General features: G+C 42.5%; 2 protein-coding genes across 13 annotated transcripts; one reads left to right on the forward strand and one right to left on the reverse strand.

Annotated features, from left to right (window-relative positions):
- Nucleotides 1-22125: 22125 nt before the first annotated feature.
- On the forward strand, nt 22126-106616 carry CUL1 (cullin 1). 3 transcript variants are annotated; one of them, XM_061587480.1, is made up of 22 exons: nt 22316-22404; nt 49872-50165; nt 54143-54317; nt 57135-57302; nt 61531-61581; nt 66542-66632; nt 69346-69509; nt 77650-77812; nt 80087-80217; nt 92327-92434; nt 92522-92628; nt 93115-93163; nt 93604-93735; nt 95581-95698; nt 96197-96273; nt 100138-100269; nt 100975-101067; nt 101611-101658; nt 101744-101826; nt 103831-103936; nt 105074-105187; nt 106023-106616. In XM_061587480.1, exons 2-22 carry the CDS (start codon nt 50026-50028, stop codon nt 106101-106103), a joined length of 2331 nt encoding a protein of 776 aa, XP_061443464.1. In that variant the 5' UTR covers nt 22316-22404; nt 49872-50025; the 3' UTR covers nt 106104-106616. The 3 variants fall into 3 exon arrangements, with proteins under 3 accessions (XP_061443466.1, XP_061443464.1, XP_061443465.1); XM_061587481.1 differs by having other exon boundaries at nt 22396-22482; XM_061587482.1 differs by lacking the exons at nt 49872-50165; nt 54143-54317 and having other exon boundaries at nt 22126-22404.
- Nucleotides 106617-109417: 2801 nt separating this feature from the next.
- EZH2 (enhancer of zeste 2 polycomb repressive complex 2 subunit) lies at nt 109418-241085 on the reverse strand. Of its 10 annotated transcripts, none has more exons than XM_061587485.1 (20): nt 240890-241085; nt 203360-203514; nt 200704-200832; nt 199044-199160; nt 189042-189162; nt 179480-179635; nt 162800-162902; nt 160879-161042; nt 144994-145085; nt 141931-142171; nt 139383-139552; nt 138723-138817; nt 121256-121296; nt 118057-118182; nt 115560-115738; nt 111802-111897; nt 110985-111066; nt 110389-110469; nt 110190-110274; nt 109418-109735 (listed from the first exon to the last, which is right to left on the reverse strand). In XM_061587485.1, the coding sequence occupies exons 2-20, from the start codon at nt 203504-203506 to the stop codon at nt 109675-109677; spliced, it is 2286 nt and encodes a 761-aa protein (XP_061443469.1). In that variant the 5' UTR covers nt 203507-203514; nt 240890-241085; the 3' UTR covers nt 109418-109674. The 10 variants fall into 10 exon arrangements, with proteins under 10 accessions (XP_061443469.1, XP_061443477.1, XP_061443468.1 ...); XM_061587493.1 differs by having other exon boundaries at nt 203390-203514; nt 240890-240982; XM_061587484.1 differs by lacking the exon at nt 240890-241085 and adding an exon at nt 240432-240684.
- Nucleotides 241086-288358: the final 47273 nt, after the last annotated feature.

Below are 288358 nucleotides of genomic sequence, written 5' to 3' on the forward strand. Positions count from 1 at the left end.
TAAAAAGAAAAAGAAATGGGTCCCCAAATGCATGTTTGGGACTGAAAAGATTGAAGGCTACTGCTGTAGATCTTGTCTCCAAATCAGTACACTGTATGTCATCCTCCAAGAAAAAACACCAAAGTATTCCACTGATTGATGAGGGCAGTTGCTATTTTTGTTATGAACAAGTGCTACAGAACGATTTTCAGATTCCTGTTGATCCTCTGGCCAGGAATAGATTTAGGGATACTTTAATTGTCCTGTTTTTCAGCTGTATTTTTTAAACATTTATTTAACAAGTACTGTTTATTACTCTAAAAAAGAAAGAAAGAAAGACCAAAACTTTAGAAAATAACATTTGTCTCATGAAAAAAAAAAACCTGCTCAGAATTCTCAACTGTCTGTAAGGTCTTTTCTAATTACTATAGAAATCTAATTCCTGGGCTACTTTAACACCAGAAAACAGATACTAGTTCTTCAACCATTCCAATGATCACAGCGTTTATTTGTAAAAAGTATACTTGTGATCTGCTTTTTTAAGAATCTGTTTCGTTGCAATAGATTAAATGTATTCAAGTCTCCATGACAACAGGACATAGCCTATTATTTTCATCATTATTTCCTTCATAGGTTACACTTTGGGGAGGAAAAGGAAATGCAGGAGGAGGACAATCAGAATAGGAGATTATTGAAAATGTTTCCCACAAGGTTTGAAATGACTAAGGGTGCAACCCCACTTCTCTCCCCAATAGATATCCAGCAGCAACAGCAGCGCTGCAGCTCCAGACAGGCAGCAGCAACAGCAGACACCCAAAAGGGGAAACTGCAAGGGAGCCTGGAAACAAGGTCAGTCTAGGTAGGTGCTTCTTCCCCGAGAGCCCCACCACCACCATGGAGGGTTGGGGTGGCCACAGACACCCCTCCCCCTGCACAGGCCGCCCCAGCCCTCCCAGCAGCCTAGCAGTGGTGGCTGGATCCCCCAGGCTCCACTGATGTGAGGGAGGGGGAAATGGCTGTTCCTCCAGCCCCACACGCAGCCACCTGCAATGTTAGCCTAGACAGTCCCTGCATGGGGAGGCTGCCCCCTGGCCACAGCAATAAGGCAGCCAGGGGAGCCTGCCAGGTGGAGAGACCTCCAACCATCAGGTTACGCTACCATCATGCTGTGCAGGCACACCATCCACACAGAGGCAGCAGCAGCACTTGCAGCGACACCAGAGGAGGTGCTGCAGGTGCAAGAGCCATGCCAGCACACAAGCAGGTGATACCTCTGGACGGCCTTTCCCTGGACCCCTCACTGTGCATGCTTTTTGCTTGCCCCAATCACCCCTGCTGAGTAGGCTGCAGGCACCAGGCACCACCACAAGCAGCAGCATCGGTGGTAGGCTATAAGCATCCCCAGGACGCCCACCCGCAGGGAAGGCACCGGGTGGCACTGCAGCCAAGCACTGAGAACTGGCAGCCCAAAGCTGCAACAGGCCTCCTTTATGCCTGGTCCCCCCTCCTCACTGTTGTTGTGGTCCTCCCCCCCTCCACAGGCCAACAACCACCTGGAGCAGTGCCCACCATGGAGCCTTCCTGTCCCAGTGGACTGGCGGACCTGCAGTCATGGAGAATGACCCCCCCACCTGACTGGGGGAGTGTCCTGCTGCTCTTTACATGCAATAAAATTTACTTGTTTTGCTGCTAACAACTGTGGTGTTCTTTCAGCTGTGGGGCTTCAGCTGGGCAGGGCATGGGAGGGCCAAAGGGAGGCTAGCTAATATGCCTACAAACCACAACTCCCAGGAGGCCATGCTGCTGCTGACTGCTCCACAGCTTGACCCCTTGGGAGTTGAGCTCTGGAGGTGGGAGCCAAGGCCGCCCCCCCACACCCTGTACACACATCTCTTCACTAACATGGTGAAGGGATGGGCACGTGTGGAGCCAAAGTACTGGCCCTTCCAAGGCACAGGTGGGCAGGAGAAGCAGGAGGGAGGGGAGATGAAGAGGAGTGGCGGGAGTGTGAGCCCCCATCTGGGAAGCAGGAGAGGGTGCTCTGAAGGGGGGCTGGCAGATGGGGCAATGAGTCACCAGGCCTCCCAGATTGGCCCATCAGAGGTGTCAGGGTGGGTGGGAACATGCTGCAGACAACAGGCAGGGGTATGCTTTCAAGGGCCAAAGGACTGCATAGCAATGCTGTCACATGCAGTTGCTTCGAGTGGATCCATGCCACGGTGGAGAGGGGGCTTAGTCTCCCCCCATCCCTTCCTTGGGGCCCAGGAGCACCTACATGCTGAGTTTCACATCCAGGGGCAGCTGCCACGACATGGCAACATTGTGCAGCATCACGCAGGCCAGCACCATCTGGGACACCTTCAGTGGGGTCCGCATCACCCAACCTCCTGCTACGTGCAGGCAGTGGAAACACGACTAGTGAGCCTGGTTGTACTGTGCAATGCCGCCAGGCAGGTTTGTAGGATAGGGCATCTTCAGAAAGGGCCACGGGGGGTAGGCATGGCCAGCTGTGGGAAGGAGAGAAGAGCGGTCAGTGCCTGGTGTGACCCTGAGGACCCTCTCATATGGCTGCTACCACCCTCTGCCTACTGAGCAACCACCCCCAGTCAGGGGGATCATGCCTCCAGGATGTTCAGCAGTGTAGAGGTCTCCAGGGCCCGGGCATCATGCATGCTCTCGTGGCATTCACATAGGTGAAGATGCAGTGGGCATCACACATTGCTATAATACTCATACCAAGGATGCTAACCATATGCACAGAGGCACATTTCCAAATTCTTCCAAGCTACACAGGAAGTGGATTGGACTGTGAAAGACCAACCCAAATTGTGTTTGCATTTTGACAAATTTGTAGGGCAGTACAAAAGTCAGAGAGGAGGTCAGGTCTCCTGTTCCCCTGGTACATTCGCTATAGCTTTTAAAAGTTTGATAGAAATATCTGTTAGCTATAGATATGTTCTTAAACCGCAAGGTTTTTTTTTTTTTTTGCCTGTTAGTGAATTTCCCTCTGGGAGGTAAGAAATGGGATCCTGTGGAAGTTTGCTGAGAATGGATTAATTATTTGCATGCTTATTGAGTTCAGTGCGATTTACTCCCCTGCAATCATGCTTAGAATAGGTGTAACTGACCATGAAGGGGTGGAGGGGAGGAGGAGGAAGCACGGGGGAGGTGATGAGGGGGAAGGGAGAAGAAGGGAGGGGAGAAGGAAAGGCAAATGGGAGGAGGGGGAGGGGAGCAGGCGGAAAGGGGAGGAGGAGGGCAGCTTTGACCATTTGCATGCTTATTTATGTCAGTGGGATTTACTCCCATGCAATCATGCTTAGGATAGGTGAAACTGACCATGGGGGAAGGAGGAGCAGGCAGAGAGGGCAGAAGTGGGTAGCGGAGGAGGAAGAAGGAAGAGGGGAGGGGAGGAGGAAGGGAGACAGAAAGGAGGGGAGGCGAAGGAGAGAGGGGGAAGGGAGGGGAGGGGAAGGCAAGTCTGATCATTTGCATGCTTATTGAGTTCAATGGGATTTACTCCCGGGCAATCACGCTTAGAATAGGTAAAACTGACCATGGAGGAGAAGGGGGAGGCGACAGGAGAGGGAAGGAGAAAGGGAGGGGAAGGAGGGGGAGGGGATTGGAAGGGAGGGGAGGGGAAAGGGGGCAAAGGGAGGGGGAGGGAAGGGGCAAAAGAGGGGATAGAAGGGGGAAGGAGAGAGCAGGTTTGAGTATTTGCATATTTTGTGAGTTCAATGGGATTTATTCCTGTACAATCATGCTTAGGATAGGTGAAACTGACTTGAGGGAGGGGGAGGAGAGGGGTGGAGATTGGGTGGGTGGGCACTAGGCAGAGGGAAAGCCCCGTTCCCTTCTAAAAAGAAAGTATTGTGAACAGTATCATTGTTTTTCAGGGTTTCCCTCACCTTTTTATTCTACAACAGGCACATGTAGTCTCCCACCCAAGTTTAAACCAGAGCTGTCACTGGCCACATCCACACCAGACCTTTATTTCAGTTTAGAGAGTTATGGCTTCTCCCAAAGAATCCTGCGAAGTGTAGTTAGTGAAGGGTGCTGAGAGTTGCTAGGAGATGCCCTGTTCTCCTCACAGAGCTTCAGTCAGAGCAGCTGACTGTTAAACCAGTCTGGCCACTGCAGCTCTGTCAGGGGAATAAGAGTTTCCTAATAATTCTCAGCACCCTCCACAAACTACACTTCCCAGGATTCTTTGGGGGAAACTATGAGTGTCTAAAGTGAAATGTCTGTCGTGACTGTTGCCCCCTGATTAGCCAAGCCCAGCAACTGTGAGCCTCTTTTTTTTTAACAGACAGTTGGTTCGTACTGAGCATGCCCGACATTATAATAGACTTCAGTGTTAAATTTCTTAAATTAATTAAAATCAGCCATGCATTTTTTTTAACTATTAAACTGCAGAAGATGAAGGTCAGAGTATGGGGTAAGGTCAGTAATAGGATTACGGGTACTCTATGAACATGGCTGATTTTTAATTTCAACCAATTATGAGACCACTGACAGAAAAAAGTCCAGCAGAGGTCTGGATTTCCCCCCCTCATTTTATACTTTGAACTCTTGATTCTCTCTGACTGTTATGTATATTGCCATGAAACCTTAGAGAGTTAAGGAAGCGTTTCTGAGTTCAGGACTCTAAGTTTCGTAAGGTTTTGTTTTGAAATGTGCTTATGGGAAGCAGCAGAATGGTATAGGAGGAATTTTCAGTTTAACATTGTGGAATGCAAACGATCCATGCTGGCTATAGTATACAGCCACTCTTGTGGCTATATAATAAGGGAGGAGTGTAATCAGCTGATTGTAGATGAAACAGGAGCTGGCAGACAAAAGAAATTCCACCTAGGAGAAGGACCTGTGGATAGGGTGTTTGTTAGAAAAGAGAAAGGTGGGAGAGCAGAGGATGCTACAGTAGAGAGCAATCCCGTGGCAGTAGACACAGTCCTGAACCAAGTCAAGAGAGACCTCACATTAACTAAGCATATAACAGGGGCCAATTTAGTGAAATAAATTGGCTTGAAATGAGGTATCTCGGATGAGTTGGGATGTCACATGGTGTCAAATGATTTAGAGCCCTCCAAATAGATATTATCTACCTGTTGAGATTTAACATCAGCAAACTGAAACCGCTTAAAGACAAACTTATGTGTCTGGATTCAGGAGATGAACAATCTTCTGTTTAGCCAGAAAGACCAGAGAAAATGGGATGATACAGTGGCTCATGTTGTGCACAAACAGACCTCTTCACAGCACCCTGATCGATCTCCAGCTTCTCAAATCTCTCAGCCCTGTCCTGAAATACTGCAGGATGGAAATCAAAGAGCAGTGATAACTCTTTCATTAACTCTCTCTCCAAATTTGATATTTTGATGTTACAAGAGACTGGGCTCTAAATGAGCCCATCAGTTACGTGCCTCCTCTAGCAATAAGAAGGGCAGGTTCAGGGGCAGCTTAGGTATATTGGTCTCCGCCAGGCTTAGTGTTTCAATGATTAAATCTGGCTTCCTTTGACCAGCTTTCAACAGCCATGATAATTTAATCAAAACATTCAAATACATTACTCATAAACATATACATCGCCCCTCAACGTCTCAATTCCCAGATAAATCTGATATGGCCAGGCTTAGAAACTTATATTGGAGATCTTTTACAAACTATCCAAGTACTCATTGGGGGATGTTTTAATGCCAGATTGGGGCCCAAGGATAAGGATCTCTGTGCATCACACCTGCCCTCCCCCGAAAGATCTACTTGTTCCTTGATAAATGGACGTCATTCCAAAGAGAATGCCTGTAATTATGCAATTATTTGCCTGGCTCATATGGTACAGTGTCTGGACTTGTACATCTTAATGTACCCTTAAGGGCCCTCTGCTCAGATGGTTGATGTCAGACCTGCCCTAGATGGGGTTACACTCCCCCTAAAGGAACAGGTCCGTAGTTTGGGGATCTTATTAGATCCGCTTCTGTCACTTGAGGCTCAGGTAGCCTCGGTGGCACGAAATGCGTTTTACCAGCTTCGGCTGGTAGCCCAACTACAACCCTATCTGGACAGGGAGAACCTAGCCTCAGTTACTCATGCTCTGGTAACCTCTAGATTGGATTACTGTAATGCTCTCTACGTAGGGTTACCTTTGAAAACGATTCGGAAACTTCAGCTAGTGCAGAATGCTGCGGCCAGAGTTCTTACTGGGACGAAGAAATTCGACCACATAACACCTATTCTGGCCCAACTGCACTGGCTTCCAATATGTTTCCGGGCCAGATTCAAAGTGTTGGTCCTTACCTATAAAGCCCTTAACGGCACTGGACCGCAATATCTGATGGAATGCCTCTCTCACTATGTTCCTACCCGTTCACTCCGCTCGACGTCTAAGGCCCTTCTCCAGGTCCCAACCCATACAGAGGCCCGGAGAACAGTAACAAGATCTAGGGCCTTTTCGGTGGTGGCCCCCGAATTATGGAATGCCCTCCCAGATGAGATACGCCTGGCGCCTTCCCTGTCATCTTTTCGGCGCCAGGTAAAAACCCACCTCTTCACCCAGGCATTTTAATGTATTTTATGTTTTTAATCTTGCTTATTTTATTTCTAGTTTTCTTTTACTTTGTTTATATAATGTTTTATATTGTTTGCGCAATACACACTGTATTTTAAATATTGTGGTTTTATCATGTTGTACACCGCCCTGGGAGCTGCTAGCTATAGGGCGGTTTAGAAATGCAACTAAATAAATAAATGGCCAGGAGAATTTACATCTGTTCAGGTGATAGGATGAGTATCATTGATTACATAATTTCTATCCACAGTTTGCTAAAGTCTGTGGTCCAACTTGAGGTAGACAGCCACCCCGTAGTGACCATCTCCCCTAGCCCTGACCCTGAAGCCCTTAGAACAATGCATGCTTGGGGATGTTGCTTTTCAGCCCAATACTGAGACTGGCATTAGAACCATCAGGATTAGATGGTCCACAAGGGATGATAGGTCCATCACACAGTTGCTACACACTGACCAACTTTACAAGATCCATTCCTCTATTCTTCAATAGGTCCAAATCGGGATCCCGGATCACTGTGATACACTGGTTAATGAGCTAAAAGCCCATCTAACAGTTAAAAATACAGGAAAGTCATGGACCAACCAATTTAGATCTAAGGGCTTGATTGATCATGAGTACATTGCAGCCAAAAATGCTCTTATCACGAAATTTAAGTAGCATACAAAAAACCCTCAACAGTATCGAGAGAATTAATAAAAAAATTAATAAAAAAAAATCCTACTCAAAGCAAAAAAAATAAGAACGCACAAAGAGCAGCATGGTGTTGTGGGAAAATAATGTTTGTTTCTCGCTCTGGCTCAAAACAAGACGCTAACAGCAGTTCAGGATAAAACTTAAAAAATAATTTATTAAAAAACAAGCAGCACTCACACCAGCAATTCAGAGTGAGTGCGGTCGACCCAGACTGTCTTGTTCCCCTAATATTTATTCACTAATAGGCAAAAAACCTTGCGGTTTAAGAACATACCTATAGCTATTCTATCAAACTTTAAAAAGCAGGGAAATTGGGCGGCTATAGTGAATGCACCAGGGCAGCAGGAGACCTGAACTCCTCTCTGAGATATTGGACTGCCCTACAAATTGGTCAAAATGCAAACACCATTTGGGTTGGTCTTTCACGGTCCAATCCACTTCCTGTGTAGCTTGGAAGAATTTGGTAACATGTGCCTCTGACCATATGGTGAGTGGTGGCAACACTTGCCATCTCCAAAGATAGAGAATTATATTTTTGTATGTTTGCTGGTGTTCTTCTTACTTTGCTTCTTTCCTCTGTTATTAATGTTTCTACAGAGAATCTACACTAGAAAATTTCCCTCATTATTCATCCCAGAAATCTGTGTCAACTTTATTTTTATTAATTTCAAAGCCTTTTTATTGGTCAGTGTCATATGATGGTGAAGACAGCCTTTTGTGTTGCAAACTGGAGGTTATGCTCTATTTCTATTTTGGGTGCATTAACAGTGGAATTTGGACCTGCAGTTTGATGAAAAATCAGACTGATTACAATATGTTGCTACTTCAGCGATGACTCTAGCTGTTGGAAAAAAGAGGATGCATATTTTCAGCCTGCTATGTTTAAACCACTTCATTTAAGGCAAGGTGGGCAACAGTCAATTAAAAACATAGAGCACACCTAGCATTTTGCTAGAATATATTTCACCTTCCACTGTTTTATCTTGTGCAAATTAAGACACTCGTGAGGTCCGCTGGAGACTATTCTGCAGAGGTCAGTGCCATTATTCCACAATTATGTTTGGAGTTTTTTCAGTATAAATTTTGCAAAGAGTTGCTGTACTTCACATATTCACAGAAACAGAAACAAAAGAAAATGATTTCCTATAGGAAATGTCACTAAAATTGCAAAGGAAATCAGACATATTCAAAGTGACCATCTGAACTATATCAACTGTCTTAATAATGTTGCTTCCTCCCTGCTAAAACAAGATCAGCACAGCACATGTCTTCTTTCTATTATTTGGGCTGATTGCAGGTGTTGCCACCACTCATCATATGTTCAGAGGCACGTTACCAAATTCTACCAAATGGTGTTTGCATTTTGACCAATTTGCAGGGCAGTACAATATCTCAGAGAGGAGTTCAGGTCTCCTGCTCCCCTGGTGCATTCACTATAGCTGCCCAATTTCCCTGCTTTTTAAAGTTTGATAGAATAGCTGTGGGCTATAGGTATGTTCTTAAACCGCAAGGTTTTTTTGCCTATTAGTGAATTTCCCTGCTTTTTAATCCGGGAGGTAAGAAATGGGATCCTGTCCAAGTTTGCTGAGAATGGATGGATCATTTGCATGCTTATTGAGTTAAATGGGATTTACTCCCCTGCAATCATGCTTAGGATAGGTGAAACTGACCACAGAGGATGTGGAGGGGAGGAGGAAGAGGAGGGAGGGGAGGAAATGCAGAGCGGAGGACTGGGAGGAGAAGAGGCAGGATGGGGAGGGGAGGAGAAGGACAGGTTTGATCATTTGCATGTTTATTAAATTCAGTGCAATTTACTCCTGTGCAATCATGCTTAGGATAGGTAAAACTGACCGGGAGAGGGAGGGAGGGAGGGAGGGAGGGCTGGAGTGGGCAGGGGAGAAGGAAGGGAGAGGAGAGGGGAAAAGCAGGTCTGATCATTTGCATGCTTATTTTCAATGGGATTTACTCCTATGCAATCTTGGTTAGGATAGGAAACACTGACCATGGGGGGGGAGGAGGGGGAGTGGGAAGGAGCGTATTGGAGGGGGGCAAAGAAAGGTGGAGGGGAGGGCAGGTTTGATCATTTGCATGCTTATAGAGTTCAATGGTATTTACTTCTGTGCAATCATGTTTAAGATAGGTAAAACTGACCATGGGGAGGAGGAAGGGGAAAGGAAGGGGATGGGGAGTGAGGGGCAAAGAAAGGGGGAGGGAAGGGGCAAGAGGAGGGGATAGGAGGAAGGAGAAGGGAGGGTGGGTTTAATCATTTGCATATTTTTTGAGTTCAGTGGGATCTATTTCTATGCAATCATGTTTGAAAATGAAAATGGACTGCCTTCAAGTCAATCCCCACCTATGGCGACCCTTTGAATAGGGTTTTCATGGTAAACGGTATTCAGAGGTGATGTCACCATTGTCTTCCTCTGAGGCTAAGAGGCAGTGACTGGCCCAAGGTCACCCAGTCAGCTTCATGGCTGTGTGGGGATTCGAACCCTGGTCTCCCAGGTCCTAGTCCAACACTGACCCAGGGAAGGGGCAGGGAGTGGGAGGAGAGGAGATTGGGTGGGTGGGCACTGGGCAGAAGGGAAGCCCCTTTCCTTTCCAAAAGGAAAACATTGTAAACAGAATCGTTCTTTTTCAGGCTTTCCCCCACCTTTGTATTCTACAGCAGACACATGTAGCCTCCACCCAAATTTAAACCAAAGCTGTCCCTGGCCACATCCACACCAGGCCTTTATTTCACTTTGGAAAGTCATGGCTTCTCTCAAAGAATCCTGGGAAGTGTAGTTAGTGAAGGGTGCTGAGAGTTGCTAGGAGATGCCCTGTTCCCCTCACAGACCTTCAATCAGAGTGGCTGACTGTTAAACCATTCTCTCAGGGGAATAGGAGTCTCTTAGCACCCTTCACAAACTACACTTCCCAGGATTCTCTGAGGGAAGCCATGACTGTCTCACGTGAAATCAAAGTCTGGTGTGGGAGTGGCGCCTGATTAGGCAAGCCCAGCATCTGTGAGGCTTTTAGAACTCTGACAGTTGGTTCTTACTGAGCATGCTCCGCACTATCATTGGGTCCCAGCCAAAATTTATTAAATTAATTAAAAATCAGCCGGGCATTTTTTAAACTTTTAAACTGCAGCAGATGAAGGTCAGAGTATGGGGCAATGTCAGTATTAGGATTACAGGTACTCTGTGAATATCGTTGATTTTTAATGAATTTCAACAGATTATGAGAACAGAGAAAAAAGTCCAAAAGGGCTCTGAGGTTTTTCTGTCTCTTTTTACACTTTGAACTGTCTATTCTCTCTGACTGTTTTGTGTATCGCCATGAAAATTGACAGGGTTGTTAAGCAACCATTTCTGAGTTCAGGACTATAGGTTTTGTAAGGTTTTGTTTTGAAATGAGCTTATGGGAAGCATCAGCATGGCATGGGGGTATTTTCAATTTAACATTGCGAAATGTGAAAAATCCCCGCTGGCTATAGTATACAGCCACTCTTGTGGCTGTATAATACCCCTCAATAAACAACTTACAGGAAGCTTACAGTAGGAACTCCATATATGGTAATATTACAGTGTGTTACATTGAACTAGTTCCACCAGTGTATTCCCTGAAACATGCTTCCAGCCATAGTACATGATCAGCTTATATTACTAAGATGGCGGATATAGACATCCGTGGTAAGATGGCGGTGCTTAATCAAAACAGTAGATAACTCTCAAGGATGACCCTCAAGGAGGTGTTTTAGTGTGTCAGAGGAATTAACCCTCAACAACGGGAAGAGCGCATCCATGCAGTCAAGACTAAAGATGTGGCCTCTTTTTGGCACCTCACGGCAGTCTCTCCAAATTGTGGTTCATTGCATTGGGACTGCCATATCCCCGCTGAGTTCTGGAAAGCTCATTTTTGCAGGTTGTACACTGAGGAGATTCCAAGCCTTCAGCTGAAATATATCTCTGGATCCCTGCCTGAATGGCCCCGTTTCAACCTCTGAGGTAGTTGATCAAATAAACCATCTAAAACCAGGCAAGGTACCGGGTTGTGATGAAATTTCCCCAGTTAATCAAAAGAAACATTGAATGGTGGGCTCCAGTTTTGGCAAACCTCTTGTTGTTGTTGTTGTTGTTATGTGCCTTCAAGTCGGTTACGACATATAGCAACCCTATTAATCAGCTACCTCCAAGACCATCTGTCGTGAACTGCCCTGTTCAGATCTTGTAAGTTCAGGTCTGTGGCTTCCTTTATGGAATTGATCCATCTCTTGTTTGGCCTTCCTCTTTTTCTACTCCCTTCTGTTTTCCCCAGCATTATTGTCTTTTGTAGTGAATCATGTCTTCTCATGATGTGTCCAAAGTATGATAACCTCAGTTTCATCATTTTAACTTCTAGTGATAGTTCTGGTTTAATTAGTTCTAACACCCAATTATTTGTCTTTTTTGCAGTCCATGGTATGAGCAATGCTCTCCTCCAACACCACATTTCAAACCTCTATATAGACTAAAATGCTCATATCCCTTCCAACTGGGGTCTGGCTGTTATTATTCCCATTTTCAAAAAGGGAAGGAAGGACAACCCAGCAGATTATTGCCTAATCAGCTTTTTGAGCATAATTAACAAGCTCTATGCCAGACATCTTTATTGGAAACCTCAAGTCTGGATGGAACAGGATGGCATACTGGTGGTGGCGGTTCCTGTAAACGTGGGGTTTCTGAGGAGGTGCAAATATTAGAATGAAAATGCCACTGAGATCCCCTAGGATGACAAGGAAGCCTGCCAGGGCAAAGAACTTGTCCCACACTTGAGCACACTCCTCCTCTGTCTGTGGGAAGTGTATGAATTCCTGCACTTGGGCAACCACGCTTTCTATCCTGCCTGAACTCAAGGAACCCAGACTCAGACACAGCTGTCATTTTTTCTTTTATTGAAGTAAGAGAAAGTTTCAGTTCAGTGCGCTTCATGAATCTTCCTCCTGCTTACTCAGAACTCAGCATCCCTCTCTAACTAACGGCACAACTTGGCGGCATTAAGACGTTGACTCAGCAACTAACCCTCTGCCCTCGCCCAGCTTAAGTAGGGCTGGGTGGCCTCCTGCTTGCCTGTACGGTTGGAGGAGGGCACGTAACTGCACAGTCCTCCTGAGCTGGGCTTGTGGAATCTCCCACCATGCCCGCCTCCTGGACCTGGGTGAAGGCGGGGTCTTGGCATCAGTCCCATCCTCTCCCTCAGTGGGGGAGAGCTGTGTGGCAGCAGCAGCAGCTGAGGCGGTGGCGGAGGAAGAGTAAGGGGCCAGTCTGGGGGTCCCTCTTGGGGGGTGTCTGGGATGGCTGAAGATGGCCTGTCAACACCCAGAGTGGGGGCTGCTTTGATGTCTCCCCCGGGTCCTTCCCCAGCTGGGATGTCCCAGTCCAAGTCTTCCTCCCGCCTTTCCCGTGTGTCGGTCCACCCCCAGCTAGCGTGGCTCACCACACTTTCTGGGAAGGCTGACAGGCACCTGCTGGTCGAGGACTGGGAGATAGGGAGGCCATCCCAGCTGATGTCTCAGTGGAATTCCCCTGTGGCCAGACAGTGCAGCCCAAAGAGGACCTTCTGCAGCCCAGGGATGCTGCTGCGGGCATGCTGCTGGATTTCCAAGTATCCAGAAGCAAGCCATATTGAATTCATTGGGGGCTTGCTCCTAGGTAAGTAAGGTTGTGTTGGCAACGTAAGATGTGATGGATGTAATTTCTTCAACTGTCAAATGATTGAGAAAAAGTAGCATTTACATGAACACTGTCATATCTCGTTGGTATGGACAGTCTGATGCTATATATGGTAAAATGGCTGGTAGGCCAAACAGTCTTGGGTCCTTTTTTTAACCAATGATTGATTATATATTTATTTATTTATTAAATTTATATTCCAACCTTCCTCCCAGAAGGACCCCAGGGTGGCAAACAAAACACTAAAAACACTCTAAAACATCTTAAAAGCAGACTTTAAAATACAATAAAACAAGACATCTTAAAAAACTTATTAAAATAAAACATCTTTAAAAATATCTTTTTTTAAAAAAGCTTTAAAAACATCTTTAAAAACAATTCCAACACAGACGTAGACTGGGATAAGGTCTCTACTTACAAGGCTTGTTGAAAGAGGAAGGTATGGTAAAAGGCACTCCTAGCCACTGATGTCACCTGGACCTCTAGAGATAAGTGTGGATCCAGGAGCATCCCCCAGACTATGAACCTGCTCTTTCAGAGAGGGTATGACCCCATCCAAAGCAGGCAACTGATCAATTATCGAACTCGGAAACCACTAACACAACATACCAGTGTCTTGCTAGGATTGAGACTCAGTTAGCCCACCACTGAGTCCAGGGACTGGTCCAGGGCTTGCACGGCCTCTCCCAATTCAGATGTTACAGAAAAATAGAGCTGGGTATCATCGGTGTACTGCTGACACCTCACCCCAAATCTCCTGATGACTGCTCCCAACTGCTTCATATAGTTGTTAAATAGCATTGGGGACAAGATAGTACCCTGCAGTACCCCATAGCACAACTGCCAGGAGGCCAGAAGACAATCACCCAATCCTTTATTCTGAAAACAACCCTCAAGGTAGGATTGGAACTGCTGTAAAACAGTGTCTCTGATACCCATCTCACTAAATTGGCTCAGAAGGATAACATGGTCAATAGTATCAGAGCTGCCGAGAAATCAAGTAAGAATAACAGGGTCGCACTCCCCTTGTCCTTCTCCCAATAGAGATCATCCATCAGGGCAACCAAAGCCAGTTCAGTCCCATAATCGGGCCTGAACCCAGATAATCAAGATAATCTGTTTCATCCAAGAGTACTTGCAATTGCTGTGCTGCAACCCTCTCAATCACCTTCCCTAAAAGAGGGGTATTTGCGACCAGGCAGTAGTGGTCACAAACCAATGGGTCCAAGGCCCTCTTTCAGGGTGGCTGGGACCGCTCCCTTCTGCAAAGATGGTCGACCACATCCTGGATCCACTCAGTCATACCCCCTTGGCAAGCTTTAATAAGGGAAGAAGGACAAGGGTTGAGAGGACACGTGCTGGCCGCATTGTTGCAAGCACCTTGTCTGCGTCATCTGGCCGCATCAACAGAAACTGATCCTAAGAAGTTGCAGCAATTCATTAATATGTATTTCAGGCTTGAAAAATATACTCCCTCGCATAGCAAAAATATGAAGCTCAGTGCAATAGTTGCTATTATGGGTCGCCTGGAGATGACCTCAGGAACTGAGGTTTGCACATTTGGCCAGCTAGATAAAGGCGTTCATGCAGGACCAGATAATGATCTGAGATCAAATAATGCAAGTTGTATTGCTGAAGCACAGCAGGTTTAGCCCTGTCAGCTCCTGGATAGAAGAATGCCTGAGAACCCTGGGATGGATCACAAATGAGTTGTGCTTAGGTCCCACCTGAGGTAACCATGACTCAGTTTTTACATTTTCACTCAGAGAAAGAGCAGGCTATACCAAAAGAAATCATGTGAAAATTGTGTGTAACTCTGGAGAAATGTGTATGAACACCCATTGTGCATGTTAAAGCATTTTTAATATGTAAGATAAAAGTGTATATTAATGTATGTTGTATGGTGTAAAGGAATCCCAGTAAGCACTGACAGAAAGGGCTGTACTTCATTCATTATATACCTAACAATACTTTCCTCAGAAATATTGCTAATCCCACTTTTCTCTCTTCTGCTTCTGTGATGGGTAAACATGCTGGTAGATGATCAGCTGCTATTTAACTTGTTAGTAAACATGCTCACTTTACTCATTACTCATTCACATTACTTATTTACACTATTAGTTTCCCCTCTAATGAGTGGGTAAGGTGTTGTTGGCTACAGTGTGGTTCATTTACAAGCTAGTTACACAGCAGCTGATCATCTGACAGTACTTTTACTCATCTGTTTTCCTGAAGTACTAGTTTCTCTTATTTTAGCTTCTTTCATTTATTTACTTGGAATACATATACAGTACCCCACTTTATAGCTCCTGGGCTTACAAAAAAACTGCACAATGCAATCACATTCAAATGTAATAGGATGAAAAATAACATGTGGTCTATATGGTGCCACGATTATTCTTATTTACACAATGAACTTGATCATGATATTTGCGCTCATTCATTATTCAAGATGGAAGCAATTATCAGGAGGAATATAAATATGGCAACAACGAATGATTATGTAATTTCACCTAAGGAGAATAAGAGAAGAGGGTGAGACTCGTTAATGTAAAACCATTATGGCATATAGCCTTTATCAACTCTACTGGTTTCCTTTCACAGTTCCAAAAAAACCAAGAGGTGAAGCCCAAACAGCCTATGAACTATGTTTAATTTATTAAAAGTAACACTCCAAATCACATTATATTTGGATTAAAAATCACTCTTTATTGGAAGCAACTTCTTTTTACTCTGAAAGTGAAGTGCTTCTGTACGCAGAGAAAATAGATATGTGGTTTGCCTCTTTGATTGTTTGGTTTTGAATTGGTACTACCCTCCTTCTTCTTGCATCTCCTTTCACAGACTTTCATAGCTCACACTTCAGTGGCCTCTTCATCAGAGGTCAGTGAAATCAGCAGTACTCCTGACTGTAAAGAATTGTTAGGTAATCCAGTTATAACTGTCCTGCTATGCAGTGCTACTTGCTCCCCTTTTGTTTAATATCTACATTAATGACATTGTTTCAACTATGGCTACTACATCCTCCCACTCTCCTATACTTGCAGGTAAACCTAGAAATATTCTTCTCTACGCAGACGACATAATATTAATTTCAAAAACTCCGATTGGACTGAAGCGTTTACTCTCTAAAATAGCCTCGTACTGTACTTCTGAACTACTGAATATTAACTATCAAAAGACGAAAGTAATGATCTTTAATAAATCTAGATCTAAACACCAATGGGTAATCCAAGGCCATGAGATTGAACAAGTGAACTCCTTCAAATACCTAGGAATCACCTTTCAAACTTCTGGAAGCTATCGACAACATACTAAACTGGCTGTTCTTAATGCAAAAAAGACAACAAAAGCATTGTTAACTTTTTTTTATGCTAAAGGCGGACAGTCCATTCTTCCCGCGCTAAAAATCTTTAATGCCAAAGTCATTCCTCAGTTAACCTTTGGGTCGCAACTGAGTAAAAACGATAACCTATCTGAACCAGAAATGGTCCAGAATGGATTTCTAAGATCAATTACGGCAGTTTCCCCCTGCGTCCCCAATTGCGTATTAAGGTTGGAGCTGGGCGTACAGTCTATAGAATCCAATATTTGGATGTATAGAATTAGCGCATGGTTAAAATTAATATTGGACCCATTAGGCCTAACTCCTTCTATTTTACAGGACAATCATAAATCAATCTGGGCCAATACAATTCAAAACAAAGTCCAAACAATAGGCTTTTCTTTACCAACAATTCTAGCCATGGGATTTGATGCCGCCCGCTGCAATATTAGCCAACGTCTGAGAGATATAGACGTACAACACCAACAAATGCTTATAAAAAATCAACGATGTAATTTAAGCTTCTTAAGACCATTGCCTTACATATCCAATTTAATAATTCCTAAATACCGTAGGGCATTTACCCTGATGAGGCTAAATGCTCTCCCCTCAGCGGTACTTGAAGATACAATAAAATCCCATATAAAGATCGTCTATGTCAGTGCGGAATTGGTGAAATTGAGACTAACGCTCATGTCCTATTTCGCTGTCCGAATTATCACTCTATTAGATCTCACCTAATTTTCCCTATTTTAGACCCCCATCTGTATCAATCGGAATCCTTTTGGATGGACTACTTACTATCTGACCACCATCCAGAGGTAACTTTAGCGGTTGCCAAGTTCAGTTTGATTGTTATAAATTCTAAGAAAAATAAGCAAAAAATGTCCTTATAAACTCTACCCGAATCTCGAAGTGAACTAAACTCTCACTACTAATTTTAGTAATAGTTTAACTCACCCTTGCTTGAGACTTATACATGGCAGCTTGGTGATTTTAAATACTTATGACTCATACTGATGTCCCCTTGAACTTAATTATAATCATAATTTTAAGCCCTTTTTTTGGGATCACGATATATATTTATTACGATGTTTGCAGTTTTAAATGTATTTAACCATATCCAATCCCATGTAACTTAAATGTGTTTATCTATGGTTGGTCTTGTGACCATAATAAAGTGATGATGATGATGATGCTATGCAGTGCAGCAAAGCAAGACCTAATCAAGGTGCAAGGCACAGTTCAGGCAGGGCAGCGCTCTAGGGAGCACAGAGCTCTGAAGTTGTTTCACCAAGAAACAAATTCAGACTGAGCTTCCTGTCTGTACAACAAGATGCTGTTTTACTTAAAGGGGCCCAGCCTTCTCCAGACTATAAAAATATGTTATTTTAAAATCTGAATTTTTATCCCACGGATTATATATTGCATATTACAGTTATGATGTCAATTTGGCTGTAAGTCCCTTTGTGCGAGAAAATGTTATGCTGCACTAGTTTTTATGACATTCAAAAAATTGTAGTTCATAATTTTCTAAGCCATGCAGAGAGCTATGTTATGCAGCAGTCATTATAAATTCCATAAATAAATAAATTAAATAAACATTTGCCATCTTTAGTTCAGAAAACTACGCAAAAGATGTGATAGAAAATTATGAAAGGTGTGGGGATTAGACAGAGAGATTTTTCTCTCAGAATGTAAAATTCGGAGTCACCCAATTAAGTTGACTAGCAGTACGTTCAGGAGAGGCAAAGAAAGTATTTCTTCACAAAACATATAATCTACTTGGGGAATTGTATACTTAGATGGATTTTTTAAAAGACTAGCCAAATCTAATGGCAGATAGGTCTACCAATTGTTAACTATTACAGGTACTTAGAACTACCCTACTGAAAGATAATCAGCCTCTGAGTTCTAGATAGTGAGGCCATCAAGGAGACATTCTGATAGGCTGGAGGTAGAAACAGAATTCTGGTCTAATTGGGGCTTTGTTCTGATCTAATGTCAATATTTACATTCTTGAGATATTATTTTTAATCGTCTTGCTTTGTGACTTCCCGCATGTTGTATTGGGATTAAGTATTTTAGCAGGCAGTCCAGCATGTATATTTGTCATCACTGCTTCATCAGTAATTTCCTTCAATTATTTGCATGTAGGTGTCATAGCTAAACATGCAAGGGAATTACTAGACCTATAATGTGTCTTATCTAAATATAAAAAAAAATCTTAAGAAAGATATTTCCTTAGGGAAGGGTTTAAAAATAAACCTGCCAACATCATACTGCTGTTGTAAATCACCTCAAAAAAGATATTGTAGTGCTGGAAAAAGTTCAGGAAAGGGTAACCAAAATGATCAAGGGGATATAGCAACACCGTTATGAAGAAAGGCTACAACGTTTTGGACCTTTTCATTTAAAAGGCAAGTAAGAAGAGACATAATAGACGTGTATAAAATTATGCATGGTATGGAGGGGATGGATAGAGAAAAGTTTTTCTCCCTCTCTCATAACACTATAATTCATGGACAAACAAGAAGATGAATGCTGGAAGATTCAAGAGAGACAAAAGGAAGTACTTCTTCACACAGCACATAGTTAAACTATGAGATTCTCTCCCACAAGAAGTAGTGATGGCCATCAACTTAGAATCATAGAATAGTAGAGTTGGGAGGGGCCTACAAGGCCATAGAGTCCAACCCCCTGCTCAATGCAGGAATCCAAATCAAAGCATTCCCGACAGATGGCTGTCCAGCTGCCTCTTCTATGCCTCCAGTGTCGGAGAGCCCACTCCCTCTCTGGGTAATTGGCTCCATTGTCGTATGGCTCTAACAGGAGGTTTTTCCTGATGTCCACTCGAAATCTGGCTTCCTGCAACTTGAGCCCATAATTCTGTGTCCTGCACTCTGGGATGATCAAGAAGAGATCCCGGCCCTCCTCTATGTGACAACCTTTCATGTACTTGAAGAGTGCTATCATATCTCCCCTCAGTCTTCTCTTCTCCAGGCTAAACATGCCCAGTTCTTTCAGTCTCTCCTCACAGGGCTTTGTTTCCAGTCCTCTGATCATCTTTGTTGCCCTCCTCTGAACCCGTTCCAGTTTGTCTGCATCCTTCTTGAAGTGTGGAGACCAGAACTGGATGCAGTACTCAAGATGAGGCCTAACCAGAGCTGAATAGAGGGGAACTAGTACTTCACGCAATTTGGAAACTATACTTCTGTTAATACAGCCTAATATAGCATTTGCCTTTTTTTGCAGCCACATCACATCGTTGGCTCATATTCAGCTTGTGATCAACAACAATTCCAAGATCCTTCTCACTTGTCGTTCTGCTGAGCCAAGTATCCCCCATCTTATAACTGTGCATTTGGTTTCTTTTTCCTAAGTGTAGAACTTTGCATTTATCCCTGTTGAATTTCATTCTGTTGTTTTCAGCCCAATGCTCCAGCCTATCAAGGTCCCTTTGAATTTTGTTTCTGTCTTCCACGGTATTAGCTATGCCCCCCAACTTTGTATCATCTGCAAATTTGATAAGCATGCTTTGTACCTCCTCATTCAAGTGGTTAATAAAAATGTTAAAGAGCACTGGGCCCAGGACCGAGCCCTGTGGTACCCCGCTTGTTACTTCCACCCAGTTTGTGAAGGATGCCCAGTTTGAGAACTTGGATGGCTTTAAAACAGAATTAGAAAAATACATGGAGGATAAGACTCAACATCTACAAGCCACAATGGCTATGTTTTACCTCAACTGTCAGAGGCAGCATACCCCTGAATACCAGTTGCTGGTAATCACAAGTGAGGAAAGTGCAGCTTAGGTCAGTTCCTTTTTGCAGGTTTCCCATAAACATCTGAGTAGCCACAGGATGTGTGGGACTAGATGGGCCATTGCCCTAATCCAGCTGGCTCCTATGTTCTTAAATGTGAAATTTGGTACAGTTATTATTTTTCTCATTTTTTCCAGCAATTTATAGTATATGCTTTAACAATGATCCTGAGTGACTTTATAAACAGTGCATACATAAATCTCCTTCACGATATATTAATACAAATATAAATAAAACACCCCTTTTTAAAATTAAATTTGGAATATATCATATTATCAAGCAGGAGTCATGTTAGTGTGGTTCACTCATATAGTAAAATACAAGAAAAGGTGGTGGCAACACTAGTGTGCAGTGTCTCATCGGTTTCAATAAGGCTCGGCACCAGAGGCTGACCAGTTGGGACCCAGAGGCTCAGAATGGAGCCCTCACAGGACTGACCCAGCTGCATCAACACTCCCTGCCAAGCCCCTGGGTGGCTGTTTTAGTGGTGGGTGGATGGGTGGTCGCACTGCTTCTGAATGAGAGCAAAGCTCATCTTCCATCCACAATGGCTGCCCAACATCTTAATTTACTCAAAATGCAATGCCCTGCCTATAAACCTAACCTAGAGACCCATGAAATTTACAGATTTCATAGGTTGGGTAAGACTATAGATCAGTGCTGGGGTACTGTATTCTGGGTAAACCAGTGCAGATGGGAGCTGATTAAAAAATAACTGCTAAAATGCTATCCGGGGGTCCATCTGAGAGAGAGGTGACAGGTGTTGTTATACAGTGCGGTCATAGGAGCATAGGAAGTTGTCTTATATTAAGTCAGACCATTGGTCCATCCAGCTCAGTATTGTCTACACTGACTAGCAGGGGTTCTCCAAAGTCTCAGGAAGGAGTCTCGCCCAGTGCTACCTGGAGATGCTGGGGATTGAACCTGGAACCTTCTGCATGCAAAGCAGGTGCTCTACTACCAAGCTATGACTCCTTACAGTCAAGGGGTGGACCCATCAGCAGCACTGTGCCAAGCACCCCCTTAAGTCTGGCTCCAGTCTTGGTTTATTTTTTTTCATTCCACAAGGAAATAAGAACTGCACTGAATAAGGAAAACAATCTGTTCCAGCATTTTGTTTCCAACAGTGGTCAGCCACATTCCTCTAGGAGGCTCATGAACTGGGCATGAAGGCAACAGCCTTCTCTTGTTGTTTATCCTCAGCACCTTGTATTCAAAAATATACTGTATCTGAATATGGCGTGGCCTTTGACATCTGCAATTTTCTGGCATTTTGGAGCTTGACTGAACATGTAAATTCCTTCACACGTTAAACCAAAAGGCTTTTCGTTAATTGAATTTCTCTACATTGGGTTACTGTGTATTTGGTGGCTGGTAATGGATGTGTGAACCAACTGGGGGAAAGCATTGCTTGAGGTAATGTAAGGTGATCTGTAAGCTCTAACTCTGATGTTGTTATCACTTGAATTGTGGCCCCCAGTCATGTACACTTATGAACCAAGCTCATAAGCATACACAAAGGCTGTGGGAGAAATCCAAGAGAACAGTGTGATTAACTTCTGAGTAAAAATGCACAGAATTGGATTGTTGTCCTACTAACCCACCTCAACCAACAAAACAAAAAGCTGCAGCCTGCAGAATTGGGGAGAGGATGGTGGTCAGAGACTGCCAAGTGACCAAGATCTTTACAGTAGTAGCCCCTAGATCACGGAATGGCCTCTGTTGAGGAGGGCTTGGCTAGTCAGTTTACCTTTTTCAGCTGGGGAAGGGCTGCAGTTAGGTAGTGGATTTCTTTGAAACTGGGTTTGGTTTCTTATTCTATTTTACAAAGTTTCGATTCGTGCTTTGAGCGTAAGAAAAACGGCCTACAGGTGATATGTATAAATTAGGGTAGGCAAGCTACAGCTCTCCAGGTACTGTTAGACTACACCTCCTCCTATCAACCCTGGCCATATCGGCCATGCTGACTGGGCTGAGAGCAGTCCAGCAACACGTGGAGGCCACAGTGACCCCGCCTCGATAAAGCTTGTGCTGGTGTCGTTGGAAACAGGAAGAGTTTTGTTCCCGTCCTGCTCCAGTTGTCATAGCCGATGTAACCGTTGCTCACCGGGAGGGATCTGAGGGAGAGCAAAGCTCCCTTCCTTCCCGTCTCTTTCAGACACTTCCTCTCTCCCGCCCGAGGGGAGGTTAATCCAAGGCAAGACAGTGCGGGGGTGGATGACGCTTGCTCCACGGCGGCGGATCCGGAAGAGGCGGGCTAGAGCGTGTGCGGATGGACTAGGCTACCGGGCCTGCCTGACTCTGCGAGGACGCGTGATGTGGGGGGTGAGTGAGGGCGGCCGGGCGGAGGGGGATCTCTGACCCCAGCCGGGCAAAGAGGGAGGCGAAGAAGAGGAAGAAAGGGTGAGCGGAGAACGTGTCAGCGTCGCTAGCGGAGGGACTGGCAGGCGCGGGCCTGGTCCCGGGTTGTGGCGCAGCGAGGCCGAGCCGGGCAAGAGGGGCTGAGCGCGCGGTCGGTGACGGGGTGTGGGTTGGCTCAGTCCTCGATAAATCGGGTGATGATGACGGAGGAGCGAGGGAAGAGGACAGGCCCGCCCGTTGCCGCTACGTCTCGTTTCCATGGAGGACTCGTATCTCGGGCCACTCGCGCAGGCGAACCGCAAAGGATGGCGGCGGCGAGGTCCGGGCCGAGAACCGGCAGCTAATCCCCTCCCACCTCTTTTGAGGCAAACTCTTGCCCGAAAGGTCTCGGGTGTAACTTGTCTCGGTTCGCTACCCTGTCCTTTTCTCCTCTTCATCCCCGCTCATGAGATGCTCGCAAAACGCCTCCGCGCACCCCCGAGTTCCCCACTCTGTCTCTGCTTACACAATATTCTCTTGTTCCGCCGTCCCGGCCTTTGCTGCTTCTTAGCTATTGCGCTCCAATGGCACACGTTGACCTCCCCCTCCCCTTTTCAGTTGCTGTTGACCTGGCATACATGCTTTTCATTTTTTCACACAGCCTTGTAGTGGCCTGTTTTACTCCAAGTGGTGGTTATCTTAGTGGTAGCTGACTTAAAAAAGATTACTGCTGTAACCGACTCAGGAACCTTAATAAGTGCAACACTGCTCTGTTTCCTTAATTATGGGAACAAAGGTGTGGCCGTTCTCGTCATTTTCAGCACGTGCTTGTTCTAATGCATAATGAAAATGGAAATGAACTGCCTTCAAGTCGATCCCGACTTATGACGACCACCCTGTGAATAGGGTTTTCATGGTAAGCGGTATTCAGGGGGGGGTTACCATTGCCTCCCTCTGAGGCTAGCCCTCCCTAGCTGGCTAGGGCCTGCTCAGCTTGCCACAGCTGCACAAGTCAGCCCCTTCCTTGTCCGCTACTGCCAGCTGGGGGGCAACCAGGCTCCTTGGGACTATGCAGCTTGCCCACGGCTGCACAGGGGGCAGGGCATGTAACCCCTGAGCCACTCCCTGTGGGGGTGATCTTTAGCTGGCCCTTGACACCCAGGAGACATGAGCGGGGATTTGAACTCATAGACTCTGGACTCCCAGCCAGGCTGTCCTCCCCACTGTGCTATACCATAGTGATCAGTAAAGGGTGTGGTTTTGTATATGTAGGGCAGGTAGCTTCTTTCTTTATCAGAGCCCTATTGCTGTAATCACCATCTTGTACCTTGCCCTCTCTCATTCCCTCTTCTTATTGCCCACTTTGGTCCCTGTTGTTCCCCCCAGTTATTTGATCCTTAAGTGGTCTCCCTTACGTTTCCAATATCAGCTATGTCCATCATGTGATCTCCTTCATTACCACTTGTGTGCAAGCTCTTTTCTGCTTTCTGAATCTAGTTCCAAACTACTCGCTCGATTATGTAATGTGTTATTTGCTGTATGGATGGAGGCATACTTAAACTTTTGTTTGGGTTATAAGGGTATCCTTAAGCCTCACTTCTGTATTAAGGTGTGTGTGCACATTTTGGAAAAAAATGGGACTTGGGACTATGTTCTTAAGCAGGAGAGGAGGAGGAAGTGCCTACTGCCAAGTAGGTTAGTGATAATGTGGAACTGTTTCCAGAGCAGACAAACTGAGCAAAATAAACTAACTGCGAGCTTAATTATTGGGTGCCTCCTGCATACCACAAGCATACACTGTATAAGGGGAGAAGGGGTTGTATTAGCTGACACCTACAAAATCTGACTCATAAGTTTACTGCCTATGAATTTTTTGGGCCAAAATGGTTTTGTGATAGAGATGTAAGTTACCCTAGAAAAAACACAATCAATCTGGAGTGGCTCACCAGCTTCTTGAGTTAGCCAGTATGGTTGGTGGACTGTAAATAAATTGTATTTGTACAGGAGAGTACCTAGGTATCTATAATACATATATACTATTTTTCTTCTTAAATACCTTATATTATTGGGGGTTCTTTATACTCTATTGCCATATTGTTTTGCCCAAAACTTGCTTTGAGGAATATCATCTGGCTTGTTTATAAACTTCTCTTTTGATTGATGAATTAAATATTTCTCTTTATTGTTTTTCTGACTATGTTGGATAAAGCGTTAGCCTAACTTTGCAAATGGTCACATTGATTGTAATAATTGGGAGAACCCTAATACCGCTTACTATGAAAACCTTATTCATAGGGTAGCCATAAGTTGGGATCGACTTGAAGGCAGTCTATTTCCTTTCCTATTTTTAAGTAAGATGTAATAATACTCTCTAAATATACAGTAGGGCCCTGCTTACCGGTGTTCCGTTTTGCGGCGTTCCGCTGATGCGGCTGCTTTCCATTCGGGGAAATTCCCCGTTTTAAAATCGATTTTGCGATTTTGTGACATTTTTGCATCATTTTCGCGCGACGCGGCCCATTATAGTCAATGGGTTCCGCTTTATAGTGATTTCTGCTTTACGGTGGATGCCTGGTCCCTAACCCGCCGTATAAGCGGGACCCTACTGTACTGTCAAGTAAGTAAGTTGTGTATGTTTGAGTCATTGCATTCAAAAGGAGAGTTGAAAAATACAATCACAAATTAGTTGAACACAAAACTATAGCCAGGAAGATTTTTATTGCATTTCTCTGTTGCCGCTATTATTTGGATGAATTATTTTTTTACAAAAACATGTACAAATAAGAAACAAGGCACAAATATTAAAGTACGTAAATGTTTTGTGTATATATAGCAATGTAGGCTACTAGGTCTATTACTGTGACTCCTTTTGACTTTGCCCGTTCTTGTACCTCTCCTTCCCTCTTCGTTCCTTTGTTTGTGAAGCAAGGGGGATGTTCCATCTGTTTCAGCAGAAAAGAAATGTTACTGGTTTGACACCACTCTTCTGTAATAATTTTGAATGTTACCTGATTAAAGAAATGCTGCTTAATAAATTACTTTAGCTTAATAGGTTGATCAAATCTGAATGATTTTGCATTTAATCAAGTAATAGCATTGGAGAAAAAATATGCTTTGACTTTAGATTAAATGCATATGTTTTGCAGTAGGCACCATATTCAAAGAGGCATTCTCTTCTATGGGAAATAGAAGACATATTCCCTCTTCTAAGATGACATCTGCAGTTTTTTAAGTACTTATTAAACATGAGCATTTTAAAATAAACTTGAGTGAAGGGGCTGAAGGAATATTAATACATAAGTTTAATTAAGAGCAAAATCAAAATATTTTCATATACTCCTTTTCTTGATATGCCTGTAGAGGAGGGTGGGGTGTTTACTTAGCAATAAACTATAGCGGAACATTTTTAGTTGGATAAGGCCATGAGGATAAATGGTACAAAGGAAAAGGTTTAAAGTAAAAACTGTGACATTGAAAAGTAGAAATTTTAGGAACATTTATTTTTAAAATAAAGCTTTTGCAAACATTTAATTTGTTCCATAACAGTTTGTATAGGCTGCCCTATAACAGAGTTTTCAGAGTAGCTCGCAATAAAAAATAAAACACTTTAAATTCTAAAACAATAAAAGCAACTATAAAAGTATAATCACAAAAGCATATGTTGTAAAGTAAAAAGAACTTAGTGCTAAAATGGATTGACAGGTATGGAAAAATCACAAGCATTATGCTGGAGTAGCGCCGAAGTAGGTGCAGGGTGTACCTCTCTGGGGAGGACATTCCATAGCCTGAGCACTCTTTTCATAACTGTGCTTCATCTTGCTTCGCTTAAAGAAGGGCCTTTGAAGATTATTTTAAGATCCTACATGTAGAAAAAAGGTCATCTGGGTACCTTGTGCCCAAACCATAAAAGAGCCTTAAAGGTCAGAATAAAGGCCTAGAAAAAGACTACGAGTGTGATGTGCCTGTATTGCCCAGTCCCAGTTAGCTCAGAATATGCAAAACTGCCAATTGAAGGTTCTGGACTTTGTTCAAAGCTGTTGAAACAGAGGTTAAATGAGTGGCTTGGGGCTGTTGGCAAAAAGAGCTGTCAAACAGTCCCATGCTACACTTGGAAGTCCCAACAGTCAGTATGCCACCTGTCAAATTTGGCTTACCAGGGGCAGGATGATTAGGATTTGGTCCACCGGCCAGAAAAGGTTCCTCGCCCCTGCTCTTTGGAATTTGCTTGTATGTATCTAAGCTTACACTTTCTTTTATATTTGTTTGTGAGACTTTATAAAACTTACCATTTCCGGAGGGGTAACTGTGTTGGTTTATTGCAGCAAAAACTGTTTACAGTTCCACCCCTTCCCATGTATGTTATATTGATTTATATGTGCACACACATAATACTTAAACATGTGCTGAGGACAACACCATGCATCTGATAAGAAAGACTCTAGTTCGTGAAAGCTTATGTTAGCAGGTGCCCTCCAGATATTTTAGATGACGATTTCCATCATTCTTAACCATTGGCCATGCTGACTGGGCTGATGGGAGTTGTAGTTCAACAACATCTGGAGGTCACCAATTTGGGAAAGATAGGTTTATGCCATCATTAATTTTAAGTCTTTAAGGTGCCACAGGACTCTTGGTTGTGTAAAACTGCTTGTTTTTAATCTCAGCACCAAATAAAAACCTATTGGCTGTTCCAAGTATTTTAATTAAATATAAAAATATTATTAGAGGCATTCTTGCAAGTTTTTCTCCATCTTTAAATCATTTTAGGTTTTACAAGGGTATAAAAGAAATATTCATCATGTGACTCCTTGGCCATATAGGTTCAGCCTATGGATCATTGTTCCGTAATTATGTAGTGTTGAAGAAATCAACTCTCATCCTAAGCTATTCAGCTATAAAATGCTCATTTTTCATTTCAGTAACCTTTCTTATGAGGCTGTTACAAGGAAGAACTAAACTGAGAAGAGCCAAGATGTTTGTAGCTGAGCCACAGTTGTAATGACAATGCTTACAAAATGAAACAAAAATCATAAAGATGGTGATCACCTTTTTACTTTATATAAAAGCTGACCCAGAGAAGCAATTTAAAGTGCTCTTTTGACACAACACACAGCTTTGTTTGGGACATTCTGCTGTCTTGAGATCAACAGAAACTAATAAATTTCTAGTGTAAGTAGATTAAAACTGTGGCCTGGTTGGCACATCACAGTAAACCAAATGATGGCTTACTGGAGCCACGTGGCTTCCTTGATTGGAGCTTCTCCCTGGTCTTTTTTACCCCTGTGGAATGCTAAGCTAAGGTTTGGCTTAACATGTCGCTTCTAGTTTAGCCCTGTACTTTCTAACCAGGAGCTGTGTAGCCATGTGGTGAATGAGTTCTTAAAAAATGAATACAGGTTTTACAGTATAACAAAGCAGTACATTAGTAAAGCAGAATTTGATAGGTCTCACCTCAGTATTCCAACAAAGTTTAGATTGACAAAAAAAAAACCCTTACAAATGAATGGACCAAAATTTCACCACATGAAGTGGTGTAGCCTACAGGCAGTACCCCTCAAAGAAAATGGCTTCAGCAGCATACTCATAGGATTGGTGCAGGAAAAGAAATTCTACCCTCTTGTTGGAAGATAAAGAGCTGTAGAGAACTACAGCTATAGTACCCAATGAACTATAAAATTGCTTTTTATTGAGGAAGTTATCCTTTGTGACTAGGCAGTGCCCCCACTCTAGTCTTTTGAGACTCCCCCCAGCAGCCATTTTGTGGTGGTGTCTGTGACTGTTTTTCAGATTTTCAAATGTGGTCCTGGGTCTAAAAATGTTCAGAGGCCCTGGTCTAAAGATATCGTAGGAAACATTTCACATGCAAGTCCTGCCTCACTTGAGCATCTGAGACTTTCACTTTGCAATTCATTGTCAACTTGCAAGCTGTGGTTTATATGATAATATAGAATAGAAGCTGTTGGCTTGATCAGCTGAGTCTGGAGGGAGAATATCAGGACTTGCATTCCCAAATGTGGTTAACATTTTGCTTTGAGAGAATCTAAATGGTATTTTGCAACTACAGCCAGTTAGTGTAGTGGTTAGACTAGGACCTGGGAGGCCAAGGTTCAGATCCCCATTCAGCCATGAAGCTCACTGGGTGACCTTGGGCCAGTCAGTGTCTCTCAGCCTAACCTACCTCACAGGGTTGTTGTGAGGATAAGATTGAGAATGAGATTTGTATGCCATGAAAAGTGGGATATAAATGTAATAAATAAAACTAAATGTAAAGCCAACAGGACAATATACCACTACTATGAGACAAACTGACCTAAAATGGAGTCATATCTTAGATTGGGTGTAACACTTCCCTATTTGAAAGCTTGTGCTAGTTGTCACCAACCTGGTTCCCTCCAGATATTTATTACCTTGTAGCAGAGGCAATAAATTTTAATCAAGGTGAAGTGGTTGTGTAGACAATTGAGAAAGAGGTAGATATCTGAGGCAAACTAACACTTTCTAGATAGGGGCCATGGAATACAACGTGGTGTAAGCCATTACGTTGAAGTTATTACTGTTGTTTCCGGCGTCAGAATTATACAAGTGTAAGGGAGGAGACTGGTCTACATTATACAGCCACAAGAGTGGCTGTATACTGTAGCCAGCGTGGATTTTTCACATTCCGCAATGTTAAATTGAAAATAACCCCAATGCCATTCTGATGCTTCTCATAGGTTCATTTCAAAACAAAACCTTACAAAACTCATAGTCCTGAACTCAGAAAGAATAGAGAGTTGAAAGTCTAACAAGAGAGAAAAAAAACCCAGAGCCCTTTTGGACTTCTTTCTGTCAGAGTTCTCATAATCTGTTGAAATTCATTAAAAATCAGCCATGTTCACAGAGTACCTGTAATCCTATTACTGACCTTTCCCCATACTCTGACCTTCATCTTCTTGCGGGCTTCCCCCGGGCACCTGGCTGGCCACTGTGAGAACAGGATGCTGGACTAGATGGGTCACTGGCCTGATCCAGCAGGCTCTTCTTATGTTCTGCAGTTTAAAAGTTAAAAAAAATGCCTGGCTGATTTTTAATTAATTTAAGAAATTTTGCATTGAACTGAATGATAGTGTTGGACATTCTCAGTAAGAACCAACTGTCAGTGTTCTAAAAGCCAGACTCACAGCTGCTGGGCTTGGCTAATCAGGGGGCCACACCCACACCAGACTTTGATTTCTGGCTTCCCCCAAAGAATCCTGGGAAGTATAGTCTGTGAAGAGTGCTGAGAGGAGACTCCTATTTCACTGACAGAACTTCAGTGGCCAGACTGGTTTAACAGTCAACCACTCTGAGTGAAGCTCTGTGAGGGAAACAGGACCTCTCCTAGCAACTCTCAGCACCCTTCACTAACTACACTTCCCAGGATTCTTTGAGAGAAGCCATGACTCTCTAAAGTGAAATAGTGGCCTGGTGTGGATGTGGCCAGGGACAGCTTTGGTTTAAATTTGGGTAGGAGACTAAATGTGCCTGCTGTAGAATAAAAAGTGGGGGAAAGGCTGAAAAGCAATGATACTGTTCTCAATGTTTTCCTTTTGGAAAGGAAAGGGGCTTCCCCTCTGCCCAGTGTCCACCCACCCAATCTCATCCCCTTGCCCCTCCCCTGGGTCAGTGTTGAACTATGACTTGGGAGACCAGAGTTCGAATCCCCACACAGCCATGAAGCTCACTGGGTGACCTTGGGCCAGTCACTGCCTCTCAGACTCAGAGGAAGGCAATGGTAAAACCACCTCTGAATACCATTTACCATAAAAACCCTATTCATAAGGTTGCTGTACGTCAGGATCGAGTTGAAGGGAGGCCATTTCCATTTTCAGACATGATTGCACAGAAATAAATCCCATTGAACTCAAAAAGTATGCAAACGATCAAAACCCACCTTCCCTTCTCCTCCCTTCTATCCCCTCCCTCTTCTCTCAGCTCCCCCTCGCCTTCTTCATACCCATGGTCAGTTTTACTTATCTTAAGCATGATTGCACAGGAGTAATACCATTGAACTCTATAAGCATGCAAATGATGAAACCTCCCCTCCCCCTTCCTTTGATCAGACCTATCCCTCCTTCCCCTCCCCTCTCCCTTCCTCCTCCCCTCCCCTCTTCTTCCTCCTCACCTGCCTGCTCCAGCCCTCCCTGCCCTTCCTCCCTCTTCCTCCTCCTCCCATCCCCATCCCCTGTGGTTAGTTTCACCTATTCTAAGCATGATTTCAGGGGAGTAAATCCCATTGAACTCAATAAGCATGCAAATAATCCATTGTTAGCAAACTTGCACAGGATCCCATTTCTTACCCCCTGGATTAAAAAGTAGAGAAATTCACTAATAGGAAGAAAACCTTGCGGTTTAAGAACGTACCTATAGCCCACAGATATTTTTATCAAACTTTAAAAAGCAGGGGAATTGGGAAGCTATAGTGAATGCACCAGGGGAGCAGGAGACCTGACCTCTCTAAAATATTGTACTGCCCTACAAACTTGTCAAAATGCAAACAGATTTTGGGTTGGTCTTTCACAGTCCAATCCACTTCCTGTGTAGCTTGGAAGAATTGGGTAACGTGCCTCTGAGCATATGGGGAGTGGTGGTATCACCTGCAATCAGACCAAATAAGAAGACATGTGCTGATCTTGTTTTAGCAGGGAGGAAGCAACATTATTAAGACAGTTAATATAGTTCAGATGGTCACTCTAAATATGTTTGATTTACTTTGCAATTTTAGTGAAGTTTCTTATAGGAAATCATTTTCTTTTCTATTTCTGTGAATATGTGAAGTACAGCAACACTTTCCAGAATTTACACTAAAAAAACTCCAAAAATAATTGTGGAATAATGGCACTGAGTATTCTTCAGAGTAGTCTCCAGTGGACATCAGGAGTGTCTCAATTTGCACAAGATAAAACAGTGGGAGGTGAAATATATTCTAGCAAAATGCTAGGTGTGCTCTATGTTTTTAATTGACTGTGCCCACCTTGTCTTAAATGAAGTGGTTCAAACATAGCAGGCTGGAAACATGCATCCTCTTTTTTCCCAACAGCTAGAGTTATTGCTGAAGGAGCAACATATTGTAATCAGTCTGATTTTACATCAAACTGCAGTTTCAGTTTCAACTGTTAATGCACCCAACATAGAAATAGGACATAACCTCCAATTTGAAACACAAAAGACTGTCTTCACCATCATATGACATTGACCAAAAAAAAGGCTTTGAAATTAATAAAAAATAAAATGTGACAGATTTCTAGGATGAATAATGAGAGAAATATAGTTTTCTAGGTTAGATTATCTGCTGCTTTTCTGTGTTACTACTGTTTCTTCAAAGTAAGAAGAACACCAACAAACATACAAAAATGTAATTCTTCTTCTTTGGAGATGGCAGGTGTTGCCACCACTCACTATATGCTCAGAGGCACATGTTACCAAATTCTTCCAAGCTACACAGGAATTGGATTGGACTGTGAAAGACCAACCCAAATTGTGTTTGCATTTTGACAACTTTGTAGGGCAGTACAATATCTGGAGGTCAGGTCTCCTGCTCCCCTGGTGCATTTACTATAGCTGCCCAATTCCCCTGCTTTTTAAAGTTTGATAGAAATAGCTGAGGGCTATAGGTACGTTCTTAAACTGCAAGGTTTTTTGCCTATTAGTGAATTCACGCCTAGTCTTCATTTACAGTTTTATGCTAACCTCATACTTCAGCTAGCTATATGAATGTTTGAACTCAATAGAACATCTCTAAAAGTGCTATTTGTAAAAATGATTAGCATTCATATAGAGATTGAGATATATTAATGTTAATGTATTCCCTAAATGATCATCCTTAGAGTTAACTGCTTAAGTCTTGGACATGTCCTTCTTGACTATCTGCATTTTCGTGCTTTGTTTATCAAGCCTCATAACGTCTGTTTTTTTCTAATCCTCATTTATAGACCTGTCCAAGAAAGCAGACATATGTTAATGATCCTTTATTGTAATGATAGTTTTGCTTTCTCATTTGGTAAATTGAAGAAATTGTATGTTAGGAACAAAATCAGATGAGCTTAGAACAATATAACTTATTTTGGTTAAGTGTGTTAAGTTGGTTACAAAAATTCGTGTCCCCCCACCTAAAAAACACAAATAAAAGAAAAATCTGTACATTTAAACTTTATTCCCTTCTTTGTTAGCATTGAGAAAATGTGATGAAATGTTGCTTGAAATGTGTTTTACATGCAACAGTTCTTGCGACCAATTTAGCACTGCGATGTGCAACATTTATAGCATCAATTTGTCCTGTGTGCCATTTAAACCCCTTTTGGGGACTGTGATAATATCTTTACTGAGAATGTAATAATTAGGCATATTATTTGTACCATAACATCAACTTTGAGGATGATCTTCACTTGTTGCCAGTTTTCTACCAGGCAAAGTTCAAGACACTTGTGTTAATTCACAAAGCCCTAAACAACTTGGGACCAAAGTACCTAAAGGACCACCTTATGTTTCATGTCAGGCACTGAGAACTTCTCGTGGTTTCCCATGTCCCTGAGTTTTGGTTGGCCTCCACCAGGGATCAAGCCTTTGCTGTGGCAGGCCTTGCCCTATGAAGCTCCCTACCAATAGAGGTTTAACAGGAACCATCCCTTCTTTCTTTCAGGTGTTTCTTGAAAACTGGACTTTTTAGTCAGGCCTTTGTAACATGAATTTCTCTCTAAACAACACTTTTATCATTGTTTTAATGGTGTCTTTATTGATTTTTAAATTGTATTGTGTCTTTGGAACAATTGAAACTTCCTCTTATTTTTCTGGGCCTTCACATCTCTATTAGGTTAACACTTGCCCATGTGTTTATGTATATTGCTGCAGACAGATTTTTTATTATTACCCATACTTCTAGAGAGTACAATCATCCATGTTATAAATAAATCTTGAGGCTGCAAAACAGTTGTGTTGGTCACAACAAAAAGAGCATTTAAACTTCCTGTGACATTCTTCTTGATTATTTTTGTAGGGAAGATCAATCCAGTTAACATACAGATAGTTTAATGTTAATTGGAGGTCAGATAATAGCTAAAACACAAAATATTATGTAAAGAAACTTTAAAATGTTATGTTAGTCACTGAGGAATTAGCCAAAACAATAAAACACAATTAAAATTTGAAAACCTACAACAAAACAACCAAAATTTCTAAAAACCTTCAGAAAGAATAAAGCAGCAACAGTTGCAGCAAGAGGACTTTGGCCAGTCCATCACAGAGTAGGAATATCTATCATGGTGGCCTTGAGGCTTTCTTGGTCTTTATTTCTTGAGCTATAAAATTGGAATAGTAGTCACCTGCCCTGTATGGTGAAAAGCACAGGAATAAATACCTTTCTAGCATGGAAAATGACTATAAAATATGATGGAAATTGATCCCCATGAATGTATTTTAAAGGAGTTTCAGTCTGTCTGATTAAACACTAAAATAGAGCTTAATTGCTCTGAATTAGACCTACATTAATGGGTACTTCTTAAGTGTTAAGCTACAGAGGTGATATTGGGAGATTATTTTACAATAAAGACTTAAGGTGAGATTCTTATATTTAATGATAATACAAAACAATATTTTATCTATCATAAACTCACCTGTAAATACCAAATCAATCCAGAAATTGTGTATCCATAACATATTTTATGGTTTCACATAACATTCATATTCATGCAGTCAATGGTTATTATGTAAGGTGGCACCCGACTTAGCATAGTCTCAACCATCTCTATTTGGGAGTACTGTTGAATTCAGTGTGGTAAGTGAGGTTGGGTCTACTCTGACTTGAGTATGGCCCATTGTTTTAGATACCACATAAGAAAATACAATTCATTTCCTCAGACTGGCTTTAGAAGGACAGTGAGACATCTCCCTCTACCTTGTATTTCATCACAGGAAGAGTACCAACCCAGGCTAAAGGGCCAGGGAGGTGGGATTGCTGTGGTTCACTGGAGTTCATTCTCCCTCACTGGGAAACCGCTTTGGAGTGGGGCTAGAGGCCATGACATTGGGTCTTTGATTAGGGATGCTGTTGGTGTACTGCCCACCCAGCAGCCTCCCTGAGTGAGCTGGCCACAGTAATCTCAATCATAGTGTTGGAGGAATCCCAGACAGTAACTTCTGTCTTCAACATCCATACCAAAGCTGCTGTTACACTGGCTCAGGATTTCATGGCCTCCATGGTAACCGTGAGTCTGTCTCAGGTTGTGATGTGGCTGATGCATAGAATAGGCGGACATACCCTTGACTTCATCTTTTTTCCTAGTGGGGAGAGGGGTGGCCTCTGTCATGGTCAGACCATTTCTTGGTCAAGTTTGGCCTCAGAGCAGCAATCCCTCTCTGCAGAGGTGTGGAACTGATTAACGTGGTCTGCCCTTGGAGACGTATGGATCCTGTTAGATTCCTGAATGTTCTGGAGATTTTTCTAGTGGATAGAACAGGTGATCCTGTTGAGGCCCTTGTTTTGTTGGGGGATAGCGAGATGCAGAGGGCTATTGACATGATCATTTCTATGTGCCCTCTCCAGTACAGTGGAGTCTGCAATGCTCCCTGGTATTTTAGGGAGTTGCAGGCAATGAAATAGGCTGGATGAGCGTTAGAGTGCCACTAGTGTAGATGTTGCTTTGAGGCCAAACAGATAGAAGGGGCATTGTTGCCACTGTTCTTCACAGACACATTGTGGACCACCTGAATGAAGGTCACAGATCACAGTTTCAGAAACCTTGCTCTAGTATATAGCATCCTTGTGTAGGCATCCAGCGCAGCTTTTTTCATTTTGAGGATGAAGTCACTTGACGCTGTAGCAATTTATATGCTGCCATTAGTTCTAGCTGAGGTGTCCAGTGCTGTGACTTCTCCAACTTTTTGGGATCGGTTTCAGTTTGTATGGTCTGATGACGTGGACAGAGTGCTTGCAGGGCTGCACCTGTCTACCTGCCCTCTCAGTTTCTGCTTAGTGAAATCAAGTGTGTGAGGGGTGATCAGAAGGGTCCAAGGTGTGGTGAATGTTCCTTTGTGTGAGGGGGCGGTGTCCACTGCCTTTAAGGAGGTAGTGGTGTGGCCAATACTGTTGTTGGCCCCATGGAGAATCTTTGGCAGGATTGGGAGAATGAAGAGTAAATCACATATATTGTAGAGGGAGCTGGGGAAAATACAAAAGAAATGCTTCCAGAAACCTCTAGCAGTTTAGTGAGTTAATTGATGTCAGTAACTCCCCTTAAGCTATGATAAAGAGTGGAATCCTTACTGGCGCCCAGCCCAGACCTAGCTATTGAACAGATAATCCGTAATGAACAGCCTGGATTCTTACAGGGAGAGCTCGAAAGTAGTTGGTTAGAGCTGGAGATAACAATTTCTCCAAGGTCATGTAGAGTAGAGAAAAGGAAGCTTCAGCTAAAGAATCAGCGTCTCTCCCCAGAAAGAGCCCCCTGCCTTGCCGCAAAGATTAGAAGATGCTAGAGTTAGCCACTGCAAGTAACTTATATAAAGTGTCTGGGCATGATAAGCTTGTTGCAACAAGTTTCCTATGTTGCTTCTACGCCTAGTTCTGTATGCATGCCTAGAATGTCTGATGCTGCGTTCCTGTACTGACCTTTGGAATAAAGCCTTTTGCAAAAACCCAGTCTTCAAGTCTTGAGTCAACTTTTCTGGTTGGGAGCTAGGACAAATACTGAAAAAGAAAGCCCTGGACCGAGTGGATTGCAACAACTATTATTATGCAGTTCCAAATACCTCCTTTGGGGGAAGGTGTTTGAGAGAGTTATGGTAGAACAACTGCAACTGAATGAGACCGATTATCTGGGTGCTGGAACAAATTTCCCTTGGTCACCCTGATGGATGAACTATAGACAGAAGTAGAGGAATGCAATCCTGTTCCCTCTGTCAAATCTCTCAGCAGCTTTTGAGACCATTGATCATGGTATCCTTCTGGACAGACTCTGCAGGATGAATGTAGCACTGTGCTGCAGTGGTTCCATTCCTGCATGGAGGATCATTTCCAGAGAGTAGTGGAGAGAGTGCTTTTTGGCCCCTTTGTGTTTATGCTGTGGGGTGCCACAGGTCACTATTCTGTCCTCAATGCTATTCAACCTGTATATGAAGCCATTGAGAGAGATCATTAAGAGTTTTGGAGCAAAGTGTCATCCCTATGCTGATACCCAACTTGGGAGAGACTGTGCAAGCCCTGGCCCGGTGCATTGATCCAGTGGTGGGGCTTGAATTTAGAAGGATGAAGGGTTATGAGTGGGTGGTTCCCATGTCCAGGAGATAGGTCAACTACCTGTTCTGGGAGGGGTTGCACTTCCTCGTAAGGAGCAGATCCACAGCTTCCATCTTTGATTCGTCTTTGTCACTAGAGACCCAAGTGACCTCTGTGACCAAGAGTGCCTTATATCAGCTTTAGCTGGTACACCAGCTGTGACCATTCCAGTAGCATCCATTCCTTAACCAGGATTGCATGACCACAGTGGTCCATGCATTGGTAACCTCAAGGCTTGACTACTGTAACACACCTTATGTGGGGCCTCCCTTGTATCTGATCTGGAAGCTGCAACTAGTGCAAAACGTCTGATGCCATATGCTTCACCTTGATCACGGAGATCCACTGAGGATTTCTGGTAGTTCCCCATGCCCCTAAGAGTCAGTTGGCATTTCCTAGGGTTTGACCTTTGCCCTGAGGAACTTGCTGCCGATAGAGGCTTGGCAGGAATCATCCCTGCCTACTTTCAGAAATCTTTTGAAAACTATGTTATTCAGATTGGCCTTTGAAATATGACCCCCCGACCCAGCTTTTACTGATGCTTTTATGATGCTTTATGAATTGTTTGTCAGTTACTGTAGTTTTTGATGTTGTATACAGCATTGTTGTACTTTTATGAAAAGTGTGAGCTATAAATATTTAAACAAATAAAATGCTGGGATTGGACTGCTATCAGGAACACATTCTGTCACTGATGGCTGTCTGGTGACTTCATTTATGGAACTCGTGCCTTTTTAATATTATAAAAACATTGCCAAGCAGAACATTACATACACTACCTAAAAGAATTTTGCTTTAGAATTGAATGTCCATAGTATTTCACAAAATATGAATAGGAATGTAAATTCTAGTCTTGTCAATTCCAGATACAATTTGAGCTCTATCTGTTAGGTTAAGAATAGCTGAATGCCTGTGCCTATTCATTCTATGCCATGGGCTATTTTGGAGTCTTTATATATCTCTGTTGTCTGGCTAGAATGCACTGGGTTCAAAACATATTCGGGGGTTCAGACTCCACCATCAATTGTGGCAGTTAGAGAGGTTTGGAGGCGGTTGGCTGTGAAGTACTCATTTGACTCTTATTCATATGAGTAACTAACTTTAAGGTATAAGCCCTCTATTAAAATTGGGGGCAAGATGGTGTTATGGAAAGGTTGGGTGACTGGGTGGCTTTCTACAGTAGATCAGCTGATAAGCAAAGATGGGGACTTCTTGCCTGTTACCCTCCTACAAGATCAATTTAGGTTACTATCTTCAGCAGAGTGGCAGTATTTGCAGTTGCAGCACCTCTTGGTCTTGACCTATAGCCCAGCAGCCTGGTGCTTCTGAAACTCCAGATTTGTTACAGGATCTGATCGCTTAGTGCAATTTCCAAAACTCACAATTTGGTCTGATGAAACTTTTGAGTGCTGGGAATTTTGGTACGGGAGGACTGGAGTGGAGAACTAGAATAACCCATACATCTGAGAATGGCAATTAATATTGACCGCTGCTAAGGTTCTGTTCCCTGGACCTTAGGCTACATCTTATCCAGCAGAAACTTGTTTTTTGAGCTTACTGGACCCCCATCGCCTCTGTCAGAAGCATATTATGTCTACTGATATGTGTTGGTGTTGTGATGAGACGGAGGCAGCACTGAAACATGTGATCTGGTCTTGCCCTGTAGCGGCCCCATTTTGGACAGAAGTCCTTACTCAAATTTACTTGGTCCTAGGAACATCTCTAAATCTTTCAGATGTTCATGTCATGCTGCATTAAATCCAGGATTGATTTGATTTAAGTCAAATTGATTTAAATCATGATGTAAATCACTTCTCTGAAGGATTCAATTTTAATTATTTCAAGCACAGTTTAAATTACTAATGAGGAAGATTCTATTAATCATTTTTAGTAGAAGTACATTATTGTTTAATATAACCTTAATATGTATTCAGAGATGTAGGTTTCACTATAATAAATAATAATAATAAATTTAATTTATGTGTCGCCTATCTGGCCGATGGCCACTCTAGGCGACGTACAAGTAGGCAATTAAAATACAATGTGATAAAATACATTAATACAATATAAACAATGCAACAGCAAAAACAATACTAATACAGGGTAGGAGGCATTCCAATCATAGTGATTAACCCTCCCCGGAGATCCCGAAGACCTGCTGAAAGAGCCAGGTCTTTAAGGCTTTACGGAATACATTTAGGGAAGAGGCGTGCCGGAGATCTTGTGGGAGGGAGTTCCAAAAGGTGGGGGCTGCCACTGAGAATGCCCTCTCTCGAGTTCCCGCCAATCTAGCTGTTTTTGTCGGAGGGATTGAGAGAAGGCCCTGCGTGGCTGATCATGTCGAGTGGCATAATTGGTGGCGTTGAAGGCGCTCCTTTAGATAAACTGGACCGAAACCGTATAGGGATTTAAAGGTTAATACCAACACCTTGAATTGGGCCCGGAAAACAACTGGAAGCCAGTGTAGATCGAACAACACAGGTGTGATGTGATCCCGGCGGCGGCTATTCGTAAGTAATCGAGCCGCCGCATTTTGTATAAGTTGTAATTTCTGGACAGTTTTCAAGGGTAACCCCACGTAGAGCGCATTACAGTAATCCAATCGAGAGGTGACCAGGGCATGTACTACCAGTGGGAGCTGATGAGCAGGAAGGTAGGGTTGCACCCTTCGTATGAGGTGTAGTTGATACCAGACTGCCCGGCTCACTGCCGAAATCTGAGCCTCCATGGACAGCCTGGAATCAAGTACAACTCCAAGGCTGCGGACCTGGTCCTTCAGGGGTAAACTCACCCCACTGAACTTCAGGTCAACATCTCCCAACCTTCTCTTGTCCCCCATGAGTAGTACCTCGGTCTTGTCGGGGTTCAACTTCAGCTTGTTCCTTCCCATCCATCCACTCACGGATTCCAGGCACTTGGACAAGGTCTCCACAGCCAACTCTGGTGAAGATTTAAACAAGAGATAGAGCTGAGTGTCATCTGCATATTGGTGACACTGCAGCCCAAATCTCCTAATGATTGCCCCCAGCGCCTTCATGTAAATGTTAAATAGCATGGGAGAGAGGATAGAGCCCTGTGGCACACCACAGTTTAGGGGCCAAGGGTCTGAAACCTCCTCCCCCAATGCTACCTGTTGATACCTATCGGAGAGAAAGGAACGGAACCACTGTAATACAGTGCCTCCAATTCCCAATCCCTCCAGGCGATGTAGAAGGATACTGTGGTCGACAGTATCAAAAGCCGCTGAGAGATCGAGGAGGACAAGAAAGGTGAATTCTCCCCTATCTAATGCCCTCCTCATATCATCTACCAGAGCGACCAAGGCTGTTTCCGTACCGTGACCAGTCCTGAAACCCGATTGGTATGGATCCAAATAATCCGTTTCATCCAAGTGTGCTGACAACTGGTTGGCCACCACTCGCTCAATGATCTTGCCCAAGAATGGAAGGTTCGAAACTGGGCGAAAGTTATTAAAAACTTGGGGATCCAAGGAGGGCTTCTTTAAGATGGGCTTTACAATTGCCTCCTTGAAGGCTGATGGCATCACACCCTCTTGCAAGGATGCGTTTACCACCACTTTAATCCCCAAGCCCAGTTTCTCTTTGCAGCTCACAAGGAGCCACGATGGGCAAGGATCAGTTAGGCAAGTGGTAGGCTTCATAGTCGAAAGCACCTTGTCCACATCCTCAGAAGGGAGAAGCCGAAACCGATCCCAACTTACCGGCTTGCAACCGGCCAACTCTGGTTCACTTACTGTATCCACGGTGCACGGGATCGAGCTCCGTAAATGTTCAGTTTTATCGGTGAAGTGCTTAGCCAATAAGTCACAGGAGGCCTTTGACTGTTCCAAGGGTTCCTGGGCAACTGGACCGACCAGGCTCTGGACCACCTGGAACAGCCTCCTGGGACAGCACTCCGCAGACGCAATAGAGGCAGCAAAGAAGGCCTTCTTTCCTGCCCGTATTGCCACTTGGTAGGTGGCTACTGCTGCTCTAACCTGTGTCCGGACATCTACTGAGCAGGATTTCCGCCACCAGTGTTCCAGTCGTCTCACCTCCTGTCTCAGAGAACGCAACCGTGGTGTATACCACGGTGCTAGCTGAGTTCTATTCAGGGGGAGAGGACATTTCGGAGCCACCCGGTCTAATGCCCTGGTGATCCCATCATTCCACTCCCTCACCAGGGTTTCGACCGGGCGACCTTCAGCAGGTTCCAATTCCCCAAGCGCAGTTAGGAATCCATCCGGATCCATCAGGCGCCTGGGGCAGACCATTCTAATAGGTCCTTCACCCCTGCGGAGGGGGTGCGGCATTGAGAAGTCCATGTTTACCAGGTAGTGATCTGACCATGACACAGGGGTGGAATAAACCACTCCCAACTTCAGAGCACTTCTCTCCTCTTCCAGGACAAACACAAGGTCGAGAGCATGACCGGCTACGTGGGTGGGCTCCCTATTACTGAGGTGCAGTTCCCAGGAAGCCATGGTTTCCAGGAAATCCCAAGGGGCTCCAATGAGAGTGGTCTCGGCATGCACGTTGAAGTCACCCAGCACTAATAATTCTGGGGACAACACCCGTACAGCCGAGACCACCTCCAGCACCTCGGCCAGGGAGTCTGCTGTGCAGCGGGGTGGGCGGTACACTAGCAGGATCCCTAAACTGCCCTTCGGGCCCAACCTCCAGTACATGCAATCAACAAATTGAGTCCTATGGAGAGGGAGTCTGGCAAAAACTAGAAGGTAGGTACATACTAAGCAATTATCCTGAATTGTTTTCAGGTTAATTTTCATCAAAATATGGGATGATAATTTGGTCATTTAATACTAAAGCAGAACAAACTTGTGAAGTCATTCAGGAGATGAACCAGCTCCACCTGTTCAATTAATGATATTTTTGTCATGTGCCAGAATCACCACCAAGGGGCTTTAAATTGTACTACTAAGATTGTTTATTCTTCTGGTTAGTTTTCTTCTTCAAAGAACAATGATATTTACAAAACATGCACATGGATTTTTGAATGGTTAACTATTTCAGTTTTTAGATAAACGTTGTTATGACTTGCCTTTTCTCACCTTTGTCTTCCTTGTTTATGGTCTGGAAAAGAAATACAAGCTTTCCTGATTTTTCAGTTCCCAAGTTATTTCTCAATTTAGAATGGATTAGTCCAAATGAAGAAAAAAATTCTATACCTGCAGAAGAGGGTACTGCTGTTAAGAGCTGGATTGCCACTTCAGTGGTCTCCTCTTGTTCAGTTCTACTCCATCTCCCCAAATTCTCCACTCATTGACCTTCTGTATCCTTGTCCTTAGAGAGAGGCAAGGCAGAGCACACACACGTGCACTTCATGTACACCACCTGCAGAATAGGACTGATCAGGTTATCTTCCATCTCCATAAACAGCTGCTAACATGTTCATAAAATATAATTAGAAGTTGTATAATTAGCATTCATGATAATATCTTTGACCTAGGCTCTTTTTTTTTACTGTTTTAAGAAAATTTCGAAATCCGATTTAAATTAAAAAACCTTATTTTGGGTTTTTTTTTTTAAAAAAAGTATTATCAACTCTGATTATATCCCAGTGTCCTGGAATTTGACAGAGGGACATCATAGGTGGACCCTGTATGCTTTGCTGGTAGCCAAACGACTGGTGTTACAGCACTGGGAGGATGGAACTGCTCCCCTCATTGCTCGTTGGCCAGAGCACCTTTCTTCCCTTGCTGCGTATGAAAGAGCCACTTTTACTCAGAGGCACAAAGAACATAATTACTCTGAGATCTGGGACTCCTGCTTGGAGCTCTTTGCATGATCCCTTCATCACGTGGGGCTCTGCCACAGCCCATTTCCCCCCGCCTTCCCTTCCCATTCCCTACTCTTCTCTCCCAATTTATTTTTATTCATGTTGTCTTTTTCTTTTTAAAAACATATGTCTGATTTTCTTAATGGTATTGTAACTTGATATGTTTTGCTGCTGTTTCCCCCGCCCTTTTATTCTTCTCGTTTATTACTTGTATTGTTATAGAAAAATTTGAAAAACCAATAAACTCTGCATGGAAAAAAAAAGAATAGCTGAATGAATTAAAATGTGGGTCTGCAGTTGGTATACTTAGATAATGCAGAAAAGGAAAACAAAATTACATCTAAGGGAAATGTAATAAAAAGATGTACCTGCACTTTCACACTCAAGTGAAAGTTATAAAATTTTTGTTTAATAAATTTATACATCACACCTTCAATAACTTGGGTTCTCAGGGCTAGGTTACATGATGAAACCTCCATTACACAAAATAGTTTTGGATTTTCTGTATACTTTACAATATTTTCATATTTAGTGATCATGTCTACATTAATTTTTGTATTGCTATCCACTTGCTTGTCAATTACATACACAGGAAATAATCCATAGAGACATGCCCATCATGGATTAGTGGTGTGTGTGGGGGTATACAAGCTGCTACTTGTCTTCTGCAGTACTAGTGGTGTGCTTTTTCTTTTTCCCCCTCTTTTGGGACCCGGAAGCCACTTGATTCCTGCCAATTTGCTATTGCATTTCCCGCAAATATTTGATAATTGAAAATAATTTTAGTTTTTTGAATAGAAATTGGAGGCACACTTTACTTTTGGACTTCAGTATGTTTACTTTTAAAATATGTAAGAATTTTCCTGTCCCCAGAGGAGTCTACTACTCTGTTTCTGCATTAAGCACTGTGCCTCAAATTGGATCAAAAATACTTTAATACTGTTCCTGAACACTAACACTAGTGGGAGTTCTGTAATTCTGTTGAAATGGAAATGGACTGCCTTCAAGTCGATCCTGACTTAGGGTGACCATATGAATAGGGATTTCATGGTTTACCGTTGCCTCCCTCTGAGGCTAGTCCTCCCCAGCTGGCGAGGGCCTGCTCAGCTTGCCACAGCTGCACAAGCCAGCCCCTTCCTTGTCTGCAACTGCCAGCTGGGGGGCAACTGGGCTCTTTGGGACTATGCAGCTTGCTCACGGCTGCACAGGTGGCAGGGCATGTAACCCTGAGCCACTACCTGTGGGGGTGATCTTTAGCTGGCCCTTGACACCCAGGAGACATGAGCGGGGATTTGAACTCACAGACTGGACCCCCAGCCAGGCTCTCCTCCCCACTGTGCTATACCAGTTGTATGTAATTCTGTTAATAGATGCTAAAAATTACATGCACACCCATCAACGCTATTGTTAAAAAAACAAAAACCCTTTCTTTATGTCAAGCTGAATGTAAATCTGTCTTATACTGCTCCTGTTACACAAACTAATAAAGTCCCAAATGCTAAATTTGGTGTAAAGAATTAACCACACAATCCTATGCACCTTTCCATAAAACCCAATTGACTTTTCTTTCTAAGTGTGTCTATGACTGCAGCTTTGTAGGAGTATAATGAAAAATGGGTATTTGTATTCACACTGGTCAAGCTACAAAAGTGTTCAGCTTCAATCTAGTTTGCATATTGTGAAATCTGCTTAAATTTTTATTCTTCCTAAAGGGAGCATATATTTTTAATCTCCCTTTGCATAAAACGTGTTGAGTCTTCTGTTGTGAACACTCCTTTATTTTGTGTGGTTCTTATACCCTTCTGGTTGTAAAATGTGGGAAAGGGTGAGAAGAATCATTGGTTGGAACACAGATCAGACCAATATGTGTTGGTGAGTGTTAGTTGAGCAGTAAGTCTACTTGCCAGGACACTAGTAACTTTTTCTCTCTACTAACATAACTGAGAGTAGAGAGGTATTGTAGAAAACAGCAAGCAATATAGACATTACTTCTCTAATGAACTTTGAATAGCCTGTTGTGTGCAAAAGGGGTTAGGTTGCATGTTAGGCTTGATATATGTAGCCTTGGTATTCACACTGTTTTACACAGTATCATGTGAGCTTGAACATGCAGTTGCTGAAATTACAGAAGTACTGCTCTGCTTCTAGTGTCATTCCACATCCCTTTTGGGGTAGTAAGAGGATGAACAAACAGTGCTCATGTGTCTTAAATGACTTCTTAAATCTATAACTAAGAATCTGAAATCTGAGTCTTATATAGCAGGTATCCCTAAAAAAAAAAAAAAAAACCAGTTAAGCCAAGAGAAACATACCCTAAAACTAATCTTATTTGTCTTTTATATAACAAGGTTGGTTCTGGCTTCTTTCATGCTGATCTAAACTGAGCTGCGTAGTCCCTTTCATAGACATCAGCCATGTAGGATACTTCTATATTTTCCATAGGTTTGAAGTATGTGGTTCCTCTACTTAATGTACTTATCTCTCAATTCAAAATGGCTCTGATGATTAATGCTAGCCTCAAATATCCCAGAGAAAGCCATAGAAAGAAATTCAGTAGATGCAGTATTTCTGTAGTTTAATATTTTAAAAATAAAGGAATTATGTGCAGGTATAACCTAGTTATAAAATTATTATATGAATCATTTTTTAAATACAGAAGCGCGTATATTTTATTTATTATTTATTTTATTTATTAAATTTATATACTGCCCGACTAGCAATAGCTCTCTGGGCGGTGAACATAAAACAGCATAAAAATACAATAAATAACAAAACATTACTAAAATACAAGCAACAATCCAACACAATAAACATTTTTAAAATTAAATCAGTGTAACTTAAAATGCTTCAGAGAATAGGAAGGTTTTGACCTGGCGCCGGAAGGAGAGCAGAGTCGGCGCCAGGCGTACTTCCTCAGGGAGACTGTTCCATAGTTCGGGGGCCACCACTGAGAAGGCCCTAGATCTTGTCATCACCCTCCGGGCCTCCCTGTGAGTTGGAACCCGGAGGAGGGCCTTCGTAGCAGAACGTAGTGCACGGGCCGGTTCATATCGGAAGAGGCGTTCCGCAAGGTATCGTGGTCCCGCACCGTATAAGGCTTTATAGGTTAATACCAACACTTTGAATCTAGCCCGGAAACATATTGGCAACCAGTGCAAGCTGGCCAGAACAGGTGTTATATGCTCGGACCGCTTGGTCCTTGTCAGCAATCTGGCCGCCGCATTTTGCACTAGTTGTAGCTTCCGAACTGTCTTCAAAGGTAGCCCTACGTAAAGCGCATTACAGTAATCCAAACGTGAGGTTACCAGAGCATGTACCACTGATGTAAGGTCCTCTTTACTCAAATAGGGACGTAGCTGGGCTACCAACCGAAGTTGGTAAAACGCATTCGTAACCACCGAGGCTACTTGAGCCTCAAGTGAGAGGGAAGAGTCTAAAAAGACTCCCAGACTACGAACCCGGTCCTTTAGGGGGAGTGTAACCCCGTCCAGGACAGGGTATATATCCACCGTCCGATCAGAGAACCCGTCCACCAACAGCATCTCAGTCTTGTCTGGATTGAGCTTCAGTTTGTTAACTCTCATCCAGTCCATTGTCGAGGCCAGGCAACGGTTCAGCAAATCGACAGCCTCACCTGAAGAAGATGAAAAGGAGAAGTAGAGCTGCGTGTCATCAGCATACTGATGACAGCGCGCTCCAAAACTCCTGATGACCTCTCCCAACGGCTTCATGTAGATATTAAAAAGCAGGGGGGACAAAACTGACCCCTGCGGGACCCCATATTGGAGAGCCCGCGGTGTCGAGCAATGTTCCCCAAGCACTACCTTCTGGAGACGACCCGCCAAGTAGGAGCGGAACCACTGCCAAGCAGTACCTCCAACTCCCAACTCTGCGAGCCTCTCCAGAAGGATACCATGGTCGATGGTATCAAAAGCCGCTGAGAGATCAAGGAGAATCAACAGAGTTACACTTCCTCTGTCTCTTTCCCGACATAGGTCATCGTACAGGGCGACCAAAGCTGTCTCAGTGCCAAAACCGGGCCTAAAACCCGATTGAAATGGATCTAGATAATCAGTTTCATCCAATAGCACCTGGAGCTGGCCAGCAACCACCCGTTCCAAGACCTTGCCCAGGAATGGAACATTCGCCACTGGCCTGTAGCTGTTAAAATTGTCTGGGTCCAAGGAAGGCTTTTTCAGGAGTGGTCTCACCACTGCCTCTTTCAGACAGCCCGGGACCACTCCCTCTCGTAAAGAGGCATTTATCACTTCCTTGGCCCAGCTACCTGTTCCATTCCTACTAGTTTTTATCAGCCAGGAGGGGCAAGGATCCAGTACCGAAGTGGTTGCACGTACCTGTCCAAGCACCTTGTCCACGTCCTCGAGTTGAACCAACTGAAGCTCATCCAACAAAACAGGACAAGACTGTGCTCCGGACAGTATAAGCTGCAGTAGGCTTCATATTACATGTCAATGAACCTATCAACCTGCATCAATAGAGATACTGTGCTTACAACTGGTTGCTTATACATACTTCTTGTAAAAAAGATAACTTTCTTAAAATTAAGCTAATTTTGGTAAAAGAAGGCTCTCCTATAATCTCCTGTTTGTGGCATTGTTAATACTACAGTTAAAGATGCACATTTCAGCATGTTAGTGAAAATCAATGGAACTTGTAGTGTTCCTGTTCAGGGTTCAAAGCAGCTAGCCATATCCTTTTCCAGGATACTCCATTCTGTCTCTTCCCCCACCCCTCAGTTGGTCAGTATTTCATGGTCATTGAGCATGTTTGGAGCATTCTGGGTTTTTTGTTTGTGTTTTGTCATCCCAGAGTCTTTTCATTTACTTTTGTAAACCTTGGGATTTCCCATAGAATGGTGCTATTTTGGCTATGTAAGGATGGGAAGTGGTGTTGCAGTGTGAAATGCTTCCACCCCCTGTCCCCCAGTCAGCATTCTGTGCCTACTGACCATGCCCAGTAGGTGGTTCTTGGGTATCCCACTGTCCTGCTTTTTTATTTTTTGTGTTTGTGTTGAACTGTTGTTTACTCACAGCTATGCTAAATTCTCAGACTTCTCAGTTGGTTTCTCTAGGCAACTATCACTACCATCTATGAGGACATTTAAAAATAGCTTCTTAATATGAACCAAGAAACTAACTATCCAAACAATGAGATAGTTCTCTGTTGCTGTTTATATCTATTTTTGTTTCTATGTCTCTTCCTCAGTTCTTTTACAGCTGGAAAAGGAAGATGAGGATTCAAAACCTAACCCTCCCTTTTGATACAGAAAACACCAGTGTTAAATTATGGATTATTATAATTTAATTATTATAATTTGCATGTCAGTGTTGCATGTATACATTTTTCATTTTAGCTGGTTTATGTGATGTGATCAGCTATAAGATTTGTCCTGAGTGAAGGAGGAATAAAGATACCAGCTTACTATCCAATTTCTCAATAGTCCTGAGTTTCCTAGGAGAATCTATGGAATTTAATGGAGGATTTATTGGAGAGAGATCTTCCTCATCTACCTTCCTATATCTGTATTTAGCCAATAGGTGCTTTACTCTCGCCATTAATTGGTGATGTTCTGTCTCACAGCCTAGCCTTTGTCTGGTGAAATTTTATCGCACACCCACCCAGTGTATTCAGAATCGGAACCGTGATGACTTTTTTTATCTCTGGACAATTTGGGGGCTGTGTCTATATTATTTTTTGGTAATCGGGGGAATTTCTGTTTGTTCTTCCAAATTCTGTTCTAACAGCATGAGTTCCATGTTCCTCTGAGCTAATAATAGCAAAATATAAACAAATAGTAAGATATGCAGCAAAAACGTTCTTTAAAAAACTTTACTATTTGCAGTTTGCATCTGACTTACAAGGAGGGGATGGGCTTCTAATGCTATATCTGTACCTTTATAAAAAACAAATAAATTGTGGGTGGACTAACCTTTCTTTTTACTGATCCATTAACTGAAAAACTAGTAACTACTCTTCCTGAGCATTTCTGGCTGGCTCACAGATTTCAAGGAGAATTCTGGGCTTCACAATAGGACAGCAAATATCAATCAGGCCAGACAGCCCAGTGAAGCCAAGTAAACAGAAAGAAAGTCAGTCAGTTCATTTGACACTGCAGATGAACTGACAGTTGGGGTACTCTTTCAGCTGTATGAATAAATGTTGGTGTGTGTAGAGAAGTGAAGGCCCAGGAAAAAATTTGGGAAAAAACCATTTTTTCCCAAAGCCTTTTTTGTTTTTTTTCTGAAAAATTTGAAAAATTGAAATAAAGAAGAAAAAATTGATGATGGAATTTTTTTTTAGCATGATGTATAAAATGTTTCATTGAATCTTGGTCCCCCCTTTTTCTCGTTCTTTTTATGGGTATGGGTACTTTATGTCTGCTTGACACTATGGGAGATTAGCAGAGACATAATTTTCTTTGTTATTAATGTTGATGGTTTCTTCTGTTTTTTTAAAAAAATGTTTTTTGCCTACTCTTCATAAACTGGCAAAACGAAAGAGGTTCCTTACAGTTCAGGAGCTTATAGCTCCATTTGTTACAAAAAAAGTAAAAAATTTAAAAAGTAAATTCAATTTGTAATAATTGTTTGAATAAAATGTACTTTTAATATACCAAATGAGATAATTTTATGCCAAACCAACTTGTACATAATTACATTTTATGTTCCTGAAGTAACAAAGTGACTTTCAATCTGTAAAAAGTGCTAATACTGCATTTTTCATTTTTTCTAAAATTTCTGTTTCCCTCCCTAAAAAAAAGGTTTTTTTTCCCCATGGCATCAAAATTCGCAGAACTCTAGGTGTGTGCAGTATACTACTTTGAGGATCTCTCTCCTTGTCTTTCTCTTGTGCTACCATTTGTTTGGCTTTACAAACTGTGAACAGAATGATAGGTGTAATTTAGAGTGCTTGGGATATTAGTGAAGACAATAATCGTATCACTTCTCCTGCTGTCAAAATGCATGTTTACTGTTTATGCAGATTGATAATAAGCTGATGGTGTGATTCATCTGATGTTAATAAAATACCCTAAATTGTGTGTCAATGTAGAAATCTTAGGCTGCAATTCACAAACTGTTTCAAGTCAGATGAGCTAAAATGGTTTAAATCCAGCTACTCTGATTTCACTAGTTTGTGTCCAGCTGATAACGTGGTGATCAGTGCACTGGGAACAGTATATCTAATCATCACTGGGGTGACACATTTCTAAAATTAGCAGACATAGTTGCATATGGTCCATGACATCATTCCTTTTGAAATTAAAGCAAATATTTAAAAAGTTTTATATTGGTTACTGGTGAAATTAAGTGGACAGTTGAGTAAACATCCCTTTCCCCCCCTCCAGGATTTCTTGTGAGACAATATCAGCCTTCATGTGAAAAGAACATTTCTTCTGAGTGACTGTGACAGAATTTGGAATGTTGGTTTATTTCTGCCTCTGATGGAGGAGTAACCAGATCTCTCATTGCTGCACTGAAGGACTTCACAGGAAATACAAAATGTCATCAAATCGGAGTCAGAACCCACATGGACTTAAGCAAATTGGTCTTGACCAGATATGGGATGACCTTAGAGCTGGAATTCAACAAGTATATACAAGGCAAAGTATGGCAAAGTCCAGATATATGGAACTCTATACGTATCCTAACACATACTTCTAAGCAATCAACTATTTATTCATGTTAACATCAGTGTAGAATTATCTTCTTTCACAGATAGAGAAATGGGCAGTTTTAAGGTGTTCATTTATGATGTTATCATTTATAATCATTTGTTTTCAATCAGGCCTTGAATTCATGGAATCCCAAGATTTGGGTCTACAGGAGAAAGGGCATTAGAGCTCACTTGAACTTCTGATTTAGATCCAGTAGTTAGAGCTAGAAGCTTTAATAGCACTCAAAAGTCCTTGGCAAAACCAGTCTTTGACTCATCTTTTATATTCTGTGATTAAAGAATAGAGTAGCAGGATTTCCTCTCTGGTATAAATCTCTTCCTGAATTTTTATGGAATTCCATGATATCCCATGTTGCCTCCCAACATAAATACAGGTTGATATAGGTAGGAATGGTGGTGGCAAGATGAGAATCTTCTGATGACAACTTTGTGAGTAAAGTAAGCCAAATATTTTATACCAGCCTCCATTTTTACTTTTTGTAAGGCAGGGTGGTGCTTTCCAATGAGCAAAAATTCCTGCTCCATGGAGTTTTACAATCTATAATATTAAACATAAAAAGAAACTTAACGTTCATATTGATTTGAAATTTCCCGTGTTTATAAATATGTGGTGTATTATTGCTAGAATCCTAAATTGTAAGTTAATTGAAAGCTTTAAAGATTGTTAATGGACTAAAGAGAAGTTGTGAAATGCTTCAGCGATATTAATATTTGAACTCTGAACTCATTGGAGAAGAAATTGTTTGAGGACTTCTACTGTAAGCAGGCAAAATTTGTAAAATCTAGGTGGTACTTTATAGCATGATATCAAATGCATGAGTTCCGTGGGGTTTACTCTTATGTTAATTCTCTGAGGCTGCAATCATATGCACATTATCTCTTTCTATAGAAAAAACTAATATACTATCTAGTCTGTAACTGGACAGGTTTTGACATCTCTGAGTTCAGTATGTGCTGCTTCTTGGCACAAATCAACCTTTATATAACCCTCCTCGTGATGTTTGGCTTAGCTGAAGTGTACTTCATTGCAACACTACAGATAGATTACATGTTCTGTTGTTTTGAATCAGTCCTTGTGTTGCTAAGATTCTGTTTTAAATCAATCTTTGTGGCACTAGTTGAGTTGGAACAGATGGCAGGAGACCGTAAACATCAGTTGCACCAATAACATTGATTTGGAAATTTTATATACATTTTATAGGAGCAATATTCTGATAGATCACATAGAAGTAAATGCTATAATTCTGGACATGAGTCTGTTTATATTACACTGGAAGATAGGAGAAAACTAGCAATCTTGGGACAGCGTCCCAGATAACTTTCCCCAGTTCATGTCTTCAGTATGTTGGTACTTAGCTTGAAAATGTCTGAACAGCTTTTGGTGAACTGGGCACCATCTGTGTGTAACATTAAAATGTATTGGTTGATTTGCTAGTCACTTTTTCATACATTTTAGAGCTGATTTCCTGCATACTTAATCTTTCTGTATTTCCTTGCTGGGTGGCTGGTTGACCGAAAACAACTGATCAGGTTATTTGCAGTTTGATTCTTCCCTTTACCCTTGGTTTTGTTCACATGGCAGGCATGAACTTAATGTAAGGTCAGTAGGAATGAGTGTTGAGTAAAGTTGAGATTGTTACATAGTGGTAATTTGTAATAAACCACTCATCTAACTGTCTGTGACAAGTAAGGATTGAGGTGGCGTGAGTCCTCAATCTTCATCTTACCCATCAAATGCAACTAGCTTTCTAAACTTAGTTGGAATAAAGACTGCCCTGTATAAACTAGGACTTCCCTCTTGTGTTATGAAATAGTGGGCAGTGGCCGTCACTGTTGCTCTGTGGAAAGGTCGTAGCACTAATGGCTTGGTTCCCCTGGCATCTTCTGGGTACAAGGAGTGGGAGCGAAGAGGGGATTCCAGCAAGGGGAATGGACTGTGAGATAGGGGCAGAACAAGGGATGACTGTGTGTGGAGGGGAAAAGTGGGGAAAAGCTTGTATGAAGCTTAATGTTTTTATGTTCTCTTTTGCTTTGTTTCTATGAAATACTTTGGAAGAAAAAATCAGTAATGCAAAATCTGTTTTAAATCAGGATTAGAAAAATATTAAGCTTAAAAGCTGAGGTTTTTAACTGGTATGTGTTCCATGTTTATTTCTTAACAGTAGAGTTGTTGATTAGCATGACTATTAAGCATATTTATTGGCCACTTAAAATTAAATCTGTACTTTATGGAAAATTTTCTGTTTAATCATCTAATGATATAGTCTTAAAATGCAAGAAAATATTAATAGCTGCCATTAATTTTTCATGCTTTGCACACTACATACATTCTTTTTTAGTTTCTTTTAAATTCATTTAGGATGGCATTTGAACTTCAGTAAAACTGCAGAAAGGAAGATTTTTTTAAAAAAAAAGCTTCAGATGAATAAAACTGTAATTAATACTGCTGCTGTTTTAAGACATCATGGGCAGGATCCAGTTTGCTGTGTTCAAGGGATGTTTGGACTTGTTTTTCTTGTTCAGCTGTCCTCCGTGACACATGACAACAAGTCTGTTGGCAGAAACGCTTCCTCTTTCCACACCTAGAACATTTGGGTAAAGGTGTATTGGAAGCTTTTCTGATCTCCTGTTTCCTTTGATACTTAAGTCCTATGCTGTGGTGGTGTAGGCAAGGTTTGGTAGACACAACAATGTGTTTCGTATCCCAGCAGCACCTCTACGCCCTGAAAAAGGTCAGTTCTGTTGAGAATGCATTGGCTCCCATATTCCTTTTTTCCTGTTCTTCCAGTAGTACACACTACTAGAGAAGGCCCTCTAGGCCAGAGGAAACTGTTTGCGATACTAAGATACCTGTGTTCCTGGATGTAGAGGCCATTTGCTGCAAATGCTAGGTATAGCTAGATGAATGCTTCTGAGACCTCCAGTAATCTCTGGACATTTGAGCAATTTGTTGGTCTCCATGACAGCACAGATCTACCAGAGCAATATGCTGCGAGTTGCCAAAAGGTTCCTGCTGCTATAATGGGAATTCGTTAAAATGGGGGCTTCCTTCTATTAGCAATTCATTCTTCTGTTTTGAATGTCATGGAAAGTATCCTTCCTTAATGAACCCATAACATAAATGTACACCATACAATTAAAACACGTGGCTTCCCCGAAAGAAACCTGGGAACTGTAATTTAAGGGTGCTGGGAATTGTAGCTCTGTGAGGGGTAAATTATAGTTCCCAGGGTTCTTTGGGGGAGCCACATGCTTTAAATGTATGGTGTGGATGTGACCTATATCCAAAGAGGTTATAACATTCTGTTAATTGAAAGTAAAAATGGCATTGGCTGTTGTGGCTAGATCTTCTTTTCCTTAGCATTGTTTAATTTCATTGTGTTCTTTGCCTTGGGTTTTCTGTTAGTTCTTAGTACTTAGTACTTAGTACTTAGGCAGCTTAGAGCTTTTTATTTTGGCCTTTAGAATCCAAGGTGGAAGATAACCTGAGCAATCTAGTTTGTTCCTTGTAGTTAGAAGCCAAATTAATCATCCTCAAGAAATGTTCATCCTCTCTCCTTTCCAAAAAAGAACATAAGGCACGTTTTACAGCTTCTTCTGGAAAACAGTTCTTGCTGTTAGGGAGCATCTTTCAGCTAACCAGTCTGGCATACTGAAACCTTTTTCAAATATGCCATTTACATATATGAGAGATGATGTAATGTAGTGTCTAAGAGAATAAGTTACTCATCACAAAGTCCACATTCTGTCTTTCTTCTGCCGTGAACCTAGGTGATGGCCATAATGCTTCAACTCTTCTGCAGTATATGGTAAATGCTGATTTTCCTTTGTAAGACTATTTGCAAGGATTAAAATATAATGTATGTGAAGCATTTTCACACTCAGTGGTTAATTGGTTATACTATGTAGTATACACTGTATATTCCTTAACTATTCTACCAGTCATGTTTATAACTACTGTACTAGCGTACATCAGTCTAATCAAGCACGAGGAGCTGGTGTACCTACTTCTAAGTCTAAAAAAGGCCAAACACCTGGAGGAGCTCAGTTTGTTGGCTTGGAACTGTACAAGCGGCTTAAAGAATTTTTGAAGAATTACTTGACAAATCTTCTTAAGGTAAGATAGTAATTATGATAGCTGAGAAAGTAAGAATTTAAGGCAGTGCTGTACAAGTTGGCTTTAAAAACCTGTTTTTTTGGTTGTCATTTTAAATATATATATAGTTATAAGGCAGAAATGAGATTATTAGATAGAAGGCCAGAATAATGATCGCTCTGATAGCATCTTATTTTAAAGACCTTTATAGGTTGCCCTTCGGTAAAACTCAGGGTGGCATACCTTAAAAATAAGAAATCAATACCAGAAAAGCTGTTTAAACAGGATGACATATTAAATGCCTGAGCTTTTGAAATCAATATTTTATTGAAAATTGTAACAATCACAGTAATGCATTAAAGCTTGATGTTGACTGTGAGCAAATGATTCAAATGAATAATAAATAGCCAGTCAAGTATCAAAGAATAACAAATGGCTGAAAACTGTTTGCTGTCGATGGAGGGGACACGCATAGAGTTGTATGCTATTGTATCACTCCACTCTGATCCAAAAATGAATGGAAGTGGGAGGGAGCCGATTTTTGCAAAGTCCTCCTTTCTCCTACACCCCCTCCTGCCACCTCTCACTCTGTTCCAAAGGGTCCACTAGACCTTTGGAGCTCATTGAGGCATGAGCTATAGAGGGGAAGGGGGATTGGTGAAAATAATATTCTCTTCTTTCTGTTTATGCAAGACTGTTGGATTGAAGTTTCTTTTCTGAGAGGAGGGATGCAGTAGGATACAAGCCATAGCAATGAACAGTCAATGTTATACAGATTTTTATCTTTTAAATAAAGTATACAGTTCCCAAACCTTTTATAAAGAGATAAGAGCTACAAAAGAGCTAGGTTTGTAAGATATTTCGCAATGGTAACTGCATGCAGTTAATCTGTCAGTAAGGAAATCCACCTACAAAGCTTAAGTGCCATTATTAGTTCCTGAATTACTGAGTTGCATCTATTTGGCTTTTTCTTTGATGAACAGTTAAACACAAAAGAGTAGTGGTGCAAACATAGCCTGGTAATCATGCATGAGAAGGAATTGCATACAAGTGATTGAGTGGACAGGTGAGGGAGGGACAAAGCACTCCATCCCTCTTCTGCCAGCCCCTAGCAGGCTCACGCTTTCTATTTATTTATTTTTGCAGGCTAGTAACTTTTGTGGACTCATTACAAGGCTCTTTTAAGCACAGTGCATATGTGCCTATAAAGTGCTTCAAAAACATCAGAGTGCCCAGTGCTAAGCCATTGATTGTTTGGAGGGTTGATTTCATTTTGATCCCAGAGATATAAAATGTAGTGGGTTTCTTTATTCTGGACCAATTTCAGTTGATGACTATAAGCAATTCCCTTCTGTTTTTAATGGGCTGTCTAGGGTAGGGGAAAGAAAGCAGCTTTCTGAAAAAGGCAGCCTTTTCTGACTTTACCACAGAAGCTGAGGCAACAAAATGTATTTGGCTTGCTTGCTTTCACAAACATTCACTTGCCCTGAAGTTATCTAAGGGCTGACTTAGGTATGAGCTTGTAGCATAACTTGCATCTGAAACCTATATTTCTGTATAAATATATAGAAAAATTGGTAAAAGATACCCATGACCAAGATCATTTGCAGTGTTTCACTTCTACTTTTGTATGACCCTGGTGAACTAGAAAGATGGATGATTGTGAGTACATAAATAGAACTGGATTGTAAACGTTTTGGATATAACATTAAACCATACTTTAGCACCATGTGCACTACCAGCAGGGAGTGTTGGGCTTCTGCACTTCCTCCTCACCTTTTCTCCTTCGTTTCAGCAGTGAGGAGCAGGACCTAGAAAGCTTTTGCTTCCTGTTTAAACGATCCAAAATTCCCCCAACTTGGATGTAATGAAAAACTGATTCGTTTTAAGAGAAGTTGCTTCTTATCTTTCCCTCCTTGTTCCTGTGCTGGGCAGTATTACGTAAAAGCCAGCTGATCCCTGCTGCTTATGCTTGTAACAATAAACCGTGGTTCAACATTACATCTGAATCAGGCTTGTGTCTTTTGTCACTGGTTTAGATGCTAGTGTCTGGAATCTCAACTTCTGAATTATAGTGGTTGGCACCTCATTAATCCAGGAACTGCTCTAAAACATTGTATCCAGCCATGGAACAGTAGACATAGAATAGCTGGATCCCTGCATCATACATTTCCCCAAATCTTGCTCTGTTCCTTCCCAACCTGTTTTCAGCAACTTTTGTTCATTCCAATGCGAGCAGAACATTAGCAGATACTGAAGAAACATAATTCTTCCAAAGAGGCACTGACTTTTGCCAATATGCTTTAAATTGAACTTAGAGGGAAAGTTGCTCTCCTCAGTTACAGAAGTATTCAGAAACCTATTACCTCATAAAATTGGTGCTACTTTTTCTATCCAGTGGCTGCATTCCTAGTGTTAAGCTGGAGTAAGGCAACTGGTAAATTTGCCACCAAGCGCTGGATCTGCTGTCTTTCCTTTCAGCCCATGTGATTAATAATAACATAAATGCTTAGTGGGCAAGTGGGGCATGAAATAAATGTTACGACAACAGTTGCAGAAACATCTCTGGCTATCTGAGATTATGGAGAGCTGTAACCAGTTTTGCAAAAAGAGGAGAAAATTGAAGAAATTCTACAAGCCTATGACTTTGCAGAAAGCAAAGATGCACATGTTCTCATGCCATGGCAAAATGTGACCCCTTAGATTCAGGATGAACAGCAGTGCAAGCCAAACCACTGAGAAGCAATCAAGAATTGCTTAGGCTCCAGCTTTGACCGTAGTGCATATACAGAGGTCCTGCTTGAATCTTGTGTTATGCCCGTTCTGTATCTCTTTCAGGATGGTGAAGATTTGATGGATGAGAGTGTGTTGAAATTCTATACTCAACAATGGGAGGATTATAGGTTTTCAAGCAAAGTGCTGAATGGGATTTGTGCCTACCTCAATCGACACTGGGTTCGTCGTGAATGTGATGAAGGCCGCAAGGGAATATATGAAATCTATTCAGTAAGTATTCATAGAAGATCGTAACTTTCATCGGGAAAGTGTGTGTGTGTTTAAATGAACAGACATAAGAGTTTTGTGTGGCTTTGTTTCTACTATTACATCAAATCATTCTCTTCTGGAGGTTGAACATGGTTCACAGGAGCTTATTATGTATGCTTTCTGTCACTATAAACACCAACCTGTGGTGCTCCAGGTGTTGGACACCAGCTCCCATCATTCATCATCATCATCATTTTATTTGTATTCCTGATCATTGGCTATTCTGGCTGGGTCTGATGGGAGCTGGAGTCTAGCAACGTATGGAGGGCCACAGGTTAGTCACTCATGCTATAAAGTATAGCATCCACTACTGACTTGAGAGGTGCATTTGTGTTCCTTATCTTCTAGGCTTCTCAGGCGACATTTAAATGTCACAACAAATTCTAATTAAAGGTTTACTTTAAATGCACAGATGTCTAATGCTTTGCTTCTCTAGTGGGTGCAACAAACTACAACCCCTGGCTTAGTGTTGTGTCTCACCAGGGATCATGGCTTGTTTGGAGTGAAACGAATCACTATCCCTGGTTCAAATGTGCTTAGTCAGATTGTTGCTTCCTCTAGGGGAGAGCAAAAATTAAGCAATCTCTTGTGTTCATGGCAGAGAGCCAGTGTGGTCTAGTGGTTAAGGTGCTGAACTACGACCTGAGAGACCAGGGTTCGAATCCCCACACAGCCATGAAGCTCACTGGGTGACCTTGGGCCAGTCCCTGCCTCTCAGCCTCAGAGGGAGGCAGTGGCAAACCCCCTCTGAATGCTGCTTACCATGAAAACCTGATTCACAGGATCACCATAAGTCGGGATCGACTTGAAGGCAGTCCATTTTCCATTTTTGTATTCATAGATGTGTGAAAGGAGCCAACGTATTTCTGCATTAGCAGAATTTCACATATCAGTGAACGTTTTCTGTTGTGAAGCACACTGTGTGTGTTTCTTTCAGGTTATTATCAAGCTGCTCAGGTTCGTAAGATCAATGGGACCTGGTCTTGCAATGGCATTGTTTCCCCTTGTTTTCATTGCTGATACACACTGAGTCAATTGAGCTATCCACTATGACACTATGTCATTCTTTGTCAGTCCATGCTGATTCAGACCACATAAGCACAAATGTGAAATTTAGGTATTTTTACCCCAATGTGCACCACTTTAAACTCAGTTATGTTGAATTGCATTTGCCATTTTACTGCCCATTCACCCAATTTACACAGATTCTTTTGGAGCTCTTCACAATCCCTTTTTGTTTTAACCCCCCTGACTTATTTGGTATCAGCAAACCTGGCCACCTCACTGCTCACCCCTACTCTAGATCATTTATGAACAAGTTAGAATATATAGGTCCCAATTTCACTCCTTGGGGGGGACTCCACTTTCTACATCCCTCCACTGGTAGAACTGTTCCTACTCTCTGCTTCCTATTTCTTAACCAGTTCCTGATCCACAAGGGAACCTCTCTTATTCCATGACTACTAAGTTTACTCAGGAATCTTTGGTGAGGTATCTTGTGGAAAGCTTTTTGAAAGTCCAAGTACACTATGTCAACTGGATCACTGTATCTATGTGCTTGTTGACATGCTCAAAGAACTCTAATAGGTTACAGAGACAGGGCTTACCCTTGTAGAAGCCATGCTGATTCTGCTTCAGCAAGGGTTGTTCTTTATGCTTGTTAATCCTATAGAGATTTTTAAAATGTTAAGTAGTTTATAAATAAATATCTTTAATAATGCTTTCCAGGAGTTTTCCCAGAACAGATATTAAGCTAACTGGCCTTTAGTTTCCAGAATCTTCCGTAGATCCCCTTTTGAAAATTGGTGTTACATTCGCCACTTTCCAGTCCTCAGGCATGGAGGCTGATCTTGGGGATGAGTTGCATATTTTTTGTTAAGAGCAGTTGTTTCACATTTGAGTTCTTTAAGAACTCTAAGGTGGATGCCATTTGGACCCAGTGATTTGTCAGTTTTTATTTTGCCTGTAAAGTCTAGAACTTCATCTCTTGTCACCACTATATGCCTCAGTTCCACACCCTTTCTGTGAAAATTCAGGCACAGAGATCTACATCATTTTCTGTGCAAATAGATGCAAATAATTCATTCAGCTTCTTTGCGGTGTCCTTTTCTTCTTTTAGCATACCATTGACTCCTTTGCCATCAAAAGGTCCAACTGCCTCTCTAGCCAATCACCTGCCACTAATGTATTTAAAGAATTATTTTCTAGTTAATCTTTTGTACGCCTCAATTTTTTTTAGCATCCCTTATTGTTTGCTTGCATTTCTTTTGCCAAAGTTGTGTTCCTTTCTGATGTCCTCATTTGGACACCTGGTATTCATTCTAGATGAACTTCTAATATTGTGTTTTTAAACAACTTTCAGACATTTTGGAGAGATTTGACCACTTGTTTTTGAGTTTCAACTTAATTTTTACCATTTTCCTCATTTGGGGGGAAGTTTTCTCTTTTGAAATCCAATGTGACTGTGCTGGATTTTCTTGGCAATTGTCCAGTTACATAAATGTTGAATTTGATAATCACTGTTTTGGTTCAACAATACTTACGTCTTGCACCAGGTCCTGGGTGCCCCTTAACATTGTACAGTAGTGGCACCCCTCTGATTGGGTCTGTGACTGACTGTTCTCTGGCACAGTCATTTAGGGTATTTAAAAATTTTTACCTGTTTGACCTGACTGGACCATGCATGTATCCAGTCTATGGAAGGGTAATTGAAGTTGCCCATTGTTACTACAGATTTCCTCTTTTTGATGCCTCCTTGATTTAATTCTCCATCTTGAGATCACCCTGAGCATTTGGTCAGGGGGAAGATAGCACATCCCCAGTACTAAATTACTCTTAGGGCCCAGTAAGAGCACCCAGTACTGTGGAAGAGTATGTCTGTTTTAGAGTTTCTAGTTTGTTGGACTCTTTGCCCTCTTTGATGTACACAGCAATGTGGTCACCTCTGGTGTGCCTTGCCCTGTCCTCCTTATAGAGCTGCTATTCAGAGGTAGTCACGACCCCTTGTGCTCTACATTTCATCTATGCTCTCTTCCGAGACCAAACACTCCAGGTTGTCTCAGAGGCTTCTGGCATTATATGCTTATGCACTGTATACAGTCTATATGTCTTTACTATATGTCTTTACTTTTACCTTACATGCTTTGATCTCTTTGAATTTCTGTCATGTGTCCCTGCACTTTCATTGCCTAGCTTACTTCACCCCCTTTTAGATGATTATAAACATTTTCACCATTATCTCTGGGACTTGATTTGCCCTGAACTAGACATCCCAGTGCTCCTGTTGGCTTTCCAAAGGGTCTATTTGGAATAGCTCAGCCTGTGCTGGCTTCACTAATGTAAATGTATCAACCCAGTGATGTTCAGATTGTCTTCCAGGGAGCTCTACAGCTCTTCTTCAAGAAGAAGAACGTGGACAGGGTTGCTTGCTTACTACTTGACTAATCTTCCCCTACTATGTGGATGCATAGGGGAGTGTTAAGCATGACCTACGGCAGAGGTGGGCAGACCAGTAGATTGTCGGGACCTACTGTTCAATTTGAGAAATGTGCAGTTGATCTGCAAGGGTTTCCAAATCTGGGTTGCTTAACAATAACAACTAAAACAACAAAATCTTGTAGCAACTTAGACTAGTAAATTTATGATGGCATATGCCTTTATGGGATACAGTCCGCTTCATCAATTGTATGAAATGTTATCTAATCTAAAGGCTGCTGAAACAAAGAAAGCTTGAGGGATTTCTGTGTGAAAGCTTCTGGTACTGAAAATTTACTGGACTGAGCATACCTTAGACACCCTGTTTCTTAATTTTTAATTCTAAACACACTTGCTAGGGTGTAAGCATACATAGGATTGCACTGTGAGTGCATGTTCACCCCCAGCCACTATTTTATATCTGGTTGTAGTCAACGGAACTTCAGGTTCTGATAATAATAAAAATGTAAATTCCAGCAGGCCTGTACAGCCTTATCCCAAGCCATAGTCTCAGGGCAACAGTGAGGCCTAGTAAGTCTACGTAGCAGCCTCTGTGCAGTTTTGCACAGGTTTCATGGCAGATGTTCAGGAGTCCCTCTAAATATAAGTGTATTAGAAAATGTTTTCTGAAGGAAGAAAGTTCTGAAAACCACTGTGTGCAATGCTGTAGATCTCACAAATTGCTGTTTTTGTATTTTGCTCTGTTAATGCATAGCTTGCACTTGTGACCTGGAGGGACTGCTTGTTCAGGCCATTAAATAAGCAGGTATGTATTTGCATTGATTGCTATATTTCCTTATAATATTTGCCTTAATATGTCACAAATTAATATTTATAGGACTAATGGTTTGTATGTGTGCATATGTATAGTAAAAGTTATGACTTGTCAAATAAGTCAACATCCTGCCTAGAGAAGATTTATGTGAAATAATTAGCTGTTTGTCTCTTTTCACAGACAAACTTTCTCTGCATTCCTGTTAAGGTTCTCATTTAAAACTTTTTTGAATTTGGTCTGCTGAAAGTAGTTCATCCTTATGCATGTAGTTAATATCTGTCTTAAAAAGTAGTTAATTGCACTTGGATTTTTCTCATTCCACAATGTTACATTGAAAATACGCCCCCATACAATTCTGATACTTCCCATAAGCTCATTCAGAATAAAACCTTACAAAACTTACAGTCCTGAACTCAGAAACGCTTGCTTAACAACCCTCTAAACTGTCATGGCGATACACAAAACAGTCAGACAGAATCAAGAGTTCAAACTGTAAAAAGAGAGAAAAAAACCAGACCCCTTTTGGACTTTTTTCTGTCAGAGTTCTCATAATTTGTTGAAATTAATTAAAAATCAACCATGTTCACAGAGTACCTGTACCTTGCCCGATACTCTGAACTTCATCTTTAGCAGTTTAAAAATTACAAAGAAAAATGTGTGGCCGATTTTTAATTAATTTAAGAAATTTAGCATTGCCATCAATGATAAGCCCGGGCATGCTCGGAACCAACTGTCAGTGTTCTAAAAGCCAGACTCACAGCTGCTTGGCTTGGCTAATCGGGGCCACACCCACACCAGACCTTTATTTCACTTTAAACAGCCATGGCTTCCCCCAAAGAATCCTGGGAAGTTTAGTTTGTGAAGGATGCTGAGAGGAGACTCCTATTCCACTGACAGAGCTCCAGTGGTCAGAGGGTTAAACAGTCAGCTGCTCTGACTGAAGTTCTGTGAGGAGAACAAGGCGTCTCCTAGCAGCTCTCAGCACCCTTCACTAACTACACCTCCCAGGATTCTTTGGGAGAAGTTATGACTGTCTAAAGTGAAATAAAGGTCTGGTGTGGATGTAGCCAGGGTCAGCTTTAGTTTAAATTTGGGTGAAAAACTACATGTGCCTGCTATAGGTGGGGGAAACTCTGAAAAGCAGTGATAGTGTTCACAATGTTTTCCTTTTGGAAAGGAAAAGGGCTTCCCCTCTGTCCAGTACCCACCCATCCAATATCCCCCTCCCCTTCCTGCCCCTCCCCCAGGTCAGTTTCACCTATCCTAAGCATGATTGCATGGGAGTCAATCCCATTGGATTCAATAAGCATGCAAATGATCAGAGCTGCCTTTCCCCTCCTCCCCCTCTCCTCTTCCTTCCTCCTCCCTTCTTCCTCCTCCCCTGCCCACTCCAGCCTTCCTCTTCTCCTCCTCCCCCCCATAGTCAGTTTTACCTTTCCTAAACATGATTGCACAGGAGTAAATCTCACTGATCTCAATATGCAAATGATCAAACCTGCCCTCCTCTCATCTCTCCTTCTCCACCCCTCCCCATCCCCTATGGACAATTTCACCTATCCTAAGCATGATTGCAGTGGAGCAAATCCCATTGAACTCAATAAACATGCAAATGATCAATGCATTTTTAGCAAACTTGCACAGGATCCCATTTCTTACCTCCTGGATTAAAAAGCAGAGAAATTCACTAAATTTATTGTGTTAAGTAGCAACATACTGTAATCATACAGTATACTGCAGCCTTTCCCAACCGGTGTGCCTCCAGATGCTGGCTGAGGCTGATGGGAGTTGTGGTCCAACAACATCTGGAGGCACACTGGTTGGGAAAGGCTGGTATACTGATTACAGCAACATATTGTAATCAGTCTGATTTTACATCAAACTGCAGTTTCAGTTTCAACTGTTAATGCACCCAACATAGAAATAGGACATAACCTCCAATTTGAAACACAAAAGGCTGTCTTCACCATCATATGACATTGACCAGTAAAAAGGCGTTGAAGTTAATAAAAAATAAAATGTGACAGATTTCTAGGATGAATAATGAGAGAAATATAGTTTTCTAGGTTAGATTATCTGCTGCTTTTCTGTGTTACTACTGTTTCTTCAAAGTAAGAAGAACACCAACAAACATACAAAAATGTAATTCTTCTTTGGAGATGGCAGGTGTTGCCACCACTCACTATATGCTCAGAGGCACATGCTACCAAATTCTTCCAAGCTACATAGGAATTGGATTGGACTGTGAAAGACCAACCCAAATTGTGTTTGCATTTTGACAACTTTGTAGGGCAGTCCAATATCTCAGAAAGGTCAGGTCTCTTCCTCCCCTGGTGCATTCACTTGCTGTTGTTGTTATGCGCCTTCAAGTTGATTATGACTTATGGCAACCCTATGAATCAGGACCTCCAAGAGCATCTGTCATGAATCACTCTGTTCATATCCTGTAAGTTCAGGTCTGTGGTTTCCTTTATGGAATCAATTCATTTCTTCTTTGGCCTTCCTCTTTTTCTACTCCCTTCTGTTTTTCTCAGCATTATTGTCTTTTCTAGTGAGGTGCTTTCATTATAGCAGCCCAATTTCCCTGCTTTTTAAAGTTTGATAGAAATACCTGTTGGCTATATGTATGTTCTTAAACTGCAAGGTTTTTTTGTGAATATGTTACAGTATTAAGAGCTTACAGCAGTATTAGCGTGTAGTTCTAACAATAATTAAACAAAAATAAACAGAATGGGATTCCAATTTTTTTTTATATTGGAGACATCTTAGTAGCTCCTGATACAGCATACTTCGGAAATGTATTTTTAGTACAGTTACTTTTTAGTCTTCATACCCAAGTTACAGGGCTGTGAAGTTACAGGGCTGAAATGTATCAAAGTGGGGAGGCGTCCTGTCATCCACGCCACTGTTCTTACCCGGAGAGGAAGAGCAGAGGTGGTGAGGAGGTTGACGTAGTGTGGGTGCCGTGGTGAGAGTGCCAGACTGGCTCTGTTGCTGCTCTTGCACCACACTTATCTCCTCACTGCCTTACCCCTCTCCATCCCAGTAAGCACAAACACATGACTGATAGCAGGAAAGTGTGCGGTGGCCTCCCTTCTTGCTAGACACCCTAAAGCAGCCTTTCCCAACCAGTGTGCCTCCAGATGTTGTTGGACCACAACTCCCATCAGCCTCAGCCAGCATTGCCAATGGTCAGGAAAGATGGGAATTGTGGTCCAACAACATCTGGAGGCACACTGGTTGGGAAAGGCTGCCCTAGAGTCAAATGTCATCAAACAAGGCAGAGTGTGTAGTATGCTAGAATCTAGAAAGCAGCTGCAGTGCATCATATTCCACAGATTTGATAGTTCCCAGTTATTCAAGAGCTAAACATGCTCCAAAGGAAATCAAATCAGTCCCTCCCCCTTTCCCAGCCAAAGTGATATGGAGAGAAATTGCTCATTCCAATTACGGCAATTTCATTACAATGTGAACATGAGAAAGACCCATCCATTGAATCATTCTCCCAAAAGCTTTATTCTGCACAGCACCATAGCATCGCAGTAGGGGACTGGAGGTGTCTGTAATGAGGTAGATTGTGGGTGGAGATGCTTTCTAGCAGGCTGTTGCCACTGCGCCATCAGCATTGTTAAAAGATACCAGTGAGGCTACGGGTACTTGTTGGAGAATTTCATTCAGAATGAGAAGTTTCTTTTACATTTTCCCTAATGTCTGCTTGTACTAAAGAAGCTGCATTTAAAACTAAATGGCTTGCCTCAGTAGTGCAAGTTACAGGCATAACTCTTAAGTTTATCCAACTCATTCTTCATGCTGTTGTCACTTTGTGCATTTTTTCTGCCCATACAGTAATAGGTACAGTGGATCCATCGTAAATCAAGATGATTTAAATAACTGATAAAATATTGATTCAAACAATTGATTCATATCAAATTTCTCATTTTGAATTTTCTTAAATTGGCTACTATATTAAAAGGTAATAGAATGTTAATACAAATTAGCATAATCCAAAAATTTAGGTCAACTAGGGGCTGTGCCACTGCTTGCTCTGCTCTTCAAACCTCACCACTCCTGCCATGGTAAGCCCCTAGAACTTCCCCTTCCTACCCCGTGCAATTACTACACTCTCTTTGCACCTTCCCAACTCCATTTCTGAAGCCCCTTCTGTTCTAAAGCCCCACTTTACACCCATTTTTACTTTCATGCCCATGCCTCTTGCTCCTTTTCTGCAACTTCTCCCCTTGCACACTGACCACCCACATGCTAACCTTTGCCACCTTCTATACATTACGGCTCCTAAGAAGAGCAACCTCTTCACCTTCTGCCCACTTATGAAACCACCATTATTCTTCAGCCCCTCTCGTACCCCAGGTTTAATCTTAAGCCCATTCCCATACCTCCTACTCCCTCCTATTTGCACACACCCCTTTGCGCCACCATTTCCACCTTCCCTCATTTTTCCTCTCTCCTTCCTCATTTTCTCAACTCCCTCTTGGATACAGACTATCCCATTTCCATGCTGCCATTTCGTATTCTGCAGCCCCCTTTGCACTCACACAGCCCACTTTAAACAATGGGAAAGATTTAAGTAAAGAAGGGATCGAGGAACAGTGAGGAAAAAAGAAAAAAATCCATGGATGAATGTGGTCTTATTGTGTACCAATCTGGTGTTAAACAACAGCACATATAAGCCGGCGGGCACAGCAGATGAGCAACCCATCTATGGGAGGAGTGGGAGTGAGGAACAAGGCATAGATAGGCATACATGAATGATATAAATATTTTAAAATGTCTTTATGCTAATGAAAGGCAGTAATTAACATTAATCTTCTAGTTTGTACTACAAGGATTTTGTGTGTGTGTGTGACTACTCTAAGCTCTCATGTGTATACATGGTTGCTATGGGTAATTTATTGGAATAACTAGTTTGTCTTCACTTAATCAATTTTTTCCAAAGGTAACAAATGCTGTGCTGAAGTTGATTGAAAAGGAAAGAAATGGTGAAACAATCAATACAAGGCTGATCAGTGGAGTTGTGCAGTCTTACGGTAAAATAAATTTTCACTATTAACTTCCCCACACCATACTTATACAACTCCCTAACTAATCACAGCCTCATCGGGGTATTTAAAATATCAATTATTCCCAGTCCTTTCCCACTCTTTCTGGAAGCACAAGGCATGCCCAATCCCATCAGAAAAGGAGGTGTGGGAATGTTTCCACCATTGCACTTGCTGTTGGCCTAACACACACTGTGCCATAAAGTTCAATATATCTGCCTAAAATTGCTGGGATGGTAAAAGTGTTATAGGCTATTGACACTAGACTGGGGTGAGTGGGGAAAAGGATAGCAATAGAACAATGGAGAATCAAACGGAAAAGACCAAAGGGAGAAAAAGGCTGCAATCCTAACCCCACTTACCTGGGAGTAAGCCCCATTCAGTAGTATGTACAGTGCCTTGCAAAAATAATCAGATCCCCTGACCAATGCTCTCATATTATGGTACATTGTAATTTTGTTCTGTATATTTTATTTTGAAACACTGAAACTGAAAATCAATTACTGTAAGGTGATAATTGGTTTTATGTTGGGAAGTGTTTGTGAGAAACATAAAAAACTGAAACATGTTGGGGTATATATATACCAATTTTGCACACAGCGTCGGAGGGGTTTTGGCCCATTCTTCTTGACAGATTTGCTTCAGGTTGGTTGGACGTCATTTGTGGACCACAATTTTCAAAGAGTGCCACAGATACTCAATGGGATTGAGACCAGGACTTTGACTGGGCCACTGTAGGTCATTCACCTTTTTGTTCTTGAGCCGCTCCAGTGTTGCTTTGGCCTTGTGCTTGGGATCATTGTCCTGCTGAAAAGTGAATTTCCTCCCAAGCCTCAGTTTTTTAGTGGACTGAAGCAGGTTCTCTTGCAGTATTTCCCTGTATTTTGCTCCATCCATTCTTCCTTCCATTTTAACAAGATGCCCAGTCCCTGCTGATGAGAAGCATCCCCACAGCATGATGCTGCCACCACCATACTTCACTGTAGCAATGGTGTGTCTTGAGGCGTGGGCAGTGGAAGCTTTGCGCCACACATAGCGCTTTGTGTTTTGGCCAAAAAGCTCTATCTTGGTCTCATCTGACCACAAAACATTTTCCCACATCACAGCTGGGGCACTCTCATGCATTCTAGCAAACTCCAGACATTCTTTCAGATGGTACTTTCTGAGTAATGGCTTCTTTCTTGCCACCCTCCCATACAGGCCAGTGTTATGCAGAGCTCTTGATAGGGTTGAGTGGTGCACCATGACTCCACTCCCAGCCACTGAATTCTGTAGCTCCTTCAAAGGCATTGTTGGCCTCTCTGTGGCTTCTCTCACAAGTGTCCTTCTTGTTCGAGCGCTGAGTTCTGAGGGATGCCCTTTTCTTGGCAGTGTCTGGGTGGTGTGATGCAGCTTCCACCTCCTATCGATCCAGCTGTGCTCACTGAGATATCCAAGCACTTGGATATTATTTTGTATCCTTTTCCTAATCTACGTGTTTGGATTACATTATCTCTCACTTCTGTAGAATTCTCTTTGGTCTCCATTTTCCTTCAGATCCACAGCCTGACCAGTGATCCTTCAACAGTGGGGTTTTTATCCTGACAATGCGACAGCAACTTTAATAGTTCACAGATGGAGGTCAACGGTAAGGTAATTGTGTCCTCGATGGGGCAATTTCTTTCCTCTGTGTAAACTGGGAGTTTACCACAGCACAGGAGTTGAATACTTACGTAAGCAACATGTTTCAGTTTTTTGTTTCTTACAAACATTTCCCAACATAAAACCAGTGTCACCTTACAATAATTGATTTTGAGTTTCAGTGTTTCAAAATGAAATATCATACAGAACGAAATTACTATGTACCATTTGTAATTCAGTAATATGAGAGCATTGGTCAAGGGTCTGATTACTTTTGTAAGGCACTGTATATGAGCAGGATTGTGATGAAAAAATGGAAGAGAATTCAAGTGAGAGTTGTGCTTTACTAATTTTTCACCATGATTTAGAAGCAAGAGACTTGAGTTGATCGGCAACACTTTCACAGGACTGCTGTAAATGGATACCTATGGAGACATGTGATAGTGAATCGTGCCTAATAAGGAATGTTGGTTTTATGATTTGAGGAAAACACTCATTTTGATGCAGCTACATAAATGAAAGCTATTTGGTCAAAATGCTTCCTTTAAGGTTCTAGGCTAGATTAAAAAAAAATTAGAATTTGTTGGAATGATAACATGATGTGGCATATGTTGTGAGTTACAGAAGAGTGCTTAACTTGATCTTATATTTTATTTATATTTCATTTTACATTTTACAACATTTATGTCCCACCTTTTCTGCAAAGAGCTCAAAGTGGCATACAAACATGGTTCTTCCCCTCCTGATTTTATCCTCACAACAACCCTGTGAAGTAGGTTAGCCTGAGAGAGTGACTGGCCCAAGGTCACCCAATGAGCTTCATGGATGAGCAAGGATTTGAACCCTGGTCTTCCAGGTCCCAGTCCAACTCAACACTACACCACACTGGCTCTCCTCCCCCATCCCCATTTTAACTTCCTTAGATAAAGTTGATTCTTTTTGAATGGACTGATAATTTTTGCAATTCAGTTGGCATAGATATAACTTGACATTTTAACCAATCATGTGAAACCTTTATTATTCAGCAGAATTTGTCTTGAAGAGTATGATTGATTTATTCATTTTCTCCATATACTTTTAGTGGAGCTGGGGCTGAACGAAGATGATACTTTTGCTAAGGGGCCTACACTGACAGTCTATAAAGAGTCTTTTGAATCTCAGTTTCTTGCTGACACAGAGAGGTTCTATACAAGAGAGAGCACTGAGTTTTTGCAACAGAATCCGGTTACAGAATACATGAAAAAGGTATGGAAGCTTACAGTGCCTGTTTTCTAGAACTAGAAACTGCTAATGATATTTGAAGTAATAAGATTGTTCTTGCATTAGAGGTTCAAGTGTTACAGTCAGTCTGAATCCCTTGTCTTTTATTTATACTTCCTGTAATTTAGGGTTTTTTTACTAATTGGCTGCTCTTTGCCCTCCTTTAACTTGTGAATATTGGGCTTAACTGCATTGTTGAGGAAATGGCTCTGATTCCCTTCCTAGACGTTGGGCTCATTCAGACCTGCTGGCTGCAGGACACAAAGGAAAACAGCATTTCAAGGGTAGAGATTAATAGTAAACAGAGAACTCTAAGCAATATCAAGATGTATCTTTAAACAGATCTGCATTTCAGGAGTTTTAAAAGTGCAAAATAAATTAACAGGTTGGAGAATTAACAGGCTTCCCACACACCACAAAATGATGAATTTGTTGCTAGAGGTACTAATAGTTTTCTGTCACGTAGGGACATTTTACTTTGCAAGGATTTATCCCTTTTCCAAAATTACTACCATATTTACCTTCCTCATTACTTTTTGCAGGGAACTTTGTTTGTTTGTTTGATTTATATCACACCTTTCCTCCCAGTAGGAGGAATCATTGAAGTTCTAAGGATCCCAAATCTTATCCTATCTGAAAAGGGGACTTTATTTTACATTTATATCCTATATTTCCTCCAAATTGTTTGGTATATGACTCTGTCGCATTTAATCTTTGTGGCAACTCTGTGAGATAGGTTAAGTGAAAGGTGGTGACAGATGAGTTCACACAGTATACTCTAAGACAGCGTTACCCAACCTTTTTCGACCCAACGCCCCTTTGCAAAATCTTCTTGTGTCCAACGCCCCCCTCAGATTACGTATATGCCAATGCTTCCTATTCTTCCCTTAAAATATGAGTAATGCATAAAAGGTATTTTCAATTATTATTACTGATTGTTTTTATCGTGCCTTTTTATTGCACTTAGATTACACATTGAATTCTTAGTATGATTTATTAATATGCATACTTAGTTATAGAAAAGTAAATAAAATAAGATTTATTATAAAATACTAGTGTGATCCTTGAGCTTGATGAGTTTTGGCTAATTTCACAATATCTGGAGTATATAAATCCATAAAATACATGCAAGAAACAAATTGCAGATATAGGAGTTGTTTCTTATTTCACAAATCCTAAAAACATAAGCAAAAACTAATTAAGTCCACACAGTATGAACCAATAGAATACACTGTGTTACTTAACAACAAACTCATTCAGTTTACCAGCATTGTTTCATTAAACAAGTTCATTTAAACATCACAGAAACAACGGGTAGCGATTGTGTCCTATTCCTGAAGAAAACCAGCGAATAACTGACTGTCTGCGTCACCCATTTGCACACGGCACTCATCCTTTGGAAGAATGCGCCCTCCACCAATACACCCAGTTTATCAAACATTCTCTCGTGATTCGTTCCAACATCCCTCAAGACAGCATTGGAACATTACGTAGTGCCGGGGCGTGGCTAATATTCCCATTCCTTGATATGACACTGGCCGCTATTCAGAATTTCTTTACTAAAGAGCACACACTATTTATAGTGTTATTTCCATCAATTGAGACTATTAAATACATTCCAACTGGGGACAAAACAGTTTAAAAATTAATGATTTGTGTATTAAATAAAATTAAACTTAAATGATTCAACTGTCGCATCAGACCGCCAAATGTCAGCGCCCCCCTAATGAACCCAAATGGCCCCCTAAAGTTTGTAGTCATGCCAACGCCCCCCTGAAAGGCTGTAATGCCCCCCAGGGGGGCGCTACCGCCCATGTTGGGAATCGCTGCTCTAAGATGAGCAGGAATTTGAAAGCAAGTCTCCCTGGTCCATGTCTATTACACTGTCTGCTGCTCCACATGGGCACCAAGTAGACAAAAAATTACTATGAGAAACCCTGCTTTATCAGATTACAGATCTGTTCCATCCAGCTTTTTGTTTACATCACTAGCCAATTGGATAGTTCTGGAAAGCCCAGAAGCAGGGCATGAAGGTAATAGCCATTTCACTTAGCAAGTATATTTTAAAATAAAAAACCAGAAGACTAGTAGGTGAAAATAAATAGCCTTGACCCTGGAGTACAAAAATTGCAGAGTAGTTTGTAAAAGTGTTACTGAAATAGACTGTAGCCATCTACAGTTAACCTGTATGCTGTTGTAGTAGGACCATTATAATAATGTATGTGTTATATAAGTAGGGCCCCACTCATACGGCAGGTTAGGTTCCAGACCCCTGCCGAAAAGCGGATCAGCTGTAGTGTGGGGGTCTGGAACCTAACTCACTGATCGTACCAGAGGAGGAGAAGATCAGCTGGAGCGATCAGCTGGAGTGTGGAGTCTGACGCTACAGCTGATCTTCCCCTCCTCCAGCATGATCAGCTGGAGTGTGGGGAGCTCCAGCCCCCCTTCTAGCTGATCACCGCACTGGCGCTGTATTAGCAGAACACCGAAAAGCAGGGCGCCGAGAAGCAGGCCCTACTGTATAGAGTTAAAGTGTCTTGCCCCTTTCAGAGTTGAAATAAAATGCATTTTAAAAAGACAAGCGTTCCTGTACCCATTCTCCCCCTCCAGGAAGTCTGGGTGTATGGCTAATATAAGTAGCTTTTAAATCAGTAAGTCTGAGCTTGGAATGTAAACAGTTGAAGAGACTGGAAAACACCATATTAGGTTTCTCCAGATGTTCTGTAGTAACCTTAGGTGAGATCTAAGATGGAGTGAGAAAGCTTTGATAGATCTGAGTGATCTGTGAGAATGTCCCATGAGAATGTTTATAAGCCTTTGAGAATCTGCAAGAATGGAGCAGTGATGTAATTCCAAATCAGATGTTCTAGATGACAGCCTATAAAAGAGAGATCACAAATGCAGATTTTGATCAGTCCTCATAGGACTGGTCACGCTACTGCCATTTGCCTAATTGCTGAGTTTTATTTCAAGGCTTACCTGAGCCCCATGGGTGAGATTGAAATTGACAATCTTTCCATTCTTTTCTATGTGTTAAGATATCTAAACTATGTGTGTTCTTAAAGCATGTATTGTGTTATTGAATAGCCTTTGGTTTTCTGTTGTGTTATTAATTCTGATTTATTCATTCACTGGCTTTGACCAAACTAAGTATGCTCACATATACTAAGAAAAAATGTCTAGTTAATAAAAAGTATAACCTCGTTCTGCTTTGGAATGCCGCTCTTTTTTATCTTGATTCATCCCTAGTCCTGAGATATTTCTGGTGGGAGATTCCTCTTAAGTCTGCCTGTTTAGATGTACTGCTGAGGCATGGCACAAGTTCAGGCGAGTGCAGTTGCTGCATGCAAGGACTCTGAACAGCCCTAGGCTTAAGGGAAAAGTGAAGAACCCTTAAATCTGTGTGTGCGTGTGTAAGAGGAAGTCCAAACTATTTCAGTTAATATTTAGTGTTAATTGCTATTTCCATATATTTATTTAACAACATTTATGTATCGCTTGAATATAAAGGCCTCTAAGCAGTTTACAAAAAACATTAAAATTGTCCATTAAAATTATCAAAGAACAGTTAAAATAAGTAATTGAACAACATATTTAAAACAGCTATTAACTAAAAAAAACCCAGCTCAACATCTGTGTGTCTGGATAAGGCTACCGAAAGGAATACAGCAAAGGCGCCTGCCTGATGTCAACAGGCAAGGAGTTCCAAAGTGTAGGTGCTGCCATACTAAAAGAATTTCTTACAAGAGTGGAACAAGTATTATGTGGCACCTGTAACAGTGCCTGTTCCACAGAGCAAAGTGTTTGAGTAGGCACATACACGGCCACAAGGTCTCACAAGTAAACTGGTCTTTCTTTCCTTCTTTCCTTCTTTCTTTCCTTCTTTCTTTCTTTCTTTCTTTCTTTCTTTCTTTCTTTCTTTCTTTCTTTCTTTCTTTCTTTCTTTCTTTCTTTCTTTCTTTCTTTCTTTCTTTCTTTCTTTCTTTTTATATTTATATACCATTAGTAACACCTTGAACTTGGCCCAGTAACAAATTGGCAACCAGTGCAGATCTCTGAGCAGAGGTGTTACACGCTGACAGGGCCTCAGTCCCTGGCTGCAGCATTCTGCACTAATTGCATTTCCTCTTTCAACAAGCCTTTAAAGTTGAGACCTTATCCCAGTCTGTGTCTGTGTTGGAATTGCTTTTTAATGTTTTTTTAAAAACCTTTTTTAAAAACACAATGTTTTTAACCTTTTTTCTTTTTTAAGATATCTTCAAAGCTTTTTTAAAAAAAATGTTTTTAAAGATGTTTTGTTTTTATGTATTTTAAAGTCTGTGTTTATGATGTTTTAAAGTGTTTTTAGTGCTTTTGTTTGCCGCCCTGGTCTCCTGCTGGGAGGAAGGGCGGGATATAAATCAAATAAATAAGTAAATAAACAAGTGCAAGGGAAGCCCCACATAGAGTGCATTGCAGTAATGTAGCCGAGAAGTCAGCAATGCCTGAACTCCTGTGGCCAAGCTCTCCTGGTCCAGGAATGGTCGTAGTTGTCTCACCGGGTGCAGCTGATAACAGGCACTTCTAGCCACTGAGACTACCTGGGCCTCCAGTGACATAGCTGGATCCAGAAGCACTCCCAGACAGTGTACCTGCTCCTTTGGGGGGAGTGCAAGCCCGTCCAGGGCAGGCAGTTGACCAATCTCTTGGAGACAGGAACCACTTACCCACAGTGCCTCCGTCTTTCCAGGATTCAAGCTTAGTTGATTTTCCTTCATCCATCCCACCACTAGACTGCATCGGCATACTGATGACACCTTGTCATAAAATTCCTAATGACCATTCCCAGCAGCTTCATACAAATATTAAATAGGACTGAGGATAAGATGGTACCCTGTGGCACCCCATAGCATAACTGCAAGGGTGTAAAGGGCCAATTCATACATTTTTCAAGGATTTTGCTTGAAACTGCACCTCTCTGGTAGTTCTTCCATGTATTAGCTGTAACATACAAAAACTGTTTACTGCATGACTTTCCTGCATTGTGCAGAAACTCTCTTTGCAAACATCACACTTATGAATGGTGGCTGCCATGGAGACTGCACACAAATAGGAGCAGTTCCAGAGCTTGGAAGAATACTTTTAAAAAGTAATAAATTACAGTTACAATTACATGGCCCAAAAAAGTAGTAATTACCTTTACAATTACAATTGCTCTGAAAGTAACTGATTACTTTACTTTTCCTCAAAAGTAATCACTACAGTTACATTTCAGTTACTTTTTTTAAAAAAACGCCTACAAGGTGCTGGCCTTGGATGCTGCCCATCTAAGTAGCCTAAAACAACATTAAAATAAACACACACATACAGAGAACATAAGAAGAGCCTGCTGGATCAGGCCAGTGGCCCATCTAGTCCAGCATCCTGTTCTCACAGTGGCCAACCAGGTGCCTGGGGGAAGCCCGCAAGCAGGACCCGAGTGCAAGAACACTTTCCCCTCCTGAGGCTTCCGGCAACTGGTTTTCAGAAGCATGCTGCCTCTGACTAGGGTGGCAGAGCACAGCCATCATGGCTAGTAGCCATTGATCGCCCTGTCCTCCATGAATTTGTCTAATCTTCTTTTAAAGCCATCCAAGCTGGTGGCCATTACTGCATCTTGTGGGAGCAAATTCCATAGTTTAACTATGCGCTGAGTAAAGAAGTACTTCCTTTTGTCTGTCCTGAATCTTCCAACATTCAGCTTCTTTGAATGTCCACGAGTTCTAGTATTATGAGAGAGGGAGAAGAACTTTTCTCTATCCACTTTCTCAATGCCATGCATAATTTTATACACTTCTATCATGTCTCCTCTGACCCGCCTTTTCTCTAAACTAAAAAGCCCCAAATGCTGCAACCTTTCCTCGTAAGGGAGTCGCTCCATCCCCTTGATCATTCTGGTTGCCCTCTTCTTTTCCAACTCTATCATATCCTTTTTGAGAAGAGGCGACCAGAACTGTACACAGTATTCCAAATGCAGCCACACCATAGATTTATACAACGGCATTATGATACCAGTTGTTTTATTTTCAATATATTTCCTAATTATCGCTAGCATGGAATTTGCCTTTTTCACAGCTGCCGCACACTGGGTCGACATTTTCATCGTGCTGTCCACTACAACCCCGAGGTGTCTCTCCTGGTCGGTCACCACCAGTTCAGACCCCATGAGCGTATATGTGAAATTAAGATTTTTTGCTCCAATATGCATAATTTTACACTTATTTATACTGAATGGCATTTGCCATTTTTCCACCCATTCACTCAGTTTGGAGAGGTCTTTTTGGAGCTCTTCGCAATCCTTCTTTGTTTTAATAACCCTGAACAATTTAGTGTCGTCAGCAAACTTGGCCACTTCACTGCTCACTCCTAATTCTAGGTCATTAATGAACAAGTTGAAAAGTACAGGTCCCAATACCGATTCTTGAGGGACTCCACTTTCTACAGCCCTCCACTGGGAGAACTGTCCATTTATTCCTACTCTCTGCTTCTTAACCAATTTCTTATCCACAAGAGGACCTCTCCTCTTATTCCGTGACTGCTAAGCTTCCTCAGAAGTCTTTGGTGAGGTACCTTGTCAAACTCTTTTAGATAGTAGAATAATTCTTTTTATCCATAAGATAGCAATGGTGCTCTCTCCGCTGGTAAGGGAGGTGGGGAGGGAGGCAGAGGCCACTACGCAGATCTTTGCACATCAAACAAAGTGAACCCCCCCCTCAGCCAGCAAGCATAATAATGTCTCTCACTTAACCACCTCCCATACCCTGCCCTGCCCTCAACTAAGGGACACTCACTCAAGCAAACATTTTCCCCTGAGATGCTAAAAAGTTAAAATACTGCAAATGCAGCACAGGAGCCAGAGAAGGGTGGTGGAGGCCACTTTGTGTGCCAAGTGCAAACACAGTATACACACACACACACATCTTTCACCTCCACAGTTATTTATCTCCATTCTGCTGCTACCTCCTCTTTCTCCTCCTTTATCCATGTTCTTCCCTCTGACTCCTTTTCCCCTCCATTCTTTAGCATCACCATTGATTTTTTTAAACAACTGTTTTCTCCACCCCATCTCACTCTCCACCTGCTCCCTCGTTGCCTCCTCCCCACCCACAGAGCACAAGGGAAGAGCGATGCTGCAGAGAAGCCCAGTTTGAGGCACATGGTTTTCATCCGCAAATCTGAGGAACAGAAGACTTCCCATGTTCCCCCCAAGTAATGGCCAAACGTAATGCTGTAAACATTACTCCTCAAAAGTAATAAAATTACTCCTAGTTCTATTACAATCAAAATGTAAAGGAATTACCCACTTGCTCCTCAAAAAAAGTAATGAATTCCAAGCTCTGAGCAGCTCATACATTGAGGGGCAATAAGACAAGAATCAGCAATTTAACAACAGAAAAAATTAAATATTGCAAAAGAAATATTCTAAACTTAACTTTTTTGTTACGTTATACTTCTGTGTTTAGCAGACAATAAAGTTCCAACTGCTTCTGGAGGTCTTACTGTACTCCAAGGAGCTTCAGTAGTCTGGCTTCAATTTAGTCCAGAGAAAGAGGGAGTCTTCTCACCAGGCTAGACAACTGACATCTGGCTTCCTCATCTCTCATCTAGAGGAGACTTCACAGCAGCAAATGCTGGGGAGTGCCTCTTTTCTGCTGGTGTGGGTCAGGGTGTATTGGGGCAATGGCAGACCTCTTGCTTTGTGAATTCATAAGTTCCCGGGTTCTCTAACCAGTATTTCTGTTCTGTCAGGCATTTGGAGAGGTATGAGCAGACAGTTGTTTTGTTTGCCAGGACAGAAAGATGCATGTTTTTTTATTTTAATATATCTGATTTGTATTTATTATTTGCATTTTGCCACCTTGGGATCATTTTGGGATGAAGGGCAGCTTAGAAATGTAATCAATAATTAACAGCAGTAATTCCTCCAATTTTTTGAAAGCTGATTCCATTTTGGCAATATTGAGCTAGACAAACCAGTGATGCAAGTCTAATACAGATCCATATAGTGCCAGTGGGAAAGAGTGTGGATACTAGTTCTGAAGACACTTTTTCAAGTATTATTCCATAAAATTTCATCATAAACATTTTAGATGTTGTTTGTTTGCAGGCAGAAGCTCGTCTCCTGGAGGAGCAGCGCAGGGTTCAGGTATATTTACATGAGAGCACACAAGATGAACTAGCTCGAAAATGCGAACAAGTACTTATTGAAAAACACTTGGAGATCTTTCACACAGAATTTCAGAACCTGTTGGATGCTGACAAAAATGAAGGTAAATGCCATGTTCATTTTACATTAGGTTTCTCCCATAGCTAAAAGTAATTGGAAGTGAAATATTGGAGCAGGGAAATTTCAGTAGGTGTTCTTAATGTAGTTTAGATGAGGTATGCAAAGAAATGCAAAGTTTTATTTTTTTTGAATATTTGTAAATATTTCAAGATATAACAACATAATTTAGATTTTTAAGACACAAAGTAAGGCACTGTAAACTATTAATATATGTTCTTTATGTTAAAAAATAACATGTACAAAAGTTTATGTACTTTCTAGGGATAGTCAAAAAGTTAATTATGTTTGGTTTTAGAGTAAGCTGGTATTGTAGCCATTTCAGTTTCTCAGTTTGGAACATCAAACAACTCTAAATATGTAATAGTTATGAAAAATTTTTTAGAAATGAGGGAACCTAATGTGGGCTAAAAGGGTTTTAGTAATTTGCCTTATAACTGTGCTGGTTCAGTTTTTAAAAAACTCCAACGTTTATATGCCCCCAAACCAAAAGGATTTTCTGTTGCATAAAAAAAGCATCTTCAATCATTTGTTGTCAAATTAAAACTCTGTATCCCATAAGGGGGTTTTCTTAAATTTTGTCTTGCTTATGCACAATTTTTATAACACTGATAAATTATATAGCCGTGAGAAAGGCTGTATACTATAACCAGCATTGATTTTTCACATTCCGCCATGTTAAATTGAAAATACCCTCCATGCCATTCTGTTGCCTCTCATTATCTCATTTAAAACAAAATCTTACAAAACTTACAGTCCTGAACTCAGAAATGTTTGCCTAACAACCCCCTAGGTTTTCATGGCAATACATGAAACACTCGGAGAATTGAGAGTTCAAAGTGTAAAATGAGGGGAAAAACCATACCCCCGTTGGACTTTTTTCTGGCAGTGGTCTCATAATTTGTTGAAATTAATTAAAAATCAGCCATGCTCACAGGGTACCTGTAATCCTATTACTGAACTTGTCCCATACACTACCATCTTCTGCAGTTTAAATGTTAAAAAAAATGCATGGCTGATTTTTAATTAATTTAAGATTTTTAACATTGGAGTCTATGATAGCACAGGCATGCTCAGTAAGAACCAACTGTCAGTGTTCTAAAAGCCAGATTCACAGCTATTTGGCTTGGCTCATCAGGGGACCACACTCATGCAGACCTTTATTGCACTTTAAATTGTGATGGCTTCCTGTAAAGATTCCTGGGAAGTGTAGTTTGTGAAGGGTGCTGAGAGTTGTTAGGAGACTCCTATTCCCCTGACAGAGCTCCAGTGGCCAGAGTGGTTTAACAGTCAGCCCCTCTTCTCAGAGAATTCTGGGGATTGTAGCTCTGTGAGGGGAATAGGGTGTCTCCAAACAAACTCTCAGCACCCTTCACAAACTACACTTCCCAGGATTCTTTGGGGGAAGCCATTACTGTTTAAAGTGGAATAAATGTCTGGTGTGGATGTGGCATGGGACAGCTTTGATTTAAATTTGGATGGGAAACTACATGTGCCTGCTGTAGAATAAAAAGGTGGGGGAAACACTGAAAAATACTGATACTGTTCACAATGTTTTCCTTTTGGAAAGGAGCTTTCCCTCTGCCCAATGCCCACCCACCCAATCTTCTCCCCTCCCCCCCTCTGCCCCTCCCTCAAGTCAGCTTCACTTATCTTAAGCATGATTGCACAGGAGTAAATCCTCTCAATAAGCATGCAAATGATCAAACCTACCCTACCCTCCACCCTGCCCCTCCCCCACTCCTCCCTCTGTGCTCTTTCCTTTCCTCTTCTCTCCCCCCCCCCATGGTCAGTTTCACCTATCTTAAGCATGATTGCATGGGACTACATCCCAATGAACTTAATAAGTATGCAAATGATCAGATCTGCCTTTACCCTCTTCTCCCTCTCCCCTCCTCCCCAAAGTCTTCCAAGCTACACAGGAAATGGATTGGACTGTGAAAGACCAACCCAAATTGTGTTTGCATTTTGACAAATTTGTAGGGCAATACAATATCTCAGAGAGGAGGTCAGGTCTTCTGATCCCCTGGTGCATTTAGTGCCCAATTTTCCTACTTTTTAAAGTTTGATAGAAACATCTGTTGGTTATAGGTATGTTCTTAAACCGCAAAATTTTTTGCCTATTAGTGAAAAAGGTTTAATATTTAAGCAAAGCCTTTAAAGCTATCTAGTGTGTTTGCAAACTTTCTTAACAGTCCTTAGAAGACAATGAGAGCAGAAAAGTTGATACAGCTGAAGTATCGGTTTCCTTTTTCCCCAGACTTGGGACGCATGTATAACCTTGTATCTCGAATCCAGGATGGACTTGGAGAGCTGAAGAAACTTTTGGAAACACACATTCACAATCAGGGCTTAGCTGCCATTGAAAAGTGTGGAGAAGCTGCTCTAAATGCAAGTATTTCTTCATAAGTAGCTTGGATTAAATACCTGTACACACCACTGCAAATTCATAATATCCTTGATAAAGAGTTGAAAAAGCTGTCATAAAGTTTACAAAGGGATAGAACTATTACAATGTAAGGACGATATTAGACTTTTCTGCTAAGGTTAGGATTATTCATGGTCATTTCAGATATTGATTTCAGGACTTTGTGTTTAATAGCCAATGATAGTACACACAAGCAGGGAGTTAGAGTAGGTGTTCACCATGTGCCCTCTTGATTTGTAGTCTTGATGTGAATAACATTTGAAACAACATTTAAACAATTTTATACTGCTCTTGGGTGGTTCAGGGCACTTGCTTTTGAAAGGCCTCAAGTGAACTTTTAACTGGCAGGCGCCTTCTCTGCTATCTTTTGGCGCCTTTTGAAGACTTTCCTCTTTCAACAGGCCTTTTAGGTTGAGACCTATCCCAGTCTGCGTCAGTGTTAGAATTGCTTAATATGTTTTTTAATGTTTTTAACTCTTTTAAAGGTTTTTTTAATGTTTTTAACGCTGTTTTAATGTATTTTAAGATCTGTTTTTATGATGTTTTAAAGTGTTTCTAGCGCTTTGTTTGCCACCCTGGGCTCCTGCTGGGAGGTAGGGCGGGATACAAATTAAATAATAAATAAATAAATAAATAAAATAAACTGTGTTAGTTTTCAAGGAACGTTTTTGAGAAGGGCAATTGTGGAAAGCATAGGTAAGTCAGTGATAGTTGTTTGTAGATTTTTTTTCTTAATAGGGGAGATAAATGCTAAACATCACTTAACTATAGTTGGTATTTAAAAAAAGGTCATCTGAGAGCTTCAAGGTAAATATTCAGCCTTGTCAGCTGCTTTCTGTTCATCCTGAAGTGTTCAAAGCTGAAAGTATCAAAGAATCAAACACTAAAATAAACTTTAAAAAACCCAGCCATCATACAGTAAACTGCCAGCTAACAGCATGACTGGCTAACTAAATGCGTATAATAAAAATAAGCCTGATCAGCTTGTAGGAAATATCTTCAGAAAAACACACTCCTGCCTGTTGGCAAAATGCCGGCTATAAGAGGGAACTAGGGAAATACGGGGGAATGGTATTTCACGGTATGGTGTCACCCTAGAATTGCAAGTAAAAGCACTTGGGAACTGGTGTACTTGGAAGAGAGCTACTTAAAATCTGTGTGCAGAAGCCATTTTAAGTGAATGCAATGTATGGAACCTTCACACTGAAAAATGTATGTCAGGCTAAAGGGTTCAAGCCTAGCCTTTTCCTTGACAAACTAGACGTTTGTCTTTGGGGGGAGGGACACATTCAATCATGTGAGCCCTCAGCTGCAGTCTGAAGTGGAACGGCCTAGTCATAGTTTCACTGCTTCAATAAGAACTAAACCTGAGTTCCTTCGTAGAAGATTGTGCAAAGCTGTGTGAGTGCTTCTCTCAGCTATTAATTTGCATGATACATGAATGTACTGGCTTTCATAACCACATTTTGAAAAAGCATATAGGCAAAAGATTACATATTGAAATGATGACTAAAGTTTTTTTCAGGAAAACAATCTCTGATTCTTGAAATCCATGGATAAAGAATATTATTAAATTTATATCCTGTCCTTCCTCCCAGAAGGAGCCCCAAGCAGCAAACAAACAAGAAAACACTAACAAATCTATAAAATATCTTAAAAACATTAAAAAAATCTTTACAAAACAATTTTTTAAAAAAACGTAACATTTTAAACAATTCCCAACACAAATGCAGACTTGGATAAGGTCTCTACTTTGAAAGGCTTGTTGAAAGAGGAAAGTCTTTAGCAGGTGCCGAAAATTACCAGTCTAGGTCTGAGGATGCCTTGAGTTGAAATCCATATTCATCCATAAAGTTCACTGAGCTTCCTTTGGGTCATTCACTTCCTCTAAGCCTAACCTCTTCCCAGGGTTATGTTGAGGATAAAGGTAGGGCAGGGGAGGAAAGGAGAGGAAGAACCATGTAAATTGCTTTGCCTTTCCTCTGAGGAGCTCAGGACACAAATTGAATAAAATCTCTTGAAGAATTACAAAGCTTTAATTTTAGAACAGTAAATTCTCTTTGCAACATTACAGTTTGTTCAGTATGGGGCAAGTTCTCAAAGCAGAGTTTAGCTTAGTATAATAGCAGTTTTTATATAATGAAGACAGAGAAGGTAAGAGTGTACTCTGATATTCAGCTCCGGGAAGAAAGAAATGTAACCAGATCATATATGAAAGCACACAGTAGTAGTAATAATTCTCATGGATGAGCTGACTGTTTCTGTGGCTGAACAAAGACATCCTAACTATATTAGTGTTTTTAGGTAAGATCTGCTTTCTCTGTGTTAAGACTGTAAGCTCCTTGAGGTAGAGACCTATCAAACCTATGCTTTGTAATGCACAGTGTCAAAAAATAGTGCTGCAGAAATAATAATAATAAAAATAAAAATAAAGCTTCTTCAACAAAGCCTTAAGGCGCAAAGTAGTTTTTGAAATGTCAATTGCTAAAAATAACTCTGGAAAAATTACGAAGCGAGTTTTATTAGAATGAACATGGGACTTGACATTACATGTAATTCTTACAAGTGTAAATGGGAAAGGAAAGTGGCTGTGAGTGGTACTTGACTATTGCATTGTGTTCTGAAAGTCATAGAATCACAGAGTTGGAAGGGGCCTTGTAGGCCATCGAGTCCAACCCCCTGCTCACAGCAGGAAATCCACAGCTAGAGCATCTCCCGCAGATAGCTGTCCAGCCTCTGCTTGAAGACATCCAGCGAAGGAGATCCCACCACCTCCCTAGGCAGTCGGTTCCATTGCCGAACTGCCCTTACTGTCAAGAAGTTCCTTCTAATGTCCAATCTGAATCTACGCTCCTGCAACTTGCTGCTGCAACTTGCTGCTGCTGCAACTTGCTGCTGCTGCAACTTGCTGCTGCTGCAACTTGCTGCTGCTGCAACTTGCTGCTGCTGCAACTTGCTGCTGCTGCCGTGGGACCACCACCTCCACCACCCTTCCCAGAGGGACTTCTGCCTGGCAGGACCAGGCCCCAGGCCTGATCCTGATCAGGGCGTGGACGTTTCTGTTGCTGCCGTTGGGCTGTCCTGGAATGCGAGACTGAAGTGCTGCTGTTGCCTCTTCTGAGGTGTATGCCACCGTTGCTGCTGTCATTATCACCAGGTTGGGGGTCATTGCTGTCTATCGTTCTTGGGTCCCATTACATCAGCTACTACGGATTATCGGCTGCTGAAGCTCCTCGGATGCTGCTGTGTTGTCTGAATGTATGAGTGGGTTGTATGAGTGAGTGTGTGATTGTGTGTATATGCCATGAGTTTTATTATTTATTTTATTTTTGTTATGTGCCTGGGCGAGAGGACAGTGTTGTGGGAGGGAGGACCAAAGGGGGCCCCTATTAGTGTAGTGACGGGTAATGGGAGGTATGGCGCTGTGAGTAGGACATGCCAGTTAAGGGGAACTCGCCCCAGACAACTGGTGGCTGTGACGTGTTCCGGTCCTCCTCACACCCACAGGATTGCTGGTAGTTCTATCAGCCAACCCTCGGATCTCCAGTTGCTGCTTTTTAATGCCAGATCGGTAAATAATAAAACCTCCCTCATCCATGACCTAATTGTGGATGAGGTGGCCGATCTGGCATGTATTACCGAGACCTGGGTGAGCGATCTGGGAGGTATTAATCTCTCCCAGTTGTGCCCACCTGGGTATTCGGTTCAGCATCTGGGTAGATCCGAGGGTCGGGGAGGGGGAATCGCTGTGGTCTATAGAAGTTCCATCTCTCTTGTTAGGCACCCTATCCAGATGGCTAATGGTCTAGAGTGTCTGCACATAACGTTGGGTCAGCGAGACAGACTGGGAATTCTGTTGGTGTACCGTCCACCCTGCTGCCCAACAGCCTCCCTAACTGAGCTGACAGAGGTGGTCTTGGATCTATTGTTGCGTTCCCCCAAACTTTTGGTATTGGGGGATCTCAACATTCATGCTGAGGCCGCTTTATCTGGAGCAGCTCAGGACTTCATGACCTCCATGACAGCCATGGGGCTGTCTCAATTTGTTACTGGCCCTACGCATGTGTTGGGGCACACTCTGGACTTGATTTTTGCCACTGGATTAGGGGATGGTGATCTGAGAGTGAGGGATTTTTCATCTATTCCTTTGTCATGGTCAGATCACCGCCTATTAAGGTTTAGACTTACACTGTTTTCTCCCCTCTGCAAGGGTGGAGGACCAATTAAGATGGTCCGTCCCTGGAGACTAATGAATCCTGAGGGTTTTCTGATGGCTCTAGGGAATTTTCCGGCTGATAGAATTGACGGTCCTGTCGAAACCCTGGCCATGCTGTGGAATACGGAAATGGCCCGGGCAGTTGACACAATCGCCCCGGTGCGCCCTCTCCGTTGCAGAGCTCAATTGGCTCCCTGGTTTACTCCGGAGCTAAGAGTGATGAAGCAAGAAAGGAGACGGCTTGAGTGCAAATGGAGGCGAACTCCCGACGGCTGTAATCATGCACTTGTGAAGCTCTCTACCAAACTCTATGTGAAGGCAGTGAGAGCAGCAAAGAAGCAATACTTTGCTGTCTCTATTCAGTCATCCCTTAACCGCCCAGCGGAACTTTATAAAGTTGTCCGGGGACTTTTACACTCTGGTCCCCAGGACGCAATAACACCATCAATTGCCCGCTGTAATGAGTTTGCGCAACACTTTCGTGATAAGATCATGAACATCCGCCGGGACCTTGACTCCAATATTGTAACAGTTGAACCTAATGAGGTGTCCAGAGCACAGTCTTGTCCTGTTTTATTGGATGAGTTTCAGTTGGTACAGCTCGAGGATGTGGACAAGGTGCTTGGACAGGTGCGGGCGACCACTTCTGCTCTGGATCCTTGCCCCTCATGGCTAATAAAAGCTAGCAGGAATGGAACAGCCGGCTGGGCCAAGGAGGTGATTAATGCCTCTTTACGAGAGGGAGTGGTCCCACCCTGCCTGAAACAGGCGGTGGTGAGACCGCTCCTAAAAAAATCCTCCTTGGACCCTGATAATTTGGACAACTATAGGCCAGTAGCAAATGTCCCATTCCTGGGCAAGGTTCTAGAGCGTGTGGTCGCTCGCCAACTCCAGGCTCTCTTGGATGAAACTGATTATCTAGACCCATTTCAATCGGGCTTTCGGCCGGGGTTTGGTACAGAAACGGCCTTGGTCGCCCTGTATGATGACCTCTGTCGGGAGAAAGACAGAGGGAGTGTAACTCTGTTGGTTCTGCTTGATCTCTCAGCGGCGTTTGATACCATCGACCATGGTATCCTTCTGGAGCGACTTACGGATTTAGGAGTGGGAGGCACTGCTTGGCGGTGGCTCTGCTCCTATCTCGGGAATCGTCTCCAGAAGGTGATGCTGGGGGAACATTACTCGAGTCCCTGGGTACTCCAATATGGGGTCCCGCAGGGTTCAGTTCTGTCCCCCATGCTTTTTAATATCTATATGAAGCCGCTGGGTGAGGTCATCAGGAGTTTTGGAGTGCGTTTCCAGCAATATGCTGATGATACGCAGCTCTACTACTCCTTTTCATCTTCGTCAGGTGAGGCTGTTGATGTACTAGACCGCTGCCTGGCCGCGATAATGGGCTGGATGAGAGCTAATAAACTGAAACTCAATCCTAACAAGACTGAGATGCTGTTGGTGGGAGGACCCTCTGCCCAGATGGTTGACGTTTGACCTGTCCTAGATGGGGTTACACTCCCCCTAAAGGAACAGGTACGTAGTTTGGGGGTCTTATTAGATCCGCTCCTGTCACTTGAGGCTCAGGTAGCCTCGGTGGCACGGAATGCATTCTACCAGCTCCGGCTGGTAGCCCAACTACGACCCTATTTGAGCAAGGAGCATCTTGCCTCAGTTATCCATGCTCTGGTAACCTCTAGATTGGACTACTGTAATGCACTCTACGTGGGGCTACCTATGAAGACGGTTCGGACACTTCAGCTAGTGCAAAATGCTGCGGCCAGAGTTCTCACTGGGACAAAGAAATTTGACCATATAACACCTGTCCTGGCGCAGCTGCACTGGCTACCGATATGTTTCCGGGCCAGATTCAAAGTGTTGGTTCTTACCTATAAAGCCCTAAACGGCATCGGACCGCAATACCTGATGGAGCGCCTCTCTCGTTATGTACCTACCCGTTCACTACGCTCGACGTCGAAGGCCCTTCTCCGGGTCCCAACCCATAAAGAGGCCCGGAGATCAACAACTAGATCTAGGGCCTTCTCGGTGGTGGCCCCCGAACTATGGAATGCCCTCCCAGACGAGATACGCCTGGCGCCTTCTCTGTTATCTTTTCGGCGCCAGGTAAAAACTTACCTTTTCGCCCAGGCTTTTTAAATTTTGTAAATTTTTAAATATTTTAATTTAACATTTTAAACTTAATATGATCTTAATTTAAATCTCAATGGCAATTTTATTAATGTTTTATAATTGTACTATATATATATTTTTTTCCACACTTGCTCATATTTTAATTGTGATTTTATTTGTTGTATACCGCCCTGAGAGCTTTCTGCTATAGGGCGGTCTAGAAATGTAATTAAATAAATAAATAAATAAATAAAATAACTTAAAACCATTAGACCTAGTCCTACCCTCTGGGGCACCAGAGAACAAATCTGTACCCTCCTCTATGTGACACAGCCTTTCAGGTACTTAAAGAGTGCAATCATGTCACCCCTCAGCCTTCTCTTCACTCTTCTCTTCTTTGATTGTTTTAAACCTTAACAACGGAAAGTGGCTAGCATGTAAAACAGAGGGAATAGGAGGAAGGAAAACCAAAATGCTAGAAAAATAAGTATTTATTTGTAATCCAATTCCAACGCCTTTCAGCCTTTGTATATTTAGGCCTTCATCAGGGGCTGTAGATAAAAAGGCAGGGACAAATTTACTTCCATGAGCAGATACAATAAAAGCATACATGTAAAATCTATCTATAAACAATCTTTTCACTTACAATAAAGGCTGCCAAGAAGTCAGAAAGAACATAAAGACTGTAAAACCTCTTAAGAAGTACTTGATCACAGACAGCTGACGGTAGAGACCATGTAAGCGAACCTGCATAACTTCTGAATTTCATAAAAGAGGAAGAAATTCTAGCTCCTCATTAAGGCCACTAGGGGTCATCGTTTTTATGGATTCTGGATTTTAAAATTTTAGTGGTTAGAGTATCAGTCTAGATCTGAGGATGCCTTGAGTTGAAATCCTTATTCATCCATAAAGTTCACTGAGCTTACTTTGGGTCATTCACTTCCTCTAAGCCTAATAATAGATCTCACTGCAGGCAAAATGTCACCTAATGAAATTAGGCTTCTATCCAAAGGCCTCAACTTCTGCCCAACACGTAGAGAACACAATATAGCACAGATGAAATGTGACATCAAAGCATTTGAAAGGAGATGCAGATTGGCTGAATTTTTTTCTGATGACTCTAAGAACAACACAGACCTCTACAATAGAGATCCTCTGCTACAGTTTCTGCCACCTAAAACTTGGACACCAAACATTAACAGGAATCCAGTCCTAGAAACCTTTCTCTTACCAATAAACAGAGTCATCAACAACCACACACCAACTCCTACCAACGACAACCTTGCAAAAGAAGAAAGAATAGCCCTAAGGAACCTTCAGATGAGAAGGGATGTTGTCATCAAGCCTGCAGATAAGGGTGGTGCTGTTGTGGTACTTAACACTACAGACTATATAGCAGAAGGTCAAAGACAACTAAAGGATGAAACAACATATAGATTTCTTGACAAAGACATCACCACAGATCTCAATACTTGCATCATTACATCTATACAAAACCTTACAAGTAGGAAACTTCTTAAAGAGGAAACTGCTGATCTCCTTGTTAATCCAAATCCCACCCCTGGAAGGTTTTACATGCTGCCTAAAATCCACAAAGCCAACAATCCTGGTCGCCCAATTGTCTCAGGTAACAACACAGCTACTGAAAGGATTTCTCTGTACATTGACTTAAATTTACAAAACATGGTGCAAAACCTCCCATCGTATATCAAAGACACCAAGGACTTCTTGCTTAAAATTGAGTCTTTAAACAAGCAGTATCAATTCCACAACAATACTATACTAGCTACTTTAGATGTCCCATCTCTTTACACCAATATACCACATAATGATGGGATTCAGGCTTTAAATGAGTTCCTTAACACCAGAGATATGAACAATCCTCCAACAGAGGTTCTCACAACTTTAGCTACGCTAGTCCTGACTTGTAACAACTTTACATTCGATGGAGAACACTACCTGCAACTACAAGGCACAGCTATGGGGACTCGCATGGCTCCATCATATGCAAATCTCTTTATGGGTAAACTGGAACAGGAGATCCTCAAAAAGGCCATCAACAAACCACTTATATGGTGGCAATACATTGACGACATCTTTATGGTCTGGACAAATGGTAAAGAGAGTTTGGAACAATTTAAAAATTACATCAACTATCCATCCCTCTATTAAGTTTACATTTAATAGTACAAATGACAATCCGCACATCCCTTTTCTGGATGTCCTTCTTACCATTGAAAACAACAAAATAGCCACTGATCTCTACAGCAAACCCACTGATGCCCACACCTATTTAAACTGGAAATCCTGCCATCCTAGGCATATAAAGAACATTGTGTATAGCTTAGCTCTGAGAATCAAACTTATTTGCAACACTGAAGATAAATACCAGAGAAGGATCAGTGAACTTAAAGAACACCTTCTTCAAAGAGGATATTCTCCACATATTATCAATTGCAACATCCACCGAGCCTCCATTCTGTCCAGAGAAAACCTCTTCCATCATACTGAGGTGTCAAAGAGCAGAGAGCAACGGATTCCATTTGTGGTAGATTTCCATCCAGCATCTCCTAACTATCACCGAGCAATCAGGGAGAGCTACCCATTGCTGGCAAACTCTGAACATCTTACTAGAGCCATCAGCAGGCCTCCTGTCACAGCATTTCGCCAACCTCCTAATTTGTGCAGACTGTTGGTGAGAGCTGCGCTTAAGCCACCTATCACCAATCCAGGGTCTCATCCTTGTCACTCCAAACGCTGTATCACCTGTGTGTACCTCAAGGAGACAGCCACTTTTACAAGCAGTAGGACAGGCAGGACATATTACATCAAACAGAACATCACCTGCAGGTCCTGCAATATAGTTTACATCATCGAGTGCAAAAGACCAGGATGTCATATCCAATATGTAGGAAAGACCACAACTGACCTACGCACGCGCTTCAGGAACCACAAGTCGGCAATTTTGACAAAAAAAGTAGAGCAACCAGTTGCAAAGCATTTTAACATCGAGGGTCACAGCCTGTTGGACTTTTCCATTACAGCGATAGAGATGCCAGCAGATCCAGCAGCATTGACCAAAAGGGAGAACTTTTGGATATACTCTCTGGACACATTGGCACCACATGGCCTGAACCTGGAGGACAGTACCACCACTCCTTAGCTTCTGCAAAGGAAGCCCCTCTGAGCATTCCATCCTCAAAGCTCTATAACTGCCACCTTGGTAACAGCATTTGTATGTTGGCAGCTGATGAAGGCGGAAGCTGAAACGTTTTGTTAATATAAAAAAAACCTCTGTTTGGTTAATCACAATTACGTTTATTTATATATATATATATATAATACATATATATATATGTATGTATATGTATATGTATATGTACAGGCCTAATTAACTCTTTTTTGAGGCGTTTGCATCGGTGAAGCAGTTTGCTTATTGGAAGATACTTCCGGGCAGCCTTTATTGTAAGTGAAAATATTGTTTATAGATAGATTTTACATGTATGCTTTTATTGTATCTGCTCATGAAAGTAAATTTGTCCCTGCCTTTTTATCTACAGCCCCTGATGAAGGCCTAAATATACAAAGGCTGAAAGGCGTTGGGCTTGGATTACAAATAAATACTTATTTTTCTAGCATTTTGGTTTTCCTTCCTCCTATTCCCTCTGTTTTAAACCTTGGCCATAGGTATCTTATACCATCAAGATTAACTAAAATATATTTGCTTGGTTGGTATCATTATTGGAGTTGTGGGAAGGCAGGTGCAAATGTTATTCATACATCTTGACAATGCACAAAAGTATATGTTGGAAACTAATAACTGATAATGGGTTCCTGTGACGTTCCTGTGTCTCTGGGATTACCACCTTCTGATTCCCAAATGCCTGGATGAGGAAATCCCCCAGACGTTTGCCTCAGCCTGGGTCAGGTATGTCCTCTGAACCACCAAGCTTCAGCTCCACCACCTTTTCCCCCAAAGGTGACCACTGGTGTAATCTGCCCGTAAAACTGGTATGGGTACAGGCACAGAATTGCCACCCTGAGCTCCTCCTGGGAGGAAGGGCGGGACATAAATCAAATAAATGATAAATAAATAAATAGAATGGAATAGAATAGAATAGGACCTTAGTATGGTAACACTCTTGACCAAGCTGACACGTGGGATTTTTAATCAAACAACTTTATTATATACAAGGTGTTAAATGTGATAGTAAATGAATAAATTGTTATTGTCCCTATCCTACCTACCCCACTAATCTCAGTGAAATCCACCCCCAAAAGCACAGCCCTTCTAACTACTAGATGCTCTCTTCTTGATCCCTAATCCTGTCTAACTCTGTCAAACCCCACCAGGTTTTCTCTTCAAAATGCCACTTGGAATTCTCATTCACACACTCCTTCCCTCCTGCCAGTCATACCTCATCTGCACCTATTAACATTCTGTTAACACTTTCTTACTGGAACACAATCTCAAAACAATTCTAAACATAAAAATGATTCTGATTTTGTTACAGCCACAATGACCCTTGGCTGAACATTTGGGGAGGAATGTGAGAGCGGCTGGTGTGGCCGCCCCTCATTATCTCAGGCACCCTTTGTTGTGCTCATGAACAGAGGGGGGCAGATGGCCCTCCCCCTCAGCTGGTTCATGAGACCTAACACAGTCCAAACATCCCCTACGTGTGGTTTTAAGGTTTTGGTTGTATATTGTGGTAATGAGTTAAAGTTATTTTTAGATACATTTTTGCAACATAATTTAGATGAGCAGGAAAGGGGACACATTGTGTTACATTGGATGATATGTGACTGCTAATAAGGTCTTCTTTTTAAATGTTGAGGATAAGGCAAACCTCTGAATGTTACTTATGTATACTACTGACATAGAAAGAAGGATAGAAAACAAATTGTAATCTCAGAACGTTCTCATTTCCTTTCTCTTCTTGCTTCCTCAAATGATCTTTCAAAGAATTGCACTGGAAAGAGGAATCCTTTGTCTATTCTTTCCAAGCTAAATAAAATGTGGGATCGGGTGTTGGGGCTTATTTTGGAAAGTTCTTCAAACCATGGTTTGTAGGCTCACCAAACTGAACCACAGAGAAGTGATGGCTTCAAAATGTGGTAGACAAAAACCTTTAAAATCCATTTCTCACTTTTTGATGATAGACTGATGCTCCTTATTTTACCACATAATCCAACTTTTGCAGATGAATACACTGTGTTTTCTTTAAAAATAACGTGGGGGGGGGCACTGTAAATAAATTCAGGGCAGCTTGGCCAGTGAGTCCTACCAGCAGCTTGTGCTAGCGAAGTAGATGAGTGACTCACTGAAGGTATCCTCATATCTCACGGTCATGAGCATCTTATTTTTAATAACTAATGCTAGATGCAGAGTTTGCTGACATTTGCCTGATATTTTTGTAAAACTTCTGTCTGCTAGAAGGGCTGCTAAATTATGTCGGCGTCATGTTTCACAATTGTATTTGATATTACAGGGTTTAGTGGTGTTACATTTTATCTGAGTAAGGTAAGGTTGTATTGTGAAGTGTTTTCTATTGAAAGAAATTATGAGGTGTTCAAAGTAGTCTATTTATCTACAACATAAAATGTGAAGTTCTGCTTTTGAAAAGTATTTATTTCTGATAGTTAATGAAACACTGCAAAGGTTGCCCTGAAATCTACAGTTATGAGAGAATTTTGAAAATAGAACAAGTTTGTCATCACCCTCTCATTTCCAGGATCCCAAAATGTATGTCCAGACAGTGTTGGATGTCCATAAGAAGTACAATGCGCTGGTCATGTCTGCTTTCAACAATGATGCTGGCTTTGTGGCTGCATTAGACAAGGTAAATACATTTAAACTTTGTCATTGTTATTAATAATTATTGATTTTGTAGATGCCTGGAAGTTTTACTAACTTTTGTGTTTCATAGGCTTGTGGTCGATTTATAAATAATAATGCGGTGACAAAAATGGCCCAGTCATCCAGTAAATCCCCAGAGCTGTTGGCACGGTATTGTGATTCTTTATTAAAGAAAAGGTATGTGTTCTAGGGGGGACTCTGTGGCTTCTAGCAAATTAATATGCTAGAGTTTTTCACACACAATTTATGAAATAAAATGGCATTCTAACTCTTGATTAAGGAGACGTGCACTCTTCTCATCTTTGCCTGTAGCTGGGAAAAACATTTTCTTGGTAGCTTTCAGTTTGTTTGCAGGATTTCCCAGTTCAGTCATTTATGTCTCACAGCAGCGAAGGGAGCAGGCAAAGGAATATTCAAGCCAGAGATCTATGTTCAGTCTCTCTCTGGAGAAGACTTAATGTAGCCACTGGTGCAATACTAGGGAATTCTGAGATGCTGATTAATATTGTAAACTATTCTGGTTTTTAGGGTGTTCAGTGCTATAGCTATGTAACTAAACTCTACATATTCTTCGCTTGTTGTACTGGATAACGAAGGAGGTTTTATGATATGCAAATGGTAGCATGCTAAATTATAACAAAAATAATGCACTTTTTACCCCAGCTCAAAGAATCCAGAGGAAGCTGAGCTTGAAGACACACTCAATCAAGTGGTAAGGTTCTTAAAAACTAAACTGTCTTCTGCATTCAAGTAATTCATTTTGCAGATTGCTTTTAGAATGAAAGTTGAATGAAGGTTGAGAGAATAATGGAGGGCAACTTATCATCCAGTAATTAACCCAAAGATTTCAGTTTAGGAACAGTTTTTTCACTTTACGTTTTTCTGAAGAACAGTTACCAACAGTAGTGCATATGTTTTAAACCAGGTGCCAAAGCCCATCTTTGTTTTTAAGATTAAAGTGAACTCCACTGATTTATAGACATTTATATTGATGCTAATCTAGACTGTGCTCTCTGTTCCAAATTATTTGAAAAACCAGAAGGGCTCTTTAAAGAGCAATACTATTTTAGTGAGATGAAAGTTGAGATTGCCTGTGAATACTTTTGAATAGTTTGTGTTTTGAAAATACTACAAATGCATGCTCTTTTCCAGATGGTTGTCTTCAAGTATATTGAAGACAAAGATGTATTCCAAAAATTCTATGCCAAAATGTTGGCAAAGCGGCTTGTACACCAGAACAGTGCTAGTGATGATGCTGAAGCAAGCATGATCTCCAAACTGAAGGTGAGGAATCCAACATAATCTAGAGAAGCACAGGGTTCCCACCTTTGCTGTGAAACAATCAGGATTAAAAATACAAAAGCATGCTGTGTGCTTCTTTGTTACGTGCCTCCAAGTCGATTACGATTTATGGCGACCCCATGAATCAGCAACCTCCAAGAGCAACTGTCATGAACCACCCTGCTCAGATTTTGCAAGTTCAGGTCTGTGGCTTCCTTTATGGAATCCATCCATCTCTTCTTTGACCTTCCTCTTTTTCTACTCCCTTCTGTTTTTCCAAGCATTATTGTCTTTTCTAGTGAATCATGTCTTCTCATCATTTTAGCTTCTAATGATAGTTCTTGTTTAATTTGTTCTAATGCCCAATTATTTATCTTTTTCACAGTCCATGGTATGCACAAAGCTCTCCTCCAACACCACATTTCAAATGAGTTGATATTTCTCTTACCCACTTTTTTCACTGTCCAACTTTCACACCCATACACAAAGATCGGGAATACCATGGTCTGAATATCCTGACTTCAGTGTTCAGTGATACATCTTTAACTGTAGATAGCAGATCAGAAAAAACACCATAAACTTCCCCAAAGTTTCTTGCCCAGAAATTCAGAATTGTCTGCACAGCAGCTTTGGTTTCCAAGATTTAACACATGTTTTAGGTGCTAAATCAAGGAAAAACAGTCAACTCTCTTCAGTGTGTAATTATGCAGCAGTTTCAGACCAGAATTCCAAGCCTTGAGATCATTCTTTGTCCATGTACACTTCCAAGCACATGATCTAAAAGTGATCTATGGTAGTTTTTTCCAAATATGGTGAACATTGCCTGCCAAAATGCTTACATTGTTTTAGAAGCTGATTGATTCACAATGGTGTAAACATTTCAAAAAACATCTCTTCCTAGTAGACGTAGGTCTAGAGTTGATCAAACCCTGGATTGAGTTGATCTCATAGTCAACTTGCATGGGATATTGAAAAAGGCAGCTTCAGAACTGGTAAGACCTGCCACTGCTGGTACCAAGAAAAGCACCCATGTGCTTCATAATCATTTTGTTTGTCCTACTGATGCAGTTGTGAGATGTGATGGTGCATACATCATGTGTGCTGTGGTTCCAAGGTCTGCTGTCTTGGAGTACATGTGACCCAAATGTTAGATTGGTTCAAGCAGTGACCAGGCTAGTGGCTAAATAAAATGCTGTTAATTTAATGAATTATATGATGCTTGTGTTCTAGTTCTGTTAAGCAGAACTCTCTCTTAAAGTATATTGCTGGTATCACAGATTGCTGCACTAATAATGACATTTAGACCTTATCAAATCTTCGCTTTTTATGGCACAGTCTCTATTAAGAATGTTTTTAACTGATGGTGGCTATACTTTACAAATGATGTGTGGTAACCTTATATTTTATTTTAAATTTTTACTTATTTCCAGATATTTACCCGGCTTTTCCACTTTAAAATAGTATGTCCAAAGCAGTTCACCAGCTTAAAATATGAAAAACAATATAAAATGTTAATAAAATTTTCCAGTAACCATAAAAATTGGCAATTGCAAAACTATAAAATAACCATTTATGAAAGGTGAAATGCATATTAATAATGTATTTTGGCCTTCAGTGTTCCAACAGCAATAGCTAGAAGTGATGTGGTCTTAGATGCTCAAACTAATTCAGATGGTTGGTTTGTGTCCCATTGGCCTCTATAGCAGTGAGCTAGTATTCTTAGTATGTGAGTTACATTGTAAGTAGCTTCGATTGGAGAATTTTGGAAACTCGATCCTGCAGTAGAACGTGTGGGCCTTTTTCTCTCTCTCAAAATGCACAACTTTACTGTTCTGTGATTAATTACAGCAAGCTTGTGGCTTTGAATACACTTCAAAGCTTCAAAGGATGTTCCAAGATATTGGTGTAAGCAAAGACTTGAACGAGCAGTTTAAAAAGCACCTGTCCAATTCGGAGCCATTGGATTGTAAGTCAAGTTAATCTAACTATTTGTTTTAATTTGAATAGCCATATTTCTTATATCCTGTGATGAAAGTGAACAATTGGTGAATAAATGAAATACTTCCTTTGTGTATTCTGTTCTTTGAGAGCGAGTGTTTAGTAAAATATGTATGGGCCCTCTTTGTGTGTGAGAAGCAGGAAGCTGAGTCGAGCAGAATGCAGCACGCCAGAGGTCTTGTCTTGTAGATCAAGGTTGTTCATTTAACCTAAATAAAAATGCATTGGCTACGCTAATCGTTCAGCTGGAAACTCTTATTTGGTCTGATTTGGCAAGATCCCCTGTAATTCTAAAGTTGATCCATTAGAGCGCATGTTCTAGAAATATGCCTGTTTGATCTTTCCCAGGATACTTTCTCTGAAAGCACAGAAGCTTCTACTTACATATTTTCCCAAGCATGCTTATGCATGAGACTCAAATACCAAAACAGTATATTTAGCTAAATGTTTGATTTTTCTCTTTCAGTGGACTTTAGCATACAGGTTTTGAGCTCTGGATCCTGGCCCTTCCAAATGTCTTGTGCATTTGCTCTCCCTTCAGAGGTGGGTGCATTCGTCTTTAAGTTTGCATTTCAAATGGTAATCTTCTGTGGGGGCAATGGCAAAAATAAAGTTAAGCCAAGATGATGATTGGCAAAGTATTTTTAAAAGCAGATCTTGCTTGCTTTGTGCAGTTTATAAAGGTGGCCTGTTTTCCTCTCTGAACCATACTTTGTACAGTTCATTGACTGTTTGTTACAGTGTGTTCAGGTCAGGTGGTCTACATGGAAGTAGTCTGTAGATTTCTCCTTAAGCATTCAAAGTAGTGGGCTTGTTAGTGTGTCACTGATATAAAGCAGTTCTATCTAGTGAAACACAGCATCTCACTCAAGAGAAGTGAAAGACCTATAACTATGGTGTTATTTGTTCAAATTGTGCAGTTTATTACAGTTCTTTTTTTAAAAAATGCCATTTATTACCGTTCTAAGTACTTCAGAGACTTCATTTCTTGAGCTGTCTAGTTTAAACATGCCTTTCTGTACTAGATAAGACTTGAATCCCTACAGTAAGAAGCAAGAGTACTGTTTCTTCTGTCGGTACACTTTCTTTAGGTCTGCCTTCGTCAATAAAAGCCAGACAGTTTGTAACAATTGCTAGTGGAGGAACAATTGGCAGTAGAGGAGTGGAATAGAGTGAGTGATTGGTAAAGAGTTTCTGTTAGAGAATGCAGAGTAGAGAATGTGGCTGTGAGATTTTGGGGGGTGGGGATGAAGTGAGGGAGATCATAAAGTATACCGTTAAAAGAGGATTATTATGAAATCTAAGATACAGTTGTGTTTCATCAAGATACTAGAATAATTCTGTATATAAAAAATAGTACTTTGTTTTTTAAATTTACATTTCACCCTTCCTCCCAGAAGGAGCAGAGGGTGACAGCTACTTATTCTGTTGTGGCCCTCTGCACGTCTAATGGCACACTTTCCTAAATAAGTGCTGTACAAATCCTATTGTGATAAAAGCAGCAAGGTTAAACATTGCAGCCATATCAAGCCAAAATGTTACCAGCTGCCACTGGCTGTAATTGAGTAAAAATATAAACGAAAGTCCTGCTGCTCTCTAAGTCAGTAAGTAGTGGCAGCAGGTATTTTGAGGGAAGTCTGGACTCAGCTGAGGGACTAACCTTAGTGCGGACTAACCTTTGTTGGCAGCCTAGGGAATGTCACCCAGGGTTTTTGTGTCCTACGAATTGGTCGTAGGGAATTGGTCACAGGAATTAAAGCGGTTGGTACCTTGGGGGAAAGTGACCACGTAATGCTGGAATTTGTGATTCTGGGGAAAGCCAAAGAAGAATATAGTCAAATATGGACCTTGGATTTCAGGAAAGCCGATTTTAGCAAGCTCAGGGAAATGATGGGTAGGATCCTGTGGCTAGATAGACTAAAGAAAAAAGGAGCCCAAGAAGCGTGGGAGTTCATGAAGAAGGTACTACAAAAAGCGCAATCGCAAACAATTCCAAAGAGGAAGAAAAACGGAAGACATCGGAAAAAGCCAATGTGGCTACATGGAAGACTGGTGGAGGAGGTAAAAATAAAAAAGAGCATGTATAAAGAATGGAAGGAAGGACGCATCACCAAGGAAGAGTACCGACGAGCGGCTCGGGCTTGCAGGAATAGCGTAAGGAAAGCTAAAACCCAGAATGAGCTGAGGCTGGCGAGGGAAACGAGGAACAACAAAAAGGGGTTTTTCAGATATGTTTGAAGCAAGAGAAAGACCAAGGAAACAGTGGGACTGCTGCTCAATGAGGATGGCAAAATGTTGACAGATAACAAGGAAAAGGCAGAACTGCTCAACGCCTATTTTGCCTCCGTTTTCTCCCAAAAAGGGAACAGTGTGCAACCTTGCATCGGTAGCAATCTCAGTAAGGGGTCGGGATTGCAGTTCGAGATTGATAAGGAGATAGTCAGGAAATACCTAGTTAACCTAAATGAGTTCAAATCTCCAGGGCCTGATGAACTGCATCCCAGAGTATTGAAGGAACTTGCGGATGTACTCTCGGAACCTCTTGCCATCATCTTTGAGAAGTCCTGGAGAACGGGAGAGGTGCCGGAGGATTGGAGACGGGCAAACGTCGTCCCGCTCTTTAAAAAGGGTAAAAAAGAAGATCCGGGGAATTACAGGCCGGTCAGTCTGACTTTAATACCGGGAAAGATATTAGAACGGATAATAAAAGAGTCCATTGGCAACTATCTAGAGGACCATGCTGTGATTAGTAGGAGCCAGCATGGGTTTGTCAAGAAAAAATCCTGTCAAAATAATCTCATCTCTTTTTTTGATCGGGTCACTAGCTTAGTAGATGGTGGAAATGCTGTAGATGTCATCTATCTAGATTTCAGCAAAGCGTTTGACAAAGTCCCCCATGACCTTTTGATTAGCAAACTGGTCAAATGCGGACTACATGGAAATACTGTCAGGTGGATTCACAACTGGTTGGAAAACCATACTCAAAGAGTGGTCATTGGTGGCTCTGCTTCATAAGAACATAAGAAGAGCCTGCTGGATCAGGCCAGTGGCCCATCTAGTCCAGCATCCTGTTCTCACAGTGGCCAACCAGGTGCCTGGGGGAAGCCCGCAAGCAGGACCCGAGTGCAAGAACACTCTCCCCTCCTGAGGCTTCCGGCAACTGGTTTTCAGAAGCGTGCTGCCTCTGACTAGGGTGGCAGAGCACAGCCATCGGACTGGAAGGAGGTTTTGAGTGGAGTGCCACAGGGTTCTGTCCTGGGGCCAATACTCTTCAACATTTTTATCAATGACTTAGATGACGGGGTGGAGGGAGCCTTATGAAGTTTGCGGATGATACGAAACTGGGAGGGATAGCTAACACAATGGAAGACAGGAATAAAATCCAAAGGGACCTGGATAGACTAGGAAATTGGGCTGAAATTAATAAAATGAAATTCAATAAAGACAAATGCAAGATTCTGCATTTAGGCTGCAAAAACAAAATGCACGGGTACAGGATGGGAATTACCCGGCTTAGCAGTAGTGCATGTGAGAAGGACCTTGGAATTGTAGTGGATCGCAAGTTGAACATGACCCAGCAGTGTGATGCTGCGGCAAAAAAGGCAAACGCGGTTTTGGACTGCATAAACAGAGCTATAGTTTCCAGGTCGAGGGAAGTAATAGTCCCACTATATTCTGCATTAGTCAGGCCTCATCTGGAATACTGCATTCAGTTCTGGGCTCCTCATTTTAAGAAAGATATAGATAACTTGGAGCGGGTTTAGAAGAGGGCGACGAGGATGATAGCCGGTATGGAGAACAAGTCTTATGAGGAAAGGTTGAAGGAACTTGGCATGTTCAGTCTGGTGAAGAGAAGGCTGAGGGGTGACATGATTGCACTCTTTAAGTACCTGAAGGGCTGTCACATAGAGGAGGGTACAGATTTGTTCTCTGCTGCCCCAGAGGGTAGGACTAGGTCTGATGGTTTTAAGTTGCAGGAGCGTAGATTCAGATTGGACATTAGAAGGAACTTCTTGACCGTAAGGGCAGTTCGGCAATGGAACCGAGTGCCTAGGGAGGTGGTGGGATCCCCTTCGCTTTATGTCTTCAAGCAGAGGCTGGACAGCTATCTGCGGGAGATGTTCTAGCTGTGGATTTCCTGCTATGAGCAGGGGGTTGGACTTGATGGCCTACAAGGCCCCTTCCAACTCTGTGATTCTATGATTCTACTGCAGGAGCTTGGTGCAGAACATTTTAGTTCTGACTATCAGCTGCATATTGCAAATGTCCTGTAACTTTCCTGTGAAGATAGCTTGAAAAGGAGGATTGAATTTGATTTTATAATTAGATTGGTAGAATGCACTTATGACTGAAAATGAAATTCATAGGCGTGTGTGTTTTTGCTTTGTTTTATTTTTAAATATATAGCTAGAGCGCAGTTATCAGAGGTTTACTGCTTTCTATGCTAGTCGTCATAGTGGGAGAAAATTGACCTGGTTGTATCAGCTATCAAAAGGGGAACTGGTTACCAACTGCTTCAAAAACAGATACACATTACAGGTAAGGTGCCCCCTTGTGTACTCTACAAGTAATCTGTAATAGAGTACTTATTTAGAAATCTGTATGCGATTGCTGCTCTTGGAGCTATATTTTGCAGATGGTGAGCACCTTGCTGGGGCTTCCATCTCTCCTGGAACAATTAGGGAAATATATAGGGTGAGTAGGAGAATGGATAGTGCCGAGGAGCTTGTTGCTCTTGCATCTTCACTTTCATGCTGTGAGCAGATGCTTTGAATAGTTCCCTCCCCCCTCCCCAATGCCTTGTTCATCCTTCTTTAATGCACTTAGCTGGACCTGGATAGTGAAGCCCGATAGGGTTCTGGTTCCTTGAGCATGTTATATGCATGCACACACTTCCTGAGCCCTTGGGAAAAGGAGGTTCTGTAAATCAAAATAGATTACACTTTTAATTGAAGCACGTGGTTGTAACAATAACCTTGCTTAAATTAAATTTGCCATATTTGTGTCTTGATGGTTTTTATGTATTTGCGGTGAGAGGCTTTTGGAAAATTGCAGGATTTGACTGCTATTCATAATCAGCACCTAAGAGGGATATTTTTTTTAAAAAAAAATGCGTTTGTTTGAAATGTAGAAACCCTAGATCAGGCTTTGTTGGCTTTTTGTGTGAAGCAGTAAAATTGCTTCCAAGTCACCTAAACTGGGATTTTCATTCAAATAAAATATTTGTCCCCTTTTTTCTTGAAGGCATCTACATTCCAGATGGCAATCTTACTGCAGTATAATACAGAAGATGCCTACACAGTTCAGCAACTGACTGACAGTACTCAAATAAAAATGGTAAGCATTTATCATGTTTCCAATAGGTTTGGTTACCAAAGGTCTTCATCCTTCACCCACTGGCGTCCTTGTTCTCATTATGTTCCTTGAGGTTTCATTTTCAAAATCTAGATCTCAGCTTTCATTATAAAAACAAAACAGCTCCTAGGAATTATGATTAAAGATAGGTTTGAATAACAGTAGTATGGCCAATGACCAGTGAACCCTCCAAAGCCATGGAAGAATTCTTGTGGGATTTCCAGTGGTTGAGGTAGAGTTTGAGTGCCCTGTATTAACTTCTTCACCTTTTACTTCTGCTACATATGGGGAAATTGTTTATCTGCACAATTCCACTTTTCTTGATGTTGAATTTGGGGTACCTTCAAGCAGAATTATTGTTTTTCTTTAGTCTATATTCCAGAAGGTTAAGCTTAATGCACTTTCAGGCTTGCAGAGAAGATTTCTACTTTCTTCTCCATCACCTGCAAAGCATATAGCTATTATGTGAACACCTTATAAATGGTGTGAAGAATTAATAGTTTCCCCCCTCCCTCTGACTTTTAGGATATTTTGGCACAAGTTCTACAGATTTTGCTAAAGTCAAAGTTGCTGGTAAGTCCTCTTGATTTAGTGGGGCGAGGTGTGTAAGAGAACTGATTTGTTGCTAACATTTCCTTAAATTGCTTCTTCTTCACAGGTATTGGAAGATGAAAATGCAAATGTTGATGAAGTGGAGTTGAAGCCAGATACCTTAATAAAACTTTATCTTGGTTACAAAAAGTAAGGAAGATCAACTAATATATAAACCATTTTATGCACAACCATATCAGGTTTCATTCTTAGAACTATGGAACAGACAGAATCTGAAATGGTCCATATTGACAGCAATCAAATCATAATAGCAAGTTTGTTTGGATGGTTCCTGTCAGGATACCCATTTAGCCACAGACACAACGCCATGCCAATATTATTAACATTGCCAGTGAGCAAAACAGTTACTGGAATTAAATAATTCCAGTAGAAATTATTGGGCCAAATACATTTATTTATCGTACCACCTGTTGAGTACAACAGTGCATTGCTGCATTATACTCTGGTCTGCAACCTAATTCCTGTTCCAAATGCATCCCAATCTTCCATTCTGTGAGCAAGCTGTAAATTGTGTAATTTGATTTAAGTGCGGTATTTTTTGAATTTGAAATACTGTTGTGTAATGAATGAATTTTGCGAGATAGTTAAAGAAGGGAAGGATGTGAAAACAGAGGCGCAAGGGTATCTGAAAGTAGTTTCTGAGCTGTCAGTGGGTTCAAATCTGCATGAGGATGTTACATCCTTGCAAGCTTGGGTTTCCTTATTCATTTCAGAGGTGGGCATGCTCTGCTGCTGAGGAGCCTCTAACCCTAAGAGAAAATGTAACCTCAGTTGGCACAGTGCTCAGTATGTATATCAGATTATCTACAAGCACAACTAGGATGGCTGCATGTTTTCAAACATTTTTCTGCATACAACCATGAGTGCTAGAAACATGTATGGTTTCGGTCCATGTTCCAAGTCTTGTGGCATGAGTGAAAGAAAAACCCAGCCGCACCAATTGTTCAGTGGTTTCACAAGGAAAAGTTGCTTATGATTGTGAAAGGATGGCGTGCTAAATCCCGAAGAGTTGGGTTCTAAAAACAAGCATTTTTTTAAACATTAACTGCTGCAAGAGGGAAGAATAACCAGTTTTGCCACTTCTGACAATATTTGTAATAACACATTTTTTGTGTTATCATACTGTAGTATAAATTTAAATGTACCCAATGCTTAGAATAGCTTAATGAGAGAATTGCTCCTAGAGGTAAAAAAGAGAAAGAATAAATGCAAGCATATAAAGCACATATATAAGAATATATATATATTAAAAAAGGTTGATACCATGGCATTCAGATTTTTTAAAAATAAAAGTGGGGTCAAAATAAGTAAGACACCTATTGTGTACCCTGAAGTGTTAAGAAATGCTCAGGAAAGAGCAGTGTCTATTGTTGGTTTAGATCACATGTATCTTCCCTACAGCCCCCTAATATCCTCCATCTCATTTTTCCTACCACGCAAAACATAACTGCAACTTTCCACTTCATAAGAATGTAAGAACCTGCTAGATCAGTCCAGCAGCCCATTTTGTCCAGCATCCTGTTCTACCAAAATGTGTTTTATTTCCTGCTTGTCAGCACATTTCCTGCCTAGATGGTCCTCTGTGAGCAAATGCTAGAATGTCTTCTACCAGAAGCTCTGGCAGCCCCACTCAGAAGGCTGCTCACAGAGCACCAGGTAGAGAGCCTACTCTGTACCTGACATGCCCCATGGTCAGCCTTCTGAGCGTGGCTGTGACAGCATCCACTAAAGACATTCTGGTATTTGCTCGCAGAGGACTGTCTAGGCAGGAAATGGACTGTGAGAGGGAATGAGTAGGTGGAGGAACAAGGGGAATGGGGGAGTCCTGGAGGAAGACTGGGGGCCTCTGTGTTGATGAAAATAAGTGAATGGATGATGCATGAAGGGGGGGGGAGAGAAAAGGGGTAGTCCTGTCCACCACCAGTATGCCGCCCCTGAGCACTCCCCTTTCCCTGAAGGAATACAGCCCTCGACACAGAAAGGTTCCCCTTACCTGTTTTGGATTATAAATAAAGGCAAAGCCATGGGGTGGGATAGCATTCATAAATGTTTTATTGAGTAAAACGTCCAGGAAGTTCTAAAGTTCTTTATTTGTGCTTTGTAGAATAATGCTAAATATCTTTTTCCTGGCAGCAAAAAATTGCGGGTGAATATAAATGTGCCAATGAAGACTGAGCAGAAGCAAGAGCAGGAAACTACACATAAGAATATAGAGGAAGACCGGAAACTACTGATCCAGGTGACTTGGAATAGATGTCTCAGGAACTTGTACCATGTGCAGAAATTCTTAATATTGCTTCCTTTCAAGGTTTTCCCCTTGCGCTCATGACTGACCAGGATTATGACGTAATTTTACTTTTAACAGAACTATTTCTGCAGTAGTTAATATTGGTGATTAGCCAATCCCTCTGCCCCCCCAAAAGTACTATAAATGGCAGAGCACTCTTTTTGGAGTCCCACATCAACTAAAGTTGCTTCACTCACAGGATTATAACAATGGGCAGAAGTTTGTACCGTAAGTGGACATAGCTATTTTTGTGGATATAAGCAGGAATGAAAATGCCCGAGTTAGACCATTGGTCTGTATAGCCAGGTATGGTCTTTTTACACTGGCTCTTGAAAATATAGGATCTTTCCCAGCTCTGCTGCCTAGGGCCTATAACTAGGTATGCCAGAGTTTGAGGGTGGACATTCCTATATGCAAAGTGTATGTGCTATTAACCAGCTCTTTCTTAATAGAACTCTCTATGGAGTAGGTTACAACCCTATAGGTGGAACTATAGGCACCTATAGGTAGGCAAGGCTTTGCTGGTACAAACTCCTTTATTTAGCAAGATTTATATACTGCCTAATTTTAAAAATTAATCATTTTACATAATCTGGTATAAAATATAATTTAAAATGGCAATAAAACAGTTTTAAAACAACTGTTTTTAAACAAATGCAAATAGGCTTGCCTAAAGAGAAATGTGTTTGGTAGGCATTGAAAACAATGCAGTGAAGGCACCTGCCGAAGTACTGTCGTTATTCCTGCATTAATGTCTCAACAAGCTCTCTATACCCTTGTAGGATATCTAACGAGGAGAAATAATGCAGAGCTGGTTTTTAAAGTGATACAACACTTGCTGTGAAGGAAATATTCTGCCATCAATGAATTTAAGATGTGTTCCACACACATACATGAGCAACATTTAAGTGGACTGATTTTTAGAGATCTGTAAAATTGGTTTTTTGTTGAAAAGCTCTTACAGCCAAATTTGTTAGAATGTATAATGCATTCTCCATTGAACTAAGAATATTTTTCAGCGATTGGACAAAAGACTTTAGTGGCTGATCTCAAATGACTAAAACCGTATTTTTTTCCTTTGCATGTTAGGCTGCTATAGTAAGGATTATGAAGATGAGAAAGGTCCTTAAACACCAGCAATTGCTTGGAGAAGTGCTCACGCAACTGTCATCAAGGTTCAAGCCACGAGTTCCAGTAATAAAGGTTTGTCTAAAAATCAATCTAACTGTAGTTGGAAAGACAAATCTTTCTCTTAGTTTTGCAAATCCTGCATTTGCCATACTTTCTACATGTAGAAAAAGTGGGTTACCACCATACATTAAGCCAATTTAGATAACATCAAATAGAGTGAGGCACAGTTTAAACCAGTCTCATTGTTGCAGAGTAAAACATTCAGCAATACTTTAGTTGCTTCCAGATGGACATTTATTGTGGAGTGTTATTCATATATGCCAGTTTTCTGCAGTATTCACATGAAATAATTTTCACAAAAATCTCATACTACTTCTGCCTCTAATAGGGATATACCCCTACCACATCAAATCCAAGAAGTTAAAAGAACATCTGCAGTCACTGCTTAGCTGGAAGCTTGTTAGTGCTTTTTTGTTGTTTGTCTGGTATGTGTAGTTAGGTTTCATGGATGGTCTCAATCGCCACGCTCCCACACTGTTTGCTACTTGTTCTGGGTACAACCTAGTCATTTTGTTTCCGGTGGCCCAGACAATGCAGATTTCAGCAGCCATGTGGAAGAGGTATTTTCTCAAGATCTCCATGCTGTACATAGGGAGGATTACCATTTCCTGTAGCTTGTTCCCCTGTATTGCTCCCTAAGTTACATTTGAAAAATAGTACTATATTTTACATGCTGTTTAACTGCTAAAACTTCTAGGAGGAAGGGTGGGGTATAAATTTAATTAATTCAATATAATATTTCAGCTTGCAGGATGCTGGAAGTCTTTGTAAATTTGTACAGAAATGATTCACTAAGTGAGGAGGACTATCAGTATCAAAGCTTCCATGTTTTTCTTTCCAATTTCAGAAATGCATTGACATTCTAATAGAGAAGGAGTACTTGGAACGTGTGGATGGTGAGAAAGACACCTACAGTTACTTGGCTTAACAGTTTTTAGCAGCTGTCAGTGATAAATATGTTGTATGATTGGAAAAATGAGAACAGAACTTGTTGGCCTGCTGCCGTCTAGACCTCCATTTTTGTAACCAGGACTCCCATCAGCTAGTCGTGGAATTACATCAGACCTGCTCAGGATTGATACATTTCAAGTATGTAAATACGGACACCAATGCCATTTAACCTAATTTAAGAACAGAAAGGAATCTGAAACCTCTACTGGAGGTTGCATGCTACTTGCATTTAAATCAGTACATTGGCTATACAGCAAACAGCTGTTGCCAGGCAGCATTTATACATACATGTTGGCAGCACTTTGAGAGAGTCTGATTTGGCCCATGCGTAATCTGCTATGAAATCATTTGTATAGTGTGTTTCATTTTTTTAATGTGTGATAAATAAAAAAAAATTAAAACTTTCTGTACAAGTTGCATTTGGTTTTATTGTTGATTAAGTTCCATGACTTTTCTTAAATGTAAATAAAAGGTATAATTATGGAAGCCAGATAAAGTAGTACTGTTTTGCTTTCAGTATTGTTTCTAGTTCTGTCATAGCCTGGATACAGATGCTGAAAAAGTGAAGTTTGTCCAATGTGGAAAGTACTATGTTTTTTAAAAAAAACATTTTTTCTTAACAAAAAACCACCATCTTTCATCTCCCTATTTCTTGCAATGGAATTACAGCATGCAACATATTTTACATGTGTGGATTCTTTCCACGGAGTTATGGCTCATTCACATGGGACCTGAACTGTTTTTCCATCGCGAGGGGAGTTTAAAGATCCCACTTCCTACCTTCCAATCGCTGTTTTCCGTTCATATTGAAGGGAAAGGGTCAATCACGTAGTTTCCTAATGACCACACCTTCTTAAGGTCAAACTATCACTTCCTCTGGTTACCTGGCAACCGAGCATGCTCAATTTGTTCCAGAGTAAGTTTCATTAAAAAAATTCCTCAAGTTTGATTATTTGTATTTTCAGAATCCAGCAGAAATACATATATTTGTTTGAACGTTATGCTTTTTTGCACAAGTTAGGGGGGGAAAGGGGGGGGAAAGCACCATTTGCAGCAGGCTTCCAGAAGGAGCCAGCAGGAAATGACATAACAAAGGGAGGAGGAGGAGGGAGTGGGTGTAGACTCCCAAAGCGTCTACAAGCCCCTAGAGCTGCGGGTTTTCCCTTCCCTTTTTGGATTAAGATTGGGATTGATTTGCTGCGGATTAAAAGCTAAAAGCACCAGGACGCCTTCCCTTTGCCTCCTATGTCATGTGATCGCTGCAAATTAAACAGGCATGCAAGTAGAACCTATCTCAGATTAAATTGCCATGTGAACTGGCCCTTACTCTTCGCAAACAGCTTTTGCCATGTGAACTGGCCCCATCGGTTCAGGTGCTTGCTTGCTCAGTCATGGAGCAGCTGATGAAACTTTCAATAGTATGCATAATTCCTACATGGGACACATGTGGAGACCAGGCTGCTTTATTCCTTTGCTCAGCAAATGATACAGTATCACACCCTGTAAATGCATAAAACAGTGGAAGAGCATGTAATTTCTCAGTCCAAGGCAGGTGGATATCTCATGAGTAGCCAGGTAACAATCCTGTGTCTGGCTGGCATTGGACGGGAATGCTGATTTCTTCAAAACATGAAAATCAGGTATATCCTCCTTCATTGTTTGATGAAGTTGTTCTATATTCCTGCTTCAGGTGCAGCATGCTGTTGCACTTCCCTGTCCTAGTTTTTGCTCTGCTTGTATCTTTTCAAAGAGGTCTCACATTGTGTCTTGTGCACTTGCACAGTACCACATGCCCCCATATCTGAAAATGGCAATGTACTAATCCATGTTTGGAATCCATTAGTGCTTTTCTGAAAAGTACATTATATGTGCTGTCATATTATGTCAAATATGTAGAAAGCTGTAACTCATCTTATTTCCTGCTGTGGAAAGATGGGACTTTCTGCTTAGGGAGTTTTTAAAAAAAATAACATTCTACTTTGAACAAATATTTTGCGCAAACTTCATTTCTAAGGCCTTTTCTGATATTTGACTCTAGAACAGGTGGGGGACCTTTATGGCTCCATGGGCCACATACATATCAGGATCTGCTTTAAGGGCCAAAGGTGATTGAGAGGAGGCAGGGCTGTGCACCTGTCAAAATCCCTTAAGCCTCCTCAATTGGGGAGTGGGGAGACATGCAAAAACCCCTTTCAAATCTCTTCCCTCTCCCTTTAAGTTCTTGATAGCACAGAATTAAGAAGCAACCGTGGGGAGACTTGGAAAAGACTTTTAAGACAGCCTCCCTCTTAAAGCCTTTGCAAAAAAAATCCTCTTTGAAGTAGCTTGCTCAGGCATGAACTGCTTCTAAGGGTGCTTTTGGGCAGGGCTTTCATTCCCACTCAGATGATGAGTAGGAATTAAATCCTCCTGCCATGGCTGTGTGGTTTTGTTCCCTGTTGGGGGGGCCCTCCTGGCCACCAGCTGACATCACTAGTGAAGGGCCATTAGACTTGAGGTTCCTCACCCTGCTCTAGCAAAACATACAGCTGGACTCAAAACACATGCATTGTTTTTAAGCATATGTGTTGGGTGTTATACATGCACAACCTCAAAGATGCACTGGTAGTATAATAAATTCAGTTGATAAATGAAATGTTGCAAAATTGTGGAAAGGTTTATTCCAAATTTAGCCACTCATTTCCCTAAACATCTGCTTGATTGCAAAGTCAGCTGAGTGACCAAGTACAGGACTTTTACTATGTTTCTTCTCATTAGGCTATTGATGTTATTTTTTAAATCTCTCCTCCCTTATTTTATCTTTAAACAACCTTATGAGAGAGATGGTGGCTGGCTCAAGCATGCTTCATGAGTTCTGCAACAGCATACTGATTCTTGTAATCGTAGATTGAAACCACACCTAGTCTACCCTCAAGTGTGTTTGTTTACCTGATACATTCCATACAACTGGGATGACTCTCCCCTCTGGTGGATCAGGTAGGGTCACTGAGAATCTTCTGCCTCCTCTCAGGAATGGCTCCTTTCCCTCACCAGATCAGCCCCACCTGAGGTATTAAGGTCTACTGCTAGTGAGTTAGTTTTGTGTGGCTGTTTGTGAGCGAGATTGTTCTTGGTGTTTGCCGCCTTGATCTTATTTGGTTAGTCTCTTGCAGGATTGTTTACTTTTAGTGTGAGTAAGGCTTTTAAATTTATCATGGTGTGTACATTAATGTCTTTTTCCTCACCCAAAGGTCAAGATTGCCACACACACTTGCCCAGCTCTTGTTTAATGATGGAAGTAGAACACTTAAATTCAAAGTTCAAGTATCCTTTATTCAAGGTTGAAAAATGTACCCATACTGCTTTATTGCGAAAGTTCAATGGTACAAAACATGTAGCTGGTGAGAAAGCAATAAAAAGTTGATATTTTAAAAAAATTGTCACTATAAATTATAGGTACAGTACTCTGCAAATTCTGCATTCCAAATTGCATCAATTAAAAAACTTTGCCCACAGTACTAGAAATTCCTGAAGATAAGGCAGCTATTTTATAGAAGAGGTAGCTGGTATCAAGGTATTTCCATTTCTCTTTCAATGCCTACATACTTGAGGGCATCAGCCTGACTGTATCTGAAACAAAATGGAATTTTTTTCAGATTTAAGTGTCTAGTGTATCAAATCAAAAGGGAAAAAAAGTTGAAAAACAATTCATCTGCTGAACTCTTAAAACATCTACCCTAAACCGAGAAGCCAGATTAGGTTTAGGCTGCAAGACAGGAGCTTAGCTTTTGCTGTAGTTGGGCAGGGGCAGAGATACTATGCTACAGCTGTACTAGGTGTCCAGGGATGGAAGTGGTCGCACCATGACTATTTTCTGGATCAAACGGTAGCATAGAAATAAGTTGTTCCTGTATCCAAGAATTAAAAGACATTTCATTAATCTGCCAGTCCTTCTGCTACCATACTTTCTGCATTCTGTTTCTGGCAATAGGATTGGCAAGTAGGTCCCATGACCTAAATGCTGCAACACTTGAGAAATGTGGCTGTTGAATGAATTTTAGTACTAAACATGTTATATACCTACCTATAATCAAAAAACAGCTCTTCACCAGTCTGAATGGCTCTCTTAGCAAATATGCCTATCCTGTGATCTCCATTAACCATCATGACTGTAAAACAAAAAGTGAAGTTGGTGCAAGGCTCTCTTCCTTTTTAAATATTTGAGTGCCACTTGAATTACTTGCTTGTTTAGCTGTACTCTTACAAAATGTATAAACACTCACCTTTTGCATAGCAGTTGGGATTGACTGAATGGTTTGCAAATCGTATTTTGTTACCCTTCCGTGTTGCATCAACCACAAAATCTAAATAAAAACACTGGTTAAAATGTTTGCACCAGACTTTAAGGTGGACACAATGACAATATTCACTGAAATGGTTTGCTTAGTGGGAAGTCTGTTACTATAGTTAATGTTCTTGTCACTGGCTTAACTTGTTGTAACACTGAACATAGCCAGTTTGTCTATGTAAAAGTTTAGCTTTACTGTTAATCCGTCATGTGTGCCTAACGCTATAGGAGGCTTACCTTGAACACATTTTAAAAATGCTTAATTTCAAACCCTTGGTGTTCAGTTAACATGTGCATTGTTTATTAGTATGCCACCCTTGCTTATTACACCACCTAAAAGCATATGAATTTATTAAAACTATCTCTGCAAAACTGGACCAATCTGGTACTACCAAGGCTGATACTTTAAAAATACTGGTTGTTCTGATCGTGTAACTCTACTATCGGCTGGAAACAGCTATATTAAAATCAGCATTTTCTCATACCCTGTGAGAAGACAAATAGTGGAGTGATTAAAGATAACACACATACCATTATTCAAATTGAACAGAAAGCTGCACATGTACTTGTCATATACTTTCCCTCTTCTGTCTGCTTCATCCTGAGAAATGATCTGAAAGTAAGATTTATTTGAAACTGTTTTGAAAACATAGTAAACAGGTCTAATTGTCTCCCTTCCCCCAACCAGCTATGTTTACATGGTTGCTGATTTAGCAGTTGAATAGGAAAACTGTCTGTTGCAACTTTTTGCAGAAAATCTCTGATGACTTAAAGCTGGATCAGTTTTTCAAACTCGTGTTACGGATCTTTAAATATTTCTAGTGGACACATGCCAAAACTGGCTTTATCCTAAAACAGTCAACCACTTGTCTACTAACCTAATACTCCTCGGTCAAAGCCTTGGAGTGCAGTACTTCATGCTGACAGATTAAAACAATGATCTCTTTGAACAACTTAAGGTACATACAGGTTATATCGAACACCTGTATTGCTCATCAGTACACATCTTTTATCGTGTAAACAGAAAAGTGGGATATTTTTCTGAAAACGTCACCGTATCATCCTCCGCTACCATATACCCTACGTATGTACAGCTCTGTTATACTGCTTTAGCCTATGCATACCATCAGCATAAAAAGCAAGTTGCTCCCTTTTCCATATGGGAATATATCTAGCCCTGCCCCTCTTCCTGTTACAATTTATTTGCAAAATAGGACACTGTGTAAAAAGGCTGAAGCTTGAGATAAGAGTAGAATTATCAATATATGTTTTACACAGAACTTTCCTGAAGACTGGAATACAAAGTAGCACATGAAAATGCAAACCTTATTCAAACTTTGTTTCTTACCTCCCCACAATATTCAGAGATGAATTCGTTTTTCTGCACTGGATCCTTAATGAAAATCCCCCAGCCTGCCACATCGGACGGTGCTAGCAGCAAATGCTAGCAGAAAGAAAGAGCAAGCTCCTTAAACAAAGCTAAAAATGCTTAACCCTATCCAGATACATCCTCTGTAGAGGTCATACAAAAAGGACACCAACTTCAGTAGAGTAATGACTGGTTTACTCACACAAATGTTCCTGTGAGTGTTCCTTTTCTCTTCACTCTTGTGAATGTGTAATACTAAAGTAGTGACTCACAGAAGACAACAATGGCATGCTTAGAAAATGCAGTTTTAAGTCACGAGTTACTACTGTGATCTTCCAGAAGTCCCTACTTTATACCTTTTCCCCATTTTCACAGTTAATCTGCACCAACTGTAATATCGCTGGGGCTTTATTTATATACCAGCTTTCAAAGTTAACACCCATCATTGGCAGTTCAGTTTATCACTTTTTAAAATGTATAAATGCAATCTATCAAATTAGGCATTCTAACTCCTGCTCCAAAGCAAGACAACTAAGATGATGTATTCTATAGGAGCAGCATCTTACTCTAATTGCCGGTTTTGCACCACTGCTAGAGTAAAATCTATAAGAAAATTCTCCTGTCCCAGCCACATTGCCATGAATGGAACCTATGCATGTACACTGCTTCTATATTAACTTGTACATAACTGCCCCAAGAGCTAGATCCCGCAAGACATGATGCATATGCACACATTTTTCAAGTATAACATTTATTTTAGAAAAAAACTAGTCCACCTGTTTGTACAAAATTCCACTCATTTATTTCACTTTTCCACCAAAATTACTATTTGCAACATGTGAATGTATTATATTGTCGTAACCTCTAATTCTGTTTATTACACAAAACAGTTATTTTAAAAAGCAATATACTACTTGTAGCCAATCTGTATACCACATTAACTAATGAACTGGATTTAAATTATTTTTATTGAGTTGTGCATCTCTGCTGTAGAAATCGCTGTAGAAGGTGGGAGAGCAAGCAAGAGGGTACAGTAGAGGTGGGGGGGGAAGGCATTTGTCATTGAAAAGAGACACCAGGTAGCAGCCAGCTCAGAAACGATATGACTTTAGAACTACCTGTTTCCAACCACGGGATTTATTGTAAGAATGCTGAATCTGCTAATTGGTCGCAATGAATGACTCACTCCCTAGAGCTGAGATGGGGAACCTGTACTTCTCCAGACGTTGGACTACAATCCTCTTCATCCCTGACCATTGGGGACACTGCCAAGGGCTGACGGCGGTAGAAATTCAACAGCACCTGGAGAGGCACAGTTCTGAAACCCTGCCCTAAATGTGCATTTCCTGGCTAAGCAGATGTTCCAGTTTTCACACAGCATTATTCCAAACCATAGCTGAGTATGAATGATCAAATGTGCGGGTTCCCAGTCTGAAGATCACAGTAGCAAGTACTCTGCTCTCATTCCTGCTACCTGGGGCTCTCATATCTGAACCCAGGCTTGCAATTTGTCTCCCCAAGACAAATTTTAAGCAATAAGAGAGTAACAAACCTTATATGGAGCCAGACAAACCACGAGCCTAGGTTCAGATGCGTGGCTTTGCCAAACCATGGCTCAACCCCAGGTAGCACTGGAGCAATAGGACTGGGGGTCGTCAGCCCTGTTGCTGCCTTCCTCGATAGGTAGGGCAGTGGAGGGGGGGGAGAGAGGCACATAGCACCAGCCAATACCCCCACAGAGGAGAGGATGTGACAGCCAGGCCAGGGGAAGGCAGCAGCCTTCCCTCTCACTCCTCCATCCATAGACTATGTTAACTTACATGAATGAAGTGTAATCTGTTGAATTATCTCACCCTTTTTGAGAGATCCCCAGCAATACCAGACTCAAAAGCTTGACTTTGCCTATAGCCTAAGTTCCCTTTCACCTGTGGCTGCCCGTGTTCTGATTAGCTAGCTAAATGTGGGCTGGACAGAACAACTATCAGCTGCATCCACAGTTGGTGTGCAGAATTGTATTCAAAGAGTGCTTATCAATGGTTTCTTCCTGAACTGGGGGGGGAGGTAATGAGTGGGGTACCACAGGGCTCAGTCCTAGGCCCCGTACTTGTCAACATTTTTATTAATGATTTGTATGATGCAGGCAATGCTTATCAAGTTTGCAGATGATACAAAATTGGGAGGAAGGTCACAAGCTGAATATAAGCCAACAGTGCAATGTGGCTGCAAAAAGGGCAAATGCTATTTTAGGCTGCATTAACAGAAATATAGATTCCAAATCATGAAAAGTACAGTTCCCTCTATTCGGCACTGGTCAGGCCTCATCTTGACTACTGCATCCAGTTGTAGACACCACACCTTAAGAAGGAAGCAGGCAAACTATAACAGGTTCACAGGAGGGCAACAAGGATGATCAGGGGACTATGAGGAGAGACTGAAAAAAACTGGGCATGTTTAGCCTTGAGAAGAGAAGATAGATATGATAGCACTCTTCAAGTACCTGAAAGGCTGTCACACAGAGAAGGCCCAGGATCTCTTCTTGATAATTCCAGAGTGCAGAATATTTCGACTGAATTTCAGGGAAAACAACAGAACCAATTCCATAGGGAGGTGGTGGATTCCCCAACGCTAGAGACATTCAAGAGGCAGCTGGACTGCTACCTGTCAGGTATGCTTTAAGTTGGATTCCTGCATTGAGCAGGGAGTTGGACTTGATGGCCTTATAGGCCCCTTTAACTCTATGATTCCTTGATTCTTCATGAACTGAACTACTTTGGCAATGACAGTGAGCTCCTGAACTTGGCTTTGATGCTGCATTAGGAATCTCAGTTTTAGATTCCACCTGAAAAACAAACTTGTCCTTACTACAAATTTAGGGAATGGCAGAGAGAAAATAAATACTATTGGATGTATCTGTTAACTCCTTGAGAGTTCCTCCTTATTCACCTCCTTATTCACTGAATTTTTTCTTAAATTGCTCCTGTTCTTAAAACAAGCTGCCATTCTTTAAATGGCGGTTGTCACTGTCATGTCACAAATTAAAAAGACAATTTCCCAAAAATATCCTGTGGGGGCAACACCCCCATCCCCCCATGCCCCAGCTACAGGCCTGGGAGGAATGCTGCTGTTGCAATCTTCAGACTAGGAACCCACATGTTGCCACATTTGTGTTAAGTTATGGTTTGGCTTAGCATTGTGTGTGAACTGGGTCTATGTCTGAGCTATAATGAACACAAATTCTTCAAAGGTGGCCGAGAATTAAAATTTTGATTTTCTTGGGATAGTTAATCCAAGTCTGATAGTGTTGTATATCAATCCTATTCTATTGCAGGTGGTTTCCATATTGGAACAGTGTTACAAATACTTGATCACACACACATGAACATATAATCATTTGCAGTGATATCTGTAAATTGTCTATTGTGAAGTAGTGTATTTGAAGAGGTCCGCAAACTACACATATGCAATTTCACACACGCAAGTGTAATCATTAGCTAATTACATAGAAACAATCAGTATGAAAGTTCCTAAATAATCTGCTACTTGGAGGTATACAATTCAGTTTAATTGTAAAGCATATTCCAGATTGTTGCCCAAGAAAGGTCTTGGGCATCCCTAGAATCATAGAATATAAGGCCATCAAGTCCAACCCCTTTTTCTGTAAGTGGCAGACATGCTGTTAAGTTGTTGCTTATTAACAGGGATAAAGTGTATTTGCTCTGCATAAAAAGTTGAAGCACCTTTTTGGATCCTCGTTGAATGCTGCAATTCTTGCAAGACACATTTTTGCTGTCCCAGTGATCTGCTGCTCCACATGTCAAGCAGAGGTCTGGATCACATTCACGTACAGCCAAGTAGCACGGACACTGCTTAGTGTTGCACTGTGCTTTGCAACGGCACCCAGGAAACCTGTTTTGGCCTTTAAGAAGCAAGCAGAAAGACCAGAAAGCTCAGCCAACTTTATATTTTGCATGGAACAGGCAATGGCTGAACAGCCATAAAAACAATACTTATGAGTCCCTTTCCTGGTGTCTGCATAGCAAGGCCACTGTTTCAAGCCTCCCCTAACAAAATTAATGAACAGGCATCAAAATCAATCACATCCCTGAAGAGTTACAAATGTCAATTCAAGCTTCAGTTATACAACTGATGTACCTAGTACATTGAAACAACTTTATTTATACATCAGCGGAAGAGCCAACCCAGGAGTTTTACTTTTCATGAAAAGGTAAATCTTTGAAGTGGCAGACTGTCCTTTAAAAATAAAAACAGGTCACTATTAAAATACTAGGCCTCTGACTCAAAGGAGCTGTTCAGGCCCTGGAATGGTAGCCGTATATCGCTGGAGCTGTCTTCATTTTTCATACAGCAGCACAGATGACCAGAGTGTGGTATTTAAAAAACTTCTTGCCACTTCAGCCATTTAAATTATCTCTGAACTGCAAAGAAAGTACCACCTGTGCATGTGGTTCCCCCTTGCATGTCCTTATATTGCTTTATGGATATAGATCAAGAACACATTATGCAATGATAACAACTGGCATATGTTAATTGTAGTCTGAACTTCTTAATAACACTAGATTTCATTTTGTTCAACAAGACAATATCAAGGATGCAAATAAAAACAGAAGCTATGGCTCTCTCACAGCTGGTGTAGCCCAGTGGGGAGGACAGCCTGGCTGGGAGTCCAGAGTCTGTGAGTTCAAATCCCCGCTCGTGTCTCCTGGGTGTCAAGGGCCAGCTAAAGATCACCCCCACAGGGAGTGGCTCAGGGGTTACATGCCCTGCCCCCTGTGCAGCCGTGGGCAAGCTCCCAAGGAGCCTGGTTGCCCCCCAGCTGGCAGTTGCGGACAAGGAAGGGGCTGACTTGTGCAGCTGTGGCAAGCTGAGCAGGCCCTAGCCAGCTGGGGAGGGCTAGCCTCAGAGGGAGGCAACGGTAACCCCCCCCTGAATACCGCTTACCATGAAAACCCTATTCACAGGGTGGTCGTCATAAGTCGGGATCGACTTGAAGGCAGTCCGTTTCCATTTCAATGGCTCTCTGAGTTTTAGAAATTCCTAGCACAGCACCCTTTAACTCTCCACCATCTGCAAATCAGCTGATGAGAAGATTCAATCCTGCTCAGTTTGGCTGCGCGCACCTGTTCCCTTGTTGGCACATGCAGCCGAAGCAGCGTGGGGCTGTTTGAAAGTTCTTTTGCAAACAGCCTTGTGCTGCTCTTTCAACCTCCAAAGTCAACAGATTTAAAAAAGCAGTGCGGTGCTGTTTGCATAAAGGCTTTCAAACATCCCTGTGCTGCGCTCTGAAGTTCCGATAGTCACTTGGCATCACTATGACATCAGGTGATTGTCAGGTGGGCAGCTTCATCCAACTATCAAATTTGGCTCACCAGGGGTGAGGAGACCAAAACAAATTTTCCATCCCTGCTTTACATATTTGTTGAGGAATCCTAATGTTGATTTGGGGATATGCTGCAGGGCACCGTGCCATTCCAATCATGCCTAATTAACACCCTATGTAAATGTACCTCTTAGAACAACATTGCCTCTATAGCCATCTGCTGAAAAGGAATATCAATAATGGCAGGCAAGCTGTACATCATTAGCAATCTTATCCCAGGCTTCTTTGGAACAAAGTTTGATGCTGGAAAATGTGTATGGTTGAGGCTGTTAAATGTTTGCCCCAACTAAGATTCTTTCTTTAATGAAATATTCAATGTGTGCTAGCCAGCTAACAAAAACCCTAATCCAATATAGTGCAATCCTATGGATGTAGTCAGATGCAAGCCCCACAGAGTTCAATGGAGCTTATTCCCAGAAGTGGAGAAAGGGCTGCAGTTAACATGTATTAAAATCCACCTTTTCCAGTGCCTGTTCCCTCCTTCTCATTTTATTACCTGTCTTTCACCCAGGCAGGCCATAGCAATTTAAAATACAACATTAAACACAGTTTAAAACAAAATATTACCACAAGAATAGAGTGGTTCCTAGGGGGCAAAGAGTTTTAGAATCCCTCCCTCACTCCACAGTCTGTATCCAGTTCACCCCCTCCCTCCCAACATGCCAGTTATTTGTTTTGTTTTAAATCATACAAGATCAAACATGATGAACATCCGTGACCTAGTGTGGTCCTAACAGTTCCCCACAAAATACAGAAATTTCCAGAATTTTTAAATTTCACCAACTCATTTGAGCAATTTGACTCTTATACAGAGCACCCATTTCTAAATCACTTACATTCTGAACTGCACTGACAGAACTTCTCACAGAAATTTTGAGCAATGACACAGGGACACGAGCTGTCACAAGGCTGACGCGGATGATCACACGGCTGGTAGTTGTAAACATGATTGGATGACCCATCTGAATTAAAAATGTTAAGATAACTTCAAGAAGAGGGAATCTGATAGAGGACCTTTGAAAAACCAAGCTATAACTCTTACACATTTTCAAGTTGAATATACTCCAAACTAAACCTGGTACTTTAACGAAGTTCATCTGCCCTCATTGCCTTACAAGGTATTAAAGCTACTCCAAATGTCATGTCTTACACAGAAAGCATTTCTGTCCAGAAAAAAAAGTATGGAAAGTGCTTGTAGATGACCATATGTAATGACTGCAGACGTCTATTTCTCTATGTACTCGAGCGTAACAGATAACATCATTCATAATGATCTCTTTGTGGGTTTGATGTTTAGGAGATCTGCAGTATTAGCAGCTGCCTTTTCTATGTATTAAGTGAAGGGATCAAAACTAGAAGCCTTCTTTAAATAAATGTCCATGTGAAGCTATACAGTCTTTTAAAAAATACAACTGTTCAAAGAAAACAATGAATGATACATAATGCTAGTATTCTACAAAGAGGCAGTTAAACTTATTCAAAAAGGTTTACAGGTCCCCTGCTCCCCCAAAAAACAATCAAACCATTTGTGCTTAGTAGAAGGATAAGCTTCTTTGGATCAACTCTATGCTGAAGGAGGAAAAAGAGCCTGAATCAGATACTACTTTGACTTCTTAAATTTAGTGTTTTGATTCAGAGCTGAGTTTTTGAGATGGACAGCTGGGGAGATATGAAGGTGGTTTGGAATTAATTTACAGTGTAAACTACTCAACTGTGGCTTTGGCCTCTCGATACAGACATACATCCTACCTCTGAAGGTTTTTCATTTTAAAAAAATATTAAAATGCACTGTTTTATTATTTAGTTTTGCATTTGTGGTCATATTAAATATATTTATTTACTTATTACATTTGTATCCTGCCCTTCATAGGAACATCATAAGAACAGCCTGCTGGATCAGGCCAGTGGCCCATCTAGTCCAGCACCCTCTTCTCAGGGGCCAACCAGGTGCCTGTTGGAGACCTGCAAGCAGGACCTGAGCACAAGAAGACTCTCCCCTCCTGCAGTTTCCAGCAACTTTAACAGAATACCATGGAGGCAGCGCACAGCCATCAGAGCTAGTAGCCTTTGCTAGCCTTATCCTCCACTAATTTGCTAGTGTGGCGTAGTGGTTAGAGTGTTGTATTAGGACATGGGAGACCAGGGTTCAAATCCCCACTCAGCCATGAAGCTTGCTTGCACCAGTCATTGTCTCCCAGCCTAACCTACCTCACAGGGTTAAGTTAAGCAGCGCACATCCCAATGCTGATCCTTGGAGGACTCCACTTTCTACATGTCCACTGCAGGAACTGCCCATTTATTTGTACTCACTGCTTCCTGCTACTTAACAAATTCTGATGATCCAAAATAAGCCCTCTCCTCTTATTCTATCACTGCTAAGCTTACTCAGGAGTCTTCGGTGTGGTTCCTAGTCGAAAGCTTTTTGAAAATCCAAGTACACCATGTCAACCAGATCATCTCTATCTATATGCATGCTGACACTCTCAAAAAACTCTAATAGACTGGTGAGACAAGACTTACTCTTGCAAAAGCCATGCTGGCTTTGCTTCAGCAAGAATTGTTCTTCTATGTGCTTGATTATGTTACCTTAAATAATACTTTCCACCAGTTTTCCCGGAACAGAAGTTAAGCTAACCAGGCTGTAATTTCCTGGATCCCTTTTTAAAAATTAGCATTACATTGCCCACTTTCTAGTCTTCTGGTATGAAGGCTGATCTGAGGGACAAGTTGTATATTTCACATTTGAGTTCTTTGAGAACTCTCAGGACAATGCTATCCAGACTCATCAATTTGTCAATTTTCGTTTTATCTAATAGGCCTAGAACTTCCTCTCTCATCACAACTCAGTGCTTCAGACTCCCTGCAAAAGTTAGTTTGGGCACAACCATCTTCCACAGATGAAAAAAAATTCATCCGGCTCTTCCTCAACCTCCTTAAGCATATCATTGATTCCTTTGTCATCCAAGAGTCCAGCTGCCTCCCTAGACAGTCTCCTGCTACTAATGTATTTGTTGGTCTTCATGTTTTTGGCAATGTGCTCCTCATATTCTTTTTTGGCATCCTGTATTGTGTGCTTGCACTTCTTTTGCCAAAGTTTGTGTTCCTTTTTGTTCTCCTCATTTGGAGAAGACTGCCATTCTTTGAAGGAAGCTTTCTTGCCTCTAATAACATCTTTGACTCTGCTTATTAACCATGCTGGCATCCTCTTGGCCCTGGTGGTACCTTTCCTGATCTGCAGTATACACTCCGTTTGAGCTTCTAATATTGTGTTTTTAAACAACTCCCAAACATTTTAGAGTGATTTGACCTACTTGACTTTGTCTTTCAACTTTCTTTTTACCATTTTGGGTAGTTTCCTCTTTTCAAATAAAAAATGACATGTTGGATTTTTTTGGCAATTGACCAGTTTTATTTAATAGTATTATGTTCACTGTTTCCAATTGGTTTGTCAACATCTCACACTAAGTCCTGGCTCCTACTAAAAGAGTCCAGGGCAGCATATACTCACTAATATCTATATCCTTAATGTATCTATATCCTGAATATGACTACACAAATGCAAAACTAGATAAAGCTGTTTTTTAAAAAAATAAAAAACCTTCAGAGGCATGGCATACCTATGCATGGAGAGGCAAGACAACTTACACTACAAATTAATTCCAAATCACACATTTTCCCAATTATTCATCTCAAAAATTCACCCCTTTGCGTTACTACAGCACCCTGCCTGTACTATAGACATATGTTCACAAGGACCCTCTCATTCACAGCAAGAGGAAATTCTATGCACACTTCCCTTGGTATGGGTGATAGTTTTATTCACTGTAATAAGCTGGGAAGCCCTGAGGGGCAAGGAATTGCCATGTATGCAATGGAGAGCTCTCGTCTACAAAGACTCCATGGATGAGGCAATTTGGAAGCTCTGGTTCCCCATGTTGTTCAGTATTTTTTATTTTTTGTTTTTAAAAACAACTACCACCACCACAGAAATAGCATCTGAGAATTTCTGGACATAAAACATGCAAAGACGCTAACCCTTTTTCAGCTGTATCTTTCTGCAATGAGCAGCCCACAACCTGTAAAATACAAACACACAATAAGATTGACAGGCTGCACTGAGCTGGAAAATGCAGTTGTCCAGTTGCATCTTAGAAAGTGGCTTTGAATGAGACACACAGAAAAATTATCATGTTTTACAACAAGATTATAAAATATCCTGCAAACATATTATACCAGAAATGTAAATTTGCTCTGAAATTGGCCTGAACAGATACTTTCACTAGTAAAGCTATCCTATTCTATAGCATTTAATCGTATTACATTTAAGTTTAGAGGCTAAGCTTTCCAAGTTCAAATTTGAAGGGTGTTTTCATCCCTTGCATTTTATATTTCCATTTGGAGTTCTAGTTTATTTTTGCTAGACTAAAAAAAAAGTCAAGATGCCTAGAGATTTTCATGTATTTTTCAAATATTTAAGAAATCTAATGAATATATGTATTTTTCTTCCAAATAAAACACTCCAATGCACAAATACTTTTAATCAAAAACTATCAGTAAATATTTCAAATAAGCAGTGACACCCAGTGGGGTAGGTGGACATGGATACAGGATTGCACCAACTTTCTATTCAGTACAGGGCTAGTTCATACAATATATATACAAACATTGCCTCATTTGACACACACACACATTAAGACAATAATAAATGTATGAACAGATCAATCACTAAGCAGCAAGTCCTGTGATTCTGCATGCTGTGTGTATAAAATCCCACATTCACAACAATGCATATGTGGGTGACTAACTACAATATTCGTACAATATGAAGCATAGTAATTTGAGACATAATCCAATACAGAATTAGGTATGATTTCAATGGGCTTCAACCCATTCAAGAGTATGAAAAAATCTGGATACTTGCTCAGTATATGTGTTTTCCTCATTCAAAGTCAATGTTATCATAAAAAATCTCATTTATACTTGGGAAATTGAGGCTAAGAAAAAGGGTAACTCCCCCAAGAACTATCTATGTTTCAACACAAACATGGAGCTTTATGGAGGAATCTCCCAGAGGAAACTGCATCTTATACATTATACTTTCTAAACTGTGAAGCTCCATTTAATTTATTGATATCAGACTTCACACTTTATCCATTTAATTGACTGGACCAATGAATTCTGTATTGAAATTTGATATAAATTTGTTTAACTGGTTTGTAATACATTGTTGATTTGTGTACTGCTTCTTATTTACTGTTATTATAAAACTAAAATAAAAACCTGTATGGGAAAAAAGTCTATCAGCACAGTAACTACTGGACTTTAGGGAAACCTTAAGTTCTCTCAATCTATGCAAGACTTCCTTTGCTCTGATTTTATTTTCTTTCTAAATCAGACAGGATTCAGTAGCGATGTGAAAGGCCTGTCTTACCAGATGTGGTTTATTAGGGCAAAATAACTTACACAACCACCAGTGGTTGGGTTTCACAGTCCCCTAAGTAAGGGATAGAGGGCTTGATTGTGTATGCAATCGCCCTGCGTGAGAGGCAGGGTAATCAAGCAGAAGGGGCTGGGTTTTGTTGGGGGTGGCTGAGTATGTATGTTTGTACAAGGGGATACATAGTTGTGCACACACACACGTGTACATACATATATGCTGCTGGTTTTGCATTTCAGTCACTATGCAGATTCATATATTAATTTTACATCACTGCCTGTTTTACAGCTTACTGCCAATTAGTTTGTATTGAACTTTGCATTTTTACTATCTCTGGTACCCTATAATGATAGTGGCATAGGAATTTGTACCTATTTATTACATTGATCTATTAGAATTACGGCTGCTGTGGTGTGCCTCAGCTGCCCATTCCATCTATGATCTGTTTCCTTCCCTCTGGTAGCCAGCAGTTGGGTCAGACCAGTCAATTATAAAGGTTGTACTGAGAGACCTCAACATGCCCACTGAGTCTACCTTCATAGTCACCATGGGGCTCTCTTAGTAAATTATGTCTCCAACACATAGTGCAGGTCATGCCCTTGATATGGTGTTTGCCACAGGAGAGAGGGGTAGTCTGGAATGGGTGGTGGCAGTTGTGATGATCTCACTGTCCTACCTGATGAGATTCAAATTCACAATGTCAGGGCAGTTCACACTGTTAAGATGCTCCACCCTGGAGATTTATGGAATCTGGGAGATTTCTGTGAATGCTCTGGGGAATTTTCTGGCAGACATGACTGACAATCTTGTTAAGGCCCTGGCTTGGCCTCACTTTGGAATGACATCCGTACAATTGTTTCCAAGTGTCCTCTCAACTGTTACAGAACCTTTGTAGATTGATGGTGGGCTATGAACGAGTCCACAAGATTCACACATAGCACAAGTCTTGTTGGATGTCTGAGCACATGATCAACCGTAAAATATTGTGGAGAAAGTGGCAAAGAATTTACTTTGCCACATCCATTGCATCCAGCAGAATTGTTCTGAGTGGTGAGAGGGTTTTTGCCACCAAGCCAAGATATTGTTGTTTTGGAGCTCTTGCACACCTTCTGTGATAAGGATGCAAGGCACTTTGAGGGTGAATGGAAAGTTGGACTTACCATGAAGTCAGCAGAGAGTGGAGCAGACAGGCAGGCCCGCCCTTAGCATGTGCGGGGCCCGGGGCAAAAGCATAGTCCCCCCCCCCCACATTCTTTCTCTCTATATATATCCTTTCCTCCAGGCGGCGGAGGCTTTGTATTTCGGCTGCTAGGAGCTTGCAGCTGCGGCTCCCTTTTTTGCAGCCTTCGTTGACGGCGGCGGCCTTGTCTAGAAGCATCCTTAGTGCCCCAGGGCCAAGAGAGAAGCCAAGCACTGTTCTGTGTGAGGTGTCTTTCTTTGATATTATGAGATGGAATGACGTCGCCTGGATGAGTCTATGGACTAACTGCTGAATGTGACAGGCAGTTAGGGGGTGTTGAATTAATAATTGATCTTACCAGCTTCACAGGCTGCATAGATCTTTTGTAGTGCCAAAGGAAGCAGAGATGCTTCTCCAAAGAGGGTTTAAGATTGTAAAAGAGTTGTTCAGATATTGCAAATACTGTAGATCATTAGCAACAGGTTTTTTAAACTTAAGTTGCTTCCAGAATGTTGCTGTTCTGTGTGTGGGATTGAGTCGCATATTCAGGTTACAGTTAAAGTAGGTTTGGCACTTTGGGCAACAAACCCACTTTTTTAAAAAAATCAGACTTATTGTGGTAAGGCAAGTGACAGGAAAATGCACTGCAAAGTATGAGATAAGAATTGCTTGACACAATGTCATATAAATGTTATTGAGTAGGCAGTCATTTTGAACTGTTGTTTTGTATTACTTTTAAAGGCTTGCTGTGGCTGCCCTGATGTTTTGCAAGAGGGTAGAAAATAAATAAATAAATAAATAAATAAATAAGCAAGCAAGCGTCCATTCAAACAAATCAGAATGAAGGCTCAATAAGCAGGTCATCCAGCAGGTCATCCAGAAGCAACCTTATTGAATTTTCCCTGAAAGGGGTGAATCTGGATTAAATGGGGTGGGGAACACAGGCTGGCATTTTGATGCCAGCAGTGTCATGTGGACACAGAAAAATAAGCCTACCTGAGGAGCACCCAATCCCACAAAATACGCCCATCTGGAAGCACCCAGAAGCTGCTAACCGTGACCATGAGATCTGGATTTGACTGTGCTTGAAGACACACCCCATCCCCTAAGGATAAGATGTTTAAAAGGCTGGCCTTGTTCCAACAAGCTACGCTATTATAAAAAAAATCCCTGGGGGAAACTTGACTTCCAATATGGGTCACCTCTGCACCAAACAATGAAAGCACTCACCAAATGGATTCCTGAATGCGCTTGGGGATTCATTGGAGCAGGCACACAACCACTCGGCTGAAGCACTGGTGGAGGGGTGGAATACCGCGATCACCAGGGCATTAGACCGGGTGGCTCTGAAACGCCCTCTCCCCCTGAATAGAGCTCAGACGGCACCGTGGTTTACCCCACGGTTGCGAACTCTGAGGCGGGAGGTGAGATGGCTAGAGCGCCGGTGGCGGAAATCTCGCTCTGACGACGATCAGACACTGGGTAGAGCGGCTGCGGCAGCCTACCATGTGGCGATGAGGGCAGCAAAAAAGGATTTTTATGCTGCCTCTATTGCATCCGCAGAGTGCTGTCCCAGGAGACTGTTCCAAGTGGTCCAGAGCCTGGTCGGTCCAGTTGCTCCGGAACCGATGGAACATAATAAGGTCTCCTGTGACGAATTTGCAAAACACTTTGCGGAGAAAATCGATCGTATTAAGAGTGCTATTCCGTACGCTGTGGATACAGTGAGTGAGCCAGAGGTGACCAGTAGTGCTCCGGTGATGTGGGACCGGTTCCAGCTTCTCTCTTCTGATGAAGTGGACAAGGTGCTTTCAACTCTAAAGCCAACCACCTGCTTACTCGATCCTTGCCCATCGTGGCTCCTTATGAGCTGTAAAGATAGACTGGGTGAGAGGATCAGGATGGTGGTTAACACATCGCTCGAAGAGGGAATAATGCCATCAGCACTTAAGGAGGCAATAATAAAACCTATTTTAAAGAAACCCTCCTTGGATCCTCATGATCTTAACAACTTTCGCCCAGTCTCAAACTTGCCATTCTTAGGCAAGACGATTGAGCGGGTGGTGGCGAAACAGTTGCAAGCGCACTTGAAGGAAGCGGATTACCTAGATCCATTTCAATTGGGTTTCAGGCCTGGGCATGGGACTGAAACAGCCTTGGTCGCCTTGGTAGATGATATGAGGAGGGCATGGGATAGGAACAAAGGTACCTTCCTTGTCCTCCTTGATCTCTCAGCAGCTTTTGATACCGTTGACCACGGTATCCTTTTGGACCACCTGAGGAGGCTGGGCATAGGAGGCACTGTATTACAGTGGTTCCGGTCCTTCCTCTCTGGTAGGTACCAAACAGTAGCACTGGAGGAGGTTTCAGATCCGTGGCCTCTCACTTGTGGGGTGCCACAGGGTTCTATCCTCTCCCCGATGCTATTCAACATCTATGTAAAGCCGCTGGGAGCAATCATCAGGAGATCTGGGCTGCAGTGTCATCAATATGCAGATGACACGCAGCTCTATCTCTCATTTAAATCTTCACCGAGGTTGGCTGTAGAAACCATGTCCAAGTGCCTGGACTCGGTGAGTGACTGGATGGGAAGGAACAAGCTGAAGCTGAATCCCGACAAAACCGAGGTGCTGTTTGTGGGAGACAAGGGAAGGCTGGGGGATGTGGACCTGATGTTCAATGGGGTACGATTGCCCCTAAAGGACCAGGTCCGCAGCCTGGGGGTCATTCTTGACTCCCAGCTGTCCATGGAGGCTCAAGTCTCAGCTGTGAGCAGGGCAGCGCTGTATCAACTGCATCTGATACGAAGGCTGCGCCCCTACCTTCCCAATCATTTGCTCCCACCGGTGGTACATGCCCTGGTCACCTCTCGCCTAGACTACTGTAATGCGCTCTACGTAGGGTTACCCTTGAAAACGGTCTGGAAATTGCAACTGGTACAGAATGCGGCGGCTCGTATGATCAAAGGTAGCCGCCAACAAGATCATATTACTCCAGTTTTGAAGGAGTTACATTGGTTACCAGTTGTTTACCGGGCCCAATTCAAGGTGTTGGTTTTGACCTTTAAAACCCTATACGGTTTGGGCCCAGTTTATCTGAAGGAGCGCCTCCAGCACCGTCAGGGATGCCACTCAACAAGATCAGCCTCTCAAGACCTTCTCTCGATCCCACCGGTAAGAACAGCTAGGCTGGTGAGGACCAGAGAGAGAGCTTTCTCAATATTGGCCCCCACCCTATGGAACTCCCTCCCAAATGATCTCCGACATGCCCCCTCTATGATGAGCTTCCACTGGATTTTAAAGACCTGGCTTTTCAGGCAGGCCTTTGGGATGGGTTGAAACTTTTACTGTATGTTTTAATATTTTAATGCTTATGGTATGCTTAATGTCTAATGTATTATTCTGTTTTGTACGTCGCCCAGAGTGGCTGCGTAACCAGCCAGATGGGCGACTCATAAATCCAAGAATGAATAAAATAAATAAACCTACCACTTTAACAGTCGTGACCTCCCCCGAAGAATCCTGGGAACTGTAGTTTGTTAAGGGTGCTGAGAGCTGTTAGGAGACCTCTCAGAGCGACAATTCCCAACACCCTTAACAAACTAGAGTTCCCAGGATTCTTCGGGGGAAGTCATGATTGTCAAAGTGGTATTTGAGTGCTTTCAATGTATCGTGTGGCTGTGAACATGCTTTCGCTATCCAGTCAAAAAACAAAAAAGCAAGTTTCCCTTCTCAGTTTGCAAACACAAATGAATAGCTAAAACCACCTATTTATTAGGAATGCAAGGGGGGGAGAGAGAGACAGAGACGTGTGAAAACAGAAGAGGCATTATCAGCCCGCTCCAAGATACCCGACCGTTGAAATCTGACCGGAAGACAACGGCTTCTGGCGCCCACCAGGCTTCACTCACCCGAAACTCTGGCGGCGAACAGGATCAGCCTGAAGACCTGGAAAGGGACGCCAAGTTTGCCTATGGTCGCAGCGCGGGAGGGGGCAGCAGAATGTGTTGGAAGTCCTCCCGCAGAGGAGCCGCCAGCCTCTGAAGCCTCGTGCGCCGCAGGGCTGCTAGGGGCTCGTGGCTGCAGCTCCCTTTTGTGCAGCTTTTGTTGGCGGCTCTCCTAGGCTACCGCGACCATCAGGAGACCACCGCTGCTTTTCACCCTCCCGCCTGTTTTGGAGGCTATAACAGGACCGCGGCAGCTCCTCCCTCCCCCCTGGGCTCACTACTGTGGCCGGGAGAAGGACGTGACTGCTTTCATATGTAGATCGCCAAGCACGGGGCCCCCCAAAGAGCAGGGCCGGGGGCAACTGCCCCACTTCCGGGTGCCTGGGGCGGCTCTGCAAACAGGAATGGGTTAGCTCCTCCTGAAGGCAGAGTCAACACTAGAAAAAACATTAGTTGGTGGCCAGTTGGAAGGGGGAGGGAACCATCTTCCCTGCTTCTGTTTGTGACACAGCTATAAAAAACCAAGTACCAAGCAGCTGTCCACTCCAACGCACATGAACTTGAACATTGTAACATGAACAATGGACAGAATAAGAAAACATGAGCAAATCAGCAGACAGTGCAAGAGGGGAATGTAGGAGGCCCTCACTACACTCGATAGTGGAAAGTGAACAACGAACCATTGCCAGAGGGTTTCTGGAGGAGCCACCCTCCCCACCCTACAGCCTAGGTGGTGGGGCTGTCTGCTCCACTCTCCACTGACCAGAAGGACACTTCATGGTAAGTCCAACTTTCCATTCTCAGTCAGCAGAGGAGTGGAGCAGATACAAATGGGATGTACCTAAGCAGCGACCCCCCCCTTACATCCTTGGGTGGAGCAGACCTAGGCCACCACTCTCTGAAGAACCCTTTTGCTGAAGGCAGATTCGGCAGACACAAACTTATCCACCTTGCAGCACTTGAAGAAGGTGGATGGGTGAGCCCAGATGGCAGCTTTGCAGATTTCCTCCAGCAGGGCATCTTTGTGGAGTGTCGATGAGGTGGCGCCCCCCGTGTCTGAGTGTGCAGTGTTCCCTGATGGTGGGAATCTCCCTTTGGCCTGATATGCCTTAATCACACAATTCCTCACCCAGCGACTATGGTAGACCTAGACACCTTCAGTCCCAGAGCGCCCTGTTTAAAGGACACAAACAGGGCGTGGGACCTCCTGAATGGCTGGCTCCTGCTTGGTCCAGGTAGATCCAAACTTCCCCTCCTGACATCTAGTTTGTGCCACCTCTTCTCCCTGCAATGGACAGAAGTTGGGTAGTGTGATGTTCTGTTCCCTGTGGAAGGGGGAATTCACCTTAGGGGGGGAATTGAGGTCAGGGTGAAGAACCACCTTGTCTGGGTGGAAAATGCACACCTCTTTCTAGATGGAGAGAGACTCCAGTTTCCCCACCCTCCTAGCTGAGGTGATTACCACAAGAAAAACTGTCTTGAGGGTGAGGTCCTTGATTGGTATGGAACAAGCTGGTTTGAAGAGAGGCTGCGAGAGAGCTCTGAGGACTAACATGAGGTTGCAGGGGTGAAACCTGGGAGTGACAACAGGGTCATCCCCAGATAAGATGTTTCGACTTGAGGATGAGCAAAAATGGAATGGCTCCTACCATCGGAAACATGCTACCGGAGGCCACCACCTGTCTCTTGAATGTGTTAGGGGCCAGACCCTGGTCAAGTCCATCTTGAAGGAAGTTGAAAATGGTGTGGATGTGGCATTCCACAATGGGTAACTGCTTGCATCTGTGCCAACTGTTGAACACCATCTAAGTGAGATCATAAATTCTCTGAGTAGATGGTTTGCGAGATGTCAGATTAGTGGAGAGAACCCTCTCAGACAGCCCCTTTTCACTCAACCACTGTTGCTCAGCCTCCAGGCATGAAGCTGGAGTCAGCTCTGGATCTGTGTGAAAGATGGGGCCTTGTGAGAGGAGATCCGGTCTTGAGGGGAAGGTGCCATGGAGGGGTTGAAGCTGAGGTCTACTAGATTGGAGAACCATGGCCTCAGGGCCAGTGTGCAGTTACTACTATCACCTGGGCCTGGAGAACTCGGATCCTGCAGCGTGGACAGTACAGGTAGAGGCAGGAAGGCACAGAGAAGTCCAAGACTAGAGGGCTAACAGGGCATCTATATCCTGAGCAAATGGATCCCAGCCTTGTGCCATGAATTAATCGGGTGGGGCATTCACCAATGAGGCAAACAGGTCTATGAATGGGAGGTCCTACTTCTCAGTGATTTCTAGGAACACATCCTGGTGAAGAGCCTAGTCTCCCAGGTGAACTTGTTCCCAGCTCAGCCAACCGGCCTGTGTGTTCAGGATCCCTTGCACACATATAGCTAGGTGTCTTTCCACCCACTGGAACAGCAGATTGGTCTCCTCCTGAAGAGGGCCTGATTTCGTGCTCCATTATTTGCAAATTTATGCTTCGCCTGTGGTATTGTTCGTGTGCACCAGCACATGCGTCTGGGACAGAAGGGGCAGGCTGGAGTGCTAGCTGGATCGCCCTGAGTTCCAACCAGTTGATTGAACGAACTGCTCCTGTGCTGACCACTTCTCCTATGCAATGTTAGAACAACACTTCGCTCCCCAGACATACAGACTTATGTCCGTGGTGACCACCAAGACTGCTGGGGCTCTGAGAGGCCTTTTTCCAGATGAGGCAAATGGCCCCACCACCATAGGGACTCTTGCTCGGGCCTAGAGATGGTGATCAGCCAGTTATGGCATGAAGCAAGCTGGCCCCGATATGGAAGTAGCAGCCACTGAATGGTCATCTCAAGATCCCATTCTGCAGCTGCCACCGAAGAGGCTCTCACCAACAGGTCATCCAGGTAAGGATATACATGGACTCCTCGAGTGCGAAGATGTGCCACAACTGTCACCATGATCTTGGTAAACACCTACAGGGCTGAAGAGAGGATGAATTGCATGGCCCTGTATTGGTACTGGCAATGGCCTTGCGCGAAACAGAGGAAGTCCCTGTGCTGCTGAAGAATGGGGACATGCAGGTATGCCTCTGTGAGATCCATAGTTCCAAGGCAGTCCCCCAATTGAGTGGCTTCCATGATGGACCAAAGCATCTGCATCTTGAATTTTTCTGTAGGAAGTGGTTCAGGAACTTTAAACCAAGATAGTGCGGTAATTGCCATTGTGTTTGAGGACTGTAAAGAACACAGAGAAGACTCCAGAGGACTGATGATGCTCTGGCACAGGTTCTATGGCGCCTATTTCAATGAACTAGGCTTCTCTGGTTGGCGCGATGGGGGGGCTGCCTGCCATCTGTCCCAAGGAATGATAGCAAACTCTAGGGAATAGCTGGATTGGGTGGAGTTCAGGATCCACTTGTCTGAGGTGGAGGCCGCCCAGGCATGAGCAAAAAACTAGAGCCTGTCCCCTACCTGGGACGTCCTGGCATCATGCGTGGCTCTGCTTGGCATTGGGCTTGGAATTTTGATGATGTTCATTGCTCCCAACACACACACTGGAGGAGGGTGTGGAACAGGTGCACTGGAATTTCAGGAAGGATCCATGGAACTGGCAAGTAGTTCTGTAGATAGTCAGGTAGCCCTTGGGACGAAAGGAATATGAAGTCCTATGGGACTTGTCATCCTTCCTAAGACCGGAAGGGCCTTCATTTTATCCTTGGTCTCCACCAGGTGGCGCTGTAGGGACTTGCCAAAGAGTTGGCCATCCAAGTAAGGCAGGGCCAAAAGGCTGGGTTTGGAGTGATGGTCCATCTCCCACTGTTTTAGCCAGATGTTGTGTCTTACTACTATGCCATATCTGAGTGCTCATGCTGAATATTGGTAGGCTGTCCAAAGGAGAAGTCTACTAGGAATTTGGCTGTTACTAATTTGTGCAGGCCCTCCCTGCCTGGCATCTGGTGGTACTTCCATCAGGAGTGCTTTAGTCCACTTGACCACCGCCTGTGCTAGAAAGGAGTTGGCTGCTGAAGCCCTAATGGCCAATAGGGATGCTTCATTTACACGTTTTAAGATAGACTCACTACGCCTGTCACTTTGGTCTTACAGATCATCTGCTCCTTCCTTGGGGATAGCAGTCTTGGCCCCGAAGGCAGACACGGGCTTGTCAATGGCAAGGACTTGGAAGGTTGCCATGGTTGCGGCAGGAAGGCCACAGAGCTTTTTTGACAAGGCGTGAGGACCTTTGGATTTGGCTGGATGATCCCATTCCTCTTTTACAATGTCCTTGAAGAACTATGGAAAGGGAATGACCACCTTCTGATTGCCTGATCTGGGGAAAACATCCGAGGATCCCTGTTCCTCTTCCTCTAGCTCCCTCTCCTGGGAGTGTCCTTAGGTGGGTCTAGCTGAAGGCAAGCCATAGCTTTAGAAACCAAGAGTCAGTAGAGTAGTCTCTTATATGCAGGGGGAGGCATAGGAGAATCCTCCCCCAAGAGCTCCCCCTCCTTCTTCTCTGAGACTGATGCAGTGGATGATGGCAGGGGGCAACCTCCCCTACGGAGTCTGGGCTAAGGGAAAGGCAGTCAGGCTGGAACCTGGCACTGGAACACCATTTCTGTTTGTCCTTATGAGGTTTAGGCTTCTGGAAGGAGTCCCTTCTTTTACTCTTCCCCCTTCCTCTATCTGGGCTGGCATCCGAGGAGGAGGAGGAGGAATATGAAGAGAAATAGCATGGCACCAGGCCCTGGAGTGCTTGAGGCCGTTCAGCCTATGCATGCAGGCCCAACGCCTGGGTAAGAAAGCACCCACCTCCCTCATCACAGCCTTGTTGAGTCAGGCCAACATGGACGTCGAGGTAGAGAGCTCTAGATGGCAGAATATGGTGAACTTTTTTCCTGCTGGAGTAATGTGGGCTTCCTCCCCCCCCCCCCCAATAGCTGAGAAAAACTATTTCAGGCAGGGAGTCTAACATGGCACCTGCCACTGAAGCGAGGGTAACTAGAGGATGACTTAGCTGAGGAATAGATTTCCTTCCACGTATTTATTATTTTATTTATATCCCGCCCTTCCTCCCAGCAGAAGCCCAGGGCGACTTAGGCACCCATTGTCTTCCTCAGCTGAGGTGTGAGATGGGCTGCCTCCCCCACTAGGCATAGCTTAAAAGCCCGGCCAAGGTGGGAAGAATGCCCCCCCGGATAAGACAAGAAGCTTAGCGGCTGTACCTGAAAAGGCAGCAAGGTGGCTACTGCGCATTGTGGAGGCATGTTGCCAAGGGGGGTCTCTAGCTCTATAGGAGTCTTGGATAGCGAGGGACCAGACTCTGCTCTGCAACAACAAAGCTCCAGGAAGGGCTTCCCTCTCCTTGGGATTGCAGAAAAGCATTCCGAACAAAGACCCGGGGACAGGCCCTCCCTTAGCATGTGCGGGGCCCGGGGCAAAAGCAAAGTTGGGGGGCCCCCACATCTGCTCCGGATCACGGTCTTGGCCAAGTTGCCACCGTAGGTGTGCAGGCACTAGTCCCGGAACTGCCGGCCGAGCTCGCTGTCCCTGTGGCGGCTACCGCTCGCTGACTGCAGCAGGAGTGGCAGCAGCAGCTTCGGCATGGCAGGCGGGTGGGCAGGCAAGCGAGCCCCCATCCTGGGCGGAAAGAGAGCGAGCGAGTGCTGCACCCTGCCTGCCGAAGGCAAGCAGGCAGGGAGGGAGGAGCCGGCTGGTGAGCAGATCACCAAGTGCGGGGGGGGCCCAAAGCGCGGGGCCTGCGGCAACTGCCCCCCTTTCCCGCTTCCCGATGCCTAGGGGTGGCTCAAATTGCAGCCTCTGCCACATGCAGGCGCTTCCCCACGCCTCTCAGAAGCAATCCCTCACTTCCTCCCCTGAATCTGCTTAATCACTGATGGGCGGGAAGTGAAAGAAGAGAGAGGCAGAATTTGCAGATGAAGAAAAAGTACGCTCCGAGATCAAAAACAACCAAACTGTTCCAGAACCCTTTATGGGGACCCAGGAGGAATAGGTTGATTTTGTTACTCGCTGAAGGCAGAGTCAAGAATTGAAGAGAAGGGTCCCTCCCCCTTCCAGCTGGCCACCAACTAATTTTTTTTCCAGTGTTGACTCTGTCTCCAGGAGTTAACCCATTACTGTCTGCTCCACTCCTCCACTAACCAAGACGTGCGGATTCATGTCACTGTCAATGCAATTGGTACAGACCTAGAGGTGGTGTTCGGGCTGTCTGATCAGGTATCGTGGGATCACTTTCAACTTTTGGTGCCTCAAGATGTGGACATGATGCTTGAATCTGTGCAATCCACCACCGATTCTATTGAACCTTGCTCTTCATGGTTAATACAATGTAGCCAGTACCTTGGCACAGTCATTAACCAAAATGGAGACAATAGTCAAGAAATCAGAAGAAGGCTAGGACTGGGGAGGGCAGCTATGAGAGAACTAGAAAAGGTCCTCAAATGCAAAGATGTATCACTGAACACTAAAGGCAGGATCATTCAGACCATGGTATTCCCGATCTCTATGTATGGATGTGAAAGTTGGACAGCGAAAAAAGCAGGTAAGAGAAAAATCAACTCATTTGAAATGTGGTTTGGAGGAGAGCTTTGCAGATACCATGGACTGCGAAAAAGACAAATAATTGGGTGTCAGAACAAATTAAACCAGAACTGTCACCAGAAGCTAAAATAATGAAACTGAGGTTATCATACTTTGGACACATAATGAGATGACACACTTCACTAGAAAAGACAATAATGCTGGGAAAAACAGAAGGGAGTAGAAAAAGAGGAAGGCCAAACAAGAGATGGATTGATTCCATAAAGGAAGCCACAGACCTGAACTTACAAGATCTGAACAAGGTGGTTCATGACAGATGGTCTTGGAGGGAGCTGATTCATAGGGTCACCAAATTATGGCATGATCTTCCTGACGAGGTGCGCCTGGCACCAACACTGTTATCTTTTCGGCACCAGGTCAAGACTTTCCTCGTCTCCCAGGCATTTTAGGATGCGTTTTTAAAATTTTTTTAAGTGTTTTTAAATTTATATATTTGTGTATTTGCTTTTTGTAAACCGCCCAGAGAGCTTCAGCTATGGGGCGGTATATAAATGTAATAAATAATAATAAGTCGTAATAGACTGGAAGGCACATAACAATAACAATAACAATCTAGCCAGAGGGGGCAGACTGGGTGGATCAAGGGTGTGGTGAACACGTCTTTCTGCAACAGAGTGCTGCCTGCCACTCTGGAGTAGGTAGCAATGAGGCCATTCCCCTAAGAAGCCCATACTGGATCTGGTGGTATGTAATCACTACTGCTCAAATGCAAATATCCCTTTCCTAGGGAAGGTGGCTGGAAGGAACAGGAGGGGGGTGGCTCTTCAGTTTCAGACACTTTGAGAAAATGGATTATCTTGACCTACTTCAATCTGGGTTCACAAGTGAAACATCCTTGGTCACCCTAACGGATGACCTGTAATGGGAGAGAGATAGAGAATGTGACCCTTTTGCTGCTCTTGGATTTCTCAGCAGTTTTTGATACCATTGACCATAGTATCCTACTGGCCCAGCTCTGTCAATCAGGAGTTGGAGGTATGGTGGCTCTTCTTCCTGCAGGGTTAGTTTCAGACAGTAGCACTAGGGAACTGCTGCTTGACTCCGTGGCATCTGTGCTATGGGATCCTGCAGAGGTCCATCTTGTCCCCCATACTGTTTAACAAATGTATGAAGCTACGGGGTGAGGTTGTCAAGAGATGCAGAGTGAGGTGTCATCAACATGCAGATGGCATCCAATTATATTTCTCCATGTCATTTCAGTTAGGTAAGGCTGTGAAGGTGCTGGACACAATGGTAGGCTGGATGAGGGCCAATGATGAGATGGAATCACAACAAGATGAAGGTCTTGTGAGTTGGTTCCCAGGTTTTGGAAACAGGTAAGCGCCCTGCTCTGGATGATGTTACACTCCCCTTGAAACAGCAGGTCCACAGCCCGAGGATGCTTTTTATCCAGCACTGTTACTAAAAGCACAAATGGCCTCTGTGGTAAGGAGTGACTGCCAGCTTCAGCTAGTTCACCAGCTATTGCCTTTCTTAGACTGGGCTAACCTGCCCAGGGATGGGGAACCAGTAGCCATCCAGATGCTGTTTGACTCCCATCAGTCCCAGGCAGCATGGCCAATAATCAGGAATAATGGAAGTTGTAGTCTAACAACATCTGCAGGCACAAGTTCCCAACTGGTGGTCTAAGCTAACTATGACCCAAGCTCTGTTGGAACTCCCACTTGGATTACTGTAACATGTTCTATGTAGGGCTGCCCTTGAAGATGGTTCAGGAACTGTAACTAAGTGCAAGATGTGGCAGCTAGACTGCTGAATGGTTCACCTGCTGTGGATCATAATAATCTTGACAGAATTGCACTGGCTACCAATTTGCTACCAAGTTAAATTTAAGTGTTAACAAGAACTTAGAAAGCACTATACAACAAGACACATAGATATCTGAAGAAACATCTCCTCCCATATCCATATCCATTTGTATTAAGACCAGTAGGTAAAGCCCACCTGGTTCTAAGGTATATTTATTATGCCACCCTGGGCTCCTACTGGGAGGAAGGGTGGGATATAAATCTAATAAATAGATAAATTAATAAACAGTCAGGAGAGGGCTTACTCTGCAATAGCATCCTGCCTATGAAATACACACACTCTTGAGATACTACTAGAACTTACTCTGTTGAGTTTTCAGCACCACTTGAAAACTCTCTTATTCCAGCAATCTTTTATAGATTGACTTGGGGCAGCTTTTTAAGACTACTGCTGCTGCTGCTGTTGGATTCTGTGTACATTTTACAAGTTGTTCTTATCTGTAACTGTGTTTCTGTTGCCTATAGTTTCTGGTTTTGTTATTTTATTTAACTGGGCCTGACCCTGGGATCATGAAGGGCAGGTTACAAGGTTAAATACTAAGGGGACTCTGCTCCACTCACCAATCCCCAACCCCAATTCCCCGTCACCCCCAGGCAACCCCAAATCCACTCGCCAACTCCTACCCCTACCTCCTCAGGCATCCCCTCCCCTCCCCAACCTGTTTGCCTCGGCTGTTCCTCCATTGCTGCTCCCACCGCTGTCACACAACACAGCTCAACTAGGCCACAGATCTGTCGCCCACACACCTGGGCTGCCACTGTCATGCACCCTCACCTCCCCTGGACAAAAGCTGCAGTATGGTGCGCCGGCTGGCCAGCCAACTGCCCCCCTCCCTGGCTAGGCTGCTGCTATAACCTTGCCTGCTTGCTGAGGCAGGCGGTGATGGGTGGCAGGCAGGTGGGGAAAACTATTCATGCTAGTTTGCAGTGTCACCTGTCTGTGGTGCTGCAAACCACAGCATGATGCCTACATTCTTATTTAGATGGAAATATCATTCCCCCTAAGAGGAAACTTAGATGGTTTCATGTCTATCTGTTTGGAAGGGAAACAAGTCCACCCAAAATAAGGTGATAGTTTTTAGGGAACTGGGTACAGAGAAGTACATATGTTCATGAATTAAAAGAAAAAGTGAAGACCCTTTGCACACACACCCCAAAAAACCAGCACAAGAACACGCATAATGTCTTCTAAGAGCTACAAAATACCGGGTGTCAGTTGAAAAAGAAAGATGGAAATGGGGGTGCAACTGGCCTGCTCAAGCTCTTAAATGGGTTATAGTAACTTGGAGAAGGATGGCATAAGCTGGCCAGAACCCTGACTCCTCTAATTGTAATACAGAATTCTATAAAAAGTACCAACAACTTTTAAAGAAGTCTGAACATCTAAATCAGAGTACCAATTCTAATTCTCTGCTTCCTTATTTAAAATAATGCCAGGGAATGTAAATGAAAAAGATAGCAACCAAGTCGTTCAGAGAGCAGGGAGTAAGCAGATGGCCTCTTTCACTTCCCCACTCATCCTTATGGTGCTGTAAAAACAGTTCTTATCCATTTGTCTGTGGATCAGCTGAGGGTAGTAGAAGAACATGGGGCACATGGGAGGCAAATACTATTTGCTTTGAGATAAATAAAAAACAATAGTACGAGGCCACCCAGGAAGGGCAAGAGTCCTTATTGTTCAATAAGTTGTCTGTGCACTTAACAAAAAATCCACCAGGATTTACTTGCAGTGCTTGAACAAAATTGCATTTGTAATTTTATGGGCAGTATTGTGGCCTGTCCTCCAAAGGCATTAATATTCAGGCACAGAAAGTTTTACGATTAGGCTATAAAACATACAAATACATAACAAAAAAGTTTCTGCACTGAAAAGTTGAAAATGGTTTAGTCTCCTCCTAGGTCTTTGATTGTGACATTACTTCTTGGTGCAGTTTTAATTCTATCTTTCCCCTTTTAAAAGCCGTAGGGCGCAATCTAACTTGTATTTGCTCCTGGCTAGGGGGAGTTGGATGTGGTGGACCCCTGGCTGAGCTGGCAGGCTCCTGGTGCTGCTGGGCTCTGTCAGCAGAAGCCCTTCAACCCAGCTCAGCCATGGTGGTGTTGGGACCCTGCCTGCTCAGCTGGGGGTCTGCCGGGGCTGGCCAGCCCAGCAGACGGAGAGCTGGCAGAAGGCCCAAAACAGGGCATTCCAAGAGCATGGCAGAGGAGGTGTGTGTGTGTGGGGGGGAACTTATGCATCATCCTTACTTCAGGGTGCTCCCTCAGGTCCTGGTCCATGCAAAATTTCAATAAAAATCATTTCAATGGTGCTCAGTGGGGATCGCTTACTCCCCGGTACACATCTTTGCAGGAGCTGGCTTTTTGTTTTCTGGCCCCGCACGTGGCTCTCAACTGCACCAGCACTCAGCTGGCCCAGCAGCTCCCAAATGGAGAGTGGAACTATCCACCGGCTCCTCCTCCACCGGCCCCCACTCCCACTGGCTTCCCATGATTTGGATTGCTTTGTTACTTCTTAGCTTGCCAGACAGCAGACAATCAACTGGTGTACCTGTGTTTCCTCTTCTTCTTTCTTGGAGGGGTATCAACATCTTCAGCAGGTGCAGGAGCAATAATACTAGATTCTTTTACTCTAAACTCATACACCTGTAAAGAGATCAACATGCTTGTGACTAGTTCCTCACTAGCAAAAGTCAGCCATTTTTCATTACCATATATGTATTTCTTCCAGCATGTGGGACACTGCAGGTTGATGTAGGCAACATTTCTCCTGTTTATACAAGTTATTTATCTATCTTTGGGAGGTAGCCAGGGGCTTCCCTGACTGTCTTGCTAGAACTGGCATAGCTGGGTGTAAACGTGAGTGGGCTAGAAGTAACATCATGTGGCTGCAGGAGCAGTCTCAATCACCAATCTAACCCATGCCTGCATATAAGCAACAGGTACCAGGGAGGCAAGCAGCAGCAGCAGCAAGCAACAGGTTTCAGAGGAAACTTATCACAACCTTAGAGGCAGCAAAGGAAACACAGAAGACGCAGACTTAAGATGGAAATAGAGGACTCTACGCAGAGCAATTGCACAGTCCTGCACATAGAGATACTCTGGGGGTATACACTTAAAGTTCTAGGGAAAAGAGTTTTAGTATCACTACACTACTTACAACTGAGTTTGAAAACATTCTCTTTAAGTGGTCACTTCACTTCACTCTTACCTGCCTACATGTTTTGGTCCCAATTAATCTGGCAATTGCACAGAAATTGTCATAGTAGGTACCAATGAGAACTCTAAACATTGAAGCTTCTGCACCACTCCACTCAACATTCTCAGGAGGCTCAATATTTGGCTTCATCTTGATTGGTGTTTGACACCTAGAATTTGCTTCTGCAATATCAAGAATAAAACATTGAAGCAATTTTTCAAGACACTTGAAGTAACACCAATGTGCAAAACATCAGTGAGCTGCTACTTCATATATATTATTACAAGATTTGACTTGACTTTGGCCCCGCTTCAGCTCCTAAAAAGAATTTAGCTCAGTATTTCCCAAACATCTGCAAGTTGAGGTACAATAATTTATTAATTTAACACATCCAGAGCAGTGATGCATGCAAAGATGCCGGTAAGTTATTTCCTCAGAGGGCAGATATTTCTCATGTTTCTGCATCAGCTGCAACAGATTGTTCATTCACTCCTGATTAAGATAGCAAGGACAGCACACCTTCTGAGGAGACAGACTGGAAGAAGGCATACCTGGAGTCTTACAGGAGCTTTTAAGTATATGGTTAAATTGATTTCTTGTGGTACACCAGTGGTTCTCTTAAGTCACACTAGTGTGCCTCATGTTGGGGAATGAATAATCTAGCTTTTCCAACAGCCCCTGCAGGAGCGCTGCATGTCACCGACTGATACACTTGACATCTTGTAACTCAGTAATATTTAGTTTTAAAACATCAGAATGCCAGGAACAGTTCCCTGCTCAATCAAGGCACTTTAACACAGAGAGGATATATATTCACTAATAAGCAAAAAACCTCTTGGGGTTTAAGAACACACCTATAGCCCACAGCTATTTCTATCAAACTTTAAAAAGCAGGGAAATTGGGCAGCTATAGTGAATACACCAGGGGAGCAGGAGACCTGACCTCCTCTCTGAGATATTGGACTGCCCTACAAATTTGTCAAAACGCAAACACAATTTGGGTTGGTCTTTCACAGTTCACTGATCACAAGGGAGGGGGAGGAAGGGCAGAGGAGAGGAGGGGGATGGGGGGAGGAGGAGGGCAGGTGTGATCATTTGCATGCTTTTTGAGCTCAGTGGGATTTACTCCTGTACAATCATGCTTAGGATAAGTGAAACTGACCTGGGAGAGGGGAAGGGAGGGGAATGATGGGTAGGAAGGAACGAAGAAAGGGAGGGGAGAAGAGTGAGTGGGTGGGCATTGGGCAGAGGGAAAGCACCTTTCCTTTCCAAAAGGAAAACATTGTGAACACTATCATTGTTTTTCAGGATTTCCCCCACCTTTTAATTCTACAGCAGGCACATGTAGCCTGCCACCCAAATTTAAACCAAAGCTATCCCTGGCCACATCCACACCAGACCTTTATTTCACTTTAAACAGTTATGGCTTCTCCCAAAGAATCCTGGGAAGTGTAGTTTGTGAAGGGTGCAGAGAGCTGTTAGGAGACGCCCTATTCCCCTCAAACAGCTACAATCCCCAGATGAGGGGCTGACTATTAAACCACTCTGGCCACTAGAGCTCTGTCAGGGGAATAGGAGCCTCCTATGAAATCTCAGCAACCTTCACAAACCACACTTTCCAGGATTCTTTGGGGGAAGCCAGGACTGTCTAAAATAAAATAAATATCTGGCCTAGATGTGGCCCCAATTAACCAAGCCAAGCCACTGTGAGTCTGGTTTTTAGAACATTGACAGTTGGTTCTCACTGAGCATGTCCGATGTTATAATAGACTTCAATGTTAAATTTCTTAAATTAATTAAAAACCAGCCAGGCATTTTTTAAACTGTGAACTGCAGAAGTTGAACGTCAGTGAATGGGGCAAGGTCAGTAAGAGGATTACAGGTACTCTGTGAACATGGCTGAGTTTTAATTAATTTCAACAAATTATAAGACCACTTGCCGAAAAAAGTCCAACAGGGATCAGGATTTTCTCTCTCTTATTTTACACTTTGAACTCTCAATTCTCTGAGTGTTTTGTGTATCACCACAAAAACATAGAGGGTTATTAAGCAAGCGATTCTGAGTTCAGGACTACGTTTTGTAAGGTTTTTTTGTTTTTTTTAAAATGAGCTTATGGGAAGCAACAGAATGGCATGCATGGTGGGTATTTTCAATTTAACATTGGGGAATGCAAAAAATCCATGCTGACTGTAGTATACAGCCACTCTCATGGCTGTATAATTTACACTTAACTCAGAAATTTCTCTGTGGGAGCACTGAAATTTGAAGCATAAACATTCTGGAGCTTTCCCTTGCAACAACTCAGCCCTCAAACTCTTATTCTCTACAGAATCTATAGCAATATAATGTAAGGAATTAAGGGAGTGTAAATTAGTTTTGAAGTTTCACAAGCTGCTTTTTGAAGACAAAGCTCTGGAAAGATGCCCCCCATTAAAATACAAATCAAAAACCCTGCCGTTACATGACTGTATGATTGAAAGAAACAAGTATTTTAAAATATGTCCAGACCTAGCATAAACTATTTTTAGTAAAACCAGCAACATTCCACATTTGTCTCACCAGAGGAACTTGAAGTCTCATCTTTCTTCTCTTCCTCTTCCTTATCATTATTTTCACCTCCCGTTTCAGTTCCAGCTTCTCTGTCACTGTCTGTATCCTTAGATTCCAACACATTTATCGTCGGAGTGCTAGGCCTGCTGGTGTTATTTGGGAGCCTCCCCCTTCGACGGCCCCCTGGGCGCTTTGGTGGTGTTTTTATTCGCTCAGCAGTTAGCGCAGCTGCAAACTCTTTGGCTCCTTCCTAAATATTAACAGAAACACTTTGAAGGACATGGGGTTTTAGGGGAAAGAGAAAGTATGTCTGACATATTCCAGCTGAAGATAGGCTGGCTGGAGCTAGAAAGCTACAACAGGTACTCAGGGTGATTTCTGGCTTTCCCCCATGGACAACAGACATCCCCTGCCAGACCTTCACACATAAAGCTGGTTTGGGGGGAGGGTAACCTTCCTTGGACATACAGGGCCAGTCAGCTCTTTAGCGACAGTTCTATTCTATAATTAATGTATTATTCAGACAGCAAATATTGAGTGCTAATGAGGTATACTCTCTATCCAAGATGTTTGAACTATTAAAAAGTATTTGCTTTATTTAGCTTCATTTTAGTGATCAACCTCTGTTCTCTCTAGAGAGTTTGAGTGTTATTTTTCTTCAAAAGAAATAAAAGTTCCATAAAATGCCATTCACACAAGCGGTGATCGGAACTGTTAGCATGACCGGTTCATTTGACACTGAGTATATTCAAGAGCAGCCCAGTCCAATTCTACAACTAGAGTTGTGAATAGAAGACATATTTTGACAGTCCTATTTCTCAAGTGATCATGGATTCAGCCATATAAGGCTTTCAGTATCTGAACCACCAAATGGCTACCCCCTCTATCAATGTGGTATGGCAGGATTGGGCTAATTTTCATAAACTTTCATTTCCAGGTAGATTTTTCTTTCAATCTAGTGGCTACCATCTGGTCACACTGACTGAAGAGTGAAAAGCAATGCCTTTCACAGAGGAGGAAGGCACAAAAGCTGTGAAATCCTAACTACAGAGCCATCCTTCCAAATAGAGAAGATTATCTGGCATCAGTGCACGTTTGGTGACTGAAAGTTAAGATACCCATTTCATTGCATAATAATTTTTTTAAACAGAAAAGAATGAAAGATTCATCAGTGTTTTGTAGACAGAAGAGCATGAAAGCTTTGCAAGAGGAAACAATCTGACATGCTGTCTGCACAAGGACAAAGGGAAGGCGGCTGCTCCTTTCTTCTCTTTTCCATATAGAACAAACTTGGGGTGTAACTGATTGGTTTTGGCACACTCAAAAACCTAGCTTTAAACAATGTGGGATCATGAGACACTAGGATCACCATATAAAGGTGATAATTAGAAGGGATCACCCAGTCATCTTTATTGGCTGTGAGAAGAATGAATGTATCATGGCCTTCAGAATTTAATAAAGCAGAAAGATTATTACTGCTGTTTAAATAAATAGCTAAAATTAATGAAAACTGAAAAGCCACCTAGCCTTGCATAAGAGTACTGCTATATGCATATTCCTAAGGGCTCTGTGAATTTTTGAGTGCAGAAATTAGACAACGTTTGGCAGTTTTCATAGGGTCCCTACAGAATGCTGCTAGGAAAGGGCAGAATGCCTAGCACCATGGTGCCCAAGGCCTTTTCTGTTTGTGTTTCCATTGCCCTCCCATGCCTGTGTGTTATGCCGTTTAACAAGTCAGGTATGAGAGGCCTTTCATGTCTCCAGTCAAGCTCCTAAGTACAAACTCTATGCCTTTTTATGTAAATGGCCTTTACATTCCAATAACATGGCCTGAATGTATCAGTTGTGAGTAAGAAATAATGTTTAGCTCAGAAAAGAACACAAGCAACAGATGTTAACTTCATTACAAATTTTGGTATTCCAACATTGAAAAAACCTAACTCTAAATGTAAACAAAGTCTGGAAGAACACCTCAAGGTCAGAGGTCAGCACATACCCAGTCACTAGTCTTACAGGACCAAGGTCTCTATGACCACGTGCTGACAGCCTATGGTCAAGAAAACAAAACATGTGAACGAAGGAGGCATGACCAGCCAATACGTTCCTTTCCACAGCTAACAGGGTAAGCAGCTGGGCAGAAGAGTGCATCCTTTGGGAAAGATGCAAAGCAAGAACTCTGCATTCACCTGGAGCAGGGAGAGACATGTGACACACACCACTCCTCCTCCTCCTCACTCTGAACTCCTAGGCTGACCATCTAGCAGCCACACCACCTATCCCTTATACCTATATCCCTGTAGAGAATGTGTTAATATATGTGAGTGCACTAAACTGTGTGTATGAGAGCTCACATGCTTTCTGCTTATTCAATAGATGAAACATTTTGCCTGTCCCCTCCATAAAACTCTCAGTAAATTATTTCACAATAGGCATAGATTGACTGAACGTCCAACATTTCCCCCAATTTCTGCTTTCAAAAATGCCACCATAATTCTATAACACTACATACGATGAGGCCCAAATTAGGTCAACAAAATTTTACATAATGTATCCTAACCTTAGAATATGAAAATTACAGTGTTTCAAGGTTTTGTTGCAGAATTCACAAATTAGCTTGGCAGGACAGATGATGATCAGGAAAAACAGTGCCACCTTTGTTCAGCACTACCCAAATGAAGCAAAGCTCAAGCTACAAGAGAATAAGCCAAGACTGCTGTTCTAAGCCAGCGGTAGCCTCTTGGCAACATTCAGAAATAGCACTGAAGCTCTTCCAAAGTTCTTCTCAACCCCACTGATTGATCCAATTTGTTCACCCCTCCTAGCTACCCAGTTTTCAGTGCTGGGAAAATGAGGTGGACAGAAAAAAACTACATTTGGTGAATAAGACTGTGAAGTTTGCAATTTCTTACATAAAGCATTTTAGCATTCAACAAATCATAAGCCCTATTTAATTTAGAAGCTTTTCCCCTGGGACAGCTAAATAAATTCACTTTTATCAGCAATGTACCTTTAATTCTATTCCAAGAGTTAACAAAAAAAATCACTCTTAAGCTAAGGAAACAGCTGTCTTACCAGATGTTGATAACAGTGTGGCCCACAAGGTTTATTGTCTATTGCAGTTTCTGTATTTTTCCGTTTGTAAGTATTAGGAGTTGCATGGAATGCTATGGGGGGGAAATGTAAAAGGCAGAATAAACCTGGTTCTTAGAAATACTTTCAAAGACCAAGTTTTACTAGGTGACAATCATAATACTAAAATGTTTAATAATGAATCTTCATTTAAACAAAGATTCTCTCTCCAAGTAGCATGAAACAATCAGAAAACAATGTAATAAATTACAGACACCCAGGATTTTACAAGCTATTTAGCACTGCTGGAATAATAATAGCTTCACCATGATTTTAAGAATCTCCTTTATATAAAATCTATGATCCAGAGCATCAATGGCACTCTGTCTGCCCAGCCATCCCTTCACATTTCAGAAAGTATTGTACCATGCATCCTTCTGTGAGAAGTTATGCCACCCACATTGACTGAGAACCCTGCAACAGAACTGTGGTTGGCTGTGATGTTTGTTGAATTAGTTCTTTAGGGCTGTCAATGAACACTTACTTGATTAAAGATGCTTAGCCAACAAGATAAAAAAAAGAACTTTTATTCTATTAAGCTTTCACAGTAAGCCTGACTTGCTGGTCTTCGGAAGCCCATTTTAAATTATAAAGGAACCCAGTAAAAAATACAGTATCATCTCCCTTTTTCCAAGGAAAAACAAACAATATTTTTAAGGGGCAAGAGTACAAACAATGCACAGTTACCTGAAATACTGTTTGACCTGCACAGACTTAGATCAGGGTGGGGAACCTCCAGCCCACAGGCCAATCATGGCCCACGAATGGGTCCGATTTGGCCCATGAGGCCATTTCCCCCAAAGCACACCTATCCACGCGTCAGGTGACATCACTGGTTATGGCAGCTGATGGGCTGAAGGACAGGATTTAATCCTGCACTAGCTGCGCACCCTGTTCCCAAGCAAGGATTAAAGCCCTTTCTGCTTCTTCACAAGCACACGTGGTGGTGGCAGGAGACTTGCAAAACCACAAGGGAGTTTGACCATTGGACAGCCCCACCCACCAGTCAAATTTGGCCTGTAAGCCCCATCGTGATAATGATCTGACCTTTGAAGCAAAAGGTTCTGCACACCTGATGTAGATCATCTGGGGAAATTCTACTTGTGGTACTGCACCCTACAGAATGTCATAGGGCAAAGACCCCAAATGGGAGCTTTTCACTATTGCCCTGTACTACAGAATGCCCTTCCCAGTGTCATATGTGAAGCAGCAACCATCAGTTGCTTCAAGCATCTTATAAAGATATATTTTTGCCCTAGCTTTTCCTAACTCATAGTATTGGAATGTTTTTATGTACATAAATTCCCTGAATTCCTGTTTTTATATGCCTTTATACTACCATTTTACTGGTTTAATGTTGTATATTTATTTTAATGATATTGCTTACTATTTTTAAATTGCATACTGCTTAGAGATTTTTAAAAATATTACATTTATAAATGCTTTAAATAAGCAAACACGTGAGCAAAATATGGCCACAGGTGTTGAAAACCAACATAAGATAAAATTTGAGAACATCTAAATTGAGTTCCAAAAGTAAATTGATTCAATAAACAACAACAAAAAAGTGCTCTCTCAGAGATATTATTCAAAAAGAGGGAGATTAAACATAAGAGCTATTTCCTCTTCTTCTCTCAGTCTATGAAACTCTGGCTGTTCTGGTGACTTATTGCAGACATGGAAGTCTGCTGCTGAATGTCAGATCAGCAAATTATTGGATTCCTGCTCCCACCCAGCACTGCCAATGGTCAGTCAGGGATAATGAGAGAGCAACAGCATCTGCAGATCCAGGTTCCTCATCCCTGTCATAAGATGTTGATCATGCAGGGCTTGATCCTGAATGTGCCTGCTGACCAGGCATGCTCGATAGAGATCTGGTTGGATGAGGCAGGAAATGTTAATCTCCCCCAATCATCCACCAGATTTCCTAGTATTACAGCAGGCTAGACCTGAGGAACAGGAGGTGGAGTTGCAGTGTTCTATCATAAGGCCATTTCCTTGTCCAACAAATCACAAAATTTTGAATGTCTGCACCTACCAGTGGGCCTGCAAAACAAGATTGGGGTTCTACTGGTGTACCATGCATCCTGCTCCCCAGACTCTCTCTGTGAGCTGGTGAAGGTGGTCTTGGAAGAGCTGTTAGGTTCCCCAGACTTACTGTTTTCAGAGATTTTAATGTCCATGCTGAGGAGTCATTAAGAAATCCATGGCTTCCATGAAAACTATAGGATCAGTCTCAATTCATATTGAGTCCTACCTATTAATCCAGTCCCTGTAATGAAGTCCAACAAAAAGTTCTGTTCTGCTTTGTCTAACCAACAAAATCACCTAGTTATAAGAGAACCAGAAAAACTTGGGTAAACATCACCATAGTCTGGAACAGATTTTCTAGATGCCATCTTTCAAAGTGGCTGCCACCAATTTTTATCGGCACCTGTTTTGGTTCCTAGAACATTTATAGACATCATTCTCCTCTCTAAATATGTTTTTGGGGTCAAGGAATTCAATTATAAGGTTCTTAAATTCATATGGATGTTAAATTTTATGGTAAACAGGTTTCATTTTATTATTAAACATGTATGAAATTCTGATTACCTGATATTAAATGTAATTACATAAATTTCATTTTCAGGTAGAGGACCACTGAAGAAAAATGGATGGTGAATGAGGATTTGGAACTAAACTTGTATCTGCTCATCAGGAAGAAACACAAGCTTCATCTGATCTGAAAAAATGCATTATTTGCCAGACTACAGGCACTCAGACAACAGTTACCACAAGGATAAATGGTAGAAAACAAATATGGGAAGCAGCTGAGATTAGAGATGATGTGGTTGTGAAAAGTATTAATTATGTAACAGATGAAAATGAGTTTGTATATCATGTGACAAATCAATGCTACAAAGCATACACATAAAAAAAACCTTGATAAAATAACTGAAAAACAAACTGAAGTAGTAAGCAAACATGAAGGTTTGATCAGAAGCGAAACTACCACTGCTGGAACATCACATAAAAAGAGGACAACAGTTCCACTATGAACACTTCCGTCTTTAGTTATGCTGTCAATACATGTAAGATGAATAGTCTGTGGACAACAAAGTCATAATTGTGTGCAGGAGAAGTTTTGAATAAGTGAATCAGAAAAAGCAAACACGTTTTTAGCTGCAACTATTTATTTTCAAATGATGTTTACACTCATGAGGCAGATCTGGAATCAGATACTCAGATATTTGGTGTGGACATACTATACCACAAAACATGTTTGCATGAATATTTAAAGTTGTATGAATATGGTATGTGAAACCCTAAAGAATGAAAAACAATTTCAGCAAAAAATGTTGCCTTTGAAAGAGGTAATGAAATTAGTGGCCCTAACCTTAAAGGAGTATATGGTTTCACACTGTTGGAAATCCATACTCTCATAAATAAATTGGCTGGAGGTGACATAATTAGAAGCAATGAAATTAAACTTCAACTACATAAACATTATGGAGGAGACATATGTTTCAGTTCATCTGACAGTAAAAACAAGTCCTTGATGGCATTTTCAGCAAATCTAGGGATTGATGAAATAGTTTGACACATACGAAAAATCGACAACATCAAATCAGCTGCAAAAGATATTAGCGAGGCTATAAAGGAAGTTAATTTTGGACTTGCACACAGTTTCTGCGATTCTGAAGATGCCTTCGATGGCTACTGAGATGTCAGATGAATTTTTTTAATCACCATTTTTTAACATTAACAAGGGACTACTGATGTCAAATAGTATTTCTTCCAAAGATGAAGAGGACTCAAAGCAAGTTCCATTAGAAAAGAACAGTGATTATGATGACTGTAATTAGGAAAACGGTGCTCCTACCTTCAGTAGAAGAAAAATGGCTGTATGTGTGAAGATTATCTACCAAATACTATATTATTTTCTTCATCACGGAAATAAACAGACACCTCTTCACATTATGGTAGGTTATGCAATATATGACAAGTGCAAAAGCAGAGCCTTAATTACATGGATGAACAAAGCATCAGTGCATTTTATACCAGAGGGGGTCAGCCAATTAATCCTGTGTTCAAGGTTTTTGTTGCCGAAATCATAGCCCAAAATGCTCTATGGTGCAGAACTTTGGGGGGAATCAGCCAAACATGAGATCGAATTTTTGCAAAATAAGTTCATGAGGCAGATACTGGGGCTTCCCCCTGGGGCTCCATCAGCCCAGCTTAGAGCAGAGCTTGGTTTACCCTCAATTTCAGCAAGAATTGATTTATCCTACCTTAGATATTGGTGCAGATTAAACAGGATGGATGATCAGTCCCTCATCAGCTCTGTTGGTTTGAGCAACTTAGGAATGGGGGATGGGCCCACCAGTGTCAAGCAAAGCTAGAGATTTATAACCTCTCCATGGAAAAAATTTTAAGCCTTAGCCCACTTGCATTAAGGAATTGGATATTTGACCATGATGCAAGCCAAGATAGGGCAACAATAGCTGCAGCGCCCTTTTCTATCTGGTACCCCCAACTTAAGGTCAATCATGCAAGATCCAATTATTTTGAGGTTTTGACCTATGCACAACTTCACAGGGCATTATTCACGGAACTCAGGTTTCAAGTGATGCCCTCTGCATATCTGGAGGGGAGACACCTTGGAATCCCACCTAATGAATGGAAATGCATTTATGGGTGTGACCAGATAGAAGACATAATTCATTACCTGTTGTATTGTCCCTTGTATGAGGATCCCAGAAGGAAATTCTTGGTATATTATATTCAGCTATACTCGGATAGACCAGCTCAGGAGCTGGTTGTGGAACTTTTAGCAGACAATTTTAAACAAGTAACAATCATAGTAATCAATTTTGCCCTGGCAGCCAAGAAGCTGCGGGCTAGCCATATTAAGAACTATTGAGTACAATCAGTTTTAAATTGGGTATAACTAGTCCTGCTGTTGTTTTATTTGTACTCAGATGTTTTATTTATTTTAATTTTTCTCTCTCTGTATTTTGCAAAGGTCTATGGCTATATGCAATAAAGTTCAAACAAACAAAACAAACAGTGAGCTACAATGTATTGTGAAAAAGACAGGAATTAAAAGCATACACTATACAAGCAAGTGGAGATGGATTGCCAAGCCATGTTGATACTGAGAGCTGATCATGAAGATTGATCAACAACATCTGGTGCTCATGCTTCACACGACACTGCCAGTGTTCTATTGCAGGTGTATCCTGGTCCAACGAAGTTACCAACCAAGCCAAAAATATCTCAGAGTAATTTAAACCAGCGAAGTCTACTTAAAGAATTGCCATGTCAGAGGGCTAAACAACAAGAAACCAGTTTATAAGCCATCTCTACCAGATAATTTCCCTGGTTTCCCTGAACAACACAGCAGAGTGAACATGCTGAAACTGAGTTTGCAATCAGCTTAGTTAAACATGGAATTTCTGAAGAAATAAATAATGAAGTTGTTCCAACATGGGCTGGGTGTCGTTCTTTGGTATCAATGGCAACACCACCTGTCATGCAAGTGGCATTCCTTCCAAAACTAGTTACAGATCATGCAATAATTTTCTTAGCATTGAAGAACTTACAGAATGTTCATTCACAACTAAAATAGCCAGCTTTGCCAGTATTCTCAGATGAGGGTGTGTTCCATATCATTGCTGATATTGTAATGAGTGACCCTCCAGTGTATGGAGATACATCATTCCAATGTTTGGAAATTTCCATTGTGCAAAAATTGTCATGCATAAAATTAGAAAGTATCTGCTTGGCAGTTGTGCTCAGGGTGCACTGATTAAGTGCAAAGTGTTTGGTGTAAAGACTTCAGAGTAATGAATGGAAGCCATTATTCCTTATTCTTGTAGAAGTAATATATATGATGAAATGAGTGGTGTTTTGGAAATGTAGGACCAAAGAAATATACACTGAGACTATCAAGCAAGTAAAGAAAATGAAACTGCATCTTTCAACAAAGAATGTAACTACATGCCCAGCAAGTTTAATGAACTTTTATCTGGGATGTCAGAGTTGTATGATAACTTCAATTAATTCTCTAGCGATTGTGCCAGGAAGTCTGAGATGTGTAGATACTGGGATACTTTCCTTGAACTAGTAAACCTGTTGAAGTTTCTAATAGCAGCCGACAGAGATGTCAATTGGGATAGCCACTTTCAAGCAATTCAAGGTATTCTACCTAAGTTCTACAAATCTGACAGTATTAACTACTTAAGGTATGTATCATTGTATCTGTAAAAATGAAATGTTACCAACAGATGATCCTGAAGTGTACCAGAAGTTCTCTACTGGCCATTTTATAGAATGAGAAAGCAACCGGTCATTCAGTGCTGTGTCACCGGACGTGAAAGTTGAATAAACTATACAGGGATCTCAAAAGAGCTCAAAAGGAATAATTGGACAGACAAGACAACAAATGTACATCACTGAATGGGAGCTGACATATTATAAGGTACTTGTAATAAGCAATTCATAACAGTACCACCTACATGGAGGCAACTGCTCAGTTATCTTTATCTTTCAATATGTTATTGTCTGTTACTGTGCTCTGTGAATTCATGATCAGCAGAAGCAATCCATATGAAATGTCCAGTTAGGGGCAACTTTGTAATTTCATCACCCAGCAGCAGATACCTAAAGAGTGCTCTCCGTCTCATGAAAGTGAAAGAACATGGTGAAGAAGGTTGCTTAACATTTAGAACAAATGGTTTGTGAAGAAAATTAAAAAACTTTTTGACATCATTACAAAGGTGAAACTACCAACAGTGGAGATGGAAACAGTGGGTATTCCAAAATCAAAGTCTACACTAGATTACAAATATATATATACAGTTGCCACTGAAAGAGGTGTACACATAGCTAAAGAAAGGGGAGAAAGTATGAAGGATATTTTAAAGGACAATCTATTGACATCAAATACACTGTTTGATGACAATGGCTTTCCTGCTAAACCAGTAAAGTATTTTCTGTTGGCTGAGCTTGAGAAGCAATTGGAGCCATTAGATTACTGCTTTCAACAATGTGACTTCATGGAAACTGCTGTTATTGTAGATTTTATGTCACAACTGTGAACAAAAGATATGAAAATATTAAAAAATGCTTTTGACAAACTTTAGGCAAATGCAAAACAATACCAAAGAGCAGACAGAGTAAATTTTGTGTTTGATAGCAGTCCCTTAGAGAGTGAGAAAGAGAAGAAGACTGCTGATCCAATCAAACTGATGAAGATAGAATGTGATGCTCCTGTCCCCATTCAGATGGACAGTTTTGGTCTTTCAACAAAAAGAAAGCTGCTCCAACTGCCTACCAGGAATTGTTTCATTAGCAATGCAAAAGAATGCAGAAGTGACAACCACAATGACGGACAGGTGACAATGATAAGAGAGATGCACTTATAGTTAGAAAGCAGAAGGTTGAAACCTGCTCTGAGCTTCAGATCTCTGTTGAAGAAGCAGATGATATAATAAGCTATCTGTTCAGTCAGGAATGAAATGCCTCATAATATTATTGAATGATACTAATGTAGTTGATCCTCTATATTTGAACTATTCACAAATGTTTAAGAAGAAATGTGGATAAAAGTAGGAGTGAGAGACAAAGTGCACTACATAACTCTTCACAAACTTGCAAAGCATCTTGGAGCTATAGTATGCAGTATGCATTAAGGCACATAAGCTGTGATGTCACAAGTAAGGTATTGGCCTTGAAAGCAGTGCCAGGAAAGTAGCTACTTAGTTTTGCACAAGAAAAGGAAACACTCGACAAAGTGGAGGAATATCATGTTAACGTTTTGCATCCATCAAGAAAGTGTAAGACATTTGATGATATTCACTGCAGACGCACCAACACATATCAGAACTTCTGCCTTCATCTTTTTCAAGTAGAAATGGACATTTGAAAAAATGATTTTTTATTCTTGGGACATGCTTAATTATTTCTGGTGGACACTATACTGGTATTCTAAAGCATGTCTTAACATGTGTCCTGCCTGAACCCACTGGAGTCAGACACAAGCACAGAGGTATGCTTTTCTTTAGTAGTTTTAATAAAAAGTTTCAGTTCAGAGCGCTTCATGAATCAGCTTACAGGTTACACAGAACTCAGCATAATTACTCGGATTAACAAGGCACAACTACACTGCACTAAGACATTGTTGCAGAAACTAGATACGCCGACCTTAAGTAAGGATGGGTGGGCATCATACTTGTGTGGACTGAGTATCACTCTGTAGAGCGCATGTGCAGATGAACGCTCCTCCTCAGAGGGACAGTGAGGGCTCATTGAGATTGCCAGCACCACAGCCTATGTATCCAAGCTGAGGATGGCTGGTCCTCCTCCTCAACTTCCCCATCAACAGGGGGCCTGCTTTGTGGTAGTGGCAATGGCAGCGGGGTGAGTGAGAGAGGGGTGAAAGGAAGGGGGAGACAACTTGCTTATGGGCAGTGCCTCCCCAGTAGTAACTGGAGCTATAGGGGCAGAGCTGTCACTGTCAAAAGTGTGGGAACCTTCAAGCTCATCTGTGTCCAGAGGCACGTCACTGGCACCTTCCAGTTGGTCCAAATCTGTCTCCTTCTCCTCCTCATCACTCCATTGCCAACCCACAGGACTCATGACAACATGATGCCTTCCAAACTACTGGCACAGTGCACATGCACAACATGTGTTACTAGTAGATGCAAATACCATTTAAAGTATGTGGCTTGCACAGAGTATTGTAAATGTGGAGAGCAATGTAAAAGATTGTAGTTGGAAATGATGAAAAGCAGAAACTATTGTCACACTCATATTCACTCCACCCTGATAATAATTTCTTCCTATATAATAAAAATGTAAGACATTAAGCCATCACGGCATAATGACGTGGCATAACGTGACATGGGAGAATGGCAGCAGGTCAGCAAGTGAGGCATCAAGGAAACAAGGATGGCTGGAATAGGAGAGTGGCAACTGGGTGGCTATGGCATGGACAAGCAAGCAAGGCGAGCGGCTGTGAGGTGGATGAATGAGGGGCGGATAAGCAAAAGCAAACAGCTGTGGGAGGAAGAATGAGCAAGGCGAGCAGCTGTGGGGCTGATGAATGAGGGACAGAAAAGTGAGGCAAACAGGACAAGCGCATGAGGGAAGTGGCTGTGGGGTGGAGGAGCAGTTGTGGGGTAGAGAAGATGAGCAGCTATGGGGTGGATGAATGAGGTGAACAGCTGTAGGGCAGATGAACAAGGGGCGGACAAGTGATGCAAGCAGCTGTGAGGTGGACGAGTGGCTGTTGGGTGGACAAGAGATACAAGAGAAGTGAGAGGCTGTGGGGCGGATGAACAAGCAATCCAAGAGAGGTGAGCAGCTGTGGGGCGGATGAACGAGGTGAGCAACTGTGAGGATGGACGAGGGGTGGATGAGCCAGGCAAGAGGCTGTGGGGTGGATGAGCGAGACAAGTGTGCAGCTATGGAGCAAGCAGGTAAGAGGCCAGGAAGCAAGTAGAGAGGCAGCCTGGAATGGTTTGTGCCGGCAGCAGGGAGAAGAGAGTAAAGCTTTGTGAGTGTGCCTGGGAGGACTGAGTGTGCCTGTGGGCAGTTTGCAAGTGCTTGGGAGGGGGACTGTATGAGTGCCTTGGAAGGGAACGGTTTAGGGGGTGCTGTCAGTTGCAGGAGGTGAAAGAGGAAGGGCCAAGATTACCATGAGAGGAGTGTGGGGTGGTGAGGGGTTGGGGGAGTGTGGGGTGGTGAGGGGTTGGGGGAGTTTGGTGAGTGGTGAGGATAGGCAGGGTTGGTGAGTGAAGCAAGCAGGAGCACAGCCCCTAGTATGTATAAATATATGCCTTTGTTTGAATGACAAAATTCTTTATGTTGTGTACTTTACTATTTCATTGTAATAATCTCTCACAATATGTCACAATATTCAGTATGTACGACAATTTTTATTAAATAACATGAAACCTGTTTACAGTAAAATCTAACATCCATATGAATTTAAGAACCTTATAATTGAATTCCTTGATGCCAAAAACATTTACACCAGAATGACTAGAAACACAATGTAAGTGTTCTTGAAGCCAAAACATGTGCAGTTAAAATTTAGCAGCAACCATTTTGAAAGGTAGCATCTAGAAAATCTGTTTCAGACGATGGTGATAGCTACCCACGTGTTTCTAACTCTCTTAAACCTATATTAGGTGGTTTTGTTGGTTAGATAAATCTGAACAGAAACGTTTTAGGACTTCAATATAGGGACAGGACTTTATGTGGCAACACACTTTGGTGTTTATTGCTGGGCAGGATGGTTGTCATCTGTCTGCAAGGGAGTTTAGCATATCTCATTGTCATAGATACTACTTGATAAGGTTTAGATTTGGTGGAACTTCTAACCTTTCGAGGGGTGGGGAACCTATTAAGATGACCCACCCTCAGAAGGTTAAAGATACAGAAGGATTTCCGTAGGCTCTCAGGGATATCCTATCCAATTCCATCTGAATCTTAGTTGGCCTCTGAAATGCAGAAATGATGCAAGTAGTTGACACAATTGCTCCCACACATCCTCTCCCACTTGCAAGAACCTGGTTGGTTCCATGTTTTTTCTGTGCCACCATGGGCAATGAAAGCTGCAGAGATGACAGCTGAAGTGATGCTGGAGGAATACTCATGACAAATCTGAACAATGGCTAGAGCTCATTTCAGAGCCTATGGTGTGGCAATGATTACAGCAAAGAAAACATACTTCTTTCAGTGCACGTTTGCAAAGCTATTCCAGGTAGTTACAGGCTTGTAACGACTTGTGCATTGTACAGGTGGAGAACACCACCTGGTGGTCCATTGTAACAATTTTGCTCAGCATTTGCCAATAAAAGAGCTCATATCGACATCAATCTGGACTCCAGATTAATTGCTAAGTATCTGCTTGTCTTATTATAAAAGATACATTTCATATATCTACGCCCCTATCTGGACAGTGACGATCTCGCCTCAGTTGTTCATGCTCTGGTAACTTCTAGATTGGACTACTGTAATGCGCTCTACGTAGGGCTGCCCTTGAAGACTGTTCGGAAACTCCAGCTAGTGCAAAATGCGGCAGCCAGGTTGTTGACGAGGACCTATCGGTCTGCGCATATAACACCTGTCCTGGCCCGCTTGCACTGGCTACCCGTCTGTTTCCGAGCTAGATTCAAGGTGCTGGTTTTGACCTATAAAGCCTTATACGGTGTGGGACCGCAATACCTTGTGGAACGCCTCTCCCGCTATGAACCTACCCGGTCACTTCGTTCAGTATCTAAGGCCCTCCTCCGGGTACCAACTCATCAGGAAGCCCGGAGGAATGTTGTTAGATCTAGGGCCTTTTCTGTGGTGGCCCCCGAACTCTGGAACAGCTTATCTGAGGAGATACGCCTGGCGCCTACGGTACTTTCTTTTAGGCGCCAGGTTAAGACCTGGCTATACTCCCAGGCATTTTAATATTTTTACGTTTAATTTTTTGTTAGTTAATTTGCTGCTATGTGTTATTGATTTTATTATATTATTGTATTTTAATCCAGTTTTGTACACCGCCCAGAGAGCTACTAGCTATGGGCGGTCTAGAAATGAAACGAAATAAATAAATAAATAAATAAATAAATAAATAAATAATATTGTTCAGCCTGAACACATGGACAAGTTCCTTGGAAGTTTGAGACAAACATGTACACTTGGCCCTTCCCCATCCTAGCTACTTAAGTTGCTAGAGGAGGATTGGCTAAGTGGGTAAAGATGGTGATAAATACCTCCCTATAGGAGAGTAGAGTACCTGCAACACTAAAAGAAGACGTACAAAGACAACTGTTGGGAGGGGGCTCTCCCTAAATCTCTCTCTGCTCTACCAGTTTTATCTATCAGCTTTCAACCTCCCCTTTTTGGGCAAGGTGCTCAAGCATGCAGAGGCAATAGGTAGCCTTGAATAAGACAAATTTCCAAGACCCATTTCAGTTTAGTTTCTGGGCAAGTTTGGGGACTGAAATCACCTTGGCCACCATGGAAGATGATCTACACGAGGAACTAGAAGGGGGAATGTGCCTTAGTTTTGCTAGACCTCTCAAATCGCTTTTGATTCTATGAAGCATGGTAGCCAATTCTGGACTGTGTCTGGGTTGGGTGGCATCATTTTGGAATTGTTTTGATCCTACCAGGGAAGTATATTCCAGAAAGTGCTACTGCTTTCACCATTGCCCTATGGGGTGCAGGGTTATTTATTTATTTATTTATTTATTTTTAAAACTTATATACCGCCCGACTAGCAATAGCTCTCTGGGCGGTGAACATAGATACAATAAAATACCATATAATACAAAACATCAGTCTAAAATCAAATTTCACAATCTAAAAACAGCAAAGGCTAAAATCAAATTACAAACATTACAATCATTAACAAAAAATTAAAATGCCTCGGTTCCATTTTGTCCCACCTGCTCTTTGATCTACACCATGTACGGGAACGTTTGGTCCTCCAGATGTTGCTGAACTACAACTCCAATTATCCCGGCTCAACGGCCATGCTTGCTGGGGCTGATGGGAGTTGTTGTTCAGCACCATCTGGGGGGCCAAAGGTTCCTCACACGTAGCCATAGGAAACCACTGGGAGAAGTGCATGCGGGGTGGAGTGTGGTGTCATTAGTCTGCAAAGGACACTCAGCTCTTTATGTTTTCCCTCAGATTCAAAGGTACCAGTGAAACCCTTGATCAGCGTCTGGAAACTGAGTATGGGCTAACAAACATACTTAATCCAGACAAGACAAAGGTGCTGTCCATCATTAGGAAAATAGATCCAGAGCTGGGTATTTCCCTGTTCCGAATAGGGTTCCAAGCTTTTGAAGGACCAGGTGCACAATATGAGGGTTCTCCTAGATTCTGTGGTAGCCAGCTGTGACCAGGAATACTTCCATCTACCATCTGTGGCCGTTAATAGAGAAGATAGGTTTGGTGACTGTCACACACGTAATTTAGACTATTGGTACACACTCTATGTGGGGCTACCTTTAAAGACTGTGAAGAAACTACAATCAATACAGAATGCTATGACTAGGGTGGTAATTGGTGATGGCTATTTGGAGGATATTACTGCAACATATTTTGAGTTGTATTGACTCCTGCTACATTTCTGAGTCCAATTTAAGTGTTGTTTCTTGACCTGTAAACCCCTAAATATTATTTTTTAAAATTTATTTATTTACTGCATTTATATACCACCTCATAGCCGACGCTCTCAGGGTGGTTTACAACAATTAAAAACATTAAAAACAAGTATAACAAATTTAAAACCATACCAAATTAAAACCCATAAAAACTGATAGGCAAGTTTAAAATGTGCTATTTAAATGCTGTTAAAACATGCCTGGGAGAAGAGGAAAGTCTTGATCTGGCGCCAAAAAGATGACAGGGTTGGCACCAGGCGCACCTTGTCACAAACATCATTCCATAATTTGGGGACCACCACTGAGAAGCAGGGCTGTGGAGTCAGAGTCGTGAGCAATTTTGGGTGGAGTTGGAGTCAGTAGAAATGTACCGACTCCGACTTCCAAATAAATTTTGATTGACAAGAAGCAATTTTGGGTGGAGTCGGACAGTAGAAAAATAGAGGAGTCGGAGTCGAAGGTTTGGCGTACCAACTCCACAGCCCTGCTGAGAAGGCCCTCTCCCTTGTTGCCAGACTCCCAGCTTCCCTCCAAGTAGGCACCCAGAGGAGGATCTTTGATGTTGAGCATAGTGTACGGGTGGGTTCGTGTCAGTAGCAGGGCTGTGGAGTCGGTATGTCAAACCTTCGACTCCGACTCCTCTATTTTTCTACTGTCCGACTCTGACTCCTTCATAAATGGCAAATGCATATTAATTTTTCTACTGTCTGACTCCGACTCTGACTCCTTCATAAATGGCAAATGTATATTAATGTATTAATATTAATAAATTAATATTAATATTAAAATATTAATTTTATTTTGAAGTCGGAGTCAGTACATTTCTACCGACTCCAACTCCACCCAAAATTGCTTCCAACTCCATAGCCCTGGTCAGGAGAGGCATTCCATCAGGTACTGTGGTCCCAAGCTGTGTAAGGCTTTATAGGTTAAAACCAGCACCTTGAATCGAAGTCGGAAACATACAGGCAGCCAATGCAAGCGGGCCAGAATCAGTTTTATACGTTCGAACCGTCTGGTCCCTGTTACCAATCTGGTGGCTGCATTTTGCACAAGCTGCTAAATGGCTAGGATCCAGTACACTTAATATACTACATGCTTCTATATGAGACTGAGTGCCCACTGAGATCTTCTGGGGAGATCTGCTTCACATCCCACCAGGGTCTGGAGATCAGATCTTTTCAACAGTGGTGCCTAAGCTCTGGAATGCCTTCCCGCATTAGGCATTTTAAGCCTTTCTTCTTTCGCCATTCTGACAAAATGTGAAAATCATCCTATTGTATCTACAGTATGACTACTGTACATCACTTTTTTACATAAATTATTATTATTGCTATTATTATTTATTAGATTTATATCCCACACCTCCTCCCAGGAGCCCAGCCCAACAAACAAAAGCATTAAAAACACTTTAAAACGTCATAAAAATAGACTTTAAAATATATTAAACAAAACACCATTAAAAACATATTAAAACAAAACATATTTAAAACATTTTTTAAAAAGCTTTAAAAACGTCCTTTAAAAAAAAAAAAAAGCTTAAAAAATGCACTGGTAACCTCCAGGCTGGATTACTGTAATGCATTCTATGTGGGGCTGCCCCTGAGCTTAGTCCCAAAACTGCAGCTGGTGCAAAATGCAGTGGTGAGACTGGGGCAAAAACCAAGTCAAGGGTGTGCCCTGCCCTATGCATCAGGCCAGTGACAACTTGAGACAGCCCCATGGTTGTCATGGAGGCCATGAAGTCCCAAGCTGGAACACTAGAGGCTGCCTCAGCATGGACATTGAAATCACCCAGGACTATCATCCTGGGCTCCTTGAATACCACAGCTGAGACAGCCTCTGCCAGCTCAGTCAGATAAGCTGCCAGGCAGCAGGGTGGATGGTACACCAGCAGCAACCCTAGTTTACTGTCTCCTTGGCCCAACACAAGGTGCAGGCCCTCACAGCCAGCTCTATGACAGAGTGGTTTCCTGGTGACAGAGATGGAAGTTCTGTAGATCACAGCAAGTCCTTCCCCCTGCCCCTGCAGCCTGTGCTGGTGTTGCACCAAGTATCCATATAAGCAAAGCTGGGTCAGATCAACTCCTCCCAGCTCACCCACCCAGGTCTCGGTAATACACACCAAATCGGCACCATCCATGATCAAATCATGGATGAGTGTAGTCTATTGTGTACCGATCTGGCATTAAACAACAGCACACGCAGGCCAGTGGGCACAACAGATGAGCAACAAGGAACCCATCTATGAGAGGAGTAGGAGTGAGGAACAAAGCATAAATAGCCTTGCCCTCATCTTCTATGGTAGTTCACCACCTCCTCATAGCTATATCTCCCTTTACCCATGATCACTGAAAATGGGGTGGTATCACCCACGTTCCAATTTGTTGTACTTTAATATCTTCCACTTTTACTTTTAACCCGTTACATACTGTTTTGGGAGTCTCAGAAAGGGCATAAAAATAAAACATTATCTCACAATTAATTAATTAGCTAACTCAAATCAATCTTGCACATTCAAGGGTTCCAATATACACCTTCCTTTACTAGCTTCAACAGAAGAGGTACCCCAATGTGCATTCATGACTTCATGCAGATACAGAGTAAAATATTCCAACATTTTTAATACAAAGCACTGATATTAAAAAAGTATTTTTGTACTTACGATGTAAGAAGCAATCATATTTGAAACATCGTCTGCAGAAGAGAGTATGAAAGGAGTGCAGACTCTGCTCTCTCTGAACAGATTTGGCATTTGGTCCATCTATGTTTGGGGTGCACTCGGGAGGAAGAGCTCCTGGAAGCTGCTGCTCTGTCAGTTCTTTGTATCTGCAGTAGTAGTAAAAACTGTTGCTATTTTATGTGGTAAAAGCCAAGTTTTATTTTCCTTTCAAGGAAAGTACAGCATACTCATTTAAACAAAAGAATGTAAACTGACATACATGAGACTAATTTAATTTCTATTTTAAACTTTGTCTGGTAAAACCATTATTTGCCATTTATGTCATGGCTTATTGCCAAAGTACACTTCCATTGGTTCTATAAGAAAAAGGAAGAAATGAGAATCTAAACTCAAGATAGGCTGGGATGAGAGTAGTTTGGAAGAGCCAAATCTCCAGCTGAGTGTGGGTTCAGCTGTGGCTATGCTAGCTAAGTCCCTCATCCAAGCTCAGTTGGGGATATGCCAGCATAAGTCCTCCATCCTGACTGAGCTACGACTAGGGTAAGTCCTGAAAAAAATGTGTTCTGGAGAAGTGGTGTGGGTGGGAAACTCACCCCTATTCCAAACAGCTCAATCATGTGGCACAGCAACCTGTCATAAGTTAACTGGCAAAAAGAGTGGTGTAAATCAAACTCCATTTAAGAGCCTTGTTTTCCCTCAGCTAGGATTGGGCTTGTTCAGCCGACAGTAGCCCAGCTTCTGAACAGAGGCTGGAATAGGGGTAAACTACACTGGCATGATTTATGCTAGCTTCCTAAAGTTTGCATTGCTCTGCTAGTTATCTAATCAAATAGCCAACACTATTTGTTGCTAGGATGCCTAATCAAATCCTATTTGTTTCAGGGGGAGGGAGTTACAAATATGGTCAGCAATTCTACCAAAATCAATGGGACCTTTCAATTGCTTTAATTTTGCCCGATTATGCCCTGTTTGAAGTAATTCATTCTGGTTATTTGCTAAAGTAAGGAAAACATCCTATACCCAGATACGGCTGCAATCATGACACATTTTAATTTTTTAAAAAACTAAACAGTACTCTGTTAAAGTACCTCATGCCCTGCCTTTTCATAATTACTTATGTTTCACAATCCATGCTAGAGTAATTAGTTATTAAAACATGCTGTTGGAAAATAAATTCAATACAAAGGTTGGTGCACAGTCAATCCCAGAATTTCACCTTTGGATTTGTAAGTCCAGCAAGAGCTGCTGTTGTCATTTGGAACAGGATGTCACTTGAGCCCTAGATACAGAAAACAAATGGAGGGGCAACAAACAAGGCTCCTTGATCCCAATATCACCATATTATACTTCCTCCATTGTGAACTTTCAACCTAGCTGACCGGTTCTTTGCCACTGTAATCAACTATATAGCTATAATCACTTTTGCGATCTCTAGCTGTTAGTCCAAGAGAGAGATGTGTTCTCCAAACGTCCAATCAATGTCAACAGGACAGGCCTGCACAACTGCGCCAGGTAAAGACTTTTTTATGCTCCCAGGCATTTTAATCTTCTTAACTTTTTTAATCTTTTAATCTGTATTTTAATTTTTGTAGTATTTATTTTGTTTTTGCTGTGCTTTTCGTTGTTTGTTTGTATATGTTTTTGTATTTTTATTATGATATATTGTATTTTATCTTGTTTGTTCACCGTCCTGAGAGCTATTTCGCTAAGGGCGGTATATAAATTGAATAATAAATAATAAATTTGTGGACTACCAATCCAAATGAGACACCCAAGTGTTCAACAACCGCTACTTAAGCAGGAGTTTTAACTGTGTTTGACTGGCTGGGTCACACTTTGTGCAAGGCTGGTATAGTATTTCTCCAGAAATGGAGATTCTGCAGTTCAAGAAATTACATCTTACTTTTCTTTCAGTTCCTCGGCTGTACCCTTATCTGGAAACATTGAGGAAATGGCTTCAAATATCTTGTCAGAAGGAAATTTCCGAGGAGGATGGCTCTCTTTGTCTATATATAAACACGAACACAGACAATGAGTAATTGTTCCAAAATCTAAGAATCTTCACACATTGTTTCTCAAAATGTGAGACAAGCAAACTATGAGTTGTGTCTGGCACAAAATTGCACACTAACATCACATCCATCCTAGATCAACAAAAACATCTGATCCATTTCTTCCAATGGCAGTGTTAGAGATCAATAAAGCATTACCTTTCCATAACTTAGAAACTAAAGAGCAATGTCTGGAGAGTGTATGACCACAGCTCGGTGTTAGAACATCTGCCTTGCATTCAGGAAGTCCCAGGTTCAATCCCCAGCATTTCCAGATAGGACTGAGAGACCTCTGTATGAAATCCTGGAGAGCTGCTATGAGTCACTGCAGACAATACAGAGCGGGATGAACCAATGGGTCTGACTCAATATAAGACAGCTTCCTATATTCCTAATATTATTTTTGAGCCAGTGTAGTGTAGTGGTTAGAATATTGCACTGGGACCTAGAAGACAGGGGTTCAAATCCCTATCAGCCATTACGCTCACCAAGTGACCTTGGGCCAGTCACTATCTCTCAGCCTAACCTACCTTAAAGGGTGGTTGCAAGGATAAAATTGGCATTTGTATGTCACCTTGAGATCCTCAGAAGAAAAGTGGAATATAAATGTAATAATAAATAAATTATTTTGCCACCTTCGATTTTCTTTTAATCTGCCTAACTGCAGAGCTGTTTAGAGAGAGAAAAACTGGCTGGTCCAGACCAGTGTGTATCATCAACAATGATACTCAACAGCCTGTTGTAAGAGATTTGAGTCACTTTGAGGGGGAAATTATTCAGATCCATGCTGAACTTGATACAGCAATTGGTTCAGGCTTGCTGGAGGTCCTTGAAGCACTGTTGATTACAGCTTGTGGGATCAGTTTCAGTTATTGCAGCCTAAGGATATAGACAGGATACTTGAAGCAGTGAGGGTGACTACATGCTCTCTCAATCCCTACCCATCATGGTTGGTAAAATCTAGTAGGAGGGGATTGACTGGATGGATCCAGAGTGGTCAATGCCTCACTATGGTAGGGAGTTATGCCCACTGCCTTGAAAGCGATTGTGTTTCGGCCCCTTTTGAAAAGGTCCCCTCTGGATCCAGAGGTTTTAGAAAATTACCATGTGGTCTCTAATATTACTTTTCTGGGTAAGGTGATCAACAGGGTCGTGGCCAACCAGCTACAGATATGCCTGAAGGAAGCAGATTATCTCAATCCATTCAAGTCTGGTTTCCGGCCTGGTTTTGACATTGATATAGCCTTGGTGGCCCTGATGGATGCCCTTTATTGGGAGAGAAACAGGTATAGTGCAACCCTGTTGGTTTTTCTTGATCTCTCAGTGACATTTGACACCACTGATCATTGTGTTCTTCTAGAGAGACTCAAGGAGGTGGGAGGTGGAGGTACTCTATTACAGTGGGTTCCACTCGTACCAACAGGGCTGCTGCCAGAAAGCAGTACTGGGAGACTGTTGCTTGGCTCTATGGCTTTGGGCTGTGGTGTCCCACAAGGGTCCATTCCATATCTCTAACTATTTAACATCCATATGAAACTGTCGGAAGCTGTCATCCAGTGATTTGCAGCACAATGTCATCAGTAGGCTGATGACCACACAGCTCTGCCTCTCCATTCCATCTGAATCAGGAGAGGCTGTAAGGGTGTTAGACAGGTGTCTGGAGGCAGGGACAGGCTGGATGGGGCCAAGGAACTGACGATAAATCCTGATAAGATGGCTGTGGCTGGATGGTTCCTGTATCTGGGAATGAGGTGTACAACCTGTTCTGAAAGGAGTTTTATTCCCCCTTGGAGGAACAGGGTCACAGTCAGGGAGCACTCCTGGATTCAGTCACTAGAGTCCCAAGTGGCTTTGGTGGCTAGGAGTGCTTACACCCAGCTTAGGTTGATTTGGCACCTACGACTATCCCTGGTTCAGGATAGCCTGGTCTCAGTTGTCCATGCTCTGGTGACTTTCCACCTAGACTACTGTAATGTGCTGCATATGAGGCTGTCCTTGAAGACAATCTGGAGGCTTCAGTTAGTGCAGAATGCAATTGGCTGCTTGACTGGTAAGTGGAGCAGCCTAATGGGACCATATGTCTCTGGCCCTGAAAATGCTGCACTGCACTGCACGCCAGTGAGCTACCTGGGGCAATTCAAAGCTCATGAAACCCTAAATGGTTTGGGGCCCAAGTATCTAAAAAAGCACCTTCCCCAGTATCAACCATCTTTGACCCTACAATCAGCAGTGCTGCTACTGATGACTGCCCAGTTGGCATTGACCTGTGACAGGGCCTTTTCAGTGGTGGCTCCATTTGTGGAATGCCATCCCCAGTAAGGTGCATCTGTCTCCATCATTATTGATTTTTAGGAGGAATTTAATGGCTGAAGGAGACTGTTCCAGGCAACCTTAAGATCAATGGTCAGAAGATTATTTTTATCTGTATTTAAAATAATAATAATAATAATAATTTAATTTCTGTGTCGCCTATCTGGCCTGTGGCCACTCTAGGCGACGTACATCTCGGTTACAATAAAATACAATACAAATTATAAAAACTATAAACAATGACAGTTCAGAGTAATGGGCAATTTGTCATAGAGAGTAACCCTCCCCGGAAGTCCCAAAGGCCTGTCTGAAGAGCCAGGTCTTCAAGGCCTGGCGGAATACATTCAGGGAAGGGGCATGGCGAAGATCGAATGGGAGGGAGTTCCAGAGAGTGGGGGCCGCCACTGAGAAGGCCTCTCTCTAGTCCCCACCAACCTAGCTGTTTTAGTTGGCGGGACTGAGAGAAGGCCCTGTGTGGCCGATCTTGTCGGGCGGCATAATTGGTGGCGTTGGAGGCACTCCATCAGATAAACTGGGCCGAGACCGTGTAGGGCTTTAAAGGTTAATACCAACACCTTGAATTGGGCCCGGAAAACAACTGGAAGCCAGTGCAGGTCGAATAGCACTGGGGTGATATGCTCCCGGCGGCGACAGTTTGTAAGTAGTCGAGCCGCCGCATTTTGTATAAGTTGTAATTTCTGGACTGTTTTCAAGGGTAGCCCCACGTAGAGCGCATTACAGTAATCCAAACGAGAGGATGCTTTTTGTTGTTAAAATGTTTTGTTGAAAAATGAGTTGCCCGGGCTCCTTTGGGAAGAAGGACAGAATATAAACTTAATTAATAAATAACCTAGAACAAAAGCAAAACTGAGTACAAGCTCCCAAGCAATCTGATTTTTCTTATAGTAAAAGAAATGCTCAAACTGCTGTTATTTCCTTGACTGATAACTGCTTTGACAAAGTCTGAGAATTCCTTGTTTTATTTGTCTATATTGGCAAATATAATGCTCACACCAACATTCAAGTAAAATTCCAAAATGTTACGCTGTTTTGCCATTACATGGCGAGAAGAAAGAGAACAAGAATGAGAATCTGAGATATAAGAAGTACTCTGCCTCAGAGGACACGACCTTTTTGATTATTCTGTCATCTCTACTGATTAAAAACAATAGTTCCCAAACTTTTTTCTCCACAGACCACTTGGAAATTGCTGAGGGTCTTGGGGGACCCTTAATGATTTTTCAGCCTATTGCAGCAATTGTAATGTGCTGTGCAAGATGCTGCATTGTATTTTATTGCTTCTTTTATTTCTTATATTGCATTTTATTGTGTTACAATCTGAATGCCACAGAATTCAAATTGTAAGTGTTCTTCACAGACATGCCGTGGACCATGTGAATGTAGCTCACGGACCACAGTGTTGGAACCCCTGGATTAGAATTTATGTCACATCCTATCAATCAGGGTCACAGCAAGTTAAGAGTTTTATATCTAGAGGGATAGGTGTACTCAGCCACCACCACAAGACAAGGACCATTGGGAGCTGCCCTTGACCTAGATAGGAGCATTGGAAATTTACCATGAACGTTGTCTCCGAGTTGAGTTCCTGGAAAGTGTCCAAGTGGGGTCTAGTCCCTCCTACTGCTCAGAAAGCAGTTAATGATATCAGAATTTTTGTTGTTGCTTATAGCTTCTCCCTGTGCTGGACTTTCTGTAATGTTTCATGTCTAAGCCAAGAAGGATATACTGGAGTCATAAGAAAAGAAAACAGAAAAAACAAAAGGAAAACTAAGGGCACAAGGCCCTGGTCTAGAAAGGAGCATGTGATCAGCTGCAGCCACCTACAAGGGTGGGCCTTGGCCACCTCCTAGGAATTCAACTCAGAATCAAGGTTCACATTAGTTCCCAATGTTCCATTCTAAGTTCAGTGTGAGAGGTGTCCAAGTGGGATATTCACTAGTTAACTTTTGATGGGCAGGTTAGATAGCTGTGTATAGAGAGGAAAGGACACGCTGTAGCGTGTGACTCTCAAAAGGCAGTCTCTGCAGAGGCATACTGGTTGAGTTTTCAGTGTTGTGTAAAGGTGTGTGCTGGAGTCCAAGTAGCAGCCCATTAGATTTCTTGCAGGGGCGCACTGGTGAAAAAGGCAGGCGAGGAGGCAGCTGATGTAGTGGAGTGTGTGTCAGATGGCAAGGCACCAGTAGATGCAAAGCCTTGTAAGCCAGGGAGATGCATGCTTTCAGCCATCACGCTAGAGTAGAAGTGACCTTTCTGCCTAAAGTGGTAGTGTGAAAGGATATGAAGTGAGGACAACTATCTATGCACCCAGGTTTGTGCAATGCATATTTTAAGCTCCCACCTGACATCTAGAATGTGTCAAGCCATCTTAATCAGGTAGGTCTGTGACAGAAAGATAGTAACAACGGCTGCTGAATGGAAAAGAGAGTTGACGTTCAGGATAAAGGTAGGATCTGGACCTTCACTGTCAATGGTAGAACAACCCTCTCCTTATGAAAAGATGCCTGGTAGTCAGCCAAGGAGAGGGACATGAGACTGGACATCCATTGTGCCAAGGTTATGCCACAAACAAGATCACCTTAAGGGACAGAGGCCATAGGGAGACAGTCCATAGAGGCTTGAAGAGAGGATGATGAAGCACCTGGAGGAACATGTGGAGTCTCTAGGACAGAAACCAGGGGGACAACAGGGGATGTGGGTGGCATTCAGGAGGGCAACTCCTTGCATGAACCTCTTTGCTAAAGAGTAAGAGCCCCAAAACATGACACCAAGCTTGGACAAAATGGAAGATAAAGCAGAAGCTTGATGCTTTAAGGTGTTGGGAAAGACCCATGTTGAGTTCTTACTGGAGGGCGGCCAGCAAGTTACCTCAAAAACCATCTTCCGCTTCATTGCCTGGTAAGGGCATTATGCTCAACAAATGGAACCTGGTTAGTTTTGCCATGGCCTGATGATTATCAGCTTGTAGTAACAGAGGCAGGCTTTTTCACTGGTACCATCAGGGTTGTGGAATGCCCTCCTTGATGAAATACAAGAGGCTCCATCTGTACTGGCATTCCGCTCACTCCTGAAGACACCCCCCCCTCAATTTAACTTCTAATTTTATTAACTGGTTTGATTGTTTTTACTGTTTTATTATCATGATTTTAACTGGTTGTTTTATTGTATATTTTAATTAAGGGTATTTTAATTGAACTGTAATTTGGTACTTTAACTCTGTATGTATTTTATAATTGATTTCATGTTGTAAACCAAATAGAAGAATACAACCAAAAAGGATAGAAACCCAACCTAAACAACCTCTGAAAAACTCAAATGGGCTCAGTAATGTATCTATTAGAATATCTAAAATATTAAATGTAATTTTATTATATAATAGCTAGCAATCATAAAACATTATTAAAAACCATCATATATGGCAATAAAATATCCTTAATACATTCCTTGCATTCAAATCTTGTACTAGATCTTTCCCAAATGAGTTTCAACCTGTAAAGGTCTTCTTCAGTGGGTGCTTTGGATTTTTGGTAGCTGGATGTTCCTCAGCTCCTTAGACATTTTTATATCTTGCAAATAATAAATCTGACCTACACCATATATTGAATTCAAACTTTGAGAGGCCTGCATCATCAAGGATTTTTATTATTCATTCATCAGTCCAAATTAAAAGACTGAGCAAGATATACATTACACAATATATGTACAATGCCGATAAACTGATTCTGGATCACTGACACTGCTCTAATAGCCAATTGGGTGGAATCATGCATAGCACTGGCAAGGAAGGCAATGACTTTGTACAACTCGTGGGTGGTTTACTATCACCTGCTTGGATTGTGATCTGGTTTACCCAGCCATCTAGCCAGAGGAGGGTAGCTCTGGCAAAACTGAAGGTTGATGAGATGCACCTAATGGAAAGAACCACCTCATAAGAGCATTTTAATGCCATATCTGGATGGTGTTCTGAGGCATCTTTAAGTTGGGAGAGTACCCTGAAGTCATCCATTGTCTCTAAGGTTTAACTTTTTGGGGGTCAAAATTATTAGACCTACTGCTATTACTTAAACAGAGGTCCTAAAAACATAATGAAAAGGGATGGTCCCTTGAAAAGGTTTAGAGCTTGGCAGGACATAGGACCCCTTGGCTGTTTTGGTCTGGGAGTCTGGCACTACTTGCTTTAGGTTAAGGGCTGAAAAGGCCTTAGATAATATTGGCATGTAATCTGGTCATTGAAAAGCCTGGAATTGGGAACATTCTCCCCATCAGATGTGAACCTCCATTCCACCTACTCTAAAATGGGCATCAAGAAAACGAGGATCCTCCTCAGTTGAGAAGTGTAAAGACTAGAGCATGGAGTGGAGCTGTGGGTGGCTGTAGCAGCTTCATTTTCTTGAGGGGGGTTCCTCAGAATTAACCAATGGACCCCCAGCAGGCACAAAATCTTTGGGAACCTTGGTAACATCTGTTATTATGGCCTGTTTCACCAGTTGGATGAAAGAGGGATTCAGTATGCAAGAAGGCTGTCTATTCGGGGGGAGCTGAGGGAGGTCCACAAGGGAAGATATCTGCTCACAAGGAGCACTGTTCAGCGGGCAAAGTATTTGATAGCTGACTGACCATGGTTTCAGATGGTGCAGGATGTCATCCAGCTCAATGATGTTGAGCGCCCTCTTGTGGGTTAGAATCACGTTTGCAACCACTAGAGATGGCTCTGGTTGCTCCAAATTCTGATAAGAATGAAACGCTGGAGGCTGATTGCCGGCTGCCAGCTGCCTGAACCGTCAACAGGAAGATGGGTGGTAGCATCAGATTTGTCTGGGTCCCATCTATGTGTGGGATGCATGTGGCTTTCCAAAGAACTGTCGCTTGGATTGCAGTGTACCATCACTGCCATCACACAGAAAGGGTAGCAGGAATGGGTGTAGCCCTTGTAGTAGGTGGCCTGGAACGAATGGTTGAATTCTTGGAAGATGCATGGGGGCTTGTAACCTCCTACATGTGTCAGAAATGTGAGGCAGTCTTCACTTACTTCACTTTCCCTCCTGCAGCCATATGAAGGGAGGGGTAAGAGGGAGGAAAACACAATGGAAAAAGGCCACGGGTAAAGAGAGACATTTAAAAAAAAATAGAGAGGCGAACCAAATGATGAGCTCAGAGTTAAATGGGGAAAGGCAACAGATACAAAGGTGAGAGAATATAGTAGAGAGGGGCAAGTGGTTACTCTCCCAAGCAAGGCAAGAAATAAAACTAGAAGTCTGACACAGGAAGAGGCTATAAGTATAAAAAAAACTGATCTCATTTCCTGTCTTCCAAGCAATAAGAGGGACTAGAACCCACTTGGACACCTGACTCACTCAACTCACCAATGCAGTATTCATTAGCAGGCCCTCTGAGTGCAGAACTGGTGGTCTTCAGCCTTGAGTGGTGTGAGCTAAATTGCTTCTTTTGAAAAATACTTTAATTCATACCATATGATAAGAATTAGGGTTTTATTGTCAATTACATTTTCAACCCACTTTTGCAGAAATAGCAGAAACAAAGGAAGTAACCCTATTTTTTTCTCACAGCCAAACTGTGAAATGGTGACGGGGTCAATAGACAGAGTGGACAAGTGTTGAAGATCCAACACTTGAAGCATAGACTTTTACTGAAAGTCAATGACTATCTTTAAATACCTTTAAATGAACAATAACCATAACAGTATCTGATCAGCAATTGCTGTTTCAAACATGCAAATCATCACTCAATGATAATCAAATGCTGTGAAAATCAAATGGTTTATATTCATCCCTAGAAAATAGCCTCTTTGGAAAATGCTACACAAGGAAGGTACTCTTCTGCTAATATATAGTTTGAACATTAGACTATGTGTATTTAGTCTAACCAGCATACTATTATTTATTGCACTTGTTAGTCACTTCATTCAAAAAAGAAATGCGTCAAAGCGATTAAACAAAATAAAATACAAAGAGATAAAATCAATTAAAGCCAAATTTGAAATGAAGTACACTACAACATTCCTAAAATGCTCATCCAACAATACCATACGAGTATTGTCCTACCCCGCCTCACTAAAAGATGAGCACACAGTAGAGACTAACTTAACCAAGAGTCTGAGTAATAAAAATGTCACAGCCTAGTGCCTAAAAACTGCCGGTATTGGCTCCAGGTGTATTTCCCCAGGGAGCGCATTCCACAGACAGGTAGCCACCACTAAAAAAGCCTGTTCTTGTATAGCCACCCTCAGCACCACCCTCAGATGAGACATATGTGGAAGGGCCTTTGACAAAGACTGAAGGGTCAGGTTCATGTGGTGAGAGGCGGCCCTGAAGGTACTGAGGTCTGCATAAGGCTTTATAGGTCAAAACTAGCACTTGGAACTGAGCCTGGAAACTAATAGGTAACCAGTGCAGTCAGGCCACAATCTGTATAAAATGCTCAGGCCTTCTGGTCCCAGTTAGTAATATGGCTGCTAAATTCTGCACTAGCTGTAATTTCCAAACTGTCTTCAAAGGCAGCCCCACATATAACACATTGCAGTAATCACCCCAAGAGATACCAGAGCATGGACAATTAAAGCTAGATTTTTCCTGGCCAGATAGGGTTGCAGCTGGACCATCACCTCAAGCTGATGGAAGGCACTCTATACCATCGAGGCCACCTATGCCTCAAGCAACAGTAGTGGATTTACAAGAACCCCTAATGCTATTCACCTTGTCTTCACAAGAAGTGCAACCCCAACCAGAGCAGGCTGAACCCCACCCATCTGGTCTAGGTGACCGCCAACTAACAGCGCCTCAGTCTTACCTGGATTAAGCTTTAATTTATTGGCTCTTATCCAATCCATTACCAATGCCAGACTTCTAACACATCCACTGCAGATGTAAAGGACAAATGGTGCTGTATATCACCAGCGTATTGCTGATAACACACTCCAAAGCTCTGGATGACCCCCCTCAGCAGTTTCATGTAGACACAGAACAGCACGGGAGATAGTATCTAATCCTGCGGCAGCCCACACTGAAGGGTCCTTGCGCCGAACAACATTCCCCACAACACCACCCTCTTGTGATGTCCATGCAAGGAGGACTGGGACATCAAAGTAGTACCGCTCACCAGGGGTGTAGTCGTCCAGAGTCCCGGGGGTCTTAGACCCCTTCCTTTTTTGGGAGCAGGGTCCCAGCATCCCACAAGCCAATCAGCATGAAAAGGACAGAATAGGGATTCTGTTGGTGTACCGCCCACCCCGCTGCCCAACGGTCTCCCTTCCTGAGCTAACTGGGATAATCTCGGAGTTGGTATTGGAGTCCCCTAGGCTTGTAGTATTGGGCGACTTCAATATCCATGCCGATGTTGCCCTTTCTGGAGTGGCTCAGGATTTCATGGCCTCCATGGCAACCATGGGTCTGTCCCAAGTAATATCAGGCCCCACTCATGCCGCTGGTCATACCTTGGACCTTGGCTTCTGTGTTGGACGGGATATTTGTGATCTGGGGGTGAAGGAACTCTCATTAGTTCCGTTGTCATGGACAGACCACTACCTGGTCAGGTTTAGACTTACTGGGACTCAGAACCTCTGCAGGGGTGGGGGACCGATTAAAATGGTCCGCCCCAGAAGACTGATGGATCCAGATGGTTTCCTGACAGCTCTTGGGGACTTTCCTGTCACCTCGGCCGGTGATTCTGTTGAAGCCTTGGCCGACCTCTGGAATGAGGAAATGACCAGGGCGGTAGACACAATCGCTCCTAAGCGTCTCCTTCCGCGGATCGGAGCTAAATCTGCCCCTTGGTTTACTGGAGAGCTGACAGCGATGAAACGCGAAAGAAGGAGACTAGAGCGACGTTGGCGGAAAACTCTGAGCAAATCTGACCGAAAACAGGCTAGAAGCTATTTAAAGACCTATTCCGCAGCAATGCGGGCTCAGAAGAAATCTTTCTTCTCCGCCACCATTGCATCTGCTAACTCTCATCCTGCGGAACTGTTCCGAGTGGTCAAGAGTCTTTTAAGTTCTGACCCACATGAATATGATGCTGACCACTCAACAGCCCGCTGTCACGAGTTTGCTTGATATTTTGCAAATAAAGTCGCTCAGATTCGCTCTGACTTAGACGCCAAAATTAATACAGTCTCTGTGGATGTAACTTCGGCCTCTACTTGTATAATTAGAATGGATTCCTTTCAACTTGTTCAACCCGAGGATGTGGACAAAATCCTTGGAGAGGCACGTCCTACCACCTGTATGTTAGATCCTTGCCCATCCTGGCTTATAAAAAATGCCAGAAAGGGACTGGTCGAGTGGGTCAGGAAGTGATCAATGCCTCTCTACAACAGGGCAGATTACCACCCTGTCTAAAGGAAGCTGTAATAAGACCTTTGCTGGAAAAATCCTCCCTTGACCCCTCATCATTAGGTAACTATCCTCCAGTCTCCAATATTCCTTTTTTGGGCAAGATAATAGAATGAGTGGTAACCGCCCAGCTCCAGAGATTTTTGGATGAGACGGATTATCTAGATCCATTTCAATCTGGTTTCAGGCCCGGCTATGGGACTGAGACGACTTTGGTCGCCTTGGTGGATGACCTACGCAGGGAACTGGACAGGGGGAGTGTGTCCCTGTTGGTTCTACTGGACCTCTCAGCCACTTTCGATACCATCGACCATGGTATCCTCCTGGGTCGCCTCGCTGGGATGGGACTTGGAGGCATGGTGCTACGGTGGCTCCGATCCTTCCTAGAGGGGCGAACCCAGAAGGTGGTTATGGGGGATACCTGCTCGACCCCTTGGCCATTGACCTATGGGGTCCCCCAGGGTTCAGTCCTGTCCCCCATACTATTTAATATCTACATGAAACCGCTGGGAGAGGTTATCCGGAGTTTTGGGGTTCGGTGTCACCAATATTCCTCCTTTCCACCTAATGAAACCAAGGAAGCCGTCCAGGTCCTAAACCGCTGCCTGGTATCAGTGATGGACTGGATGGGGACAAACAAGCTGAAACTAAATCCTGACAAGACAGAGGTGCTCCTTGTCAGTCGGAGGGCGGATCAGGGGATAGGGATTCAACTTGTGCTGGACGGGGTTACACTCCCCCTGAAATCTCAAGTTCGCAGCTTGGGAGTACTCCTGGACTCGACTTTGAGCTTGGAGGCCCAGGTCTCTGCTGTGGCGGGAGTGCCTTCGCTCAATTAAGATTAGTGCGCCAGCTGCACCCGTTCCTTGACCTGTCAGAACTGACTACGGTAACACATGCCTTAGTTACATCCCGATTAGACTACTGTAACGCGCTCTACGTAGGGATGCCCTTGAAGACTGCTTGGAAACTTAAATTGGTACAAAGAACGGCAGCCAGAATGTTAACTGGAGCTGGGTTCAAAGAACATACTACTCCTTTGCTCTACCAGCTCCACTGGCTGCCAAGCTGTTTCCGGGCACAATTCAAAGTGCTGGTTTTGACCTATAAAGCCTTATACGGCTTAGGTCCAGGCTATCTGTTAGACCGTGTCTCCCTCTATGAACCTGTCCGGATTTTAAGATCATCCGGTGAGGCCCTCCTTACTATTCCATCTTTCTCGCAAGTTCTTCTTGCTGAGACACAGAATAGGGCCTTTTCGATGGCTGCCCCTAGATTGTGGAATTCCCTCGCTATCATCCTTTCGCACCCAGGTGAAGACTGTTTTATTTAGGCGGGCTTTTAACTGAAAATGTTATAGTTTTAATCTATTTTGATTTAATCTATTTTTAATTGTTTTTAACATGTATATTGGTTGTTCTGATTGTTTATTGTTTTAATTGTGAGCCGCCCTGAGTTCCTCGGAAGAAGGGCGGGGTATAAGTATTTTAAATAAATAAATAAATATGTTAGCCACTGAGAAGAGTCTTCTAACATGCTTCTTTGTATTTTCCTGTTGATTGGAGCCAATCAGTGAAAGGAAGTGAGTCAGCTGCTGAGAAGACTCTTTTCAGTAGCCAACACTCTTCCCATTTCATGCTGATCTGCTGTTGTGGGAGAAGGCATTAATAAAGATCTCATTCTCAACCCAGCAGCAAGAAGGGGGGGCATGGCTGTGATAATCATGTAGGGACCCTGCACTCTCAGTTTGCCACTACACTACTGCTGCTCATCCTCAACTCAGTAATTTACTCCGGAAGAACACCATGGTCGATGGTATCAAAAGCCAGAGAGATCAAGGAGAATTAACAGTGACATACTCCCCGTCTTTCTCCTGACAATGGTCATCATATAAGGTGACCAAGGCAGTTTCTGTGCCAAAACCAGGCCTAAACCCTGATTGAAATGGATCTAGAAAATCATCGAAGCCAGCCTGGATCTCACCCGTGACCACATACTCAAGAACCTTGTCCCAAGAAGTGGACACTAGCAACTGGACCATAATTGTTTAGACTGAGGAGCTTATCACTCAAAATAAATTTAAAAAGCTCTTAAGTAACTTTTGTAAGATTCTTTTAAGTTTAGATACCTCTGTCAATAACCTAAATGGGAAACAGAGCTAAGACAGCAAATGCCAGCAAATGCTTGGAGCTGGAGAAATGTTGCTCAATTGATTTTAAGAGTTTATGTAAAAGAAAATGTTTATACGTTCATTTCTTGTTGGTATTTAACCACAGACAGACTGGCTCAAATTTACATCAATGCTTATGATGCAGGGTCCAAAAAAAATGCACAAGGCAGTCAAAGGAGCAATCCTACCTTTTAGCTTCTTGGCAGGATCCCCCCATATTTTACAAGCCTCTCTCCAGGTGCTCGCAGGCCAGCCCACCTGCCAGATCTATTGACAGGAACTGCCTGCTGCTGCCAGAAAAATCCACTATCCGGGGAGGGGCAGCAAACACAAAATAAAAGCACATGCCATCCCTTGAAACTGCACACTGAAAGCTCACTCCCTGTGGCACCCCAAACATGCACAGCAGAGGGACAAGGCCCAAAGCCCAAATGACGTTCCTGCCATAAATGTCTGGCCTCCTTGCCTGCAGAGGCTGACCAAGATGGTGTTCCCACCAAAAGTATCAGGCTTAGCCTGATAGGCTTTCCTGCCAAAAAAAGTCTGTCTGCATAAAGAGCTCCAACAGGAGAGAGGGAAAGCATCCATTCCCACCGCCAACCTCAGGAGAGTCCCTGCAGCAGCCTTAGAAACAAAAAAGGGATTCCTCTCCCCCCAAATCAACATCTGCTCCCCCTCCCTCCTCAACCCAGACAATGGATGGGGAAAGGAAATAAAGTAAAAAAACTAGGGGAGTCAGGCAATCAGGGGAAAAGGAACAAACACACACAACACCACCTAACACACTGCAGAGGAGGAGACACTCCACTACTGGTCAGCAAGAATAGGCTGGGGAGGGCTGCAGAGAAAAGCAGACCCATGTCTTGGTTAACCCACAAACAGGGTCAGTTTGGTGAGAGGGATGACTCCTCCCCCTGGAGAGGATGAAGAACATTGGTAAGGACCCTGCTTGTCACTCCCACAGGGAGGATCATCCCTATCAATAAAGCTTCCTCCACTCCCGTCTGGTAAAAGAGGAAATGAAACATATCCTTTGGTCTTGTTTTCAAACAAAGAAATTCTGGATGGATAGAATTACTGAGACTGAAATAATTACTGGTTATACATTACTTCCAGATCCTTTGACTATACTATTTGGCTATATTAAAGATTTGGTACTTCTGGATGGCAGAGAAATGCATGCATCTTTTAACAGCAGCCAGAATCATATCATCCAACTGGGGAAAAATCTGAGTGTATATATATATATTGGAACAAATTTAAAGAAATGCACTGGGTATACAAAAGAGAAATGTAAATAAATGTAATTCTAAATATGAATGCCAATGAATAAACATAATGCTTGAATGCCTTAGTGTTAAAAACCTTGGGCATAATTCTGCCTATATTACAGTATTATATTTAATATTTAGAGTGCAACCCAAGAGGCATATACACCCTGCTGAGGGGGACTGGATGCAGCTGATCACCAGGTGAGGCGGCTCAGTCCCGGCTCAGCCGGCCTACACCAACAGAAGCCTCTTCCGCCCAGCACAGCCACGGGGCAGCCAGGGATCCGCCAGAGAAGCCTAGCCCGGAGTAGAGAAGCCAGTGGCATCTGGTGCAAGGCCCCAAACGGGGACATTCAGGGGGAGCGTTGTGGAGGGCTTATGCTACATCCAGGACCTGCCTGGATCCACCCTGCAACTCCTCGGTCCCGGCAGACACGACATCAAGGAAAAGGGTGGCCGAAAGAAATAGGACGTTTGTGTCCTTCCACCACGCCCTCCCTGTGCAGCCAGCATCCTCCTCTTCCAGCACCGCCTGAACAGCCAGGGGACGTGGTGCTCCCTTCCACCAACTCCACTCCCGCTAGCCAACGGCAGCTCGCATTGCTCTGCTCATGTGTTTATTTTTAATGTTCTTATTTTATTTTGTACTCTATTTTTATCTTTTACCTTATGAAATGTATAATTTTGTATCTCCCAAGAAACATATATATATATTGTATATTTCTTAAGACTCCTATGTTTTTGTAAAATGTATAAATGTTATACATTTAATATTGTATACGTACTATATTTTTTTCTCTGTATAAATATTTTTTTTAAAAAAAGTTTGGATTTTCTGGATCCACTGAAGATTTCTGGAGCGATCTTACCATCATCTTTTTTAAGCAGGCAGGTACAACCCCTTTCCACATGGAGGCACTGATCCAGGGCCGGTACCAGCCTGCCCTGGGCCCGCAGCCCCTGCCCACATGCACCACCCACCTCTCCTGCTAGCAGTGAATGCTGGGCGCTACACACGCACAATGCCTGCCATCAACCAAGATGACGGCAGGGGCATCAGCCCCTTAGTGAAGCCTCAGCCACCATCTTGGTTGGTGGCAAGTATGCGCACACAGCATTCACCACAACAGGAGATAGATGGGGCATGCAGGTGGCCATTGAGGGCCTGCACAGTTGTATGGGGGGTGCCTGGGAGCTCCCTCTCTGCAATCTGCAGCAGGGTCGAGAGCCAATGCTGCCATGGATTGTGGAACAGGAGCACTACCCCCCCACCCCAAGGAGGGGCCCATCTGGGCCGCAGGGGCCCTCGGCCAGGGCCCGATGTGACTGCCCTCTGGTGCCTGCCCTACATTAATTGCTTCCTTGGCCCAGCCAGCTACCCCCTCACTAGATTTTATCAGGCATGAAGAGCAAGGGACAAGAGCAGAAGCGGTCATCCAAACTCATCCCTTGTCCATATTCTCAAGTCATACTAACTGAAATGTACAACACAATAGAACTAAAATATTAAATATTAATGTTTTCGGTGCCTTTTGAAGACCTTCCTCTTTCAACAAGCTTTTAAGTTAAGACCTATCCCAGTCTGTGTCTATGTTGGAATTGCTTTTTAATATGGTTTTTTTAAACCTTTTAAAAAAAAGTTTTTAAACCCTTTTTAAAAGATGTCTTTAAAACTTTTTTAAAAATGTTTTTAAACTTGTTTTGTTTTAATGTATTTTAAGGTCTGTTTTTATGATGTTTTAAAGTGTTTTTAGTGCTTTTGTTTGCCACCCTGAGCTCCTACTGGGAGGAAGGGCGGGATATAAATCAAATAATAAATAAATAAAATAAACTAGACAGCACTCTGAATGCCTCATGAGATTCACCTGCTATAATAGCAGAATCAAGGCCCCAGAGGATGCAAGCATTTTTTTCCTCAAAATGCTTTGCAAAGAAGTCACAATGGGCCACTGTCAGTTCCATGCCCTTCTTGGGGAGAGACTGAAAGATCCCATGCTACCTAGAAAAACCCCACCAGATGACATAGTAAAGAAACAGCTAAGTGCTTCATCTTCACTGTCACCAAGTAGGCTCAATAATGAGCACTAACTAGTGTTCGGTTGCATTTATGTGGAGTTTTCCTCCACCAGCATTCAAGCTATCTCCCAGCTTGTTTCACTGTCCTCAGCTCTGGAGCCCATCAGGTTCTGTTAAGTAGGACAGCACACCCAGGGGTTATTGTATCCAGATCAACTGTATTCCACAGATCAACCAGGGGTTTGACAGGAGTACAATTGAAAGCAGCTGGAAAATCCCCCAGAGCCATCTGAAAACCAACTGGATCCATCAACCTCTGAGGGTGGACCATTCTAATAGGTCCCCCGCCTCTGCAGAAGGAAAAAGCTGCTGAAAGATCTTTGAATCATACTAACATACCTATTCTGTTGGTCTCTCGATTTTTTTGCTTTTCATTTCTCCCATCAAGATTGTCATCATCGTCGTCGTCGTCATCATCGTCATCTTCATCATCACTATATTGCCCAAGAGCATTGACCAGCTCCACAAATATCTCATCATTGATAAACCCACATTCTGAAATTAGGCATATACATAAATTGAAGAGAAATGTGTTTGCTAAAAGCTGCACATATCCTTAGTAAAATATAATTTATGAAGAATAAAATTAAGTAATTTGACTATGGAATAGTGGTCACAATTTTTTTTTATTTGTAGCTATTTTTCTGCAGTTGTTTTTTAGTCTTTCAATAAACTAGCCCACAACACAGAACTTCATTGCAACAATTTTCTTGTAAATGAGACAGAATAGCCCAGCCTTTCCCAACCAGTGTGCCTCCAGATGTTGTTGGACCACAACTCCCATCAGCCTCAGCCAGAATTGCCAATGGCTGAGGCTGATGGGAGTTGTGGTCCAACAACATCTGGAGGCACACCGTTTGGGAAAGGCTGGAATAGCCAAACCAACAAAGACAGACAGATAGTTATTTAATATTTCGTTATCACTGCTTTCACCAAACACAGATAATTCCGAGCCGCATACAAATAAAACATTAATGCAATCCTATACCACTTACCTGGGAATAAGCCCTATTGAACGCAATGGGACTCACTTTTGAGAAGACATGATTAAGATTGTGTTATAAAGAACAGATTGTTTACCTTAAATTGTAGTTCTTAAAGCCATTGTCTCCGCAGTCACACATGGTTTATGCACTTAACTTCCAAAATTAGGCTAGAATTTTTATGGGTGCCCCCACCAAGATCCTCCACATACACACCCCTCAAGAAGTGTGGCTCCCACCTTTCCACTAAGTTAAGATTTTTGACTGACATAGCAGCCCTGCAAAAGACAATGTACCACCTACAAGCAAGGTAGGACGGTGGGTTATGTGACTATACAGATGACCACTCAAAAACTTATGTTTACAGGCAATCAATCTATTCTCTCTCATGGTTTCTGTGCAGTCCATATATGGGTATAGTAGTAAGCTATCTTACCAGGGGCAGGGTAGGTGCTATGAAGCCAAGTTGTTGAGCGTGGTCTTTCTGAAGAAGTCATCTGCCTAGATTCTCAAATCAAGTTGGTCATGGCAGATGATAAAAGGCTGCAATCTAGTGTCAAGCACAGCAGGCATCTATCACCAGGGCTCTTTGGAGAAACACCACTGAAGCTACTGCTACCTTGGTGGGGTGAGACTGGACTCAATCCAGAACATGGAGTTTTGCCAACTTATAGCAGGGTTGAACTGTCGATGAAATTCAGAAGCACAATTTGGGGTACAGAGGTTCATCCTTCCTGGCATCTTCTTAACAGGATACCTGAAAGACCATCTTACCCTTATATACCCAATCGATCACTACACTCTGCAGGTGAGGGCCTCCTGCAGATACCATCTTATCAGGAGGTGTTTCGCACAACATAGGAAGTGGACCTTTAGTTTTGTGGCACCTACCCCTTTGGAATTCCTTCTCTTAAGTATTAGACAGGCACCATCTCTGTTATCTTTTCGGCACCTACTGAAAACCTTCCTCTTTCAACAAGCCTTTTCAGTAGAAACCTTATCCCAGTCTCCACCTATATTGGAATTGTTTTTTCAGATGTTTTTAAAGCTTTGTTTTAAAAGATATTTTTAAAGATGTTTTGTTTTAATATATTTTAAAGTCTGCTTTAAGATGTTTTAGAATGTTTTTAGTATTTTGTTTGCTGCCCTGAGCTCTTTCTGAGAGGAATGGCAGGATATAAATTAAATTATTAAATACATAACAGATTAACTGCTACCAACTATTTCTGAACACCTTGGCTGGCTCTATCTGAGTAAAGAGTGCTTGGATCCGAGTTATGTAAAGTCAGCTTTACATACCTCGGATTCAAGCACTCATTTTACTCATAGAATAAACAACACGAGTAGGATAAGGGGTTGAGGAGGAACATGACATGTTTTGTAAGAAAGGAAATGTCAAGTCTCAACAGTACTCTGACCCTATGTAGAGCCAAGTACAGAAGGTCAGACCTCATTTCTTCTCAGAGCAGACTTTACTGTTACTAAAAATGTCACTTGTGAGCAGCTGCCAAATAAACTCACACCAACTAAACAGGCATTTGGTTCTTGTGCAAAGCTGTCTAATACTATAGCCACAGAGCAAGTAGCAGCATTGATAGAAAGGTCTGGTAAATTTAAGGAACTCTGCCCACTAGTTGAAGGACTCACAAAATACTTGAAGGACCAACATCTATGGCTGGTGTCTCCTTGATGCCAAAAGATTGACTTGACTGCTCACAATGTGAGAAACCATTTGCAGGAGCCCTCTCTGTCATGTTGAGGAGGTCTACAAAGGAGTTCTTGTTCCATTCAGGTAGACTGTAACCAGGGTTAACTGGTGCAATGTTCCCTGTGTCCCCTATAAGGGCCTATCCCCAAGTGCTCATGAGGCTACTCTACTGGGTCCAGACTTCCCTTAACATGAACATAGGAAGCTGCCTTATACCAAGTCAGACCAATGGTCCACCTAGCTCAGTATTGTCTACACTGACTGGCAGCGGTTCTCTAGAGTTTCAGGCAGGAGTCTCTCCCAGCTCTATCTGGAGATGCCAGGGATTGCATTTGGGATCTCCTGCATACAACGCAGATGCTCTACCATTGAGAAAATACCTGCTACCACTGCCTACTGGCATCAAGGGAGAATCCTGTGCTCTCTGAACTCTTACTCAAGTACATCCATACCAGACATATAGAGTAAAAGAGATTAACCATAGAATCCACTCAGACAGAAACACAAACAGTTACAACATAAACATATCTTTAATTAAAGAACATTTGTATAAAATGTTCTAATATCCTATAGTAATGTAACTAACACTTCTTAACTGTGCTAGCTTTTCAACATATTGCTTTCACTTGTTTGTCCACCTTCCCTTCTTCTCTGTCTCTCAATGCCACATTTTCAGCTGTCATTTCCAGCTGACATTGTCTACCAGTCACTCACTCTAACTCTGCCCAACATTCTACTCCACTGCCTTATATCATTCTGCTCCGTTTTCTGTCATCATCTCCCTTTCAAACAATCATCTGAGTTTGGCATCTCATGACAACAAACAAAGGACAATTCTGTGTAAGCATTAGATTGCAGTTATGGCAAACAAAGTAAAAGAACAAAATAAGGACAGAATGCACTCAAACATGGCTGAAACAATAGCAATGAGTTCTGTAAGTCCATATTCCTGTTGCAGGGCTCATTCTGAACAATCCCATCCTGAATCAAATGGAATCTTCAAATGTAATAAGATCAATATGTGCAACACCCATTGAACCACTACCACAGGTGTAGTTTCTTTCAAGGCCTCTGAGGCAATCTTCTTTTTCTGCTGTCAGTCAGTTTGCTCCAAGACCACAGCTGGCAATTTCTACTCAAGGCCTTCTGAGTCCCAACTCTCCTTCCAAGTAATTGTCTCTCCAGAAACAGAAATGAGCTCCACATTTTATTGAGACACGCTGAGCAATTTTCAAAGAAAATACATCCCTTCAAGGATTCACATCATCATTGTTCAAAGTTTCAGCAAAGTTGACAGTTCCTTGCCTTGCTGGAACGCCACTTAATATTCACCAGGATATTCAGGTATTATGTACAAACACGGCAGTCCATTACATCCACCTTTAGTTAAAGGGATTCCTCATCCCTTGCATCTTAGCAGTCACAGACTTCAACACAGAACCCTTCGTCACAACCAGAAACAAGAATTCCACAATATTTTTCACTTTTGCTGACTTTGCAATTATTCAGCCTCACAACAGGGTTTTGCATTTACCTTCACAGCTGTTTTCCTAGAGCTTAAGAGCTCTTGGCTTCACATGGTCTCTATTCACAGTCCCTAAATTGAAATATGAAATATATAGGCTCCTTCTGGAAGAAAAGGTGTGATAAAACATACATACATACAGCCTCCCACTCTGGAAAGATTGCCACTTTAAGGCCTAGCGCCCAAAACCAAATCATTTGCATTGTCCAACTCTTTTTCCATCTTCATAATCTTCTCCTTCAGTTCTTTTTCTGTGACATCCTTTGATTGTTCCTTCTCAGAAAAACAATCCTGTGCTTCATTTGCCTCTTTCAGAAGTTTGTGACGGTCTTCCACAGCTTGAGTCAACACCTTGCTTTTTGCTTCCAATTCATTAGCAGTGTTCTTGTGTACATTAATTAGTTCTCTATAACTTTCTCAGACCCAGGACCCACCTTTAACCCAAAGATGCATTTGGGGACACATAGCTTCATTTTTTTACCAAATATCTGCATGGCAATAGCACTGCTGTTGTGATTCCCTTTGGTTCAGGCTTCGACCCACTAGTGGGTCCCAACCTACCAGCTGAAGACTAATGCATTAGATACTTGATATAGGCATTTAATCCATTGTAGAATCTCTTCATTACCAGCTTCCTGCTCTTTTGCCTCCTCCTAAAAGATCCGCCATACATTTCTTAGATTTCCATTAGATATCCGAAGCTCATCCAGCTTTAACTGTAGCTCTACCTTTATAGTGTTGGACACTATAAATTACTCATTTAGATGTTGTACATCCTCATTTACGTGCTGTAACTCTTGAGCTGGCTTCCCCTGCCTGGCGTTGGGCAACTTGGTCATCTCACCCTGTTCCAGGACCTGCTCACTGTCCCTGCTAGTGGGTAACGTACAGGCCTCAACTGGTCTTTTCAGACTTATAATGACAACTCCCACCTGAGCCACTTCTACCATAAACTGACTCAGGTGAGATTAATTCCTCCAAGCTAAACTGATTTGCTTTCAGAACCTTCATTGCAAAGTCTGCTTGCTTGGGTTACTCTCTGCATTCTAACATTCTCTAACAACTTGTTTCTCCCTTATTTCCCTTTGGAGCATTTCTAATTCACTTTTCCTGTATATATCTCTCGCCATCAACTTCAATTAATACTTTCTGAATTCATTCTGTCCCTGAGCCTTTTTCTCCCACCATTCTGCTTCCAGATGGACCATCTCCAACCTTGGCCATTATCCTCCAAAACTCTAAGGCAGCCTTTCCCAACCAGTGTGCCTCCAGATGCTGCTGGACCACAACTCTCATCAGCCTCAGCCAGCATTGCCAATGGTCAGGAAAGATGGGAATTGTGGTCCAACAACATCTGGAGGCACACTGGTTGGGAAAGGCTGCTCTAAGGAGTCAGGATTCATACTTATCAGGGCTGTGGAGTCAGTACACCAAACCTTCGACTCCAACTCCTCTATTTTTGTACTGTCCGACTCTGACTCCACCCAAAATTGCTTCCAACTCCACAGCCCTGGAAGCTCTCATAGGATCATTTTTATCGCTGCCTGAATATGCGCTGATCTTGTCTTCATCTGGGTCCTGTGTCACACACTGACACACAAAATGTTTTCCATCTTGAGTTATGGTGAAATGCTCAAATACAGCTGACTTCATGGAAAGCTTCTTTGACATTTTGAATTTATATTTTTAAAAATTTGTCAATAAAAAATTATTTTGAAGTCGGAGTCGGTACATTTCTACCGACTCTTACTCTACCCAAAATTGCTTCTGACTCCGACTCCACGACTCTGACTCCACAGCCCTGATACTTATATCTTTGTCAGCTGCCTTTGACTTTGGTGCTTTTCCTAGGAACATCGGAATCTGCCTTAACCAGAGTTAGACCAATGGTCCATCCAGCTCAGTATTGTGTACAATAACAGCAACTTTCCAAAATTTCAGACATGGAGTCTTTCCCAGTTCCTCTGCCTCTCTCTTCAAACCCCAATAAATAAAATAACTGTCACTTGACTTGTTCTGTGTTCATTTTCCTTTAATGTTTTGGTCAACAAACTTCTAAAGTGAGTTATAACTTCACTAATTTTATTCCACCATTTCCAAAATTCCACAAAAATGCATCCCACACATTCAAATATCTCAAATTCTGCTCATGTATTAATATCCCATAGCCTCAAATCCTACAATGGTGCTGGCAAATCCCATAATACTGCTGGTGCAGTTTCTAACACCGCCCACAAGGCCTGTCCCTAAGTGATCATGAGGTCAGTTACTTAGCTACTGTGCTGAGATGAACTTTCCTTAAAACAGAATAATAGAGTTGGAATGGATTTATAAGGCCATCAAGTCCAAATCCCTGCTCAATGCAGGAATCTAAGTTAAAGCACATTCAGCAGGTGTCCTACTACCTCTCTCCGTCTTTCTTTTCAACTGTCATTTCCAAGCAATACCATCTACCTATCACTTACTCTAACGCCACCCAACATTCTATTCCATCACTCTTTGTCACAGCAACCCTGCCATTATATCCCCAACAGGATGCATCCATCATGAATTAGGCATCCTTCAAGTCAATGGACACATTGTATAATAAAGACAAGCTATCATACAGCCTGTCCTGACTATGGTGAGCATCCGATGGTCCATGTTGATCTTCTCCCAGATATCTGCAAAGTCCCACAACTTTGCAGAAGCAGACCGCAAAGAGTGAAGAAGCAAGGTCCCAAGAGATCCTGGCCCAAGGGGCCAGTCAAAGGCAACATGAGAAGAAGTTTGCCCAACAACCTTGGCCCCTAAGAAGGTTTATTGGTGATACAATATATCTAACAGGACGCTTGAGCTGGTGAGCAAGGCAATGTATAACCAAAATATAACCAACATCAACAAGCAGAATGAAACAAAGTAGACTTTTCCTGGTCCAATGTAGTATTTGTTTCCTCACTGAACAAATCTTTTCCATCAAACAGAATGTCCTTGTGATGCCCTTCCCTGGCTCTCCCTGTCAGGTTCCTACCTGCTTGTGGTTACTGCCTGTCTCTAGGCACCACCAGGGACTCCACCAGTCCGGACTGTCCTTTATTTTATTTTTTCTCTCCCCGCTCTAGCACAGATCTCAACAGATCCCCCTGCTAGGCAACCACCAGTCACGTCCTAATACTAGTATTCCCAAAGACTCTGAATACTGGTATTGTTATTCTCTTCACCGCTGCCACCATTTGTTACAGTTCCCCTTCAGCCTTGGTCATTACCTTACCCTCCCTTCTGGTCTGTGAAACCCCAGCCAAGGATCAGGCCTTTGGTAAACCAAATTAAGTATTTATTAAAGATAACAAAGCTAACAAGATTAACAAGATTTCTTCTTAAGGCACATAAGCATATGGTTTTACTCAATACTAATCCGAACTCCACCCCCCTCCTTCTCCACTCTCTCCTGGCAAACAACTCTCTCAAACCCCACCAAGCAACCCACTCTTTCTCTTCTCCCCCCAGATTCCACTCTCACTCTTCCTTTTATACGTTCAGCCATTTTAAACACTCAGCCAATCATCTAGCATTCTACTGCCCATTCTCTTTCACTCCACTTACCATGTATCTTCTAAACAACCAACACTTACCATATATACATTAATATAGGAACATCACAGTCCTCAATGGAGTTTTGATATACTGTGAAATGGCCATGGGCTGGAGAGCCATAGCAACCACAGAAGCCACCACTTAACAAAGCAGCAGGCGGTGTGGTGTAAAACTGCAGCCATCTCATATTTTTCACCAGGAGGCTGAATGAATAATGAGACCTCTTTCTCCCAGAGGAACAACTGAAAACAAAGCCATAGATTATATATTCCTATCAGTGGCATTCAGCCTCCAAACAGGGCTGCCCAAGACATTTCACTGCCCAAGCCAAAGAATAAGATGAGGCCTACCGTTCCACATATAGGCTGCCTGGGCTGGCAGTTAACTCTTATGCCAATACTGGCAATGGCAAAGCACCCTGGAGCAGAAGCCTAATTTAGGGGGTGCAGGACACAGAACTCTGTCCTCCACCAAAGGAGAATGCTGCCCCATCATCTACTGCTTAAGGCTATTCCCTCACTCTGCCTAATTATAGGGCTGGCCCTGCTTCCAACCATCATCAGTCAGGGCAGTATGTACCCGCACAGTAGACTTAACAGTGTGGATGACCTCATCAGTAACAGAATTTAGCATAAGGTGTTAATTGTCTTGTATCTGGTACAGTTTAAGAACATAAGAAGAGCCTGCTGGATCAGGCCACTCACCCATCTAGTCCAGCATCCTGTTCCCAAAGTGGTCAACCAGATACCCATGGGAAGCCCACAAGCAAGACCTGAATGCAAGAGCACTCTCCCCTCCTGTGGCTTCTGGCAACTGGTTTTCAGAAGTATACTACCTCTGACTATGGTGGCAGAGCACAGCCATCAAGGCTAGCAAGCCAATGATAGCCTTACCCTTCATGAATTTGTCTAATCCTCTTTTAAAGCCAGCCATCACTGCCTCCTGTGGGAGCGAATTCCATAGTTTATCTATGTGCTAGGTTCTCAATACTTTTTGATTTGGAAAGTACTGAGGAAAATTTCACCCATGAGTTCTTCACCACCAGAAACAGGGTAGGGAACATAAATATAACAGCAGACACAGACGTAACTGTGTGAACTACATCAAACACTGGCTCTCATATAGCCGGGGTCATAAAGTGATTTAGCCATCCACATATGGCCAGATGTCCTCTGCCACCTATTCCAGGGTAATCACTGGCAAAACAGTAGATAGTCCACCAGGATTTGTCAAAACAGCAAGAGCCTCAAAAGAGAAACCCACTTCTCCAGAAGCCAATATTACAAGCAGGCACCTCAGCTAAAAAAATGGCTGATGATGGAATCAGCATTGAGCAGATCCCAGATATGGCCGGTCTTACTTCATCAGTGACCTGCAACACCCTCAGACATTAGATCCTGTTCTTCCTATCAAAGTAGGTAAAAGTATTGGTCGATGTTCACTTTGTGAGGCTCCCCTAAGCAGAGGCAGTACCAGTTCTGCCCATTAGTTTGATGTTTATTCGACAAAACAGAATAAAATCTGAAAAACAGAATGAGTAGCTCAGTTTTTTCTTCTTCTCAGAAAACTTTCTAGCCAAGAACAGCTTTCTGAACAGACTACTGTTGTGGTGGTCAAAAGTGGGAAGATGGGAGAAGTATGCTTATGGAGGTGAGGCACTTCTCAAAATTCTTGTCTGGCTTTAGAAGCTTCCAGAATGAACTCTGCACAGAAACCATAAGTGAGATTGCACAGAGACCATGAAGAACAAGTAACACCAAGAGGGCATCAGAAGAAAACTATATATATATTTCTGTAATCTGCAAGTAGAGCTAATTATCTGAAAAGCCAACGAGCACAATTATTTTACTTCATGCAGAATGGGAAGCATGTGATTTAGTACAATAATTACATTTCCAGAATTAAAGATCACTTCTCATTCTTGTTTTTAAATAGGAGAACTGATATTTGTTTCCAAAACCATAATTATTGAATTAAATCATGTGCTTCCCATTCTGCATGAAGCAAAATAATTGTGCCTTTCTATGCTTTTCAGATAGTTACACTCAGCACAGGCAAATCATGCTGCTCATCCGTGGCAAAAACTCACAAACATATACCAGCATAACTCACCTCTGTCTCCATGTACCTTTCCATCGTAGTTTTTTATTAGTTCTTCAATAAATGTTCCATCCTGGTCAAGCACTTCATCGCCCATATAAGGAATGTTATGTAAAACTGTCTCATCCTCTACCTAAACATCAGGCAAGATGGGTGACAAAGCAAAGAAGTATCTCTCCCCAAGCACACATTTGTTAAGTATTTTGATCACACTTTTCTATCACTGGCATAGTATGTATCACTACTACTATTAATTAAATTTTTATCCCGCCCTTCTTCCCAAAACCAAATAACAAAGCAACCAACAGCTTACTCATCAAAAGCAACTATTCCACTGAAATCTTAATGACAGTGATACTAAATCAAAATCCCCTCCCCCTCCCCCACTATATGTATGTATATACAGCAAGGTCTCCTAAGAAGGACATCTCATCTACACTTGCTACTCTCTTCTGCAAGGGATGCCCCATTAATTCAAAACAAAATCAGCAAAACACCTGGACATTCCTTGGTATGCATGAATGTGTTTTTTGATTGAAATGAAAGGAGCAGTCAGTTATCATGCTTGATTCTGTATGGGCAATGGTCTAAATGGTCCTTTAGGCTGGAAGTAGCAATTACTCTGCAATGAGCATTTACTGCAGTGAACTGTTTTACAGACTAAACTACAGTGCAGGTTGTGCTTGGTGGCCCCACAAAACTCCCAGGTGGATATAAAGAACACTGTACAGGCTGTGGTCAGGCAGAACACACAGGCAGAACATGCATGCAGAACCACAAAAATTTCTACACCACAATGGGAAATTTCCCAAACTGCCAGAGACACACAAATTGCAGACACCTTGAGAGACAGCAGCTCATCAGTCTGTGTGAGTGTGCCCCTGTGCACTAGTGAGGGGCTGTTGGCAAGTGTGAACCTTCTGTATTTAATTCACTAATAGGCAAAAAAACTTGAAGTTTAAGAACATACCTACAGTCCACAGATATTTCTATCAAACTTTAACAAGCAGGGAAATTAGGCAGCTATAGTGAATGCACCAGGGAAGCAGGACACCTGACCTCCTCTCTGAGATACTGTACTGCCCTACAAATTGGTCAAAATGCAAACACAACTTGGGTTGGTCTCTCACAGTTCAATCCACTTGCTGTGTAGCTTGGAAGAATTTGGTAACATGTGCCTCTAAGCATATGGTGAGTGGTGGAAACACCTGCCATCTCCAAAGATAATTATATTTTTGTATGTTTGTTGGTGTTCTTACTTTGCTTCTTTCCTGTGTTACTAATGTTTCTCCAGAGAATCTAATCTACAATATTTAATTTCTGTCATTATTCATCCTAGAAATCTGTGTCAAATTTATTTTTATTAATTTCAAAGCCTTTTTATTGGTCAATGTCATATGAAGAAATTGGAGGTTATGTTCTATTTCTATTTTGGGTGCATTAACAGTTGAATCTGAAACTACACTTTGATGTAAAATCAGACAGATTACAATATGTTGCTACTTCAGCAATGATTCCAGCTACTGGAAAAAAGAGGATGCATGTTTTCAGCCTGCTATGTTTAAACCACTTCATTTAAGGCAAGGTGGACACGGTCAATTAAAAACATAGAGCACACCTAGCATTTTGCTAGAATATATTTCACCTCCCACTGTTTTATCCTGATGTCCACTGGAGACTATTCTGCAGAATAGTCAGTGTCATTATTCTACAATTATTTTTGGAGGTTTTTTAGTGTAAATTTTGCAAAGTGCTGCTGTACTTCACATATTCACAGAAACAGAAGCGAAAGAAAATGATTTCCTAAAGGAAACTTCACTAAAATTGCAAAGGCAATCAGACATATTTAAAGTGACTATCTGAATGATATCAACTGTTTTTATTTATTTATTTATTTATTTATTTATTTATTTATTTTACATTTATTTATTTATTAGATTTTTATACCGCCCCATAGCCGAAGCTCTCTGGGCGGTTCACAACATGTAAACATCCAATACAATTAAAACATTATTAAACAACTAAAAATGCAGAAAAAATATACCAAAACCAAAACATAATTAAACACATAGACGAGTACAAAACTCAATACTAAAATATTAACTGTTAAAAAAGTATTAAACTGGTTAAGATGTTAAATATTAAAATAATTATATATTAAATGTTAAAATGTTAAAATGCCTGGGAGAAGAGGAAGGTTTTTACCTGACACCGAAAAGATAGTAACGTTACAGGAAGCCAAATTTCAGCTGAACATCAGGAAAAACCTCCTAATTGTTAGACCGATTACCTAGAGAGGTGATGGCCTCTCCAACACTGGAGGCATTCACGAGGCAGCTGGACATCCATATGCTTTAAGTTGGATTTCTGCATTGAGCAGGGGGTTGGACTCAATGGCCTCTATGAATCTGCAAATACTGTTTTAGCCACTGAATGCTATTTAGTTGCTTTCTCCCTGCTAAAACAAGATCAGCACAGCACATGTCTTGTTTCTGTTATTTGGGCCAATAGCAGGTGTTACCAAATTCTTTTAAGCTACTCAGGAAGTGGATTGGAGTGTGAAAGACCAACCCAAACTGTGTTTGCATTTTGACAAATTTGTAGGGTAGTACAGTATCTCAGAGAGGAGGTGAAGTCTCCTGCTCCCCTGGTGCATTCACTATAGCTGCCCAATTTCCCTGTTTTTTCAAAGTTTGATAGAAATATCTGTGGGCTATACGTATGTTCTTAAACAGTAATATTTTTTTCCTATTAGTGAATTTCTCTGCTTTTTACCCCGGGAGGTAAGAAATGGGATCCTGTGCAAGTTTGCTGAGAATGGATTGATCATTTGCATGTTTATTGAGTTCAATGGGATTTACTCCCCTACAATCATGTTTAGGATAGGTGAAACTGACCATGGAGGAATAGAGAGGGGAGGAGGAGGAAGTGCAGGGGGAGCGGAGGAGGAGGGAGTGGGAGGAGGGAGTGGAGGAGGTTTGATTATTTGCATGCTTAATGAGTTCAGTAGGATTTACTCCCATACAATCATGTTTAGGATAGATAAAACTAACCATGGGGGGGGAGGGAGAAAGGGCTGGAGTGGGCAGGGGAGGAGGAAGAAGGAAGATGGGAGGGGAGGAAGAAGGGAGGACGGAAGAGGGGAAGGGGAAAGGCAAGTCTGATCATGTGCATGCTTACTGAGTTCAGTGGGATTTACTCCCATGCAATCATGCTTAGGATAGGTAAAACTGACCATCGAGGAGGAGGGAGGAGGAAGGGACAGAAGAGGGAAGTGAGAGCAGGTTTCATTTGCATGCTTTTTGAGTTCAGTGCGATTTACCCCTGTACAATCATGCTTAGGATAGATGAAACTGACCTAGGAGAAGGGAAAGGAGGAGAGAGGGGGAGGATATTGGGTGGGTGGCCATTGGACAGAGGGAATGCACCTTTCCTTTCTAAAAGGAAAACATTGTGAACAGAATCATTGTTTTTTAGGATTTCCCCCACCTTTTAATTCTACAGCAGGCACATGTAGTCTCCCACCCAAATTTAAACCAAAGCTATCCCTGGCCACATCTACACCAGACCTTTACTTCACTTTAGACAGTCATGGCTTCCCCCAAAGAATCATGGGAAGTGTAGTTAGTGAAGGGTGCTGAGAGTTGCTAGGAGCCACCCTATTCCCCTCACACAGCTACAGTCCCCAGAAGAGGGGCTGACTGTTAAACCACTCTGGCCACTGGAGGTCTGTCAGGGAAATAGGAGTCTCCTAAGAAGGTTAGGACTGGGGAGGACAGCTGTGAGAGAACTAGAAAAGGTCCTCAAATGCAAAGATGCATCACTGAACACTAAAGTCAGGATCATTCAGACCATGGTATTCCTAATCTTTATGTATGGATGTGAAAGTTGGACAGTGAAAGAAGTGGATAAGAGAAAAATCAACTCAATTGAAATGTGGTGTTGGAGGAGAGCATACCATGGACTGCGAAAAAGACAAATAATTGGGTGTAAGAACAAATTAAACCAGAACTACCATTAGAAGCTAAAATGATGAAACTGAGGCTATCATACTTTGGACACATAAAGAGAAGACATGATTCACTAGAAAAGATAATAATGCTGGGAAAAACAGAAGGGAGTAGAAAAAAAGGAAGACCAAACAAGAGATGGGTTGATTCCATAAAGGAAGCCACAGACCTGAGCTTACAAAATCTGAACAGGGTGGTTTATGACAGATGCTATTGGAGATTGCTGATTCATAGGGTCACCGTAAGTCATAATTGACTTGAAGGCATGTAACAACAATCAACAACAACTCTCAGCACCCTTCACAAACGATACTTTCCAGGATTCTTTGGGGGAAGCCATGACTGTCTAAAGTGAAATAAAGGTCTGGTGGGGTTGTGGCCCTGATTAGGCAAGCCAAGCAGGTGGGTGTCTGGCTTTTAGAACACTGACACTTGGTTCTTACAGAGCATGCCCACAGTTATCATTCACATTAATGTTAAATTTCTTAAATTAATTAAAAACCAGCCAGGCATTTTTTAAACTGTGAACTGCAGAAGGTGAAGGTCAGAGTATGGGGCTATAGTATACAGCCACTCTCATGGCTGTATAATGTGTGTGTACATATGTATATAAATGTATGTAAAATCAATATTACTGATGCTTTTAAAAGCCAATCTATTAAGGGATGTGTGGGCAGAAGATAGATTGGTATCTACTGACAGATCTCTGGGCAATTAGATCAGAAAGTATTTCTGACTTTCAATTGTACAATGCCCTAAAGTTATACAGTTAGCTTAATGTAATGAAGAGTGGATTTTGTGTGGAAGGACTGTGAGCTCAATTAAGTTCCTATACTCAAAACAAATTTCTGGACTTAGAATTCTTTAATTCTAAATCAAGGTTCTAACAAAAAGAAATAAAGGAAAGTAGATCTCAAATGGATGAAGTCTGCCCAACCCTGTATTAAGAAATACCGTTGCTGAAAACATCGGTTAAGATATTCTTTAACTGTACTATTTTTGAATTTTATTCAAATAAGTTTTCTCTATATGAATAGAGAAGGGGAGAGGGATGCATTTTGCTTATTTCTTCTAAACCAAAAATAAAAACTTGTTAGTGTTCTATAAATCAGTTTTACCTACTGCACTGAAAACAACAGTTTACAATGCAAGCTGTTCAACCCACATGGTAACTGTGACCATTTATTTACACATTTCCTATTGCTCTTCATTATCGTTTTTCCAGGCCAGTGCATAGATAAAATTATAAAAGCAGAATGGTACAATTAGAAGCTAATAAAAACTAAGCCTAGAGACTCTTTTTAAATCCCTCTTTAAGGTCGGATGGGAGACTGGATCCAGCTGGTGGGCCAGATCATTATTTGCTCCCTCCACCTATGGACCAACTTTGACGGGGAGCAGGGTCACCCTTTTGTCAATCACCTGATATCAAGTGATCTGTTTGCTTTGGCCTACAAAAACAAAGGCACAGTGCTTTGTAAGCACTGACGATCAGCTCTGTGTCAACTGTCAGCATATCAACAATGCTTGCAAACCCCAATTTTGGCATCCTTGCCACATCTTTACCTGCCCCGCACCTGGTGTCATATATGACAGCAGGTGGCCATTGCTTGACTGAAATGGCCTAGCAGGCCTAATTAGGCCTACCGGCCAGAGGTTTCCTGCCACTGCCTTGAAGTTTTCACTTGCCACAGATCCGAAGTGAACCCCCAAGGGAAAGTGTTATAGTGGTGGAGCACAAACACCAAAAATGACCTCTGACCACCAACCACCTCACTTCATACAGCAAGGGTATAAAGAGGGCATCAACAGATAACAAACATATGGGCAGGAATATGGGTCCCAAGTCCAGTGGGACATAGATGTCCTGCTTTTCCCCCAATAGCTTTTAAAGCCCCAATTATGACAACCAATCACAGGGCTGATGAAAGGCTGCTCAAATTCGTTCCCAACCATGTTCTGCCCCATCTGAACTCAAAGCAAAGTTTTGTTTATCAGAGTTCTGATAGGTAGTAAAAGGGGAAGCACATCCAGATTGTGTTAGCCTTGGTTCCAATCACAGTTTGATTGGGGGAAACAAACACAAAGCCAGACTCTTGTTTTTTTCTTCCCCAGCACAGCAAGGGGAAAAGCAAACTGGTAACTTTTGAGCAGCATGCACAAGCGCCCTGCTTCTTTGTGTTAACCATATTTTATTGTGGTTTAATGCAACATGCAAATTGGACCAACTTGTAACTAAATATGGCTATCTATCTTCAGGCTAAGTCATCATTTGAGACTTGGGCAACGAATCACAAAAGCCAGAAACTGAGTAGAAAAATATATGCTTTACTACCTGAATACAAACTATTAGCACAAACCCAAATGTCTTGCAAGTAATGGAATAATTATCTAAAGCTGCCAATACAAGACCCAGAATAATTGTGTATATTCAACAACATTCCCTCAGCTTTAATAAACACAAATTTATTTATTTATTTTAAAAATCATTAAGCAATGACATCTTACTCTAAAGAAGTTGAGCAAAATTTATCACAGTATTAAATCGATGTTCGCGATGCTGGGTTCCAAAAGCAAATTTTATACATGTGTCCTGGACATGCCCCAATATAGAAAACTAAAAAATGACGACTGTTAAAATTCAACAGATTACAGGCTACCAGCTACCAATAAAAGCAGATACAGAACAGTTAGCTCTGGAACTTGTAGCCAGGCTATGTACCACACAATGCTGAAAATTACCAGAATCAGCTAACTTTACAGAATGGTTGAAAAAAATCTGGGAAACTGCCTTACAAACAAAACTGGTGTATTATTCAAAGGCTAAGCAAAACTCACAGGACAACAGCCTCACTGAAAATGGTCTGTATTTATCAAATATTGGAATTAAAATTTCCAGGACAGTGTATTTTCCCATGCTTTAAGAGCTTGCCTCTTAATTATAAGATTAAAAAATATTACTCTTAATTATTCAGAGTCGTACTGCAGCAGTGTTGTTCAGGTGACAGTCTTCCATCAGCAGAACAGGTAGGGGAGCTATTTTCAGTGATTTTCCCTCCCCCCTACAGCCTCCCCTCCCTACTTCGCAAATCCTCCAGAGCAGAGTTAGGATGTCTGCAGGGAGAAGAGGGAAGAAAAGCCGAGTTAACCCCCAGTTGATTGTTGAGCCATCAGCCTTACTTAATCCACTCCACTGGCACATTCCCCAACACCAGGGGCTAAACTGACTAAGAGCAGAGATTTACACCCCTTAAATTCATTGGCTGGCAGCAGTAGCTAGAGGAACCAGCCACACACATAAACTTAGAACACCCTAGTGAAGGAGCCTGCTCCGTGAGCTAGAGGGAGCCCTCAGCTGACAAAGTGTCAAGGTAAGTTAAGCAGTACAGCAAGTTTGGCAGCAGGATGAAGAGACCAGGGCACACCACTCTGCCTGTCTGTCTCTTGACTTTAACAAAACCTTAGCTTTCAATAAATTAACTCAATAAATTACAAAAATAATTATGCAGGTAGGAAGCCAGCAGGGGTGTGGAGGCTTTAGAAGTCATGGGTGTGCCCTCAGTGCAATGACCTCCTGGCTCTCCAGGAACAGGTTCATTTTCCTTGGGGCCAAGATGGCTGACCTGGAGAGGCTGAGATGGGCAGAGCACTTCGTGGATAAGGCCTTCAGGGACATTATAGATGTGTCCCACTCCAAGGATGATAGCTCTCCTGCTATCATAGAGAATGAGGGCTTCAAGGTAGGAGAGCATCTATCCGAGGAAGAGGGAAATGATCTCTTAGAAGAGACTCATTCCTTGGGTAACGAGCAGCTATGCTCTCATGCCGAGGATGCTTCTCCGTGGGGTGGAGGGATCCTTGTAGTGGGTGATTCAATTATTAGGAACATAAAATAGTTAGGTGTGAGATGGGTGTACAAACCAGAGAGTTAATTGCCTGCTTGATGCAAAGGTTGCGAATGTCACCCGTCATCTAGGGCCCATCCATATCTCCTTTTAATCTACAATCTAAGTCCCTTGTGTTTCCTTTAATTTGCCAATGTTTATATGACCTCTGCCATTTCAAACTTTTTCATACTTAAATCAGCTTTTCCCCTACCCTGCCTCACTAACCTATTAGAATTCTTTAGGAGTGTCAGCAAGCATATAGACAGAGGTGATCCAGTGGACATAGAGTACTTTTAAAAAGCTTTCGACAAGGTTCCTCACCAAAGACTCCTGAGTAAGCTTAGCACTCATGGAATAAGAGAGATCCTCTTGTGGCTCACGAATTGACAGAAAGCAGAGAACAAGAATAAATGGACAGTTCTCCCAATGAAGGGCTGTAGGAAGTGTAATTCCACAAGGATTGGTACTGGGACCTGCGCATTTTAACTTCTTCATAAACCATCTAGAGTAAGGGGTGAGAGAGAGGTGACCAAGTTTGCTGATGATACTAAATAGTTAAGGTTGTTAAAAAGGGATTGCTAACAGCTCCAAAAGGACCTCTCTAAACTGAGTGAATGGGTGGTAAAATGGCAAATGAAATTCAATGTAAGCAAGTGTAAAGTGATACATATTGGAACAAAAAATTCTTAATTTCACATATACACTCATGGGGCCTGAACTGGCAGTGACTGACCAGGAATGAGATCTTGAGATCATTGTGGATAGTTTGATGAAGATGTAGACCCAATGTGCAGCAGCTGTGAAAAAAGCAAATTCCATGCTAAGGATCATTAGGAAAGATAGTGAAAATAAAACTGCTGATATCATAATGTCTGAATCTATGATGCAGCCACATTTGGAATACTGTGTACAGTTCTGGTCGCCTCACCTCAAAAAGGATATTGTAAAGTTGGGAAAAGTTCGGAAAAGGACAACCAAAATGAATAAGGGTATGGAGTGCCTCCCCTATGAGGAAAGGTTGCAGCGTTTGGGGCTTTTTAGTTTAAAGAAAAGGTGAGTTAGAGATGATATGATAGAAGTGTATGAAATTATGCATGGTATGCAAAACGTGGATACAGAAGAGTGTTTCTCCCTCTCTCATAACACTAGAACTCGTGGACATTCAATGACGCTGAATCTTCCAAGATTCAGGGAAGACAAAAGAAAGTACTTCTTCACACAGCGCATAGTGAAACTATGGAATTTGCTTTCACAAGAAGCAGTGATGGCCACCAACTTGGATGGCTTTAAAAGAGGATTAGACAAAGTCATGGAGGATAAGGCTAACTATGGCTACTAGCCATGATGGCTGTGCTCTGCCATCATAGTCAGAGTGAGTATGAGTCTGAAAACCAATTGGCAGCAGCCAAAGGAGGGGAGAGTGGTCTTGCACTCAGGTCCTGCATGTGGGCTTCCCATGGGCACCTGGTTGACCACTGTGAGAAAAAGATGTTGGACTAGAGGGGCCACTGGCCTGATCCAGCAGGCTCTTATGTTCTTAACCACCAAAAATTGCTTCCCTCCCCCTTCTGCTGACTGAAACCCTGCTGTCAGCTGAGCAAAACTGCTTGATACAATCCTTCTACTTTAACTATTTATTCTTTACTACTCTGTTTATTAGATGCTGAATGATCTTTATGAAATAAAAATTCATTTTATGAATCAGACAGGTTCAGAAGATCATAAAAACATCCAGTAGCTAGCATTTTCTACAATTATTTCTTATACGTTTGGTGTAAATTCTGTCTTTCCTCATAAAGAAATCTCCAGATTTTTTTATTCATGAAGAATTATGGCATCATGCCTTTAGTCAAAAGATAAATTAATTCAGATACTTTCTTCAAAATCTAATATTTGTACATACAATTATTTTAATTTTATTCTCATCAGGCATTAATTCTGACACACAATGAAGATTGTTGAACCATTTAAATCTATTAATGGGCATGGTGGCATTGTGAGGTCACACCTCACTGAAAATACAGGATCAACTATTATTCAGCTACTACTATGTCCTGCAAAGCACACTCTTTTGCTGGTTTCCATTTCAGTTGGCTTAATGTCCATATTTCACTTACCATAAAATTTTGCTGCAGGGGAGACCAAGAGTACATTATAGGCACTGAGGCAACAGCATTCAGAGTCTTGAGGGGGATTACTTGTTTTGGAAAATCTAAGTCACTAGTGACAGAACACTAAAAGAAGAAATAAAATTACACTAGTAGTAGTACATTGTTTTCAAACAGCAGCAAAAACCTGATTTGACAAATAAAGGTTTGGATTTTCAAGGGATTTTCAACAGTTTTAATTCAATAAGAAATGTTAACATTTAAGAATGCTTACAGATGTTTGCTTTCATTACTACTACTCCAATAAGATTGTTCCTTATGTATTGCGTACCACTTCTATACCTACATTCTAACAAATGTCCAAGCATACTAGGATAATTTGGGTGGATTGCGTCCAACCAAGGAAAATTTATCTTATATGGAGAGAAAGATGATACAATGCGAGTAAAAATTTCTTATTTGTAGCTTGCAAGACTTGCTGTTCAAGTTGCTCTGTGAAACACAGGCTGGTAAGTCTATCATCCCATCCTTCCCGCACACAATTGAAATTGAAAGGCTATCTAGTTTTCTAAAATGAGCACCTGAAATAGTACCCCATAAAGTCAGGAGGCTGCCTTCCTGTTTCCTTTAAACAGAGGGAACACGGGCACAACACAGAGAGAACACAAAACAAATAATTTGTTTATTATGACAGAGAAGGAAAGACCAGTCCCTTGACCGGCAACTAGTTTTGAACAGAAGCTGTATTGTCAAGTGAGCAAATGCTGAAGGACCAGCAACACTGATTCTACTGACTGACTCACTCTTGTGTGAACCAGGGGATGAGCAAAGAGATAGCATATGTTTTTTAATTGTTTTAAATTTTTTAAATTGTGTTTTAAATTGTGTTTTAAATTGTTTTTAAAAGATGTGTTTTAAATTTGTATATTTGTTTTTAATGTTTTTAGTTACTGTAAACCGCCCAGAGAGCTTCGGCTATGGGGCAGTATACAAACAAACTAACAAACAAACAAACAAATAAATAAAATAATCTAGGAAGAACCAAAGCTCCTTCAGAGATTTCTCCCTCCTACTCTGCTTATTCACCTCAATTGTCCACTGATGTTTGCCTATTTCTTGGCATGCATACCAAGCCAGGAGCCAGGATATATAAAGAGGGGGCTTTCTCAAAGCCTTTGTTGCTATTCATGATAGAGAGCATAAGGTTCCCTCATCTCTGTTTGCATGGGAAGAGGTTGCCAATGTGCATAAGGCGTGGGAACACAGGTTATGCTCAGGAGCCCCCTCCCCCCAGTGTCAGTTGTTTATGCCAATAAACCTGTGCTTATTACCAGTTTCATAAGGCACTTCAATTTTTATCTAGTCAAGAAATAGGTTACTATCAAAACACGTCTCACACACCCAAGACGGACTGCCAGATGGGAATTATTATTGCTGATCAGAAAACAAAGACCACTTTAAGAGTATGGAACCCAGCTCCTCCCTTCCACACTTCAATTAAACAAGCCTCTTGACTTTCAGGGATGGATACTTCTAATATGGACTGTTCTAACCATAAACAAAGAGTATCATGTATTGTTATTTTGCAAGAAAATGCCAACCAACACTCCTCCAGTAAAACAAAGACTTGTTTGCAACTGGATTTCTACAACACATCATGTTAACCAACCTCCCTGGTCCCACGCAATGAGCTCACAGAAGTCATGATGTGTACAGGTTGTATCCGGCGTTGTTTCCATTCTTGATTTAATATTTCTGTTCTTTCTTGTATCTTCTGACGATTAGAATTAAACATGCTCTGAAAATAAAATAATGTTTTAAGAACTGAGAACCCACAAACTTTTATACAGTTATTTGGGTATCTAAAAACAATACCCATCTAACTATTGGAAGGGGAGGGATGTAGCTCAATGGTAGAACATCTGCTTTACAAGCAGAAGGGCTCAGATTCAAGCCACAGCATCTCCAAGTAGGGCTGGGCATGTCTCCAATCTGAAATGCTGAAGAGTTAAACCAAACTGTAAGACTCACTTTACTGTAACTCAGCAGTAGATGACATGCTCTGCAGTCAGAAGGTCCCAGGTTCATCTCCAGGTCAGGCTGTGAAAGACTCCTGCCTGAAACCCTGGAGAGATGTTGCCAGTCAATGTAGACAATACTGAGTAAGATGGCTCAATGGTCTCGCTCAGTAGAAGGCAGCTTCCTATGACTGCACTATAGACATCTAAACAAACTTGCTATAATTCATACACACATGTTCAAGTTTTAGTAGGCAAGGGTATTTCATAGTTCTTAAATTGTGGTCCAAAACATATTTTCAGGTGGTCCCCAAACAAGAAATGAAAGAAAACATATTAACAACTTATTCAAAAGCAAATAGTAACAAAATGCTGAACTCCAACACACTGGAGTTTATAACAAATGTACAGATCAGATAAGGATAAATGGTATACAGTGTGTTCTACTGTTTTCATCCTACAGGCTCCCGTGGTCCACAAAACAACAATACATAAGAACTGTTCTGTGACAATTTGCAGACACATCTTTTTTCAAAAAGAGATAGAGTATTTTCACTGCATCTGACAAAATAATAGGTAAACAAATCTAGGAATTCTACTACCTTATAAGTGCTCAGTCACAAGACTTGCTAAGCATCATATAAGAAGTTAGTATAGTATGCGCTAAGAACTACGCCCATGTAATCAGGGCTGCGGAGTCGGAGTCGTGGAGTCTGAAGCAATTTTGGGTGGAGTCGGAGTCGAAGGTTTGGTGTACCGACTCCACAGCCCTGCATGTAATGCACTATCATAATTCATTATGTCAATACTACAGGCAGCAAAACCAGAGCAGATATTGGGAGATGTGTAGAATACTGAACTAGTGTAGTGTTGAGCTTAAGAGCATAACTGATGAGCCAGCAATCTCTCCAGGCTGCTTTGGGTTACCATCTCTCAGCACACTCCTTTTGCAATATGTGGGTAACCCTTACTATCAGGGTTATTATAGTAAGATATTGACCAAGAACTAAAGAACCACATATTTACACCTAGAGCACTGGAACGTTCATGAATTTCACTTCTGACGGTAATCTCTTGCACTGTGCCAAATGCCACTCCACGTTCCCTAACTTCTAGGAGCGATGGGGGAGGAGGGGAGACTGCTGGTATAGGAAAGAGGTTCTGAAAAGTTCCTGTGTACATGCAGAAGCCCTATTGATCCTGCACAATGTGAAACACTATATGGAGATAATCTCAGGTGCTCTATAATGTGGACACAGTTAATATTCCAAAGCAGCTGATCCAAACTCAACAAAATAATTTAGATAAAGTAGTCATTTCCAAATGATAAACAGTTTTAAAAGATGAAAACATTTCACATGTTCTCTTCAGGCGGATGTTTTAATAGACTGTCACTTTTAGAACATTCTTAAATTTGTGTTTAACATCTTCTTCTGTATACATGATTTCAAAAGCAACTTTATCAGCAGTTCTTTCAGTTTTCCACAATTACATGGCACTTATAATTTGAGTCTGAGCATACTAGCTGGGATCCAAAGCATCATATTAATTCCAGGCACCCAAGATTCCCTCTGAGACTATGGTTGTCTAACAGCAGTCTTACATGCCACTCCGCAGACTGCTTTTGAAACGGAGGGAACTTAAAGCAGTAATTTTCAAATTCATTGTTCAGAGTCAGAGATCCCACTGGTTTCATTGGATTGCAGCCATTCTGTCACACCCCCAAAAAATTCTATGCTGAGGCTAGTAGATATTATGCACTTTGCATATACACGCAAAACTTATTCTAATGCTAATACATGACTCTTTCTACAAGAGAAGAATATGGAATAGGAAACAGCTATTTATTTATTTAAAAACGTCTAGACTGCCTTTCACACAAATGGATTCCAGGGCATTGTACAACAACAAAAATATATTATAATACTAACACAACACAATACCCTTCAAACAATAATAAAATTGAGAAGCAATAAAAATACAAAACTATTAAGCAAAACAGGGGCCATAAAAACAATTGAAACTACCCAGGCAAATAAAAATGTCTTCACCTGGTGTAAACAATTTTTTTAATGTCAGCAATGATAACGTGTCCCTGGGGAGAGCATTCCAGAGTCATGTCACCATCACAGCTCCATAAATCACAGCATGAGCAATTGCTGAAGGCAGTCTCAACTTATTGCTATTATTGCTTATGGCCTTGCATCAGAACCAATATGGGGTGAAAGTCAAAAGCAAAACACAGTATTTTACTACAAAACCATAGTATTACAACAAATTCATACTGAATAAGAATCTTCTTAATACCTTATTACTGGGATTAGGTGTCTTAGTTACCTTTACTTCATCTGCCCGTCTGAATCTCTTGAGCTGCCTAAGTCGCATATATTCTGATTTTACACGCTTCCTCCAGCAAATTGGTCCTTTTTCAGACTTCTTTCCGGTCTGACCCATGATTATCCCTGCAAGGAACAGAACCTGGATATAAGATCAAACACAGTCACCCCTGCTAAGTGGCTGATATCCATGTATGCCACTCATTCTGAGACTAAGGGCCTGTTTATAAATGCAACCCATGCAAAGAAGTGTATGTCTGAATTGGGCTACTGTAGTTCCTGGCACTTATTTCCATTATTACAATGCCATTTTTTCAGCTTGGGATTTCAAATGATCATAGAATAGTAGAGTTGGAAGGGGCCTGTAAGGCCAATCCCCTGCTCAAGGCAGAAATCCAACTTAAAACATACTCAACAGGTGGCTATCCAGCTGCCCTTTGAATGCCTCCAGCACTGCAGGGCACACCCCTCTCTAGGGCACTGGGTCCATTAGTGGCAGGAGACTACCACCCCTAACAGTATGGGTTCGATAAGCCACAGAAGTATCAAGTCATACAATCTTTGCGGTTTAGGTTGATATTCAGCGTACGGCAGCTGCTTTTTCTTCTGTTCATGCTTGCAGTGAATAGATCATCTAAGTGGTTCATTACAAGCAGAAGCTGCCAATAGACTCACCATTGCAAATCGTACGCATGTGGGTTGAGTGGTGATGAGAAGTTGCAGCTTCTAGTCATGACAAATAATTCAAACAACTCATGACTTATAAATGTGGAGTGCTCACAGAGAATGAGGGGAAAGCACCTGCTATTAGTAGAGCTATCATGAGCATCAATCTCCACTCTTACACACGAAATGACCTCAGCACTGAGACTACCAGCTAAATTAACCTGGATCTCACATTCAGAAGCATTTTTAACTTTTGTAGTTAAGTTGTGATGAAGAAATTTTGAGAAATGCCATGTCTGTATTAAGACAGAAAGATACAATAGAAAATATTTAAATAATTTTTACAAGAGATGAAAAACACATTTTATACAATTGCAGAGTTAAATAAAGCTGTGTGCTTTCTACGTTTAAATAAGAAATATTAATTATACAGAAAAAGGCATTTAGTTTCAGCTTGTAGTTGAGTACACCATCTTGCAAAAAAATATTTTGTGATCCACCAGCACAAAAATCGTTGCCTTCAAATTCCATTCAGCAGTAGCTGGGAGGGACTGCTGCCAGATAAACCCTCAAGAGCTCAATGGAAGCCCCAAATATAGGCCCACAGTATTCAAAGCATTGCTGCTACCAGCCATTTTGAACACACCATCCAGTAGTCACTTGCCCTGTTCAACACACACTTGGCCAAGTATCAACACACTCACAAAACGTACATACTCCAGGACACCATAAACAAACACCAGCAGTCCAAGCACACCATGACCACAGTCCCCCATGCTGCCCCATGTACTCATTATGCCAATGAAGCACACCACTACAAAAAGGTCAATGCAAAAATAAGACTTTATTGCAAACACTGGAAAGATACTCAGCAGCACAGAGCAATGGCAGATATCACACCCATGCACCTGTGGACAGACGACAATTCCCTCATACACTTCTCGCTCCCTCATCCCATAAACCCGGCAGGTGGGAGATGACTGACTGGGTTCACAGCCTTCTCTACAGGTGGCATCATGGCACCCTTGTCACTGCTCAGCATCAGACATGACACCACAACCCCCCCTTCACCACCACAGAACCACCCCACAAACACTGCAATGAGTAGAAGGCCCCACCAGAAGTATCTCCAATGGTAACTCCTCCACAAACAATGCTGGTCACTCAGCTTCTGCCTCCAACAGCAGCAGTGGAGGCATCTCAGTTGGGGCAAGGTCACCCAGAGTGGAGTGGACATGGGAGGCCGCACTGGTGCATGTTCCTGGGGATGCCCAGGGAATCCAGCAAGGCAGCTGAAGGGAACCCAGTCACCGTGCTCACAAGGGTTTCTGGGCCAGCGACAAAGACAGTGCCTGTGAGGGGAACAGAGGAGGGGGCATCATCAACATGCCCAGATAATCAGTCCTGTGCTCAGCAAAGAAGCCAGGCATGCCCATAGAAGCTGTCTCTGAAGCATAGAGACATGCAGGAAACCCATATTCACCACCACAGATCAAAGAAAACAACAAGAAATGGATGGGTAGACAAACTGGACAGATGGCCTCCATGCCCTCCTCCACTGGAACAGCACCTTTCCCTTCTTCTGCAGGAACCACCAGGCTCGTGGGTACAGGAGGGTCACCAGCATGCCCCTGGCTGTCATATACATCCTTGGCAAGAGTGGGAACAACAGGACCTGCACATAGAGATTGCAGGAGTGGCACAATCACTACACTTGGAGGAACCCCACATACACCATCCATGTCCCCTACTCCATTAGAGTGTTCCATCTTTGAGGGATTAGACACTGCTGCCCTACACTGCCTTGCAGAGCATGACTGGGTGAGCACCTTCTCATTCACAGCCTCTTTGAAGGGAATGACTAAGTAGATCAGCTCCTTGGCACACACGGATAGCACTATAGGTGTCACTCCATTGCTTGAGGGTGGAATTCCCCATGTGACGGTGGAAGCCCAGGGTGCTAGTCTTCTCTGCAGCACTTGTATACCACTTCCTCCTGCACTCCTCAGCAGGTCCCTACCACAAATTCACAGGGTCATCACAGGGTCAGCCACTACAATCCAGTATAAGCAGGCCTACTCTGCAGGATGCCAGTTTGGCCCACACCGTTTGCACCCCCTGAACAGGCACTGAAGTGCAAGGATCCCTCCCTGGCATCCAGGACAGGAACAAGCAATCGCCCTGCTCAGCAGGCAGTACTAGAATTTCCCAACAAGTCCTCCTCAACTGTCCTTGGGAAGCACTACTGTCCACCACTCCCCTGTCCATCATCTTCCATTTGTGGGTTTCAGCAAGGCAGCAGTGCCCAGTGAATACCTTAGGGGCACAGAGCCTGATCACAAATAATAAGAGGTCCTCCCAGTCACCACTGAAAAACAATGGATCTAGAAGACAGCCAGGACACCTCCCTCACAATACACTTGGGCCTTTGTGCAGGACAGCCAGGACTCAGGAGGGGCCCTTGAGTTGCCAGCAGAAAGCCAATGACACAGCAGGTCGACAGCTCCCATGACACCTACCATATCAGGGAGCTGTCCAGCACACCTAGACCTGGCAGCAAAGCTAGACAGGGGCCATAAAGCTGTTTGCAGTGACAAGTGCTCAACCAGAGGGGGCACGGTGGGGCCACATGGCATGTAGGGCACACACCCATCCATGGACATGTGTCTCCCTCTGCAGAGCCCCTAGGAATTGATCAGTTCTGCTGTATCCTAAAAATGCCTGCCCAATCAGGCCAAGTGAAAAGTTTAAGAAACAGAAAGTTTATCAGACAAAAATGAAGAAAGTCAATTATGCTACATTTACAAATTCTTTATTGCTCAGATACCTTAAAAAGTAACTAGACAATTACAAATCTGTTATCTGTAAGCATTTGGTACAGAGTAATCAATACTCAAGACAGCCTCTCTAAGACAGCAACAATGATCGGAACATTCTCACACTCAACGGATACAAAACAAAAAGTGTTACCTTGCACAGCTCAAGCTTATCTTGGACACAGGGCAAGCCACATCAAAAGGATCTAAATATATGATTAAGCTGTTACCACCACAGATTTCAGTCATCTGTGTCAGTCACTTTTGACTAATTAAATCCATGTACATTTTATCCTCTCCATCAATTAAAATGATTTTTTATGCCACAAGGAGCTTCAGTGCAGGTGCAAGAAAATCTGCATGAACAGAAATGCTAGTGTGTATAACTTCTATGGAAGAAACAATTTCACTACAAAGAATAAATAATACAACAAGAAGCTATAAAAATACAATTAAAAATCAGTATGAATATTTCTTTATTCTTATTATTTATATTTATATCTCACCCTTCTTCCCAAAGGGATCCCAGGACGGCAAACAGAAGATAAATAACATCCATCCCTCCCTCCCTCCCATAGCCAAAGCTCTCTGGGCAGTTTACAACTATTAAATACATTAAAAACAAATATACAAATTTAAAAAACATTTTTTCAAAAGCAATTTAAAAACACATGCTAAAATGCCTGGGAGAAGAGGAAAGTCTTGACCTGGCGCCAAAAAGGTAACAGTGTTGGTGCCAAGCGCACCTCATCAAGGAAATCATTACATAATTTGAGGGCCACCACTAAGAAGGCCCACTCCCATGTTGCCAGACTCCCAGCTTCCCTCCGAGTAGGCACCCAGAGGAGGACATTTGATGTTGAGCGTAGTGTACGGGTGGGTTCATGTCGGGAGAGGCATTCCATCAGGTATTGTGGTCCTAAGCTGTGTAAGGCTTTACAGGTTAAAACCAGCACCTTGAACTGAGCTCAGAAACATACACCCAATGCAAGCGGGCCAGAATCAGTTTTATATGTTTGAACCGTCTGGTCCCTGTTACCAATCTGGCCACTGCATTTTGCACAAACTGCAGTTTCTGAACCATCTTCAAAGGCAGCCCCACGTAGAGCTCATTGCAGTAATCTAACTTGGAGATTACCAGAGCATGGACAACTGAAGCCAGGTTATCCCTGTCCAGATAGGGGTGTAGCTGGGCCACCAACCGAAGTTGGTAGAAGGCACTCCGTGCCACCGAGGCTACCTGACCCTCAAGTGACAGAGATGGTTCTAGGAGAACCCCCAAGCTACGAACCTGCTCCTTCAGGGGGAGTGCAACCCCATCCAGGACAGGTTGGACATCCACCGTCCGGTAAGAAGAACCACCCACTAGCAGCATCTCAGTCTTGTCTGGATTGAGCCTCAGTTTATTAGCCCTCATCCAGTCCATTGTCTCAGCCAGGCACTGGTGCAACACATTGACAGTCTCACCTGAAGAAGATGAAAAAGAGAAATAGAGCTACGTGTCATCAGCATACTGATGGCAGCACACTCCAAAGCTCTGGATGACCCCACTCAATGGTTTCATATATGTTGAAAAGCATGGGGGACAGAAGTGATCCCTGCGGAACCCCATACAGGAGAGTCCAGGGTGCTGAGCAATGTTCCCCAAGCACCACCACCTGGAGCTGACCCACCAAGTAGGGGCAGAACCACCGCCATGCAGTCCCTCCCACTCCCAACTCAGCCAGTCTTCCCAGAAGGATACCATGGTCAATGTATCGAAAGCCGCTGAGAGATCAAGGAGAATCAACAGAGTCACACTCCCCTTGTCTTTCTCCCGACAGAGATCATCATACAGGGCGACCAAGGCTGTTTCCGTGCCAAAACCAGGCCTGAAACCCAACTGAAATGGATCCAGATAATCAGTCTCATCCAAGAGTGTGTGGAGCTGGCCTGCCACCAGTCGTTCAAGGAACATTTCAGTACAGATGGAAACTTGGATAAAGTCTCTACTTACAAGGTTTGTTGAAAGAGGAAGGTCTTCAAGTAGGTGCCAAAAGAACAGAGATGGTGCCTGACTTAATATTTAAAGAGAGGGAATTCCACAGGGTAGGTGCCACAACACTAATGGTCCGCTTTCTATGTTGTGTGGAATGGACCTCCTGATGAGATGGTATCTGCAGGAAGCCCTCACTTTCAGAGCGCAGTGATAGTCTGGGTATATGAGGTACGGGACAATCTTTCAGATGTCCTGGTTCCAAGCTATGTAGGGCTTTACACACCAAAACAAACTCCTTGAACTTCACCTAGTAGTTAATGGCAGTAGCTGCAATTCTTTCAGCAGCAGGATAATGTGCTGGTGATATCCTGCCACAGTGAGCAGTCGTGCTAGCACATTTTGCATGAGCTGTAGCCCCACATAAGAGCACATTACAGTAATCCAGCCTGGAGATTACTAGTGGATGCATGACAGTGTTCAGGCTATTCTGGTCCAGAAACTGCCGTAGCTATCTTACCAGCTGAAGCTGGTAAACAACACTCCTAGCCACTAAGGTCACCTGGGCCTCTAGCAACAAACATAAATCCAGGACCACCCCCAGACAATGAACCTGCGCTTTCAGAGGAAGTACAAACCCATTCAAAGCAGGCAATTGACCAGTTATCTCGCCTAAGGAACTACCTATGCAGAGATTCTGTCTTGCTAGGATTCAGACTCAGTTTATTGGCCCTCATCAAGCCCACCGAGTCCAGGCACTGGTCCAGGGCTTGCACAGCCTCTCCTGATTCAGATATTACACAAAAATAGAGCTCGGTATCATCAGCGTACTGCTGACACCTTGCCCCAAATCTCCTGATGACCGCTCCCAAGAGATTCATATAGATGTTAAACAGCACTGTGGACATGATGGTACCCTGTGGCATCCCACAGCACACTGCCAGGGGACTGAAAGTCAATCACTCACTGCTATTCTCTGAAGCCAACCCTGGAGACAAGATTGGAACCACTGTAGAACAGTGTCTCCGACACCCATTTCACGAAGTCAGCTCAGAAAGATACCATTATCAATAGCATCAAAAGCCACTTAGAGATCAAGAACAAATACAAGGGTCACACTCCCCCTCTCTTTCTTCCAGTAAAGATCATTCATTAGGTCAAGCAAGGCTGAATCAGTTCCATAACCAGGCCTGAAACCAGATAAGAATGAATCAAGATGGGCTCCTACTGAGAAAAAGGGCGGGATATAAATCAAATAAAATAATGTGCATTATGTGCCTTCAAGTCTATTACGACATATGGTGGTGACCCTATGAATCAGCGACGTCCAATAGCATCTGTCATGAACTACCCTGTTCAGATCTTGTAAGTTCAGGTCTGTAGCTTCTTTTATGGAATCATCCATCTCTTGTTTGGTGTTCTTCTTTTTCTAATCCCTTCTGTTTTTCCCAGCATCATGGTCTTTTCTAGTGAATCATGTCTTCTCATTATGTGTCCAAAGTATGATAGCCTCAGTTTCATCATTTTAGCTTCTAGTGATAGTTCTGGTTTAGTTTGATCTAACATCCAATGATTTGTCTTTTTAACGGTCCATGGTACCGGCGAAGCTCTCCTCCAATACCACATTTCAAATGAGTTGATTTTTCTCTTATTCGCTTTTTTTCACTGTCCAACTTTCACATCCATATACATAGATCAGGAATAGCACAGTCTAAATTATCCTGACTTTGCTGTTCAATGATACATCTTTGCATTTGAGGACCTTTTCTAGTTCTCTCATAGCTGCCCTCCCCAGACCTAGCCTTCTTCTGATTTCTTGACTATGGTCTCCATTTTTGGTTAATGACTGTGCCGAGGTATTGATAATCCTTGACAAGTTCAATGTCCTCATCGTCAACTTTAAAGTTACATAAGTCTTCTGTTGTTATTACTTTAGTCTTTTGGACGTTCAGCTGTAGTCCTGCTTTTGTGCTTTCCTCTTTAACTTTCATCAGCATTCGTTTCAAATCATTACTGGTTTCTGCTAATAGTATGGTATCGTCTGCATATCTTAAATTATTGATATTTCTCCCTCCAATTTTCATACATCCTTCATCTTGGTCCAATCCCACTTTCCATATGATATCTTCTGCATATAGATTAAATAAATAGGGTGATAAAATACACCCGTCTCACACCCTTTCCGATGTAAAACCAATCGGTTTCTCCATGTTCTGTCCTTACAGTATTGTCCAGAGTACAGGTTGTGCATCAGGACAACCAGATGCTGTGGCACTCCCACTTCTTTTAAAGCATTCCATAGTTTTTCATGATCTACACAGCCAAAGGCTTTGCTATAATCTATAAAGCACAGGGTGATTTTCTTCTGAAATTCCTTGGTCCGTTCCATTATCCAATGCATGTTTGTGAAATGATCTGTGGTGCCTCTTCCCTTTCTAAATCCAGCTTGGACATCTGGCATTTCTTGCTCCATATATGGTAAGAGCCTTTGTTGTAGAATCTTGAGCATTACTTTACTTGCATGGGATATTAACAGAATAGTTTGATAATTACTGCATTCCCTGGGATCCCCTTTCTTTGGAATTGGGATATATATTGAACGCTTCCAGTCTATGGGCCACTGTTTAGTTTTCCATATTTGTTCACAATTTTTTGTCAAAATTTGGACAGATTCAATCTCAGTAACCTGTAGCAACTCTACTGGTATGCCATCTATTCCCGGTGATTTGTTCTTCCATTTTAAGAGCAACTTCCACTTCGCATTGTAAGATTTATGGTTCTTCATCATACGGTTCTTCTGTGAATCAATCTGTTATCCTTGCATCTCTTTTATATAGTTCTTCAGTGTGTTGCTTCCATCTTCCTTTTATTTTATCTCGGTCAGTCAGTATATTCCCCTGTTGATTATTCAACGTCCCTACTCTCGGTTTAAATTTTCCTTTAATTTCTCTAATCTTTTGGAATAAAGCCCTTGTTCTACCTTTTTTATTGTCCTCTTCTATTTCTATACAATAGCAGTTGTAACAGTTTTCTTTGTCCCTATATCAGGGCTGTGGAGTCAGAGTCGTGGAGTCGGGAGCAATTCTGGGTGGAATCGGAGTCAGAGTCGGTAGAAATGTACCGACTCCAACTCCTTCATAAATGGCAAATGTATATTAACTAGTAATAACAAATTTACTGTAGTAAAATGGTAGCACAATGCATTTCATCAACACCACCGCGTGAATCCAGAGCTTGGAAAAGTTACTTTTTTGAACTACGGCTCCCATCAGCCCCAGGGATTGGGCTCGTGGGAGTTGTAGTTCAAAAAAGTAACTTTTCCAAGCTCTGGATTCACGCAGTGGTGATGAAATGCCTTGTGCTACCATTTTACTACAGTAAATTTGTTATTACTAGTTAATATACATTTGCCATTTATGAAGGAGTCAGAGTCGGAGTCGGACAGTAGAAAAATAGGAGTCGGAGTCGAAGGTCTGGCGTACCGACTCCACAGCCCTGCCCTATATACTAGTCGTTGTATTATTGCATTTAGGGTTCTGACCATATTTCTGTCTGCTTTTGCTTTCCTTCTCTCTTTAACCATTTTAAGAGTTTCGTCTGTCATCCACTGAGGTCTTTCTCTCCTTTTAGCTAGAGGTATTGTCTTTTTACATTCTTCCCTGATCATGTAGCCATCGTTCTTCTGGTTCTCTACCAATTAAAGCCTCAAATCTGTTCCTTATTTACTCATATTCTTCTGGGATGTTGTTTAAATTGTATCTTGGCATTATGATTGCTTTCTTGGTCTTCTTTAGCTTTACTCCGTTTTTTTTATATTACCAGTTTGTGATCTGTACCACAGTCTGCTCCTGGTCTTGTTTTCACAGAAAGTGTGGAACTTCTCCATTTTCTGCTACCAATTAGATAATCAATTTGATTCCTATATTGACCATTTGGTGATGTCCATGTGTACAGTCGCCTTTTCGGTTGCTCAAAAAATGTGTTTGTAAGAAACAGATTATTGGCTTTGCAGAATCCAATAACTCTTTCACTTGCTTCATTTCTATTTCCTAAGCCCCATTTCCCCACAATTCCTAGTTCTTCTGTTACCTACATTTGCATTCCAGTCCCCCATGATTATCAGAACAACTTGTTTTGGTGGGTGATCAATTTCTTCCTGTACTTCTGGGTAAAATCTCTCCAATTCCTCTTCTTCTGCATTTGCCAAGCATAGACTTGGATGATGGTTCTGTTAATAAGTTTCCCGTTGAGTCTCATTCGCTCAGGCCTAGTGTTATAGCTCCTAATTGCTGTTGCTACATCACTTCTCACTTTTAAAGCAACCCTGTTTCTTCTTAATTTCTCATTTCCTGTATAAAATATTTTCTAGTTGCCTGAATGAAAGTGTCCCATTCCTGTCCATTTTAATTCACTCACCCCAAATATTGTATTGTTGATACGTTCCATTTCTTGTTTGACAATTTCTAACTTTCCCTGGTTCATGCTTCTCATATTCCATGTTCCTAATGTGTACGTTGTACAACTCCAGACTCTTTTTTAATATCTGTGTGCATCAAACTCTGGGCTTCCTTTCGGCTTTGACCCGGTTGTGTCATTAGTCACAGTGCAACTCGTACTTGTCCATTGTTCTTCCCCAGTAGCTCGGTGAGTGCCATCTGACACTTGGTGGGGGAGTCTCATCTTCCGGCACTATCTTCTGTTGCATTTTGGATATTCTGTTCATAGGGTTTTCATGGTAAGAGGTATTCAGTGGTGTTTTAACCACTGCCTTCCTCCGAGTCTGGATGCATCTTAGTCTGGTGTCTCAGCTTTGACCATTCTGCCTTTGGTGCCCATGCTAGGAGTCTAGCCTCTTGGTCTAGACTCCTGACAGCATTGCTCTCAGCTTCTTCAACACACTCAAACCTCCTCACCATGTTAAGGTGTGCACCCTAGAGGGAGAAATAAAATAATAAATCTAAAATCTGTTTTACTCAAGAGTACTTGCAATTTCTGCACCACAACCCTCTCAATCACCTTCCCTAAAAAGGGAGTATTTTTGACCAGTGGCAGTTGTCACAAATCAATGGCTCCAGAGTGGGCTTTTTCAGGAAGAGATGGATCACCGCCTCTTTCAGAGCCGCTGGAACCCCTCCCTCCCACAAAGACGCATTAACCACACCCTGGATCCCCTCGGTCATACCCCATTGGTAAGCTTCAATAAGCCCAGAAAGGTAAGGGTCAAGACAACATGTTGCTGGCCACATCATTACAATGACTTTGTCAATGTCATCGGGCAACATCAACTGAAACTTATCCCAAGCCGTTGCAGCAGACACTAGATTGGGCACCTTATTGGGGACTACAGTGAATGTGGATGTGGTGTCAAGAATTCTGTAACAATCTTACCCTCAAAGTGCTTTGCAAACAGTACACAGTGGGCTTCCACAAGATCTAAAACTCTATTTCTTGGAGTAGATGTTAACAGAACCCAGATAATTTAAAAAAATTAACTCTCCACTAGACTGCTACTTGAGGATGCGATGGAGGCAGTGACTGGCTTCTCCAGTTTGGTCAGTGAAGTTGTTGGGCAGCAGGGTACATGGTACAGCACCAGCAACCGTAGTTTACTGTCTCCTTGGCCCAATACCAGGTGCAGGCCCTCACAGCCAGCTCTAAGACAGAGTGGTTTCCTGTAGATGCAAGTTCTACTCCTCCCTCTCATTCCTGCAGTCTGTGCTGATGTTGCACCAAGTATCCAGATGGGCATAACTGGGTCATATAAACTCCTCCCAGCTCACCCACCCAGGTCTCAGTAATACACAACAGATCGGTACCCTCATCCATGATCAAATCATGGATGTGTGTGGTCTTACGGTGTGTACTGTGTACCAATCTGTGCTAAACAACAACATGCCAGTTGTCACAACAGATAAGCAACCAGGAACCCGTCCATGAGAAGAGTGAGAGCAAGGAGCATGGTATAGGTAGCCTTGCCCTCGTCTTTCATGGAAACTTATCACCTCCCCATGGCTATACCTCCCCCTAACTATGATCACTTAAATTGGGGTCTCACATGTCCCTCCTTTCCAGGACTCCTAAGCACATGAAACAAATAGCTGATCAACAAAATCTACCACAACCAGTTACCCCAGTAGGCATCTGACAGAATTGCTATTAGAAGTATACAAGATCTTCCCAATACTTATCACATTGTACACATCTACTCCCCCACCCCTATCTCACACCCAGGGAGGGCCAGCCTTCTTCTGCTTCCATAATCTCACTCTGAAGGCATCTGGCAACTTTCTCCTCTCATACAGGTCACTGAACAGGCACTCACCCTGCGCAGGGACCACACATGCTCCTTCGGTCCTCCCCGCCATCCAAACCTTTTCTAGATTGGAAGGGGGAGTAGAAAGGTAGTAGTGCCCTCACCCTCAGGACTCCCCAATGGATGATACCGAGACACAGCACCCAAGGATTGCTGGGCTTTTATGGCCCTGACCCAGCAAGGAACAAATGTAAGAGACTACAAGATTGAGTGTAGCCTCTCTCTGCACTCTGGATCAGGCAGGGGGTCCCAGGGACCTCAGTTGACTCAAGAGACAGCGCCCAGGGGAGCAGCAAGCAAAGCACCCAGATGCTCAAGTACTTACTCCCAGGGTAGGTCTTCTCCACTCCCTGAGTGCTGCAGCTGTTCCATATGATGGATGTGTGTTGTGCTAAACCAGTGGTTCCCAACCTGGGGGCCGGGACCCCCAGGGGGGCCACGAAGGAATCCAGAGGGGACCATGAACAGTAAAGAAATGAATTATTATTTTTTTAAAAGTCTTCACTCCCTCGACACTGTCTGCTTTCCCCTGCCGCTGCAGATGCCACCTCCCCCTTGCTCCAAATGAGAGGAGAGGCCTTTTGCTGAAGCGCCAGAGCATCTTTCAGGCGCACTAAGGGCAGGCATCTGCCTATAAAATACATGGCAGATGCCAAAGGAGGCTGAGGGTGGGGCTACCAGGAAGAAGAGGGGATTACTATCACTGATTCCCGTCTCCTTGCACTGCCGCTACTGGCAACACCCTTGCTTAGAATGAGAGGAGAGGGCTTCTTGTGAAGCAAAAAGAAGCAAGCCTGCAAAGAAAGGCTGCTTTCCCCCTTTCTTCCTGGCAGCCAGCCTGCCTCCCTGTGGGGAGGGGGTCACAAAAAAATTTCAGCTTATAAAGGGGGTCCCATGCTCATAAAGGTTGGGAACCACTGTGCTAAACAAAGTTCTTCTATGTTCTGTGTATTATCTGTCAACTTGAGTCTTAGGCAAGATTCAGCATTTATCCTGCTTCTGGCCATGTACTGACTCTCCGCTGCTTTCAAATGCTTTGTCAGCCTCTTTTCCCGACTCAGGACCTTTCCCCATCTTGACACCAGCTGCAGCTTTAATCGTCTAAGACACGGACTCCTCCCCCATCACTCCCAGTTCTTCCTGCTAACCTTCCAAGTGGACTGCCAGGTTCTAAGGACTACAGAGCAGCCACCATGCCAGCCATTCTTCTCACATTATGCCTACCGTTTTCACACATGTAGCAATGCCACTCCATAGAGTTACCGCCATGGACAATCTGTATGAAGCTCATAGACCACTGGAGCATTCATCCTATCAAAGTAAGAACACTAACCTGAACTAATATGCAGAAGATGACCCAATGGAAGCTTCTCATTTTTTGACCCAATACTACTGATATCAAACAATGTCAACGGCAAGCATACAGAAAGAAGCAGGTTAGAGCTTGTCCTAACTGAGCAGAATTAATAGCATTTATTTTTGCCCTTTTGTTGCTAAAATGTTAGCACTTTAAAGGTTCTCATATTTGTTCTTTAAATGTTTTTCTTCTCCAGCTACAGGGAGCCCCACCTGATGAAACATCCCATCTGACAAAGCATCAAGGCGACAAGAGGATAAGTAACACCCATTTACAGCGCCTTGCAAAAGTACTCAGACCCCTGAACAATGCTCACATATGACTGAATTACAAATGGTACACTGTAATTTTGTTCTGTATATTCTATTTTGAAACACTGAAACTCAAAATTAATTAATGTAAGGTGACATTGGTATTATGTTGGGAAATGTTTATAAGAAACATAAAAAACGGAAACATGTTGCTTGCGTAAGTATTGTATAAACAGAGGGTGGCTGGCATCCAAATGGGCAATCAAAAAGAGAAGGTCAAAGACCAAGATGCTGGAGAGTGGGAACTTTTATTTTTCATAAAACCCAAGGTGTTTCAGCCTGTTATCTACAGGCCTTCATCAGGGGCTATGGTAAACCAAACACAGAGGACAAATTAGTTCTACACACATATAATATACATATACATATACACAGTACATATAAATCTTTTGAACAGTCTTGTACTCACATAATAGCTTGTAAGATTAAAAGATGAGAAAATCGCTTTCTGTACTGTACCAATATCAAACGTCTCAACAAGTAATACAATGGATTGTCTGTATATATACATAAGCAACCCAAAGCAAGGTGCAGGTTTTATCAAAAATAAAAGTTCCCACTCTTCAGCATCTTGGTCTTTGACCTTCTCTTTTTGATTGTTTAAGTATTGGTCAGCATCCTCCACATAATGCCACCCCACTCTTCTAGGTAGGACACAAGCAGACACAGCACCTTGATCACCTCACTGCTCAGAGAGAAGACCTGGATGCACACCATGTTACTCAGGATAAAGACACACAGCTATTTGGACATTGTGCAGTGCCTCTACTTCCAGTGGTGCATCTGTTGTGACAGCAAGTAAGCAACAAGGATGGTGGCATACACATTGTACTGCTTTGGCAGGGACAGAAATGACATGGAGGTGTGACATGCAAGTCTCACACCAAACTCAGAGCTCACAGCTCTACAGGAACCTGCCAAGCCCTCGCATGCTGGACAGTTCCCCAATGTGACATGGTGCTACAGGAGCTGTCCAGTGGTGCTGCCTTCCAAACTACTGGTTACAAGCACTCTGGGGGTCCTCCCCTTGGGCCTCGCACACAGCAGGAAGAGCAGCTAGTAACGTATTGTCCATTAGGTGCAGGAAACAGACAGAAACATCCCCCTAGCATTATGATAAAAGAACACGTTTTTCATTCAATTGCATCCAGTAAATTTCAGCATCATTTATTTCAGCTGATTAAGAAATGTACTAAGCAGTTGGGTAAGCAGACGCCAGGATAAAATGAACTAGTATTTAATTAAAATTACAATTACATGTCATTTTTGGCAATGACAAACAGCAGTGTTAGTTAACCAAAGGATTCAAATCAAGATCTTTATGCCCTCTACTATGTTCCTATTCATTTTCTAGCATAAGTTTACTTGACCATACTCACAGGTGCTGGCAGAATATTGAAATGATCATCTCGAAAGCCAAGTGTTTTAACAGGAGGGCACTATTCTTCTTTGCATATTTGGGCTGCACTTAGACAGCAGTTTATTCCATTTTCGCGACATTTCCTTACCTGATAATTTCTGCATTTTATCTGATCTTTCACAAGCTGTAAGAGCAACATCGGGAAATCTAGGAGAATATCGTGGAAGTTTAGTACAAATTTCCATGTTAATTGTTTCCAGAAAAAGTCCATTTGCAATCCCATTAACCCAGAAAGTCACAGGAGTAAAACCAATAAATTTGGGGTGATATACCAGCATACAATTATTTCCTGCCATTTTCATGGAGGAGCAGAAAATCTGTTCTGTTTCCTGACTCCTAACTGAGCAGAGCAAAGAGAGTGGTCTCAGTTGGTCCACAGGTGAGGAGATATAAGCAAGACAGCTTTCAGACAGCAAGCAAAGAGGGAGAGCAAACAGGAGTTTGACAAAGGAGGTTGACAGGGGAGATCAAGGGTGCCTAAAAATAATAATAATTACTAATTCTCCTTGTACAGCGCACCACAGACAAGTGGGACTCTCAAGTTTACCCTGTAGTAGGACAGGACAAAGCACAGGCTACTGCAAAACAAGTAGAAAGAAACGAAAGGTGGAAGAGAGTATGAATGGGAAGGATACTCCAGTGGTTGTGAACTGCAAGGTGTGTGCCATGTTTGTTTTCTTGCCTGAAAACAACATGGCGTACACATGCAACAAATGCAAGCTCGTGGCATTGTTGGAAGAAAAGGTGAGAGGCCTGGAATGGCAGGTGGCCACACTGAAGACTATAAGAGAAGATGAAGAGTTCTTAGACAGAACGTTGGAACAACAGCAGCAAAGAGAAGTGGAGGTGGAAGAGCAACAGCATGTGGAAGCAGAAGAGGAGACTGCTTTGGAGAGGAATAACGAAGTGGAGGAAACTCTGTGGGAAAGGGTGACAGTTAGGAGCAGAAGAGCTAGAAGACACCCTTCACCAGTGGAGCTATGGAACTGCTTTCAACCACTCGAGGATGAGACTGGAGGACAGCCTGTGGTGGAAGAATTACAGGAGACCCCGTGTGACAACAAGCAACAGGCTGAAGCTCAACCAAGCAGGGGCAATGAAACCACGCCCCACAACAAGAAGAGAAGAGTACTAGTAGTGGGAAACTCCCTACTGCGCGGGATTGAAACCCAAGTATGCTGAGAAGATCCATGGACTCACCATGTATGCTACCAGGAGGAGGGATTAGAGATGTGACAGAAAGGTTGCCATCACTCATCAAGCCCACTGACAGGTATCCCTTTCTCCTCATCCATGTGGGAACAAATGACACTGCCAAACAGAGCTATGAAGAAATCACATCAGTCTTTGAAGCTCTGGGAAGGAAACCAAGGACTTTGGGGCCCAGATAGTTTTTTTCATCCATCCTTCCAGTATTTAGAAGAGGAGTAGAAAGGTAAAGAAAAATATTCTGTGTGAATGAATGGCTACGAAGGTGGTGCTGACGTGAGAGATTTGGATTCTGATGAAGGCTTGTGCACAGTAACAGGAACAGAGAGATCGTCTCTAATAGGGCCCAGTAACAGTCCTCAGAAAAATGTAGTAAGGAAGACAAGCCATAAATCACATGGTCTTCGATGTCTGTATACTAATGCGCAGAGCATGGGAAACAAGCAGGACTAACTTGAACTCTTAATACAGGAGGGTAATTACGACTTGATAGCAGAACTTGGAAGTTACTTTTTTGAACTACAATTCCCAACAGCCCAAACCAGTGGCCATGCTGGCTGGGGCTGATGGGAGCTGTAGTTCAAAAAGTAACTTTTCCAAGCTCTGCTTGATAGGTATAACTGAAACTTGGTGGGATGACTCCCATGACTGGAATACAGCAATTGAAGGATATAACTAATTCAAGAAGAACAGAAGGAATAAAAATGGAGGTGGAGTTGCGCTATATGTTAAAAATATATATCCCAGCACAGAAATACAGGAAGATGAGCTTGGTAGCTCTACTGAGAATATCTGGATTAAAATTAATGGGACAAGTAATAAAAGGAATGTGGTGCTTGAAGTCTACTACCGACCACCCAATCAAGGAGAAGATGAGAATATAACTTTCAAAAAGCAAATTTCCAATGTTTCGAGGAGGCATGAGGTAGTAGTAATGGGGGAATTCAATTATCCTGATATCTGTTGGGAGACAAATTCTGTCAAACATGGCCCCTCCAAGAAATTTCTGACTTGTGATGGAGATAACTTTCTCCTACAGAAAGTGGAGGAAGCAACCAGAAGATCAGCTATCCTGGACTTGATTCTAACCAATAGAGATGATTTGGTGGATGAAGTGGCAGTTACGGGAACTCCGGAGAAAAGTGACAACATACTTGAATTCTCGATTTTAAAAGCTGAGACTAGCCATACGCGTACCCTGGACTTCAGGAAACCTGATCTTAATAAACTCAGAACAATTGTAAGTATGGTTCCATGGCAAGCCACCCTAATGAGAAAAGGAGTCCAAGATGGGTGGGAGTTTCTAAAAAAGGAAATTCTAAAAGCGCAATGGCAAGCAATTCCAACAAGGAAAAATGGGGGAAAACAGCAGAAGAAGCCAATGTGGCTTCACAAAAAGCTTAGAGATGACCTGAAAACAAAAAAGGACACATACAGGAAGTGGAAAGAAGGCCAGGCCACAAAGGAAGAGTGCAGGCAGGTATCACGGTATTGCTGGGATGGTGTCAGGAAGGCTATGCTTGAGTACTGTATCCAGTTCTGGTTTCCGCACTTCAAGAAGGATGCAGACAAACTGGAACAGGTTCAGAGGAGGGAAACAAGGATGATCAGGGGACTGGAAACAAAGCCCTATGAGGAGAGACTGAAAGAACTGGGCATGTTTAGCCTGGAGAAGAGAAGACTGAGGGGAGATATGATAGCACTCTTCAAGTACATGAAAGGTTGTCACATGGAGGAGGGCCGGGATCTCTTCTCGATCGTCCCAGAGTGCAGGACACAGAATAATGGGCTCAAGTTGCAGGAAGCCAGATTCGACTGGACATCAGCAAAAACTTCGAAACTGTTAGAGCCATACGACAATGGAACCAATTACCTAGAGATGTAGTGGGCTCCCCGACACTGGAGGCATTCAAGAGGCAGCTGGACAGCCATCTGTTGGAAATGCTTTGCTTTGGTTTCCTGCACTGAGCGGGGGTTGGACTTGATGGCCTTATAGGCCCCTTCCAAGTCTACTATTCTATGGTTCTATGAAATGTGCATGTGCAGAAAGGGTGGAGGAGTAGCAATATGTCCAATGATGGTCATTGTTGTGTCACACCAAGCCCATTGGTGTGAATGAAATTTGGTGCAACATGATAGTATATTGGTCAAAAAGCCACATTTTCGAAATGCAACAGGTACTGTAGTGTGAAAAGAATGTTAGAAATTGGGACAGAAACACTGTCAGTACAATCAGTAAAAGTAACACAATAAGCTCCATGTCGGAATGCAGCCTTATTGGGTTGAAATCTGCACATCTCAAGATTGGACGGGCAACTATTGCCTTAACATGCCATGTTGTCATAATTGGATGCCCACTCTTATCCACCTGACATATTCAGCAATTTGCATGGTACAGGCAACGTTCGCAATGGGACCAGAGAGTATACTTTAAGTGAAAATCTTTAAGTGAAGCAATTGTCTTCACTTGTACTGCACGCAATCACCACTAGATGGCAGCGGCGTCATGCCAATAAAGTATACGTTATTGCGAAGTGCGCGAACGTTAAGCGGGGTATGGGGACGTATGGAGTAAGTGAAGCAACGTTAAGTGGGGTATGCCTGTATTTTTTTCTTTCTTTAAGAAATATGCAAATAAATGCAAATAAATGAACTACATCTATAGTCAGCTGGGGCAATTAGCAAACTGTACCACTAGTGGCTGTACACACAGGCTAGCAATGCAACACCATGCAATCAAAACTACGGATTAACAGTGATATCTAATAACAGCATGGTGTAGTGATTAGAGTGTTGGATTATGACCTGGGAGTCCAGGGTTCAAACCCCACTCACCCATGAAGCTTGCTGGGTGACTTTGGGCCAGTCACAGTCTCTCAGCCTAAACGGACGGACGGACGGACGGATGGATGGATGGAAAAAATTACCAACAGGGCTGACCCAGCAACTCTTGCTTACACAATCATTTAATAGCTGTTTCTGTGGTTAGGTTCCTTCCTCTCCTTTGAAAATGCTTTGAGTAAGGATCTTTGTAAGATCTCTTAAAGCAGTTGTGGGGAACCTTTGGCCCTCCAGATGTTGCTGGACTTCCCATCAGCCCCTGTAAGCATGGCCAACAGCCAGGGATGATTGGAGTTGTAGTCAGCAACATCTGGAAGGCCAAAGGTTCCCCACACCTGCTTCAGAGCCTCCTACTCTGAGTGAGACAGGAATCTCAAATAGTAGAGCTCGTTAACATGGCCTATGCAGGGATTGAAGGATGCAATTAGACAAAGGTTCTTGAGCTAATTCTTCAACATTTCAATATCACTTAAAATACTACGTTAAGCCACACAAAATACTATTTACTTAGCTTTTTAATTCTGCTCACTTGCAAAGGTGGAAAGGCAGAGCACAAGTGGAAAATCTGAGAGAATATGATCATGGGTAGAGCCTACTCTGTGGTAACGATAGCTACTAACTGACCATCACATCTGCAAAGCCATCCACACAGAGCTTTTCTGAATGGTGAGGGGTCTTTTACAGATTCTTTCTCAGAGTAGGAATACTGTACTACTGGAAAATTACTGTGATTTGTTTGCAAAGCATTTTGCAAATAAAATTGGCAGGTTTTTAGAAAAAGTTTATTTAGCCTAAAATTATTGTTCATAAAATGTACATTATACATGATATAGCCCACTGCCAATACTTACCAGATTACATAGCTACATCAAGAACTGAAAAACTTAAAAGTATCTTTTGCTGTATTTCTCCGATGACATATTCCAATATTCAAATAAATTTCAACTTGACACGTTTCTTGTATTAAACAATCTCTCTTGCTCCCTTTTCAGAATCGCACAAAATATGAGAGTGCCAGACTGGGAGGTTTAGTATTAGCACAACCGATCAATGATTTTCTGCTGTTAAAGCCTGAGGAAACAGATAGGTACTTGGAAGGTTTGGTCTATGCCTCCATTTCAGAGATGAGGAATCTCAGGTTCGCAGGCCAAACTTGGCCCACCAGGTCTTCCCATTTGGCCCGTGAGACCGTTTTGGGGAAGCTATGCCAACCCAACCTACACTTGATGTTATACATGGTGTGGGGTGAGTAAGGGCAGGGCTCCAAAGGAACACTTCAGAGTTTAAAGACAAGGAGAGTACTAATAGAGGGACACTCCCTACTGCATGGGATTGAAACCCAAGTATGCAAAAAAAATATCCATGGACTCTCCAGGTATGCTGTCTCCCTGGAGGACGGATTAGAGATGTGATGGAAGGGTTGCCATTGCTCATAAGGCCCACTGACAGATACCCCTTACTTCTCATCCATGTGGGAACAAATGATACTGCCAAGCAAAGCCATGAAGAAATCACGTCAGACTTTGAAGCTCTGGGAAGGAAACTCAAGGACTTTGGGGGCCAGATAGTTTTTTCATCCATCCTTCCAGTACTTAGAAAAGGAGCGGAAAGGGAAAGAAAAATACTCTGGGTGAATGAATGGCTACGAAGGTGGTGCCGACGCGAGAGATTTGGATTCTTGGACCACAGGCTACACTTCCTGGAAAATAGACTGCTGGCAAGTGATGGGTTGCACCTCACAAGGACTGGGGAAGAATGTGTTTGGCCACAGGAAAGCTTTAAACTGAATCCTAAGGGAGAGGGAGAATGTACACTGGGCGATAAAGACTAACAAAGGCTTGTGCACAGTAAGAGGAACTGAAGGAACAGCTCTAATGTAATAGTCTTCCTAAAAATGTAGGAAGGAAGCCAGGCTGTAAATCACATCATCTTCGATGTCCAGAGTATGGGAAACAAACAGGATGAACTTGAACTCTTAATATAGGAGAGTAAATATGACTTGATAGGTATAACTGAAACTTGGTGGGCTGACTCCCATGACTGGATTACAGCAACTGAAGGCTATAACTTGCTCAAAAAGAACAGAAGGAATAGAAAGGGAGGAGGAGTCGTATATGTTAAAAATATATATCCCTGCACAGAAATACAGGAGGATAAGCTTGGTAGCTCCACCACGAGTATCTGGATTAAATAAATGGGGCAAGGAATAAAGGGAATATGGTGGCTGGAGTCTACTACCAATCACCCAATCAAGGAGAAGACGAGGATTAAACTTGTGCAAAGCAAATTGCCAATGTTTTGAGGAGGCATGTTGTAGTAATGGGGGAATTAAATTACACCTGATATCTGTTGGGAGGCAAATTCTGCCAAACACAGCCCCTCCAAGAAATTCCTGACTTGTGTTGGAGATAACTTTCTCCAACAAAAGTGGAGGAATCAACTAGAGACTGTCTATCCTTGACTTGATTTTAACTAATAGAGATGACTTGCTGGATGAAGTGGCAGTTACGGGAACTCTGGGAAAAAGTGACCACGCTATACTAGAGTTCTTTATTTTAAAGGAAGCAAAAGCTGAGAGTAGCCATACACATACCCTGGACTTCAGGAAAGCTGATTTTAATAAACTCAGAACAATGGTAAGCAAGGTTCTGTGGCAAGTGACTCTAATGAAAAAAGGAGTCCAAGTTGAATGGGAGTTTTTAAAAAGAGGAAATTCTAAAGGCACAATGGCAAACAATTCCATTAAGGAAAGAAGGGGGAAGACAGCAGAAGAAGCCAATGTGGCTTCACAGAAAACAGAGGTGACCTGAAAACAAAAAAGGACATATACAGAAAGTGGAAGGAAGGCCAGGCTACAAAGGAAGAGTACACACAGGTAGCACAGAATTGCAGGGATGGCGTCAAGAAGGCTAAAGCTGAAAATGAACTGACGTTAGCAAGAGATGCCAAAAGAGAAAAGCAACAGTGATACAGCTACTCAATGAGGATGGCAAAATGATAACAGATGACAAAGAAAAGGCAGAAGTGCTCAATTCCTACTTTGGGCCAGTCTTCTCCCAAAAGAGGGTCTATGACCTTCCTGAGAAATATGAGGTTGAAGGGGCAGGATTGCAGCTTGAGATTGATAGACAAATTGTCAAAGAATACCTAATAACTTTGAACGAGTTCAAACCTCCAGGGCTCAATGAACTGCATCCCAGCATATGGAAGGAACTGGCTGAAGAACTCTCAGAACCACTGCCTATTATCTTTGTGAAATTATGGAGGATGGGTGAAGTGCCGGATGACTGGAGAAAGGCTAATGTTGTCCCTATCTTCAAAAAGGAGGCACCTGGCAACTACAGACCAGTCAGCCTGACACCAATCCCTGGGCAAATTCTGGAGCAGATTATAAAGCGGTCAATCTGTAAGCACCTTGAAAACAATGCAGTGAAGAAGCCAACATGGATTTATGAAGAACAAATCCCTCCAGATTAATCTTACCTCATTTTTTGATCAGGTGACCTCCCTTGTAGACTGTGGGAAAGCTGTGGACATAATATATCTCGACTTCAGCAAAGCTTTTGACAAAGGGCCCTAGCTAAATGTGGGCTGGATGGAACAACTATTAGGTAGATTCATAGTTGGCTACAGAATCATACTGGTTCCTTCTCAAACTGGGGAGAGATAATGAGCGGGGTACCACACAGCTCGGTCCTGGGCCCACGGCTCTTCCACATTTTTAGTAATGACTTGGATGAGGAGGTGCAGGGAACGCTTATCAAATTTGCAGATGATACAAAATTGGGAGAGATAGCCAATACCATGGAAGACAGAAACAAAATTCAAAGGGATCTTGATAGGCTGGAGCAGCCTTTCCCAACCAATGTGCCTCCGGATGTTGTTGGACCACAATTCCCATCTTTCCTGATCATTGGCAATGCTGGCTGAGGCTGATGGGAGTTGTGATCCAACAACATCTGGAGGCACACTGGTTGGGAAAGGCTGGGCTGGAGCATTGGGTTGAAAACAACAGAATGAAACTTAACAGGGATAAGTGCAAAGTTCTAAACCTGGGGGGGGGGGGAACCAAATGCACAGTTATAACATACTTGGCTCAGAAATACTACATGCGAAAAGGATCTTGGGATTGTTGTTGATCACAAGCTGAATATGAGCCAACAGTGTGATGTCGCTGCAAAAAAGGCAAATGCTATCTTAGGCTGCATTAACACTATAGTTTCCAAATCACATGAAGTATTGATTCCTCTCTATTCAGCACTGGTTAGGCCTCATCTTGAGTACTGCATCCAGTTCTGGAAACTGCACTTTAAGAAAGATGCAGACAAACTGGGGCGGGTTCAGAGGAGGGCAACAAGGATGATCAGGGGACTGGAAACAAAGCCCTATGAGGAGAGACTGAAAGAAATGGGCGTGTTTAGCCTTGAGAAGAGGAGTGAGGGGAGATATGATAGCATGTTTCAATTATATGATAGCCACAACATTATGATAGCCACATGGAGGAAGGCCAGGATCTCTTCTCGATTGTCCCAAAGTGCAGGACACGGAATAATGGGCTCAAGTTGCAGGAAGCCAAATTTTCACTGAACATCAGGACAAACTTCCTAACAGAGCGCTATGACAATGGAATCAATTACATAGGGAGGTGGTGGGCTCTCCAACACTGGAGGCATTCAAGAGCCAGCTGGACAGCCACCTGTAGAATATGCTTTAATTTGGATTCCTGCATTGAGTAGGGGGGTGGACTTGATGGCCTTATAGGCCCCTTCCAACTCTACGATTCTATGATTCTAAAGTGGGCTCCTGATTGCTCCTTGCTAGAGCAAGGCATGCTCCTAATTGCCCATCAGCTGATGGGCAATAAATGTGCTTTGCTCAAAGAGGGGAAGCAGTTTCATTTTGATGGAAATTGCTTCTCCGTCCCAGTGCTGCTCTATGAAGTAGTTGTGTCCTCCTCCTTTCATCCTCTGAAAGAGCTTTACAAGACACTTCATACTCCTTTCAACTTCCAAACTTGGAGGTTTAAAGGATCGACACGGGGATGCTTCCAAAAGACTTTCCAACCTGTCCTATGGAAGTCCTTTCAAGCTCTGATTACCGAGGTTGAAAGGAAGAGTGCAAAGTGGTTTGCAAAAACATAGGGGTGACAACGTCTCTTGTGCTCTGGTTCCCAAGCTAGGGACCCCTGCACAAGTGGTTTTGACAGATGGATAGAGCAACCCATCTATCAACCATGAGATGTCATAATGATGTACAACTGACAGGTGATTTGGTCTGCACACCTGTCAAAGTTGGCCTGTGAGGTGGGGCCACATAAAGATGTGGTCCCAGAGACAAAAAAAAAGTTTGTCCCTCTGCTCTATTTGCTCAACCTTTGCCCATTCTAGCTGATTAAATCTTCCCAGGAGAAATGGTCAACTGTGATAATTAAGGTGATTCCAGATCCCTTGAAGGAGGTAGCTATGAGTCCACTACTACAGAAACCTATGATGATGTCATGTATGAAACAGCCTTCAATAGTCACCAACTGAAACTGAGGTTTCCTTTATTATTATTATTATTATTATTATTATTATTATTTCAATTTATATACCGCCCTTAGCAGAATAGCTCTCAGGGCGGTGAACAAACAAGATAAAATACAATATATCATAGTAAAAAATCACAAAGACATGTACAAACAAACAACAGAAAGCACAACAAAAATGAAATACAACACAAATTAAGAAGGATACATGTTAAAAGTAGAAAGATTAAGAAAATTAAAAGATTAAAATGCCTGGGAGCATAAAAAGGTCTTTACCTGGCGCCAAAAAGATGGAAGTGTAGGTGTCAGGCGTACCTCTTCGGGGAGGCTGTTCCACAACTCAGGGGCCACCACAGAAAAGGCCCTAGATCTAGTAACCACCCTCCGGGCTTCCCGATGAGCTGGTACCCGGAGGAGGGCCTTAGATTCTGAACGAAGTGAACGGGTAGGTTCATAGCGAGAGAGGCGTTCCACAAGGTATTGAGGTCCCACGCCGTGTAAGGCTTTATAGGTCAAAACCAGCACCTTGAATCTCGCCCGGAAGCAAATAGGGAGCCAGTGCAGACGCGCCAGAATAGGTGTTATATGCGAAGACCGACTGGTCCTCGTCAATAGTCTGGCAGCTGCGTTCTGCACCAGCTGAAGCTTCCGAACTGTCTTCAAGGGCAGCCCTACGTAGAGCGCATTACAGTAATCCAATCTTGAAGTTACCACAGCATAAACAACTGAGGCGAGGTCGTCCCTGTCCAGATAGGGGCGTAGTTGGGCTACCAGACGAAGATGGTAAAATGCATTCCGTGCCACCGAGGCCACTTGGGCCTCGAGAGACAAGGAAGAATCAAAAAGAACCCCCAAACTACGTACCTGTTCTTTCAGGGGGAGTGTAACCCCATCCAGAACAGGGTGAACATCCACCATCTGAGCAGGGAAGGCGTTCACCAGCAGTGTCTCGGTCTTGTCTGGATTGAGTCTCAGTTTATTAGCTCTCATCCAGTCCATTATCACGGTCAGGCAACGGTTCAGCACATCAACAGACTCACCTGAAGAAGATGAAAAGGAGAAATAGAGCTGCGTGTCATCAGCATATTGATGGCAACGCACTCCAAAACTCCTGATGACTGTACCCAGCGGCTGCATGTAGATGTTGAAAAGCATGGGGGACAAGACCGACCCCTGAGGGACTCCACAATGGAGAGTCCATGGTGTCGAGTGATGTTCCCCAAGCACTACCTTCTGGTGACGGTCCGCGAAGTAGGAGCGGAACCACTGCCAAGCAGTGCCCCCGACACCCAACTCCGCGAGTCTCCCCAGAAGGATACCATGGTCGATGATATCAAACGCCGCTGAGAGATCAAGGAGAATCAACAGAGTCACACTCCCCATCCCTCTCCCGACAAAGGTCATCATACAGGGCGACCAAGGCTGTTTCGGTGCCAAAACCGGGCCTAAAACCGGATTGAAACGGGTCTAGATAATCGGTTTCATCCAAGAGCACCTGGAGCTGGCCGGCAACCACCCGTTCCAAAACCTTGCCCAAAAAAGGGACATTCGCCACCGGTCTGTAGTTGTTCAAGTTATCTGGGTCCAAGGAGGGTTTCTTTAAAAGAGGTCTCACTACTGCCTCCTTGAGGCTACCAGGGACTACTCCCTCCCTCAAGGAGGCATTAACCACTTCCTTGGCCCAACCGGTGGTCCCAGCCCTGCTAGCTTTTCACTAGCCAAGATGGGCAAGGATCCAGAACAGACGTGGTTGCCCGAACCATTCCTAGCACCTTGTCCACTTCCTCGAGCTGCACCAACTGAAACTCATCCAATAATGAAGGATAAGGCCGTGCTCCGGACACTTCAATGGATTCATCTGTCGCAACAACAGAGTCAAGATCCCTGCAGATACATGCGATCTTATCTTGAAAGTGTCCAGCAATTTCGTTGCAGCGGGCTTCCGATGTTTCCGTAGTATCAAAACTGGTTTCTGATAATACCTTCAAATAAACAGTTCTACTTCCTTTATTGGAAATAAAATGTACAAATCTGTAAGTCCTAATTCACATACTACCATTATGCCCTGGGAATGTTTTCCAGGTGATCCTATCAACTTCCTCACTAGTTACTTCTGTAACAGTAACAAAATGGGTTGAGGGAATTAATTTATTACTTCCAACCTAAGCCAACATGGGACACTGCAACAGCAATACATGAATTGAAATCAAGATAGACAAGATAGACAAGGGTTTGTAGTGGTGGACACGCATCAGACTTTGAAGACCTGGCTTTTCAGGCAGGCCTTTGGGATGGGTTAAGTTTTACTGTTGGTATTTTAAATTTTAATGTTTTATGTATTTTTCTTGTACGTCGCCCAGAGTGGCTGGATAACCAGCCAGATGGGTGACTAATAATAATAATAATAATAATAATAATAATAATAATAATAATAATAATAATAATAATTCAGAGGTCTAGACAGTCCTGCAGAACAAAGAATTTCATACCCCTTAAAATACAGAGAGATGCGTTAAGGGATGACAACAGATAAGATGTTGGGAAACGTAATGGAACAGGGAGTTAGCCAAAAGTAACATGGCCATGTGCATAAGATGTTCTTATGACCACATCCAGCACTTTGAAGTTCCTGTGTACTAGCATCAAATTTTAGGCACATATGCTCTTTCCAGATCCCGAGAGATAACAGAAATTCATTCCTCTCCCTGACAAGTGTGGATTATAGCAGAAATAAGATTGGAATAGCAAGCTGAACTTTTGATTTACAACTGTACAATCTTTTTTTCTGCCAAGGGCCATTCTGACAGACATAGTCAAGACTGCATGAAAACTGTGGCCATGGCTGCAACAAGAGCAAATGAGGGCAGAACAAAAAATGGGCAAGGCTTTTTGTCCACTTTTTTTTCTCTCTCTGCTATGTTTCCCATGCTCTCTGCTGAGTTTCTTAAAATCAGCTTTCCTGATTTATTTATTTATTTCATTTATATACCGCTGGGCAGGGAAAGAGAGAGAGAATTTGGTAGCAGAGAGCATATATATCTCTGCCCAGATCGAGACACTATGGGTTGGTGGTGCCCAAGTTCGGATAATTGGTCAGTTGCCTGCTTTGTATGGGGTCGTACTCCCTCTGAAAGAGCAGGTCCATAGTCTGGGGGTGCTTCTCAATTAATCTTTGTCGCTAGAGACCCAGATGATCTTAGTGGCTAGTTTTGGCTGGTAAGACAGCTGCAGATGTTTGTGGATCAGGATAGCCTGACCACTGTTGCCCATGCACTGGTAACCTCCAGGCTGGATTACTGTAATGCGCTCTATGTGGGGCAGCCCTTGAGGTTGGTCTGGAAGCTGCAGCTGGTGCAAACTGCGGCAGCAGGACTGCTCACTGGGGCAGGATATCACTAACATATCACCCTGCTGCTGAAACAATAGTACTTGCTACCTGTTAGCTACCGAGCAAAGTTCAAGGTTCTAGTTTTGGTGTATAAAGCCCTATATATAGCTTGGGACCAGGATACCTGAAAGACCATCTTATCCCTTATATACCCAGTCGATCACTGCGCTGTGCAGGTGAGGACCTCCTGCAGATACCATATTACCAGGAGGTCTGTTCCACACAACATAGGAAGCAGACCTTTAGTGTTTTTTTTTATCATTAATTTTTATTCAAATTTTCAAAGACAAAAAACAAAACAAAACAAAAACAAACAATAAAATAAAATGTTGACTTCCGATTTGTCGCAGATCAGTTATAGGTCTACAATATATAACAATCCTGTCTCTAAAATTATATTATAAAATCACTTTCCTCCAGTAGTTATCTTAATTAATCATCAAATCTCATAAACGTTACTTTATTCTTTCCACAAAAAGTCAAAGAGAGGTTTCAATTCCTTGATATATCTTTCAATTTTTCTCCAAATAAACATGTCACTTAATCCATCTGATTCAAATCTGTTAGGCCCAATAATTTCAATAGCCATTCTTCCATTATCTGTATTAATTCCATCTTCCATCTTCAATAATCCTGTTAAGTCCAGTAATTTCAGTAGCCATTCTTCCATTATCAGTATCCCATAATAATCTTGTTGTCATAGCCATAGTCCAAATAAACATATTGATTAATCCATCTCGTCAAATCTGTTAGGTCCAATAATTTCCATAACCATTCTTCCATTATCAATATTAATTCCATCTTCCATCTTCAATAGTCCTGTTAAATCCAGTGGTTTCAGTATCCATTCATCCATTATCAGTATCCCATGATGATCTTGCTGTCATAGCCATAGTCATATAACAAGAGTCTGATGGGAATTTCCCCCATCACAAATATGTCCTTGCCATCAATTCTGAATATGTTGCTGAAATATTGTTGTAAAGTCACATCTCTGCTCTTCTTTTTTACAAAATGCACTGGCTCATCTCTTAAAAGTTTTTCCATTGTCACATATTTGTAGTTAATTCCATACATTTTTTCTATGTCAAGCCCCATCACATCATTCCAGTCAAGAATTCTGAATATGTTGCTGAAATATTGCTGCAAAGTCATATCTCTGTTCTTTTTTACAAAATGCACTGGCTCATCTCTTAAGAGTTTCTCCACTGTCACATATCTGTAGCCAACTCCATAGATTTTTTCTATGTCAAGCTCCATCACATCATTCCAGTCCAGAAAATTATCCAAGACATTGATAACTTTACCACCAAAATCTTCATTAATTTCTTCAGAGACAACGTTGAATTCCAAACAGTAAACTTTATTTCTAACATCCATAAACTCCAAATCTTTTTCCAATTTCACATTTGTTCCAATCTCCAGGGCTTGTAGAGGAAGCGGACCTTTAGTGTAGTGGCACCTACCCTTTGGAATTCTCTCCCCTTAAGTATTAGACAGGCCCCATCTCTGTTATCTTTTTGGCACCTACTGAAGACCTTCCTCTTTCAACAAGCCTTTTAAGTAGAGACCCTATCCCAGTCTCCGTCTGTGTTGGAATTGCTTTTTAATATGTTTTTTAACTTTTTCTTTTTTAAAAAAGTTGTTTTTAAAGCTTTTTTAAAAATGTTGGTAAAGATGTTTTGTTTTAATACATTTTAAAGTATGTTTTTAAGATGTTTTACAGTGTTTTTAGTACTTTTGTTTGCCACCCTGGGCTCCTACTGGGAGGAAGGGTGGGATATAAATCAAATAATAAATAAAAATTAAATAAATAAATAAATAATGTAACAAAGAAAGAAAATAGCAATGCAAACCAACAAATGAAAATAAATGTTGTTGTTATCTGCCTTCAAGTCGATTACGACTTATGGAGACCCTATAAATCAGTGACCTCCAATAGCATCTGTCATGAACCACCCTTGTCAAATCTTGTAAGTTCAGGTCTGTGGCTTCCTTTATGGAATCATCCATCTCTTGTTTGGCCTTCCTCTTTTTCTACTCCCTGCTGTTTTCCCAGCATTATTGTCTTTTCTAGCGAATCATGTCTTCTCATTATGTGTCCAAAGTATGATAGCTTCAGTTTCATCATTTTAGCTTCTAGTGATAGTTCTGGTTTAATTTGTTCTAACACCCAATTATTTGTCTTTTTTGCAGTCCATGGTATCCGCAAAGCTCTCCTCCAACACCACATTTCAAATGAGTTGATTTTTCTCTTATCAGCTTTTTTCACTGTCCAACTTTCACATCCATACACAGAGATCGGGAATACCATGGTCTGAATGATCCTGACTTTAGTGTTCAGTGATACATCTTTATATTTGAGGACTTTTTCTACTTCTCTCATAGCTGCCCTTCCCAGTCCTAGCCTTCTTCTTATTTCTTGTCTATTGTCATTTTGGTTAATGACTGTGCCAAGACCTTTTGACCATTCCCAGTTGCGAACCAATCGGTTTCTCCATATTCTCTCCTTACAGTAGCCTCTTGTCCATGTACATCAGGACAATCAGATGCGGTGGCACCCCCATTTCTTTTAAAGCATTTCATAGTTTTTTCATGATCTACACAATCAAAGGCTTTGCTGTATTCTCTAAAGACTTTCCTCTTCTCCCAGGCATTTTAGCATGTGTTTTTTAAAAAAATTAATTGTTTTTAAATTGTTTTTTGTGTTTTAAAATTTGTAATTTGTTTTTAATGTTTTTAACTGCTGTAAACCGCCCAGAGAGCTTTGGCTATGGGGCGGTATATAAATGAAATAAATAAATAAATAAATAAATAAATTCTGTTTCAAGAGGGTCAGATACCTTCATCTCCTCCTTGCTGTGAAGGATTTTGACTCAACATTAGAAGTTACCATGAAACAGTCCTTGAAAAGATGGAAAAGAAAAATAGGACATGATTTCTGGGTCTTTTGGGTCTCGCTCTCCTTGCATACCAAAACGTACATTAGTTTTCAGTAACAACAAACATGGCGTGCTTATGATTTAGAAAAAGGAAATTCTACTGCTACATCAACAAGCTTTAAAGTATTTAGTGGAAAGTTGTAACTCAGAACATAAACACAGACTTGAATCAAGAGCACAAAGCATTATGTTGCTAACATCAAAAAATGCCACCATGCAATACTCTAAATCAGCAAAATATTGTTGAAATCTTTCTCGGAATGAGAAAGGGTGATGTGAAACAAAGGTAGTTGCCTCTCTTAAGTTTCAGAACACATATAAACAACTCTACCAGGGGCTTGATAAACCATCTGCTTCTGTTGCAAGCCAGGGGCTGGGCAAACACCTGGCAGGCCACAAAACATAGCTAGCAGGCTACATTCAGTATGATGGGTGACCAGTTGTGCATGCCTGTTTTACAGGGTTAAGACAGTAGCCAACATAAAACTACAACACTTATGGAGAAAGGCAGGATAGTAGATCCGGATAAATATTTTCAGGTCAACAGTGACAACTCAGTATGTAAACACTCGGAAGTCTTCAAACAGTGTTGGAGAACATTTTGGCCTGGTAGGCCAGATCTTTATTTTCCCCGACCCCATAGATCAACTTTGACAGACAGACAGGACCATCTACTTATCAAAGTTGGCCCATGGGGGAAGATAGTGGCCAAGCAGGATTGCACTCCCCACTCATCAGTAATGCGCAGAGAGGTTCAATCCTACTTCATGCAGGCTCCAGGTACACAAAAGAGGTCTCCACCGAGAACTCTCGTGGACCTAAACCAAGCAGGACTGAACTCTGCAATCAGTTGATGCTGTCTGCAGCAATCACCTGTTTGAATAGCTAACCCAGCCGTGTCTCTACCTGCAACATCAATTATGATGTTAGGTGTGGGGTACGTAGGCATGGTTTGGGGAAACAGGCTGGCAGGCCAAACAGAGAGGCCTAGTAGGTCAAATCTGGCCCACAGACTAGAGCAGTGGTTCCCAACCTAGGGGCCGTGACCCCCGGGGGCGCGCGCAAAGTAATCCAAAGGGGGCCACAAACAATACAGAAATTAATTTTTTTTAAAGTCTTCACTCCCTGGACACTGTCTGCTCCCCACTGTGGCTGCAGACAACACCTCCCCCTTGCTCCAAACAAGAGGGGTGGACTTTTGCTGAAGCGCTAGAGCATCTTTCAGGCATGCCAAGGGCAAGCATCTCCCTATAAAACATATGGCAGACGTCAAAGAAGGCTGAGGGTGAAGCTACGAAGAAGTTACTATCACCGACTACTGCACTACTGCTGCTGACGACACCGTTACAACGAGTACTGCAGCTGAAATGTATTTATTTAATTATTATTGTGTTTATATCTCACCTTTCCTCCATGGTGCACAAGGTGGTGCACATAGTTCTCCCCCTTTCCATTTTATCTCTACATCAACCCTGTGAAATAGGTCAGGCTGAGAGACTGTGTCTGGCCCAAGGTCACCCAGTGGGCTTCATGGATGGGTGGGGATTTGAACTTGGATTTTAATCCACACTGTAACCCACTGGTTTTGGGAGACAGGATTGTACATCTTCAGACTGTGGGTGGGGAGGGGGATAACAATTTGATGAACCTTTGCATTAAGAAAAGAAAGCAACACCTCCCTGTCTACAGGGAGCTTTTTATGGAAAGGGAGATTTGGAGATTTTGCCATGCACCATGTTTTACAATTAGCACAGGCTAAAATTACAATTAGCGTGGCGGGGGGGGCAAATTTGTTTGAGCTTATAAAAGGGGTCCCATTCTCATAAAGGTTGGGAACCACAGGACTAGAGGTTCCCCACCCGTTTTAAAATACAGTAGGGTCCCACTCATACAGCAGGTTAGGTTCCAGACCTCCTCCGTCGCGATCAGCTGGAGTGCGGGAGTCTGATTGCCCCGAGGAGGAGAAGATCAGCTGCAGTGCGCTACAGCTGATCTTCCCTTCCTCCAGCGCAATCAGCTTGAGCATGGGAGTCTGATCGCGCCAGAAGAGGAGGAGATCAGCTGTAGCGCTCTACAGCTGATCTTGCTCTCCTCTGGCGAGATCAGCTGGAGCATGGGGAGCTCCAGGCCCCCCTCCAGCTGATCGCCCTGCTGGCGCCGTATTAACAGAATGCCAAGAAGCGGGGCACTGAGAAGCAGGGCCTTACTGTACAATATCCTACACAGGAAGCACTTGTTCTGTGCGTCAAACGTATCTCTCAAGATTCTTACCCAATGATTACTATCCACTGACAGAAGGGATTCTGTCAGCAGTATTGGGAGGGAGGCCATTTTTTGCAATTTCCCTCCCACTTCAGGTTCCCATGGCTCCCCAAGTCTCTGGAGCAGATTTAGAGGGGCCATGGGATGGTGCTGGCTCATCAGAAACTGCCTCCCTTCCCGTTCCCCTGACTGATTTCCTTCTGTCAGCAGACACTTACCACTGCATTTTACTCATAGTAAGATTTCTTTTTCAAATTCAAATACTTGCATTGTGTCAGATCCATACCCATTTCATAAACCACTAAACTGCTGGAGCGTGTAAAATCCTTAAGGAGATATCTCTTACAGATGTGTCAATTTTACTGCTTTTACAGTGATCTTTGTTAATGAAGGCTGCTGAATCAGATGCACACAGAATCTCATTTAAAACAAGAACCGTGATAAAAACTGCAATGTGGGGAGGGAGAAGGAATTGCAGTGGTTGGGTACAGCAGTGGCTGCCCATGGGCACAATGGTGCCCTTGAGATCTTCCCACGGTGCTCACAAAGACTGAGCCCTTCCTCCACCTCTCTCTTGGTCGTGAGGTGATTAGTGGTTATCTGTTTCTTTCTTGAAGAGAACACAGAGCGAAAGGATGAAGTTGTAACACATTTTTTCACTTCCTGTTTTAGCTCTATATTCTTTTCAAGGCTCAAATTAATTCTAGTGGACTTTCATCCACATCACTTGAAAAAATTATGTGTGCACACACACTTTCTCTCTCTGTGGCGGGGGAGGAACTGATACAGGGGTAGAAGTGTCTAGACCAGGTGGTGCTCACAGCACTCACTCTAAAATTCAAGTGTGCTCATGGGCCTATAAAGATTGGCAACCCTTGGTCTATAGGACTAATGCCAAGGCATACTATAATAGAAAGGTTGGTACCCTTTTTACTTCTTGCATTTAAGTTTTTTTTCCAAGCTAAAGCACACACTAGGTCATACTTTAGGTGCTAATGGGTATATATATCAGATGAAATAAAGCCAAAAACAGTTACACATACCCTATAAATATGCATAAATCTGAGCACCCTCATTGTGACTTTTCCACTATGAGTAACAGTGGTACCAGGCAGTGCACAGTTAAACAGGCTTTTCTCAATATTAGTATTGCTGAATAAGGAAAGTAGTATCAACCGATACAATGAACTTTTCATAAAACCACAAAGAAAAGACAGTTAAGCATGCTATTTCCCTGTAAGTTTTATGCTCATTTTGTTCTTGTCATGAACCTGCCCATTTTAAGTTCATCACCTACCAAAAACATGTTTTCTTTTTCTTTTCAAAAAATGTATAAGTACATATTACATTGGGCTATACAGCCAGTTTAATAAAACCAGTAAGACTGCAATGGTTTATTGATTAATTAATTAGATCAATCAAACAAAAGTCTTCTGATCGGTTAAAGAAGTGCCCCTGATTAATTGAAGAGCACAATGAAACTGAATATTCAACCCTATACCTGCCTACTTAGAACGAAGTCCTAGTGAGTTCAATGAGGCCTACTCCCTAGTAAGTATGCATAGGGTTCCAGTCTGATTTTTCTTAATATCTTACAAAAACTGCAGACGGCAGCTGCCTTCTAAGGCATTCTTCCTTACTCTCACAGCAAGAAATACTTCTTCTGCAATGGTACCTACTATGGCATATCCCATTTTATTTGTACCCATTTTATTTATCCCATTTTAATGTACGTCGCCTAGAGTGGCTATCTGCCAGATAGGCGACACACAAATTAAATATTATTATTATTTATTATTATTATTATATCCAGGCATTATCTACAAACAAGGTTTTTTTCCTTCCAATTGGTTATTTTATTTATTAGATTTGTTAGTCGCTTGCTACCTGAAGATCTCCAAGCAACTTACAACACTGTTAAAACCAAAAACAAATACATCACTCCATAAAATTCCAAAACAATAAAACAGCAACAACAACGACCCCCACACAGGCAAAGAAAGCTTTGGCAGCACACTAATAATGAACAGTATCATCATAGTCTATCAAAAGCCTGGGGAAAAAAGGTAAATTGTAACCTGTCACCGAAAGGATGTCAATGAAAGTACCAGGCAGACCTCAGTGGGAGCACGTTCCAGAGATAGGGAGCCACAATTGTCACCATCTTCCAGTTTCCCCCTCAGAGGGGAGACCTGGAGTTTATTTATATGCAGATATAAAATTAATAGATTGCTTCTTTAATCAAGTGACACCTACAAACACACGGTTGCAATTGCAAACTAGTACTGCATTAATATCACAGTTAGCACCCCCACTGACAAAAATCCTAATGAAAACCAAGTATTGGCAACACTCTTTTTCAGACTTTATAGTGGTCACAAAAGTTACTTGGATTTAATCAAATTTAGATCTATCACTGACACCAGCAGGACTAGATCATCTTAAATTCATGCTTCAAGTTAACAAAACTGTCGATTTGCTAAATAAACTCAAGTATTTTATTCATCTTTCCTACCAATAGCAAACTCATAAAAGACTTACAGAACAATTCTATGCATGTCTATTTTGAAGTATGCATGCATCCAGCCTTGATGTGCAAGCCTTTTCACAGTTTTGGAAATAATGGTACCAACAACGCATCTAAGATGTTAAAACCAAAACCCCTCCACTGGCAACTCATCTCCCACCACCCATTCAGCTTCTGAAGAACCAGTAAAACAGGTAAGATTCAAAAGGCTTAATCCTCTTTGGGGTGCTTTGAAGGGGGCTTAATATTATTGAGATATCACAAACAGGTCATTGCAACAGGGGTTTTGTTTTTACTTACTGGATTTTCCCCAGAAAGGGTAAATCCAAATTAAATGGGGGAAAATATGGGATAGCATTCTGACACTGTGAAAAATCTAAATGCATGAGAAGCACGCAATCCACAAAAAACATCAGTCTGGATCTGGAACCATTCTTAGTCTCAAAATCCTCTGGTGAACAGGCTTATTTCCTTTGTTACCAACAAATGAGATTTCTTGCTGTGTATTCTGATTACATAATGTTGAATTCTCAATAAATTTGCAAGGTGTTCTCTCTTACATCCTAAAACAAAATCCAATAAAGAGGGTTTTCCCAGAATAAAGCAGGTAAGGGCAGAAAAGCATCCCACCTCTAAAAATATAACCTATTCTTTCCCTTTCTTCTGGAGCTGGATTTCCAACTTCTCACCAGCTGCCTGTTCAGTAGCTTCATTGTGTCTGCAGGAGCCCTGTGTGCTGCTTCCAGGGAAAACCTACTTAGGCAGGCTAGACAGTACCAATTTCAACAAAGGGCAGTTCACAGTGAGTATCTTCCTCCAGTTGTCACTGCATCCCCACCAACCATGCATGACTTGGTGCTCCTTTGAAAGCACTAACGCTCACGTTCCCGGTGTTCATTAACGTACATAACCCTACACGGGCAGGCGCGTAACCCCTCACCACAAATCTCTCTAACGAGGGCCGATCGTAATCACCCCATATATCCTTCTGCCCGTTGAGCCACAAATGCAGTCCCCGTCATCAGAATCATTATTACAAGGAGTCTATTGCTGCGCTAGGTGCTGCACAAAGAACAAGTCTTACAATCCATCAGCCCTCTATTAATCGTAACTCCCCACAGAAAGGCCTTCCCCTTCCTCCTGACTCACTTGCATGACTCCGTCTCCTCATCCACCCTCAAGAGGCAACCTACTACACTCTGCACCCTCTCCCTCGCCTTCCTCTCCACACCTGCCCCACACCCTCCCCCGCCCCGCGCCCATTCAGCTCTTCCGACACAAGCCCCCACAGTAGAGTTGGAGGAGGGACACATGCAGGGCGTCCCCGCCCCCACGCTGCACGGTGTAGGAAGCCCCGCCCCCTCGCCCTATAGACAACCCCCCGACTTCCCTGCACCCCAACCCCCGCCCCCAACCCCGACAAAGAGCCCTGCGCGGGTGTGTCCCCGTCTCTCGCTCGCTCTCCCCTGTCAGCCGCTTACTTGCTCACCCCTCTCTCCCTAGTGGCGGCAGCGGCAGCAGCGCCGCCACCGGGTCCGGCCGTGTCTCTTCCTCCGGGGTGCTTCCCGCTCACCCAGCTTCCCTTCGCTCTCCGTCTACGCGCGCGCCAGCCTCTTCTCCTCCTTGTCCTCAGCTCCGGACAACAGAGCGCCAAACCCGGCGGCGGCGGCCCAATGGCCACCGCTCTCATTGGAGAGAACCTGCCGTCGTCCGGATTGGACGGGCTGTCCCCGCTCTCCACCCCGTGGGCCTGCGTTTCCACCAATCAGCGGCTACAGGAGGCGGTGTCAGGAGCAACTGAGGGGGGCTGTCCGCTTCGCCCCCCACGTGCGGGGCGGGAAAGAAAGAGGGAGAGGGAAGTTCTTTGTTCTCGCGCTGCCTAGGAGTGGGAGTTTCCTCCACCCCCTTTAAAAAAAACCCCCCAAAAGTATTTTCCTTATTGCTCACCTTTCAGGGCCTTCTCCCCCTCAAGTTTCCTCTTTAAGATTGCGGGAAAGAAACGTGCACACTCTCGATTGTAAGCGACGAACTGGGGAAAGGTTTAAGTTGGTCCCATCCGAATAGCGCGGGTGTATACTCAGGTCGGGTGTCCGCCTGATCAGTTTCAAGGCGCGCAGCCGTTAACGGTTCTAACAGCTGTGTTTGCCTTTGCGCGCGCGCGCGCGCGGTGGAATAGAAGAACCCCACACGCACGCGCCCCCAGGCAATGCTGTGCGCCCGGTTCCCGCCGTTGCCTGTTGCTTCCTTAACCCTGGGCTCTCCCCGCCCGCCTGCCCGCCTTTGATAAGAAAGGGCATTTATTTCCTCGAGGAATACTCCAAACCTATCCCGGGTTTGCTGTGCCTAAGGTTCAAGAGTTCGATGGACTTAAGCGCACCTACCTCTGCTACTGCTGTAGAGGATCGCGCTTGCCAACCAGTTTTTGACGTTTCGAATACTGGAGGTTATCGCTCCAGCAACCCTCGCGGTCCTTAGGATTTCAAATCCAACTGCTAAGCAAAGATAAGACTGTGGCACCGAATGAATGGCTATAGGAATACAATGAATCTTCTGGTTCATTCATTCATTCAGTGCTATGAAACTGCAGGGCATTTAGGATTCGATTCAGTTCGCATTTCAAGCCAAATCTATGAGATTTGTGCTTTCTGAAACAATGTAAGAACCGAAAAACAGCCATCCTTTGAAATTCACCCTTAATCAAATTATACAATGCAGTTCGTGAACCAAACAATGTTTGAAGAATGCATATATCGGGAAAGTGCATAAAATGAATCAAGTGAAAATAACATAAAAAAATACATTATATGACGAGAAATTGCTTGCAAAAGCGTGTTTATTAGGAGAAATTCACACTGAAATGCTGAAGAATTTTCAGGAGGATTTTTTAAAAAAAATCGCAAATTGCAGCAGAAATGTGGAAAACTACATTTAAGAATGGAAAAATGAGAAACTGAAAGAACCGAAACTGACATTTTTCTGTCCTTGGGCATGCTACATAGCATCATCAAAGTGACAAATCCCTACTTAAAGAGCCTTAAGCGTAGCCTGAAGCTATCTTTGGTTTACTTGGAAGTAAGTTCCTAGTTTCAGTGGAATTTACTCCTAAGTAAGTGTGCATAAGGTAACTGCTTTGTGTTTAACCTTTCCACTGAACTCAGTGGGATGGTTAAAAGCTACTGCTGAATTTTGTCTGGATGGTGCTAGTGCAGCCGGATCCTAAGCTTCTTTAGTCGAAAGTAAGTCCAACCAAGTTTATTCATTTAATTTAAATATTTATAAATCTTGCCTACATTCAAAACTGGATTTCTAGGTGGTATGCATAAAACATTTAAAATCTACAATGCCATATTGAAACAAACATTAATGAACTCAGTGAGTTAGCTCTCAGGTAAGTGTGCATATGACTAAGCTTTTACCTGAGGGAATGGAACAGATTATAAGATCCTGGCGGCAGTAACTTTCCTACTTCGTTTATAATGGGCCATGGACACAGATATCACTGTAGGAAAAATAACAATCAAGGAAGACATAAGGGTAATAATCAAGAAAAAGGGGAGAAACTAAAATGGAACCATTAATGAATGCTACTAAAAGCAGCTGCACACATTTAGAGCCAAGCCTTCATGGCAAAGATGAGACTTCCTGAGAAGAGATCTAAAGGTAGAAATAAAGGCAGCAACATACAGGTGACTAGGAAGAGAGATCTGGTATAAGTGTAACAGGAAGATATCAATGGAAACATTTGGGAGAATGGTCTTGAAGTTGCTTACAGGAATGCTTGCTTTGAAAATAGCTTTATAAAAATATTATTTAATATTTTTAATAACATCCTACACATAGTGAGCATGTTCGAAAGCAATACGTCACTTGGATATATGCCCAATTTACTCAATTTTTTCCTTCCAGCTGTTGGAGGAGGGGAGTTGACAGAAATCAGGCAAATGACGTACATCTGTACACCGCAAACCTCTCTGATGTTACAGTCCAAGAGTGCTTCCAGACAGGTGGCTCCTAGCACTTACCAAAACATTAATCTTCTACTGTAAGCTACAAGTGTAATTGCCATTGCTTTCAGACATCAGGGGACGTATAACATTTACTGCATGTAGATCCCCCTATATTCTTCCTATACTCACAGGAGTGACATAACCACAGCGAAGAAAAAATAATCTGAGCATCCTTTTTCCTTCTTTAATACCAAATTTTGAAGTATTTATTTTATCTCAAGTGCTTATTTATGTTAGCACAATTGTGTGATTATTTTCAGGTCTTTAAAAATATTGCAAAATTTAAGAGGGAAGATCTGCAGATTGGGGAAAATACAGGTTTTGTTTTTAAAGTTAGTACTATAATGCTTTTTCATTTAGGAGTTATTGTGTAAATAATTAATTAAATATATATATATAGCCAAACACACATTTTAAGACTATGTAAAAGACTGATTTTAAAAAATTGTGCTAGGTAGCAATCATATAATAATAATAATAATAAAATTTTATTTGTTAGTCGCCCATCTGTCTGACTTAACAGACACTCTGGGCGACTTACACAATATGCTCTGTCTACACATATGGAGATAGTGCTACTGTTCTGTTCTTTAAAAACAGAAGACACAAGTTTTACAATTATTTCATGATGGCATCATAGTTGCTCCATAAAAAAAATGGGCAATGCCACACTAAACTCAAGTGTGGAAACACCCTGTCAGTATCTTCTATAAATAATACAAGACCTATTCTTGTTTGAGCAAGCAGTTAGCAGTAGGATAAGCAGCTGGTTATTTTATTCTAAATATATGTTTGTCTTATAAGTAGAATTTTAAGAGTTGTTTTATGAATATGACCTCCCAGGGTGGAGGGATAGAGTACATTACTAATAAAACTAAATTTTTGTGATCCACTTTAGAGCCAGTCTTCATCAGGGTGAAGATTCACCTTAGGAGGCACATTTTGCGATATTGTTAAAGGGCAGCAAACTAAGCATGGTTCATTTTATTATCTACTTTTGCCATCATAGTAAACCCCACTTGGATTTTCTGCCTCAAGCACCTAACATCTTGGGCTGTTGGCACCTCAGAATGGGTCAAGCTCAAATGTGCAAGTTATATGTATGGGAGAAACATATGTTGTGCATGCAGATTGTCTTAAGGTCAGCATGAGGGCTCTGAGGGCTCTGCTTACCGACAGTGATATCCCAAATGCAAGAGGGAAAAGGCAGGCATGGACTTGGAAGGAAACAGCGACTCCCATTCAGGTATACTTCATCACTACCACCCAGTTAAGAACATGGAACAGCGGCTGGCAGCATTCTGACAAGGAGCCAGCAAGAGGGCTGAGACCTTGAAAGGGCCCCTTTATCATTCATTCTTAGGGAGAAAACATAGGAGCAGAAACATGGGCAGTAGAGGCCCCATCTGTACTGCTGGCCCAATATATTTTGCCTGTGGGGGGGAAAACAAGATGGTGAAACCAATTCTACAGACAGAAGCCAACTAAATTAACAGTTCTGTCGCTAGGGTTGCCAGGCTCAGGGCCTGAGAATGATTCTGTATCTTTAAGAGAAGAGAAAATTCAGCCAAGTGCAGGTCTTGTTGCAACACTTTAATGGGAAAAACCACAAGGTGAAATTATCCCTTCCCCCTGCACAACTTTTAAAGATACAGAAGACCTCTTGGTTGCCAGGCCCAGCCTGGCAACCCTAATCTACACTCACAACGACAGCAGGCTAACTTAAGGGGACACAGAGCAGGCCACATATCACACTCTTTTCTGTCCTGCAACAGAGAGAAACGGCTGGGGAGTCAGGGGGAGCAATTGAGGGTGCTGACCTCATGCACATACCCCAGCATCTCCCAACTGAGGCGGCTGCCTCACTGCCTAATGGTAGGGCCAGCCCTCCTTCCTGCCTCAAAAAGAACAGCTCATTGGGGGATCCCATCCAGGGAGCACAGCCAGACAAGCACTCTGGCTTTACCACCTCAGTCCAGGCAGCATCCATGATGATGTCTAGTCTTCCAACATGCACTGATAACTGAATCTCCTCCCCACTGAGATGAACAGTTGGGTACTGCATTAAAGTCCAGGTTCATTGTAAACGCAGTAAAGCAACCAGAGCAAGCTTACTGTTTCTTTCTTGATTTCAGTTTCATACTTACCTGGATATACTTGGTAGTGATTGTTGTTAAGTTTATTAAAAGCTGAGGCCATTTAACCTCTCAACAAAACAACTGCCTAAGCCTATCTCTTTATTTGTGAAATAAACCATTAAAGGGCCAGAGCACACAAACTATTAACGGTCAGTCAGTATCTTGTATTTTCAGCTAAAGGTAGCAGAGCAGCTTGAAGCTTGTGTAAACAGTACAAAGCGATATGAACAATTGGTCTTAAACGATATAAGAGACCTCTTTATAACCTAGTATATTGAACAATGTCAGTTCTGCCCATACTCACTTAGAAGTAAACTCCATATAAATCTGTGGTGCATACTATAAATATGTGGTGCATTCTACATAGCAATGAGCATGAAAAGTGCAATGAATAGATTAGTCCATAGATGCAAATTAAAAATAAAATATTTACTTTCTGTCATAACTATCTGATCCATGTTTACTCAGAAATAAGAACAACTGAGTTCAATAGGATTTACTCTCAAGTTAAATGTGCATAGGATTGCAGTTTTAGGACAGAGTGACACATTATATGTAATTCCATTATTTTTTTTCACAGTACAATTCTGTACATCTCTATTCAGAAGTAAGTCCCATTGAGATCAGTGGGGCCTACTCCCAGGAAAGTGACCTGTGTGGGATTGAAGCCTCAGATTTTATTTTCTTTTATACCTTGGAGGCTGCAACCTGAAACAGAAGACGTGTGAGGGAAAAGGGTTAATAAGCCCATCTCTCCATGTTCTGGCACCCATGACTGCTGTAGAGAGCATTTTCAGTGGGAAAATGGTATGAGGGCAAAGGGTTAAGAAGCCCCTCTGATCTTTCACTTCAAATTGCAGCTTCAGTAGCTACATTGTACATGATGGGGAGGGGGGGTCTGAACAAAGAATTTACATATACCATGCAGTTTTGCCGTGAGACTGTTTGTTCAAGTCACTTATAATGTCTCTATGGCTGCATGCGCACCATACATTTAAAGCACATAATTTCCCCCAAAGAATCCTGGGAACTGTACTTAACACCTCACAGAGCTACAATTCCCAGCACCCTTAACAAACTACAGTTCCCAGGATTCTTTGGGGGAAATAATGTGCTTTCAATGTATGGTGTGTATACACCCTTCATTTGTCAAGGCCAATTTGAACATAGCCATCATGTGAATACTGTTTCTGCATGGCAGTAGTTCTATGTAGAAGTTGTAACTTTTGAAAACTACTTAGCACAAGAGTTCGCCTAACTGCATGGAATGTCTCTATGGCAGCACTACATGTTTGCTAATGTAAGATACTGAGTTGTATATTTCCTTTCAAACCAGTTTCAATTCAGTTAAGTTTGCACTGGCCCAGCTCTTTGAAGATTAGACGTGTATTCATCTACCACCCTCTGCCTATAGCACATGGCTTTCAGCTTGACTTCAACAGCTATTGGCTTGATGACACAGTCACAAAATGTCTATGACACACTATCAAGCGCAGTGTTGGGAAGCACTATTGCAAAACTCCTAATTAATGGCTTCTAAAATCAATAATAAATATTTGCTCTTTACAGTAAGTTGAAAGATATTGGGGGAAAGTGTGGTTTAGTCAAAGCAATTTTGGGGAAATATTATACAGTGGTTATTTGGAAGGATAGTGCTATAACATTCAGTTTAATTTTTCTCTTCCATCATCAATATTTTTGAAGGCAGTTGTGTAGTGGTGGTTGTGGCAGTATTATTATTAAAGTCAATTTGACAAAGTAATTTATTTATTCGTTATTTATCTATCCCTTTTCACAGGAACGCCCTCACAAAGCAATGTACAGAGAGAAATAAAAACAACAGAACATGAGGCAGAATATGAAGCGTTGAGTTAATTCAACCAAATAGATGCACAAGACAAACTGAATTAAAACACCTAACACTATTAAGGAAAGGAAATATTTTTTAAAAATATGTTTGAGGCTTTCTTGAATGCTGGAAGTGAAGAGGCTAAGTAAATATTAAGTGGAAGATAATTCCATAACTGTGGAGCCACCACCAAAAATGCTCTGTCTCATGCGATGACCAGCCTGATCAGTTTCACTAGCAGGCATACAAGCACATGGACCTCCAACACAAATCTTACATTATGGGCAGAGTCATGCAGGTACAAGCAGTCCTTGAGGAAACCCAGTCCCAAACCCAGCCCTAAAGGCTAATACAAGCACTTCGAATTTGGTTCAGAAACACATTGGTAGCCAGTAAAATTGGCACATAAATGGTCTTTATTTGCATCCCAGCAGCTGCATTTTTCACTAATTTAAGTTTCCAAGCCATTTTTAGTCCATTGCAGTAATCCAGTATGGAGATTACTAGAACAAATAAGTGCCCTCTATATCATCCAAAGGATTTCAACCTTTTGAACAAAATCTGTTCCTAATCAGCAAATACCATTTGAACAGTGTTAGCTCCTCCTAGATAATAGTTGGCTCATCTGTGGCACAGGTGTCATACATAGCACAGGCAGTGGGAACTTTTTGTACACCGCCCAGAGAGCCACTCGCTATGGGCGGTTTCAAAATGAAACAAATAAAATAAAATAAATAAACTGGTATTAGCAAGAATAGAAAGTCCTGCAGACCTAGTTGTAGCATAAAATCAGGTCTTGTTCCTATCTGCCTTTTCTGTCTTTGTCTGCTGTTTGCTCCCTGTATCAACAAGCTAGAAGCAAAATCACCCCACACTCACAGTGAAAGTTATGGGTATTATATATACTGTAGGACGCACTAGAGTAGCACTAGTAAAACTAGTTTTCCCTGAGGTTTCCCTGGAGAAAAAAATGTTCATTTGCACAGATTATGAGGAGTGCAATCCCAGAGTAGCTCCACTGCTCAAGTGATGTATTTTTATACATAACCCAACAACTCAATCTTTTAAAAGTTTATGGTGAATTAAGTCCCACTGAGTTTAGCTCAAGTAGGTATGCATCAGACAGATTACAACTTAAGTACAGCCAGAGCAGGAATATGTTCCACAGTAAAAAGAATAGTTAAAACCTATCCTACTAATTAATGCATAAGGAACCAAATTTTACTCTGAATCACACTGGTGTGCACTCAGAATACTAGGAGAGGAGGTTGTTATCTCTCATCACAGGTTTCATGCGTAAGCAAAATTCACCATGTGCTGTGTGTGTCAGACAGTGCCTACACACCACTTAAAACCCACTTAATTTTTAAAAAATAGCTCCATGATATTTCAGTTGTTTATTTTTCATAGCTCAGTGTTTGGAAACAAGGGCTTACTCCTGACTCTTTGCACATTTGTAACTCTATTGATTTGTCTGGCATTACTCCCAGTTTCTCTTGAGAGTTCAGAATCAAGCCCAGCAAGTACAGATGACTAATTCAATGGAGTGAATGAATCACGGGCTAATTATGTAAATAAGCTACTGTGCTATTATGTGTTTCTGTGATCATTTTTATGCATGAGTGAATGACTGTGTAGCTTATTTAACATGCCATACACTTGTGTGGTCTTCCCATAATTTTCGGAGAGTGAGGAACAAATTATTACCCATCATATTTGTATCTATCCCTTCCTTTGGAACTCGGACCAGCCCACATGGTGGGTATTCTGCAAGGTACGTTAGGCCAAGACAGAGTGACTGGCACAAAGCCACCCAGTGAGTTTCATGACTGAACATACATTTTAACTCAGATCTCCATGTCCAAGTCCAACATTTGAGTCACTACACCAGTGGCCAAGTATTTACACTACTGAAATATGTAAAATTATAACCAAGACTATAATTCTAAGCATGTTTACTGAGGCACAAGTCACACTCCAATCAAGGTGACATTTCTCACTGAATATACTTAGGATAAGGATGCAAAACTGCTTTACGATGACTTTGAAAACAATTGGGTGTTGCATTTGAGCCCTACTTGATTAATTTACCCATACAATTTTGAAACTGCAGAATTTCAAAAGGCAAAGTCTACTATCAGTCATAGCAGATAGTTCAGACTGCACAAGAAGTCTCTGAAACCAGACGAAATTCCCACTGGAAGAAAAATAGCTTTCAAACAGCAGGGGGGGGGGAGTACATGGTGGGAAAGGGTTCTTTGACCCCCATCATCATTTGGCAATGCTGTGCTTTAAATGTCCCCTCCACTGTATAGAACTTCAGCTTAAGTTGTGTTGAGTTGTGCTGCTCTCATGTCTAGTTTGGCCCTGAGTCTGTCATAAAAGCTCGTGCTTATTGCCAACTGTTCTGTAGAAAAGATTGCCAAATATTCACAGATAACTCCACCTTCCCTCCCGCCACCCAGTATTAAAGACAAAAACTGCTATTTGATCTGCCTTGTAACGTCTCAAAATATGTACAATTTGAACAACTGATTTTTCTCATGCATTTTGCACTCTTATCATGGCAGAAAAAAAATCTCTCCATGACTACAACCTGGGAGACCAGGGTTCGAATCCCCACATAGCCATGAAGCTCACTGGGTGACCTTGGGCCAGTCACTGCCTCTCAGCCTCATGAAAACCCTATTCATAGGGTCGCCATAAGTCGGAATAGACTTGAAGGCAGTACATCATCACAGGCAAACAAAACAGGATCTACCAAAGTGCTATTCTTTTTGATAAGCTGATCTGGAGTAACTTTCAAGAGCAGTTACTATCGCTAGGAGACAAATATCTTAAGCACAACTAAACAGTACTACATACAAGTAGGCAAGTTCAAGGTAGGCTAAACCGTGGCCCTCCAAATTGTTGTTGTACTCCCAATTCTTATCAGCCTCAGCCAGCATGCCAAGTCATTAGGGATGAAGGGAGGTGAAGTCCAACAACATCTAGAAGGCCAAAGATTAGCCACCTCTGCTTTAGATCTTAGAAATATATTGTTAAACTTGAAACAATCTTAAACCTCTCTCCATTTGTTCATTAACAGATATTTAAACATATGTACATACATACATACAGAGAGAGTTATTCTTAGGTATTTATAACCAAAAGCTACAAAAGGTCCTGTGGCATCTAAAGATTAAGGGTGCCTCTGGACTGTCAGTATTATGTGAGTGGGATTCAAGCACATTCTGGAACTTTTTATTGTGCATTTAAAGTGGATTAAAGCACTCTGTTACCTAGCACAGGAACAGGAAACCTGTATTTCTCCAGGCATTATATTCCAACTCCCATCAGTCCAAGCCAGTATGGCCAATGGTCAGGGCTGATGACAACTGGAGTCCATCAACATCTGGAGGGCTATAGGTTTCCCATCCCTGCCCTACCACAACAAATCAATTTTTTAAAAATAGAGTTTTTGCAATTTCAGAAATGATATGGAGATACAGTAAGAAGTGTGGGATAAATCACTTATTTAGGGGAAGACTAGTAAACATGCTGCAAGCAAATGCAATATATAAATCAGGATGAATTCAGGATGAATGTTCATTATCATATAACTGCCCCATAAACAAATCAGGATGCTCTTGGAGGTCGCTGATTCACAGGGTCGCCATAAGTCATAGTCAACTTGGAGGCACATAACAACAAACAAATCAGAACAAATGCTCAGAAAAGACCTGTTATAGTCTAACTACCACACAAGCTTTTTACAAATCAGGAATGCTGAATAAACCGGTTATCTGGAGGAGCTCTCAGAAATAAGCTTAAGTTTTTGGAATCAGAACCTACTAAATCAGATGCAGGAGCAAACAAACGTTTTGCCTTCATCTGTATAATTCATCATTCATATAAAAAATGTGACTGTAAAATCCAATTACAGTTGAGTTACAACATCACCACTTATGCTACAGTCTACTCAGGAATATTTTCAACAGGCTGTTCCACTTCCACAATGCCATTGCTACCACTGGCCTTGCAAGGACTTCCTTGTTGCTGTTACTTGACAATTTATGGAACAGCTTAGATTGTGGAATGATTGTGTGAAGTACTTCACATGATAAAATTCCTACTGTAGTGTATTGGCCCTCCAGGCTTGCCATACCAGGAACTGCTGAGTCAGCCCCAGTTTGTGGCAGTTTCAGATCTAGGCCTGCCTTACCAGTCTGCCTTACAAGCAGTACCATGCTGTAGGCCTTGTTCTCTGTATATAATTAGTTATAGTAAAGTTCTTGTTATTGTTTAGATCCTCTGTGAGGTCTTTCCCTTCATGATATTTTTCACTGGCGACGAGGATGAGCATTAGAGGCTTAGAGAGAACATTTCTCCTTAGAATGGATTAGGACATCAGCTTGGGCCTTGTGGAAACCACTGCAAAGCACTCCAGGTCAGTGTATCCTGTGGAATATGACCACCCAAGGGCATCTTGAAGAATTTAACACTGCTTGTCCCAGCAAGTGGGAATGTTATGCAGCCAGGCTGGAGTTTTACTTGGCAGCAAATGGCATTACAGAGTCAGAGAGAAAGTGTGCTGTGTTACTCAGTGTCTGTGGGGCAGACACTTTTGACCTAGCCCAGGCCCTCCTAGCACCAGCATAACTTGCTAATACATCTTCTGAGGATATCCTGAATGCTTTACAAGGACATTTCTCTCCAAAACTGTCTGAAATAGCACAACATGCTTCTTTCAACAAATGAAATCAGGGCCCAACAGAGAGAGTGTCACTATATGTTGCTGAACTTAGATGCATGACGAAACACTGCAATTTCCAAAACCTTGAGGAGATGCTGCGTGATCTGTGGGTTGCATGATGAGGGCCTTCAAAAGCGTCTGTTTGCAAAAAGACAGCTCACGTTCAAGACTGCATTAGAGGAAGCTCTGGCTACAGAAGCAGCAGCAGCAAGCACCCGAAAAGTGCGCTTGGCAAGAAACTCACCCTGTTCAGAAACCCAGCTGGCTAAAAACTCAAATCAACAACTTCTAGAGATCCAGAGGCTGCAGTGCAAATGCTTATCAACCAGGACCTGCTGCAGTGATACCTGCTGCAGGACCTCCAAGATCTAGACAAGTTTCTCCAGTGAAATGTAAGAGCTGTGGCGGATCCCAGAATGGCGTGCCTGCCGTTTCAGAGGTCCGCAGTGTCAGTATTGTCAAAAAGTTGGGCATATTGAGCAAGTATACCAAGCCAAAGCAGAAGCAGCCACCCCCCAGAAGTGCGGTGGAAGGAAAAACACCATGAAGGACACAAAGCAGTACTACACATGCTGTACAGAAGTTTTCCACATATGACAACACAGAGGAGGTGATTAGCCACATCAAGCCAGGGTTGCAGTACTCTGCCAATGTGAGGAAGGTGAAGGTGACAGTCACCATCCAGGGTACTCCATGCACCATGAAAGTTGATTCGGGCATACTGTCATCTCATCGGAAACATACCAGCAAATATTTCCTTGTCGGGGCCCACAAATTGTCCCTTTTCACTGCAGACTTACTGATTACCAGGAAAATCAGGTTCCAATAAAGGGCATCTGTGAAGTTGAGGTGCATTACCAAACTTTCCATGGAACTTTACAGTTATTGGTTGCTCAAGGGCATCGCACCAGTCTCCTTAGCTTAGACTTGTTTGAGCCATTGGGCATTGCTCTCAAGGGGGTCCACCAGATTGGTGAATCATAATGGGATAGCATCCTAAATGATTTCAAAGCTATTTTTGATCAAGGTCTTAGGAAATATAAGGGGCCTCCTATTTCGTTGTTCTTGGATCCTACTGTGGCCTCCATCCGTATGAAACCCCGTTGTGTTCCATTTGCACTGTGAGCAAAGATTGATGTTGAACTTGATCAACTCATAGAGCAAGGCATCTTGGAGCCAGTGACAACACCCTACATGGGGGACACCCATAGTCACCCCATTGAAGGCCAATTTGTGGTGACTACAAGTGCACTATCAATAAAGCCCTGCATCAGCATCCATATCCAATCCCAGTGGTGAGTCATCTTTTGGCATCACTTTCACAAGGAAATGTTTTTGCAACGTTTGACCTGGCCGAGGCCTATCAGCAGCTGTCTGTGGATGATGCTACTGCCGATGCTCAGACTATCACCACTCATTGTGGAGCATTCAGAGTAAAACGCCTCCAGTTTGGTGTTTCTGTGGCCCCTGGAATTTTTTAGAGCTTAATGGAGGACATTCTCAAAGGAGTACCAGGTGCCATACCATATTTTGATGATGTCTTGGTTGCCGGCAACTCCATTGCTGAACTTGCCTCATGGGTGTCGGATGTACTGCACAGTTTTGCTGTTGCTGTATTTGGTGTTTCCCAAATTGAATTCATTGGCTGCAGTATTGATGCCACTGGCCTACCCCTGAAAAAATTAAAGCAATTCATGAAGCTCCAGTGCCCCGTAATAAACAGGAACTCCAAGCCTTCTTGGGCCTCTTCAATTTCTATCACACTTTCTTGAAACATAAGGGTACAGCAGCAGAACCATTGCATTGCCCTCTTGACAAGCATGCTGCATGGCAGTGGACAGCCCGACATGATAAGGCTTTCCGTGATATAAGACACCTGTTATCATCTGACAGTGTCTTGGTGCACTATGATGAATGGAGGCCCCTGGTTCTCACGTGTGATGCATCTCCATATGGTATTGGAGTTGTCCTGAGCCACCAACTTGTGGACTCTCGTGAGGTGCCTATCGCTTTCTATTTCAGAACAATGTCTTCAACAGAACGGAATTATGCCCAAATTGATAAGGAGGCTCTGACTATTGTGGCTAGCATAAAACAATTCCATGACTATGTCTATGGTTGACCTTTCACTATTGCTACTGACCAGCTCCACCACATGCCCCAGTGCACCCATGGGAATCGACAAAAACGGCATGGTCATGGCTTCATATCGACTTTGCAGGCCCCTTCCAGGGACAAGCTTTCTTGATTGTTGTTGATTCATACTCCAAATTATTATTATTATTAAATTTATACCCCGCCTTATGGCCAAAAGGCCCTCAAAGCGGCTTACAAAAAAAAATGAATATAACAATACATCAATAGAACATAATACATCAATAAAATAATACAATTCTCAAAATTAAATAACAATTCTCAAAATTAAATAACAAATAACATTATTAAAAGCAAATTATTGAGCAAGTGTTACTTTAAACGGTCCGTAAGCTGCAGCTAGTGCAGAATACATCAGCTCGCCTGATTAAGGGCTGCCACCGCCGTGATCATATTACCCCAGTACTTAAGGAACTGCACTGGCTGCCGGTGGTTGCTAGGGCCAAATTTAAGATCCTGGCTTTAACTTTCAAGGCGCTCCATGAGGCTGGCCCACTTTACCTAAAGAGTCGCCTCCATTCGCACCAGGGGTGCCGGCTTACAAGATCGTCCTTGAATAGTTCGCTTCTTATTCCCCCAACAAAAGCAGTGAGATTGGGGAGGACACGGTCCAGAGCTTTTTCAGTAGTGGCTTTGGAATTCTTTGCCAACTGACCTCCGTCAGGCCCCTTCCTTGTTATGCTTTCGTTGGGCCTTGAAAACCTGGCTCTTTAACCAGGCTTGGGAAGGGGGTTAGGGTGGCAGAGGGTAGTTCCGTGGGGGTTTATTCAGTTTTAAATTTTATATTGTTTGCTTTTTAAATTGTTTTTACATGGATTGTATTGTATTTTGTTGTACGTCACCCAGAGTGGCAGATTAACCTCTGCCAGATGGGCGTCTAACAAATCTAATAAATAAATTAAATACTTGTATATACATGTCCACAAGCCAAGAACAAGAATAATGCTGGCAACTGTATTCTTTGTTATCAGTCAAATTACTCATCAATTTCACAGACAGCTGGGTTCTTCCAAATGCGGCATCGTCAATGACATTTCATATTGTTATCAAGAGCTTACGCAGGCTTTTCACAACCAAACACCATCGTCTCAGACAATGGGGCCCAGTTCACATCATGGAATTCCGCACATTCCTGGATAATGGACTGATTCGGCATGTCACTTCAGCCCCTTTTCATCCAGCAACCAATGGCCAGGCCGAGAGGATGGTCAGGACAACAAAGGATGCATTGAAACGGATTGTAGAAGGTGACTGGGACCGATGCCTTGCCAGTTTTCTTTTGACACATCACACCTTGTGCCACAACTGGAAGGAGCCCAGCCGAGGTATTAATGAACAGATGACTAATGAGTGCTTGATTGGTTGCATCCTGACTTGACCGAGGACTGACCAAGGAAGTCTGTTGCAGTTCAAGAACCTGCACAGGTGTTCACCACAGGTGACCCTGTGTATGTCAGGAACTATGGTGCTGGTAAAAAGTGGATTCCTGCCACTGTGGCCCAAGCTACAGGCCCATTGTCCTACAGGGCTCAAACACCAGATGGCCATGTGTCACGTCAACACGTGGACCAGATGAGAGGACAAAGCCCACCTCCATCAGTTCTCTCTGAGGATGCTGGAAATACTCAAGTGGAAAGAGAAAATGAGCCAGTGGCTGCTCCTGATGCTGAACAAGAGCAGTTGCACCTGGACCCTGAAGTGGACCGGCATCAACCAGAGCCAAATGGGGAACTAGGGGATGCACTGTCAACTTCAGTGCAAGATTGTTGTCGATCAACCCACACCAGGGCTCATCCCAAGTATCTTCAGGACTATGAGATCTAGGGGGTAGGGGTGTACTCTATTGGCCCTCCAGGCTTGCCATACCAGGAACTGCTAAATCAGCCCCAGACTGTGGCAGTTTCACTTTCAGGCCTGCCTTACAAGGAGCACCATGCTGTGGGCCTTGTTCTCTGTATATAATTAGTTATAGTAAAGTTCTTGTTATTGTTTAGATCCTCTGTGTGGTCTCTTCCTTCATGATACTTTTCACCTACAAGGCGCAATTCTGCTTCACAGCACACACACACAGCAAAATATTCAGATGTGAACATCACATTTGACAATCTAAGTAAGTGCTATTTCCTACCAGCTGGTGATCTGGAATTTTGTCAAATTGGAAGCATTCCTGTGGCAGTCATGTTGAAAACTCCTGTAGGAGCTGCTGTGTGATAAAGTTGGGGACACACACATATCTCAAAGTGGTGGTAATTCTGTGGTTATAGTGTTTGATCTACACAACTTGTACAGCCCACCAGCAATATTTGGTGACACACCAGGTGCTTGTTAAATCTTCTGGTTTTCCTGTGTGTCTAACAAGGTCAGATTATAATGGTACAATTGGAGCAATTGCACTTAGGCTCTTGCCAAAAGAATTGGAAGTTTATCTAGTGACAGCGTTCATTAAATGTGATAGATGAAAATTCTTTTTCTTTCCTTTCTATTCCTAACTGGCACAACCAGTGGCATCACTAGGGTTGGTGTCACCCGGTGCGGCCTGCAGTGCCTTCTCTCTGAGACTGTGAGCGATCTAGGAGCGCGTGGCCGAACGACAGGGCCCGGGAGCTTGCTGCTGCCGCCTCTTCCACCTTCTAACAGCCGAGGAAGGCAGCCGGCGCACCACGCGAAGGCTCTCGTTGGTGCCTAGGCGGTGCCTGTCACCCGGTGTGGCCCGCACCTGCCGCACTGCCCTAGTGACGCCCCTGGGCACAACAGTCAATGGTAGAGAGAACAAAGTGGCAGTATTAACTGGCTCAAGAAGTCATTTTCACTATTGGAATAAAGCACACTCTGTTTTTTTCCATTGATGCAACACTGAAATTGCACAGCAAATGTTACCTGTATGGTTGTCAGAGAGATCTGTACTAGGGTTGTCAGATCTCCAGTTTTTGCCCGGAAACTCCATTTCTTACGGGTCCTCTCCAGGTCAGTCACCCCAGTCTCCAATCTCCTAGCTTTCAGTGGAAAAAAAAGTAAGTTTCTTGGTGGTCTGGTTCAAGAGATATACACCAAAATGTCAGACACCTCCCTGCAACTTCTGTTAGAACCAGCTGCTCTAATCCCCACCCTTTTAAGTTTTTAACCCATAAGTGAAGTCAGGGTTGTGATTGACAAAGGATTTGTTGACCTCCAGGCAATAGCTAAAACCCATTGCAAGTTCTTGAAAACAGTTTCATTTTCCTATTTGTCAGCATATCAGGAATTCAGTAAATTTATATCTTTCAGCAACATCAAGCATACTTTCTCTGTATAGGAGATCAGAATATATTGGGACTTGCTTCTGAATAAACATGCATAGGGTTGTGCTAGAACAGAAGATCACAGCAGGATCTTGGTAGGCATGCACAGTAAACAGTTTCAGTTATATTATAAAAGTGTACATGCAGGTTTTTTAATTACTGAAAAAAATACATTATACATTTTATATTTCAAATAATTTTTGAACAGAAATTTTGTAAAAATGTACTTGCTGCAGCTTATGATGCCATTACATTGTGTTGTACTTTTCTAATTATAAGGAGTCAAACAAGTTTGAATTATCATGGGCTGTTGAAGAGAACAGTTTATTTGTCTTATTCATAGCCTGTTTTGAAAACCTTGCCAAAATGAAGCTTTAATCCTATATTCACTTTTCTGGGAGTAAAGCTGCAACGCTAATCCCACATACCTGGGAGTAAACTCCATTGAATTCAGTAGGGATTACTTTTGAGTAGACATGATTTAGGATGGGACTTTTGAGTGAACATAGCAAAGGGTTGTGTTGTGAATCTTTCTCTTCTCCTCAAATCCTTTGGTTTACTTAGGTATCACTGCTTTTATTTGATAGGAAACTAATACTGATTTTTTAAGAAAAATTTCTGCAATGACCAACTGGTTTTGACAAGAAACTATTACATAAGGTGTATGTATTTTTACATTTCCAGTATGTGTGTATATGGAATTTTTCCAACAACCCTGTGAGGTAGGGTTGGAAACCAAGGCAGCCCACAACAAGAAATAAATCCATTTAAAATCCAATAACCATAAAACATGTATAAAACAGTTGCAAAACAGCCTAAAGTGGAATGATTCTGAATTTTGGGTTGGGTAAGTGAAGTTCCTTTTCACTTGAGGTTGCAGTCCTGTGCACACTTCCCTGTTTAGGTAAGCCCCACTGAATATGTTGGGATTTGCTTCTGAGTAAACATGCATAGGATTGCACTATAAATATCTTACAGGTTGTGTAAATAATAAACATCTTTGACATTCATGCTTATATAAATATCCCTTAGTAAGTGTGTTTAGAATAGCAGCCTTCAGGGACATCCATCTCTACTCCTGAGTGTTCCCATCTAACATCTCCACAACGCTAGGCTGCTTTCTTCCTACAGTGGCCTTTTGGTGACTGGCCTGGCCCAAGGGCACTTGAACCCATTTTGCCAGAAGCGAACAGGCGACATTAAATGCTCCCTACCCAGGCTCCATCTTTTAGCTAAGATTTCTATCTTAATTTCCAATCAGATAAATGTTTTTGTTTGAATTGTATGCGCCAAACAACTGTGGTTGATGCTTAATATATCATTCTTACTTACATCATTAGAGCCCGCCCCATGACACCACTAGGGCCCTCCCCTGAAATCTCAGGGTTTGGGATGCTTCTGATCTGGCCACCCTAACTAGCTTTCTTTAAAAGTGGTATTTTCACACATTATAACATGGCCCCTACTGGAGTCACAATGGGGCTTTCAGGATTGAATTTGTGAGATATGTGATCTCAGGAAACACAGGTGGCAACTAGGTGATGGGCAAAAGGCAGATGACTATATTAGAGATGTGAAGGCCTGGAAAAAACCTGGAAAAATTGAGACGGGAAAACATTTTTTAAAAAAAATTTCTGGTTTTTTTTCCTGGGCCTTCACATATCTAGGCTATATTCATATCATGTCTAGTTGTCCTTTTACCGGTAGTTACTGAATTCTCTCACACATCAAGCAGTATCTCCAAGGAAGCATATCGGTTTTAGATAAATATGTCCTTCATATCTTTAATTAATAGTACTTTGTGGGATTATTTAATTGATTAACTTTCTTTCTGAGGTTAGGTAAAATATTTGTAAAAGCTGGGTTTTCACAATCATGATGCAGAGTTCATTCTTTTTCTGAACAAGCTTCCTGCACTGCTAAAAAGTTCTGTAGTGTAGTGGCAAATTCAGAAGTGCAGGGTCCCTTCACGATAGTCATGCCATGCCCCTATTACAGCCATGCCCCCCTTTCCACTTCCCCTTGTCTCCCTTGCTCTCCCTGTCCTCTTGCAAGTCCACAATCCATCGCAACAGAAATCCCTAGTAGCCAATCAGCATGATAGGGGAGGGTCTGGGTTAGCTGCCGGGAAGAGTCTTCTCAGTGGCTGACTCACCTCCTTTCACTCTGATTGGCTCCAATTAGCACAAAAGGACAAGGACTCTTCTCCGTGGCTAACACACTCCCTTTTCATACATAGGGACCTGGCTGGGACCCTGCACCCAAAAAAGTAATGGGTCTACGACCCGACCCACCCACGCCGCGCAACCCTGGACAACTATACCACCAAAAAAGTTGCTTCTGTTGTATGAAAGGACACCAAATGTAATGAAAAAACACCAAATGTAATGAGACCATGAGTAATATCTGAAATTCAGAAGGTCGTATCTAAAAACTGAATTGAGTTCTGAGAAACCTCCTAGTTGCTGGGGGGAGGGAAATGACACAGACCTGGATTAGTTGCATAGATAAGAAAGAGCAAATGCAAACATATGTAATTATTAGGGATCTGCTGTAGAGCAAAAACAGTTATACTCCCAGGTCCTTTAACTCCAACAAAACACCTGGGCATATCTGAGTTGCAAAGATTGCACACCCCAGCTGCTGTGCTACACCAGTGACATGGCCACGATGGGTGAGTGCGGTTATAACAGCTGCTGGCTGAGAGCTGCAAAGCCAGGAGCCATCACAACTATTCTAGCTCATCCCATGTAGTGTGCAGGTAGTTGCTGCATTGCCATTGGGCCATACATTCTTTCCTTGCAGGACAGTTTAATTGCCATAGGGGATTGGGACTTTTGCTATAAGTAAGTACCGTGATTTGAATTTACTATGGTGACCTCTTTATAGGTCTGTTTACTTGTAATCAGAAATTTCTGGAAACTTGTGTTTCTTTTAGATCTGTTTGCTTACAAATATATACACAAAGAAAACTGGAAACAAACTGACTCCCTAAGTAGGGCAGAGTTCATTGTAAAATCTCTTAAAGAGCAACAGTATGGATCCCCACAGATTCCAGGCTGTTTCCAGTACAGCTAACCAGGTAAAAATTCTCACCTTTCTAGGTCTTTGCTTCAATTCAAATTGCTCCAAGCCAGCTCCCTCTCCCTCCTGCAAACTCTGATGAATATGACATTCCAAAAGATGGAGTGAGATTTCTATTAAGCTCTTTTGTCTTTCGGTAAGGTGGCAGGTTATACAAAAACAAAGTGATAGGCTCATTTATAATGCACAACACAGCCAAACTTATAACAATAGCCTTTTCTTGCAAGCGTTCCTTCCATGATACACCTTGTTCTCTGCTTGTAATAACTGTGTGATTTCTGCTAATCTTTTCATGGAGGTAAAGGGGAGTACTTACATGTTAATATTATTCATTTGTTTATAAAATTATTTCAGACACCTTTTCTAAAAAACAGCTAAAGGTAATATACAACATTTTAAGAATGCAAAACTAATAAACTAGTAAAAATACAAAACATGAATAAAACACCTCTTTAACAGTAGTAAAACAATACTGAGCAGCCGCAGGCCACATCCTAAAAAAGGCATTAAAAATAAAAAAGGGTCTAGGTACGTACAGAAGATCTTGCAGGATGTAGGGGACTGGAGGACTTTTCCTGCCATACCATTTCATGAACCCCGTCCTTAACTTATCAGTAAATCAGTGATATAACTACAAATGAGGTCAATGATGATAAGGATGAAATATTGCCATCTGACAGCTGTTGCTGTCTTACATGGTAATGGCCCAGTTTCTAGAGACAGAACAGCAATCTAGCTGTAAAACAGATTTTTTTTGTTTGTTCATAGAATCTATTGCAGAGCTTGAAGTTACATTAATAACCGTACTTAACATGAATATAGATTTTTAGAGTGTTCAAATCACTTCACACACATTAAGTAATCCTTGCAACATCCCTGTAAATTGAACTAGTATTATTCTCAAATTGCAGGGGAGACATATCTGCAGATGGCTTCTACTTTTGAAAATTGTCCTCAATACTTTTGGATGATAAATAGGTGTATGTAAAGAAACACCTCAACATGGTCTGGACAATTCAAATGAGGGGGCAGGGAGATATGTAGCTTGCTTACAAGTGCCTGCCTGTATCAACCAATCATCTTTGAATGATCACAGAGACATAATTATATAATTTTCAAGTTTCCTGAGGCACAGAAGCTGATTATGGCAAGGTCCTTGTGTATACAGTAAAAACCCGAGGATAAGGAAAACATTTGGGAAGCGGGGGAAGTGGCAGCAGTTACCATAAAGAAATCTTATACACAGTGATGGCTGTTGCACAAGGCTACTGTGGCAGAGCCCACCCACGAAGAATGTCAATCACATTTTTAAACACCCCCAACCACGCACACCCCCAGAAATCTCAAAGCCACACACTTTCCTGTCCCACACACATTTTATACTTCCATTTGAAGTATAGAGAACTTCTGGAGACATTGCTGTCAATCTCCTGTTCTCTGGCCAGTCAGCTGTCTGCATCACTCAGCCAATCCTAATCCAAAAGTATTGCTATGGTTAACAGGTCCCTCACACATATGTCTATGCAGACTGCTAGCCTTTCAGCCCCAATTGTGCAGTTTCCTACTCCCTCCTGTTGTTATGAGGGCAATCCATGGAGGCCTCATTGACTGAGGCCCTTCCAGCCCTGCCACAGTCATACATCTCTTCTGAGCATGCTCAGAGATGTATCCTTGAAGGCCAGATCACCTCATGGCTTTTAGCAGTTCTGGTAAAACTGGTAAAAAGAAGTAACAGGGAGTGTTTCCTACTTTGAGGAGCTTGCACTGTGCCCCTCCACCACCAATGGTGGAGATGGCCTCCTTCCCTCCCAGGGTCTTGTGAGATTCCGTGGGAGTTCCCAGGGTCTCCCAAGAACCCTAGAGGGGTGGGGCAGTGGCACACATAATAGTGCCTACCACCTGGAAGACACAGCCATTCTGATTAAAGCTGTCAGACATTAGCATTCAAGTGTGTTTAAGGGCTACATCATCCCCAGCAGGAGCTGCATTGCCATCCAGATATTTGATTTGTTTTCCAGGCAAAAGGACCATCTGGATTTGTGGGGCGGGCACAGCATAATCCTTTAGGCTGGGCTGCACATCTTGGTCTCAATCCAGCAGCATGTCTCTTCTAGATCAGAAAAGGGAGCCTGAGATGGGACAAATTAATGCTGGCAGTGGAGTAGCATGCTCCATCATTCAGCCCACTACACCTCCTGGTAATTCAGCTAGGGGAGAATGACTTTGGTGCATGGAAGAACCTAGATCTGGAGCTAGTGGTCCAACTGGACCTGGCCAAAATGGTAGAAGCATTTCCTGGTATGACCTTCAGGTGGTCTAGCTGGCTTCAGCAGTGCATCTGGAGGGGCACAATAGAGCCGTCAAAGGTGGAGAAGAAAAGGTGCAAAGTGAACAAACCACTGACACGTTTTGTTGCATCATTAGTGGCCTGGTTATTTGTCATCCCTCCTTAACATATACCCACAAGGGCTTCTTCTGATCCAACTGTGTACATCTCTCTGAGGAAGGCAATGATGTGTGAAGATCAATGCTCCAGCTTTCTGGTCTGGTTGCAGCAGAAGGTGGAGTTGGCAGTGAGCCAGGCTGCTAAGTGGCCCACCTCTCATGGAAAATGGCGCTGGGCAGAATATCCATTTTAGAGGGATCCCCACAGGGATTTTGGGGTTGACATCACAGACCACAGCACTAGTTTGGGAGGCTCAGACTTACATCATTGTCATCAGGCTTCTAGCTGGTTCCAGATGCTTGGCCTGCACCATAATGGGACGGTTATACTGGCAATTCCCATGGGTGTGTTGGTTTCAAACAACAGACAGGTTGTTCAAATTCAGATCCCTGCCCTATGCCATACCAATTCTGCTTCCTTGCTTGCAATAAAAGAGTTCTGGCTTAGATTAACCAACTAGAGTTACCAGGTCTCCAGGTTTTGGCCGGAGTCTCTGGTTTTTGGGGGGGCTCTCCGGCTCTCCCTTAATCTCCAGACTCTCAGCTTCAATTTTAAAAAAAAAATAAGTTTCTAGGTGGTCTGGTTCCCAAGATATACACCAAAACGACAGCCCCCCCGTGACTGTTTAATCTATTTAACTGATACGACGCTGAAGTTGGTTCCTAGTTCCCAGTTCCTTATTTGCTTGAAAGTTCAAAACACTAAAAAAGAAGAAAAGTTGACAACTACAGCAACTTCAAACCACACTTAACATGTCTCTGAACCCCAAAATTATTTGTTGGGGTACCCTGTATGATATATCACTGTGATCGGGGGACTCTCCCCATCAAGAATAACAATACATTTATGCAATCAAAATCATCAGGCTTCTGATATTATCATAAACACATAATGATGTCATAAAATCATAAAAAATAAGTAACTGGGGTGCCCACCCCAAATCTGCTCTGGGACAGGACAAATCATATACCCCAGGAAAGGGGAGGGTGTCCTTTATGAGATGCCACTGCATCCCGCCTGGCCCAGAGCTTCTGCTGGGCACAGAGCACAGAAGAGGGCATCTATACAAAATCAAAGCAGAAAAAGACATATAGGAAAAATAAGTAATTGGGGGTGCCCACCCCAAAATCTGCTCTGGGCCAGGACAAATCATACACCCCATGAAAGAGGAGGGTTTCCTCTATGAGATGCCACTGCATTCTGCCTGGCCCAGAGCTTCTGCTGGGCGCAAGGGATGGATGAGGGCATCTATGCAGACAGAAAGGGTAGAGAATCTTTTTACTCTTACTCATTTCTCAGACCTCTTTCTGAAGTGAAGGGTTAAATCTGTAAAGAGGTTTGGAGCAGCCATGTTAAAAGATAACGGCAGGGCATTCCAGGCAGGGGGTTGCCAACCTTGCTTGGATATGGATGTCTTTGCAGAGGATCCCTAGTCAAGCTTTACCAACAGCACAATCCATACTATATCTACTCAGAAGTAAGTCCTGTTGAGTTCTATGGGGGCTTAGTAGCTTAGTATGTGTGTTTAGAATTGCAGCTTTCAGGGGCATCCATGTTTACTCCTGAATGCTCCCATCTAACATCTCCACAACACTAGGCTCCTTTGTCCCTGCAGTGGCCTTCTGGTGACTGGCCTGGCCTGAGGGCACTTAAACCCTTCTTGCCAAAAGCAAGTAGGCTAGATTAAATGTTCCCTACCCAGGCTCCATCTTTTAGCTAAGTCAGATATTTTTTTAATTGCATGCTCCAAGCAACTGTGGTTGATGCTTAATGTATCATGCTTAATGACATCATTTGGGCCCGCCCCATGACATCACTTGGGCCCGCCCCTAAAATCTGAGGTTTTGGGATGCTTCTGACCTGGCAACCCTATAACCAATCCACTGGAATAGACTGGCACTGGAATAGACTGAAGTGCCAGATGACTGGAGGAGGGCTAATGTTGTCTCTATCTTCAAAAAAGGAAAAAGGAGGAATTGGGAACTACAGACCAGTCAGCCTGACATTGATCCCTGGGAAAATCCTAGAGTAGATTATAAAGCAGTCAGTATGTAAGCATCTTTAAACAATGCAGTGATTACTTAAAGCCAACATGGATTTATCAAGAACAAATGCTGCCAGACTAATCTTGTCTTGTTTTTTGATCAGGTAACCTCCCTGGTAGACTGTGGGGATGCTGTGGACATAACATATCTCGACTCCAGCAAAGCTTTTGACAGTGCCTCTCTATTCTGATTAGCAAGCTAGCTAAATGTGGGCTGGATGGAACAACAATCAAGTGAATCCACAGCTGGCTACAGAATCATACTCAAAGAGTGCTTATCAGTGGTTCCTTCTCAAACTGTGGGGAAGTAATGAGCGGGGTACCGCAGGGCTCGGTCCTGGACACAGCGCTCCCCAACATTTCTATTAATGACTGGATGAGGAGGTACAGGGAATGCTTATCAAATTTGCAGATGATACAAAATTGGGAGGGATAGCTAATACTCTGGAGGACAGAAACAAAATTCAAAGTGATCTTGATAGGCTGGAGCATTGGACTGAAAACAACAGAATGAAATTTAACAGGGATAAGTGCAAAGGTCAAAACCTGGGGGGGGAACCAAATGCACAGTTATAAGATGTGGGATAGGGGGCTGAGCAATACTATATGTGAGAAGGATCTTGGGATTGTTGTTGATCACAAGCTGAATATGAGCCAACATTGCAAAGTGGCTGCAAAAAAAAAGGCAAATGCTATTTTAGGCTGCATTAACAGAATTATAGTTTCCAAATTGTGTGACGTACTAAGTCCCCTTTATTTGGCACTGATTAGGCCTCATCTTGAGTACTGCATCCAGTTCTGGACACCACACTTTAAGAAGGATGCAGACAAACTGGAACAGGTTCAGAGGAAGGCAACGATGATTAGAGGATTGGAAACAAAGCTCTATGAGGAGAGACTGAAAGAACTGGGCATGTTTAGCTTCAAGAAGAGAAGACTGGGGAGACATGATAGCACTCACGTACTTGAAAGGTTGCCACAGAGTGGAGGGCTAGCATCTCTTCTCAATCATTCCAGAGTGCAGGACACAGAATAATGGGCTCAAGTGCAGGAAGCCAGATTTTGACTGAACATCAGGAAAAACTTCCTAGCTGTTATTTATTTATTGATTGATTTATATTCCTCCCAGGAGGAGCCCAGGGCGGCAAACAGAAGCACTCAAAACACATCAAAACATCATAAAAACAGACCCTAAAATACACCAAAACAAAACAACTTTAAAAACATTTTTTTTAAAAAAAAGCTTAAAAAAAAACTTTTTAAAAGGGTTAAAAAACATATTGTTTAAAAAATCATATTAAAAATCATTTCCAACACAGACGCAGACTGGGATAGGTCTCAATTTAAAAGGCTTGTTGAAAGAGGAAAGTCTTCAAAAGGCACCAAAAAGATAACAGAGATGACGCCTGCCTACTATTTAAGGGGAGGGAATTCCACAGGGTAGGTGCCGCCACACTAAAGGTCCGTTTCCCATGTTGTTGTTCAGAACGGACCTCCTGGTAAGGAGCCCCTGACCTGCAGAGCGCAGTGATTGACTGGGTATATAAGACAACTGTCTTTCAGATATCCTGGTCCCAAGCTGTATAGGGCTTTGTACACCAAAACTAGAACCTTGAACTTGGCCCAGTAGAAATGGGCAACCAGTGCAATTCTTTCATCAGTGGGGTGACATGTTGACGATACCCTGCCCCAGTGAGCAGTCTCGCCACCACATTTTGCACCAGCTGCAGCTTCCGGACCAATCTCAAGGGCAGCCCCACATAAAGCGCATTACAGTAATCCAACCTGGAGGTTACTAGTGTATGGACAACAGTGGTCAGGCTATCCTGCTCCAGAAATGGCCGCAGCTGTCTTACCTGCCGAAGCTGGTAAAAGGCACTCCTAGCCACGGAGGTCACTTGGGCCTCTAGCAACAAATACGGATCGAGGAGCACCCCCAGACTACGGACCTGCTCTTTCAGAGGGAGTACGACCCCATCCAAAGCAGGCAACTGACCAATTATCCGAACTCCGTCTTGCTAGGATTCAGGCTCAGTTTATTGGCCCTCATCCAGCCCACCACCGAGTCCAGGCAGCAGTCAAGGGCTTGCACAGCCTCTCCCGATTCAGATGTTATAGAGAAATAGAGCTGGGTATCGTCAGCATACTTTATTGTTCTTTATTGAATTAATGCTGCTTGCACCATTAAGGAAACCTCTGAAGTCCTGGTCTCTGAACCTTCCACCTGAATCTGTTTAAGGACAAGTTTAGCAGCATTTGTGGTCTTGCAGCAGTGCCTTGAAAGTCATTGTACTGCATGTTAGACTCAAGGACAATTTTTAAAAAGCAGCTGTTTCCACATGACGTTAGCTGCTCTAAAAACAGCTTTTATCTCTTGACTTATGATGAGCTTTTCAGGGTTTTTGTTGATGTTCTTGTTGTTCACAACATTTAGTACAATTAGAATGAAAATATGATTCACTAATAGGCAAAAAACCTTGCAGTTTAAGAATGTACCAATAGTCCACAAATATTTCTATCGAACTTTAAAAAGCAGGGAAACTGGGCAGCTATAGTGAATGCACCCGGGAAGCAGGAGACTGACTTCCTCTCTGAGATATTGTACTGCCCTACAAATTTGTCAAAATGCAAACACAGTTTGGGTTGGTCTTTCACAGTCCAATCCACTTGCTGTGTAGCTTGGAACAATTTGGTAACACGCCCTTCTAAGCATATGGTGAGCAGTGGCAATACCTGCCATCTCCAAAGATAGATAATTAAATTTTTGTATGTTTGTTGGTGTTCTTCTTACTTTGCTTCTTTTCTGTGTTACTACTGTTTCTACAGAGAATCTAACCTAGAAAATTATATTTCTCTCATTATTCATCCTAGAAATCTGTGTCAAATTTATTTTTATTAATTTCAAAGCCTTTTTAATGGTTGATGTCATATAATGGTGAAGATAGCCTTTTTTGTTTCCAACTGGAGGTTATGCTCTATTTCTCTTTTGGGCGCATTAATAGTTGAATCTGAAACTACAATTTGATGTAAGATCAGACAGATTACAATATGTTGCTACTTAAGCAATGACTCTAGCTGTTGGAAAAAACAAATTTGGCCTGCCCAAGATGCATGCCTTCAGCCTGCTATGCTTAAACTACTCCACTTAAGGAAAGGTGGGCATGGTCAATTAAAAACATAGAGCACACCTAGAATTTTGCTAGAATATATTTAACTTCCCACTGGTTTATCTTGTGCAAACTGAGACACTCCTCATGTTCATTGGAAATTATGCTGCAGAACAGTCAGTGCCATTATTCCACAATTGTTTTTGGAGTTTTTTCAGTGTTGCAGAGTGTTACTATACTTCACATATTCACAGAAACAGAAGCAAGAAAAAATTATTTCCTGTAGGAAACCACTAAAATTGCAAAGTAAATCAGACATATTTAAAATGACTATCTGAACTATATCAACTGTTTTAATATAGTTGCTTCCTCCTTGCTAAAACAAGATCAGCACAGCACATCTTGTTTCTGTTATTTGGGCTGATTGAGTTCAATGGGATGTTTTGTTCCCTTTGCTGGAGTGTGGGTATGTCTGGGTGGATTGTATTGTGGTCTAATTGTTGTGGATTGATGTCTGCATAGCCTAGTATATTGTTTTCCCCTCCCCTTTCTAGCAGAGTGTTTCTATATACAGTATGCGATGCGTCTTGGAGAGAGAATATTGGAGGAGGGAGTTGTTGAGCAATCTATCTCAGAGATCGAGGGGAGGGGTAGGCATGGTAGAAGAAGATGTCAGAAGGGTGATTATAGGTGCTTGCATCTATGCCCCGTTCTAGGGTCTCCCCTATGTGGATGCTCTACCACTGTCCCCATTGGTCTGGTCGTTCTACTGCTGAATGCCAGGTCAGTCTGTAATAAAACCTTGCTGATCCATGATTTGATCATGGACAAACAGGCCAACCTGGCATGTATCTCTGAGATCTGGGTGGGGGAGCTAGGCAGCCCAGATGTGACTCAGATCTGCCCACCTATGTACTGGGTACGACATCAGCCCAGACTGAGGGGGGGAGGTGTTGCTGTAGTCCATAGCAGTTCACTCCCTATCACTGGGAAACCCCTCTCTCTTGGAGCGGGACTGGAAGGCCTGCATCTGGTACTGGGTCAAAGAGACAGATTAGGGATGCTCTCGGTGTACTACCCATCCTGCTGCTCACCAGCCTCCTTGACTGAGCTGGCTGAGGTTGTCTCGGGTGTGTTGTTGGAGGAACCCAGAATGACAGTTTTGGATAACTTCAACATCCATGCTGAGGCTGCCTCAGGTCCGGCTCAGAAGTACATGGCCTCTATGGCAACTATGGACCTGTCTCAAATGGTCATTGGTCCAACACACAGAGCAGGGTATACTCTCAATCGTCTTTGCTCTGTGTGGGGAGGGTGGTGTCTGGAAATTGGTGGGATGGATATCACCCCATTGTCATGGTCAAACTACTTCCTGGAGAGGTTTGGTCTTACAGCAAGGATTCTCCCCTGCAGGGGTGGGGGACCAGTTAGGATTGTCTGCCCCTGGAGACTGATGGAATCTGATAGATTCCTGACTGCTCTGGGGGATTTTCCAGGGGACAGAGTCCTAGTCTTACTATGGAATGGTGAGACTTGTAGGGCCATGGATATGATCACTCCTGAGGGCCCTCTCCGGTACTGTGGAGCCCGCTTTGCTCCTCGGTATATTGAGGAACTGAGGTTGATGAAATGAACTGAGTGAGGAGAGCTAGAGCATAAGTGGCATATATTTCACTCCAGAGATATCCAAGCATGTGTTCAGGCTCATAATCGGGCCTACTACATGGCAGTGGGAGCAGCAAAAAGATCCTACTTTGCTGCCTCCATAGCATCCTCAAGGAGACACCTGGCTGATTTCTGGGGCGGACTTCTAGAGCATATGGTGTCCAGCTGTAACTGGCTGGCTAAACACTTCAAGGACAAAGTCAATCAGCTCCACAGTGATTCAGACGTGGCTATTGTGGCAGTTCAATGCACCCAATCGAGGTGTCCAATGCAATGTTGAACACAATGTTGTGAGATCAGTTCTAGTTAATGCAGCCTGATGGTGTAGATAAGATGCTTGCAATGATGCACCCTATGCACCTGCTCATCAGATCCTTGTCCATCCTGCTTGATAAAGCTAGCTGGAGTGAGGTGACTGAATCGGTCACAGCTGTAGTAAACGCATATTTGCATGATGGTGTGATGCTCATTGCCCTTAAAGAAGCAATGGTGTGTCGACTTCTTAAAAAGCCCACACTGGACCCAATGGAGTGTAATAACTATAGACCAGTCACCAATGCCCTTTCTTGACAAAGGTAATGGAGAAGATGGTTGTAGAGCAACAGCAGGTATGGATGGGACTGATTATCTCAATCCATCACAGTCTGGAGTCAGACCTGGTTTTGGAACAAAATCAGCCTTGGTTGCCCTTATGGATGACCTTTATCATGAGAGAGACAGAGAGAGAGAGACAGAAGTCTATTCCTTCTGCTATTCTTCTCAGTGGCATTTGATACCATTAACCATGGTATCCCCCTGGACCGATTCAGTGTGATGGGTATTGGAGGCACTGTATTACTATGGTTCTGCTCTTATCTTTAGGGCGAGTTGAGAGAGTAACACTGGGTGAGTATTCCTCAGCTCCTTGGCACTTGTGCTGTGGGGTTCTGCAGGATATTATTCTCTCCCCAGTGATGTTTAACATCTGTATGAAGCTGTTGGGAGCAGTCATTAGGAGTTTTGGAGCAAGGTGTCATCAGTATGCTGATGACCCGCAGCTTTACTTTTCCATAACATCTGAATCTGGATCGGTATCTAAATGTGGTAGTGGACTGGATGAGGGCCAGTAAACTGTGCTTGAGTTCTGGGAAGATGGAGCTCTTTGGTAGGTGTTTCCCATATCCAGGATATGGGCAAATTGCCTGATCTGGATGGGGTTGCTCCCCCTCTGAAGGACCAGGTACTCCTGGATTCATCTTTGTCCCTAGAGGCCCAAATGTCTTCTATGGCTAGGAGTGTCTTTTAACAGCTTTGTCTGGTTCGTCAGCTATGGCCATTCCTGGACAGAGATAGCTTGACCTCTGTAATCTATGAGCTGGTAACTTCGAGGCTGGATTACTTCAATGTGCTGTATGTGGGGCTGCCCTTGGCCCTGGTTCAAAAGCTCCAGCTGGTGAAAAATGTGGTGGCCAGACTGCTGATGGAGCACGTGGCTGACCTCATGTGACACCACTCTTAAAACATCGGCACTGGCTGCCCTCCACTGTCGAGCCAGGTTCAAGGTTCTTGAATTAATTTGCAAAGCCCTGAAGAGCTTAGGTCCAGGGTTTCTTATGGACCACCTGAACTCTTTTATCCCAGCTCGATCACTGAGATCATCTGCAGGAGATCCTCTGAGTTAGTAAATCTCATTTAACATCAACACAAAATTGACCCTTCAGTGTCATCAGCCCAGTTCTACTGGAATGCTCCACCAACAGAGATTCAGCAGGCTTCTTCTGTTTTAATTTTTAAACACCTACTTAAAACCTTTCTGTTCCACCAGGCTTAATCAGGCAATTAAGATATCTTTTTGCAATAGCTGGCCTTTGTTTTTAATGTATTTTTAATATATTTATTGTATGGTTGTTGCTTTTCTTAACATATTGTAAACTGCTTTGATGTTTTTAACAAAATTGCTGTATACAAATAGATTTATAAATAAATAAATAAATAGTATTATTTGGTGGTTCTCCCACTTTTCCAAAGCAGTAAGAAGTTTAAGGGCAACCTTTTACAGTAACATTCCACTTGTGAGGAAAAGAGTGCTGGACATTTACTGTGGTTTTGTATTAAATATTTGCATAAATAGTATTTTGAGACATTACTAGTTTATAGGGCAACATCAACATCACACACACACACCGAAGTAGACAGCATACTGCTGACACCCTAGCCAGCTGGAAAAGTTCAAACTGTTGCCTGCTAGCTCCATTTCTACTCTGAACTGTTTCTCTAACCACACACTACTCTCAGGCTCTTGTCCTGCAAACCGTGTCCTGCATCACTAGCGCTACATATGCCAACTGACAAAAGTGTCCATTATTAAAGAAAGATCAAAAATCTAAACCTAGCACAGGCCTTTTCCTGATTTGGCACAAGAGTATTCAAATACAACTCCTCCCTTCATATAACTAAAGGTAAAGGTAAAAGTGTCCCCGCACTTATAGTACGAGTCGTTTCCGACTCTTAGGGTGACATCTTGCGACGTTTACTAGGCAGACCATATATATGGGGTGGGATTGCCAGTTCCTTCCCTGGCCTTTCTTTACCCCCCAGCATATGCCGGGTACTCATTTTATCGACCACGGATGGATGGAAGGCTGAGTGGACCTCGACCCCTTTTACCGGAGATTCGACTTCCTCCTTCCATTGGAATCGAACTCTGGCCGTGAGCAGAGCTTTGGCTGCGTTACCGCCACTTACCACTCTGCGCCGCAGAGGAGCTACTCTGTGCCAGGGAGGATCTGCTCTGCGCCACGGAGGATCTATTTGGTAACTAATCCAGATAGCAAGAACAATTTTACTGTTCCTCTGCTTCTCTAGATTCCTTATTTGGCACAGATGTGTTCTATTCCTCTGCCTCCCAAGTTGGCAAGATGTCACAGATGACAGGCTTACAGAGTGGTTACACACACACTGTGATAAATTACCTCTTGGTAAATAACTATTGGTATGCACACCTCACACAATGATTTCTAATCACACATAGATCTCTCATGTGTTTATATATTTATTTATTTATTTATTTTGTTGCATTTATATACCGCCCATAGCAAGTAGCTCTCAGGGCGGTAAACATAATAGGATAAAATACATACATCATAATAATAAAATCACAAAACATATAAGACACAATGAAAACAAAATACAATTAAACAAAATATAAGATGATAAAAGGATTAGTATTACAAGATTAAAAAGATAAATAGATTAAAATGATTAAAATGCCTGGGAGCATAAGAAGGTCTTTACCTGGCGCCGGAAAGATAATAATGTAGGCGCCAGGCGTACCTCTTTGTGGAGGCTATTCCACAACTCGGGGGCCACCACAGAAAAGGCCCTAGATCTAGTAACCACCCTCCGGGCTTCACAATGGATTGGTACCTGGAGGAGGGCCTTAGATGCTGAACGAAGTGAGCGGGTAGGTTCATAGCGGGAGAGGCGTTCCACAAGGTATTGCGGTCCCATGCCATGCAAGGCTTTATAGGTCATAACCAGCACCTTGAATCTCGCCCGGAAGCAAATAGGTAGCCAGTGCAGATGAGCCAGAACAGGAGTTATGTGCGAAGACCGACTGGTCCTCGTCAATAGTATAGCTGCCGCATTCTGCACCAGCTGAAGCTTCCGAACTGTCTTCAAGGGCAGCCCTATGTAGAGCGCATTACAGTAATCCAATCTCAAAGTTACCAGAGCATGAACAACTGAGGCGAGGTCGTCGCCATCCAGATAGGGGCGTAGTTGGGCTACCAAACGCAGATGGTAAAACGCGTTCCGTGCCACCGAGGCCACTTGACCCTCAAGAGACAAGGAAGGGTCAAAAAGGACCCCCAAACTACAGACCTGTTCTTTCAGGGGAAGTGTAACCCCATCCAGAACAGGATGCACATCCACCATCTGAGCAGGGAAGGCGTTCACCAACAGTGTCTCAGTCTTGTCTGGATTGAGTCTCAGTTTATTAGCTCTCATCCAGTCCATTATCACGGTCAGGCAACGGTTCAGCACATCAACAGACTCACCTGAAGAAGATGAAAAGGAGAAATAGAGTTGCGTGTCATCAGCATATTGATGGCAACGCACTCCAAAACTCCTGATGACCGCACCCAGAGGCTTCATGTAGATGTTAAAAAGCATGGGGGACAAAACCGACCCCTGAGGGACTCCACAATGGAGAGTCCAGGGTGTCGAGTAATGTTCCCCAAGCACTACCTTCTGGCGACGATCCGCGAAGTAGGAGCGGAACCACTGCCAAGCAGTGCCCCCAACTCCCAACTCCGCGAGTCTCCCCAGAAGGATACCATGGTCGATGGTATCAAACGCCGCTGAGAGATCAAGGAGAATCAACAAAGTCACACTCCCCCTGTCCCTCTCCCAACAAAGGTCATCATACAGGCCACCATGGCTGTTTCAGTGCCGAAACCGGGCCTAAAACCGGATTGAAACGGATCCAGATAATCGGTTTCATCCAAGAGCACCTGGAGCTGAATATATACAGCTGAATAAGCAGGCCACCTACTGACTGGGTTGGGGTTTGAAATGATAACTGGTAGAGCAGAGGTTAAATTGTCAATTACATATAGAGGTACACACACAATTCATTAGAGCAGCCTTTCCCAACCAGTGTGCCTCCAGATGTTGTTGGACCACAACTCCCATCTTTCCTGACCATTGGCAATGCTGGCTGAGGCTGATGGGAGTTGTGGTCCAACAACATCTGGAGGCACACCGGTTGGGAAAGGCTGAATATGTCCACAGAAACTTGGGCAAAATATATGATATACAGTTAACAGTATGTAATGCACCGCCACACAATGTGGCGATGATAGCAAATGATTTACAGTGCAATCCTATATGTGGCTATTTAGAAGAAAGGATGACCTGTTTAATGAGCATAATGGGGGGGGGGACAAAGTCGCTATCTTTTCCACCAAGTGCTTTGCATTAACAGGTAGAAGATGAAAATTTACTTTCCATGTAATGGAAAGGGGAAGGCTGGGAGAGCCTGTTTATGCCCTTCCTTGCACAACTGCCTTGTAAGGTAGGCAGGCCAGTTGTGATCCAGTAATTGCTGTTACCACATTCCTCTTTTAGTACCTACAGCTCCCAGACCGGAGGGGATTCTGGGGCTTTCTCAGGTAAACTTGAAACAGGGACCCCGAGATAGCATCCAGTTTGCTTGGGTCTTTCTGAAGTGAAGTGAAAACAAACTTGCTTTTCTCTGCCAAGACCCCACTCATCAGCTTACAAGGGACACAGAGCAAGCACTCAACTCCCTGTCTCTCCCAGAGATCAGAGCAGCCTGCTTTTCTCTATGAGCCAAGAGGCTTAAGCCCATGGGGGGTTTACACTAACCCTGGCTCTGAGGTTGGCAACAATGCACACAGACCTTACTATCAAATTATAGAACATTTATTAGGAATAAAGAAGGCAAGGGAGAGAGCAAAGGGGGAAATAAACAAAATAATTAAAATAATGTGGAGGAAAATAATGACTCTTCTGGTCATTTAGGTCCCAGCACGGCAGACAATTCCTCCAGCTGGAGGTTGTCTTAATAACACTTATTTCCTACAGAATTGGGGGGGGGGACAGGTGGAAGACTCTGTTCTCAGGAAGTTTCCTTTCTTGGATTAATTCTTACTAATCCGGGGGGGCACAACTGAGGGAAGGCTCTTTATTTCAAGCACGGCACTCCCTGCTTGCTACCAAGTGGGTGTGGCACAGGTCATCAGGGCAGATGGAGGGAGTGAGAGTGTGAGGCAGGCAGCATGATGGGGAGCAGGAGAGAGCCAGGGCATGCCTCCATCACATCCTGTAACCAGAAACAGCACTACTCTCTGGTCATTTGGGAAACCATACCAATCATTTCAATACATATGCATAAAATAAACAGAAGTATATGTAAACAGTGAAAAACACAGAGATTACAAAACATATGGGGGAAAATACTGTAGTGAGTTTGGGGGGTTGAGATGATAATTCCCATGTGACCCCTTCCAGCCTCTGATTTGGAATCCTGTGCCTGGGGTGAGAAACTCGCTCAGCTGGTCAGATGAGTTTCTTTGGGCCTGATCAGATGCCGGTATAATGTGGATCTTATGCTTTTTGCAGATCCTTTTAATTTGGACCATTTACATGACGTTTTTGCCAACGTGAGTGCATTCAGCTGCTTTTGCCTTTAAATCTGGATTAAATCAATGTAACAAAACCCCGAAATTGCTTTTAAAATCTGCACCTGCCTCGGTGCGCTCCTATCGTGTATTACCTTTTAAGCACCTTTTTGGGCTGTGCAGTTTCTTCGCCATTAGATCCTCCCTGTTCTCCACCCCTTTAACTGTCTCTGGGTGTCATTTTGTTTCCTGCCATTGACGAGCCAACTTCTGGTCACTCTTGCCTTCCTTTCTCCCGCTTTCTCCCGCTTCCCCCCCAATACATTTCCTCCCCGGCTCCTTTAAACAAAATTACATTCATCCAAATTATTCACCTAGAATATCTAATTCTGTGAAAGCTCTCTGCATGTGATATGAGCGGGTTTTTTTCCCACCCCTTCTTTCTCTCTCTTCTGCAGCGACACCAACAACTCCCGAAGGGTAGCAGGGAAGAGCTGGAGCTGGGAAATTCCTTCCTGGGGAAATCCTGCTCGCCATGCCATCAGAGAGGAAGACTCCGCTTCAGCCTTGGCTGGCTCTCTTGCTTGAGCTGCAGGCGGGGTCCACAAGCCGCTACGCGCTGCTCGCTGGAGGTACACCCAGGCTTGGAGCGCATGCAGCCACGGCAAGAGGAGGCTGGCAAAAGCGCCACTGGGGTAATTTATAAGTGCCCCAAAGCGCAGGGAAATGGGAGCTGTTTAGTAGCTGCTTTTAATGCTTTTAATAGTTTGGGGTTTTTTTATGTTTCCCAGAACACATGCTGAGGCTTGTCCCAGAGTGCCAAAGGCACACCGATCTCGCACAGGGACAGCCTAACAGCCACGGGTGGGAGCAGGGGGGACGGGAAAAAGCCTGCACCTCAGGGAAGGGGGGTGGCTGTAGGCAATCCCCCTTTTTCAAGCACCCATTCCTCCCCTCGTTTAGGGAAACATCACCCCTTCCACACCTCCGCAGTTAACATTCTAATGTGTGGGCGCGGCAACAAGGAAACGCTGATAGCAATAAATGTGCATGCGTGTGAATGCTAAAAGGAAAAACAGCCAATTTATCCATAGCGAGGGCGGAAGTATGTGAACTGTCAAAATTAATCGCGATGGAAAACGCAGCATTTTTAATGCGAATCTTGGCTCATATGTGAACCAGCCATTTGTTAAGCTAATAGAGTTGCCAGGTGGATTAATGGGTCTATCAGGTGCCCAGAAACTGGTGAATGGGCCAGAGAGATCATTTTGTCATTGAAACTCTTCAGGAGAGCCTTCCCCCCCCTTCTGGGGCCAAGGAGAGGTTTGTGGTTTTAGTTGTGTATGAAAAAAGGCTGGGAACTGGAGGCAGGCAGAGAGACTGGCTCTCTGCACCATGGCTTTAGCATGCCTCCTGTAACCCTGATGGAAAAGCTGGATATTGAACTGCTGATGCCTTGACCCCCTCCATCCTAAGCTCAGGTTGGAATGTGTGTAAATAAGCCATATTTCATAAAGACACCACAGTCTCCGCTGACCTTCTTCCCAAGGAAACCAAACCCAGGGTGAGCACAGGGACCCCTGGAAATCTCACTGCTCAGAGATTGGGGTGGCACGCAACAATACATAACTATTATGTATGTAAACTGATTGGATTGCCACAAAAGAATTTGGTGTCACCGAAAGCAGTGCAAGAGTGGAAAAATTAAATTTGACCTGATGTGGTATCCAGGCATGTGGAAAAACAAAAATCTGGGGATATTTAAGGTTTGAACTAAATTATTTCACATCCCTAGTCCCTTCTATGGATCTTTTCCTTCTTCCTCAGAGTAAAAAGGTACAAAAAGCTAGAAAAGCGATACTATTTTATGGTTTGAACACAATGAATGGGATCTCTGTCAACCCAGTTTAGACAAAAAAGCTGGTGAATTTCATCCAACAATTATTTTTAAGAGTCTTTGGTTATTGGGATTGTTATTTTTATTTTTTTTACTAAATCAAGCCTCAGGGTGCCTCCACACTGTCAGTATTTGGCAGGTAGGATTGAAGCCCAAACTGGAACTTTAGGTTTGCACAAGTGGGTTAAACGGCTGTGTCACTCTAGCAAAAAAAACTACTTTTAAAAAAGAAACTGACTTTTTGAAGTTTCAGAAGTGACGGGAAAATGCATTGGAAAGTATGGGCTGAACAAACAACTAATGGGAGGATGTGTAAACATCATATAAGCAAATAGGATGAATATTCAGTGTTATGTAACCACCCTGCAAATAAATCACACTGAATGTTCAGTAAAGACCAGATATAATTTAACCTTTGTTTAAGCTTTGAGCAAGCAAATCAAGATGAATGCTCAATAAATAGGTCATCTGGAGGAGCCTTTAAACTGTGCATTAATTTTGACAGCCAGGGAAAGTAGTGTAATTATGTCTAAGGCACAAAGCAGACATGATGTGGGAAAGATCAGAGAATCATAGAATCATAGAGTTGGAAGGGGCCTTGTAGGCCATCGAGTCCAACCCCCTGCTCATAGCAGGAAATCCACAGCTAGAACATCTCTCGCAGATAGCTGTCCAGCCTCTGCTTGAAGACATCCAGCGAAGGGGATCCCACCACCTCCCTAGGCAGTCAGTTCCATTGCCAAACCGCCCTTACTGTCAAGAAGTTCCTTCTAATGTCCAGTCTGAATCTATGCTCCTGCAACTTAAAACCATTAGACCTAGTCCTACCCTCTGGGGCAGCAGAGAACAAATCTGTACCCTCCTCTATGTGACAGCCCTTCAGGTACTTAAAGAGTGCAATCATGTCACCCCTCAACCTTCTCTTCACCAGACTGAACATGCCAAGTTCCTTCAACCTTTCCTCATAAGACTTGTTCTCCATACCGGCTATCATCCTCGTCACCCTCTTCTGAACCCGCTCTAACTTGTCTATATCTTTCTTAAAATGAGGCGCCCAGAACTGAACGCAGTATTCCAGATGATGCCTGACTAATGCAGAATATAGTGGGACTATTACTTCCCTCGACCTGGAAACTATAGCTCTGTTTATGCAGTCCAAAACCGCGTTTGCCTTTTTTGCCGCAGCATCACACTGCTGGGTCATGTTCAACTTGCAATCCACTACAATTCCAAGGTCCTTCTCACACGCACTACTGCTAAGCCGGGTATTTTCCATCCTGTACCTGTGCATTTTGTTTTTGTGGCCTAAATGCAGAATCTTGCATTTGTCTTTATTGAATTTCATTTTATTAATTTCAGCCCAATTTTCTAGTCTATCCAGGTCCCTTTGGATTTTATTCCTGTCTTCCATTGTGTTAGCTATCCCTCCCAGTTTCGTATCATCCGCAAACTTCATAAGGCTTCCCTCCACCCCGTCATCTAAGTCATGATAAAAATGTTGAAGAGTATCGGCCCCAGGACAGAACCCTGTGGCACTCCACTCGAGACCTCCTTCCAGTCCGAAGCAGAGCCACCGACGACCACTCTTTGAGTACGGTTTTCCAACCAGTTGTGAATCCACCTGACAGTATTTCCATGTAGTCCGCATTTGACCAGTTTGCTAATCAAAAGGTCGTGGGGGACTTTGTCAAACACTTTGCTGAAATCTAGATAGATGACATCTACAGCATTTCCACCATCTACTAGGCTAGTGACCCAATCAAAAAAAGAGATGAGATTAGTTTGACAGGATTTTTTCTTGACAAACCCATGCTGGCTCCTACTACTCTATGATTGGATCTCCTGACATATTTTTGTTTGGTTCAAAACAGCTGTGTGTGTGACTTTATAATGGGACCACAGCACTAGGGAGGGAGAGGTTTCATCTTTTTTCCCGTACTGTGTCAGGACTTCTATCAAGATCAGCAGCTTGGGCTCTACCTCAGGTGAGGAGGAACCAGCCAAATCTGTCAGAACAGTGAAAATCAAGAGGTGCTAGAGTTTGACTCAGACCACAGCATCACAATCTGGTTTGAACTAGAGCCTGAAATCATTGTGGGCAGCAATAAATAAATAAATATGCACCCTTGAAACAAGACATCAAGAGTCTATGCCCTTACAGATTGCACTCCCAGGAACTGACCCCTATCCCTGTCTCAGCCAATGAGGACTTTTGCTGTGGGGTTGAGAATGAGATCCTTGTTAATTCCTAGGAACCAATAAGCCTGTAAAGGAGAGTGTTAGCACTGAGAAGAGTCTTCTCACAGACTCACCTCCTTTCACTCTGATTGGCTCCAATCAGCAGGAAAGGGCAAGGAAGCATGTTAAAAGACTCTTTTCAATGGCTAATACACTCCTCTTTCATGCTGATTGGCTTGTAGGATGCTGGAGACATAGGGACCCTGCTGGGACCTTGCTCCCCAAACAATAAAGGGCCTTTGACCCCCTGAGACCCTGCATGACTACACCCCTGGTCCTGAAATTATGAAGTAACAGTCTCTGCTTGTGTGGAGAGTACACCAAACCAGACTAATTATAATGCGCCTCTGTTGTGTCTGAAATTAGGGAGAATGTTTCTGACAGGCATAGAGCCCAAACCATTTTAGAAATCACTGACAAAACTAACTGCAGATGATACAAAACTGGGAGGGATAGCTAACACAATGGAAGACAGGAATAAAATCCAAAGGGACCTGGATAGACTAGAAAATTGGGCTGAAATTAATAAAATGAAATTCAATAAAGAGAAATGCAGGATTCTGCATTTAGGCCACAAAAACAAAATGCACAGGTACAGGATGGAAAATACCCGGCTTAGCAGTAGTGCATGTGAGAAGGACCTTGGAATTGTAGTGGATCGCAAATTGAACATGACCCAGCAGTGTGATGCTGCGGCAAAAAAGGCAAATGCGGTTTTGGGCTGCATAAACTGAGCTATAGTTTCCAGGTCGAGGGAAGTAATAGTCCCACTATATTCTGCATTGGTCAGGCCTCATCTGGAATACTGCGTTCAGTTCTGGGCGCCTCATTTTAAGAAAGATATAGACAAGTTAGAGCGGGTCCAGAAGAGGGCGACGAGGATGATAGCCGGTATGGAGAACAAGTCTTATGAGGAAAGGTTGAAGGAACTTGGCATGTTCAGTCCGGTGAAGAGAAGGCTGAGGGGTGACATGATTGCACTCTTTATTTATTTATTTATTTTATTTTATTTATTTAATTACATTTCTAGACCGCCCTATAGCAGAAAGCTCTCAGGGCGGTGTACAACAAATAAAATCACAATTAAAATATGAGCAAGTGTGAAAAATATAACATGATAAAAATCCGAAATAGAATTGCCATTGAGTTTATAAATTAAAATCCATATTAGGTTTAAAATTAAATTTAAAATGTTTAAAAAGCCTGGGCGAAAAGGTAGGTTTTTACCTACCTTTAAGTACCTGAAGGGCTGTCACATAGAGGAGGGTACAGATTTGCTGCTGCCCCAGAGGGTAGGACTAGGTCTAATGGTTTTAAGTTGCAGGAGCGTAGATTCAGATTGGACATTAGAAGGAACTTCTTGACAGTAAGGGCAGTTCGGCAATGGAACCGACTGCCTCGGGAGGTGGTGGGATCCCCTTCGCTGGATGTCTTCAAGCAGAGGCTGGACAGCTATCTGCGGGAGATGCTCTAGCTGTGGATTTCCTGCTGTGAGCAGGGGGTTGGACTCGATGGCCTACAAGGCCCCTTCCAACTCTGTGATTCTATGATTCTAAGGGAAAAAAGCAAGCTAGAGAAAATACCACCAACATTTCCCCCCTTTCCTCTGCATTAAAAATATTCTGAACTTAAGCTAGGGGAGGAACCTATTGGAAGCAAGATACACAGATCTTTTCTGGAAATACCCTGAAAAATACTCAAAAATAATCAAAAATACTTGATTTGCAAGTGGCACAAATCAGCCTGTCCTGCTCCAACCCAGCTTTTAATGAGTGAATGCAGGGAATTGGTTAACACCACTCCAAATGTAGCCCTCCAGGCCTCTCAGTTTACCCTTGGAACTCTCCCTAGTCCGCACCCCCATCTCCAGGTCACACCCCTCACTGGCCCTGCTTCACACTCCCAATGCTAAGTTTTGCCTATGTGGAATGTGCCCTTGAACTCTGATAATGCCTCTTGCTTGTTTGGATGGAGGACAGAGAGGGTTTGTGAGTGTGTGTAGAAACTAGTCTACTGTATAGAGATAATTTAAAACTCCTAATTAAACATTAGCCCCAGCCCCAAATTGATTCACATCCAGATCTGGGTTGGGTGTTCCATGTGTCAGCCCTTTTCGAGTCTTGAAGGGTTGTGCACAGCCCTAATATTTACCCCAATTTATGTGTAGTACTTCACATTATTCTCACTGTACCTTTCACTGTTGCATCTGGGGTGAGGTCACTTTCAAAGGTGAAATGATAAAGAATTATCTGTGCTCTTCTACGTCACTAGAACACCTAGTAGGATTAGCACTGATTTCAGTTGAACATAAAATTGAGAGAGGTTTGAATTACAGTTATTTGACTGAGGATTTTGCTTCCAATAAGGCTCAAATAAAGTTCATTTCATTAAATAGGGTACTAGACCATTGGCTCTTAAGTTATTAATCACTATGCCATTATTTACCAGTGAACGGGCTCTGACCCTCTATGCTACCATATGTCCCTCCTACCACGCTATCATACAATATGCATTTTAGGGTTGTTGTGGGTTTTTGCTGTTTCTATTTATATAAGAGCATCAAATATGGTGGTAACTAAGGATGTGCTAGAATTCCACCCAGTTCAGATTTGGCACCAAATTGCCCATTAATTCACTTAGTCTCCATTGTTGCGGATTGGATTTTTATGCAGCAATTTTCCATAGCTATTTTCAAAAATGGATTTTTTATTTAAAAGATCCACCTCTAAAGTACAGATATTAAGAACAATAATTTTATAAATATTTCTTTTCAAAATAATATTTCCTTTCAAACTATCAACATTTCCTTAAAATTATCTATATTTCCTTTAAAAATATGGATAACATCAATATATTTTGTGAGGAGGGAAGGGATTGGTAAAACAGTGGCTAGTAAACAAAGAATGAAAGAATGAACTGACAGATCAACAGAATGCTTTCATACTAGCACCAGCCAACAGATCCCATTCCAAAAAGAAACAACTTGTTTCGTTTTGTTTATGACTTGTATTCCTATATTTACAGTGAAGTGTTGATATAATGTACTAACTAATATTCTCCACTCCAGTTGTAAGAAAAATTGACCACAATGAATGTATAACAATATAATTATCCATACTTTAATTGCAGCTTTATGTATAGAATTAAGTGAAATTTTATGCCTGCCTTGCTTTCATAACTTTAAGGGGTCCCAAATGACTCTCTTGGGCTCTGTTTTCTGAAAATAGGGGCACACAACACTAGTCAGACCCCTTTTTACTTTAAAACCTGGTCAGATCAGCTCAAGTTTATTTTTTTTACATTCAGCTTCAGACAGATTTTGCAACTGATTGGTAGATCAACCTGTTTCCGCTCTAGGTGTGGCTTTGCTCCAGGCTCAGGCAGAGACAGTGATTGGCCCAACACTTTGATGTGGGCGGTCCTGAAAGGTCTGAAGCCAGCAGTGAGGAAGGGAGGTGTGTCTAGCCAAAGGCAGAGTCACTTCAAAACGCAGCCAGAAAATCCATTCTCACTGCTTTTAAATGACTAGAGTGGCCACAGCCATATTTTCCTGTGATAATGGAAAATATGTTACTGGTGTTCTGTTCTCTTAATCTGTATCAACACAAGAAATCCAGCATATGTTCAAAGAAACCATCCACCCGTTCACACATTTTGACTGACCTCCTGTAAAGCAGGAACTACAGAACTTTGGAAAGCATGCCATACACACCATGCTTAAAATTTTGTAGTTGAAGTAGAGCTCTTCTTACAACCTGATTCTGACAAGATTTTAAAGTTCTGTCCCCTACAAGAACACCAATTGTTTTCAAATCTTTTTACCTTCAGCTAGGCAGCCATCTGTCAGGTATGCTTTAAATTGGGTTCCTGCATTGAGCCGGGGGTTGGACTCGATAGCCTTGTAGGCCCCTTCCAGCTCTACTATTCTATGATTCCGTGACCCCTTGTACATAGTAGAGGACCCTGGGCATTTTCTGTGGTGCACTCTGCATTCATTCAAGGCACTAGCCAGGCATGTTGGGCTTCATTGTTGCCTTCTGTGAACAAACAGCATACCTTAGAACAAAGCCAAAACTCCTCAATGGATGTATATGGCAAAGAAAGATTATTAGCGGTAGTCAAATTATTTATTTGTTTGTTTATTATTTAATATGTATCCCACCCTTCCTCCCAGCAGGAGCCCAGGGCGGCAAAGTGCTAAAAACACTTTAAAACATCATAAAAACAGATCTTAAAATGCATTAAAACAAAACAGTGTTAAAAACATTTTAAAAAAACAACTTTAAACAAGAATTAAAAACATTATTAAAAAACATATTAAGCCATTCTAACACAGAAGCAGACTGGGATAGGTCTCAACCTAAAAGGCTTGTTGAAAGAGGAAAGTCTTCAAAAGGAGCCAAAAAGATAGAGATGGCTCCTGCCTAATATTCAAAAGGAGAGAATTCCACAGAGTAGGTGCTGCCACACTAAAGGTCCATTTCCTATATTGTGCAGAACGAACCTCCTGATAAGATGGCATCTGCAGGAGGCCCTCAATAAGAATTATAATTATGTTCTTATTGAATTGAAGATTGAGATGGATGGTGTCTTTTGGTCCCCTTTCCAGCCTCTAATTTGGATCTGTGCAAGAAACCTGCTCCACCGGTCAAACAAGTTCCTTTCATAAAATAATAATTATGACCAACTCACATCCACACCATACATTTAAAGCACATCTAAAGCACATGGCATCCCCCAAAGAATCCTGGGAATTGTAGCTTGTTAAGGATGTTTGGAACTGTAGCTCTGTGAGGGATAAACTACAGTTCCCAGGATTCTTTTGGGGGAAGCAATGACTGTTAAAGTGATACAAATGTGCTTTAAATGTATGGTGTGGATGCTTTTTCAGTCTGTGAATTAATGGGTCTGTTGATGGGCTGATCTGAATGTCAAAGGGTGCTATAGGAACTCTGCAAGGGGAGCAATGTGTGCCATATGAACTCTTTCATGAGATAGGGCCTACTTTTCCCTCATCCTGGAGTCAAATGGCCTGTGTGTGTTAGGGTAGAGATACACTTACTGTTCTACCAGTTCCATTGCGTCTCCACCTCTTTTTTCTGAAAACGGGGGCACACAATGCTAGTCAAACCCCACCCCTTTTTACTGTAAAACCTGGTGGGATCAGCTCAAGTATGCTTTCTTTTAAAAATTCAGCTTCACACAGGTTTTGCAACTGATCAGCAGATCAACCCATTGTTCCTCCAGGTGTGACCAATGGAAATGCTTTGATGTAGGCAACGAGTATGGTCATTGCCTTAGTTTTAGTTTTGAGTACAAGGTGAAAGCTGGAAAAGACTCAGAGAGGCTTGCTTATTCCCTGTGTCTGAATCCCAAGCCATGGTTTTCAGTTGCCTCCCTGGAAACCTGATGTGGCAAGATCTATTGGTCTATTAATGCCGTGATCTGCTCCATCTTATCCTCAGGTTGGTATATATGTGTAAATAAACTGTATATCATAAAGACACCACAGTCTCAGCTGACCTTCATTCCAAGGAAAGCAGTCCCAGGGTAAGCACAGGAACCCTGGGAAGTATCTCACTGCTCAGAGATTCAGGTGCACACAACAATATTTATTTGTCATTTAATACAAAAAGTTTTGTCTCGGTGTGACTTATAGTTTCTAAAAGCAACTAATACAGCACTTAAAATAAATCAGAGATTAGAGGGGAAAAACCCTAAACAGATTATTAACTAAAACTTCCTTGTCTCTGGAGGCGCAAGTGGCCACGGTGGCAAGGAATGCGTTCTACCACCTTCGGTTGGTAGCCCAGCTACGGCCCTATCTGGACAGGGATGACCTCGCCTCAGTTGTTCATGCTCTGGTAACTTCTAGGTTGGATTACTGTAATGCGCTCTACGTAGGGCTGCCCTTGAAGACAGTTCGGAAGCTTCAGCTAGTGCAAAACGCAGCAGCCAGACTGCTGACGAGGACCAGCCGGTCAGCGCATATAACACCTGTTCTGGCCCGTTTGCACTGGCTACCTATTTGCTTCCGAGCCAGATTCAAGGTGCTGGTTTTGACCTATAAAGCCTTACACGGCGTGGGACCGCAGTATCTTGTGGAACACCTCTCCCGCAATGAACCGACCCGGTCACTTCGCTCAGCGTCTAAGGCCCTCCTCCGGGTACCAACCCATAGGGAAGCCCGGAGGACAGTTACTCGATCTAGGGCCTTTTCTGTAGTGGCCCCCGAACTGTGGAATAGCCTCCCCGAAGAAGTACGCCTGGCGCCGACGCTTCTATCTTTTCGGCGCCAGGTTAAGACTTGGCTTTGCTCCCAGGCATTTTAATGTGTTTAATGTTACAATTTTAAATCTCTTTGTTTCTGTTTATTTATTGTGATATTTTGTATTTCTGTATTTTTAATCTTTTGTACACCGCCCAGAGAGCTATTCGCTATGGGCGGTTTAAAAATGAAAATAAATAAATAAAATAAATAAATAAATAAAAGTGCTCATCCAACAAAAACATAAAAAAGGAAGCTTGTCTACTACGACTGGTCTTCTAATTATTGGGAATTCCTCAGAAAACCCCAGAGTTCTCCAGAACACTACTTTGAACAAACAAAATCTGATTTCTTCCTGAGTTCCATCTTTATTGCATAAAATGGCCTTAAATATTGCATGATGGGCAGCCTTTCAACACTAGAATTTTGATGCCTTTGTGTGCATCTGAGAGAAAAGGTACCACTTTTCCAATCTTCATAATACCATGACATAACACCCATCAAAATTCTCCATCTATTAAATGTGTAGAACTACAAGAGCCTTAATGTTGTAAGGCTGGCCATCCTTGCTACATCTCAACAGTGAGAACTGAAAGGGCTTTTGAAAGAGAGTAACGTGTGGAAATAATCTAAAATGACATTTCAAATGGTGTGAAAGGCAATGTGGTATTTTAAAATCTGTGTTTATATTTGCAAAATACTACACATTGGAATCAATTTATCTGATAACACAACAGAAACTTCTGGATAACACTGTTCAGCCCCATGTGAATAACAAGCCAGATTAGCTACACAGTCGAGTTTTCTTTGTACATTACTGCCATCTGCTGCATTTTGACAATAGATGGCATTAGCAGCAGAAGAACCCACCTCCCCAAAACACACACACACACACACACACACACACATGTCTATAATTAGAAAATAAAAACAAAGTCCCTTCAAGAATACATTTTCCCCATAACTTTCTGCTTATTTAATTTTGCAAGCAGCACTCTGTGTTGCATCATCTACTGCAATATTTCAATAGATACAAGAGGACAGAAACGGCTGTTCAGCAATTTGCTGACATTTCCCATCATGCAAGCTTCTGCAATACAAAAATATATTTCCTGATTTTGCTAGCAAATGCAAGCTAATCCAGTCAGATAATCTAGTTTGTGATACACTGTGTGACTCACACTTACCAGTTCTTTTTCTGACTTGCTTATTAAAAATTAATCATCCTAAATCATGAAAATTGCTTCTTAAAAGCTATATATACAAATGGAATGAGTCTTTTCTGTGGCTGGTCCAAAGGTAGTGGGTTACCAGAAATTATTACAGTTAGATTCACTAACCTAAGTTCCACCCCACTACTAACTTTGACTGGTCTTTTCCCTCTTTCCTTTTTTTAAAACCCCTTTTTCCTCATATCCACCTTTCACCTACAATTCAAACCTGCATTCAGACCCGAGGTTAACATATTCCTTAAAAGCGTGTGCATGGGAGGGGCGGGGTTGCCATCTGTTCCTTACACATGCACAGTGCCTGGCCATGGTAACAGACTAGATGAGGACCAGTAAACTGAAGCTCAATACAGACAACATGAAGGTACTGTTAAATTGGTACACTGCTTTCCCTGCCAAGACTTACAGACTGACCAGTTCATAATCTGCTCCAGGATTTTCCCAGGGATTGATGTCAGAATGACTGGTCTGTAGTTCCCAGGTTCCTCCTTTTTGCCATTTTTTAAAGATATGGACAGCATTAGGCCTCCTCCAGTAATCCAGCACCTCACTCATCCTCCACAATTTTGCAAAGATAATAGACAGAGCTTCCAAGAGTTCTTCAGCCAGTTCATTACTCTAGGATGAAGTTCATCGGGCCCTGGAGATTCGAACTTGTTCAAAGTAATTAGGTATTCCTTGACCATTTGTCTATCAATCTCAAACTGCAATCCTGCCCCTTAACTTGTACTTCACCAATATAAACATATTGATTAAAGGCAGTATCTAACAAAATAGATCCAGTTGCACTAGGAGATCTCTTTAGTTGGATATCACCCCAACAGCACAATCCTAGCCATATCTACTCATTAGGAAGTCCTACTGAATTCAGTAGGGTTTACTGAAGGTAATTTAGGTTAGGATTGCAGCCAAAGTCTATATTATCCTTTTAAAAAATAAAATGAAATAGCATTTTGTGTTTTAGCAGTGCAAGAAGCAAATACCACAGGCAACACTTTTCGCCTTTCCAACAAGAACAGATAGATGGCCAAAGCATTGCTTTGGAACATAACTAGGGTTGCCAGGCACATGACCTGAGACTGATCCTGTATCTTTAGGAGAAGCAAATATTCAGCCAAGTGCAGGTGTTCTTGCAACTCTGTAATGGGAAAA

This window comes from Rhineura floridana, chromosome 10 (genome assembly GCF_030035675.1).
Source record: "Rhineura floridana isolate rRhiFlo1 chromosome 10, rRhiFlo1.hap2, whole genome shotgun sequence".
Classification (NCBI taxonomy): domain Eukaryota; kingdom Metazoa; phylum Chordata; class Lepidosauria; order Squamata; family Rhineuridae; genus Rhineura; species Rhineura floridana.

What these genes read in the sequence shown, in the direction of transcription:
- CUL1 (XM_061587480.1), top strand. Translation starts at nt 50,026, where the DNA reads ATGTCATCAAATCGGAGTCAGAACCCACATGGACTTAAGCAAATTGGT. An exon ending in TGGAGTTGTGCAGTCTTACG is followed by an intron (nt 66,633 to 69,345) that starts GTAAAATAAATT and finishes ATATACTTTTAG; the next exon opens with TGGAGCTGGGGCTGAACGAA. An exon ending in CAATTCGGAGCCATTGGATT is followed by an intron (nt 95,699 to 96,196) that starts GTAAGTCAAGTT and finishes TTTCTCTTTCAG; the next exon opens with TGGACTTTAGCATACAGGTT.
- EZH2 (XM_061587485.1), bottom strand. Translation starts at nt 203,506, where the DNA reads ATGGGTCAGACCGGAAAGAAGTCTGAAAAAGGACCAATTTGCTGGAGG. An exon ending in AAAGGTACATGGAGACAGAG is followed by an intron (nt 179,636 to 189,041) that starts GTGAGTTATGCT and finishes GCCTAATTTCAG; the next exon opens with AATGTGGGTTTATCAATGAT. An exon ending in AAGAAGAAGAGGAAACACAG is followed by an intron (nt 121,297 to 138,722) that starts GTACACCAGTTG and finishes TGTATTTTACAG; the next exon opens with GTTGTGGGCTGCTCATTGCA.